The sequence below is a fragment of the Notolepis coatsorum genome (assembly GCF_963971535.1).
Source record: "Notolepis coatsorum genome assembly, chromosome: 6".
NCBI lineage: Eukaryota > Metazoa > Chordata > Actinopteri > Aulopiformes > Paralepididae > Notolepis > Notolepis coatsorum.
In genome coordinates, this window is record NC_140170.1 from 88,193,023 (window position 1) to 88,468,190 (window position 275,168).

At 42.0% G+C, this 275,168-nt stretch overlaps 7 protein-coding genes across 9 annotated transcripts in view; 4 read left to right on the forward strand and 3 right to left on the reverse strand.

Annotated features, from left to right (window-relative positions):
• Positions 1-28,139: 28,139 nt before the first annotated feature.
• Positions 28,140-80,725, forward strand: ppm1j (protein phosphatase, Mg2+/Mn2+ dependent, 1J). Its single transcript, XM_084317188.1, has 10 exons — positions 28,140-28,501; positions 54,831-54,945; positions 62,438-62,770; positions 63,350-63,462; positions 63,988-64,072; positions 78,400-78,518; positions 78,699-78,762; positions 79,608-79,715; positions 79,980-80,131; positions 80,561-80,725. The coding sequence occupies exons 1-10, from the start codon at positions 28,254-28,256 to the stop codon at positions 80,706-80,708; spliced, it is 1,485 nt and encodes a 494-aa protein (XP_084173314.1). The 5' UTR covers positions 28,140-28,253; the 3' UTR covers positions 80,709-80,725.
• A 3,778-nt stretch (positions 80,726-84,503) lies between these two features.
• Positions 84,504-108,430, forward strand: LOC311231176 (rho-related GTP-binding protein RhoA-D). The gene is made up of 5 exons (XM_084317694.1): positions 84,504-84,637; positions 92,207-92,364; positions 98,546-98,666; positions 100,487-100,617; positions 105,251-108,430. Exons 2-5 carry the CDS (start codon positions 92,209-92,211, stop codon positions 105,422-105,424), a joined length of 582 nt encoding a protein of 193 aa, XP_084173820.1. The 5' UTR covers positions 84,504-84,637; positions 92,207-92,208; the 3' UTR covers positions 105,425-108,430.
• Positions 108,431-113,023: 4,593 nt separating this feature from the next.
• Positions 113,024-160,298, reverse strand: mov10a (Mov10 RNA helicase a). Its single transcript, XM_084315675.1, has 22 exons — positions 160,065-160,298; positions 159,849-159,954; positions 158,000-158,163; positions 152,624-152,865; positions 151,805-152,051; positions 151,275-151,415; positions 149,053-149,215; positions 148,718-148,869; positions 148,161-148,331; positions 141,936-142,083; positions 140,408-140,569; positions 139,708-139,811; positions 138,743-138,840; positions 137,858-137,956; positions 135,149-135,257; positions 134,896-135,013; positions 130,294-130,485; positions 130,079-130,150; positions 124,207-124,332; positions 123,958-124,046; positions 119,494-119,612; positions 113,024-113,330 (listed from the first exon to the last, which is right to left on the reverse strand). The coding sequence occupies exons 1-22, from the start codon at positions 160,184-160,186 to the stop codon at positions 113,275-113,277; spliced, it is 3,000 nt and encodes a 999-aa protein (XP_084171801.1). The 5' UTR covers positions 160,187-160,298; the 3' UTR covers positions 113,024-113,274.
• Positions 160,299-163,808: 3,510 nt separating this feature from the next.
• On the reverse strand, positions 163,809-172,084 carry LOC311230394 (F-actin-capping protein subunit alpha-2-like). Its single transcript, XM_084316661.1, has 10 exons — positions 172,000-172,084; positions 170,068-170,131; positions 169,919-169,970; positions 169,753-169,816; positions 169,365-169,571; positions 169,176-169,255; positions 168,943-169,021; positions 168,710-168,781; positions 165,377-165,439; positions 163,809-165,227 (listed from the first exon to the last, which is right to left on the reverse strand). The coding sequence occupies exons 1-10, from the start codon at positions 172,036-172,038 to the stop codon at positions 165,087-165,089; spliced, it is 861 nt and encodes a 286-aa protein (XP_084172787.1). The 5' UTR covers positions 172,039-172,084; the 3' UTR covers positions 163,809-165,086.
• Positions 172,085-172,711: 627 nt separating this feature from the next.
• LOC311230393 (uncharacterized protein) lies at positions 172,712-179,208 on the forward strand. The gene is made up of 3 exons (XM_084316660.1): positions 172,712-173,131; positions 175,472-175,697; positions 178,499-179,208. Exons 1-3 carry the CDS (start codon positions 172,979-172,981, stop codon positions 179,164-179,166), a joined length of 1,047 nt encoding a protein of 348 aa, XP_084172786.1. The 5' UTR covers positions 172,712-172,978; the 3' UTR covers positions 179,167-179,208.
• Positions 179,209-185,727: 6,519 nt separating this feature from the next.
• On the forward strand, positions 185,728-242,897 carry ncoa5 (nuclear receptor coactivator 5). 3 transcript variants are annotated; one of them, XM_084316715.1, is made up of 12 exons: positions 185,793-185,853; positions 208,182-208,260; positions 216,002-216,263; positions 216,611-216,718; positions 221,956-222,016; positions 223,618-223,959; positions 228,316-228,428; positions 228,590-228,725; positions 228,821-229,041; positions 230,817-231,021; positions 231,829-231,923; positions 240,792-242,897. In XM_084316715.1, exons 3-12 carry the CDS (start codon positions 216,098-216,100, stop codon positions 241,403-241,405), a joined length of 2,061 nt encoding a protein of 686 aa, XP_084172841.1. In that variant the 5' UTR covers positions 185,793-185,853; positions 208,182-208,260; positions 216,002-216,097; the 3' UTR covers positions 241,406-242,897. The 3 variants fall into 3 exon arrangements, with proteins under 3 accessions (XP_084172843.1, XP_084172841.1, XP_084172842.1); XM_084316716.1 differs by having other exon boundaries at positions 228,839-229,041; XM_084316717.1 differs by lacking the exons at positions 216,002-216,263; positions 216,611-216,718 and having other exon boundaries at positions 185,728-185,853.
• A 6,113-nt stretch (positions 242,898-249,010) lies between these two features.
• slc12a5a (solute carrier family 12 member 5a) overlaps positions 249,011-275,168 on the reverse strand; it is a gene marked incomplete at both ends in the record, with an annotated part of 504,642 nt that continues 478,484 nt past the window's right edge. The window contains 16 exons of the mRNA XM_084315676.1: positions 249,011-249,102; positions 252,628-252,761; positions 253,222-253,236; positions 253,863-254,089; positions 254,697-254,822; positions 256,702-256,809; positions 257,687-257,818; positions 258,748-258,917; positions 260,472-260,667; positions 266,233-266,401; positions 270,381-270,485; positions 272,360-272,479; positions 273,204-273,302; positions 273,485-273,603; positions 273,787-273,961; positions 274,669-274,726. Of these exons, the coding sequence (XP_084171802.1) occupies positions 249,011-249,102; positions 252,628-252,761; positions 253,222-253,236; positions 253,863-254,089; positions 254,697-254,822; positions 256,702-256,809; positions 257,687-257,818; positions 258,748-258,917; positions 260,472-260,667; positions 266,233-266,401; positions 270,381-270,485; positions 272,360-272,479; positions 273,204-273,302; positions 273,485-273,603; positions 273,787-273,961; positions 274,669-274,726 (2,045 nt within the window). The remainder of the gene's footprint in view (positions 249,103-252,627; positions 252,762-253,221; positions 253,237-253,862; positions 254,090-254,696; positions 254,823-256,701; positions 256,810-257,686; positions 257,819-258,747; positions 258,918-260,471; positions 260,668-266,232; positions 266,402-270,380; positions 270,486-272,359; positions 272,480-273,203; positions 273,303-273,484; positions 273,604-273,786; positions 273,962-274,668; positions 274,727-275,168) is intronic.

Consider the following 275,168-nt stretch of genomic DNA (forward strand, 5'->3'; position numbering starts at 1 on the left):
CACAACACTGTCATGTAGTGGCAGCATAGAGGGCACTTTATCACAACACTGTCATGTAGTGGCAGCATAGAGGGCACTTTATCACAACACTGTCATGTAGTGGCAGCATAGAGGGCACTTTATCACAACACTGTCATGTAGTGGCAACATAGAGGGCACTTTATCACAACACTGTCATGTAGTGGCAGCATAGAGGGCACTTTATCACAACACTGTCATGTAGTGGCAGCATAGAGGGCACTTTATCACAACACTGTCATGTAGTGGCAACATAGAGGGCACTTTATCACAACACTGTCATGTAGTGGCAGCATAGAGGGCACTTTATCTGGGCACCTTTGGAAGGGCACCCATACGGAATGTCACGTTTAGACCATTGGAACCAAGAGGGCACTGCATCCCATTGTAACCACTAACATAGCACTCATTAAGCAACGTTATTGAATTCCCTTGCTATGTTTTCTCATGTGAAGGGCAGCCAATAGGGCACATCCTCTCATCTTTGCCACTCAAGAGGGCACCAGAGGACACATCTGTACCCCTCTGAGTCCGCCAGTGGTTCTGAGACAGAGAAGACGGGAAGAAGAGGAGAGAGATGTAGTAGGCATGAGCTACTGTAGATTGAACTCTTGCGGAACGCAAGTGTGGTTTCCCGGGAGGTGGTTTCCCAGGAGAATATAGTTCACTTAACCACCATGACAACTTGTTTTGCACCTCGCGGGCCAAATCATTGGCTTATCCTTGTATGAAGTCACACCATCATACCACAGAAAGGTATCATAATAGAGTATGTTATAAAGCAGTGGTTCTCAACCTGTGGTATGCGTACCACCGGTGGCACTTGGGTACATATTTTTTTTTTTTTTATAATTTTCTTTTTTTGTCCGCAGTCATGTCACTGAACTTAGAAGCAGGCCAGGCATTGTGTGCAATCTGTTAATAAAATTGTCATTCAATCAATCACCGCGCAGGTGATTCATTGAATGAACATTTTAGTAACATATTGCAGAATGGGTACAATACAGAGTACGGCTCAATACACACAATTGTTAAGGGGATGCAGACCAGAGAAAGACTTTCGTCTTGTTTACATCATGGTCCCCCATTTTCAATTCATAATGAATTGTAAGTAAGGGTGCAATTAGCACCGTGCAATCCATTCTTTGTGGATCTAGCATAGTCTCATCATTTATGTAAGTAAGTGAAATCATGTGACATAAATATCTCGAATTGTAATGGCCTGATTGTCAAGAAATGAGCTGTGCACATTTATGACCCCAAGAGGAAGAACTCTATTGATTTTGGTGACACCATGACCTTTCCTCTTGTGCCCCATCAGGCCAAACCTTCCATCAAATGAATGTATCTCCTGACCCATTATTCATACAATCACAAACTTTGCTTTGAATATTCAGGGAGAAACCTGTTGATTTCGGTGATCCTGTGACCTTTCCTCTAGCGCCGCCATATGGATTTATCAATCTGTTGAGACTGTAAATATAAGCAACTCTTGTTTCCGTCATCCCCAGTAAAATATTGCTTGTGAAAGTGTGGAGATTGTTAGGCCTTGGCAGAGGTCTGCGCTCTCCTGATCCTGAGTGAATTCTTCTAGTATGATCTGACTCAGAGGGGGTGATTGGTCCTTTAATTAGCATACACTAAGAATGTAATTTAATGTGAATCTCTTTATTGAGATGTTTCTTAAAATGGTCGTCCATGGCTAAATTCACTGTCCACCTGTCACACTAATTTGGCATTGTTCTCCTTTAATGCCCATGGCCTAAATCTACCATATAAACATACTAGTTTTAGCCCCTGGAGTAGCCATGGTCAGTGCATCTCTCTTTTGTTTTTACAGATGGATGTGTCTATATTACAGAATAGATATTATCACTGGTTGGCTTACCTTCACCCTCTCTAAACAAATTTGAAAGGAGTGCTTATTGGATTTCTTTATGCACAGTTAACACAACTGATATTTGCTCTCTCCGATTTCCATTTTATTAGTGGGGCTGATTTTAATGCTGTAATGTAATGGATCATTTAATTGATGGGACTGGCCCAACAGGTGGGAGAGACCAGAGTCTAGCTTCTACAACTTTAAAGAAACAAGCTGAGGATGTAGCAGTGGTTGACTTTTGGCAGGTTATTAATCCATCTTTTTTTTTTGTGCTCAACATCACACCTTTTCTAGAATTGACTTTATTTTAGTTTCCAAAGATCTTTTTGAAAATGTCTAATATTGAGATGATTCCTCTCGCTCTTTCGGATCACAAGGCTGTTATCTGTAGGGCTACTTTGACGACAGAATGAAGCCGTGCCCCATTGGCAATTCAACACTTAATTATTACAAAATGACATGTTCATGAAAAGATTCCAAATTATTTTTTTATAAGTCTGTTCATTGAAGGCTTTTTCAATTTACATACATTAAACACATTTTATAGAAAATGTAGGCTAATCTGTTTCTCTTCTGGCGTGCTTCCACACACACACACACACACACAGCTGTGGCCTAATAATTAATAGAGGACCATGGTGCCATTTTTCAAGGCGACCAGTGGAGGCGCCATTTAGTCAAGAATATTAAATCAAATGAAATGGCTCCTACAGTTTTAACTTTTACCGTGGCGTATTTAACCGTTTCTGTCAAAGTTGGATTATCAAAATTTGCCAAGCTCTCAAATTGAAAAATAACTTTTTTGGGGGGTATCTGGGCATTTTCCAGTTTGCACATATCTATTATCTATGACTCATATATAATAGATATGTGCAAACTGGAAAAAGTTATTTAGGAGGCTTCGCGCAGTGGGCGCACTGGGCGTGTCAACACGCAATTGTCATTTCATAATAAACACATATCACCGCGTGGCGCACAGCAAGTTTCAATTTCAGTTCCTGGCATTTTTAACCAGTGGAGAAAGGTAAGAGATCTTACCTATCGTTTTTCTTATATGAATTATTCTACGTTAATAAAACATACCTGGTGATCAACTACAGTTTGCTGTAAACTATGATATGTGTGTAGTGTTATGATAACGACGGGAGGACGGCTGCTGCAGCCAATAGTATCCAGCTGCAGACCTTCAGACCAGCGCTTACAAGCCCCGCACATACAAGCCCCGCACATAGCAACCCCTCGCTTCCATTGGCTGATTTTGGTGACGTGATTTTGGGTCACGTTGCACGTTGCACTGCGGGATTGATTGATTGATTGATTGAAAACTTTATGGTGACGTGATTTTGGGTCACGTTGCACTGCGGGATTGATTGATTGATTGATTGAAAACTTTATTAACAGATTGCCGTATGATTTGGGTCACGTTGCACTGCGGGATTGATTGATTGATTCATTGATTGATTGATTGATTGATTGAAAACTTTATTAACAGATTGATTGATTGATTGATTGAAAACTTTATTAACAGATTGCCGAATGGGTACACGTGACCACAGGCCCTGATTGATTGATTGATTGAAAACTTTATTAACAGATTGTAGAATGGGTACACGTGACCTGACCGATTGATTGATTGATTGATTGATTGAAAACTTTATTAACAGATTGCAGAATGGGTACAGTGACCGATTGATTGATTGATTGATTGATTGATTGATTTATTGATTTATTGATTGATTGATTGAAAACTTTATTAACAGATTGCAGAATGCAGTACAGCTCAATACACACAATTGTTAAGGGGATGCAGACCATGCAGTACTGTTACATTTGTGACATACAGTAAATATATACAAGGGGGAGGGAACTGTACATTTATGATGAATTGAAAATGGGGGACCCTGATGTAAACAAGACGGAAGTCTTTCTCTGGTCTGCATCCCCTTAACAATTGTGTGTATTGAGCTGTACTGCAGATATATTTCAATTGCCTTACTTATTTACATAAGTATTATAGGCCTACAGCAGTATTGTACAGACAGTCTGTGTGAAGTCTGTGTGGTTATCCAGCTGCACAAAGGCAGAGCAAGAGGCTCTACAGAGGGTGGTGAAGGCGGCAGGCAGGATTGTCGGGACTCCTCTATCAAACATCACCTCCGTCTTCACCTCCCGCTGCCTCCACCGCTCCAAGTGTATCATCAAGGACCAGTCTCACCCAGCACATCACCTCTTTCAGCTCCTTCCCTCAGGGAGGAGATACCGGTCCATACATGCCAAGAGTTAAAGATTTAAGAACAGCTTTTTCCCCCAAGCAGTCAGACTGTTAAACGCTCATTGACTGTCCCCTCACGTGCACCATGCACTTACCTGGACTTGATAATCACTGTTACCACTCATCATGCACTTTATTTAAAATATTCTGTTATGTACAGTGTTATATGTGTTTCATGTATGTATATATTGTACTATACGGTCTGTGGGAGCTCCCCTGAAATTTCACTCACGGTCATATAAGAGTTTTAATGTAGAAGGTTTTATTAATGAAATGTTGGGTATAAACTGGGAGGAGGTATGTTGTGAGGATGACCCAGAGGTTGCACTGGACTTATTTATGTCAGAAACAAATCAGCCCCATGGATAGATAGTAGCTTTTAATGAATTTTAATGAATGAGAGAGACATACTGTAGCCAAAAAAGCATCAGTGTGTTCCAGTTCTGCAGATGACAGACAAAAGTACCGTTCCTTACGTAATCAAGTCACAAAGTTAAATAAGGTGAGAAAAAGGGAATATTTTTGTAACTGAGGGGTACAATTCCCTGACTGTATTGATAAGTATCTCAGGTGTGCATATATATGTGCGTCTCAGCTACGTATGTGTGTGTCTCCTATGTACATGTATATCCCCCATATGTGTCAGTGAGAGCCTATACCTCAACTATGTGTATATGTAGGTGTGTGTATGCCTATTTCCTATAAGTGAGTATGTGCATGTATGTGTGCCCCTGACATGTATAACTTAGCCTTGTGCATATGAGTGTGTGTAAACCTATTATGTACACATACGAATATGTGTATCCTAGATACTTGTATGCGGCTAAACATGCGCATATGAGAGTGTGATAGAGACAGTGACCATTCCATAGATATACCATCCGGACATAAAATCCATGTACATACATATATAACACATTATAAAGTACAAGTACCATCAGATCAGATCCCCTTTTTCATATTCATGAATGAATGAATGAATGAAAACTTTATTTAACAGATTGCAGAATGGGTACAATACAGTACGGCTCAATACATACAATTGTTAAGGGGATGCAGACCTGAGAAAGACGTGTGTCTTGTTTCCATCAGGGTCCCCCATTTTCAATTCATATAGACATATATGACATACATGACATACAGATAGTCAGTACTGCTACATCTATACATTTATGACATACCAGATTTGCAAATACAGTACTTTTTGTGATACAGAAGGAGTCAAGAAAAGGGAGTATATACATTTGACGTAGAAACTGTACATGGAGGAGGTTGGGTGGGGGGGGTTGGGTACATTGGGATATTGACAACCATACTGGGTAATTTACATTGGAGGTGGTTGGGGGGGGGGGGGGGGGGGGGGGGGCGGGGGGCACACTGTATAAACAAGTAACACTGTACATTGAGGGGGGGGGAGACACTGTACAAACAAACACAATTGTACATTGAACTATTGACAAAACCATACTAGGTAAATTACTGTACATTGGAGGGGGTTGGTTTAGGATATTTACAGGGGCCAGTGTTGAATTGCAGTCTCCCGTAGGTGTCCCTTGAGAGAGGTTTTGATATCACAATGATATCATCCTTGATATCATTGTAACCCCACCTTAATCATTTGTCCCAGACCGTCAGTCAGGTGTAGAAAACTGTCCCATACGTGTATGCAAATAAACAACTTGTGACAAATAAAACTCTTGACTTGACCACCAGCCTCTCTATCTAAATGTTATATTGTTAACTGTCTAGTTAGGCATTAACTGTGTTAATCTAAATGTTATATTGTTAACTGTCTAGTTAAGGCATTAACTGGGTTAATTAATCTAAATGTTATATTGTTAACTGTCTAGTTAAGGCATTAACTGGGTTAGTGGGGAGTGCGTCATGGTACAGTTTCAGTAAGTGGGAGTGTAAACAAGTTGAACGCGTCACGTGAAATAACGTTACGTGAATAAACATATAACGTTACAATGTACAGTTTCTTGACAGCTGGCTGTGTTGTGAAATGTGCATAACGTTATGAATAAACCGCGAAGTCACGCGAAATAACGTTATAAACGCGAATCTGGTAGTATATTTATTTGTATCTTCTTGAGATGATAACATTACATCCGCATTTTACCGCATGGCGAGCTAAACCAATCAGAGAGGGGCTTCGCTCAACCAATCAAGAGGGGGCTGCAGAAATGGAGCCCAACCATCAGAGAGGCGTCTGCAGAACCTCAGCCATTGGGTGGGACCCAAATCACGTCACCAAAATCAGCCAATGGAAGCGAGGGGTTGCTATGTGCGGTGCTTGTATGTGCGGGGCTTGTAAGCGCTGGTCTGAAGGTCTGCAGCTGGAAGCATCTCGCTGCAGCAGTGGATTTGCGAAATAGCATGCAGCTGCAGAGCCGCAGAGCCAGTGTCTCTTTCAGGTCTGGTCACAGGCCCGCTCAACAGCGCCCCCCCACCAAACGGCTGAACGACCTGAAAGAGCCACTGGCTCTGCGGCTCTGCAGCTACATATGCTTCTAGCAAAATCCAGCCCCGCTGTTTGCAATGGGAGCAGCACGGAGTCTCGACTCGGGACTTATTTTATTTGGAATATAATGACTTTATACGCAAAAGTAGCCTAGTTTTAAGTTAAAATATTATAAATCTACATGCCTTGAGGATGTCATTCTTTATATAGCCTGCCTATTAGGCAAAAAAAATTATTCTAACGGAAACACTGATACCGTGATATATACCGTTACCGTCTATGCTTCAAATTATACCGTGATATAAATTTTAGACCATACCGTCCACCCCTACGATTATGTTAACTAGGAATGGGACAATATGCGTATCTCACGATTGTATACAACCACGATACAATATAATAAACATTCAATGACAACAAAGTAAAACAAATAATAATAATAATAATAATAATAATAATAATAATAATAATAATAATAATAATAATAATAATAATAATAATAATAATAATAATAATAATAATAATAATAATAAAAGTAAAGAGGTGATAGTGCCCTCTGCTGTACAAACTGTGTAATGGGGGATGGAGAGCATGCAAAAGTGCAAGGCTTCTACTTTGTGATTCCTACTACAGCAGAACAAAATGCTATTCATACTAATTTATGGATAATAAAAAATATATATAACAGTTGGGTGGGCGCACGGGGTAGGGGAAGAGGGGGGGGGGGGTATTCCTAGATTTTTCTGTCAAATACATTTTGCAATAGTCACTTCTGGTGAGTTGTTTTACATTTAGGTTAAACATTAATGAACAAAGGGTCAGCTACAGTATGTAAATTGTAAAGCAATTTTTTTTTTTTATTCCAGTCGATCATAATGTAATGATCATGAATCAACGCTCATACTACATGTGTGAGAGAGAGAGAGAGAGAGAGAGAGAGAGAGAGAGAGAGAGAGAGAGAGAGAGAGAGAGAGAGAGAGAGAGAGAGAGAGAGAGAGAGAGAGAGAGAGAGAGAGAGAGAAAAAGCGGCCAGCCCACCCACATTTCACTGCACGCCTTGTGTATGTATGTGAAATAAACCTCTTGAATCTTACCATATTCAATCAGTTTCAGTAACTACAGAACAGTACATATTGTTAGACTCACTCAGGTTGGAACGAGCCTCGAGCCGTCGTGTTAACCCTTCGAGAAGCTTTTGTCGTCCGGGCTTGAACTTTATATATATAACATGATAAAGTGTGTCCATATAAATCCATTTGTTAGAGGGTGGGGGGGATGGGTAGGCGGGGTGGGTTAACTGTACATTGGATTATCGACGATACCTTACTTGGTCCCAAGAAGAGGGTCTCGTGTATTATTGGGTTAGGACATTTACTGTACATTGGAGGGGTTGGGTTAGGACATTTACAGGGGCCAGTTTCGAATTGCAGTCTCCCATAGGTGCTCCTTGAGAGTGGTTTTAAAAGTGGGTAGTGATTCACATTCCTTTACAGCTGTGGGTAGGGCGTTCCACATTGATGTGGCATAATTGCGAAACATGTTTAGTCCCTTGCTTGAGCCGAATCTGGGTTTAACATGATTTGTGGAGCTCCCTCTGGTGTTGTGGTCGTGGTATTCACTGACCTTTGGGAAGTATTTTGACATGTACATGGGTACCTTAGTCATGTAGTGTATCTTGTAGACCAGGCCCATTGCAAGTTGCTGTACTCTGTCGTCTGACTCTAAACCATCCTAGGTTGTCAAAGTGGGCAGGGGCGACGGCGGTCAGGTGGCGTAGCGGAGATTGCGCTCGTCACCAATGCAAGAGACTGCGGTCTCGACTCCCGAAGTCAGCATTGCCTTGGCTTGGGCTGATCGCTATACTAACTCGTTTGGCTGGGATAGGGGGAGGGAAGCCGTGGGTGGGAAACTGGCGTTGTGGACAGCGACGCCTACAGGTCAGGTCTGGGTGCTTGCTCAGTGGAGGCAGGACTTGAGGAAGGCAGCGTGACATCCCACGCGTTACACTTCACCAATGAGAGCCCTCGCTGCCAGGTGAGAAGAGAGCCACTAGCTGTCGCCGCACGTGTTGGAGGAAGCGTGCGGATACTTCAAGGTTCCCTTGTACCGACCAGTAGGAGAACATGCGCACAACAACCAGGTAGGGGAGGGGGGGGAATTGGCACCACGACTAAATTGGGTCAGGGAGAAAAACAGAGAAAAATCGGAGAAAGAGAGATAAAAAAAGAAGAAAAAAATTTAAATAAAAAAAAGGGGGCAGGGGTGAGGTGGGTTCTAGGAGTAAGGTCAAGCAGTAGTATTTTTTTGTAGCCCTCTTTTTCTCCGCCTGATTTTCTATTTTCTCCCCATCCCAATTTAGTCGTTATGCCAATTCCCCCCCCTCCCCTACCTGGTTGTTGTGCGCATGTTCCTCCTACTGGTCGGTACAAGGGAACCCTGAGGTCTACCACACGCTTCCTCCGACACATGTGGAGCACTCTTCTCACCTGGCAGCGAGGACTCCCATTGGTGAAGCGTAAAGCGTGGGAGGTCACGCTGCCTTCACCATTTCCTGCCTTTCGCTGAGCAGGCGCCCAGACCTGACCTGTAGGCGTCGCTGTCCACAACGCCAGATTACCACCCTCGACTTCCCTCCCGCTAACTCAGCCAAACGAGTTAGTATGACGATCGGCCCAAGCCGCAGGCAATGCTGACTCCGGGAGTCGAGACCGCAGCCTCTTGCATTGGTGACGAGCGCAATCTCCGCTACGCCACCCGACCGCCAGGTCAAGCAGTAGTCTGACCAGATTGTTTTGTGATGTTTGTAATTTTGTTTTTAGCGCCTTTGAGGTGCTTTGGTACCATGAGGTGCAAGCATAGTCGTAGTACCCTTGAATGAGTGCTCCTGCCAGAGTCTTCAGGGTATTCTTGTTTACCAGAGAGGAGATCCGGTACAAGAATCTAGTTCGTTGGTTGACTTTTTTTTATTACATTGGATGCCATTTTGTCACAGGAAAGATTTGCCTCTAGGATGGAACCTAGCCGATGTAATTTCATTTTTCCTTGTGACAATATTGTCACCCACTGTAACTGAGAAGCCGTCGGCCTTGCTGAGTTTGTTATTTGAACCGAAGAGAATGGACTCTGTTTTACCCAGGTGTAATGATAGTTTGTTGTCAGCGAGCCATGTGCAGATTTTGCCTAGTTCCGAGCTGAGGGTTTTTTCAACCTGTAACTTGTTCTTGTCAGAGACCAGCAGGGCTGCGTCGTCCGCGAACAGGAACAAGTTGCAGTCACAAGCTGACGACATGTCATTTGCATAAATTAGGAACAGTAGCGGTCCTAGTATGCTTCCTTGTGGAACACCATAGCTCACACAGGACACAGGACAACCGATATCCTTTGCGTCTAGTAGGCATGGGCCAATGTGTGATTTTGGTGGTATGTGCACAGATGTTTGGCCCTTAGTATGCACATGCACAGTATAATATGCATGTGATAAATAGTTTGTTAATAAACTCTGTTACTTGAACAATTTTCACTGTGCTCCTAAATCTTTATTTAGATTTTATTTATTAAAATTTTATTTAGGAGCACATAGCTCCTTGGGAAAAAGGTTAGCATAGAGCCCTATACATGGAAACATTAACATTACGTTATCAAACATAGGGACGAAGACTGTAAAAAAATACAATGTTTTATCATTTTTGTTAATTTTCATCATAAATATTCTGTGCCCCCGAAAATCAATTAAGGGGGGCAAAAAAAGCCCTGAAAAAAAAAAGTTTAATTCTAACCCTGATGTCAGGGACCTGTATGTTGCCGTTAACACTTTCTCCGCCGGAAGCGGCTTAAGACGGGTTTCAAGTTCATGCGAATTCTGCCAGATCACGGCGTACGACATTATTCTGATCATATTTCATATTTTCGCCATGGTATTCATATTTCACTCACGGAGCCTTGTCAGATGCTGCGGGACTCAGCACAAACTCTGCAACGCTTCAATACTGCCACCTGGTGGCTGATCAGCGAGTTGCCAAACCGGAAATGCCCGTTGCAGCTCGTTCCGTCCCCTAATTCCGTCCGGCCACTCGTTTATCGTCGCGGGACTCAAGACACACACCGTGGATATGGATCGTTGCCATAACTCAATAATCCACATGATTTGGGCGTATATTAGTATTATACAAACCGGAACTGGATCGCCTCGATCCACATCACATAACTGGGATCTGTTTCCTCCACTCTCGTCGCCCAACGCTACGAGGAAGCTGCCGTGAGTTTCAGCGTTTTTCTTTATTATTAACCATACAAACTGCTCTGATCTATATATCACCCATACTACATGAAGCATTTAACGACTATCACGGAATTATAAACGACTCCCCCCCCCCCTCCGTTCACCCGCGCATGATCAGTCATAACGTTTAGGACCATGTACAGTTGAAATTTTTAATATAGCGTCGATCGGTATCAAACTGCATTTGATGATATGCATTTGTGCCTATATCTCACGTTCTGGGAAATACTGCAGAAAACGATAAAAACATATTTATACTCTAGACCAGTGGTTCTCAACTGGTCTAGCCTCGGGACCCAACATTTTCCTTAGTCATTAAGTCGCGACCCAAAATTTTGAACCACTATGATTTATGTAAAAAAAAAAAATTTGCAGTAATACGCAATCTTTCAAAACATGAAATAAACACAAAAAAGTGCAACAAAAGTGCAACTATTGCTAAAAACCCAATGAAATAAAAGAATAATAAATAATATATGCTTCTTAGCAGATTTCTTAGCTTAACATAACAGACCTAAATTTGGGGGAACTAATGAGATAACCGAGTTTGCAACAAAAGTGCAACTAGGGCTAAAACCCAATGAAATAAAATTATAATAAATAATATGCTTCTTAGCAGATTTCTTAGCTTATCATAACAGACCTAAGTTTGGGGGAACTAATGGTAAATGGCTGCTTTTTTATATAGCGCTTTTATCCAAAGCGCTTTACAATTTGTTACTCACATTTTACCCATTCACACACCGATGGCGGAGGCAACCATGCAAGGTGCCAACCTGCTCATCGGGAGCAATTAGGGGTTAAGTGTCTTGCTCAAGGACACATCGACACGCTGCCTGGGAGGAGCAGGAATCGAACCGGGAACCTCCGGATTGCCAGACGACTGCTCTACCTCCTGAGCCACTGTCGCCCCTAATGGGATAACTGGGGTTGCAACAAAAGTGCAACTAGGGCTAAAAACCCAATGAAATTAAATAATAATAATAAATAATTATGCTTCTTAGCAGACTTCTTAGCTTAACATAACAGACCTAAGTTTGGGGGAACTAATGGGATAACTGGGATTGCAATAAAAGTGCAACTAGGGCTAAAAACCCAATGAAATAAAATTATAATAAATAATATGCTTCTTAGCAGATTTCTTAGCTTAACATAACAGACCTACGTTTGGGGGAACTAATGGGATAACTGGGGTTGCAACAAAAGTGCAACTAAGGGCTAAAAACACAATGAAATAAAATAATAATAATAATAATAATAATAAATAATATATCCTTCTTAGCAGACTTCTTAGCTTAACATGCAGGGAACTAATGGGATAACTGGGGATGATGTTTGCTCCTGACAAGAGTCTCAAAGTCTGGGGTGATGGTAGACAAAGCAACTCTGAGGTCATGCTCAATGTCCAATCTGTTCCCCCGCTTTGTCTTCAGCTGGACCAGAGCTGAGAAGCCACTTTCACAAAGATAGGTAGTGAAAAAAAAAAAATTTTAAAGAAAAAAAAATTACTTTTTTTTTTTTACACACACATCCGCGACCCACTCAAAATGGCCCCGCGACCCACTTTTGGGTCGCGACCCACCAGTTGAGAAACACTGCTCTAGACGGTATTTTCGTATGAATGTGTGAATGAAAAAGTTAAACGTTCCTACATCCTGAACGATAGATAATCGATGTTGAATGGGCCATAGTAATGTCAATTTAGCAATGCATTTAAAAAGTTATAGCCCTGCAAAGAAGGTGAACATCTCCATAGACTTAAAGTGGTGGCAGAGATCAAACAATGATGGATATAAGCGTGGCAGAGAATGTGTTAAAAGTAGAGGTAATTTTTTTAATCTAGATTAATCTATCTGCAATCCTGGATTTAATCTAGATTAATAAAAAAAAACTGCCGAAGGCATTCAAAATATGTGTGTTCTACCCAAATAATGACCAGAAGTAAGTCCTTACTTTTTCTTTCCTCCTTATGTTTCTCAGGCCAGGTGGCCCATTACACCATGAGCCCATCTCCTGTTTCCAAAATGCATTACAGAAAAGCTGTTTTGCTATGATAATTGGTAATGAAATATCAAAATAATGTTCAATAAGATGTACTTGTGTTTAATAAGTTGTTTTATTCAGAAGTTAACACAAATAAATAATATTACCAGTACAGTACAGTATCTAGCACACTCTCAGGAGCAACACAGAAATAATCATTTCAAACTTGAACTATGTGACATGGCTTGAATCAACTGCTCCAGTGGAGTTGCTCAGTGGCCAAAGGTGTCAACTGTGGTTGTACTGGGCAGCTCCCAGGTGTGAATGGAACTGTGTGAATGTGAAGCAGGGCGTTCCTGAAAAAGAGCATCTGTGCTCAGCGAACCTACCCTGGGTAAATAAAGGTAAAAAAAAAAAATGAAAAAAAAAAAAAAAATTAGATTAATGCGTTAATTATATTATCGCGCGATACTAGTATAGCGTTAACGCAGCACGTTAACGCCGTTAACGGCCCAGCTCTAGTTAAAAGGCATACTGGGACTCTGAAGGTGCAGTACTGGCCAGATCCTGCTAGTAGGCAGTATAGAGAGTGCAGTAAACCCTGTTCCAGACCAGGTGCTACGTTTAAACCGCTCCGGCCGGACTTTTCTAGTCATGGGAAACCTAGGGTTTCACCTAGGGCTGGGCGATATGACGATATTATATAAATATCGGGTACAGTTCATTAACGATACACTTTTTAAACGTATCGTGGATATCGTGATGTTTTGCCCAAGAGGCTTGTGTCACGTCAATCTGGTCCACACGTTGACACTTTTGAACAGCGCCGCCCCACACACACACTACTGCATCAAAAGTTACTACTTATGATAACAAAGGCATTCGTTTTGTGGCATTAACGTTATATAGTTACACTTTCAATAACATCAGCGTATTTACATAGCAACGTCCGAGGTCGACCTAGATATAGCAAGCATTAGTCGTTCATATCTCAGCCCGTGCTGACTCAGTTGTGCCCATTCTGCGGTCTGTTAATAAAGTTTTCAATCAGACAGATGTATGGAAAGGCTTTTATTATAACATCCGTTGCAGTAAAATCATTATGCCTCCAGTCGTTTAGTCATTCTGCGGAGCTAAAAGCTAAACGTCGGCCGCGGCGAGCTACCGCTGCCATTGTTGTTGTCATTGAGCTCTCCAATGGCGGAAGTAAAAAATGAATATGCGCTTGCCGATTGGTGCTAAGAACAGCAGGGCGGGTGCAAGCGGTGTGACGTAATTGGCAGACGCGACTGTCAATCAAAATGATTCTGTTTGCCGTCTGAATGAAAACGTTATTAACAGATTGCAGCATGGGTACAATACAGTACAGCTCAATACAACAACAGTCAACAGTGGACTGGAGGATGCAGACCAGAGAAAGACTTTCGTCTTGTTTACATCAGGGTCCCCCATTTTCAATTCATCATATTTCATATCTAAATCATATAATATCTCATTGCTAAATATATGCAATATATAATCTAATAATCCAATAATCTAAATCTAATATATAATATAAAAATGCTAAATGCATGGGTATTTTATTTTGTCTTTAATGTTAGCTTGCAAACTCAAATACTGTCTTGGTAAGCCTCATAATGAATTGTTTGGGGAAAAAAAGAAAAACATCGTGATGCGTATCGTGTATCGCCGAAAGGTCAGAAAATATCGTGATATCATATTTAGGCCATATCGCCCAGCCCTAGTTTCACCCGATCGCATTGAAACGTTTTTGGGACCCCCGATCCATATGTTGTGGTGGGTTATGTCGTGGACCAGATGGACATAGGATAAACCAGATGGCGATCAAATCATTGGAATATTCTTTTTGGAATACCACCGACCACAGGTAAGGACAATCTGACGTCAATTTCAGCTTGATCGTGCAAGGTTATCATACCCATCCCCCTGATCGGCGTGTGTTGTGGTAATAACGAATGACGTTACTGGCAATGAAATAATCAGAAACGACCCCCCCCCCCCCCCCAGCCCCTGTTTCATGCATTCATGATGAAACATAATACCTATTACATAGATTTGATTTGAAAATAGTAGCGTGTCCAGGGATGAAACGCCAATGGTTTTAGTAGAATTCACGTTGCGCCCTATAACCAGCCTCCCAGGAATTAGCCCGGATCATTCAGAAAATACTGTTTATATATACTGTTTTTTAGTAATAACTAGAAAGTAATGGTATTTATTCAACAACAGGTGATTGATTGTATAGATTAGTATCATTAATTGACAACTATGCTCAATGAGTTCACCCACGGAACTGTTGTTGGTGTTGGGGCATTGGTTCCGCACGGACGTTATACGTTGTTGCACTTGCTATCCAGTCGGCTCCGGTTCAGTTAGCTCAGGGGTGGCCAACCCGCGGCTCGCGAGCCGCATGCGGCTCTTTGCCCGTCAATGTGCGGCTCTTCCATCCATATTTTTTTTTTTTTTTTACCTTTTTTTACCTTTTTTTTTACTTTTTTTTTTTATGTCACTCATTCCATAAGGACGTAGAATAAACATTTACAATTTTTTTTTAAATGGTCCATTTGCATGTTCTTGGTATCTGAATCTAGGGACATATGGATCAGTGTCAGAAATAGTAGGCTTGAGTAAATTGTAATGAACCAAAGGAGAATATCAATTCTATTTAAAAAAATAATTATCTTTGACTGTAAATAACACCATGCTAAAATTGACCAGACCTGAAAAATCTAAGCAAATGAATAAAGGGAAGATGATTAAACAGAAGGTTTTGTAGATACAGTACTGAATTCTGCCATCTTTTTTATAATGTAAATTTCTCCACCATTCTTCATCATATTGCAACACCGTTTTTTGCAAGACGTTCACAGAAAGGTAGAGAAACTAACTGCGTTCTGTTTTATGGCAATAACGTTCAGGTTTGTGGGAGATAATCCCAAAAAATAAGAGAAATTAAAAAGTAAATCCAGAAGTCAGATGATTGACAGGGGCTGGTGTGAGCTGGGTAGGGTAGTTTTTCGAAATTTGAAAGCCCTGAGTCTCTTCCTTCAAAAGACTACACTCACTTTTGGCTGTGCCACTTCCTCCTGTCAATATGCGCCGGTTTCCGACTCAATGCCCTGAGATTTCTATAATCTTATATTTCACTAATAACAGTTAAAATAATTGGTAAACAAACATAATGCTGAAAATATACACTTTTACTGTATATCTCGGGCTTAAGAGGTTAACCCTGTGAGGCCCAAATTAAAAAGAAATTAGCAACTTCAGAGGCCAGAGGGTGGGACATATAAACACATTTACTATCAAATAGCATTGTGAGGCTGAACAACAGGACCAATTGACTATACATGTGCTTAAAGGGGAACTATCTTATAAATGGCTTTTTTCAGTGTTTACCATTGTTTCTTAGCTATGTGGACTTATATTAATAGGATATATGTCTCTAATTCTCATATTGGCGAATTCTTCCAATTCTCCTCTCACAATATTCACCCTCACTGAACTGAGTCATCTGAAAATGTGCATATCTGTGATGTCAGAGATTTCTCAGCTGCATAATAATGTGGCAGTTGATGTGGCAGTTGGCACCAGGCCACACAGTGGTTGGAGCCCAGCCTCAAAACGGCTTAAGATCTTGAGGTAGAAAAATGCGGTTTTTAGTACTTGATTAGAAATACAAAACAATGCATTTTTTTTGAAAAAAACCTAGGTGTTCCATAGACTCACAGGAATTGTGTAAAAGTGCCCAAATAGTGAAAGAAATAGTCAAATAGTTCCCCTTTAAAAATTTTTAAATAAACATTATTTTTTTAAATGGCTAAAAGTGATTTTGTAATTTTGCAACCGTGGGTCTCACAGGGTACTTTTAACCCTGTGAGGCCCAAATAAAAAAGACATTAGCAACTTCAGAGGCCAGAGGGTGAGACCTATAAACACATGAAGGGTGCCGTGACTGGAAAAAAAAGGTTGAGAAACGCTGGTATATGGTGTGGCTCTTTGTGGTACCACAGTAATTTTTTTGTGGCTCTTAGTCTCTGACTGGTTGGCCACCCCTGAGTTAGCTAGTAACGTGTATGTTGTGATTTTCGATGCACAATAAATATTCAACATTCTCTTTTGAGACTCCGCCTCAAGACTCTTATCCTTTGGCACTAAAAGCTAAACATTGTCACTGGTATGGCTGTCCGCAACATGTCATTAATTGCGTGTATGTGTGCGAGAGGTCGATCAGTGACGACACTTAGGTTAGCCAGTTAACGTGAGCTAGATGGAAAGACAATGTAACGTTACTGGTGAAAAAGTGATTTACCTTGGAATACTCCTGGGCCAACTTGCTGTACTTTGCTTGCAGGTCTGCAGCCATTATTGCTGATTATGAATAGCCCCAACTTTAGCCAAGGTAACGTTAAAGCTAAAACTAGCTTTTCAGCTAGCTCTTCAGCTAATGCTTATAACACCAGCAAGCAAACACATCAGAGCTCCCCGTCACACCGCTCTGTCGAGACGATGGCATCTAAGAAAGTATCTTCTGTTAAAATGACAAACAGCATTGACACTTCGGGGCCAGGCCCGAGATATCCCGGGTTAACTTGCCATGCGCTGGGCGCAGTGGGCGCCAAACCCGAGATATCTCGGGTTTTAATCGTTATTTCTTTTATTCGCTATTGCCATTCATAATTAATCGGGGCAGGCTGTGCATACTGTTCTGAATGTGTCTGAGCTAACAGACGGTCAATACCGCCCTCTAATGCCTTCGGCCGCTATTGCACTCCATTTGAAACGATGTAGTTTGTTTTCAGGGCCGAGCTGAGCCGTGCGGGTGGGGTTTAAATACTCCGGCAGGACGAGCGTTTACAATGATGCCTTAACTAGCCCCCCCCCCCCTCGTTCATATGCAATGCCGGACAACGTGGGACGGACCTCCGCGACCAGTACTTGGAATGGTGATCAGATAATTGGATTATTTTTGGGGGGTGGGGGGGGGGACTGTACATTGGAGGTGGTTGGGTGGGTGGGGTGGGGGGGTTGGGTAGGAGGGGTGGGTGGGGGACACTGTACAACTGTACAAATGGGCTTGCACCGCTCTATCTATCCGATCTCATCTCCCGATACTCGCCCGCTCGTGCTCTGCGCTCACAAAATGCGGGGCTTCTATCGATTCCTAGGGTTAAAAAGAAATCCGCCGGCCACAGAGCCTTTGTCCACCTCACTCCCTACCTGTGGAACAAATGACCTGCCGTTGTCAGGGGCGCCTGCTCTGTCGAAGCTTTTAAATAATAATAATAATAATAATAACTTTATTTGTATAGCACTTTTCATACAGAGGTTGCAGTTCAAAGTGCTTCACAACAGTAAAAAATACAGGCATAAGCGAGCATAAAAAGATAGACAGGTAGAATCACAGTGTTTCACATTAGGATCTAGCATCCCAATAGGCTCTCCGCTTACAGTTTTCAGTAACACAAGTAAAAATAGTTTAAAATGATTCAGTTTAAAAATAGTAAAAAAAATTATAAAATAGAACGGACATAAAAAATACAGGCATGAGTGAGCATAGCAAGATATGGCAAATCACAGTGTTTCACATTAGGATCTAGCATCCTAATAGGCTCTCTATTCAGTAATACTCCTATAATTCCCAACATACTTCACAGTACATATTGCTGTAACTTTAGTGATATTAGATCACAGGGACACGAACCCACACTGTAACTTTAGTGATACTAGATCACAGGGACTCGAACCCACACTGTAACTTTAGTGATACTAGATCACAGGGACTCGAACCCACACTGTAACTTTAGTGATACTAGATCACAGGGACTCGAACCCACACTGTAACTTTAGTGATACTAGATCACAGGGACTCGAACCCACACTAACTTTAGTGATACTAGATCACAGGGACTCGAACCCACACTGTAACTTTAGTGATACTAGATCACAGGGACTCGAACCCACACTGTAACTTTAGTGATACTAGATCACAGGGACTCGAACCCACACTGTAACTTTAGTGATACTAGATCACAGGGACTCAAACCCACACTGTAACTTTAGTGATATTAGATCACAGGGACTCGAACCCATACTAAATAGTGGGACTTATTGCATGAACAAATAATCACAGTGTTTCACATTTGGATCTAGCAAATAATAAAAATTGTTTAAAATGATTCAGTTTAAAAATAGTCATCAGTAAGAAGTAAAAAGTGCAATAACCGACACATAAATTTGATAGGCAGTGTATAAGAGTAGGCAGGGTAAGAATAGTGCAGGTAAATACAAGTTGTGTCAGGATATCCCTGATGTTTCCTCTTGCCACTAGGTGGTAGCAGATATCTATCAGTGAAATGCCTGAGCAAAGAGATTTTAAGCTGTCTTTTAAAGATGTCTAGCGAGTTGGCTTCCCTGATGTTTTGGGGTAGTTTGTTCCATAGTTTTGGGGCATAGTTGATAAAGGCTGCATTACCGATCCTCTTTTGACTGCTTCTGGGAGCCTCTAGTAGTCCAGCAGCTGATGATCGCAGTGTTCTTGCTGGTGTGTAATTTATTAGAGTGTTGGCGATGTAGCTAGGTCCCTGTCCATTTAGAGCTTTGTATGTAAGGAGAAGGACCTTAAAGTCAATTCTAAATGTTACAGGAAGCCAGTGTAAAGCAGCTAAGACTGGACTAATGTGCTCTCTCCTTTTGGTTCTAGTTAGCATTCGGGCTGCAGAGTTTTGGATTAGCTGAAGCCTCTCTGTGGTTTTCTTAGGGAGACCTGTGAAAAGTGCATTACAGTAGTCTAACCGGCTAGATATGAATGCATGAATTAGCTTCTCAGCATCGTTCTGATTAATAAATGGTCGTACTTTTGCTATATTTCTGAGATGGAAGAACGATGTTTTCGTCACTTTGCTAATATGAGAATTGAAGTTCAGTTCTGAATCTATGATAACCCCAAGACTAGTGACCTCAGATTTGATCCAAGGGGTTAGTCCCCCCAGGTTCTTTATTAATGTTTCTTTTCTAGTTTTGGAGCCGATAATTAGAATTTCAGTTTTGTTCTGGTTTAGTTTCAGGAAGTTCTTACTCATCCATTTATTTATTGCCAGTAAGCAGTCTGTAATGGAGCTAATCGCTGTATCATTTGGTTCAGCAGATATGTACAGTTGTGTATCATCCGCATAGCTATGGAAATCTACATTATGTTCTCTGATGATATCACCCAGCGGTAACATGTAAAGGGAGAAGAGTAAAGGACCTAAGCAACTCCCTTGTGCAACTCCATAGTTGTTGTCGTATATATCAGACATGTGATCTCCTAGTTTAACATAGAATTTCCTCCCTCTGATGTATGTTTTAAACCAGCCCAGCACATGTTCTGAGAAACCGACATGGTTTTCAAGACGATCGATTAGAATATCGTGATCGATTGTATCAAATGCTGCACTGAGATCTAACAGGATAAGGATGGAGATCTTATTCTCGTCAGAGTTTAGTCTGAGGTCACTGATTATTTTGGTGAGGGCAGTTTCAGTGCTATGATATTTTCTGAATCCTGACTGAAATTCTTCTAAGATGTTGTTTTCTTCAAGAAAGGAATTTATTTGAACTGAAACTATCTTTTCAAGTACTTTACTAATGAATGGTAGGTTGGATATTGGACGATAATTTGCCATTTCATTACTATCCAAGTTAGGTTTTTTTAGTAATGGCTTTACAACTGCTGTTTTAAAGGCATCCGGGAAAATACCAGTCCTAAGGGAAGTGTTTATGATATCTAGCACAGGACTTGAAACACTATTAAATACCCGTTTGAAGAAAGCTGTAGGTATGGGGTCAATGTCTGAGGTGGAGGAGTTACATTCTGAGACAGTTTTGCAGAGTACATCTAATGTGATGCATGTGAAACTTCTCATGGTTACATTGCACGGTTTGCCGCAATCAGCTTTATTTCCATCATGAGTAATGCTGGCCATGATCAAGGTTATTTTGTTGTTAAAGAATAGTGCAAGTTCTTCACACTTAACCGTTGATGACTGAGGAGGTGTAGGGGCAGTGTTGAGTAGTACATTAATAGTGGAAAAGAGGATTCTGGAGTTTCCAGCATTTTCTGTAATGATTTTAGAGAAGTAATCTTTCCTTGCTAAGCGGATGGTTTTATTATAAGCAGTTAAAGCATCTTTGTATATATCACAGCATATGGTGGTTTTTGTTTTTCTCCATTTTCGCTCCGCTGCACGACATTTCCCTTTTTCTTCGTTGACCGTATTATAGTTTAACCAGGGCGAGGCTCTAGTTTCTTCTTTTTCGTTTTTAATGGGGCGACAGAATTTAATATAGATGACATTGCATCATTGAGATTTTCTACCATTTCATTTAGAGAGCTGTCATGATTGTGTGGTTCATGTAGTCTGATAAGATCAATGAACTTTGATTCAGCTTTGTCGTTTAATAACCTCTTTTTAACTATGATTTCTTTTTTTGTTTTAGTAAGGGTTATTTGAGTATCAAAAAATATACAGTGATGGTCGGAGAGAGGTAATTCAGTTATTGAGATATTTGTTATGCTTAGCCCAGTTGTTGTTATAACTAAGTCTAGTGTATTCCCAAGCCTGTGAGTTGCATTTGTTATATGCTGTATTAGGTCAAAGCTATCCAGTAGATTTTTTAGTTCTATAGTTTTGGAGTCTGTTTTCTTATTAAAATGGATGTTCAAGTCTCCATTTAGGATCACCTTATCATATCCGGTAACACATAGTGAGATCAGTTTTTGAAAAAAGTTATAGTCTGGTGGACAAGCTTCTATCATTATTGATGTAGCTGTGTCATTATTTAGCCATGTCTCTACTAGGCAGATGCAATCTAAGTTATTTTCTTTAATCAGATCATTTACTAAGAATGTTTTATTATTCAGTGATCTGACATTTAGGAAAGCTAATTTTATTTGTTGGACTTCTTTAGAGGAGGTCTGCTTTGGCTTGACCGTGATGGCCCTGAGGTTAATAGCAGGTAAACGCATTGATGGCGTATATTTTTCACCATGCCATTGGCTGGTTATGATTACTGGTATGTTTTGAGAGATGGCATGGCAATTGTGCTATACTGCACTGCACTGACTGTACTGTGCTTTCGGGGACATTTGATCAGACGAGATGGCCTTGTGTGATATGGGGGGGGGGGGGGGGGGACGCCTTGTGCTGCTGCACTTCGTGGTGAGATTGTGTCCTTCATGACTATCTCTCGTGCTGGTATGAGCTTAATATTCTTGGAGGCCATCAAGGCATGACGCATGTTTGCTGCTAGGAGCTTTGAACCTAAGCGATTTGGGAAGAAGCCATTTCTTTGAAAACGTTCTGGGTTATTCCAGAAAACATTGAAGTTGTCAATGAATTTCAGGCCGTGTACAAGACATGCAGCCCCTAACCATGAATTAAAATTTAGGAGTCGACTGAATGCTTCTTGTCCTCTGCGAAAGCATGCAATTGGTCCACTGATGGACACAGACTGATGTTTGTCTAGTGTGTTCATTAAACGTGTGAAATCGTCTTTCAAAGTCTCTGTGCCAGTCTTCTTTCGCAGGATGTCAAACGATCCAGAGTGAATGACAATTTTTGTTATTCCCGGTCTGATTAGTGTTGGAAGTTTTTCGGCCAGCTCTTTCACAGATGTATTGTCTAGACAGATATTTTCTGTGTTTGCCATCTCCACATACCTTGTTGTGGAATCTCCAATCAGTATACAGTCTATTTTCTGTGTGAGGTTAGCATTTCTCTTTCCAACAGTTTTGGGGCCGTTTGCTTAAGACCCATCTTTTCTCTCTCCTTCAACCTACCCTGATCTCACCTGGTTGGGGACTGACCTTTAGATTAATCTGTCTAGTTTAGTTAGGATGTCTATTTTCTCCCATGTCTGCTCTTTTGCAGCACTACAAACATGGGAACTCTCTAACCCCCCCCCCCCCCCCCATCTCTCTGAGTGCCTGTCTCGTAGTGCTGACCAAGGTGAAGGATGCCTCGGGGTCTTGGCCAAGATTGCAGCGACTGCTCTACATGCACCACCGAGGCCATGGATCAGCTCCTTACCGTCTTCTGTCCGTGGTCTGTCAACATGGTTTGTGGTCTGTCAACGTGGTTTCATTGCTGGGTTAAGTACTTCTATTCACATAATATGCTTACTTCATATATCTATTCTATTCACATATATGCTTACCACTTGTATCTATTGCTATGTCCGCCCACTACAATCATGCGAGCTGTCTAACGCCTGTCCCGTCTCCCTGTGAGTTGCTATCCCGGAGTGTTGACCGGAGTGTCGGACGTCCCGTGATGAAGACCGGGAGGATGCAACCCTCTCTGCGTGCCCTCCTGTCTCCCTGTCTCCGGCGGTCTCGTAGTGATGACCGGATTGCTGGACGTCCCGCGATGATGTCGGGGAGGTTGCGACCCTCTCTGCGCCGCCCCCTATCTCCCTGTCTCCGGCTGTCTCGGAGCGATGACCGGAGTGTTGAACTTCCCGTGATTAAGACGGGGAGGACGTGACCCTCTTTGCGCCGCCCCTGTGCCTCAAATAGATTCGCTGTCAGCTCCATCTTTAATCTTTCAAAATGTTCAGTTGCTATCGCTATCAGCTCTCTTTAATTTTTCAAAATGTTCAGTTGTTATTGCATGCACTCATCTGTGTTTCACTACACACATGAGTGCATGCTTACCAACTGTCAGTCTGCAACTGTTATGGTTTGTAACCGACCCCAATCGCACAACACAAGACAGGTATGATGGTTTGCCAAGAAACAGATATTTATTGAGAGACAGGGAAAAAAGGGCACTGTCCCTTTAAGGGAGAACACAAATACAGGAATATAACAAGAGGGGAAAAACTAGGTGCCTTTAAGAGGCGGGCAGGAAAAGGGAACACTAAGGGAAGGTTAATGAACGCTAGGGGAAAGTTAAAGGAACACTAGGGGAAGGTTAAAGGAACAGAGGAACTAGAGACTAGGAGAAGTCGGGACAAGGAGAGCTAGGGAACAGGAGAACTGGGGACTAGGAGAACTAGGGACAAGGAACTAGGTGGAACTAGAAGGGGAGAACTTGGGACCAGGAACTAGGTGGAACTAGAAAGGGGAGAACTAGGGAACAGAGGGGACTGAGGCCCGCGGAGGCGGGCTGGGGAACAGGGAGGAACTGGGGACTGGTGGGAAAACATCTGGGCCGCTCTGCAGAACAGAGGAGAGGGTTAATATTCAAAAGGGAACAAACAGAGCAGATGCAGAACAGTCCAAATAAACAAGGTAACAAAGTAATAATATCTTCGTGTGACAAACACACAGGGGGAGATGTAATGTCCAAAAATACTATCTAAGTGAGAACAAAAACAGAGTGGGAGATGAAATGTCCAAACTACTAACTAAGTGAGAACTAAAGGAGGCAATACGCTGGGTGAGTGACATCACAATCAAAACTCACCCAGGCGTATGCGTAATAGTGCAGGAACAGCAGCGGGACGAGGGCAAGGGGCATTACGCTGAGTGAGTGACATCACAATCAAAACTCACCCAGGCGTATGCGTAAAGGTACAGGGACAGCAGCGGGAACGGGGGCAAGAGGCATTACGCTGAGTGAGTGACATCACAATCAAAACTCACCCAGGCGTATGCGTAAAGGTACAGGGACAGCAGCGGGAACGGGGGCAAGAGGCATTACGCTGAGTGAGTGACATCACAATCAAAACTCACCCAGGCGTATGCGTAAAGGTACAGGGACAGCAGCGGGAACGGGGGCAAGGGCACTACGCTGGGTGAGTGACATCACAATCAAAACTCACCCAGGCGTATGCGTAATGGTACAGGGACAGCAGCGGGGCGAGGGCATCGCCACCGGGTGGCTGGCTGTCCGAGCCGAGGGACAGAGTGCTGGAACAGTGGCGGTGGCGAGGGTGTCGTCCACCGGGTAGCCGCTGTCGGAGCCGAGGAACAGAGTGCTGGAACAGTGGCGGTGGCGAGGGTGTCGTCCACCGGGTAGCCGCTGTCGGAGCCGAGGAACAGAGTGCTGGAACAGTGGCGGTGGCGAGGGTGTCGTCCACCGGGTAGCCGCTGTCGGAGCCGAGGAACAGAGTGCGCGCCACACCTTGGTGTGCGCGTCGGAACAGTGGCGGTGGCGAGGGTGTCGTCCACCGGGTAGCCGCTGTCGGAGCCGAGGAACAGAGTGCGCGCCACACCTTGGTGTGCGCGTCGGAACAGTGGCGGTGGCGAGGGTGTCGTCCACCGGGTAGCCGCTGTCGGAGCCGAGGAACAGAGTGCGCGCCACACCTTGGTGTGCGCGTCGGAACAGTGGCGGTGGCGAGGGTGTCGTCCACCGGGTAGCCGCTGTCGGAGCCGAGGAACAGAGTGCGCGCCACACCTTGGTGTGCGCGTCGGAACCGAGAGACGCCTCGGGGTGCGTCTGCGAGGAGGAGTGTGCCAAGCACGAGGATCCTTGGAAGATGCGCGTTGCGCGCTGGAGACTGGAGAGCGTGCCAAGCCCTTGAAGATGCGCGTTGCGCGCTGGTGACTGGAGAGCGTGCCAAGCCCTTGCAGATGCGCGTTGCGCGCTGGTGACTGGAGAGCGTGCCAAGCACGAGGATCCTTGGAAGATGCGCGTTGCGCGCTGGAGACTGGAGAGCGTGCCAAGCCCTTGAAGATGCGCGTTGCGCGCTGGTGACTGGAGAGCGTGCCAAGCCCTTGCAGATGCGCGTTGCGCGCTGGTGACTGGAGAGCGTGCCAAGCCCGAGGGTCCGGGAGATGCGCGTTGGTCTAGATGTGCGTCAGGACGAACAGCTGCGCTGGGGTCTGCAGTGGAACGCTGGGGTGCCTCCCGTGGAAGTTACAGGGAGCGCAGAACAGTCTCCTCCACAGGCTACGGCGACAGCAGACGAAGGCTGGAGCAAACATCTCAAGGCTGGAGAGATCCATATACAGCATTGGTAGACCAGAGGATCTCCCGAAAGAGTCTAGATGTTAGAGAATATGACTCAGCATGAATACAACACGACCCCACACCGAAACGAGGGGAAGAGCCCTGGTATTTAAAGCCCACAGGGGAACTAATTAGCCTGCCACCACAGGTGCGAGAGGTAATTGATAATAGTCCAGGTGTGGCCACTGAGAGTAAACGAGAGTAAAGAACGAGAGGGTGGGGGCTAGAGAGAGTGAGTGAGAAGGGAAAATAAACAGTATAGGCTTAAAGAAACAGAGAAAAGGTGGTGAGCAGCGGGCAAAACCTCACAGCAACACTACTATCACCGACATCTAAGAAGGGAGATCCCCCCTTGAATGGCCATTCTAAGGTTTCTCTCCTCCACACTGCCTGTGGTGCATTTTTCCCTATTGTTAGGTTTTAGTGAGTTTTTCCTTACCTTCGGGTGGGGTATGTCTGGGAGTGTTTGCATTCATTCATTTATTTGCATTTATTTTAAATTTGTTGGACCTTATGGTGTTCTTGTTTTGTTCTTGACTTATTGTTATGTTTCTTCTTGACTTGTTTAAAGAAGACGTGTCCGGCCCATGGGGACATTAACGTGTGTTGTCGGGCCTTACAAATAAATTTGATTTGATTTACAAGCAAAACTGTACATTGGAATATTGACGAAACCATACTTGGTCATTTACTGTACATTGGAGGGGGTTGGGTTAGGACATTTACAGGGGCCATCTCCCGTAGGTGTTCTTTGAGAGTGGTTTTGAAAGTGGGTAGTGATTCACATTCCTTTACAGCTTTGGGTAGGGCGTTCCACATTGATGTGGCATAATTGCGAAACGTGTTTAGTCCCTTGTTTGAGCCGAATCTGGGTTTAACATGATTTGTGGAGCTCCCTCTGGTGTTGTGATTGTGGTATTCACTGACCTTTGGGAAGTATTTCTACCCAGAAGGTAAACAGCGACCCCTGAGTTAATTCACGGTAGATTACAAACATGTTTGTTTTATATTAATGCTCACTCTCAGCAGGAGGATACCGCACGTGTTGTTGATAAATTACGTCATATGGGATCGGAGTATAGATTTGACGCGTACTTGCCGATACCGATACCAGCATTTTAGGCTGTATCGGAGGCATTTCTGATACTGGTATCAGAACAACTCTAACGTATTAATGAAAACATTTATTATTTTTTGCATCTTGAACGTAAGATAGTTACTGTCAAATGACCATGGTATTGTATCCATAGCTATAATATAAAATATAGATTTAGCTCTACAAACAAGGTGACGCACAGTGAAACAATGTAATGGAAACCTGGCCCAGCTAGAGCTAGATGGGGAAATCGAATGGCCGCAAATGTGTTAATACCTTGGACGACCATTCTGTTGCTGCTTGCAACTTTCAGGTCCAGTTGTAATGGGCAAGACGAGAATACATTCATTGTGACTGCAATAATCCATGTGAGCAATGTCCTTGCTCAAATCAACATGTGAATCATTACAACAGTCCTTGAACACTATCAGCTGCTGATACTGGACTTTATTCTCAGATAATAATGAGTAGTTATTATAGCATGCTGGCTGAAAGCCTGCACAGTATGTTTTCCTTTACAACTAAGGACACCACAGGCTTTCTGTATGAACTACCAAAAGTCAAAACAATTGCTTATTAAATGTCTCACATAAGCTTAACCTTTTGATATACAGTCTGAGGTACATCATCTATTTGGGTAGATAGTGGCTATAGCATCTTCAACGAATAGCCTTTGGACGTTTAAATGCCATGCCCAACTACCATTAGTGATACAATAGGCAACTCCTGCCAACTCAGTGAACTGGCCAAAAACCAGACACACAATAACTGGTAAATGAATGATGTACGAGTAGTTTCTTTTCAGAATAACATAAAGCCTACCGTGTAGAATTTACGGTTTGACCTGGTCCACTGTGGGCAGTTGATTGCCCCTGTTGCTATGGCACATGACATGCACCTCGTGAGCATAAAACCTGGTTTTGATCTCTGTGACAAAGTCAGAATAAAAGGTTTATCCCTTTTGTATGCGATTATTGTGAATCTCTGACCGGGTGCATATTATTTGAGCAGGCTGCCGCCCGCCCAGTGCAATATCCCCACTAAAGCCCCTAAAGCCCTGCCTTCTGAGATGAGCCCACTCTGGTTATTAAAGCCGAAACGCGTGCAGTGGAGGAAGCTTATTTTTTGTACTGAATGAGGCAAAACAGTGTCTGCCAAGCGTCACATGGGGCCAGGAGGACAAACCGCTTCCTGAAATGATCGTCGTTGGTTCATTTTGTATTTGCCCTTCGTACTAACATTGCATCGCGTTTATTTCTTGTCTGGATTTTTTCTTCTTCTTCTTATTTCTGCCGCAATGATAAGCAAAGTAAAAAACGCGATGTCCACCTTGGTGGGAGGGATGATTCCACACGGCCACCACCAGCACTCAGGTAACGCCGGTCAGAACTGTGGACCGGACGGGCTGCCTCCACGGTTCCCGTACGGGCGGCCGGACTTCTTGGACCTGACTCCGGAGCTCCTTCAGTATTCGACAGAACATGCATCGCGACCGGTGCTCACATTAAAGAGGGACAGGCTTCCTTGGCGCACGGGATACGCGGAGTGAGTGGTTACTGTTACATACAATATTATAATTCATTCATAATAATAAAGGAACCCCCATCCCACAAATATGTGTATCATGTCATGTGCCAGTAAAAAAAACTGTCTTCTGTGAGGCTGGGCTGCCTGCATGCGACGAATTGCCGTGCATTGTTTTGTATTGCTGCATCCTTCCTCAGTCAGCAGCCGTACATTGTGTGCATTGCAGTAGCTAAAGGTATGGCAACGATGGCCTGTCTCTATTGTAGGTTACAATTTCAACTGTATTCCCCCACCCGAGTCAAATCCTCTGTTTCTTCTAATAATCATAGTTGTGAGAGTGGTTTGCTACATAGGACACAAGACGCCCTCCAATCACACTATGAGTCTCAGTCAATCATAATACTATAATATGTACGAAGCTTTGGCTGTGTAGGTGCTATTGAAAGTATTGCTTTGAGGACATTGTGTAGTTTCACACATGCCCAAAACATTTAAAAAAAAAAAGTAAATGATTTAACCTTTAAATTGTCGGTTCCCCAATTCTATTCATATAATCAAAACAACAACAACACAAATATACATGTTATAAAACAAACTATTTCTTTTTCACATACAACCTCTCTCTCACACATACAGTAACACACGCACACGTATTAGGCTAGTTTGGCTAACTGTTTACTGCAGCTTATTGTCGCCTGGCAGTCTTTAACACAAAAAAGGTTTATATAGTGACCATTCACCTACTACTCAAGAAATCTGTACATAGTTGCAGATTGAGAACCCATGTATCTGGAATCGATGTCATGCACAGTCACACACCTGCGACTCTGCTGCAGATACAGACCAGGAGAAAACAAATCAACCATCAAAATAATTTAATTCACAGTGTCTGCTAGAATGTGTTGCCTGGTTGATTTGGGGGAAAGAGGAAAAACACTTTCAGACGTTCCATTTGTCTCCGAGGGGAGTCGGAAAGAGCTGAATCGCTCAAGTCCTCTGCGGGCCATACCACTGCATGCAGTCCACCCCTGTCTGTCCCCAGGGACCTTGCATCGAAGCAGAGAGAGAGAGAGGGAGAGAAAAAGGCTGCGTCATCCAGTGGCTCGAGGGACAGGGAAGTGTTTATGATGAGGATGCAAGCAGGACCTCTTTTCAGAAGGAGAATTAATGAGGAAGAGAGAATGAGGACCCAATACTAGGAAATGTTTATTCAATTGAAGCTTCAAGCTAGTGAGCTGTCTATCATGAGTGTCCAGTGTCGCAGTCCGTATTCTATAGCATACTATCATCGCTTGTCAATCAAAACATCATAATAGGATTAGGGCCACTAAGCACGTTTGTTCCAAGATATAACACTTCTTCTGTTCAACCACAATCCAAAATCATCCACAATGTAACAAAGCCTCCGACTGGCTCACTAAAAAAAAGTATTGAAAAAAGTATCATTTTGGTATCCGTATCAAATCCCAGGCACCAGTATTGCCACCGGTATCAAATATTTTCAAACTATACCAAGCCCTAAATACGATTTGTAGCATATGGATAGTGTTACAATACACACTAATACCATATTGGGCCACAGAGCTTGTTTTGTATTCCGTATGCGTTGGGGCATCCAGTAATTCCTCTGTCCTTGTTGCTAAAGTGCTGGCCAGTTGCATTGTGGAGTAATGAGGAAGAACAATGATGGCCTAACGAGTGTCGATGGAAGCCGTCCAGTTGGAGGCCACCCCGCTGGCACCCTGCTGGCCTCGGTCCAGGCGCCATGAAAAGTGGACACTTTGATATCACTTAGTTAGAGGCAGCAGTTATTCACTCACTACGCTGGTTATGAGGATGCTGTGTCGCATTGTCATTGTCCTGCCTTGGCCTGCGATGGTTGGGTAATCTTTCCTCCACCATTTGGACAGCAGTATTCATCAATCTGTGTGCTCCGCAGACAGACTGTGAATGAATGTTTTCTTTAGTAAACGCTGATTGCATCCTCTAGTCTAGGACGTAGGACCTCAAATATTTAACCCCCCCAGGCGAGGTCACAGTAACTCACCACAACTCCACAGTATGCAGAGGTAATTGCAACTGAGAACATAATGCACCTTGGCTGCATTTCACGGAAGCTCTCAAACCTAAAACCTCTTTATTTTTGTTCCTCTAGTACTCCCTTTAGAGGAGGAGTCTAATCGATAGCTATAATGGAACTGTACAGCATTGTATATCAGCCTCCTCAAGCCAATGCACTTACAGTAAGTCAGTTTAAGAGCTTTTTGTCTAATGGCGATATAATGTAGATGTAATCTCCTGGCAACTGGCACTAGTTTCTAGTCAGACACTTGGTTGATTCTGAGATACAGCTAAGATACTGCATGATTTCACAAGACTACCATATAATATGATCAATTACTATGAGCATGTTTTATTATCTGCAAAGTGTTCCTACACAGAGAGTTGGATGATGTTCCACTGTCGAGCGTCTCTGTCCAAAGAGATGTCAACGAATCGGCGCTACCTTTATTCATATTATTTCCCCTTAACATATTGCATAGATTATATTATTGTTCCCCCCACATTTATTTGTCTCTTTTTATAAATAAGAACCGACATAAAAAAAAGAAATTAAATAATAAAATGTCACAGTGTGAAATTGCAGCCTTGTTTATTCACTGAGTCCATGGAAACGACGACAAACGCAGCCATAAAGGTATGGTTTCCTCACGCAGAAAAGACTTAGAAGTATAGCTGCATTTTCTTAAACTAATTGAATGTCCCAGATTTGGAAACATTTTTGCTCTCTTGGGCAGAGGTGTTTAGCAGGCTGTGATGTACAGGTGTAGAGGCAGAGGTGTTTAGCAGGCTGTGATGTACAGGTGTAGAGGCAGAGGTGTTTAGCAGGCTGTGATGTACAGATGTAGAGGCAGAGGTGTTTAGCAGGCTGTGACGTACAGCTGTAGAGGCAGAGGTGTTTAGCAGGCTGTGATGTACAGGTGTAGAGGCAGAGGTGTTTAGCAGGCTGTGACGTACAGCTGTAGAGGCAGAGGTGTTTAGCAGGCTGTGATGTACAGGTGTAGAGGCAGAGGTGTTTAGCAGGCTGTGATGTACAGGTGTAGAGGCAGAGGTGTTTAGCAGGCTGTGATGTACAGGTGTAGAGGCAGAGGTGTTTAGCAGGCTGTGACGTACAGCTGTAGAGGCAGAGGTGTTTAGCAGGCTGTGACGTACAGGTGTAGAGGCAGAGGTGTTTAGCAGGCTGTGATGTACAGATGTAGAGGCAGAGGTGTTTAGCAGGCTGTGATGTACAGATGTAGAGGCAGAGGTGTTTAGCAAGCTGTGACGTACAGTTGTAGAGGCAGAGGTGTTTAGCAGGCTGTGATGTACAGGCGTAGAGACAGAAGTGTTTAGCAGGCTGTGACGTAGAGGTGGTATATTTCCTCATGGAAATATGTTATGATGTTGAATGCACACAAGTAAGTGACTATTGCTTGTTATCATCTTAGTGTGTTTCTTAGGGCATTTCTGCTTTATTAGCTAGACTGTACAGTAGGGCTGTCTTAAATACTTCGAAGCTTCGTTCGAAGGCACAAGCTTCGAACATAAAAAAAAATCGAAGTTAAAAAAAAAAGAAAAGAAAAGAAAAGTTCAAAATTCTTTTTCCAAAAAAGATTTTGCTTCGATTTTTGTGTGTGTGTGCACGTGGGGCCATTGGGTGGGGCCGCGGGACAAATACACTGGAGGAAAGTAACCCAGCTCAGCATTGCCCAAATTATATCATCACTATTGCCTGTTTGAAGGATATCATCCTCAAACACATATACACCTACATGCCTTGTAGAATTCCACACATAAGAAAGAAAGATAAAACAAAATAGGAAATAAAATGTAGAAATGCATGCAATAAATAAATATGAATCTCCATATATGAAATAGAACATTTAGATAAGGTGCTACTGAGATGTTTTGGTGAGTTCTTTGTTTTTTTGTGGAAGTAGCCCTTCTTAAAAATGCATGAACATTCACTGATAATTGGTCTGTAGTGGAGTCTACAAGGTCTACATTGCCGGACCATGTAGAATCCGGACCTTGTAGACTGACATAATTCTGTGCATAGTTTAGTCTACACAGGCCATATTTCAAATAATCAAAATCTTACTTCATTCATTTTTTCTTTTTTTTTTTTAATCTTTTTCCCCCTCCATTTTCCTCCGATTTTCTCCCATCCCAATGTTAGTCGTATGCCAATTCCCAATCCCTTCCTGGTCGCTGCGCACTTACCCCCCACAGTCGGATCATCTGGGAGAGTGGAGGCTATCACGTGCTTCCTCCGACACACGTCCAGCCAATCAACCGCTTCTTTTCACCTGGCAGCGCGGATCCTCCCTGAGAGGGCGTAGCGACGTGTGGAAGGATCACACTATCCCACTCAGGTCCTATCTGCGCTTAGCAGGCGCCCCGACCGAACTGTAGGAGTCGCTGTTTACAACGACCCGGACCCACCCCGCCAGCTTCTCCCACCCTCTAATACAGCCAATTGTATTAGTGTGAACGGCCAGCCAAGCTGGTGACAACCCCGGAGCTGTGAGCTGGATTCGAACAGGCGAATCCAGCTCACAGCTTCGGGGTTGGTGACGAACGCAATCTCCGCTACGCCACCTAACCGCCCCTTACTTCATTCATCTTAAACATTCTTGATTTGGGGGATTGGTAGTTCCCATGAAATCTGAAGTTGTTCAAACGACAACAGCGATCCACCTTGAATTAAATCACACAGCCGAGTGAAACCTTGTTGGCTGCGTCACAGTCACGAAAGGGGCTACTTAATTCATTAATCCAATCCACTTTATTTATAGAGCACATTTAAAAACAACAACGTTTACCAAAGTGCTGTACAAGTCCCACAACATAAGATAAAAAAAAAAAAAAGTATATAAAAAAAAATGTATGTTCTTTTCGAAGCTTCGAATTAAAATCGAAGCTCGGCCCCGAAGCTTCGATTGCCAAAAAAAGTTTCGAAGGTCAGCCAGAGTGACAAGAAACATGGGGGAAAGAGAGGGGATGACAACAAAGGTCATGGGCCTGATTCCAACCCAAGACATTGCAGTCACATCGTACACATATCTTTTTATAAAATATTTGTGTATGATTAATGATTATTGATATTTAGGAGAGGTATCCTCGTGAGCCCTTTCTGGCTTCTAGCCTCTTCTGCACAATGTCCAAATCTTTTAAAACCTTTTTTCATCATATGTGCAAACAAATTAAACGTTTCCACATAACACTGCAGCAAGTCTGTTTTTGCAAAACAAATTACTTGCTGCAAAATGTCCTTCCCGTAAAGTTCTTCAGAATATGGCCACACACACACACATGTTTCTTCATGGTTCTGCATGCCACAGCGTACGATGCTGTATGAATCAGGCCTGTGGTGTCTGTCCATCCATCATCTACCTCGACATTGCATCACTCGATCGTGACCTGAGGTTAACGTTACCTCTTCATGTTTGACGTTTGACTCAATCCTTTCAGAAGGATCTTCTCCTTTCATTTGACACGTATTCACACAGTGACAAACAGAGGAAGTAGATGTACAGTACACACACACGAGGTCAGGATGCCGAGGGAAACAGGAGCATTATTTAACAGGGCTCCGTTGTTTTTACAGTTTCAGTCCAGGTAATTGTATTGATGATGACCTACTACTAGTAATACAATTTGTATTTGATCAGTGCAAGACGAGGAACACACTCATACAAGTAGGGTTGGGTCAGATTTGAACCTGTACCTGTTCGTGGAATTCGGTTTCGGTACCCAGCAGTACCTTTTATTTGGTACTTAACTCTCTCTGTAATAACAAAAAAAAAAGTCTAAACTTCTCAATTTAGAAAATTTTAATGATCATCATGTATTATGTTTTAAAATGTTTAAATATCAACATTATCTGGCCATCCTCAGTAAATATTATCAAACTCCTCTGACCTCGTCTGGTCTTTCCAAAGACCCAAGAGACGGGACAGTAATATATATTTGTGGAAAAGGCTCCCTATTGTCTAGTATATTACACTCTTATACTAAACAGTAAACATGTAAAGGTACCAAAATATGGTACCGATTGATCTAGCATGAAGTACCGATGTAATTCGATTGGTACCCTTAACACTTTGGTTGCCTTGGGTTAAATTAATGATATACCATAGGTTGCCGGCTCTATTTGTCTATGGAGAAGTACCCCTTCTTTGCATGGCTATAACTTTTTAAATTCTATTGCTACATTGCCATTATTAGGGCCCATTCAAAGTCCTATATGTATTGTTCATTGTGTAGCAACGTTAAACTTTTTCATTCACATATTCATAGTAAAGTATGGTCTAATGTATAAGTATGTTTTCATCTCTTTCTGCAGCTTTCTCCAGAACGTGATCTATAGCCCCAAATGCATTATATTGATGATGCAATACAGTTTTATGGCAATCAGCGCGATATAAAAAATTCCAACTAGACGTACTTCTAGAAGTTACTACACGTCATCTGATGTTGACCGGATGGGCTAGGGGGCGTTTATAATTCCGTGGGCAGCGTTATACCAATCATCTAATGTGGGTCAAATGTTGATAATAGCAGTTAGTATCGAAGACGGTAACGTTACACGCTGAAACTCACCCCAGTCTCCGCGCGCCGTTGGGCGATCATCGTCGAGTTGAAATCTTATCATTATGGGATGTAAATTTACCCGGTCCATCTCCAGCTTGTATAATGGTATATACGTCCAAATCATGTTGTTTATCGAGTTATTGGCAATCGATCACTGTGTAGTGTGACGAGCCAGAGTCGCGGGACCTATAGCGAGCGCCGGAAGTACTACGGTCGTCTAGGACAACCTCTATTCAACATCCTGTTTGGCAATTGCGCCGATCGGCCACCAGATGGCGCTCCTGAACCGCCAGAGAGCTCAGTGGGTCCTGCTGGTGGATCTCAGGCCAGCGGAGGGGACAAATGAATCCGATCGCAGATTTTTGAAATATTGATATAAGGACGCTGTACAGCGTCCCCCGGCAACTTGAGCATGGCCAGCAATGACGTGAAAAGACGTTTCATGGCAGTCAAAGTGTTAAAGGTACAGAGTTCGGTACCCGACCCTAAACACAAGACAACGCCATGGTTATAATGACACGGATAGACATTTGGAAGGAGGGATGTGTGACGGGAAACCACAGGCAGCCCAAATAAGAATTATTATTTCAGTTTCAGATATAACCTTTATTGATTTACAGCTGCTGTCAGTCAGAACTCACCCTGTAGTACACATCACTGAAATATATTCTCCTTTTTACTGTATCTGGGCTAAAGTTTTCTTCTGTCTATTACAGTTTTTGGCTTCGGACCTGGAGGGTCGGTACAAACCGATATCGCTTACTGAGTGACTCTCCATTATCGAAACACGTATGGGCGAGTCTCGACTCTCCGTTGTCAAAACACGTATGTGTGAGTGGCATGTATCCACGTCCGGCTTATCTAGGCTTGCCTAGTCTTGTTTTCTATTACTCTCACAAAATGATGTCCAATAGAGTATGTCTTTCTTAGATAGACAAAAATAAATAGAAATTATATTGTTTCTTGGCTCAAAAGCCCCAGAGGCCTCTTAATAGGGAACTCACTAGAACTGTACTTCCTGTTTTGAAAGTCCTCCTGCATTGATCGTAGGGGTGGGAATCACCAGTTTCATCATGATACGATACGATATCGATTCTTTGGACAACGATACGATATTTGCCGATATCACAAAGTCTCTCACGATACAATACGATACGATTAGATTCAGGTGCCTGCGATCGATATGAGATGATATCATATGCCCATTTAACACAATCAGTAACATTTAGATCAACAAAAAAAAGGTAATGAAAATATCATTTGACATTTGTATTTTTGAGCTCTTCCAGACATTTAAAGGAAAATCAATCTATTGTTTTTAATACAAATAGACCTCCTGTTCACTGTAAAGTGCCACGTTTTTATATATTGAGCTTTAAACTTTAAGCTAAATTTTTTGGAACTCAAAACTCACAACCTCCCTCTCCCAAACCGTTCCTACAACAATTTGTTGATGTTGCATGATCATGTATAGGCCTACATTTATTATGTATTATATTGTTTATGTTTAAATAACATTTAAACATCAAACTCCTCTGACCTCATCTGGTCTTTCCAAAGACGCGCGCACACACACACACACACAGAAAGGGAGAATGCTATGCTGTAACATCTACACACACGGAGCTACTGCTGTTGTTCTTGGGCGGATATGAGACTCGCCACAGGATTTTCAAAATAAGAGTATCGATATGAATCGATCTTATTACATGCAATCGATCCGATTCGATTGTTGATAATTACATCGATGTATCGATCTGGATCGATGTATCGTCCCACCCCTAGTTGATCGTAGAGGAGGAATCAAACACAGCAGCGTTCTTTCTCAGTCACAAGGGGTTGAAACATATGACTGAAACAGGAGACGTTGTGTTTTTAGGTTATTGGAAGGCTTGTAGACTACTGTGGGTCATTGTTAGGGTTGCGACAATTCAGGAATATTCAAAGGTGGAAACTTCCCGTGGGAATTAACAGGAATAAAATGGAAATAATAGGGGTTACCTCAAGATACAGAAAGCTGTGCTTTTACTCAACATAAAAACACATCACAATTCATAATCTTCAAAGTTCTCTGTCGTTTTGCTGTTGCTGCCGTCTTTAGCGTTACATATTTCCCCATTCAAAACTACCACAGTGATCTGTTTCATTATAAACTGTCTCTGGATGCTGGCAATTAGCTGTGATGGAGGAGTGCACTGCACAGTGAATGCACAGTTCAGAGTTGCAGTACAACAACATTTCCATTGAATGGGATATTTTAACCAAATCATGCCAAAATACCTAGTATTGCCTTATTCTGTGTATCCCCCCCCCCCCCCAAAAGAAAATCATTATTCTAAGAAAAGATTTATTGAAATCGGGCAAAAGTTCCAAGCTTAACTTCCAGAAATATACTGTAAAACTTCCGACCCTTTGCATCCCTAGTCATCATGCAGCCTCTATTACTTTAGAAACACATCTTCCCCCACATCCCACACTGTGCTCAATTAGGGCCTGTTGAAGACATGTGACCACTCTCTCAAAATAGAGTCAACTGGCTGTGTTACGAGGCTGTGCTACAGAGAGGCTGTGTTACAGAGAGGCTGTGTTACAGAGATGCCATGCTACAGAGAGGCTGTGTTACAGAGAGGCTGTGCTACAGAGAGGCTGTGCTACAGAGAGGCTGTGTTACAGAGAGGCTGTGCTACAGAGAGGCTGTGCTACAGAGAGTCTGTGTTACAGAGATGCCATGCTACAGAGAGGCTGTGTTACAGAGAGGCTGTGCTACAGAGAGGCTGTGCTACAGAGAGTCTGTGTTACAGAGATGCCATGCTACAGAGAGGCTGTGTTACAGAGAGGCTGTGTTACAGAGAGGCTGTGTTACAGAGAGGCTGTGTTACAGAGAGGCTGTGCTACAGAGAGGCTGTGTTACAGAGAGGCTGTGTTACAGAGAGGCTGTGCTACAGAGAAGCCGTGCTACAGAGAGGCTGTGTTACAGAGAGGCTGTGTTACAGAGAAGCCGTGCTACAGAGAGGCTGTGTTAAAGAGAGGCTGTTACAGAGAGGCTGTGCTACAGAGAGGCTGTGTTAAAGAGAGGCTGTGTTACAGAGAGGCTGTGCTACAGAGAGGCTGTGCTACAGAGAGGCCGTGCTACAGAGAGGCCGTGCTACAGAGAGGCCGTGCTACAGAGAGGCTGTGTTACAGAGAGGCTGTGCTACAGAGAGGCCGGGGAGCTTATACTGAGTTGGACATTTTGGGTGATGTTGAGGAGTAGGATAGGATCGCCAAAAATCTAAACCAAGGGAACAAACTAACTAGGGCTGACCTTCGAAGCTTTTTTTGGCAATCGAAGCTTCGGGCCGAGCTTTGATTTTAATTCGAAGCTTAAAAATTAAAAATTTTATTAAAGAAATTAAAGAAATCATATATATACCGGTGTATATATATATATATATTTTTTATCTTATGTTGTGGGACTTGTACAGCACTTTGGTAAACTTTGTTGTTTTTAAATGTGTGCTATAAATAAAGTGGATTGGATTAATTAATTAAGTAGCCCCTTTCGTGACTGTAACGCAGCCAACAAGGTTTCACTTGGCTGTGTGATTTAATTCAAGGTGGATCGCTGTTGTTGTTTGAACAACTTCAGATTTCATGGGAACTACCAATCCCCCAAATCAAGAATGTTTAAGATGAATGAAGTAAGATTTTGATTATTTGAAATATGGCCTGTGTAGACTAAACTATGCACATAATTATGTCAGTCTACAAGGTCCGGATTCTACATGGTCCGGCAATGTAGACCTTGTAGACTCCACTACAGACCAATTATCAGTGAATGTTCTGGCGGGGTGGGTCCGGGTCGTTGTAAACAGCGACTCCTACAGTTCGGTCGGGGCGCCTGCTAAGCGCGGATAGGACCTGAGTGGGATAGTGTGATCCTTCCACACGCTACGCCCTCTCAGGGAGGATCCGCGCTGCCAGGTGAAAAGAAGCGGTTGATTGGCTGGACGTGTGTCGGAGGAAGCACGTGATAGCCTCCACTCTCCCAGATGATCTGACTGTGGGGGGTAAGTGCGCAGCGACCAGGAAGGGATTGGGAATTGGCATACGACTAACATTGGGATAGGAGAAAATCGGAGGAAAATGGAGGGGGCAAAAGATCAATAAAAAAAAAGAAAAGATGAATGAAGTAAGATTTTGATTATTTGAAATATGGCCTGTGTAGACTAAACTATGCACAGAATTATGTCAGTCTACAAGGTCCGGACTCTACATGGTCCGGCAATGTAGACCTTGTAGACTCCACTACAGACCAATTATCAGTGAATGTTCATGCATTTTTAAGAAGGGCTACTTCCACAAAAAAACAAAGAACTCACCAAAACATCTCAGTAGCACCTTATCTAAATGTTCTATTTCATATGGAGATTCATATTTATGTATGTATTGCATGCATTTCTACATTTTATTTCCTATTTTGTTTTATCTTTCTTTCTTATGTGTGGAATTCTACAAGGCATGTAGGTGTATATGTGTTTGAGGATGATATCCTTCAAACAGGCAATAGTGATGATATAATTTGGGCAGTGCTGAGCTGGGTTACTTTCCTCCAGTGTATTTGTCCCCCGGCCCCACCCAATGGCCCCATGCACGCGTACGCACACGCACGCGTGCACACACATACACACACACACACACACACACACACACACACACACACACACACACACACACACAAAAATCGAAGTAACTAAAAAAAAAATTATGTTCGAAGCTTGTGCCATCGAACAAAGCTTCGAAGTATTTAAGACGGCCCTAAAACTAACGGTTAACTTTTGTCATTATTATTAATTTAAAAGTTATAATTAGGCCCCCATGGTTGATACAACAACATATACATCCAATAACTTCTTTTGAAATTGTATAAAGTATCGCAAAAACTATTAAAGCATGTCAAATCATTAAGGTGCCAGTTCCTATCAAGGCTATCATAGCTTCTAATCTTCGCCCAGTCTCTCTCATTGCCCGTAGCTGGTATATTGTATCGCGTGGACTCGTGGAGAAAGAGACCAAGAAGTTGGCTACGGCGTGTCGGTCAGAAGCTGCTTAGCGAGCAACAGGCGTGAATTAGGGATGTGCATGACTGACCAAAATCATTTTCGAATAGTCTACTGTTCTTAACTCATTCATGGCCAGTTGGCCACTCCCTTTTCCGCATCTGCACTGACTAGCACCAGCTTTTCTTGACCGTTTTCACGATCTTTGCGGAGCTATTGTATATTCTATATTATAGCTATGGAGACAATAGTATGGCTCATTTGACAAACACTATAGTCCAACATGTCAAAAATCGTTTGTTTCTACACACTGTAGTTTGTAGTTTATTACACGCTGAACATCGCCCATTTCCGAAAGAATCCAGTCTTTTTCCATAGATCGCATTATATGCAATAAGCCCGAATCATTCTGGTTGATAACCTGAAACCCCAAATACTCCCAAATCAAAGGTATATAACATGTACATATGTACCTTCACAAAATCATCAAGGGGGGGGGGGGGGGGGGGGGGTAGTCTTACAAAAATCAGATTGTTAGAAAAAGCCTTGTTTATGACCGGTAAAGTAAGCCACTGTGATCGTTACAGAAACATGTTTCAGGTTCGGTAAAATAGACATAGGGGGTCCTTACCTTAGCCAGGAGCAATGTTCCCTCTATAGGCTTGGGCGGTATGACGGTATTACGGTATACCAGGATATTTCGAAATCCCGCTGGTAGGGATGGGTATCGTTAGGATTTTATTGATACTACTACTCTTATCGATACTGCTTAACGGTTCGGTACTTTATCGATACTCTTATCAGTTATTTTTTATTTAGCAAAATAAAATAAAAATTATTACTGCAAAAAAAAACTATTACTGCACATGGCAACTTTTTTATCAATTAATACAAGCAGTCAGATAAATTAACTATTTTGGGACTTTCTATTTTATTTAGAAAGTTCTTAAATCAGAATGTCCCAGCTGTTAAAAACGGTTCAATACTCCATGTTATTAGTAGAGGCTGTGACACTGTCATCCTTCCTCTAGCTGCTAGGGTGAAGGGACTTTGGGCTTGGCTGGGACCGGTGGTGGTAGAGGGAGGAGGGGTGGGCTGGGACATGGTGGCTGCAGCCTCAGCCTGAAGATCTTTCATCTTTCTAATATATTTGTAGCTAAACAATTAGCTAAGCAATTATATTTTATTTATTAGCCTATTCATAATAATTCGTTATTAGCCTAGCTAACTCCGTATCTTGGCTTACCTGCAGTGGACGTGGATGGAGATGGAACACTGCGAGCAAAGCAGTCGAAAACGGCGCATTTCTGCAGACTAATGTTATGTTTTGACAACAGATGTTTTGACAAATTGCTTGTATTGCCTTGCCACCCTTACTGGCAAATGTTTTATTGCACTTGTGGCAACGTGCATCGTCGGCATCGACTTTCATAAAGTGTACCCAGATTTTCGAGCGCTTTGCTCTCTCCGCCATGACAAGCGCAGAGCTCGGTCTGTGTGTGCTGCGCTTCAGCAGCACGGAGCCACTGACTGGCACCTCCTTTAAGTACCCGTGTGAGTGTGAGTAATAATGGCTCGCTGCGGCTCGCTTCTCGTGCAGAGACAGAGAGAGGAGAGATAGTTCGCAACGTTTAAATTCCTCAAAAAAAGAGTATCGATGGCAGTACCGATAACGTCGGAGCTTATCAATACTCTGTTTTTTTCTAATTTAGTACCGGTTACCGTTTAGAACCGGGGTCCGGGGGGGCATCCCTACCCGCCGGTATGATTCTCAATACTGTGACGTCACAGACTGCTATTACACTGACACGGAGTTGATTGTAGTACACAGCACGCGCCAGCAGAGGGTTACGTGGCTATCGTTCTGTGAGCTAGCGTTAGTACCTGGCTGGTGCTGGCTAACTGGCTATCGTTCTGGGAGCTAGCGTTAGTAGTACCTGGCTGGTGCTGGCTAAATGGCTATCGTTCTGGGAGCTAGCGTTAATACCTGGCTGGTGCTGGCTAACTGGCTATCGTTCTGTGAGCTAGCGTTGGTACCTGGCTGGTGCTGGCTAACTGGCTATTGTTCTGGGAGCTAACGTTAGTACTAGGCTGGTGCTGGCTAACTGGCTATCGTTCTGTGAGCTAACGTTAGTACTAGGCTGGTGCTGGCTAACTGGCTATCGTTCTGAGAGCTAACGTTAGTACTAGGCTGGTGCTGGCTAACTGGCTATCGTTCTGGGAGCTAGCGTTGGTACCTGGCTGGTGCTGGCTAACTGGCTATCGTTCTGGGAGCTAGCGTTAGCACCTGGCTGGTGCTGGCTAACTGGCTATCATTCTGTGAGCTAGCGTTAGTACTAGGCTGGTACTGGCTATCATTCTGGGAGCTAGCGTTAGTACCTGGCTGGTGCTGGCTAACTGGCTATCGTTCTGGGAGCTAACGTTGGTACCTGGCTGGTGCTGGCTAACTGGCTATCGTTCTGGGAGCTAACGTTAGTACTAGGCTGGTGCTGGCTAACTGGCTATCGTTCTGGGAGCTAGCGTTAGCACCTGGCTGGTGCTGGCTAACTGGCTATCATTCTGTGAGCTAGCGTTAGTACTAGGCTGGTGCTGGCTAACTGGCTATCATTCTGGGAGCTAGCGTTAGTACCTGGCTGGTGCTGGCTGGCTAACTTGCTATCGTTCTGGGAGCTAACGTTGGTACCTGGCTGGTGCTGGCTAACTGGCTATCGTTCTGGGAGCTAACGTTAGTACTAGGCTGGTGCTGTTACTTGGTAACACGGGTTGCTAAGGAATTTAGGTTAGAGGTTGAAGAAAGTGCACTTTTAGGTTGAAAGAACGGCCCTAATGTCAACGTGTTTCAATATAAGCGTTATGTATGGTGATAACGAGTATATTGTTAGCTCCGCCCCCCCCCCCCCCCCCCCCCCCCGCTGATGGAAATGAAAGTCATACCGTCATAATACCCATACCGGGGTATTATGGGTATTATGTCAGCAAGGTATGACGGTATGAAAAAAAATGATATACCGCCCAAGCCTATCCCTCTAATTATTTTTCGGTCTGAGCAAACACTCAAACCTCCTGAGCAGACATCAGCAACTACTGAGCAACATACGTCACCTGCCGATTAACCGGCTAGTTGATAAGCGGCGGTTTGTAAAAAATCGGAGAATCTTAATTTCCCTCAATGTCTAACATAAAAATCTATACATTTTGCTGATACACAGAAATAATACAAAAAGGCATATTATATTCCTTAATCAAATATTTATTTGACCATTGATTGACGATACAGAGCAAAGTCCTTACTTTGGCAGCGGCGGTGTGAGTCGTGTCACTAACTTTTGTCTTTTTAGGAGGCTGACTCATCATTATTTTATTAAGTGAATTATCATGCGACTTCAAGAGTGACCAAATTGTGATTTATTTTAAAAGAAGACACTCTGCCTTCAGCCTCAAGATACTTAATGATACTCGAACTTTACTCAAAGATGTCTTATCATTTTAATATATTTAAAGTATGCCCCCTCTGTATGGATATACAATTATTGTTCATATTACAAAATAATATCTCTCTATAACCAAAGTTACTCAACATGCTGTATTATGCCTAACGTAATCTATCTGACAAATCTCAAGAAAATAACTAAATCAACCTATGACAAAATAATATATATTTTCAAGTCTTACTGGACAAAATAAATAACAAGAAAAAGTTAAGTATAAGTAAATATAAGTAATGTTCTAAATAATACCCCTTCTGTATTAGAAAATCCAGCTTTAAAAAACATTAGAGGGAACATTGGCCAGGAGGTACTCCAAAAATTTAAATTCCAATGATCCCATCGGCGATTGCGATTACTTGTTTATATGTAATTACACGTGTTTACGGGACACTATAGGTTTAGAGGCGAGCAGATCTGCTAGCGATTGCTTTGCAGGAGCTCCTCCCCCTCAGAGCGAGTCTTGATAGTCCATTTCATTCAATGTCTCTCCTGTTCCCTTTCTATCAGAGTTCAAAAGGTAGGCGATACTGCCACTTGGTGATATTCGATCAGCATTGCAATTCCAACGTAGGCAAATGAGCCAGGGACGGCTAGAATGATCCGGATGATGGTTTAGAACGGGGATTAGAGGAAAAATATCAAAGGGTCTAATATTACGTGTTTGGTGCTCAAGCGTTGGCGGTGAGCCACGTAATATTACGTGTTTATCCATCAAAGAGTTAAGACTGTTAAGAATATTGGACACCCCCCCCCCCCCCCCCAACATTTACATTTTTAATTAGAATTTTTATTATATTAAAAATATATTGTTATTTTTAGGGCTGACTTTCGATTTTTTTTTGGAATTCGATGCTTCAGGGCCGAGATTTGATTTTAATTCGAAGCTTCGAAATAAAAAAATATTTTATTTATATTTTTGAACAAATGTTTTTTATTTACCCTTTTTTTTTACATAAAACCAGACACCCAATACATTAACAGTAGAAATCCACAATAAATCACAGGACTATGACAGTCCAGTACTTAAATCAAAATAAATGTAGATTAAAAGATTTACCCATAATAAATACAATACAATACATATGCTCTTGCTCGCTCTCCCCCCCCCCCCCCAGGACCCCCTCTTGGACAATCCACCCATTATTCCGTTTAACACCAGGAATTACAAATTCATATGCTATCCTTTATCCTCTCCACCACATCTAACCAGATTGCTATGCTGGCTTCATTAACACCTAAAATTCGTGCGGTAGATATCTCTAGATAAATCACATCGAGATGGGTAATGCGTGGTTACTTCTTCCCAGAATATCTTAACAGGAGGGCATTCCCAATACATATGCATAAATGTACCAATATCACAGTTTAAACATAAGGAGCATCGAGAGTCTTGTTTAAGCCCCATTAGGTGCAAACGTCTAGGAGTTAAGTAAGTCCTATGAATAAAATTAAGATTAATCTGTTGATGATCCGGGTTGCGTGATGACAGCCGTACGTTTGTCCAAACTTCATCCCAATCAAAATCTACTTCCAAGTTTGGTATATCCTTCCTCCAGACTAAGTCTAGAGGAAGGACTTTTTTTTTATGTTGTGGGACTTGTACAGCACTTTGTTCAACTTGGTCAGTGCTGTAAAGTTTAAACCTTTTTAAATCTTAGACTAACTAAACACTTTAGAATAGAATAGAATAGATATTTATTTGTCATTGTTGGTACAACGGAAATTTGTTAGGAACATCACCACTGGCATACAAACATAAAATATAGCATACATGTGCAAAATAATAATGTCAATAATAATAGTAATATAATAATAAAGTATCAATGTCCCAATGTCCTCAATAATAATAACATACCATCATTGTCCCAAGTGCATTTAGTGCTAGTGCAAATAAATAAATATAAATATTTCAGTGATAGTCCAGTGAGTTAATGGAAGGGGGGGGGGGGGGGGGGGCGTGGATAGAGGCTGTTGGTCAGTCTGCTGGTTCCGGACTGGATGGATCTATACCTTCGACCAGAGGGCAGCAGTTGAAAAAGATGGTGTGCTGGGTGGTACTGGTCTTGTAAGATGTTATTTACACGACGTAGGCAGCGGGAGGTAAAGACTGTGGAGATATCTGGGAGGCTAGCCTAGCTCCAGTGATCCTCCTTGCAGCCTTGACCACTCTGTGGAGGGCCTCCTTCTCTGCCCTGGTGCAGCTAGAAAACCACACCAGTAGTCCGTACGTGAGTACACTCTCTACTGCGCAGTGGTAGAAGTTGGCCATCAGTCCCTGTGGGAGTTTAGCCCATTTAAGCTTCCTCAGATAGAAAAGGCGCTGCTGTGCTTTGCCCACAGCAGAGGCAATGCTAATCCCCCAGGACAGGTCATCAAACATCGTCACGCCCAGAAACTTACATTTTGAAACCCTCTCCACCTCTTCATTTCCAATGAGGAGTGGAGAGTGGCTGAGGTCACCAGTCCTGCGGAAATCGATGATCATCTCCTTGGTCTTCGTGGGGTTGAGAGCAAGGTTATGACCATCGCACCACTCCACTAGTTGCTCAACCTCCCTCCTGTATGAGGTCTCATCATTTCCTCTGATGAGGCCAAGCACTGTTGTCGTCTGCAAATTTGACTATGAGGTTAGATGGAGAGGAGGAACAACAGTCGTGTGTGAAAAGTGTATAGAGAAGTGGGCTGAGTACACACCCCTGAGGGGCCCCGGTGCTAATGGCCAGGGTGGGGGATGTGTGCTTGCCAATCCTGACATGTTGTGTGCTTCCATGAAATATTGTAAGCTGTCATTTGAGGCTTTATAAAAGCAGCACAATGAACACAAATCTGTCAGTGCCGAGTCCAACCTCATCTTAACACTTTAAGTGCCGAAAACGTGTTTAGGCGTCCTTCCCCGCCATGCTCAAGTTGCCGAGGACGCCGTAACTCGTCTTTAATATCAATATTTCAAAAATCTGTGATCGAAATCATATTTTTCCTCCGCAGCCCTGAGACACAGTGCTGGCCTCCTCTCAACCCTCTAGCGGTTCAAGAGCGCCATCTGGTGGCCGATCGGCAGAAGCGCCAAACAGGAAGTCATGTGGATGAAGTGCTGATCGTCCATATTACTTCCGGGCACTCTCTATAGGTCCCGGGACTCGATCTCGACACAATACATAGCGATCCGTTGCCAATAACTCGATAAACAACATGATTTGGACGTATATACTATTATACAACCTGGAAATAGATCGCGTATTTCTACATCCCATAATAGGAATATTTCAGTTCCACGCTCATCGTCCAACGGCGCGAGGAAGATACGGTAAGATTCAGCGTTATTTTTGAACGTGTTCGATATAAACTGCTCTGATGATCATATCACCCACACTAGATGAATGATATAACGCTGCCCACGGAATTATAAACGATCCCCCGCCCATCCGGTCATCATCAGATGATACGTATAAACTTCTAGAAGTACGTCCAATTGAAATTTTTGATCTCGCACAGATTCCTACCAAACTGTATTTCATCATCAATATAATGCATTTGGGGCTATAAATCACGTTCTGGAGAAAGCTGCAGAAAGAGATGAAAACATACTTATACTTTAGACCATATTTTACTATGAATATGTGAATGAAAAAGTTTAACGTTGCTACACAATGAATACATATAGGACCTTGAATGGGCCCTAATAATGGCAATCTAGCAATAGAATTTAAAAAGTTATAGCCCTGCAAAGAAGGGGAACTTCTCCATAGACAAATAGAGCTGGCAAGGGATGGTATATCATGAATTTAGCCTTAGGCAATCAAAGTGTTGAATAACAAACAGCATTGCTTGTTGTAATTAACAAAGAGAGGCAGAGTTGATTTAGCAAAAAAATAAAAACTCTTTTTTTTAAACATAATTATTATTATTTTTCATATTCGAATCCCATGCCCATCGAACGAAGCTTCGAAGTATTTAAGACACCCCTAGTTATTTTCTGTTTCAGTTTAAATTCAGTTAAAATGTTCAGTTTCAGTTAAATTCAGTTATTCTTTTTAATAGAATGGATCGTTAAAATCAAAGGGTATTGCACATAAATAGGCACTTCAGAATCTGAAGTTCAGATAATCCTTCAGAACGTTGATCGGCTCAGCTGACGATAAATCAAAATGACACCATTCACCATCATAGCCTATAATAACAGCATTGCATTGGCCTATCAATCGGTTTTAATAAACAAACAAACAGTAGCATGTGCATCTTTTAGATCAATTATGCTATGGAAATTAGGCTGCCTCTAAATATAAAAAGGAATTAAATAAGAATGGTTTGCTTCAATAAAAAAATAAAAGTATTTTATATATATATATTTTTTTAATTATATAAAGAAAAATCGACTCTGACATGAAAATCGAATGTGGAGAATGGCATTGATTGACTATTCGAAAATTTGAATATCCTTTATTTTTAATTTTTTTTTATAAGATAAGATAAGAGATAAGATATTCCTTTATTGATCCCCTTGGGGAAATTCAGGCATCATAGCAGCATGGGGGGGAGGGGGGGAGGGGTACAGGTAGTAAAACAACACAGTATACAGGTAGTAAAAGACAACACAGGCAGTGTAAACAAATTGATCAATATGGTCAATATAATTTACTATCTGACTAGCTGAGGAATATTCACATTATTCACAGTGTCACATGAGGTGCAGTATGCAAGAGGTAGTGTTATAATAATTTACTATCTACTGAGTATACATTAATCAAAGTACCAGGGTAGTCTACTTTGTCCCCCTTGGGTTCCTATAAGTCCCAGGTCAATGTCTGGTAGCAGTCGCTGTCGCTGCCCCCTGTTGTGGGGCCTGGAGGCTGCTAGTCGCTGCCCACTGTTGTGGAGCCTGATGGCCGCTGGTATGAAGGACTGTCCGAGGCGGTTAGTTGAGTGTCGGGGGGGGATGAGTCTGTGGCTGAACGAGCTTCTCATCTTGACTAGCTCGTCGTAGAGGGGGTGGTAGGGGTTCACCATCACCTCAAGTCTAGGTAGCTCGACTCCCACCACGGAGCTAGCCTTCCTCACCAGCTTGTTGAGCTTGTTGGTGTCCCTTGAGTTGATGTAGCCTCCCCAGCATGCCACAGCATAGAAGAGGATGCTGGCCACAACAGACTGGTAAAAAGACTGCAGCAGTTTGTTGCACACATTGAAGGACCTGAGTCTCCTCAGGAAGAACAGCCTGCTGTGTCCCTTCCTGTAGAGGGCCTCTGTGTTGTCCGACCAGTCCAGTTTATTGTTCAGGTGTACCCCAAGGAACTTGTATGAGTCCACCATCTCCACATCCACCCCTCGGATGGAGATGGGAATCGGGGGGGGCCTCTTCTTGCCCCTCCGGAAGTCCACCACCAGCTCCTTGGTCTTACTGGTGTTGAGTTGGAGGTGGTTGCTGTCGCTCCACCCCACGAAGCTCTCCACCAGGGCTCTGTACTCCTCCTCATCATCGTCGGTGATGTAGCTTACGATGGAGGAGTCGTCTGAGAACTTCTGCAGGTGGCACCCGCTGGAGTTGCGGCAGAAGTCTGAGGTGTAGAGGGTGAAGAGGAAGGGTGACAGCACAGTTCCCTGGGGGGCGCCGGTGTTGCTCACCAGTACGTCAGACTGACTGACTATCTCTCTTTCTCCGATTTTTCTCTGTTTTCTCCCCGTCCCAATTTTTGTCGTTGTGCCAATTCCCCCCCCCCTCCCCTACCTGGTTGTTGTGCGCATGTTCTCCTACTGGTCGGTACAAGGGAACCCTGAAGTATCCGCACGCTTCCTCCGACACGTGCGGCGACAGCCAGTGGCTCTCTTCTCACCTGGCAGCGAGGGCTCTCATTGGTGAAGTGTAACGCGTGGGAGGTCACGCTGCCTTCCTCAAGTCCTGCCTCCGCTGAACAAGCGCCCAGACCTGACCTGTAGGCGTCGCTGTCCACAACGCCAGTTTCCCACCCATGACTTCCCTCCCCCTAACCCAGCCAAACAAGTTAGTATAGCGATCAGCCCAAGCCAAGGCAATGCTGACTCCGGGAGTCGAGACCGAGCCTCTTGCATTGGTGACGAGCGCAATCTCCGCTACGCCACCTGACCGCCCCTAAAATGTGAATATTCTCACTCATCCCTAGCGTGAATCGTGAAGCCAGAGACGCAGTGCTGGCGGAACACAGTGGAGCTGCTGTGATCATATTGGACACGGAGGAAAAGATGTCCCCGCCTTCAGCCTGGTGTCCAGCCCTGTAAACGTTCGGGCGACTTTCAGTTCTTTGCCCATCATTAGTCCCTACTGCACCAGCCCACTCCACACTGTGCTGCCAGCCCACTCCGCCACTCAGCTGATTAAACAGTAGATTTATTTTTTTTATATATAATCCAGATTTGGTCAGCAGTTACATTTTCTGCTTAATTTTTTTTAATAATATTTTAGCTCTCTGGTATCAGAGCTACTGAACACACCAGGGATCATATCCCATAATGATTGTAATGGGTTTAACTGCTTGGCATGTGGAAGGTGAAAGGTGCTCTTGTGATGTGATGAGATGTGATGTGATAGGCTATTCTTTACCCCCGGAACGCTCGCATCAGTGGCTGGTGTTCCTGTAGCAGCCTATCAAACAGGTCACCCAGCCATTCAAGGACTAACTGAAGTCAAACCATGACTTTTAAAGTCAAGACTTCCTCTCTCTGTTTCTCTCTCTCTGTCTCTCTCCCTCTCGGGAATTCGGGCAGTGACATGAAAATACTAATACACTCCTTGCACAAGTGTTTCAGAGTGTTTCACTCGTAGGGTATTGAGCAAAAGATACATTCATAAAACAGATGTGTTGAATTAGCACAGGATGACATGTTTTCTCTAATTAAACACAGTGTGTTGAAAAAAGGGAAAACACAACACAGCATATCATGTTAAAGGTAGATAACATTTCTATGTAGACAAATCGTTTAAACATAAAATTATATATATATATAATACATCCACAGAGCTTTTAGAAAGGTGAGGAATAAAAAATATATATATAAAATACATCCACAGAGCTTTTAGAAAGGTGAGGAATAAAAATATTGCTTATTGATTGTGAATTGATATCATATCAATTAGCGTTTTGCTCGCTTGTCAACTTTCTCTAACGCTGAACCTAAAATATGTTTCTGACAACATTCTATGCGAGAAATAGGGTATAGATAGATAGATATTTTTATTTGTCCACTTTCATGGGAATTTGTCTTTGGCTTCACCGTGGTTGCAATCAACAAGACAACACAATACAAACACCACACAGGCACAAAAAAACATTGACGCAAAACAGCCCAATACAAAAAGAGAAACAACAAAAACAGGGACAGAGCTTCAGGTACCGGATTATTTAATCTGCAATGCCTAGTTTAACAGTTTGATCTGAACCTAGTTCGATGGCTCTTACTTGATGGTATTAACCCCCAAAGGGAGGGGGGAAGTGATCTAAATCAGGGTGGGATACCTTCAGGACATCATATTAAATCAGGGTGGGATACCTTCAGGACATCATATTAAATCAGGGTGGGATACCTTCAGGACATCATATTAAATCAGGGTGGGATACCTTCAGGACAGACACCTGTCTGTCTGTCTGTCTGTCTGTCACAACTTCAGGTTTCACTCAGTTCCTTCTCTCTTCACATCACTGTTCTTGTGTTGGTGGCTCCAGTGAGTCCAGGCAGCAGCAGCACACAGTACATCAGGCTACTAAAGTATGAAACCATGCATTACTGTAAAGCCATTATCCTCTGCAGGCATTAGCCTGTAATGAAAACACTTAATCCCTCCAGCAACTTCCCACTGGGACATGAATGTATCCTTCTCTCTCTCTCTCTCTCTCTCTCTCTCTCTCTCTCTCGCGCTCGCTCTCGCTCTCGCTCTCTCTCTCTCTCTTTTTTCACTCCCTCTCTCTCGCTCTTTTTTTTCACTCCTCTCTCTGCTGTTATGTTTTTAAATAAACCGCTGTTAGAGGATCCATAGTGAACATTAACCATCACTGTAACTGAGGGGTACAATTCCCTGACTGTATTAATAAGTATGGTATCATTAAACCACTACTGTCTTATGTACATTACTACTGGCCATACAGTACACAGGTATATGAGATGAACACTTCCACAATGACACGGTTCCACACAAATCTTGGTTAGAATAATATTTATTAGCAGCAATAATAGTAGATTACATTACTTTACTTAGAGTCGCGCTTGTAAGGCGAAGAATGTGCGTGAGTAAGTCAAGAGCGTAAGTCCATTATAATATTACGCAGGAGATAATGAATACCACCTGTATCTTAGGAATTATATCTATGGTACACTAGTAGGGCAGCGGGAGATACTAGTAGGGTCCCTCCGGTTGTAGGCCAGCAAGGGGAGAGGATTTGTCGGTAGCAAAGTCTGGGTCAACGAAGAATAGGGAGACTCCAGGTACAGGAGACAGTGCAATAATCTCTTGATCCGCAGACGAATAACAGCTATTCTCCGGCATGCAGCTCCGCATGGAAGAAAGCTAGCCAGCCTCAGGCGTCTTAGAGGCGGGCTCGACGTTGCTCCTCACAGGGTAAATCCCACGTAGACGATTCTCCGCTCCATCAGCTACAGGACCAAAGCAAATATAATCCAGCCGAAAAGGGCTATGTAGTCGTCGGGTAGGTTATCCAGTGTACATGTCCACACAGTCCTTGTCTAGGGCTCCTCGGATGAAGGCGCCAGGTTAAGCTGCCCAGCCTGGATGCGTGTGGCTTTTTCCAAATCCAACAGTGCAAAAATGCGGAAGCATTCGTCACCGCACGCCACTACGGTAAAGCGCCTTTCTTTTCAGGCCCGCTTTGGGAGCTGTCGCGCGGAAATAGGCTGTCTATTGCCATTCTCTTTGACAAACTCTAACCTTAACCAGCTCCTTAACAGCGCCTAAACTTAACCGTTCTAACCTTAACCAACTCCGAAACAATGCCTAACCTTAACCTTAACCTTAACCATGCCTAACCTTAACCATAGAAAGAATATTGCCATTCTCTTTGACAAACTCTAACCTTAACCAGCTCCTTAACAGCGCCTAAACTTAACCGTTCTAACCTTAACCAACTCCAAAACAATGCCTAACCTTAACCTTAACCTTAACCATGCCTAACCTTAACCGGCGAAAGAATACACGTTAAAAAAAAATCACGTTAAAAAAAATATATTTGACGGGATTCGAACTCACCAGCAACTAGCTGTAGGATCCACAGCCATGGCGTCTTGCCAATTGAGCTATTTCTGGATACTGAATTTGGGGCGGTGACTTATATATATTGTTAAGGCGGGATCTCATGCGCATGCGCGAGCACCTCGCGAGCACGCCGGCGCACGCACGCACCTGAGCGAGCACGCCGCCGCTGGGCGCTGCGTGAAGGAAAATGAAAGGCGCATTACCGCACGCCACTACGGTACCTCCGGTGACGAATGCGGAAGCATTTTTGCACAGTTGGATTTGGAAAAAGCAAAAGGCAGCCTGGATAAGCACACTAGCTGGTACGAGGAAACGTTGGTAATGCTGGTCACTGTAGAACGGTAGCCGCACGATACACTATACATAAATAGACTATTACTGAATTAATAGAATAGGTCGAACTCGACGGTACAGCGTTAAACTCTGATACTTCAGCTATCAATTCGCACGCGGTCTCAATGCTCTATTTGGGGCCAAACGGGCCCTACTTCACCGCACGTTGTATCGTGGGTGAGGCTTCACTTGGGTAACTCGAACTACTTCTGTATTCACCTGCGCCATATTTATACGTTAGGTGAACAAACTAGTACCAGCCTTATTCCTGTCTCGTATTCTTGCGCAGAGCCGTTCATGTCCAGGCATGTCTTTGGCGGTGACTTTGAACTAGACCTTGGGGGTATGGCAGTGGCGCCTAAGGGACCGCTGTCCAATAGGAGAACGAAATATTATGGTCTGTACTAGGTAAAGGGATATTCTGTGTATATGTACAAAGAATACACAAGGGATATCAGACGATATACAAATATTAGGCAATATATATCAATTAGTAAATATATATATTCGGTTTAATCTGATCCTTCGTAACAATCACCGTTAACCCTTTCACTACCACACTACAGAAGGTTAACCTTTCACTACCACACTACAGACGGATAACCGTATGTAGTGTGGTAGTGAAAGGGTTAACAGTGATTATGGTTAATGTTCACTATGGATCCAACCATATGCAGTGTGGTAGTGAAAGGGTTAACAGTGATCATGGTTAATGTTCACTATGGATCCAACCATCTGTAGTGTGGTAGTGAAATGGTTAACAGTGATCATGGTTAATGTTCACTATGGATCCAACCATATGTAGTGTGGTAGTGAAAGGGTTAACAATGATCATGGTTAATGTTCACTATGGATCCAACCATCTGTAGTGTGGTAGTGAAAGGGTTAACAGTGATCATGGTTAATGTTCACTATGGATCCAACCATCTGTAGTGTGGTAGTGAAAGGGTTAACAGTGATCATGGTTAATGTTCACTATGGATCCAACCATATGTAGTGTGGTAGTGAAAGGGTTAACAGTGATCATGGTTAATGTTCACTATGGATCCAACCATCTGTAGTGTGGTAGTGAAAGGGTTAACTTAACAGTGATCATGGTTAATGTTCACTATGGATCCAACCATCTGTAGTGTGGTAGTGAAAGGGTTAACAGTGATCATGGTTAATGTTCACTATGGATCCAACCATCTGTAGTGTGGTAGTGAAAGGGTTAACAATGATCATGGTTAATGTTCACTATGGATCCAACCATCTGTAGTGTGGTAGTGAAAGGGTTAACAGTGATCATGGTTAATGTTCACTATGGATCCAACCATCTGTAGTGTGGTAGTGAAAGGGTTAACAGTGATCATGGTTAATGTTCACTATGGATCCAACCATCTGTAGTATGGTAGTGAAAGGGTTAACCCTTTGCCGTGTGGCAGTGAACAAAACCTTCTGTATTGTCGCAGTGAAAGGGTTAACCATTTGGTAGTGTGGTAGTGAAAGGGTTAACCGTTCACTCACCCCCAACCTCTGTACCCCCTCTCTCTCTCTCTCTCTCTCTCTCTCTCGCTCTCTCTCTCTCTCTCTCTCTCTCTCTCTCTCTCTCTCTCTCCTCTCTCTCTCTCTCTCCCCACCAGGGTGATCAATGCGGGGAAGAGCATGCTGAACGAGGACCAGGCCTCCTGTGAGAAGCTGTTTGTGAAGAAGCCGAGTGGCAAACACCGCAACTCCACTCTGCTGGAGGACCACGGGGTGAGAAAGCAGGGCTGTGTTGGGTTATATATCGCTGCTGTTATTGCATCGTGAACGCCTCATAACGCCAGATGCAGATGATCGGGCCTAACAAAAATAATGGTTTGGTTCTGGTTGCCGACCGACCCTGCCGATTTAGGTGCGACCCAATTTATTTTATGAGTAAATTTTTTTTTCTTTTTTTCTTTTCTTTTTTAATAAAGTTTCATAAAGATCTTAGTCAAACCTTTAGTATTATGGATATTAAACATGCTGGCAGAGTACATGCATCCATGTTGTCGTGAACATTTTAATTAAATAAAGAAATTCCCTATCCATAGTCGCCGTGGGAAGAGATAAAATTAAAAAATTAAATAAAATTAATTCCCTACCTACTCACAACCAACAGGAACCAAACAATATAATTTTTTATGCCTCGTGTTCCTATAGCGGTTCCGTCTGGTGAAAAGACGACGTTAACCCATAAGCGATCGTGTACACCTTCAAAATTAAATAAATAAATTGGTTAGACTAGAACAGAAGTCTTTATTTGTCATGCAGTTTAACACACGCACGCGAGATGGGCGACCCACAGGAACATACACACATGCACTGAGTCGTCGATTAAATGTCTCTCTGCACTTGACCCATCCCGTTGTCCTTCCCCCCCATGGGCAGCCGGGAGCAGATAGGGCGTCAACGTGAGCCGCGCCCCGGGGACCAATCCAAGTGCTCCTGTCCGTCTTCGTCAAGGACGCCACAGCGTTAGCGATCTGTTGTGCATGTTTTTCCATTGTGTTTATCTTATCGGGGGGGGAAACCCTTGCGAGCACGGGGAGAACATGCAAACTCCACACAGAAAGGCCTGGGAGATACCCCACCTGAGTACCTGGCATCATGGAAACCTGGTCCCCAAGCAGGAATCGAACCCTGGACCTTCTTGCTGTGAGGCGACAGTGTTAACCACTACACCACCGTGCCGCTATTAGAATAGAAACGTAAGGCTAAAAAACGTCAACATTATTGAGGGTTTCTGAGGTCTTCTATGGATTAAATTTAATTTAACTGATTCTAATTTAACTAATCTTTACAAATGGATATGTTGATAGCGACTAAACGACTAAATATCAAGCGATTCTGTCACAGCGAATGTCTTAGTCGTTTAAACAATGTTGGATGATGTAATTTATGGGTCTTGAATAATTGTGTAACAAAAGAAAAATCGCGATTTGATTGATTGATTAATTTACATTTTTTTTTTCAATTTCTTTTTCCTCCTCTCTGACTGTCAGCGGCAGCGCTAGCTCTAGTCTCCACCCACCGCCACACACACACACACCCCCCCCCCCCACACACACACACACACACACACACACACACTCCTGTCTGCAACGCGGGTCAGACTGAGAGAGAGCTGGGTGCTGCGCTGTTCTAAGTGAGCATGGCCTATTGAGTTGATTGATTGATTGCTAATTTTATTACTGTACGCTTGGTTTCCAACTGGTTAAGTTTAGGCCCGCTACAGTAGGTTTAAAAAAATAAATAAAAAAATAGGGCGAAGAAAACGTTTTTTTCCTATAGGGCAAAGAAAACTTTTTAATTTGTTTTACCTACTTTCTATAGAAGCATCTAAGAATGAAGTTCTATGGAAAGTAGGTCTGCATTCCCTTAACAATTGTGTGTATTGAGCCGTACTGTATTGTACCCATTCTGCATCTGGTAATAACATTTTCAATCAATCATTCCAATAATACACAGTTGGATGTGTTAGTTGGTTGGATGCACTTCAAGCTGCTTCCACATGAGGCAACTTCTCTCAATCATTCCAATAATACACAGTTGGATGTGTTAATTGGTTGGATGCACTTCCGATCTGCTTCCACATGGAGGCAAATTGTCTTTTTTGTAGTTGTGGGAACTACTTTTTCTGGCGGATGGTTTTTTCAATAAATCTTCGATTAATGTGTGTTTATTGTATAGAAATAAGGTTGGATGAATGTGGCAGTTGTATAAAAGCTTTACACCACTTGCAGTCGTGATTTGTGAACAATAAACCATGCCTAGGGGGGTTTAACGACCACCCCTAGGCATGGTTTATTGTTCACAAACCACTCCTGCGCGTGATGTAATGCTTAATTAAAGATTTGTTGATTAAATCAACCAATACAAATAAAGTGATGACTCGAGAATTTCTTTGTTTTTATTTTCTAGCCTAATTTTACTAGGTACTGTAACTAGGTATTGTCATAACCTGATACCACAATCTTTGCCTTACTCTTAATAAGTTACCTGTCACTATATAGGGGTATCTACTCCTATATTCATATATTCTTGAGTCTCCTTGATACTTGATACGTCTCAAGTCTGACTGTGGTTAACCACTGCATGGTTACCCTTGCAGAAAGCTGTTGTATATGTGAGTGCTCCTATTGTCTTCTTCAAATAATGACATCTTGAGTACAAACGCACACATTTGTTCTGGTTTAGTGCATAACCCGTCAAACAGTATCCTCATGCTTAGCTTTATTTGTAACAAAGCAAGTTGTGTTCCTGTGCCCTCTGAGTCAACTAGTGATGCACGATATATCAGTGGCCGATATTATATCGGCGGCCGGCCGATATGGCCGTTTTTTTACACATCGGTATCGGTCCGATATCAAGATAGGGCCGATATAAATTATTATATATATATTTTTTTTTACATGTTTTGGCCTTAACACATTCCCTGCCATAACTTATATCCATCAATATAGCCAGTCTGCCACCACTGTAAGCCTATGGAGATGTTCACCTTCTTTGCAGGGCTATAACTTTAAATTGTATTGCTAAATTGACATTACTATGGCCCATTTATCTTAACGATTATCTATCGTTCAGGATGTAGGAACGTTATACTTTTTCATTCATACATTCATACAAAAATACCTTCTAGAATTTAAGTATGTTTTTATGGTTTTCTGCAGTAATTCCTAGAATGTGAGTTATAGGCCTAAACGCATATATAGATTATCGATTGCCATTTATTCCCTAGACACGCTATATTAAAAAATGCAACTGTATATGATCGTATACGTTATGCGTCATCATGCACGGAGGAAAGGGGGGGGGGGGGTCGTTTATAATTCCGTGATCGTCAGTAAATGCTTTATGTAGTATGGGTGATATATTGATCAGATGGTTTGCAGTGAAATGAATAAACAATTGGGCTGAAAATAACGCTAGCGTCCTCTTACTCAAAGAGACTGGCGGTGAAATATCCCAAGTATAGGACGTCGATCGCCTAGGTCCATTTCCGGTTCGTATGTCGCAATAAACGCCGAAATCATATCGATTATTAAGTTTATAAAGCAATCTATATATACTATAGTATCTGTCGGGAGCCTTGCAACAATGTCCCACTTCCTGTTGTTCGAGTGTAACTCGCCCGACCATCCACCAGGCGGCGGTATTGAACCGTCGTTGTATTGAGCCGTAGGGTCCAGCTGCAGCGTCGGAGGTGTATATATGAATTATGAATGCCATGGCGAAAAAATGAAATATTGATCTCAATATCGCTGTACAGCGTGGATGGCAGGGAATGTGTTAAATAGTTTCAAAATATCAGTCATTTCTGAAAATAAGTTACAAAAGTTTTTAAAAATGCGTTTTGGAAAATAGCTCTTTATTTGATTATCATAAAAAAGTGTTTTCTATACAGAGATATCGACATCAGTAAATATCGGTATCGGCCAGAACAGCAATATTAATATCGGTTATCGGTATCGGCCACAATTTTCACATCGGTGCATCACTAGAGTCAATGTCAGGCACTAACCACAACTACAGAGAAGAGGTTTACATCCAAGGTCTTCTAATGAAATCTAGTGTTTAGCTGTGTTAATGTCAGTGTTGGAAGACGTACACAATTCCTTTACTTAAGTAAAAGTAGAAATACACAGAAAAAAATTTAAAAGTCCTCTCTTCAAAATCCTACTTGAGTAAAAGTAGAGAATTATTTGATATTGAATGTTCTTAAGTATCAAAAGTAAAGGTATACATTCTACATGTTTGTGTATTCAAGTGCCTGGGAGCATGCACTCCTTGAACCATTTACCTCTAAAGGTTAAAGTGGTATGTGGTCCAGTTATGCTGCTCTGATTACGTTAAAACAATTCTGAAGTTGACAGGCTTCAAATTTGAAAATACATAATCTTCATCAACTCTTGCCATGTTCTCTATGCAAAGTTCTCCAATGTAACTAGTAGCTGATGCGTTCAGATAAATGTAATGGAGTAAAAAATACAATATTTTCTTTGAAATTTAGTGGAGTGACAAAGTTCCCTAAAGTGAAAATACATGTAAAGTACCTCAAAATTATACTTAACTCTTTGTGCGGTAATTTCGTTGGATATACACTGTGTATTAATGCTTGTGTATCTTATCGTGTGTTGTCATGTTTGTTTATATGTGTGTTTAAAAAATAATAAAAAAATAAAATACAAAAAACTCTTTGTGCGGCAAAAATGTAATATCTTGTGTTTCGCAGCCAACGTTTGAGCGCCAAAAACTTAATATCTCGTTTTTAGATCCTTTGATCTTTTTCCTTTGATCCCCGTTCTAAACACTCTGCCGGAGCTCCCTGGGTCTCCCTGGCACATCTGCCTACATTGGAATTGCAATGACAATCGAATCTCGTCAGGTGGCAGTATTGCCTACCTTTTGAACTGGGATAGTTTAGTGTGGGGAGTGTCCGTCCTGATTCCTGTCTGTCCTGATTCCCTCTGAAGGGGAGGAGTTCTTGCAGAGCAATCGCTCTGAGATTTTATCGCCTCAAACTAGGGATGCACCGAATGTTTTCGGCCGAAAATGGCAAAAAATTGCCTTTCGGCTTTCGGCCGAAAGAGTTTTTTCACCGAAAATATATCACCGAAACAGAAACAACCTAACAACCTTGCGTGTTGTTGTGATGATGTCGCGCTGTTTCTATGTAAACTCTGCGCGCAACGCGTCCAATAAATGCGTCTTTAACATGCTTTTATATCCGCTTATTTACTATATGCCCGTTGAGGTTAATCACTGAGTGATCTAATATGCATATTATTCAGAGCGAGAAGGGGGGGGGATTGTGTTTCTCACATTGACGCTGTCTGTCTGTCGCGTGTCTACTGTGCCGAGTCAAGCGAGCACATTCATCTGGGACTAGAAAGGTGCGCTCAGTAGAGCACAGATGTCCGCTGCGGCAGACAGAGAAAAGATGGAATTAATGTACTGTATGCATTCAGAAGTGCTGAATAAATGTTTTATGGACCCATAATAGTGATTATTTATTATTTAAGTTAAGTTTTGCCATAATCATATATTTTTCCATAATCATAATGTTCCACAACATTGGTAAAAAAATATCTATTCTATGAATCATTTTCGGGCTTTCGGTTTTCGGCCAACTGTTTTCTATTTCTATTGCGTGGCGGACTGTGGCGGTACAGTACTTTTTTTGAGTTTTTGTTTTTTCCATGCTCCCCACAATGGGTGATCTCATTTTAGACGGTGACCAAAAGTAATCTGCATGGCTGTGTTCTGTATTTAGAAACATGTCTCAGTGGGTCCATAGAGCAGAGCACTCTCTGTTGCTGGTTGGTAGTAGCCTACATATTGTACATGCAACACCAAAAGCACACTCCCACTGAGACAGACCTTTAATCTCAAAACATATTTACACAGCAGAGCGAGTGGTCGATAGCATACAGGATACTACTTTGGTTTGGAACTACTACCAACAAAACACCTCAACCACCCAGCTTGTCATCACACGCACACATGCGCGCACACACACGCACGCACGCATGCACACACACACACACACATTTCCTCCATTAATTATCCCTCTGCTTGGCCCGACTTGAATGACATCAAGCCTTGTGCCCCCTCCCCCACTGTGGTCGAGCATCAGAGGGAGAAGCAGATGTCTGTATGTCCTAGCTGCTCTGTACCAGCAGGGTTAGCAAACAGACTGGACAGCACGGCATATCGCTGCCCACTTCCTAAATAATATAACCTTTTCAGATGAGATCATCTCTATTTCTTTACCCATCCCTTGTGTCAATCTTGTTGGCACTGCAAGTGTCACAGTGGATTTACTACATTGATTAACAAATATTTTGTTCACTTTTATTTTTAAGTTCTTTCTGTTGTACAGGAACTTACACATTTGGAATATTTTTAAGGATGAAACTAAATGAAAGAATTCTGCATATTAGCCTGGCGGCGTAATCTGGATGCCATTTTCACATCATCTTAATTAAGTGCCATCTAAATTCTGGCTAGTGTGGACATACACCACTAGTCATGGGTTTGCAGGCTTGAAAATTCTCCATCCTTACTTACTGTATGCTATATTATACCTCAGGCTAATAAAGCTTGGTGAGTTGAATATCTTCTCCACTGTTTCCGTGCTAGATTAATCTAGCATTAGTGCCACTATGGCACAGTAAAGCCTAGAATGGTGGATACATGGTGCTTAGAGCATCATAATGTTACCAACTAGGCATGCCCTGAGCTTCTAAGCCCTTGTAAATCTGTGCTCACTGACTAGTCCCAAATCTAATCTAAAGCTAACTAATCTATCTCTAGTGTGATCTCTTCTTTTTTTTTGGTGGGGGGGGGGGGGGGTTCTGTATTTTTCACCCATCCCAATTTAGTCGTTATGCCAATTCCCTTCCTGGTTGTTGTGCGCATTGCCCCACTGTCGGCATGGGGAGGGTGTAGAACTACCGCCTCCTCCGATACATGTGGAGTCGCCAGCCGCTTCTTTTCACCTGACAGCGAGGAGTTTCACTGGGGGAACGTAACGCGTGCCGTGCAGAGGTTCACGCTATTTCCCCCAGATCCCCTCCCTGCTGAACAGGCGCCCCGACTGACCAGTAGGAGTCGTAGTTTACAACGACCCGGACGCGCGTAGTCTTTTACCAACGCACTTGCAATTTTCCGCGATCTGATTGGCCACTGGCGTTTCTCTCAGCGCCAATCGCGTTACGCCTAGTTCTATCACTGGTTAAGCTTGGCGACTCTTTCGAAGTTGGTTAAGGTTAGAGTTTGGTTTAGAGCAGGGCGATAGACCACCAGCCCTGATTCCAAACTCTAACCTTAACCAACTTCGAAAGAGTCGCCAAGCTTAACCAGTGATAGAACTAGGCGTTAGCTAGCTAGCAGGCTGTTAGAGGCAGAACTAGGCGTAACGCGATTGACGCTGAGAGAAACATCAGTGGCCAATCAGATCGCGGAACCCGAACGCGGAACTGCAAGTGCGTTGGTAAAAGACTACACGTGACCCGGACACATACCCCACCGGCTTCCCACCCGCTAACACTGCCAATTGTGTTAGTAGAGACGACTGACCAAGCCTGAGGTACCGCTGACAGCTGGATTCGATCCCAGAGTCTCTGCGGTGGTAGGCGAGTGCTTAGTCCACTGTGCTACCCAGCCGCCCTGTGATTTCTTCTTTTTGATTATTTTCTCCATCTCCATCTATCTCCAGGACGGCACAGGGATCCCTATGCACTTCTGGGGAGTGTTCGACGGCCATGCAGGATCCGGAGCCGCCATCATGGCCTCCAAGGTCCTTCACCGACTCATCAGAGACCGTCTGGGAGAGATCGCCCACCTGCTGGAGAACCCCTCCAACCCGCCCCCTATCTGCCTGGCCAAGAACGGCAGTCCCTACCAGGTGGAGACGAAGAAAGCAGCAGCGGCACAGGAGCCGGGCGACCCAGACGCCATCAGTGACCCCTCCGCCCGCTACCACATGGAGAAGGTGGTCAGCTTGGAGAGCCTGGTGATGGGGGTAATAGAGAATGCCTTCAAACAGATGGTGAGCCAGAGACAACTGATTTATATGAAGAATATATACTGTATATATACTACTAAGATAAAATACTGTAATAAGGGCTATCCTGGTATGCACAATCCTGGTGTATACCATGTAATCGCAACATACTGAGTTTGAGTCTTAAGCCTGAGTCCTTTCTTTGCTTGTCGTCCCCTTTCTCTCTTTCTCTCCGATTTCTTATCACTTGCTGCCTTGTGTAATAAAAGCAGAAACACCCTACAAAAAAAAATATATATCTAAATACTGCATTACTTTATTTCAAGAGTAGAAATTAGGTTGCATCAGACAAACTAAAACAAATCTCAAGATGAAATATTTGCATCACAATTGAGAATAACAGTGTTATGCCTAGATAACCCACCACAGCATGGATAATGTATTCTTCAAACACTCGCTTGGTTGCCTTCCATGTTTGGCACTGCTGAGTTTTCTTTTGTTTGGAATATGGATGTGCAGAGAGAACGAGCTCCTCGTCACAATGCTGAGTGGTGCTGAGTGGGATCTGAAGCCTGGCGGGTGAGTGGCCCTGTTTTTCATTGTGTTTGTTCACGTCTTTTCCAGGATGAACTGATTGAAAAGGAAAAAGCCTCCTACACCATCTCTGGTGGATGTTGTGCCTTAGCTGCCATCTGTCTGATGGGGAAACTGTATGTAGCCAATGCAGGAGACAGTAGGTAAGAGAACTGACAATACATGATGAATCCTGACTGTGATGTATTGATGAGTTGAAGTGATTTAAGCGTGACATGTCTTTGCCTTTGTAAATGGTTTATAAAGACAATGCATGCTACATAATGGATTGCCTTACTGTGGTACTTGTGAACCATTTTAAAGATGTAAATATAAAATTCAACATGTAATATGTATATAATCTACACTGTGGGTTTCATATAGAGGCATTGCTTCAGAAACTTGTTTTCTTTACGCCATCTGGGGTCCATTCTGTGTACTGCAGCATCATTTAGTCTATTTACTTTTTTTAAATGTTTTACTTTGTGTTGCTGTTTGACAAACACACATTCCAGTCATTACACCATTTTCTATTTTCTTTCTTTTAAATACAACACAGTAAATGTTTAGTTCTTGATACTACAGGTATTCTAATAGTTTCCTGTGTAAGCTGCTGTTCATCTTGTTCTGTTGTCGTATGGTGGGCCTTATTTCTCTCTCTCTCTCTCTCTCTCTCTGTTTCTCTCTAGGGCCATAATTATCAGAAATGACGAGGTTGTTCCCATGTCCTATGAGTTCACACCTGAGTCCGAGAGACAGCGCCTGCAGTACCTGGTATTACTCCTCATGTCTTTTAGTTTCATCGTGGTGCTGCTCAATCATTAGAGCTGCCCCCGCGTAATCACTTAGTCGATTAAGATTCAAGAATTTGTCATATTGTTTATTGTTATTTGCACCTACAAACATATATTCTGGAATAAAATAAGTAAAAGAAGAACAGTTAAAATGTGCAGGAGTGGTCAAAAAGCCAGAGGGGCTTATAAGCGACCTCCCCTCTTAAACCTATATAGGATAACTACACAGAACCCCCCCCCCCCCCCCACACATACATTATGCACAAACAAACACACATGCGCATATCCCTCTCTCATACACCCACCCAACCACCTCCAATGTACCACCCCACCCACCCCCACCCCACCTACCCACCTCCCCCAATGTACTGTTTTTACGTCAAATGTATATACTCTCTTTTCTGGACTCTTTTTGTATCACAAACAGTACTGTATTTGCAAATCTGGTATGTCATAAATGTATAGATGTAGCAGTACTGTCTATCTGTATGTCATGTATGTCATATATGTCCTGATGAATTGAAAATGGGGGACCCTGATGTAAACAAGACGAAAGTCTTTCTCTGGTCTGCATCCCCTTAAAAATTGTGTGTATTGAGCTGTACTGTATTGTACCCATTCTGCAATCTGTTAATAAAGTTTTCAATCAATCAATCAAAACACAGATACATACAATACAGCATTATACAACTATTATAATGTTGGAAAAAAAAGACTACTCACAAATACACATGGATACTACAAACTACAGGATCTGTAGTTCTTTTTTAAGCTAGCTTTTAAATGTATTTAAAGTGGAGCATGTTTCTCTTAGATTTTGTATATCATTCCACATCACTGCACCTTGATAAACAAATTAGAATTTGGCAACAGAGGTCCTACAGAAAGGAATGCGTAAGTCATTATTTCTTCTTGTGAGATGTGCATGTTAATGATAATTAAACTCAAAATAACATTGAAAGAAGTTGGGTAAAGATGAAGGCAGACCAATTACTTTATACATACTGTAAGAACCTCTGTTTGGTACTTTTGTGAGAAAGTTGCAGTTGTTTAAATAATGGTTTGGTTGGGGCTAAATAAGAAGAGTTGGTTGCAATTCTTACAAAGGATTTCTGAGCTCTATGGATTGCTTGTAAGTAAGAAGGGCAAGTGTTGGCCCAAATTATATTGCAGTAAGAGATGTGAGGATAAATTAAACTGTAATACAAAGTTAATAATGTGCTCTTTTTAAATAGGTTTTAAACCTTTTTATAATGCCCAACGATTTTTAAACCTTCTTGCAAACAATTTCACAATGATTCTTCGAGTTTACATTTTTTATTTTATTTTATTTTTTATTATTGCAAAACAAAATTATTAAAAGTCAGTACTCAACACACAATGCATAATGAAACTAACAATTAAGATGGCTAAAATGACATGCAAGCACAGAAACAGAAAGCAAAAAAATATATATAATAATACTTTACCGTATACAGTGTATATCCAACGAAATTACCAATTATACCAATGTCTTATACAGGATATACCCCTAATACCTGTTATCTAAAACCCTACACAATTATGCTCCAGCTCGAACCCCCCCCCTCCCGGACCCCTCTTTGGATAGTACCTCCATTATCCCTCGCTCCTAACCAGACACTACCATTATAAGCTAGCTTTTATTCTCTCCACCACTTCTAACCACATTGACATTTTGGATTCATTGAGACCCAGAATTCTTGCTGTAGATATTTCTTGATAAATCACATCGAGATATGTAAGAAACCAAACTTTCCGGCACATTTTTTCCGGTTGAAACCAGCGTGATGCGATCAGCTTTTTAGCTACTGTGATACCCGATAAAACCAATCTCTTTAGCTGTGGATTTACTGCAAACTCAAAAACATCATTCAATAGTAATACAGAGGGGTGTACTGGTATATTCCAAGATACGAGTTTTGATAATTGTTGGGTCACATCTTTCCAGAATGCCTTAACTGGTGGGCAGTCCCAATACATGTGCATAAATGTCCCTTCGTCTCCATTTGTACATTGGGAGCATTTGGAGTCTTGTTTAAGACCCATTCTGTTCAGTCTTATAGGAGTCAAGTATGTCCTGTGAATATAGTTAAGATTGATTTGTTGATGGTCCGGGTTCCTTGATGTAAGTCGGACATTTGCCCATGCTCCTTGCCAATCAAAGTCACTTTCCAGGTCTGGTATATCCCTCCTCCAGACAGAGTCTAGTTGGAGGGTTTCATATGAGGACGTTAGTAATTGATGATAAAAACCTGAAACAAAACCTCTCGATGTCTCTCTTTCATAGAAGAATTTGTGGTATCTGTGGTGTTCAATTGGTATGTCTAATGGAACACCGTGAGACTTCAAACATAGCCGTAACTGTATGTAAAAAAGCCATGTGGACTCGGTGAGATTAAATTTTGTGCATATTTCTCCATAACTACAAAAACCCTGGTTGTTAAAAACATCCCCTAATGAGTGTATACCTTGCTCTTCCCATATAGGGAATCTTATAGGACGTTTTTCAATTAAGAGTGCATTGTTATTGAATAAGGGAGTGTGATTGTGCCATTTTTGTGGGTTAGGATATTTTCTTTGTGTTTCACGCCATATCCGGATCGCATGGGTAATTATGGGGCCAAATTTCCGCTCACAGTGCTTGATTGGTAGTTTAGTGTATGCTATGTCCTTCAGTCTATGTGGGGCTACTATGTTTTCTTCCAATTTTCTCCAGGATACTAATGCTTGGGGATCAAACCATGTTGTCAATGGTCTTAATGTGTACGCCTTAAAATAGTGGAAAAAAATCTGGAAATGCCATGCCACCGTCTGCTTTATTTCTCTGTGCGGTGGATCTTTTTATACGTGGTGGTTTGTTATTCCAAATAAATTTGTATGTGGAGGAGTGTAATCTTTTCCAGTAACCCTCTGGAGGGGGTAACGGTAGCATTGAACTGAAGAAGTTGATTCTAGGTAGTACATCCATCTTAACTATTGATATCCTTGCCTGTACTGAGTTTTTAAGTTTTGCCCACCTGTCAAGGTCGTCTTTGATTTTGTTTTGGATTTTTGTGTAATTGTGCTTCACCGTTTGTCTTATGGTGGGGAATATTTCCACTCCCAAGCATCTAAAATGTTTTACCATAGGTATCTCACCTGGGAGGGTTATATCTTTTTTTGCAGGGGTGTTAAGTGGAAGGAAAGCCGACTTCGGCCAATTTATCTTAAATCCCGATAAATCACCAAAGTTCTCAATCAACTTGAGTAGATGAGGCAATGTGGTGTTGGGGCTTTGCATGAACAATATTACGTCGTCCGCATATAAACAAATTTTTTGTTGTGTGCCCTTGATTACGATTGGTTCTATAGATTGGGATTGTCTTATATATTGTGCTAAAGGCTCTAATGATAGATTGAATAGTCCGGGACTAAGAGGGCAACCCTGTCTGGCTGAGCGTGATACCGGAAAGATTTTGGAGATGATTGTACCTGTTGTAATCATGGCAGATGGGTCTTTGTATAATACTTTAATCATATCAATGAATCCTTTTCCTAACCCCATCCTTTCTAATACTGCCCATAGATACGACCATTCCAGCCTGTCAAAGGCTTTCATAGCATCCAGGGACAGCATCGCCTTAGGTATGGTGTCGTCCTTGTCTGCATCTAGTACGTGCAGTATTCGTCTTATGTTATCAGTGATCAGGCGACCTCTTATGAAGCCAGTTTGGTCCGGATGAACTAAAGACGTCATCTGATTGCTAATACCTTAGAGTACAGTTTGATATCGGTTCCGAGGAGGCTTAAGGGTCTGTAACTACCGCACTCGGTGGGGTCTTTGTCTTTTTTGAGAAGGACTGATATGAGTGCAATATTGTCGTTTTTATGGAAGTTCCCCTCCTTGACTGAGTATAAGATCATATTTAGTAATAAGGGTCCAATTATGTCCCAACAAGAAAGGTACATTTCTGGTGGGATACCGTCTCTTCCAGGAGCCTTACCACTTTGCATTTCGGATATGGCCTTCTTGAGTTCCTCTAGTGTGATCGGTGTTTCTAACTGTTTAGCGTCATCCTCTGAAAGTTTAGGGAGAATAATTTGATTAAGATATGTGTCCATTTTGTTTTGATCGAAGGTCGTTTCTGATTTATATAAGTCGGAGTAGAATTCTTTGAATGTATCGTTTATTATTTTGGGGTCTGTTTCAAGTACTTGTTGTGCTCTAATGGTAGTTATATCTGCAAATTTTGCATTAATTCTTAATCGCATGGCTAATAGGTGACTAGGTTTAGAACCTTGGGAGTACTGCTGTTGTCTTGTGCTGCGTATTTGTATTTCCGATTGTTGTCTGTATATGGCATTGATCTCTATTTTTAGTATGTTAACTTGATTTTCTAGTCTAGTTGAGTTGTTGTATTTTAAAGAATTAAATAACGTTGAGTAAAGCGTTTCCAGTTCAGACAGTTTTGTGCATTGATTCTTGCGCATTTTGGAGGAAAAGCTATCAGTGAAATCCTTGATCATTCCCTTTATCGACATCCATATTATTCTGGGGTCTTGCACCGAGTTTGCATTCTCCCGTAGGAATACTATAAGAGCTTCTTTGAGTTGTGTAATGAATTCCTTGTTATTAAGCAGCATCGAATTAAATCGCCATCTTGGGGCTCGGGAAGATAGTATACCAAATGTTCCGTTTAGGAGTAAATAGCAGTGATCTGATAGTGCATTGGGTATCATTTCCACTTCATATTTATCAAATAGTCTCGGGGATGCAAAGGCATAATCTATTCTGGATAATGTGTTATGTCTCGCCGATCGACAAGAGTACTTTCGGGTCGTGGGATTAAGTGAACGCCATAAGTCATTTACACCTGTAATCTTCGACCAATCCTTTAATGCTTTAGATTAATTCCTTTGTTCGCTGGAAAAGGCGAGGTAAGATTTGTCCATCCTTGGATTCCAAATGGCATTAAAATCTGCACCTATTATAAATGAGTAATCGGGAAGGTTTAACATTGCATTGGTTAGTGTAGAGAAGAAACCCTCTTCGTACAAATTTGGGGCATATACCGCTGCCAACGCTATTTTCCTGTTATTGTGGACAATCCTAGCTATAGTTATACGCCCATCTGCATCCGACCATACTCCCTTTAATTCAATATTTAACTTACGTCTAACGACTATGGCTACACCTCGAGTTCTCGTACCAAAAGAAGAATGACTAATATTATGATGTGTTATCCGCTAACGTATCTGTCTTCCTCTAAAATGTGCGTTTCGCTTAGTAGAGCCACGTCCACATGTTCTTTTTTCATCAGTGTGAGCACGCTTTTGCGTTTGTGTTTATTTATCCCACCAGTGTTCCATATCATTATATTCAAACTAGCCATAATCTATACATGTTTTTGTGTAGTTTTTGGTAATGCTTCTGGAGTGCGAAGCTACAATAGATGTACATCCAATTATTGAGGTCCCGTTGAGAGCCGAGCTTAAAAACATATATATATATACAAATAAAAAAAAACTTTTTTCCCCTCTCCCAGAGAGTCGTACAGGCCTGTGTTCCATAAACACATCCTCCGCGTATGACTCCCTCCCTTAGGCCACCGGATTGCCCAAACTGAGTTTTGTAATCCTAATCTTCCTATGCTAATTGCCATAGGATCTAACATTTTCATTCTAATTCAATAGAATGTCGCTTTTGGTCTTGCGCCTTCCCTTACTGTAGTGAAATATTATGAAAAATGAAAAAAAAGAATATACCTTCATTGATATATTCATTTGAACCTTCTACTAACTTATGTAGGAAATATCAGAAAAAGGAAAAGATTGTAGAGAAACACTAACACCTTAATATGAAGAACAATGGGAAAGAACAATGTAAGATAAAAAAAAAAAAAAAAAAAAAAGGAGTGAGAGCTAAAATAAAACTCAACGTGGAGAAACCACTAGAACAGAATTGAGTAAATAGATAAAAGAGAAAAACAGAGACTTTTAGAGCTACATTGTGCCAATCTCTACATCAGTGGAGTGATTATTTAAATTATTAGAATAACCTTGTTGTGCTCATACGTTTAGGTGTGGCTTTTTTTTTAAAGCCTTATTAAGGCCTGATTAAACTTCAGTCAATTGATCATATGCTTATGCTTATACACACCAGATGTTAATGTTAAAGTTGCAGGCCTTCGTTGTAATGGTGCATTATATTCTAGAAGGTTGTAGAATACACTAGTATATACTAACAGACTGCTGTTATGTTCCAGAATGATCTTCCTACCCAGGGTTCATGACTACTAGTATTTTCGGGATATTTCTTAGTGACCCAGAGCAGTCGAGCGATAAGCCCAGAATATTCCAGATTGTTCATAGTGTCAATGATATATTCTTGTCTCCACGGAGACCAGAAGTCTGTAAATATAATGCATTACGAACCATATTATACACATTGTGACTTGGTGTTGCCGGCATGCATAGCATCTGTTACTTTTGTTGAGCCCGGATAAAGTCATTCTAATACTGAGATACACAGAGAAAGAGAGAAATGAGTAGGCTTATCTGGTGCGAGACAGTGCTGCGTTCTGCCCTGGGGGATCTGCTCCATGTAGATTCAAGTATTCCTCTGCGTCTTTAGGCGTGCGTAATCCTTCCCTACGGCCGTCTTTACCCACGATCGATAATAGTGCCGGGTATATTAGCCTTGGTTTGAGGCCACACTTGAACAATTTCTGCATCACCTCCTTGTAGGGGAAACGCTGAGCGATGGCCTCTTTGCAAAGATCCTCGTAGATAAATATTGAATTTTCACCATGTTTCAGCTTTCCCCTTTGGTTGCGTGCAATTCTGATGATGTCATCTCTTATTGCCGTCTTGCGCAGAGTAACAATGATGACTCTTGGACCGTTGCCTCTTTGTTCTCGAGTACCGATTCTGTAACATTGGTCCACTATCGGCTCTGTGGTTAGAATGTTGTTACCCAAAATCTCTGATAACACTGTTGGAAACTTGTCGTCTGTGCAATTGACTGATTCATCAAGTCCTACAATGCGGATGTTATTTCGCCTGTAGTAACGTTGGGTTTCGAGTAGCCTCTCCATCGCTTCATCTTTAACTTCTTGTATTTTTATCCGACATGCCTCTTCCACCTTTTTTATCTCCTTCGTTACCTCTGTCAGACCATCGTTGACGTTCTTCTCGTTCTCTTTGACTGCCCGTGTAATTTCTGTCACCGTATTCTCCACTGTCGTGATTCGCACGGACTGTACAGCGACCGCTTCCATAACTTCTTCGAATTTAGCATCGATGTGTGCAACGTGTACTTTGAAAGCTACCATCTGTTCCTTAATCAGATCCTTAATCAGGCTAGTCAGAGAGTTGAAGTCGGGTTGTGTAATTACACTGCCAGTGACAGTTGATATTGTAGTTGCAGTGATGGGGCCGATGGATTTGTTGGCTATTATCTTCTCAATATCCTCTGCTTTGTCCTTCACGCTACTTTTTCCTGTCGTTCCCGTTATGTTGCCCTCTATTGTCTCCCTCTCGGAGCCAGTCGCCGATGGACCCGGTATATTCTCCGTTATATTCCCATCGGGGGTTGTCAGCAGCGGGTCTGCCGCCGCGTCGCCTGTTGTTTCCTTGGATCGTGTCTCCATCGGCGCCGTTGGATTTGCTGCTTCGTGTTTCTTTCTACCCTTTTTCTCATCCTTACCCCCCATGTTGAGTCTTTATGTCTTTTGATATAGTTAGTAGAAGTTCCTATTAATACATACGATGTGGTTTAATCTCATTGGTATTTGTTAAAATAATGTTTTTGAACGAAAATAACGATGACGGGAGCGGAGCTGTTACCAAATGCGTGCGCTACATATTGTAGCTAAACCGGAAGTCCCCTTAACTTCACAATGATTCTTAAAGCAGAGTTTCTCATCGATATGCACAGTTAAACAGACAGTTGAATGGAAATCTTATTTTCTAGTCCCCCCTTCACACAGAATTACAAAATATAGACTTAAACTAGAATTACAAATATTAAGAATGCTAGAATAAAGAATCTTAAAAAAGATGAAAAAGATTGTGTAGTCATTAGTACACCCCGTGCAGACAGGCTTCCTGGCTGGGAAAGGATGGAGATGACTGTATATCCCATTTCACACATGCACTGGACTCCTGACATTAACTGCACATTAATCGTAGTTTAGCTTCCCAGCAAATCAAATCAAATGTATTTGTAAAGCCCGCAATAACAAGTTAATGTCCCCAATGGGCTGGACAAGTCAAGAAGAAACATCACAATAAATCAAGAACAAAAAACCCACCATGAAATCCAAAATAAATGTAAAATAAATAAATGCAACACTCCCAGACATACCCCAGCGAAGGTAAGGAAAAACTCACTAAAAACCTAGCAATAGGAAAAAAGCACCACAGGCAATGTGGAGGAGAGAAACCTTAGAAGGGCCGTTCAAGGGGGAATCCCCCTTCTTGGATGTCGGTGATAGTAGTGTTGCTATGGATGATCGATGGGTGGAGAATAAAACAGGCAAAATAGTTGGTATGTATGTACATATACGTGTAATAAAACACAAATATGTCAGCAAGTCCCATGTCCAATTGAGCCTGTGCTGGAACACAAGCATCACACAGCGAGCGAGAGAGCACAACGATGTTGCGTACATTTGGCCTTTTCCCACTGATAGTTAAATGAAAACATATGGGTTGTGGATAAAGTATATTTGTGTTATCTTCATTCTCTTCAATTTCATTCCCAACCAAGGACAATACACATACTGTAAGGCATGTCTAATAAAGATTTGAGCGAGTTTCTGCACCCAATATGTTCCAAACAGTGTCGGACCGTGTGGAGGTGCAAACCAAGAGCGAGACTGCAGCAAAGTTGTACATTTATATTAACCCATTCTCCGCCAATCACGTGTTAAGGCGGGTTTCTCCGCCATGCGTTGTCTGCCAATCACGCCGTAATATTTCATATTTTCGTCATGGTATTCATATTTCACCCACAGAGTCTTGGCTGATGCTGTCTGAGCCATCACAACTCTGCAACGTTTCAATACCGCCACCTGGTGGCCGATCGACGAGTTGCCAAACCGGAAGTGCCCATTGGAGCTCGGTCCGTCCCCTATTTTCGTCCGGCCACTCGTTTATCGTCCCGGGGCTCAATACAGACACCGTCGATATGGATCTTTGCCATAACTCAATAATCAACATGATTTGGACGTGTATTAGTAATATACAAACCGGAAATGGATCGCATCGATCAACATCCCATAATTGGGATCTGTTTGCTCCACTCTCATTGCCCAACGCTACGAGGAGACTGGGGTGAGTTTCAGCGTTTTTCTTTATCATTTTCGATACAAACTGCTCTGATCAATATATCACCCATACTACATAAATCATTTAACGTCGGCCATTGAATTATAAACGACACCCCCCCCCCCCCCCTCCGTTCACCCGCAGATGATCAGTCATGACGTTTAGGACCATGTACAGTTGACATTTTTTATATAGCATGGATCGGTATCAAACTGCATTTGATAATCTAATATGCATTTATGCCTATATCTCACGTTCTATGAAATACTGCAGAAAACGATAAAAACATATTTATACTCTAGACGGTATTTTAGTATGAATGTGTGAATGAAAAAGTAAAACGTTCCTACATCCTGAACGATGGATAATTGATATTGAATGGGCCATAGTAATGTCAATTTAGCAATACAATTTAAAAAGTTATAGCCCTGCAAAGAAGGTGAACATCTCCATAGACAAATAGCGCTGGCTTAGATGGTTTAGGATGGTCAAAGTGGTGGCAGAGAATGGGTTAAATGTGTGCTTCTCATAGTGTTTTAGCCTGTATGAAACGATTATTAAGTGGTCATAATTTGTTAAATGGGTCAGCTTTTGCTCACTAATGCTTTGATTACTCCACTCCACTGTCATCACAGGATGAGAGATATGAAACGCTGTTGACTCGTCATTCAAAAAGATTTACTTAAATGAACAGTTCAACAAATGTTTTAGATTGATTATAAAATCATTAATATACAGTTTCACGGCATAAAATCCCGTTATTAGTACTGTACACTGTTTATTTCACTCTGTATGGAATACCTTGACCCTTATTAATTTAATTTCAAACCTTTATTTTAACTCTGAAAAGGTTGAGGTTGCCCTCATTTGTAAGATGTCAAGTTACATGCCAGTTAAGTAAATATAACAGGAGGTAGGCTACTTTTCCTCTCTGCATCATGCCCTCGCTCTACCTGGGCGCAGTATTTCCATGTGTGAAGAATCGCATGCAGTGTTTCCCCTAGGATTTTTTTGGTGGTAGGCCCCCCAAAACTACTAGTGTTGTTGCGGGGCGCGCGTGTCACGGATATGTGGTGTCAACAGTGTCGTCATTACGCGCGCAGTAAGGCGGTTGTTAGTATCGGTGCATTTCTCTACACTGAGCTGAAATGAAACGATTGCACATAAATTAGGTAAATAAATATTAACAATACAAATCTTTATTTTTTTGTATATTTTAAAGTTAAATGCATCAATCTGGTGCACTTTGAGAGCAAAATAAAGAGGCCAGATCTATGATGAACTTTGTGCTCAAAAGACAAAATCGACTAGATCCGAGCATACATTTGAGCCATCAAAGAAATGAAGTGGTTACCTGTGTTGAACTGGTTTATTTTTTAGAAAATATTAAAATATACTGGATTACTATTACGACTACTACTACTGCCAATACTACTTGTACATCCCTATTGGCAATGTATCAGTCTAGGTCAGGGGTCAGCAACCTTTACTATCAAAAGAGCCACTTTTCCCCCCTCTCACAAAATAAAATGCTCAGGGAGCCGCACAACCTACTTACCCTTAAAATGAAGATAACACAGTGTATAACGTTTTATATATCCCCAAGCATACCCCACATTTAGCATAAAATGCCTGACAATTGCATACCCAAAGTAATTTGCGATTTATTATACTTTATACTTATAGCACACAGTTTGTTGCATTAATGGAATTATAAAGCAACAAAAAGGAAAAAAAATACTTTTTATTGCTGTTTTTACCTGTTATAACAAAGGAAAACATCAAACTCTTATGAAGAGGAGAAAAAATACTGGCTGTGTAGACCTATAATAAAACACAGAAGAGGAGACAAAACACTGGTGTCTGTAGACCGACTTTGAAATAAAACCCTGAACTATTCAGGTATATTTGAGTCCTTCCCTTATTTGTGGAACATTTATAAAATAAAAAGTAGTCCACTTTGAAAAAAGACTACCATGTGTAGACCTACTTTGAAATAAAACACAGAAAAGGAGAAAAAACACTGGCATCTGTAGACCTACTTTGAAATAAAACCCTGAACTATGCAGCTCTATTTGAGTCCTTCCCTTATTTGTGGAAAATCTATAAAATAAAAAGTTAATTTTTCGTTGTTCGCAAATTTCGCACCACATATCAGGCATACAGGTAAGCCTGCATCGTTAGTCGTGAAAGCTAATTAATCTGTCCACGCTGAATTAAACCCTCTATTTTCCTCAGACTTTCCTTTTTTTGGATTTATCCATGGTTAGCCTACTGGGGGGTCGGAAACTCAAGATTAGCCACTTGCAGACGGCAGGGAGGTGTGTAGTATTTTACCAACGGAGTTGCAGTTCCGCGTTCGGGTTCCGCGATCTGATTGGCCACTGACGTTTCTCTCTGCGCCAATCGCGTTACGCCTAGTTCTGCCTCTACTATCCTCGAGTTAACGTAATTTATACAAATGGAAGTATTGATTTCGCTGTAACGAATCATTAAAAAATATATACCGTTAACTGGAATATGTTAGTTTCTTACACATATGTTGGATTATGTAATTGGTTTGTCATGACAAACCAATAAAAATCACGAATTAACCGGTGGTTATCCTATTAGGGTGGGGCTAATCGAAAGGACTGGACACGGACAAGTTAAGGCAAAGCATAATTTTTACTTCCGGTCGGGGGGTTTCAAAATAAAAGAGCGACGTCTAAAGCACCGGAAATACGTTTATTTTGTATTGTACATTATCTAACGTTAACACAAACCTAAACTAACTTTTCCCCCCGACCGGAAGTAAAAATGATGCTTCGCCTTCTGCTTGTGTGTCCGGTTAATTGATTGCCGTTTAACTTGTCCGTGTCCAGTCCTTTCGATTAGCCCCACCGTTCATTGTAAACAATGATCCATGTAATTATATTAACGTTACTGTGTTGTTGTAGATATGTTAATAAATTCTGAATGGCATTAACGTTAGTTGGGTATGATAGCATTGAATAGCATCAACGCTAGCTGGATTTGAAGGCGTATGCTATGGAAGTCCCCTGCGGCTCCACTTTGTTGAAATGTACATACTAGGGCTATAGGATAACCACCAGTTAATTCGCGATTTTTTATTGGTTTGTCATGACAAACCAATTACATAATCCAACATATGTGTAAGAAACGAATATATTCCAGTTAACGGTATATTTTTTTAATGATTCGTTACGGCGAAATCAATACTTCCATTTGTATAAATTACGTTAACTCGAGGATAGTAGAGGCAGAACTAGGCGTAACGCGATTGGCGCAGAGAGAAACGTCAGTGGCCAATCAGATCGCGGAACCCGAACGCGGAACTGCAACTCCGTTGGTAAAAGACTACACACGGCAGGGAGAGGCGCGGGGTGTGACATACTGTATATTTTTGTTGATGAAATATTTGTGTTGACTAAATATTTTAGTTGATGAAATATTTTTTCATTTCAGTGTCACAGTATGACATCGATCTCCAAAATAAGAGAAACATTTTATAAAAAAAAATAATAATAATAATTTGATTTATTTATTTATAAAAAAAATTGGGCCAGGGAGCTGCAGCTGATTGGCTAAAGAGCCGCATGCGGCTCCGGAGCCGCAGGTTGCCGACCCCTGAAACACTGAGGGAGGCACATACAACACTCATAACTATTTACAACCAGTGTCAGAGCGAGCGCACTCAAGTTGTTTGGAAATTCTGAGTGCACACTGGACGCTCTGACCAAAGAGTCAGTTTATCAGAGCGGAGCAGATTTTCAGAGTGAATTTATTAACTCACCTTAACTAGGGCCCTGTGAAATCCGTTTTTATCTTTTCCAGTTTTCGGATATGAATTTTCCTGTTTTCGGATTTCTCGGTTTTTAATTTTCCCGTTTTCGGATTTCTCTGATTTCATATTTTTTCCTTTGGATTTAACAAAAAAAACTATACAAAATTATGTTTTTAACTAACTTTAATAATAGTACATCTGCAAACAGTGCCAGTGTAGTTCAATGTTCAGTGCCAGTTAGGTTATGAGGTTTCTTTTTTTCAATTAAGTTCAGTTCAGTGCAATCATGGTAGGGGAAACACTGCTGTGTGCTACATGTGTGAAAGGGCAACTCCAGGTCCACAGTTCATGTCCAAAAGAGGCTTATGAAACTAGATCAGTGTTCACCGTTTGCCTGTTGTTTTGGAGATCGCTTTAGTTCTGAGTCATAGAGTGGGTGGATGGTATACTGCAGGCAGACTAAGGAAACTCTACCTAGAAAATGGAGGAAGACAGAGTGGGCAGGCCATAGTTTTTCTTTTTACACTTTGGGTTCCAGATAATATTACAATATTATTCGTATTACACAGAACATACATACATCTACAAAACATTAAAATCAAGAAAACAGACATCCAAACAAAAACAAAACATACACAAATCGCCCCCAGACAGCACAAATATACAAAAAAAATAAAAAATAAACAATAAAAAGAAAATAATAAAAAATTTGGTCCTGCTACTCCCCAATTGAACACCCCAGTCATATAAATTTTTTTCCTACTCATCCCCGTGCCCCTCCAGCTGTCCCACAAGTGGCGGGGGACATTTGATGTGTTAGCTGTATACTATTTCTATATCCTCAATTCCCCTCCCCAGGTTTTAAGTTTATATTGTCTGTGTGAGTGAAAATGACCACGATTAACATTGTGTTGTTTTTTTAGAGATTTTTTTTTAATTCACATTAACCCTTTCACTGCTGCACTACCAAAGCGGTTAACCCTTTCACTGCCACACGACAGCCGGTTAACCCTTTCACTGCCACACGACAGAAGGTTGTGTGATAGTAAAGTGTTAACCTTCTGTCGTGTGGCAGTGAAAGGGTTAACAGTATTGAGTTGTGACGGGCCTCTAACTTTAGACTTTTGTAGAGTTGCTTATTATACTGAGATTTGAGGCGTCCTGCTCTGTTCTGTGTGTCCCTCAAGGGCTTCCTGAGGCCAGAGCTCCTGGGGAATGAGTTCACTCACATTGAGTTCCCTCGCAGGATCCAGTACAGCGAGCTGGGCAAGAAGATGCTCTACAGAGACCACACCATGAATGGCTGGTAAACACACACGATCCCTCTCTTTTCATTTAGTGGGCTTTTAATTCAGTTTTGTACTGCTTATTGCTGCAGTACTTTTGCCTCTACTGGAAATAGTTGAATGGTGTGTGAAGTGCATGAAGACACAAGTGATGGCTTTCCCTTTTTTCTCTAACGTTGGATGTGTTTGTATCGTTGTAGGGCTTACAAGACGATCGTGGAAGACGACCTGAAATTCCCCCTGATTTACGGAGAAGGCAAAAAGGTGAAATACAGCAACAATAAATGTGTTATGTTGCATATTAAAGGAACACGCCAACATTTTGGGAAATGCGATTACCGTCTTCTCCAGAGTTAGACAATAAAATAGACACCAATTTCCTCTGTGTCTTCAGTAGAAAGCCATTCGACTCCAAGCTAGCCAGGAATGGTGTTTTTGGCCAACAGCTAGGCTAGCTGATCCGTATCCACTTCCATTCAGTTGTGCTAAGCTGAAATGAAAAATAGATAATTTGAATGCAGCTGTTGTTTTCAGTGAGAACAAGTGGCACACAGCAATATGCATTCTGTTTACATAGCAAGATAATTGTGAAATATGACAATTTATAATCCTATAATCATTACATGCACTTTGGATAAATGTTGACATTGCTCACTTGAAGGACAGTGCTGAAGCCATGCTACCTCTTCTTCTCTCTGTGTGTGTAGGGATTGGTTTCATGCAACTCCATGGTTGTAGCTGAATTTTGCAGTATCTGTGTGGGCAGTGTTGAGACCCTCTGGAAACATTATTATTATTTTCTGGGAGAAGAGTTCAGTAATCCCTCATAAATGGATTTTCCTACGATTTAAGTACACCCTGAAGCACTAACCCACATTACTTTGCGTGTGTGTGTGTGTGTGTGTGTGTGTGTGTGTGTGTGTGTGTGTGTGTGTGTGTGTGTGTGTGTGTGTGTGTGTGTGTGTGTGTGTGTGTGTGTGTGTGTGTGTGTGTGTGTGTGTGTGTGTGTGTGTGTGTGTGTGTGTGTGTGTGTGTGTGTGTGTGTGTGTGTGTGTGTGTGTGTGTGTGTGTGTGTGTGTGTGTGTGTGTGTCTGCATGTCTGCATGCAGGCACGTGTCATGGCGACAATCGGAGTAACTCGCGGACTGGGGGATCATGAATTGAAGGTGTACAACTCTAACATCCACATCAAGCCCTTCCTGTCTTGTTGCCCAGAGGTGAGTTGTAATGCAGTTCCTCTGTCTGGTCAAAGTTGGAGACAATGTGTGTGGTTGCTTAGCCATGTGTGCGCTATTGCTAACTCTCTTTAGTTGAGCTGGGGTCAAATCTCTATCTCAGCCTCATAGCATACATTATACTACTATACACATACATGTGTTCCGTCCAATTTGTATAGACAACAAATCCTTTCTATACAAAAATATATAAATTAAGTGCAAGCATTTGTTTTGCATATGAAACAATGTTTCATCCCATTGCAGGTGAAGGTTTATGACCTGGCTGAACACAAGCATGGCCCTGACGATGTCCTGGTCATGGGCACAGATGGATTGTGGGATGTGACCACCGACAGAGACGTGGCAGAGGCCGTTTCAAGCTTTCTGTCCTGCTGTGACCCCTCTGATCCTATGAGGTGTGTCTGCGCTATAATCTGCATTATGATGTTTAGATTATAGTTATAGGATGATTATTTCTGCTGTTGTTCTGTCCTATAAACAACTCATCAGAATAATTGTATCATCTTCACTGAATTGTATCGTTTTCAAAATGAAGTGTGTGTGTGGGGTGGGGGTCAGATGATCCTTACAGTCTTGATCTAATCTTGATAATCCACTAGGTGGCAGCCTTAACAAACATTTAGGTTAGGCCAACTGCAGAATTCAACAAGTAGAAGGCTACAAATGTAATGTGGTCAGCAAGGCAAGGATTCATGACATGATATTTGGGATGCAGGCTATATTTAATTTTAGATAACATTTTTGTTTTTTGACTTTCTGTTTGTGTTTACTCCGTGCGTGTGTGTGTGTGTGTGTGTGTGTGTGTGTGTGTGTGTGTCATGAAGATACACACTGGCAGCCCAGGACCTGTTGATGAGGTCACGGGGGGTGCTGAAGGAGCGAGGCTGGCGGTTACCCAACGAGCGGCTGGGATCGGGCGATGACATCACCGTGTTTGTGATCCCGCTGGTGGGACATGAAGCAGAGACATGACGAGGTGTCTCACCCAGGACCGAGAGAGGGCCGACTCCACAGCAGGGCCTGCCCCGAGGGTCCCTCCGAGCTCCCTAAACCCCCTCCCCCCACCGGCCCGGACCACCTGGGGGTGGGGTGGGGGGGGGGGGGGGGGGGGGGGGGGGGGGGGGGGAGAAGAAGACAAGACACCTCCCACACCGGGAAGACTCAGGTCTGAGCAGCAGCAGCAGCAACAACCACTCGAACGCACCCAAAACTGGCCCCTCCGCAGTTCAGCCAAAATCCACGCTCAATTCTCCATGTACCATTCTCCGTCATGTAACGAGATGTTCCGTGACATACATTATACGTCACTTACCTTGCTTTTTATGACCGTTGCCAATGAGAATTAAGACTCTGTTGTAGTTTGTTTTAAATCTTTAAAAGAAAATTGAGCAGCTAGTCACAAGTGTTGAATAGGCTAGTAATCATCATTGTCCACCCCTTCTGAAAAAAAACAAACAAACAAAAAACAGCCTCCCACAATTTGACAATGATTTTACTGTAAGGAATTTAATTTACAGTATTGAATGTGAGGGTACCAAAGCAGTGCCACATTGTCATGGCATGGAAACATTAGTGAATCTAATGAATGGATCTGAAAAGGAGAGAAAGGAAAGAAAGAAACAAGGACAGTGAGACCCCAAGTCTGTAGTACTATTGGAAGATGGATCCCTCTTGAAGCAATGGACGCTTATTGAGAAGGAATGGAAACTGGACCTAGACAAGAGGAACTGGACCTGGAAAGAGAGGAGTTGTGTGTAAACATACCTCTGTGTCGGTAAAAAGCTGCAGTGGATGATGATGACGCACTTTAAAGTCTCATCATACATGACCGCCCTCTGTGAAGGCAGCCCAGCCCGGTCCAGCGGCGGTGACCACGAGGTTCACATCTTTTTTTCATTCCAATGTGCTCATATAGATGTTTGTTTTTTTGTTTTACTTTGATCATTCCAGTAGACAGAGACAAGGTTATATAGGCAATAGAATGTGAACACTGGTTTAATTTAGCTACCTGCGTGTTTTAAGATGGATGTTATTTTTGTCCACGTGTTATTTTTGGTTCGTTCTTTCGGTACGATGTGATTAACTTCACACACATGCCTTATTACATGATTTTTGCTCAAATGCACTGAAGTCTAATCCTTTTTAGAAGTGACAAAGAAAACTGAACGCTCTCGAATGTATACCTTTTTTCCTCCCACCGTTTTATGACGTGCTTTTATTTAGATTTACCATAGCTATTTTTTAAGGTGTCTGTAAGTTGTATCAAAAAGTCTTGTCTGTGATGTTTCCATCCATAACTGCTCATCTCCAGAGAGAGAGAGCGACAGTGTACGTCTTTAGGAATATAAAGTTGCTACCGAATACGAGGTAGAGGGATCACGTGTACCAGACTAGAAATAAATGCAACAGATTCTTTCCCACATTCTTTTGTACTCGTTGATTAAAACCCAAACATCAGGGAGCGATCGACTGAGTGGTGCAGTGATGCTGCAACCCTGTGGTTCTCAACCTGAGGGTCGGAACCCCCCGAGGGATCATGACGCTCTGCTCTTTTCGGTCACCGTGGCTAACCATCCAATATCTCACCTTCCAATGTGTTTTAATGGAAGTTAACAGGATAGTTCAGATTTTTGGAACACTAGCTGTATTTGCTACTTACCCCGTTGACGTTGTCGATGAGTCCTTGGCACAGTAATGTTCTCATTCTAGCTCTGGCTAGTTAGCCATAAACCAATGCAACGTCGATGGGGTCGAGCTCCCATATGTATAGACCTGTTCGCTGTATACATAACGTGTTCGAGCCAATCAGCAATACCAACTGAGTCACGTGACTAAGTTGCCTCGGACCTGCTGCGCTAAAAGAATACGACAGGGCTCTATGGAGAAACCATGGCACTCCCCTGACTAAAAGTAGTTTCAAATGAAAACGACTGGATGTCATTTAGCCAAATCAGCATGGCTGAGTGTGAGTCTTTCACCTTTTACATATCTAGCTTTGGCATGGATTGATTGTTTACATCGCTAGCATGGCTAACAAATGCAAATATATTGTAGTCGGCCCAGTTGTTCTGACCAGGATTACGTTCCTTTTTGCCCCTGTGATGCGTGCGCACACTAGTCTGACGTATACAGCAAACAGGTCTATAAGCCGACTGAAGACCCTGAAATATACTCCACGCAATGTCGATTTTGGTGAGTCCGCTTGTATCGATGGCAACTTGACCCCAATTTGACTTTGCATTGGTTTGTGGCTAATGAGCTGGAGCTAGTATGAGGAACAGCATGGATTGTGCCGAAACTCTACCAACATTATTGGTAAGTAGCAAATAGGGTTAGGGTTCCAAAAATCTGAATTATCCCTTTAACACACCAACATTTTGGGAAATACACTTATTTGCCATCTCCTCCTAAATCAGACAAGAAGATCAGTTTAATCTGTGTGTCCAGTAGCCCCAGCGAGAGGTCTAGGTGCATGCAAGCTTAGCACCAAGACTGTAAGTGGGAGGGAGCAGCTAGCCTAGCTCTGACAAAAGTGAGGAAATACAACATCCAACAACTCCAGAACTGAAACAGAGATTACATTTATATCTATATTTATATCTATATATATCTATTTATATTTATATTTATATATTCTTGTTAAGACTCTGGGGATGATGGCAAATACATGTATTTACCAAAATGTTGGAGTGTTTCTTTAAAATGACAGGTAATGACTGAGTATATCCTGTATGCACATACTACTGTAGGTCCACCCTGCATGGACCAGACTATTGGACCAACCACTTGAATTACTCTAAAAACTATTGAACATAGCTACTTTAATTCACATTAGTTTAGCCAACTTAAGAACTACACCTTTTCCTACATGGTAGAAATGTGCACAGTAGTTACATTTATATGGATTAAGTGTTTCAAACAAGAGGATTAAGAAAAGTTTGATCCATTTAGGCTTAAATGTTGACTAATACTGTAGGCTTATGTGGCCTTTGCTTATTATTCTTTCCAGGAATTAGAGGAATTACATTTGGACCCCCCCCCCCCCCCCCCCCCCCCATTCTATCGAAGAGTGAGTTATACTAATGCTAGAACGTATGTACATGTCAAATGACATAGGCTATGCAAGCATGACTATATTTTGGTATTGCTTTCTAATTAAAAGGGGTGGGAAACGGTTACTTACAATACACGTCTAAAATACCTTTACGCCTTACATAATAGTTACAGGATAATAACCGGCCAAATTAACAATTAAAATGCATTCTTGCAGAAGCGATCCACGCCCATTCCTTGTTGCAAGAGTCTACTTGTAGACAGTCAGGATGATGTCATCTTTGACCGTGGAAGGGAGGGAGGGAGGGAGGGGACCTGGGTGATTCCAACCATAGATATATATAGAACACTAGATAGCTTGCCCGCGCTGCCGGCCAATGGAGAGCGACATCACTGAACCGCCGCCATCTTGGGAGAGTCAGCCTTGAGTGAGAGTGAGTGAGCTGCACAGACAAAAATACTAGTCATAACTCGCTGAAATATTGACGGATTTACAAACGGTTTGGTTTATTACAAGCATTATTAACGTGGCTATGATTCAAGTGGTTTGTTAAAAAAAAAAAAAAATCTTTAATTTTTTTTTATTTATAAGTATGCAGTATCAGTGACGCTGGTGACTCCGCCTTAAGCTATCTAGTGTTCTATAGATATCTATGATTCCAACGGCTGCAGCCAGCTCTCTCTCTCGGTGGGAGGATCCTCTGTTTGCCTGCCCCGTTTCTTAGCACCCTCTCTGTAGAATTACCGAATACTGCAGCAAGTGAGTGTGTGTGTGTCTGTGTCACGATCAAGAGGAAAACCAAGTGGGAACTAAAATCTATAACATCGAATAACTTGGCTGACAAAAGGTAAGTAAGGAGTGCGCATTGATTATTCAGATATGTGTACGCCGCTACGTTACCAAACATCCCCCTTTTGACATTAGATACAATAGTCTAATTCTAATCCTACTTACTTCGGTGAAAGAACTAGGTGGTGGCTTGTGTACTGCTAAAACATTTTTCCCTATGTGTCGATGTTGCTTCACTGTTTTTGCGGTTTTCAGTGTGTGTGATTGCCATGCAACTGTTGATACATTGTTGCTAGTTTGGAAGTCAAGGCAGCAGAGGGATCCTGTGATGAACTGTAGCAGTAGCAGTACTGTCTATCTGTATGTCATGTAGTATGTCATATATGTCCTGATGAATTGAAAATGGGGGACCCTGATGTAAACAAGACGAAAGTCTTTCTCTGGTCTGCATCCCCTTAACAATTGTGTGTTTTGAGCTGTACTGTATTGTACCCATTCTGCAATCTGTTAATAAAGTTTTCAATCAATCAATCAAACACAGCCTGTTCAACTGGTGTGACCTCATTAGGTAGAGCAACTCCTCATATCAAATCTCTGACGACTTAATTTCCATATGATTCCCCATGCTTCAGAAATAAGGCGTTGTAGCTACGAAATGGCATTATTAATTATTGTCTCTGTTGCCTAATAACTTAGCACATAATCAGAGTGAATATTAAATAATTAAATCGGGTAAGTTCTATGCCTGAAGTTAGTAGATCTGTAGATAATAGGCATATGTAAAACGAAAAAAATACGAAGAAATCAAATAACACATGTCCACTTAATATTTGGCTATAATAACACATACTTTCTTACAGCTCTACTGGTATCTGTTTATGTTATTTAGAAAGGAATGTAGCTAAAGTGCGAGTGCCTTCTAATCTAGAGAACAAGGGGTCCAGAAATCTGAAGCTGTCAGCCAGTCAGCCCTGTTTGGCTGCTTTGCCTTGGTCGTTAAGCAAAAGTGAGTGTGTGAGTCATGAAGTTTCTGTTCTCTCAAACTGATACACTGTAGTACTACCCCCTCAACCATCATATAATATCTGATAGACGGGCCAGTCTTTGGCAAGCCTTTAGTACCCCCTCAGCCTTCATATCTATCTGAGAGACAGGCCAGTCTTTGGCAATCCTTTAGTACCCCCTCAACCTTCATATCTATCTGAGAGATGGGCCAGTCTTTGGCAAGCCTTTAGTACCCCCTCAGCCTTCATATCTATCTGAGAGACAGGCCAGTCTTTGGCAAGCCTTTAGTACCCCCTCAGCCTTCATATCTATCTGAGAGCCAGGCCAGTCTTTGGCAAGCCTTTACTACCCCCTCAGCCTTCATATCTATCTGAGAGATGGGCCAGTCTTTGGCAAGCCTTTAGTACCCCCTCAGCCTTCATATCTATCTGAGAGACGGGCCAGTCTTTGGCAAGCCTTTCAGGGTCACAGTGTATTGGGTTGGGGCCAGTGGACGGACTCTACCATGCCCTAATTTCTCTCAATAGGCTTTAACAGCATGATCATCCACAAGTCTGTGTCTACGTTTGGCTGTATTCTAAATGTAGGCCACTTGCATACATGAATGTGGACAACTTTCCCCGTTCCATTTAAAATGGGAAGTGAATGGCAATGGTATATGAAGATGATCAGACTAGCACCAGTACTGGGATTCCCCTTGATGGGCCCAGTCATTCTGTGACCCTGGTGTGAATGAATGAATGAAAACTTTATTTAACAGATTGCAGAATGGGTACAATACAGTACGGCTCAATACATACAATTGTTAAGGGGATGCAGACCTGAGAAAGACGTTTGTCTTGTTTCCATCAGGGTCCCCCTGTTTCCATCAGGGTCCCCCAATCATAGCATGGTCATAGCATCCTATTACCATGAGAATGTATCCACTTACCATGAGTCCCGTGACTTACTGAAAGTGATGTTTGTAAGTAACATTAGCGCAAAGAATGTGGGTGATTGTCTTTATCCTCGCTTTACTCTGTTTTACGTTGGACAATACACTGTATAGCTTATTCCCAAAGCGCTGTTTATACCGATACTAGTTGCTTCATCATTAGATAACTTTGCTAACTTGTTCTATGCCGAGGGTCAGGTATTATGGAGGTGGAGAGACAACCTGATTCACAGGCTCTGCTCTGACTCAACCATAGCTTCTGCCAGCATGTGAACTTTGACCCATTTCTCAGATAGGATCACCCACCCCCACCCAGGAGCCCTCCAGCCCTCATATCTATTATCTAATGCTTTGGTTTCTACAGACCTTTTAATTTTTTTTACCCCACAAGATCTTCACAGTCTGGCCAATTAATACATTCCAGGTTGTTTTTATTCTCTAGTAATCTATGTTGGGTTTTGTGTTGTACCACAGAGGTCCATTATTTATATAATAATGATAATACATAATTACATTTCTGGGGCAAATATTATTGCGGAGACTGGTTGAAAACCCAGCCCGTTTCTCTTTTTTTTGTTGCAGTCAATTGTGAAAGGATTCTCTAGGGCTGAGGTGAGACTAAGCTCCATAATTGAGCTCAATAGTAAACAATAATAACTCTGTAAACAACTTCTCAACATTGTTATACTGTACGCCTTCCTGCTACCCCTGAGCTTCTGAGAGCGGAGCACAACACGGAAGGATGTCACAACGGTGTCTCGGGAGAGAGAGAAGCAATAATATTTGGATTATTCTCCAGTATTGCCCTTTGCTTGTTTGAGGGACCTCTCTGTTTTTAACTTTTTACCGCAGAACAAAAGAAGCGTATATTATCTTTTGAAGGAGCTTCTCTTTGAACACACACCCACTATCTGCAGTACTATCCATCCATCTGCACTATCTTGCATGGCTTGTTGATAATAGTCCATCTAGATTTGGAGACTCGTGAGATAGCCGTCCTCCACAGGCCAGGGGTCACTCTCCTCTGGTAAGTGGCCTTCATCTGGTTGCATAACTCCCGTTGGCCCATAAGCCCCAGCAGACCTGTGAGCTGGAGAGTCGGTGTGCTCATTAACCCCCGAGGAGGCTGCCTGGAGGAGAAGGTTAGGGTTAGGAAGCTCTGTTGCTTTGGCCTTCTCATGCATTCTAATGGCTTTTCTTCACCGTCGGAAATGGTTTCTGGACAGTGGACACCTTATTATTAACAAGGTTTGACGTAGCTTTCCAGCGCAGCGTGTGAGTGTATAAGCTTCCCTTTATGCCATGGAAGTATGGGTCTTGTCGTTAAGAAACGTTTCTGTTGGCAATCCAACGCTAGATTCGCCAGAACTGTTCCTCACTGCATTCATTCTTTATGCAAATACTGCTACGTTAGAAAAAGAGGAAATCCTTGTACTACTGTGTGTGTGTGTGTGTGTGCTTGTTTCCTTATCCTTATGGGAACCACGTGTCACTACGTGGAAGGAAAACATGAATTGTTCTGTCCATTGGCCACACTCTATAAGGACAAAGGGCTATTTTAGGGTACGAGTTAGGATTAGGCATACTGGTCATGATTAGGGTGTGGGTGTGTGTGTGTAATGTATACATGTATGTATCACAATAGTTTCTCCCACAATATTGCGTTGCTATGGTGACACCAGATATTGGTATATTTCAAGGCTAGAAAAAAGAGCCGTCTGAATTTCATCTATTGTCGAATAATGACCCATAGATTTTTATATTTCTTAAGTACAGTTGTTTTCGCCATATTCTTGAGCCCTTGAGGATGTTATTTTAACTTTTCAACTGACGAACAGAAATAATGGGACTGTTACAGTGGTTAATGTATTGTAAAATATTGGCAGTTTTCCGACAGTTCCCTCAGCCGCTGAACTTGATTTCAGCAGTGAAAAGCTGAATGCATGCAGAGAATAGCTGCTGCCTCATTACCCAGGCAGCTCAGGTCTAGTCCCAGTTCTTTTCTTTGCCTTTTTCAACTAGGAAAGCACAGATACAGACACCAGGCTAAAATAAGAGCATTGCTACCGGATAACTTCCCCAATACTAAGAATCCCACACCAAGAAACAAAGTGACTTGATTTGCTGCATTTTTAACTGTTAAGATCTCTCTCTAATGGAGCGAAAACGTGAAATGTCTGAGTCTATACTGTTCGGTAAGACATTCAATTCAAGTAAGCCTGTCCACGCTAGGTTTCCCACCATTACCAAAACCCACCGTGAGCAGTACCTTGGCCACTGCCCACTGCTTCTACACAGTTAGGATGGGTCAAAATGCAGAGAACTAATTTCCCCAAGGGGAATAATAAAGGTTCAATTTAAAAGCGACGGATTGGATCGGTGCTCTGGTCAGAATCGGTATCGGCAGTGGAAAGAGTGTTATCGGTGCGTCATCTGGTTTGAACCTGAACTCACACCACCGTTTGCTGATTTCCCACTCTCCCTCTGTTAAGGTTGGTCCTCAATCAACACTGATATGAATGGAGACTTTTTGATATTATACTCCACACACACACTATATCTTTCTGCACAGGTGGATAGAGCTCAGTGTTATGGTACAGATTACACACTCACACATGCTAGGTCTATGGCCGGTGAGTTTTTTTCCTGGTAATTCCTGTTTTTGTCCTAGTTCCACAAGGTACACTTATCATGTGGCAGCACATTTTGCTTTCATACAGCAAAGTGTGGAGGTCAAAAGGTGGTCAGTTGATGTCTGTTGTTGATAAAACGGTGACCCATTGCTATGTTTGGTAAGAACAGAATGACCTAAGACAATGGATATGTGGTGAAAAGGAGTGGGGGGCGACTTCCCAAAACAGTCGGTATTAATCGTCTCTAAAGTTTGACTCATCATCAGGGTATCAGCTGTTTGCTTTTATAATACTTCCCGTAACTATTCAAGCTGTGCATGGTTTGTGACTGACTTTTTTGTATTTTGTATTTATTTATTAACACAGTTAGACAAAAGTAAAAAAAAAAAAACATAATAAGTTATAACTATATTGTGAAGGATAAGTTAGAAGCCTAGAGGCTTATCGAGAACTTCCCCTGTTTTGTAAAATCAAACATACAAAAATACAAAAATATACATGTTATAAAATACCAGAATACATTCAAAAGATACGTGTTAATACAAACATGTATACACACAGTACATACATGCGTATACTGCGTACATAATACATAACCACCCACCCACCTGCCTACAAACCTACCCACCCACATAACCAAATGCATACCTACATGTATGACCTATTTATCTATCTACTACTTTTGGATATGAGCATTTTTGTAGTTTGCTTTAAAAATAAGCAGAAATGGAGATTTCCTCAGCATAGGATCAGCTGCATTCCAAAGATTGGACCCTCTATACCTCACTGAGAACTGCCTAAGTGAAGTACCACAATAAGGTGTATGCAGGTCCCTGGACTGACGTGTAACATATGAATGAACATCTGAATTAAAAGAAGAAAAAAACGATTTGACTTGTGGTACAAACGCACGCATCATTTCCTTTTGCCAGTGTGTTGAGATGTTCCCTAACAGGCCTCAGATATTACTGGCCACCAAGGTCAAGTATGTTATCATTGCGCAGTGCAAAGAGAGGAGCATTGTGTGTGTAATGCATAGTGTGTGTGCATGTGTGCACGGATGAGAGAGTAAGTGCACATGTGTCTTGAGTGTGTGCGTGTGCATAGCCTTTGGGAGCCAGGCAATGCGAGGCCTGTCCAAACAGGGCTGGAGCCCAAAACTCCTCCCAGGCTCCTTAGAACAGGAAGTCGATTGTTTTGTTTCACAGGGCGAGCCTCTGGGGCCTTGGTGCTGATGTCTCCCACTTATTTGGCTTCAGACTCATGATCCCATCCCAGCCTGACTCTTGTCCACTTTACCATGTCTAGAAAGCACAGGCTACTGTTTCACATTATTCAGCTAAGCGATGCTCTATGTGCTGGCACAGGGAAATGTAATTACACTAATGTTTGTTATTACTTACAGTATGTCGTGTTATGCTACTAATTTAACATTCTATGCTTGCAGTCTCGTTCAGTCTGTGTATAACTAGGGTCACGTCACACGGTGGTCTGTTTTCTAGTTTGTGTTGAATTCAGTGTGCTTTCTGTGTAAAACAAACGACAAAGCACTTCTATTGCATCCAAGCAGATGGGGAGGGAAAGACAGACGCAGCTCGGGACGCTTTGCCCAGGAGCACACTGCACAGAATGATGAATTCCCTCTGATAAGTGAGTGCCTCGGTGAAGGGGATTGCTGTCAAGACTGTCTGGCAGAAAGTGGATGAGGTGGGGAGCCAGATGACTATGCACACGGGCAGCTCACAGGGCTCCGGCTCATCCATCAGGGCCCAGTGCCATGTCATCCCCTTCTCCACCCTGCCTGAGCACTGGGTACAGGCAGGAGGCAGGCTCCTCCAGGGCTCTGTGAAATGGAAATTGGCTTGGCGCTTCAGTTCATATACAGCCTTGAGCCTTCGCATTTAATAAATCCGAATACGTGCACAGGAGGTCCGTGATGTTTCAACTCTCCAGGCCTGTGGCCTAGTTGTCAAACTCGTCGTGAACAATTATCTGCAAAAGTGCAGCGTTACTTTTTGGTGCTTTTAATTTTGATGGTGACTCACTTAGTTGTTATAATGCGGACGGACTGTGTCATTTGGTACTTTACTACTTTTGTGTCTGCTGTTGTTCCATCAGAATAGCATAGAGAGAAAAAGACGTGAGGGGTGTGTCCTAAAAGGTGGAGCGGAATATTGTTTTGTCTTAACGGTTACTACTTTGGGAAACCACCCAAGTGCTCCGATTTCCCGGACGTGTTTCCTTTCCGCCTGTTGCAGAGGAGAGGGAAACAAGCGGGCGGGCGGAGTTGGAAAGAAAGGCCCGGTGGCACATTCCTCTGTGTTCTAGAGCGTCTTAAGTTAACCCCCCACCACCAACGCAACCCTTTCTGTCTTTCTAACCCTCATCCTCTCGATGTGCAGCTGTGTAATCTAGAATGGGCATCTGGGATTCGAGGTCTGCCACCGCCCTTGTGACGTTATGTGAGGGAGGGGGCTTAGTTTGCCGATCTCTGTGACTGGGCACGTCTAGGAATATCTCTGCATATTCACATCATAATCGTGTTCCTCTGCACATTCATCTTCGGTTTCTGATGTCTTTACAAGTCAGCGTCTGAAATGTGTACGACTATGGAAAAACAAGATGGTGCCAGAATGTACTAGCAAGATGGTGCCAGAATGTAATACGATGTTCTTGGGTTAGCTAGTTGATTTAGCCTGCTGCATGCCTGGCAAAATATTACAAAGGAAAGGTAACCCTAATCATGAGCAAGAAATATTATATTATCTGCCCACTAGTTGTGCCGGTGATTTCTGAGCTTGTAATCAATTGGCAAGGTGCACACACAGGAACAAATTGAATCCTCATGAACCTGTCTCAAAAAGATTCCACTTAAAATCACTGAGGGTGAGTTTCTTTTATTTGTTGACGTTTTTGGTTCAGGAAATGTTTTACGGACTTATTAATCTTAGGCTATTTTGAGCTTGGAATGTGTTTTGAATCATCATCATCTTGTTGTTTCTGCGTAAAATCTCTCTCTCTCTCCCCCCCGCGACCCCCCCCCTCTCCCTCACAGAGATGGCAGCCATTCGGAAGAAACTGGTGATCGTGGGGGATGGAGCTTGTGGTAAAACCTGTCTTCTCATCGTCTTCAGTAAAGACCAGTTCCCTGAGGTCTACGTGCCTACAGTGTTTGAGAACTACATCGCCGACATCGAGGTTGACGGAAAACAGGTTTGTACGCCTCGCAGGAAGATAACGTTTGCCTCCCGAGAGTGATGTTACCGTCTCCAGAGCAATAGAAACTCTGTCCTCTGTTGTTTGCGACTGCCAACTGTTTCTTCACACCAATCAAATTAATCACCAAACAAAGCTGCCAAAAAACCCTGAACGGGCTTACGAAATAAACCTTGAACTGCAGCTGACCACTGCTGTTGTTGAAAAGATCTCTGTCTCTTTGAAGCATCCCACAGGACGTGTGTGTGTATATGTGAGGTCTGCCTAGGCTCTTGAGTCACTGGGAGTTGACCAGCACTGTCCACACGGCAGATGGGCTGTTATGTCAAAGGGCTTTGTTCTCCTGTATTGACCACCGTTGCAGGATTGCCGCTGGGCAAAACAGGAAATGACTCTACTTCCGGCATCCTGTTCAGATTGGGAACAGGGGTTTCTACTGGCACCCCCCCCCCACACACACACACACAGCCTCCCCTAAGGTTTCTCCTCCTGCTCGATAAACTCCTCATTTCCTGTTCTGGAGTTGGCCGAGGGGGTCTGAGGAAGGGTTTAAAACTGTTGTGTTTTGGACAGGAGGAAATGCAAACTTGATCCATTTCTGGAGCCAGGCTTGGATCGAGATAGTTAGTATCGCCTCCCTCAACAAGGCCCCCTTCTAGCTCTCTCTCATAATTACCCCATTACAAAGCCAGCTGTATTAGATTTGTGTTCTCTGCACACGGCCCAGTGAATCTGATTTTTTTTTGCTCTCTCACCTTCAGTTGGCCGAGCTGTTTCTAAAAATAGCTTCTTTTTTTATGCCTTTTTCCTCCCAAAAGTCTGTAGCTTCCAGTTGGTCCGGAGGGAGTTTGAGTGCTCTCATGCCAAGAGTAGAGTACCGCCTCCCTTTGCAAGCCTCTATTTTGGGACCACTGGATGCTGTTTTTGTGCTCTGTGGACACGCATACATAGATGCATTGTCGTCTTATTGTCGTTCATGTAAAGGTTAAACGTGATTCCTATAACTTTCGGAGGAGTCGTTTGTTGGAGCGTGTGAGTCCGTCTATTGAGTCTTAAGAGGACTGAAGCGTTGCCAACACTGCTCCCTCGGGGACAGAAGGTATCTGGCTTGATGCTCCCTAATCAGCCGGTTTGCCTAATCTAATTAATGGTTGGTGTGATTGGATAAGAGCAGCGCTCATGCTCCTCTCTGGAGCGCTGACAACATGAAAGAAAAATGGTGATTGTTTTCAGAGCTTGGCTTTGGCCAAGGGGAGATGGGGGAGAGAGGATATGGATTTTAGTTTTTCAGTTCTGCTTTTGTACACACTTACAATTTCACGTGCTCCCACAAACCAGATACGTGAGATACTTGTCGTGATTGACGTGGTGTGTGGCTATCATAGCTTGTTTTTCGTGATGCACCTTTCACATTTTTCTAATCTCCCGGAAGCGTGTGAAGAAAACTCGTGCTGATATCACTTTACTTGCCCAGAGATAATGTTTTCCGGAATGTAGAATCAAGCACAGACTGATTCACATGTTACCATTTAGCCTTTCTCCAGGAATGAATACGTCAATTTTTGGTATGCAGGGCTTTGTTTAGCTTCTTTGTTTCACTAGACTGATATTTAATTTCATCGTCCTTCAGGGAAACATATGGAAAGTCTCTGCAGAAGTGGTACCACGGTGTAATGATGTCTACAGTAAAATGTGCCTCTAGCGTGTTACTTAGAACATGTTTACCTCAGGGCAATGGTAGTCGTGTTCCAAACAGGCACCTCCCGCACTTACCACATGGGAATAATACTTTGACCTAATGTAGGATATTAATCTGATGACGTCAACATGCTCTGTAATATAAGAACACCTTTGTTTTCCAAGGGTTCGAAAAAGAGTGATCCCTTGGTGGATTATGTTTTGTTATTTATTAGGGTTGCAAAGGGGTGGAAACTTTCTGGAAATGTTCTATGGCAAGTTGAACTCCTGAATATTTCGAAATTTTGCACAATTCCAATACAAATATTTCCCTCAACTTATTTTATGGGTAAAGTGAAATGCTATTGAGCCCACAATAAAGTTAGACCTACAATTAATTCACCAACAATGCTGATTTATTTTGCACATAATCTCACACATATTGCGAAACTCAAAACCCCTTTGCACACATTCACAGTTTGTGAGTATGTTTTCCAGTGTCATCGGAGGCCACTGAATCCTTGTGTTGTATGAAAGGATGTAGATGAAAAAGTAGCAACAGGTGTGTTTTTCCATCTCCATCACTTCATTGAGCTGTAATTAATGCAACAAAAGGATTCCATATCCTCCGATATCATCAGTGGAGGACATTATTCAAACTCATTAACTCGCTAATTACTGTTGGACTAAATTAATGCGTGGAAAACTGGTTTGGTATACGTTAGATTATGTGCTATCAGCATTGTTTTTGTCCCATTAGTTCAGCATTGTAATTTTTAAATGTCTATTACAAGGGCTTGCAATTATGTCCACTTAGTGCTTATGGTTCAGTTCTATCTGCATATGACATGGTAATACAGCCTGTGAAGATAACCTTCATATTTAAATTTTATTGCTGTTAATTCCCATGGAAAGTATCCACCTTTGAATATTCCTGACATTTTGCAATCCTATTATTTATACACACAGGTTTTTAAATGTGTGCTTTTGGAATGTTTTCTCCGAATTCTATCTTACAATTCTGCCGCCACAGAGTTGGATGTCGTTTTGACGTACAGGCTTATAGCTCTGCATAGGAGTGTGTTTTACCACTCTATAACTTTCGATGGCCAGTAGCCATTGTGACATGAATAGGGCTGGCCCGAATAAAATTTTACAGACTTTGAATACACAGGTAAAGACAATAATTAACCACAATGTTAAAGGTCCCCTCCACTTTTCTCCACAGTTAACTCCTCTTGGAGGCATGGCTTTGACTAAACACCCTGACATCTTTTAAATCAGCCCTCAAAACCCACCTTTTCAATCTTGCTTTTGACCTCTAATTCTGTCTGTCTTATTTTATTTTGTCATGTATCTTTTTCTGTTTTTGTTTTGCCATAGTTTTGTCTCTTCTACCCATGTAAAGCGTCTTTGAGCACCTGGAAAAGAGCTATATAAAATGGATGTATTATTATTACTATACAGATTGTTATTTGTCCAGAACATGTCACCAGAGTGCATTGTTCCACTGAATGGGGGGAGCTTCTCTGTATTACCTTAAAATCTGAGCCGCCTGTGTGACGCAACTAATCCTGCAAACCTATCATGGTTGCTATTGCCCAGCTGGCCACACGGTCATCCAGGAAATGCTAACTGCTGACTTGAAACTATAAAAAATTAAAAATTAAATAAAAAATTAAATAAAGTGAATCAACTAATCTCTTAGTTATAAGAAGATTGTGTAGCTAAGAAGTGTTGTGTTTTGGTGAAACACGTTTTTTCCGAACCGTTTAGGTGGAAAAAGAGAGAGTTAACCGGCTGGGGGGGGGGAGGGGGTGGGGTGTTCTTAGATCCTTGCATTCTCAATGAGGGCAAAGGTGTAGGGATGCTGCCGAGCCATTTTCAGTAGTTTATTGGAACATTTCGGTGGAAAAACTACACCAAACTAATTATTCAATATACAACATTAAAACAGGTGTGGAGGGGATCCTTAACTCATTCATCACCATATGCTTTCCGTATCTCTGCCGCTCCAGGCCAGATTAAAATGGTCACTTTCGCGGTGTTTCACGATGTTTGCAGAGCTGTGTGTGTTCTGTATTATAGCTGTGGAGACAATGGTGTGGCTCATTTGGCAGACACTACTTGTAGTCCAACATGGAAAAAATCGTTTGTTTCTACACACTGTAGTTTGTAGTTTATTACACGCTAAACATCGCCCATTTCCTAGATAATTCAGTCTTTTCCCATAGATCGCGAGATAAAACACGTTCTATGCAATAAGCCCAAACCGTTCTGGTTGATCCCATGAAACCCCAAATACTCCCAAATCAAAGGTGTATATACCGGCATATACACATGTGCCTTCACAAAATTATCAATGGGGGGGGGGGGGGGGGGGGAGGTAGTCTTGCCCCGAAAATGCAATCGTTACAAAACGCTTGGTTTATGTCCGCCCGGCAAAGTAAGAAACTGTGATCATTACAGAAACATGTTTCAGGTTCGGTAAAATAGACATAGGGGGACCTTAGCCAGAAGGTAATCCAAAAATAATAATTCCAATGATCGGCGATCGCGATTACTCGTTTTATATGTAATTACACGTGTTTACGGGACAGTATAGGTTTTTTTTTCCTCATTTTCCTCCGATTTTCTCCCATCCCAATGTTAGTCGTATGCCAATTCCCAGTCCCTTCCTGGTCGCTGCGCTTTACCCCCCACAGTCAGATCATTTTGGGAGAGTGGAGGCTACCACGTGCTTCCTCCGACACACGTCCAGCCAATCACCGCTTCTTTTCACCTGGCAGCGCGGATTCTCATTGAGAGGGCGTAGCGTGTGGGAGGACCACACTATCCCCCTCACGTCCAATCCGCGCTTAGCAGGCGCCCCGACCGAACTGTAGGAGTCGCTGTTTACAACGACCCGGACCCACCCCGCCAGCTTCTCCCACCCTCTGATACAGCCAATTGTATCAGTGCAGACGGCCAGCCAAGCTGGTGACAACCCCGGAGCTGTGAGCTGGATTCGAACAGGCGAACCAAGCTCACAGCTCCGGGGCTGGTGACGAACGCAATCTCCGCTCGACCACCTAACCGCCCCAGGACAGTATAGGTTTTGAGGCGAGCATATCTGCTTGCGATTGCTTTGCAAGAGCTCCTCCCCTTCAGAGCGAGTCTTGATAGTCCAGTTAATTCATTGTCTGTCCTGATCCCTTTCTATCTGGGTTCAAAAGGTAGATGATACTGCCATCTGGTGAGATTCGATCGGCATTGCAATTCCAACGTATGTAGCTGTGCCAGTGATTCAGAGAGCTCAAAAAAGATCAAACGATCTAATAACGAGTATACCGTAATTCCTCTAATAGTAACCGGGTCTCAAATACAAGCCGGGTCTCTATTAATGGCCGGGTGCGCTCTTGAGCTAAGCAATTATAAGCCGGCCTCCTAATACAAGCCGGGTTACTAATATACTGAGCTGCATACTGAGCTAGTTACTTGATTTCACTTTGAAAACGTTGAAATGACCAGTGACCACCTGTAATTGCACTGTTTACTATTTCATACAGTACTTGGTTTCAATAAATGAACCCAGTACATTTTACTGGGTTCAAACTGACACAAAATGTTGATTTATTCATTATGATCCGTTTGAAAATTTGAAATATAGGCCTCCCTCTTATACAGGCCTCCTCCTAATACAAGCCTGGTACCCGCTACAGTTGAAACAAATACAAGCCGGGGTTACTATTAGAGGAATTACGGTACTTGTTATTGGCGGTCAAGCGTTGGCGGCCAATAAGCAGTATACTCGTGATTGGCGGCCAATGAGTTAAGCATGGTTGTTTGTTATTGTAGTTCAAAATATATCCTATGGTTAACTTTTCTTCTGAAGATAAGAGCATGCCTGTCATGAGCAGGGAGGAGACACGTGCGCGTCCTACCACACCTTATGCAGAATAAACTCTCTGAAGTGACTGATCTCGCTGTAGGGATGTAGGCCTTTGCCAGGACAGTGTGGGTTTGGCTACGACAAACAAGTTGTGGTTCACTGGGCTGCACTCGTCCTGTGCATGTTGTTTCTTCATCTCTGTCAGTAGCAGCAATGTTGGTTTAAGTTCTCTTCTCAAAATAAACATTCCATCGTCGCTGCCTAGTTTGTGTTCTCAACAATCAAATCCGACTCTTTACTCGAGTATGCTTGCGGGTAGGAACATACCGTCTATTTGCCAGCGTTTAGAAGTTAGCAGCTAAACTGTTAACAAGTTTTACCGTGGCTGAGCCTGCAGTCTAACCTGTCCCCCAGGGAACAGTAACCATAAGAAGAGTTCCGCTTGCTCTCGCATTAATTATAAAAAAAAAAAAAAAGCATCCAAATACTGAATTGAGATTTGAGTACCTGCGTAATGAATGAATACCAACTTAATTGAATTAAGTTGGAACTTTCAGTTCTCACAAGTTTCATCTCCTAGGTGAGATTGTTCAACATGTTCTTCGTCTCTTCCTCGCTGCCGTCCCCCAGGTGGAGTTGGCACTGTGGGATACCGCGGGCCAGGAGGACTATGACAGGTTGAGGCCTCTCTCCTACCCTGACACAGATGTCATCCTCATGTGCTTCTCCATCGACAACCCCGACAGTTTAGGTAAGGGTCACCACGAGGGACAAAATTCCATCATTGACAGTCGACTTAAAAATAATCTTTGTTTTTATAAAGAATCCGAGCACAGTCCATAACCACTGAGCAGGTTGTTGAATGCTGAATGCTTTAAAGGCCCAGTCAGTGATCCAAACATTAACAAATGGGTCCACCACCAGGAATGGGAATGGTGATATATTATCATTCTCTAGTTGATTGACTGTGCTTAGATACAAGGCTAGCACTCGACAGCAGGTTCATATGCACTTGTTATTGTATTGCATGTATTCTGTGGCTGTAAAAGGTTTGTTTACATTGGTAATATTTGTAAACAAGACTGAAACGGACCTCTATTCCAGTTTACAGTGGGTTAAGACATTTTCAAAAAGCTTATTTTTAGTGCTGTCAGGCGATTAAAAAAATGTATCTAATTAATCACATTTTAATCGCATAACCATTTTATGCCTGATATTCTATATTCTATAATCATATTTCAAATAGCATGTGTCCGGATGGCAGAATTCAGTACTGTATCTACAAAACCTTCTGTTTAATCATCTTCCATTAATTAATTTGCTTAGATTTTTCAGGTCTGGTAAATTTTAGCATGGTGTTATTCAGTCAAAGATAAAAATAAAAATTGATATTCTCATTTGGTTCATTACAATTTACTCAAGCCTAGTAACGGACACAGTATTTCTGACACTGGGAATACATTCCCTGAGATCCATAGATGTCCCTAGAATCAGATACCAAGAACATGCAAATGGACCATATTAAAAAAAAGTCTGTAAATGTGTATTCTACGTTCTTATGGAATGAATGAGATACAAAAGTTTTTTTTTTATTATCTTTTTTTAATATATATTATACATTTTGAGTTAATTTTCACAACGCGATAATTTGCTGTGTAATTAATAAATCTAATTAACGCGATAAACTGACAACCCTACTTATTTTACATCCACAAGAATCCACATTGAAACATTTTAAATAAATTAAATCTGGATTTGATTTGGTGGGAAATATAATTTGTGTACAGTGGCTAAAAATATCTGTCTCAGGCACTGCAATGAACCACAAAAAAATTCTGAGCACCCCACCTCAAACTCATTCCCTTTTTTCCCACGGCGTACAGGACTACCGCCGTCGGCTACGCATGGCAAATTGTGGTTACTCACTCACGGAGGACCTGTGGTCACTCACTCACTCATGGACTCACTCACTCATGTACATACTTCTACCATCTTGCGCTAGCATAAGAACTTGCACGGTTGGGATCATATATAGGCTGCTGGTGTTAGCAAGTAAGTAGGGCTGCTCAATTATGGTAAAAACAATAATCACGATAATTTTGATTTGAAATTACGATTATTAAACACAATCACTCATTGAGTTGATAACATCATTATGACAACGACTGGATTTGTTTTACCCTTCTTCTCGACCAAAGGCCGCCTTTCTGTCATCTTCTACCAAGACGTTTTTCAAAATGACTCTAAACACGCTGTGGCTCCCGTTGTAAAGGAAGAGTGTTCCGCGTTTACAACACAAGACAAAATGAGAGCAACGTGGCATTAGGCACAATAATAGTTGAATCTCGATTTTGTCTTCACGATCACAGGGAGTCAAAATCACAATTGAAATTGAAACTCATTAATCGCGCAGCCCTACAAGCAAGTGTAACGTTAACCAAAATGTACCCGTTCAACAACCGGCCACAGCCAAAAACGGATAGTTAGATATGTGGGGTGCGGTTTCGCGGTTAATTTTTTCAGTCCACTCTAGTATTTCAGTGCATTTCCTCCTCCTTTTCCCCCGGACAGAAAACATCCCAGAGAAGTGGACGCCTGAAGTGAAACACTTCTGTCCCAACGTCCCGATCATCCTGGTGGGGAACAAGAAAGACTTACGGAACGACGAGCTCACGCGCAGAGAGCTGGCCAAGATGAAGCAGGTACAGTAGGATATGTTCTGTATGAGGCCATTGTTGGTCTGCTGTTGGCTGCTGAATTGGAGCTCTGGACACTCTCATACTCTCTCTGGTGATCGACTTACACTTAAGGTTCCTAGAGTTTGCACTGAATTATCTAAAGTCTGCTTTTAGCTTCTGTGCCCCAGAAATTAGAAATTTGTTTCACAATGCACATTAAAACTCAATTCATTAGTTCATTAGTATCTATCGCGTGTAAAAAAAATTATAATTAGTAAGTGAAACCTAGTCGACGTAGCCTACTTCTGCACAGAATATATAGGTGAGGCGGTCAGGTGGCGTAGCGGAGATTGCGCTCGTCACCAATGCAAGAGGCTGCGGTCTCGACCCCCGGAGTCAGCATTGCTTGGGGCTTGGGCTGATTGCTATACTAACCCGTTTGGCTGGGTTAGGGGGAGGGCAAGTCATGGGTGGGAATCTGGCGTTGTGGACAGCGACGCCTACAGGTCAGGTCTGGGCGCTTGCTCAGCGGAGGCAGGACTTGATGAAGGCAGCGTGACCTCCCACGCGTTACACTTCACCAATGAGAGTCCTCGCTGCCAGGTGAAAAAAGAGTCACTGGCTGTCCGCGCGTGTCAGAGGAAGCGTGCAGATGACTTCAGGGTTCCCTTGTACCGACCAGTAGGAGAACATGCGCACAACAACCAGGTAGGGGAGGGGGGGAATTGGCACAACGACAAAATTGGGACGGGGAGAAAACAGAAGAATCGGAGGAAGAGAGGATACATTTTTTTTTAAGAATATATAATATACTCTCTTTTTTTAATCTACTTTTTTCTCCCCATTTTCTATTTTTTCTCTCATCCCAATTTCGTATTATCCAATTCTTCCCTCCCCTGTCTCGAACGTTGCTAGACCATGCCTCCCACTGGTCGGCTGCAATGTGGACAAAGCCTTGCATCACGTGTCCCCTCCGGTACACGAGGAGGCAGCCGTCGCATCTTTTCACCTGTACAGCGCGATCTCTCAGTGGCGAGGAGTAACACGTGGGAGGCTCACGCTGCCCCCGATACTTCCTGATTCTGCTGTACAGGCGCACCAACCGACCTGTAGGAGTCGCTGTCCATAACGTCCGATCCCCACCCACCGGCTTTCCCACCCCCTAATACTGCCAATTGTATTAGTATGAACGACCAGCCAAGCCGGAAGCAACGCCGAGAGCTGGGCTCGAACCCAGCATATCCTGCGTTAGTGGCGAGCGCCTAGCCCACTGTGCCACTTAGCCGCCCACAGGTGCCCAACTCTCGAGTAGGCAAAGATGTTTTTATTATTATTTACTGTAATCAAATAACCAATTCTGATTCATTAATCTGAGAGCACCACAGACTATCTTTATACGAGCCTTTTGTTGATTTGTATCTAGTTTTAGCCCCACATATTTTGTTCTTTTACTAGTTTTAGCCCTTCTTATTTTGTTCTTTTTACTCTTTTACTAGTTTTAGCCATTCTTATTTTGTTCTTTTTTACTAGTTTTAGCCCTTATTTTTTACTAGTTTTTATGTTCCTCTCCACTGTAGAGCCTTGAGATTGGTTCCACAAATATAAAGCGCCCCTACAAATTGGATATTATTATTATTATTATTAATAATGATTCCGATTATGTCTGCTTTGGACAACCATCATTTCGTTAACAACCAAGAGGTGGGCATTATCTTTTTTTTTCTTTTTGTACGCTAATAAGGCCAAGGATGCTCATGGGCTTGATACAAACTTTCTAAAAACAAATGTTGACTCCCTCGTGACACCTATTACACACCTGGTTAATTTGTCCATTAGACAATGTACTGTCCCATCTCAGTGGAAGGTTGCAGTAATGACACCTTCAAATCTGGCGCCAAAACGGACATATCAAATTATAGACCCATAAGCCAGTGATCTAAGAAATTGCTGAAAAGTGGATTGTGAAGTCTATTATTAAACATCTAGACAAAGGTCACACCACACTACATCCTATGCAGTTTGGGTTCTGGGCCTTCCACTCCACTGAGTCCGGCAAACTGCCTTTTCACTGAAAGGGTGAAGTGTGCTTTGGACAAAGCCCCCTGCGCAATGGCAGGGTTTCTGGACTTCAAAAAAGCCCCAGAGGCTATCCAGTGGTTTAGCTCATATTTATTCAACAGGGAACAGTGTGTAAGTGTTAATGGTATCAAGTCTCCTTACCACACTTGCTTGGTTGGTGTCCCCCAGGGATCAATACTAGGACCAATTCTGTTCTCGCTGTTTATATAGATACCTGATGTGTGTAACAGTGTACATGTCCAGATGTATGCAGATGATGCTGTTATATTTACCCATGGCAAAAGCTATGCAGAGGTATCAACAGTCTTAACTTCTGTCTTGAACAGTGTTCAGGACTGGCTCATACTCATGTCTGCTCTTGAATGCAAAAAAGACAGTCTGCATGGCTTTTTCAAAAAGATCAGTTGTGTTAGAGTCCTCAAATGTGTTTCTGGGCGGGGAGGAACTTGAACTTGTGTCAGAGTTCAAGTTCCTCTGGGTCATGCTAGACTCAACCTTAACCTTCAAAAAACATGTGAAGAAAGTTACAAACACAATCGAATTCAACCTTCAAAACTAAACATATTACACCCTTCCTGACAGTCAGTGCTGCTAGATCCTATCTTCACTGCATTTTTCTATCACACATTGAGTACTGCTTCACAAACTGGTCTTGCACAGGTGTGACGATTCTCAAACCCATAGAACAGCTATACAAGAGTGCACTTAAGGTGTTCGATAAGAAACCTCACTCATATCACCACTGTCACATTATTCAGAGGTTATTTTTTTTTTGTTTAGCCAATTTTAGTTTTTAAACAGGCTATTGTTATATACAAGACCCTACATGGTCTGTGCCCGCCCCATCTGAGGGAATTCATTGAAAGGAAGCCTGATAGAGGAATCAGCACTAGGGCAACTACTAGAGGCATAAGCGGCGGGTGCGCCGAATATTAGGGTAGGCTATAATTGGGAGTCACGCGAGGGATTCCCCCAAATTTCAGCTTGATCGTGCAAGGATTTAATAGCCATCCCCCTGATCAGCGTATGTTGTGGTAATAACGAATGCCGTTATTGACAATCAATTAATCAGAAACGACCCCCCCCCCCCTTTCATGCATTCATGATGAAACATAATACCTATCATATGCATTATGCATGACACACTTTTTCTCCTCCTTTTTCTGTGATTTTTCTCTCATCTCAATTTCCTCTCGTGCCAATTCTCCCTCCCCTGTCCTGGTCAATGCTCGCATGTGCCCCCCACTGTTAGTCGTTATGCCAATTCCCAACCCCCTTCCTGGTTGTTGCGCACCCCCCCCCCCCCCCCCCCCCCACTGTTGGTCCGGGAGGCCGGAGACTGTCGCATGCTTTCCTCCGACACATGTGCAGCCAGCCTGGTAGCACAGATTCTCACCGGGAGTGTAACGTGTGGAAGGTCACACTACCTTTCTCCAGATCCTACCCTCGCTAGTATGAACGACCAGCCAAGCTGATAGCAACGCCGAGAGCTGGGCTCGAACCCAGCGTCTCCAGCGTTGGTGGCGAGCGACTTGCCCACTACACCACCTAGCCGCCCGATTTTTTTATTGTAGTGTGTGTGTGTAGGGACAAAACGCCAATGGATTTGGTATAATACACGTTGCGGCTTATAGCCTCACAGGAATTAGCCCCGATCATTCCCAAATAACACTCATATTCACCACTGTTTAAAACGGGAACGTATGGATGGAAAAATTATCTTTTTTGCATCTTGAACGGAAGGTTCTTACTGTCAAATGACCATGATATTGTATCCATAGCTATAATATAAAATATAGATTTAGCTCTACAAACAACGTGACGCACAGTGAAAGTGTGTAATGGAAAGCTGGCCCAGCTACAGCTAGATGGGGAATTGCAATGGCCGTGAATGTGTTAATATGCTCTGTCCCGTCTAAATAAATAAACAAATGAATAAATAAAATAAATGTCTTCTGGCTCTAAAAGTCACGTAGTGGCCTCCCTGGAGCGAGCTTGCGGTCGGCAGCATCCTGTAATGGTTGTGACGTGATTAGTCGTCACAGTAAGTAAGGAAACCCCACCTGGCCGCCTGTCTCTCTCGTAGATGGGGCGGAGCGTTGCCGTTATCGCTCGTTCTCCTGCTGCTCATAATAGGAATAATGTTGACAAAAGCCCCTCCGACTCTTTCAGAGCCCGCCGTCAGCTCTTTTCTTTCTCATCAGAGCAGGAACCATTTGACAAAGAGGAGCCCAAAGTCATCAGTTTGAAGTGTTTTTCGGGTTCACATGTTCAAACGAACATTGTTCCCCCGACGTGTCGAAGCCAAACGGTATTTGTTTTGTTTAAGAGGCCGCAGAGCCTTTTGTGAGGTCGGAGGTCAAATCCAGATTGTGCTTTTGATACCTGGTGCCTGCCTTTTTAGGATCCACACTAAAAACAGAAGGTGAACAAATATGTACATGTTTTACAGAGACATGGGGAATTTAATTAACATCCAGACCATTATTAATTTCATTCCAATGATGACATCTTAACAAATAATCGCCACATTGTTTTGGTTGTTGTTGTATAATGTAACTGTGTGTGTGTTGTGTAGGAGCCAGTGAAGCCGGAGGAGGGCAGAGACATGGCCAACCGGATCAGTGCCTTCGGATACATGGAGTGCTCCGCCAAGACCAAGGACGGCGTGCGGGAGGTGTTCGAGATGGCCACTAGGGCGGCACTGCAGGTCCGCAAGCGCAAGAAGAGGAGCGGTTGCCGGGTGTTGTAAGACAGCCCGGGCCACTGGCTGTCGCCTGCCAGCACAAAGTCAACTGACCAACAGAGAAACCGACGCGAGAAGGACTGACCTTTTTACCAAATGGCATCTTTGTACTGTATGTCACATTTCATGCAACAAGGCAGGCGGATGAATGGAAGACGGTGCCGACACACATACCTGAAACAGGAAAAGGACTTTGTCTGTCATATAACACCAGTCGGAAGTGGAGGTTTTGAGCTGCTGGTTGGATTTTTGTTTTGTTTGTTTGTTTCCATGGCACAGTCTTTCCGTGTATTTTTTTTTTCCTACTTGTATCTCTTTTATTTGTCATTTGAGGAGTAAATGATGAATGCACATATTTGTATGCAATATAATATAGTTCTTCGTGGGCCCACCCCGACAATGCCCGTTTAGCTTCTATTGACTATCTTGTTTTGAGGAAGGTCCCGTCCAAACGGTTCCCTTTGTAATTAGTTCCATGCTGAGGTGGAGATATATATACTTATTTTTTTTTTGTGACGGTGCCTTTTATGTTTTCTTTTACATTTATGATCTGTCTACAGTCCACACACACACACCATCATCTACTGCTCATGTTTGTAAAGACTGCTAACAGAAAGCCACAAGCTTCTCCATTGTACTGTAGCTAATCTTACTTGTTGCTGTTGCAACCTGATCGTATAGCCATAACCAAGGCGTTGATGTGCTCATCTCGTCTTATTTTGGTCGGTAAGCATCCCGAGTCCCCATTACAGCATCAAACGCTCGGTCCACCCGCATTAAGACACGTTTGCTATAGCCGGCTCCTGCTCAGTAGTGTAATCTCAGTGTAGCTAAGGAGGAGCACTCTGCCCCCTTTCCATGTACCACCTGATGGTTTGGACGTACAAAAACCTTCACAACGGTCCTAAATGTGCAGTGGATCCAGGTGGAGGGCTGATCAGGACTGGCCCTGTTGAGACATAAGCCATTATGACTGAACTATGCACAATGGAGACGATGACGGGGCTGAAAACAGTCCCATCGTGTCACGGGAGGCCCATGCTGAAACCTCCCTTGTTTGTTATTGTGGCCGAGCGAGTTTACTTCATCCTCTGGTAAAATGAGTGTGTGTGTGTGTGTGTGTGTGTGTGTGTTGGGAGCCAGTAGGTTGGACAGGTCAGCCCAGTCTCAGAAAAGCCTGTCTGGTTAGACGAGCTAGCTAGCTGGTGGGAATATACATTTCCAGTCTGACTGCATTCTAGACATGTTTTCTGGACATGTTTGTGAGGAGTGTTTTTTTCTCTCTTTTTTAAACTCCCTTTCTCCCCAGTGCCTTTTTTCTCCTTGGCAACCTGCGTGCCTTCAGACGTCCCCACACAGAGTAGACGTTACTGGTTGCTTTATGACAACCAGACGATGACATGATCAAGGCTGACTTTTCTGTCACGTTTGTCTCAGTTTTGAAGTGTATTCATTGGGGGAAAAACAAAACAATTTGGGCCACGATCTGGTCTTATCACTGACTGAAGCCCCCCCACCCCCCCACACACACACACACACAGTGAACATTGGCAGGATATAAAAACCTTTACCCTTTTACTTGGTACCACAGGGGTCCATCTGGCAGCAGCAGCCAGACGATTCCTCCTTTGAAGTTTTCCATCTCTCGTCTTGCTGCCAGACATGGAGCAATGGGTTGCGACTGTAAGGTGAATGGTATGTGGCTTGTTATGGATTAGGTTACTTCGTCGTAGCCGTACAATTATTTTGTCCTTCATTTTGATCTTTTCCGCTCAACATAAAACCTTTGAGTTTGTAGTGCTGACATCATCCTGGATTGTAGTTCTTTTGAGCAGGGTTGATACCTTACTTAGTATCGCAGTAGCTTTTTAGGAAACGTGCTGGAGAATCTAAACTAAAGCCCCTCCCCCACCCGTTCGCCTTCCGATGCTTGAAAGGCCCAGTGGCAGTGACTGTCTGCCACTGTTCGGTGTTCTCTTCACATCATTACTTTTCTCTGTCTCTTTCTCTCTCTATCTCTGTTGCTCATCTAACCTGTGTGTCCATGGTCAGTCCAAAAAACTAAACGAGTGGGAGTTCTGAGATGTCTTGTCAAAACGGCTATTCTTAAGTGTTGCATGCAACCTCCTCATATTCCGTCACCGACAAAAGGAATGCCAGTTCCGGCCGGCTCTGTTGGCATATTGACTTGGTTCTATGTACTTCCTTTTACATTGTACAGTATGTAGTAATGCCATTTTGTAATGCAACTTTATGCCCTCTACTGGTCAGCTGATAATGTGGTTTTAACCAGAGAATTATTCCAGTCGGAGATTTGTGTTTTAAAGATTCAGAAAGGTGGTGTGATAAATCTGGGCGCGGTTGAGATTTTTATATGGAATCATGATTTAAAAAGTTTTGGGGGCAAAGCAACAAGCGCCAGATACTCCCATTTACCTCATCTGAACTTTGTATGGTGGACGCTACGTTAGAAACCGTGGATTAATGTCAACAAGCGGGACACTGAAGCAAAAACAAACTAACCATCCATATCGGTGATGAGCCGCGGGGTCTGTACTTCAGGGTCACACCGCGTTCAACGCCAAGGAACACTAGAGAACCTAGAGGAAGGCATTCGACCGTACAGTAAGGCCTACGAGTTAACTAGCCTCCGCAGCTTGAAAGCACAAACCGCGTAACCATGGAGCGCATATCCCTCAGAGCGACGGAGCGTTGACTGTAGAACATATCACTAAAGAGCATGTATACCGCTGCATGATTAAACCATGGGTTTATACACTACAGTATGCGAACAAACTTAAAAAGAAAAGAAAACAAGACACCTACTTTGGGAACAGCTTCTGCTCAGTGTTGTGTAACCTCTCTCCCTCTCTGGAGGTATTTGACAGATCCAGATTTATATGAAAGCTTATTGTAATAATGCTTTGTAAAACAAAAACGATGTTGTAGTGAATGTTTTGATGTTAAGTGATCAGGAACAATGTTAATAAACTATTTTTGAGACAAGACCAACCTGCCTACACAATCTCTCTCTGCCACTCCTGGAGGAAGATGTTATTGTTAGTAAACACTAATCAATCATCAGGGACGCTTAAATGTTTTGTCTTTCTGTTTCTTCTCAGTGATGTGGTTTTGGCCTCCATTGACCTTGACCTTCACTGGCGCTGCTGAGAAATGCTAATTGCTGATTTCCAGTATATCCAACAATGGAACAGCCGCCTAAATGACATGGATATGACAAACGCTATGGGCTTCTTGAAATTGGTGGGGGGGGGGGGTCCCTTTAAATAACGACATGGTATTAAAACGGCACAAAGGTGTTTATTGCTTATTTTGTCAACCATACATTGGAACGGCAAGGGGTTAAATGGATGAAGAAAGACAATCTTAATAGTCAAGTGCAAACGGTAGTAAGACATTATGGTCATGATAATTCCTGAGAAATAGACTAGGCTACTCGTATTCAACGCCCTAGAAGGCAATCGAATCAACAATCAAGATACTTGGGACATTTTAAATTAAGTTATGAATGTTATTAACTCCACCAGACACTTGTCCCATTGAGGAGGGGGGTGTATACACGTGCCCTTCAGTCTTCCTAAAATGGCTCCTCATTGAAACCATGGGGCGCTTGGTATTGATTTTGTAGCTAGCCGTGTCCTGTGGTTTCAGTGAGGAATGCTAACAGCGCTGACATGGCACTGAAGGGAAACTAAAAAGGACAAAAGTAAACTAAATGACTTCCTTGATGTGACCGGTGTCCGGTGGAGAAAAATAACTACTAAAATAAATAATTCTGTTAAGTGTTCATTCAACTGTGAGCAGATATGCAAAACGTTTAACCCTTAGAGACCCACCATATACCCATTTCTCTTATTTAGGGGGAGGAAGGGGGTTTAGGGGCACATAGAAGTGGTATACGTCATCTGAAAGCTGGAAACTTTAACATTAATTTGAGATGCAGCTCAGCAAGTTATTAGTCATAAATCTGTAATAAACATTGTGTTTTGGTTAGGTGCGAAATCTTAGCGTATAAGGGCTTAGAACATTACGATGGCCATTCCCATGCTGATTGATTGATTGAAAACCTTATTAACAGATTGCAGAATGGGTACAATACAGTATGGCTCAATACACACAATTGTTAAGTGGATGCAGACCAGAGAAAGACTTTTGTCTTGTTTACATCAGGGTCCCCCATTTTCAATTCATCATGCTCAATTATGTCTCATAAGTTGTTGCAGTAATGTTTGGGTTTGATACCATTTGAACAGATTTGGTGCAAACAATCGAATGGTCAAAAATCCCTCAAATACCACATTAAGACACCAACCACGCTGTGATTTGCCATCAAAAGCTTTGTCAATTTCTGTAAAATTTGCATTTTCTAACTATCGGATGGTGAGCACTTCTGTTATGGAAATTGCTCAGAAACCCCCCCTTATGGTCAATAAACCTAGGAAAGCCACACATCTCCTCAATGCCCTATGTCTCTTGTTTGTGGTTCTAAAGTTTCATGAGGCTGTGATTATCCTAGAGGTCACAATAGGTCATTTTATACAGTGAGATAAAGTTTAAGAAAGAAAAAAGGTCTCCCTACAATGAAATGGCTACTATGGGGACTAACATTGTCATACATGAATACAGTGGGGCTCATTGGATCCATAAGTCTCCGATTTCCAGACATACCCAATTTATGCAATTCCAAGACACGAAAGTGCCCAAAACTGCATGGGATTAGAATAAGGTGGGCATGTCTATAAAAGCGAGACTGGTGGTGGGTAGGGTACCCAGGCATTAAAGCGTTCCGTCTTGAGACGAATTTCTGTCTATTTGATTACCGTATATTTATATAATATTTTGATTTATATATAAAAAAATCGTTCCTTTTTTTTTTAAATATAAAGTTTGCCAATAGTATCAGTATCAGTAATAGTAATAGGCGTTCCACATCGTCTTTTTTTTATATGCTTTTTCTATTCCATTTTCTATTTTTCTCCCTTCCCCAATTTCGTATTGTCCAATTTTACCCTCCCCTATCTCGAACGTTGTTAGGCCATGCCTCCCACAAGCCGGCTGCAATGTGGACGAAGCCTTGCATCACGTGTCCCCTCCGGTACTCGAGGAGGTAGCCGTCGCATCTTTTCACCTGCACAGCGCGATCTCTCAGCGGCGAGGGTCTGCGTGGGAGGGACACGCCGCCCTCGTCGCTCCCTGATTCTACTGCGCAGGCGCACCAACCAACCTGTAGGAGTCGCTGTCCACAACGTCCGATCCCCACCCACCAGCTTCCCACCCCCTAATACTGCCAATTGTATTAATATGAACGACCAGCCAAGCTGGTAGCAACGCCGAGAGCTGGGCTCGAACCCAGCATCTCCTGCATTGGTGGCGAGCGCCTTGCCCACTGCGCCACCTAGCCGCCCCGGCGTTCCACATTGTTGTGGCATAATTGCTAAACGTGTTTAGTCCCTTGTTTGTATGATAACAAGCCTTTTAGTTCATGGTTCAAAGTAATGGGAAAAGGGTGCTAGCTCGCCATCAATCAGAAGCTAGCCACAAGACTTGCATTCACGCTCTCCAGCACACAGCCTCCCTGCCTGGCACAACAACCACAACAGTAGGGTCTATAGTCAGTCAGGACAGTATGCTCTACAAGTAAGCTCCCTTAAAACGCTAACGCTATTAAAAAAAAATACAGTGGAGGTTAAAATAAGAGACTTGGCCTGAAAAAAAAAGTTCAGTCAGGAATTATTTTTTTGCTTTAATCCCTGGGTACCCATAAAATCCATATCCAATCAGATATATGTTGGTGAGCGGTCAAGAGACCGCTTTGAAAATGGCCATGGCAGATTTTCCTAACTTTGGAGCAATATTTAGCCCCCTTCCCGACAAGCTACCATGATACCGTTGGTATCTATGGATTTCTAAGGTCATCATGAATACCGGTATCTCTAGCCCGAGGCCGCTACAGCCTCTGAAAGTTGGTCGGTCGGGGGGGGGGGGGGGGGGGGGGGGGGTTACTGGGTCTGCCGTGGGTCTCAGAGTTAAATCAATATAAAATCTACAACATTTCTTTGTCTCTCTCATGGTACTGCCTTTTCAGTACAGCAGGGATTTGAAAGTGCTGGGGAAGGATTCACAAGTTCCTTTCCTTGATTAGTACCATCATCGATTGAACGCTAGGGCCAGCGTTCATCAGACATCTACATGTTCATGAACAGAAAATACATTTTGTTTCAACAACTGATGTCGGGGCTGTAGAGAAATAAATAAAATTAAATACCAAGGTGACTGAAGTCCATAGAGATGGATAGCAAGCTCCGGTAAATGGTAAATGGTGTATTTATATAGCGCTTTTATCTAAAGTGCTATACAATTTGTTCTTCACATTGATTTTACCCATTCAATCACACTTTCAAAGACCGACGGCAGAGGCAACCATGCAAGGTGCCAACCTGCTCACCGGGTTAGGGGTTAAGTGTCTTGCTCAAGGACACTTAGAGCAAGACACTTGAACCTCCCTGTATGAACCTATGAGTCTTCTTATAGGACTTAACTTCAGGCTATTCATTTTCCAGTGTTGATTGTCTGTGAGATTGTGTAGAGCAGGGGTCTCAAACTCAATTTACCTGGGGGCCGCTGGAGGTAGAGTCTGGGTCACATCATATAGTATATATATATAAGATTTTAAATTTTTTAGTGCAAAATCAACTCTGCCTCTCTGTTAACTACAACAAGCAATGCTGTTTGTTATTTAAGATGAGGTTGGACTCGGCACCGACAGATTTGTGTTCATTGTGCTGCTTTTATAAAGCCTCAAATGACTGCTTACAATATTATTTCATGAAAGCAAAGTGTTTCGTTTGTGGACATGTACTATAAATGTCATTTTTCAGTCTCTAGCATTGTATTATAGTAATAGGAGTTCGTATCAATGTGTTTTAGTGTCTAAATACCATATTGGCGGATTGCTCTGATTCAGCTCAGATCATTTCCTTCTCCAGTAAATTAGGCCATCCTGATTTGAAGGCCTGAATGACGTTACTCAGGCTCTGGGTAGCAGACAGTGATGTGATTGGCTCTGTGGTTGTAGCTAATGCCCGCCCACAATCTACATAGACTGACTGTACACACTACACAGCGAGTGAAAACCACTTCATCATACTCTGCATGCACTAGTCTGGAGGGAGAGAGAGAGAGAGAGAGAGCATTCAGGAGCACTTGGGGGGGGGGGGACCTGCGCGCGACACACACCTCCGAACGGGAGAGTGATAGAAAGAAAAAAAGGAAGAGAGGGAGGAAGGGAGGGCCCCCCCCCCCCCCAAGCTGCCGCGCAGTACACCGAGAGGCAGAGAAAAAAAGAACGGCCTGTCTTTTTTCTCTCTCTCTCTCTCTCACCCCCTCCCACCCCCTCCCTCTCTCTCTCTGTCTACCAGTCGCAGACTGTGTGGACTGACTGTCACTCAAAGTGTTTATGGGCGGGGCCATAACAGCCTGAAATCTTGAAGCTGAAAAAGGATGGTTTTGAGTACTTGATTAGAAATATAAAACAATGCATTTTTTTGAAAAAAAACATACAGATGTCTTCAATACACTCACAGGAATTGTGTAAAGTTGCCCAAATAGTGCTAGGATTAGCAGTACATGTCCCCTTTAAACTTTACAGCACTGACAAAGTTGAACAAAGTGCTGTACAAGTCCCACAACATTATAAAAAATAAATAAAAATAATACATTATTATACAATATTTTTTTTTACTTTGATGTCAAGTAGGGGGCAGCAAAATATCATCCAGCGGGCCGCAATTGGCCTGCGGCCCGCGAGTTTGAGACCCCTGGTGTAGAGTTACTGTTCACTTCTCCACGCTGGGCACACATGCTGCTGGAGCGCTCTCCTCTGCCTGGAGACCTGGAGAACAGAAACGTTAGCTTTAGTCAGTAGTCACACGCTACTCATTTTTTTTTTTTTTTTGTATTTTATTTTTTTATTATCTTTTTAAACATAACATAAAATTAGACACAAGCATTAACAGTAAACATCCAATGTAAATCACCATTTGAATCAATATAAATGTAGTTTACGAGATATATACCCAATAGTTGCTATCTAATACAATACATACATATGCTCTTGCTCGCTCTCCCCCCCCGGACCCCCACTTGGATAATCCATCCATTTTCATTCGTTTCTAACCAGGCACTACAATTCATATGCTAGCTTTTATTCTCTCCACCACTTCTAACCAGATTGCAATGTTGGTTTCACTGACACCTAAAATTCTTGCTGTAGATATTTCTAGATAAATCACATCGAGATAGGTAAGAACCCATACCTTCCGGCACATTTTATCCGGTTGAATCTATCGTGATGCTATCAGCTTTTTAGCAGCTGTGAGACCGGATAAAACTAGTCTCTTTAGCTGTATAGGGGCTGCAAACTGAAAAACATCATTCAACAGCAATACAGAGGGATGTACAGGTATGTTCAGAAATAAGAATTCTGATAATTGCTGGGACACTTCTTCCCAGAATATCTTAACCGGTGGGCAATCCCAATACATGTGCATAAATGTACCCTCATCCCCATTTGTACATAAGGAACATAGAGAATCTTGTTTAAGTCCCATTCTGTTCAATCTTATAGGAGTCAGGTATGTCCTATGAATATAATTAAGATTAATTTGTTGATGCGTGACGCAATTCGAACGTTTGCCCAGACTTCTTGCCAATCAAAATCTATTTCCAAGTCTGGTATATCCCTCCTCCAGACTGAGTCTAGGGGAAGGATTCCATACGAAGACGTTAGTAAGTGATAATAAAAATCAGATACGAAGCCTCTCGATGTCTCTCTTTCATAGAAGAATTTGTGATATCTGTGGTGCTCAATTGGTATCCTTAATGGGACTCCATGAGCCTTCAAACAATCCAATAACTGTGAGTAAAAATAATATGTGGAACTGGTGAGGTTAAATTTGTTATGTATATCTTGATAGCTACAAAAACCCCGTTTGTTGAAAACATCTCCCAATGTGTGTATGCCCTGCTTTTCCCATTTGGGGTATCTGATAGGTCGTTTTCCAATAAGGAGTGCATTGTTATTGAATAGGGGAGTATGGCTATGCCATTTATGTTGGTTAGAATATTTCTTTTGTGTTTCACGCCATATCCGGATCACATGTGTAATAAGGGGGCCAAATTTCAATTCGCATTGCTTAATTGATAATATGGTGTATACTATGTCCTGCAGTCTATGTGGTGCTACTATATTCTCTTCTAAGTTTCTCCAGGATACAGATGCTTGGGAGTCAAACCAGGTTGTCAGTGGTCTTAAAGAGTACGCTTTAAAATAGTGGTAAAAGTCTGGAAATGCTAAACCTCCGTCGGCTTTGTTTCTCTGTGCAGTGGATCTTTTTATTCATGGAGGTTTGTTATTCCAAATAAATGTATATGCAGTGGAGTGTAATTTTTTCCAGTAACCATCAGGAGGGGGTAACGGTAACATTGAGCTAATGAAGTTGATTCTAGGTAAAACATCCATCTTAACTATTGATACTCGTGCCTGTACTGAGTTTTTAAGTTTGGACCACCTGTCAAAGTCGTATTTGATCTTATCTTGGAATTTTGTGTAATTGTACTTCACCGTTTGGCTTATAGTAGGGAATACCTCAACTCCTAAACATCTGAAGTGTTTTACCATTGGTATTTTTTCTGGAAGGAGTATATTCTTTGCAGGGGCATTAAGTGGTAGGAAGGCCGACTTTGGCCAATTTATCCTAAATCCCGATAGATTGCCAAAGTCATCAATCAACTTGAGAAGATGAGGCATTGAGGTGGTAGGGTTTTGCATGAACAATATTATGTTGTCCGCATATAAACTAATATGATGTTGTGTGCCCTTAATTGCGATTGGTTCTATGGATTGGGATCGTCTTATATATTGTGCTAAAGGCTCTAATGATAAAGCGAATAGTCCGGGACTAAGAGGGCAACCCTGTCTGGAAGAGCGCGATACCGGAAAGATTTCGGAGGTGATTATACCTGTTGTAATCATGGCCGATGGGTCTTTGTATAATACTTTTATCATATCAATGAATCCTTTTCCTAACCCCATCCTTTCTAGTACTGCCCATAAATAAGACCATTCCAACCTATCAAAGGCTTTCATCGCATCCAGGGACAGCATCGCTATAGGTGGGGTGTCATCCTTGCTGGCATCTAGCACATGTAATAACCGTCTTATATTATCCGTGATCAAGCGGCCTCTTATGAAGCCAGTCTGATCAGGATGAACTAAAGACGTCATATGCTTTTGAAGTCTGATGGCTAATACCTTGGAATACAGCTTGATATCGGTTCCGAGGAGGCTCAAGGGTCTATAACTACCGCAATCGGTGGGGTCTTTGTCTTTTTTAAGGAGGACTGTTATGAGTGCAATATTGTCGATCTTATGGAAATTCCCCTCCTTGATTGAGTATAAAATCATATTAAGTAATAGGGGTCCAATTACATCCCAGCATGAGAGGTACATTTCTGGTGGGATACCGTCCCTTCCAGGAGCCTTACCACTTTGCATTTCAGATATGGCCTCCCTAAGTTCATCTAGTGTGATGGGTGTTTCTAACTGTTTAGCGTCATCCTCTGATAGTTTAGGAAGGTTAATTTGATTAAGATATATGTCCATTTTGTTTTGATCGAAGGCCATTTCTGATTTGTACAAGTTGGAGTAAAACTTTTTGAATGTCTCGTTGATTTTTTTAGGGTCTGTAACAAGTCCTTGCTGTGCCTTAATAGTAGGGATATCTGCAAATTTTGCGTTGGCTCGTATCTGCATAGCTAGTAGGTGACTTGGTTTAGAACCATGAAAGTAATACTGTTGTCTTGTGCTACGTATTTGAACTTCAGATTGTTGTTTTAAAATGGCATTAATCTCTTTTTTTAACACATTAATTTGAGATTCCAATCGAACCGAGTAGTTGTATTGTAAAGAGGAAAATAACGTAGAGTAAAGCGTTTCCAGCTCTGCCAGTTTTGAACAACGATTCTTGCGTATTTTGGAGGAAAAGACCCCAGTGAAATCCTTGATAAATCCCTTTACCGACATCCATAATATTCTGGGGTCCTGTACCGATTGCACATTCTCCAGCAGGAATTCAACAAGAGCTTCTTTGAATTGTGTATTGAATTCCTTGTTTTTCAGCAATATAGAGTTAAATCGCCATCTTGGGGCTCGGGATGACAGTATACCAAATGATCCTTTTAGGAGTAAATAACAGTGATCTGTCGGGAACGTGTCGTCTGTGCATTTGACTGATGAATTTTTTTTTAAATAAAATAGAATGAAAAATATGCCTCAATTAGTATACTCATTTGAACCTTCTACTAACATGTATAGGTTGGAACATTTCAGAAAACAGAGAAAAAGAAAGAAAGATGTTTAGAACTAAATTATAGAAATCCCAAAAATTAGGGAACAATTGCTTAAATTATAAAATAACTTTGCCAAGCTTACACATCTAGATGAAAAGGAGGTTTTTAAATCCTTGTATGCAGTTTGTCCCCCGACAAGGGTGGGCATTTATCCGTTATGAGGGTTTATTGATCTTCCATATCCGGTTCATATGCAGGTCACCTATCGATGTTATTGTTCCAGGGCCTTCATTGAAAAAGTCCAGTGTATTCCAGAAAGTTAGCCACCGATCATGACTTGTGGAAAACTGATGTTTATGTTCCAGGGCATTCTTCCTGCCATAGAGTTATGTCATTCCAGTGTATTCCAGTATATTCCAGTATGACACAGAGCGTTCGAAAAAATCCAGAGTGTTCCAAAATGTCGACATCAGATCATGACCTGCACAAAACCATGAATCTATAAATATAGTGTCTAGCGTTTCGTATTAAACTATTTGTACCTCAATGTTGTCAAAAGCTTGTTTGATGCCGTTTTTGATGTCCGAGCCATAGCCAAGTTATCCAACATAGATAAAAAAAAAAAGATGAATAAACTTGTCATCCACGATGTATTTTCTTCATGTATTCTTCGGCCACTTCAGGCGAACGGAGCCCGAACCTTTTTCCATTTTCCTCCACAATGGAAAGATTCGCTGGATAACGTAGGATAGGACGGAGATTTTTCTCATAGAGCTGATGCATCACATCCTTGTAACGGGCTCGTAGAGTTATAGCCTCCCTGCACATATCTTCGTAGAGCGACACTTGTTTCCCTTTGTATGTCAGTTTTCCCCACTTCTTACGTGCATCCCTGATGATCGTGTCTCTTATTTCAGTTTTACGCAGGCTAGCAATGATCACCCTCGCTTTGTTGCTGCTGTAGTCTCGGGTGCCGACTCTGTAGCGTTGGTCCACTGTCGGTGTTGTAGGGAGGGTAGCTGAACCTAGAATTCCAGCTAACACTGTCAGGAACATGTCGTCTGTGCATTTGACTGATTCATCCAATCCCACTATACGGATATTAAATCTACGGGAGTAACGTTCGATTTCGAGCAACCTATCCGTTGTTTTCTCGTTGTTATCAAGTATCTTGTGCAAAAGTTCCTTGTCAGCCTCTTTCATCTCCACCGCTAGTTCCGCGATATCGACATGTAGAGCCTTGTTGCCCTCATCGAATTTCAGTGTATATTCGCCCACGGTATTTTCAACTGCAATAATGCGCTCGGTTTGTACTGCAGCCGCTGCTTTAAATTCTTTGAATTTAGCTTCGATAGATAACTTGATAGCGTTAGCATTAGCGTCAGCCCTATCAGCAATATTATCAGCCTTAGCGTCAACATTAGCAATCTTGCAACAATTAGCAACATTAGGCGAACCATAGCGCGTTCAGCCGCGATACGGGCGACCCGGGTTCGATTCCCGAATCCGTCGTTATTTCCCGAATGTCTTCCCCCCACTCTGTCTCCCATTTCTCCTCTGTCTCTCCCTACTGGACTGCCCAGTAGTAATAAAGCGATAAAACGCCAAAAAAGAAATATTAAAAAAAAAAAAAACATTAGCAATCTTATCATCAAGCTTGTCAACCTTGTCGGTTAAGATCTTTATCAGATTAGCCAGAGACTTGAAATCGTGTGATTTATTCTCCATGTCTGTCTCGGGTGAGGTTGCAGGAGCGGTGGAAGCGATGGTATTATCGGTTGCTTTATTCTCGATCTCGACTGCCCGAGCCTTCACGGAGCGCGTCTCCGCAGGGTCTGCCGTTAGATTGTCTGCTCCGCGTCTCTTTACAGGTTCGTTCTTTGATGTCATGTGACGACCCCCACTCTACCTGCTAATGGAGAGTCTGTTGACTCACCAGGAAGCATGGTGGAGTGGGTGGCTCGTTATCGTTAACTGTATGAGACTCACCTGTGCAGAGCAGAGCTGCCTGCACCTGAATATATGTGTCTCTGTCTAATTCCCTCTCTGTCTGCTTTCTCCACTCCCAGGCACAGGTTGTACCAACACCCAAGCTGCATCCTTTGACTTATTATAGCACTGATACTTACACCAAACACACACCACAGCATACTTACTCACTCATCCACACACTGCACTCACCACTGATTCTAATACAAAACATTTCATTGTTCATGTCCTTATACTTTTGTTTGTTTAGATTAAATAAATAATTTTTTGTTAAATTGTTATCACGTGTGGACTCCCTATTTGTCATAAATTACCTGTTTGTGACAGTCATGTTGATTCTTTCTGTTGATATAGTTAGTAGGTCTTAGTTAATATATACGTCGAGGTTTAAACACATTAGTGTTGTAAAAAGTGGGTTTTGAAGCGAAATTAACATGAACGGGAGCGGAGCTCATGACCAACGTGACCGCTACATGCTGTTGTCAAACCGGAAGTCACACGCTACGCATCTTACAGTTCATGTAAAAAGACAAATCCCACTATTATGGAAACAGCAACTCTCGACTGCGCAACAGTAAGAAGCATTTTGTACAAAAGTATTCTGTACTTCTGTATGACAACTATTAAAGAAACTTGAAACTTGAGAAACTTGAACACAATCCTCTTCTTGCTTTATTGATTAAAGAAAACATGACACGTTGACTGGCTGTACTAACCTTCCGACTCCATGTGGATTTTCAGCGACGCCAGGCTTGACACAATATCGTCTTCGCCTTCTGCGTCGCTGAAGTGGAACCCGGTGTAGCCCCCCTCCTTCACACAGTAGCTGATGAACCTGGAAGAACAGACGCATTGAAACACCCATCAGATGGATCTCACTCACAAAAGGACAAAATGTCAATGAACATGATTAAGTATCCTACATCATAACATGGTTTTTTTTTAGAGGTTGAGCTGTACTTTTGTTAACACTTTCAGTGCCGGGCCGTGTTTTCCTTTTTACCCAGTTGATTGCCACCATCCACGGCCAATGTTAACGTTAATATCGCCTAATCTATGTTTTAAATTATGGCTATGTGTCTTAATCTGCCCGTCGCTTATCAAATACTCATTTTCCAGTCAAGATTGGCAAGGCAGATTGTATTTTTATCGCTTTATTTCTGTTTGATAGCATTTTGAAAATCACCCGTTTTCCGGGGAAAAACAACCCATGCCTATGATAATCGCCTTTTACTGGAATATTCCAGAATGTTGTCATTTGTCGGCCTATTTATGAATAGTTTTCAAATAAACGCTAGATGATCGATAGTATATGTGTGCGGACGCACGCACGCTCGTGCCGTGCGCTGATAATCGCTGCTTTTATTTCCTTATGGCTTTTACAGTCAAAACAGCCATATCACATATCACATAAACGATTATATATCAGTGAAAATGAGTCTGATTATCCTAACACTGATAACATAGATTCCTTACCTGAGGTCAGATGGTATCCAAATAGTTTATTCCAATTTCCGATCGCCATTAGAAAAAATCGATAAATTTATTGATCCATCGTGTGTACAGTACATGATCCGCGCGGCTCAGAGGCTCCAGATTGAACTCTGGTAGACCCCGGCTGCATCAGTGAGAAGTAAAATGTGGAGTCAGAAATCCGTTCTCCCATTCACTTTCATTGAGTCCATTCCAAAAGGGTGATTTACCATCTGGGAGACGATAGGGGGCGCTTTTTTCACATCTGAGTGCCGGCGGTCCCTGGATCTCCAACGGTAGGCTCGTGTGATGCAATATGATTTCAGATCGCTAATAAAAATTTTTTAAAAAAATACCAGAGAATACTCGGGCATGGCATTCAACGGTCGGGTCGTAAACCAGAGGAAAGCCGCGAGTGGCACTCAAAGTGTTAAAGGTCCCCTATTGTAAAAATGGTCTTTTCCAGTGTTTTGCTTTGTTTTCAAGCAATGTGGGGTTGTACCAACACTGACAAAATATGAAATCTGTACCAAGTACTGTACTCCATTCTGAATCGACTCGCTCGCTGACGTGAATAGGCGCTGATCTGCCACCGCCTGCCCACAATAAACTGTGATACGTTGAAATTATGAGCAAAACGGCAGCGAGTGGAAATAATGCGGACGCGGTTTCGACAGCAGAGTTGCCACCTTCAGCTGTTCCACTGTCAGCACTTCCTCAAAAGTGTTCGATAGCATAGCTCCAGAGTGCTTTGGTCGAAATAAGTCCCAGCTTTCCCCCCTGCGCTGTTTCTATGTGTAGTGAACACTTTGCACAGCTTTGCAATGCATCCTTGTTATTCCTGATGCCCACTAATGTTAGCCGGGGGAGGGGGCGCTCTCACTCTCTTGCTCCCTCTACTGGTGCGCTTTGAAAATATTCCTCCATCCTAGCGTATCTGCTATGAGGCGCCGATTGGGACAAAAGCCTGTCGAATACAAGACACTGCCTATCCAGTTGGTCCGCACGCGCCGACAAGTTTTGGTCCGCGGGCCACCCAGACAGCAGACACCCGTGTCAATTGTATACGTGACATGTGTCCAACTTCCTCCTCTACTGTTCATGTAATGTTAGTTGATGATACTGACGATGACGATGATGACGATAGTGCTGCATCTATTGAAGTTAATATTTCGCTGTTGTTAAGAATTCTATCAACTATTCTTCTAGCCATTCCCGACATTCTGTCTGTGTGGGAAGGCGGGAAAGAATTATTGAACATGCGCAAAGGCTGACTGATCTGATTGCAGAAGTGAAGGATAAGATAAGATATTCCTTTATTGACCCCCTTGGGGAAATTCAGGAGTACACCACTTTATTCTTTTAAATAAAATAATAAAGTCACTGCCGCCGAGTTTTGGTCCACGCGCGATACCCATCTGGGTGGCCCGCGGACCCATCGGAGCCTCTCTCGCGGACCAAAACTTGACGGCGCGCGCGCGCAGACCAACTGGGTATCATGTGCGGACCAACTGGATAGGTGGTGTCTTGTATTAGACAGGCTTTTGTCCCAAATGGCACCTCATTATCTGCCAGTGCAGGTGGGTGACTGTCAATCAAAGCGCATTGCGAGTATGGGCGGAGCCCAGCCAAAAACAGCTTGTACTTTGGAAGAGAGAAAGTGGTGCACCAAAGTACTTGATTAAAAATACAAAACAATGAATTTTATTGAAAAAAACTTACAGATGTGTTCCATAGACTCACAGGAATTGTGTAAAATTGCCCAAATTGTGAACAATAGGGGACCTTTAAACCTCTCCCTCTCCTGTTATCCATCACTTAGATCACCGACATCTAAGAAGGGAGATCCCCCCTTGAATGGCCCTTCTAAGGTTTCTCTCCTCCACACTGCCTGTGGTGCATTTAGTGAGTTTTTCCTTACCTTCGCGTGGGGTATGTCTGAGTGTTTGCATTCATTCATTTATTTGCATTTATTTTACATTTGTTGGACCTTATGGTGTTCTTGTTTTGTTCTTGACTTATTGTTATGTTTCTTCTTGACTTGTTTAAAGAAGACGTGTCCGGCCCATGGGGACATTAACGTGTGTTGTCGGGCCTTACAAATAAATGAGATTTGATCAGTCTTCTCCCCCTGCCAACTTCGCCTGCCTGTGCAGGGGTGTGACTTAGTATATTGTTTTCAAACAAGGCCCACTGTCAATCTTGGTAAGGGGGTGTAGTGTAATGCCTTGTCTCCATTATCTATGTTCAGCCTGGCTGGGGTTAGCCATGGGATGGTTGGGTTTGTGTAAACACCTTTAAATAAATTCACACCACCAGCTTTAAAGTCCCAGCTGGCTTTGGCCAGGTTGTTGAAAGGTCCAGCCCGGTTCTAAAGACAATGGAGATGCGCACGGCTAACCCCTGGCTAGTGGAGACAAGGCATTGGTAATGTTAATTTTTTATTTTACTTTTTTTTTTTATATTTTTTGCACAAATCTCTCCAATATTCAAAACATCTCTTTCCACATCATCATATGCAATTTCCAAGATTTGCCTTTTTCTTTTTTGTAAGAACATACAAAACATGTAAAGGACTCATACAAATACATTAACAACTGACATGGAAAATAAAAAAAGACTTACGAAAAAAGAAACATACTATACTATACATTATGCGTATACATCCCTGATATATATACTTTGCATGTAGACCGGACTACCTTCGAGCAGGTATGTGCTGCATCCTCTATCGGGATGCCACCCTTCTCCATATTGCATGTGAGAGAAAGCGCCCCAGACACATGCAGTTGTGCATGATAACATGCATGCACGCATGTCTCCAACACATGTATGTGGGTACGTGTATCACGTAAGCATGTGTACATGCCTCATATGTGTGTGTGTGCATCTTCCTGGTATGTGACTGTACTCCTATCTCTTGTGTGTGTCTCGTATCCATGTGTGCCTCTGCCCCCTATGTGAGTGTATATCTCAGACGTGTATATATATGTGCGTCTCAGCTACGTATGTGTGTGTCTCCTATATACATGTGTGTCCCCCATATGTGTCAGTGAAAGCCTATACTTCAACTATGTGTATATGTAGGTGTGTGTATGCCTATTTCCTATAAGTGAGTATGTGCATGTATGTGTGCCCCTGACGTGTATAACTTATCCTTGTGTATATGAGTGTGTGTAAACCTATTATGTACACATATGAATATGTGTATCCTAGATACTTGTATGCGGCTATACCTGCGCACATGTGAGTGTGATAGAGACAGTGACCGTTCCATAGATACACCATCCGGACATAAAATACATGTACATACATACACAATACATTATAAAGCACAAGTACCATCAGATCAGATCCCCTTTTTCATATTCATCCTTGATAACATTGTAATCCCACCTTAATCATTTGTCCCCAGACCGTTCAGTCAGGTGTAGAAAACTGTCCCATACCTCAGCGAAAATATCCTCTCTCCCTGCGACTCTATACGTCACCCTTTCATATGATGCTGTCCGGAACATGGTAATGTTAATTCTAAAGTATCTGATAAAGGCATGGGTATCTAAGATTAAATTAAAAAAAGTTCTACAAAAGGTATGGAAGCACAGCCACATTCCTGGCCCGATGTTGCTGAGGCAATCTACAGTGTCAAGAGTCAAGCGGATTGGTCACTCAGGGCGCACAGACTGTGAGAGGTGAGCGTCTCTTACTTCTCCCAGGTGGGGTCCTTGTTTAGGATGATGGGGTTTCCCACCACAATCAGCAGGGACTTGGCTCTGGTCATGGCCACATTGAACCTCTGTAGGGGAGGACAGGGAAAGAGAGAACAAGAGTAATGAACTTGCAGTAATAAAAGTAGTTCATAAAAACAAGAGGGGGGAACTTTAGGGAAATGTCTACGTCTTTTAAAATGAGAACCTAAGAATCAGTAGAATTCCCCTTTAGGGGAGGTGACTGACCTTTTCGTTTGAGAGGAAGCCGATGTTGAAGTCTTGGTCCATCTTGACATAGCTGGGGCTGCTGCGGACAGTGGAGACTATGATCACCGTCCTCTCCTGACCCTGAAACTCCTCCACAGAGCCCACCTGACCAGATACACAAACCAGTGTTTAAACTCCTCCACAGAGGAGTATACAGTTCTATCAGACACAAACCAGTGTTTAGGGCAAGTGTACAGTTCTATCAGACACAAACCAGTGTTTAGGGCAAGTATACTCTCAATTCTATCAGACACAGACCAGTGTTTAGGGCAAGTATACTCTCAGTTCTATCAGACACAAACCAGTGTTTAGGGCAAGTATACTCTCAGTTCTATCAGACACAGACCAGTGTTTAGGGCAAGTATACTCTCAGTTCTATCAGAGACAGACCAGTGTTTAGGGCAAGTATACTCTCAGTTCTATCAGACACAAACCAGTGTTTAGAGCAAGTGTACAGTTCTATCAGACACAAACCAGTGTTTAGGGCAAGTATACACTCAGTTCTATCAGACACGGACAAGTGTTTAGGGCAAGTATACTCTCAGTTCTATCAGACACAAACCAGTGTTTAGGGCAAGTATACTCTCAGTTCTATCAGACACAGACCAGTGTTTAGGGCAAGTATACTCTCAGTTCTATCAGACACAAACCAGTGTTTAGGGCAAGTATACTCTCAGTTCTATCAGACACAAACCAGTGTTTAGGGCAAGTATACTCTCAGTTCTATCAGACACAGACCAGTGTTTAGGGCAAGTATACTCTCAGTTCTATCAGACACAGACCAGTGTTTAGGGCAAGTATACTCTCAGTTCTATCAGACACAACCCAGTGTTTAGGGCAAGTGTACAGTTCTATCAGACACAAACCAGTGTTTAGGGCAAGTATACACTCAGTTCTATCAGACACAGACCAGTGTTTAGGGCAAGTATACTCTCAGTTCTATCAGACACAAACAAGTGTTTAGGGCAAGTATACTCTCAGTTCTATCAGACACAGACCAGTGTTTAGGGCAAGTATACTCTCAGTTCTATCAGACACAAACCAGTGTTTAGGGCAAGTATACTCTCAGTTCTATCAGACACAGACCAGTGTTTAGGGCAAGTATACTCTCAGTTATATCAGAGACAGACCAGTGTTTAGGGCAAGTATACTCTCAGTTCTATCAGACACAAACCAGTGTTTAGAGCAAGTGTACAGTTCTATCAGACACAAACCAGTGTTTAGGGCAAGTATACACTCAGTTCTATCAGACACGGACCAGTGTTTAGGGCAAGTATACTCTCAGTTCTATCAGACACAAACCAGTGTTTAGGGCAAGTATACTCTCAGTTCTATCAGACACAGACCAGTGTTTAGGGCAAGTATACTCTCAGTTCTATCAGACACAAACCAGTGTTTAGGGCAAGTATACTCTCAGTTCTATCAGACACAAACCAGTGTTTAGGGCAAGTATACTCTCAGTTCTATCAGACACAGACCAGTGTTTAGGGCAAGTATACTCTCAGTTCTATCAGACACAGACCAGTGTTTAGGGCAAGTATACTCTCAGTTCTATCAGACACAACCCAGTGTTTAGGGCAAGTGTACAGTTCTATCAGACACAAACCAGTGTTTAGGGCAAGTATACACTCAGTTCTATCAGACACAGACCAGTGTTTAGGGCAAGTATACTCTCAGTTCTATCAGACACAAACCAGTGTTTAGGGCAAGTATACTCTCAGTTCTATCAGAGACAGACCAGTGTTTAGGGCAAGTATACTCTCAGTTCTATCAGACACAAACCAGTGTTTAGAGCAAGTGTACAGTTCTATCAGACACAAACCAGTGTTTAGGGCAAGTATACACTCAGTTCTATCAGACACGGACCAGTGTTTAGGGCAAGTATACTCTCAGTTCTATCAGACACAAACCAGTGTTTAGGGCAAGTATACTCTCAGTTCTATCAGACACAGACCAGTGTTTAGGGCAAGTATACTCTCAGTTCTATCAGACACAAACCAGTGTTTAGGGCAAGTATACTCTCAGTTCTATCAGACACAAACCAGTGTTTAGGGCAAGTATACTCTCAGTTCTATCAGACACAGACCAGTGTTTAGGGCAAGTATACTCTCAGTTCTATCAGACACAGACCAGTGTTTAGGGCAAGTATACTCTCAGTTCTATCAGACACAACCCAGTGTTTAGGGCAAGTGTACAGTTCTATCAGACACAAACCAGTGTTTAGGGCAAGTATACACTCAGTTCTATCAGACACAGACCAGTGTTTAGGGCAAGTATACTCTCAGTTCTATCAGACACAAACCAGTGTTTAGGGCAAGTATACTCTCAGTTCTATCAGACACAGACCAGTGTTTAGGGCAAGTATACTCTCAGTTCTATCAGACACAAACCAGTGTTTAGGGCAAGTATACACTCAGTTCTATCAGACACAGACCAGTGTTTAGGGCAAGTATACTCTCAGTTCTATCAGACACAAACCAGTGTTTAGGGCAAGTATACTCTCAGTTCTATCAGACACAGACCAGTGTTTAGGGCAAGTATACTCTCAGTTCTATCAGACACAAACCAGTGTTTAGGGCAAGTATACTCTCAGTTCTATCAGACACAGACCAGTGTTTAGGGCAAGTATACTCTCAGTTCTATCAGAGACAGACCAGTGTTTAGGGCAAGTATACTCTCAGTTCTATCAGACACAAACCAGTGTTTAGAGCAAGTGTACAGTTCTATCAGACACAAACCAGTGTTTAGGGCAAGTATACACTCAGTTCTATCAGACACGGACCAGTGTTTAGGGCAAGTATACTCTCAGTTCTATCAGACACAAACCAGTGTTTAGGGCAAGTATACTCTCAGTTCTATCAGACACAGACCAGTGTTTAGGGCAAGTATACTCTCAGTTCTATCAGACACAAACCAGTGTTTAGGGCAAGTATACTCTCAGTTCTATCAGACACAAACCAGTGTTTAGGGCAAGTATACTCTCAGTTCTATCAGACACAGACCAGTGTTTAGGGCAAGTATACTCTCAGTTCTATCAGACACAGACCAGTGTTTAGGGCAAGTATACTCTCAGTTCTATCAGACACAACGCAGTGTTTAGGGCAAGTGTACAGTTCTATCAGACACAAACCAGTGTTTAGGGCAAGTATACACTCAGTTCTATCAGACACAGACCAGTGTTTAGGGCAAGTATACTCTCAGTTCTATCAGACACAAACCAGTGTTTAGGGCAAGTATACTCTCAGTTCTATCAGACACAGACCAGTGTTTAGGGCAAGTATACTCTCAGTTCTATCAGACACAAACCAGTGTTTAGGGCAAGTATACTCTCAGTTCTATCAGACACAGACCAGTGTTTAGGGCAAGTATACTCTCAGTTCTATCAGACACAAACCAGTGTTTAGGGCAAGTATACTCTCAGTTCTATCAGACACAGACCAGTGTTTAGGGCAAGTATACTCTCAGTTCTATCAGACACAGACCAGTGTTTAGGGCAAGTATACTCTCAGTTCTATCAGACACAAACCAGTGTTTAGGGCAAGTATACTCTCAGTTCTATCAGACACAGACCAGTGTTTAGGGCAAGTATATTCTCAGTTCTATCAGACACAAACCAGTGTTTAGGGCAAGTATACTCTCAGTTCTATCAGACACAGACCAGTGTTTAGGGCAAGTATACTCTCAGTTCTATCAGACACAGACCAGTGTTTAGGGCAAGTATACTCTCAGTTCTATCAGACACAAACCAGTGTTTAGGGCAAGTATACTCTCAGTTCTATCAGACACAGACCAGTGTTTAGGGCAAGTATACTATCAGTTCTATCAGACACAAACCAGTGTTTAGGGCAAGTATACACTCCGTTCTATCAGACACAGACCAGTGTTTAGGGCAAGTATACACTCCGTTCTATCAGATAGTCATACAAACCAGTGTCTTACAGGACGATTATGTTTTGCTAACTAGCCTAGCAAGAGTCACATTGCCAACTCTACATGACCGTGTGTTGAAATGTCATTAAGCAGCCACTACCAGAACGCACTGCAGCTAGTGACGTCAGGGGACCTGAGCTGCAATGCTAAGCTAGTTTTGATGACTTTGAAAATATTTTACACTGCCACTTCGAAATTCAAAATCCCCCGCCTTAGCGGAGAGAAATTTATATATATCATATTATGAGAAGATCTTGTTCAAGGTAAAGAGCATCTGTGAAACACAGACTAGTTTAACAACCCATTAGGGCTGTACCGAATGTCATTTTTTAACATTCGAAGCTTCTATTGAAGTATTCGAACGAAGCTTCGAATGTCTGTAAAAAAAATAAATAAAAATTTGATTTCATAAAAGAAAATAAAGTTTTTTTTTAATCCTCAAACTAAATCCTCAATTTGAATAAAGTGATTAATCTGATTAAATTAGTATTTTTTTTGTATTAACCTGTTAAGCTGTAGGAAGATTGCTCCACTTCTGCAAGGAAATTTGCATGTTCTTGGTATCTAGGAACATCTAGGGACCTGGGGGTATGTATTTCCAGTGTCAGAAATATTGTGTCCGTTACTAGGCTGAGTAAATTGTAATGAAGAAAAGGAGAATATAAATTATGATTTATGCATCTTTGATCATGTTAAATCTGTGGGGCACGAGAAAATGCTCAATGAGCTCATTCACCACCTTATTGAGATCATGTGTACAAAAAATCTAAGCAAATGAATAAAGGGAAGATGATTAAACAGAAGGATTTGTAGATACAGTAATTCATGATAATCGATTTTAATTAATAAATTCATATTTGACCTTGAACTTGACCTTGACCTTATTATGGTCAAATCATACATCTATGGATAGGGGAAATGCTCCTCTTTCCAATGGCAGGGTTGAATCTGGATTTAGTCATTTCCTTTCGGGTTTTTTTACGATAATTAGCATTTTCCGATAAATTCGTATTTCCGATAAATCGTATAAAACAAAGGTAAAAATGAAAATATACACTTTGACTACTGTTTTTGATAGGGTTATGGTCTTTACTCTTGGCTACAAAAAAAAATATTTAAAAACATTAAATCAACTTTCTTTAATGAATATAACTCATCAGTTTCATCAACATAAATAATCCAATAAGGCCACGGTTGGTACGAAAGTGATGGTGACATCTTATAGTATAATACCGGTATTAGTGTAGCCTAAACTTATCTGCAACTGTGAAGAAAACCCCCATTGGTTTAAACAGATTGAATAGACAATTGGTATACAAAAAAAGATTTTAAAAAATTTAAATTTGTTTTTAATTAAAATTTCGAATGTTGATTTAGAATTCGAATGTCAACATTATGATAGAAGCTTTGAAGCATTCGGTACAGCCTTACAACCCATTCATATTCTCATCTGAAGGAGCCGCCCTCCCTTGTCCGGCCAGAGAAATGACGACACGCACAAGGTCTACTGAGGTTCCAACGCTACATGAATCATATAAAATATGTAGCTTTCACTTTTGGCACTTAAGTACATTCAATATAGAAGAAATGTATACTTAACTATTTATTTCGCACTCGCACCTTCACCAGTGTTCCATTCTAATTCTACTTTTACTTGAGTAAAGGGTTTGTGTACTTTTTTTGCCACGGATGATGTCATTGAGAATCCTTGATGATGTAGTTAGGAAGTATAGTTGCATAGCATAGTAAATGAGTTGCAGTTTCATTGCATTTGACTGAACTGAAAACGAAGTGAGCCGGACCATAGATTTTATACCGTAGAAACACTCACAAGCATATGCAATGCATATATTTGTTCGGGGAAGCACACAGGGTCAACCGCTGAACGGGGATCACGTAACAACAACAGAATCTCACAAACCTTGAGATCCTTGAGATCGCTCCACTGATGCAGTTCCGAGACCGATTTCAGGGCTTTACGGATTTTCTCAACCTGTTAGAAAAAAAGTGAAAACGTTGGAAGGTTTACTATTTACACAAGCAATGTCTCGCTGGACAGATATAATGTCACGAGGTAAATGACGGCTGCTGGTTTGATTTTTAAAACAGAAAAGAAGTAGCAAAACAGGAGCTCACTTGTTTCCTGTAGGGGGAAATGATGCCGACATCTTTGGGGAACAGTTTGGGCAGTCCCCCTTTGCCCTGGCTTTGTGCCAGCTTGGTGAGGTAGTCCACCAGAACCTCAATCTCAGACACATTGAAGAAAGAGGGACTGTTGGCCTCTCTTTCATCCTTTCCCATCACTCCATGGAAGATCACCGGAAAGCCCTGCGAGTACAGCAAAACACACCAGCCAGACGGACATCAGCCATCAGTTTAATACATTGTTAACACGCTTTATTACATGCCGTTTTAACATTCGTCGAAATGCTTGATTGTGATTGGTCAATAGCGCTAGTCAGAGGTCCGTTATTACTCGATAACGGACCTCTGCCGAGCAATAATGACCGCTGTGCGCAGCTGTAGCAATCAAGCCCACTGACACACACTGCATCAGTGCAGCCAATCAGACACACCTGTTGCTGGCGAAGCTGCCGGCGATGACAGCATAGCGACAGAACGAGAACAGAACTGCGTCTGCATTTGATCTTGTCTTGTCGATGGTGTAAAATGAATTAGGTATATTGTTAGTAAGTTAGCCATGTAATAAGCGGGATAATGTATAGCTATACTCGGTCATTGTCGCAAAATAATTGACCTTCACTACGTTTAAAGAACACCTCGGCGAGGAGCCTTGCTTCTAAACTCCGTGTCGGTCAATTATTTTGCGACAATGACCTCGCAGCTATACATTATCCCTTACATAATGCATTCACACGAGAATCCACCTTGCCCGGTTTCGGGTTATGCGCTTGTGGCCGAACCACAGTGGTTATGCGCTTGTGGTCGAACCACAGTGGTTATGCACTTGTGCCCGACCAATCGCCATCCTTAAAGGGGACATGCATTATAAATAGCCTTTTTCAGTGTTTAGCATGTTTTCCTAGCAATTGGGGATTATATCAATGTGGTCTGTGTCGTTAATTATCATATTGACTCATCAGTCTAGTCTCGAGTTCCTCCCTCACTCAACTAAGTTCAAGTTTCAAGTTTCTTTAATAGTTGTCATACAGAAGTACAGAATACTTTTGTACAAAATGCTTCTTACTGTTGCGCTCCAGAGACTGTGCAAGACAAGATAAGTATGAAATAAAAACATAGTAAAATTAGAAGTAAAAAAAAAAGGAGGTCACAGTGTTCAGTTTAGACATATGTACAATGTTCGATGCAGAATAGACGTAGTTACCATACAATATACAATACTGTGCAGTGTACTAATATACAATACTATATAGTGCAAGGCAGAAATGGAGAAATGGGACGAGGTGAAATTTAGGTACAATTCACAGTAGGTGTACGAGTTGTAGTGCAAATCCTTTATCAATAAATATAAAGTGTAAGTGTGTTTGTGTGATCTAAAGTGTGGAGAGTGGGTGCTGCAGTGTGTTGTTTGTTTGAGTGAGTGTGTGCGTGCGTGTGGGTGTGTGTGCGGTGTGCATTTGATGGTTGTTGCATAGTGATTATTGTTCGTTTAGCGATTATTGTTCGTTTAGCAGCCTGATGGCCTGGGGATAGAAGCTTCTTCTGAGTCTTTCTGTGCTCGCCTTAAGACTCCGGTATCGCTTGCCTGACCGCAGCAGTTCAAAGAGGCAGTTGTTCGGGTGGCTCGAGTCCTTAATAATTCTCTTAGCCTTCCCCTTGCACCGCTTGTTGTAAATGTTCTGGAGGGTGGGAAGCCCCCCTCCAATTGTGCGTTCGGCTGAACGTGTCACTCTTTGTAGTCTGCTACGGTCTTGTGCAGTGCTATTCCCAAACCAGGAGGTGATGTTGCCGGTCAGGATGCTCTCTATTGTACATGAGTAGAAGTTCCTAAGGATCTTCTGACTGACTTGGAACTTCCTTAGGCGCCTGAGGAAGTAGAGGCGTTGTCGTGCCTTCTTCACAACACTGTCAATGTGTGTGGTCCATGTCAAGTCCTCGGATATGTGGGCTCCGAGGTACTTGAAACTGTTCACTCTCTCAACCGGTGCCCCGTCGATGCTGAGGGGGCTGTAGTCCTTGACCCCCGACCTCCTGAAGTCCACAATCATCTCTTTTGTTTTGCTGACGTTCAGGGAGAGGCAGTTCTCCTGACACCACTGTGACAGGTTCTCTACCTCTTCCAGGTAGGCCCTTTCGTCGTTGGCAGAGATCAGGCCCACCACTACTGTGTCATCAGCAAATTTGATGATGGTGTTGTTGTTCCGCTGTGCTACGCAGTCATGTGTGTACAGGGAGTAGAGGAGGGGGCTCAGAACACAGCCCTGTTCTGCTGTTCTGATTTGACAGTTTTGCTGACGTGAATATAGCACTGATTTTTGCATAACTAACTCTACTCTATGGTTGACAGCGACAGCAGAGCGAGTGGAAATATCTTCACTTCCTCAAACAGAGCGAGGCAGAGAGAGAATGAGCGAGCGAGCGAGCGAGAGAGAGGGAGAGAGAGAGAGAGAGAGAGAGGGACCGCGGTGCAGGAGTGTGTGAAACACAAACACATGCATTTACACACACAACCTGAACCGTGCGGGGGAAGCAGTGGAGAGATAACTTTATGCTCCGTGTCCCTCTCTCTCTCCCTCCCTCTCCCCTCTCTCTGTCTGCCAGTCGCAGACTGTGGGTAGGGTGCCCACCTGTCCCGATATTGGGACGTTTGTCCCGCGTCCCGCTACAACAAAACAATGTCCCGCAATTCAAAGATTTTTTTTTATTATAATTTTTTATAATTTCTTTATTTTTTATTATTCAAAGATGATTATTTAATTTTTTTTTAAATGTTGTTAATTTAATGCCTCGTTCCAATACCCTCTTATATTTAAAATAAAAAAATCGGGCGACGTCAAACCAATGCGCAGCCGAGTGGAGCAGCTCGACTCGAGTCTCGCGAGTCGCGCTGCCTGTCACTTGTCAGACAGTCCGATGCCGAGGCAGCTGCAGTGTGTGTGACGTCAATCATACCTGATGTTTCTGCAGAATAGCCTAAAGCTTTTTTACGACGCAGTGCTTGAAGTTGAGGGGGATGACACAACTGTCTGTGAGCTTTTCCAGCTCATGACCAGTCTAAGACTGAAACTTGAACAACGATCAAAGGACCATTATTTTGGATTCGAGACCAGTGCTCTCATGCAGAGGTTTTTTACCGCACAGGCTGCTGCGATTGAACAGGACTTTTTAATTTTCTATCAGAGAGCACTCGCTTACCTAGACAAATGGTTTGATTTCTCTGATCAGAATTACCTGAAACAGGTGTCATGCTTGGCTCTCAAGAAGAGAGCATTCAGCTTCCAAGAGCTTCGCGAAGCAGCTGAAGCTCTTAATATCAGCAGTAAACTGGACTCTGCATTGTTTAAAAAATGTTGTGGGTTCACCAGACACATATTGCGGAGACTGTGCCGTCAGCCTTTTCTTTGTTATATAGGGTTTGTGGAGACTTCGGGTCTCACCCTTTTTGTTATATGAGCAACTGAGTGATCTGCTATTCACAATAAAAACATTATTATATTGTGAAGATCAACCATCGCATTCCGTCTCCTCTTCTACACTTCACTGCTAATAATGCTCAGGAAAAGATGGCTGAAAAGACTTAGCTCCTGCTCTTTCTATTAATGGAGTGATTTTATCAGCTTGGATACCAAGATTGATGGTTACCTGCTTAATGATGAAAGTGTGATTAAATAAAGATGTTGGTAACATACAGTAGCGGCTGAGAAGGTGATTGGTGAAGCATCTATACAGTTTAATAAGATTAATAACAAAATGTGCTATATATAGCCTACCGTCTGCGTCGAATATGAAATAAAGGCATTTAAATAATAAATACATTTCTTTCATTTTTATTAGCAATAATTTGTTTCACCTACGTGTCCCGCATTGTCCCGCAAAAGCAGTGCTGCTGTCCTGCGACTGAACCATTTTGACCTGGTCACTCTAACTGTGGGTGACTCTCAACCGCTTATGGGCGGAGCCCATCCAATAACAGCCTGAAATCCTGAGGCTGGAAAATGAGGCTTTTGAGTACTTCATTAGAAATATAAAACAGTGCATTTTTTTGAAAAAAAAACGTTCTGATGTGTTCACTAGACTCACAGGAATTGTGTAAAGTTGCCCAAATAGTGCTAGGAATAGCAATGCATGTCCCCTTTAAGAGGAACGGCTGGCAGCTACAGCCGTAGTTTAGGTGTGACGACGGTGAGAAGACGGCACGTTATGAAAGGTACAGTTTCAAAGGATGACTTCCCAGATGGTTCTGTGTAACAGACCACCAGGCAGGTCAGTTTAAATACATTCTGCTGCTTAAAACAATTGAAAAATAGGTTCCAGTGTTGAATAGACCTAATAAAAACATTGTGCCAGTCTCCTAGACAGTAGATAGATATCTAATGTGTACGTAATTAGATTATTGCACATTTTGTAGCCAACTAAATGTCAATGAAGAGAACCCCCCCCCCCCCCCCCTCTCCTCCCAGCTACACAGCAAGCCCTCCAACAAGCCCAGGAGAAGCCTGACACAGTGACATCATTACAGAGCGGAGGAGGGGGAGAGGCGCTCACAAGGATGCTGAGGAGGAGGGAGGAAACACATTGTACCGGCAGCTCTCCTACCTTCTTGGGGAGGTGTTCCCAATCGCAGTAAGCTTCCCGCTCTCTCTGGTCCGCCAACACCTGCAGTTCATTCTCGTAAAACAACTCGTTGGGGATTTTCAGGATGGCAGGATGAGACCTGAGAGAGAAGAGGGGGGGGGGGGGGGGGGGTAAATAACAAAGTAGAGGAGCTCAAGTCGAAGCAGCCGGAGGACAAGCGGCGGAGGAGAGCATCACAGGGTGGAAGAGGATGTAGAGAGTGGGCGTGAGGCACCTGTAGTTTCGTAGGAGCTTGGTGACGAAGCAGCTGTCAAACTGCCCACTGCCTCCGCTCTTCTGATACAGAGGGTTGTCTCTCATCAGCCTCTCCAGCAGAGAGAGCCCTGGGGGAAACAATATTCCAAACAACACCATTACAAGGATAACTCTCCAGCAGTGAGAGCCCTGGGGGAAACAATATTCCAAACAACACCATTCTGCGCCAATCACGAGTATACTCATTATCTGGTCCGTTTTTCTTTTTTTCGATTTTAATATTCTATACAATCTCACGGACCTCAGTGTTATCATTGGAACTCATTCTGAGACCTTGGGGGTGCAATGCCGGCCGAATCATGCTAGGTGGCAGTATCGCCTACCCTTTGAAACATTATTTCACACTGTGTGTTACATTTTATATGGTCCGGGCGGAGAATTTGGACCCCGGCAAGTGAAACGCTTCATCCGAGCAACTTGGAACGCGTACAGCACACTTGATGCATATTTTGTGCCATTTCATGTCAGGGATCCGATGGACATCAATACTGGAAATAACTCCTAGCAAAGGTAAGGACTATATGACATCAATCCTACTTTGATCCAACAATGATTTCACATCGATCGCAACGATCAACGTATGTAGTATTCAAAACATATGCCGTTGCTGACGATCAGAGCATCACAAAACGACCCACCCCCCTTGATGCCTTCATGATAAAACATAATACATATTACCGTAATTTTCTGACTATAAGCCGCGCCTTTTTTCCCCATTTTTCGACCCTGCGGCTTATATAACGGTGCGGCTTATATGTGACTCGACGTGACCAAACCCGAAAATGTAAAAATCGAAATATTGCTTTTTTGACTGCATTGAAATGTTATTTATCTGTTCCCGTATTTGCTAAACTTAATACAACTTGTAAATGAGTTAATTCTTGTATTGTGTCCCAATGCTAATTACATATGGTAATTAAACATTAAAACACCTGCGGCTTATAGTCCAGTGCGGCTTATATATGTACACATCATTCAATTTAGCTGCTGCGGCCTATATTCAGGTGCGGCTTATAGTGTGAAAATTACGGTATATACCTTTGATTTGGAAATAATATCGTGTCCAGGCGAGCAACGCGAATGACTTTCGCAAAATGCACATAGCGCCAAAATGACCCCCCCCCCCCTTGATGCCTTCATGATAAAACATAATACCTATTATATACCTTTGATTTGGAAATAATATTGTGTCCAGGCGAGCAACGCAAACGACTTTCGCAAAATGCACATAGAGCTCCATAACTCAGCTTCCAGGAATTAGCCCGGATCACTCTGAAACTATACAATATTCACCACAGGATAACACGCGAACATTTTTTACATGTTGGACGAGAGATAGTGTCAAATAAGCCATAGTATTGTCTCCATAGCTATAATATAGAATATGTAGCTCTGCAAACATCGTGACGCACAGTGAAAATGCTTATCTTTTAGCGTGGCCCATTGACTACAGGGATAAGGGTAATCGCTGGTGCTGAATGAGTTAAAGGGATAACGTTAACTTCTTCTCCAACATTCAGTTTCCTTGAAATGGCATTTTAGAATTATTATTATTATTAGCATTCCTGTATGGGGTACCGCTAGCTAACCATGCTAACTTGTTATAGTTGGGAAACTGAAGGACTACTGCAGAGAGTAATTCTGACAAAAATACATAACTAACTAATCATGTAGTTGAGTTGTACCATATAATAGAACACAGAATATAGTAGAACAAAACAGAATACCATAACATAGGATACAATAGAATAGAAAAACAAAAACATTTAATATAATACTAGAATAAAATAACAGGATACAATAGAATAGAAAAACATAGAATAGAATAACATAGGATATGATAGAATATAACATAGAATAGAATACAATGACATAGAATATAAGAAGAACACAGGAAAGGATATAATATAACATAGAATACAATGAGGGCTGTCAGTTTATCCCGGTAATTAGATTAATTAATTACACAGCAAATTATCACGTTATGAAAATTAACTAAAAAATAACTAATTTTTATTTATTTTTTTAACTTTTTTTAATCTCATTCATTCCATAAGAACGTAGAATACACATTTACAGAAATTTTTTTATATGGTCTATTTGCATGTTCTTGGTATCTGATTCTAGGGACATCTATGGATCTCAGGGAATGTATTCCCAGTGTCAGAAATACTGTGTCTGTTACTAGGCTTGAGTAAATTGTAATGAACCAAATGAGAATATCAATAAATATTTTTTTTTATCTTTGACTGTGAATAACACCATGCTCAAATTGACCAGACCTGAAAAATCTAAGCAAATTAATAGATGGAAGATGATTAAACAGAAGGTTTTGTAGATACAGTACTGAATTCTGCCATCCTATTTGAAATATGATTATAGAATATCAGGCATAAAATGGGTATGCGATTAAAATGTGATTAATTAGATTAATTAATTAATTACAAATCCTGTAATTAATTAGATTCATTTTTTTAATCGCCTGACAGCACTAAATACAATACAATAGAATAACATAGGGTGGGCTATAATAGAATATATATAATAGAAAATAATAACACATACTAGAATAGAATAGAAAAACATAGGATAGATTTGAATATCATATAATAGGATACAATACAATAGAATAACATAGGATATAATAGAATAACAGACTAGAACTAACCCAGATCATATTGCAGGGCCAGGGGGGACCTCAGGATGGGACCCAGCTGCTGAGGGTCTCCAGCCAACACCAGCTGACCCTTCTCTGGGTGGAGCACACCTAGAAAAACAACCCAAATCAGATCTCAATGTGAGAAGTGTAGGTGTGTGTGTATGTATGTATGTATGTATGTATGTATGTATGTATGTATGTATGTATGTATGTATGTATGTATGTATGTATGTATGTGTGTGCAGGGGCGTAGCTGGGGGGGGGTAGTTTAGGATGATTCTAAGGGCCCAGCACTGGGGGGGGGGGCCAAACTTTTTTTTTTTTTTAACTAGACATCACTCAGGTGTATTATTGATGCTCTCATTGATACTATGTTTGTGTGTGTGTGTGTGTGTGTGTGTGTGTGAGAGATATATAGAGAGAGAGGGGGGGCTTTGGTAGACTATTGCATTGGTCCATTCATTGAAGATGAACGCAATGCGACATCCTTTACTAGGCTCACCCACCAACAGTGCAGGTGCTGAACTGCTGATCCGAATGTATAGGTAAAAACCATATTACGCGCGCTCGCATTCACTGGGGGCCTACAAATACATTATTTCATGGGGCCCAGAATCTGGAGCTACACCCCTGTGTGTGTGTGTGTGTGTGTGTGTGTGTTGTATAAATCATCCACTTACCAGGATTAGGAGTCAAAGCGCATTCAATTAAATCCAATTACAAATGTAAATAGAAGTTGCAAAACAACTTTTACTAAATAAATCAGGCGTGCTTGTGACTGCCTCTAAAACAGTGCAACACATACAAATAATGGAATGTAAGATCTTACACTGAACCCAGGTTATTGGTTAAATTAAAAGCCTAGATAACTTGAATAAATACCCCCCCTCTCACCTGCGATAGCAATGAGACACTCAGGCTCCACCGCTTGGCCGCCTTCGTCCACAAACACGTGTGTGAAGTGACCAGCTGGGACGCCTCCAGACACAAGCCTATGGTTTACGAACACACAAGCACACGATGGGCCTCGTTCATAAGCATTCGCTCTCTCTTTCCCTCTTAAATCTCTTGAGAAATATGAGCATATGAGAAATCAACGTTAGACCCCCAAATTGTCCTTAGGCACGTACGAATGCCTGCTGTTCTTAAATTGAATACACGAACATGCCCTTTAAAAAGGGATAGAAGTGAAGTAACTACTAGTACTGGAATACGAGTGCTACGGTCTGAGCTGAAACTAAATAAAGAGCAGGATTTGCCAGAGCATCAGCAGTGACATCAAAATACCATGAAGGTGAATAGAATACTTGCTAGCAGTGGTTCATGCAATGCCATTAGCTCACTCACTCATGTTGGAACACGGCTCTGCTGCGTGACACTGATGTGCTGGGGCGTGTTCCAACATGAATCAAGTATGAACGTTTTCGCCTTCATGTGAAAATGTGGATTAACACTTTTTGGGCTCACGGCACCATTATTTAGCCTGTTTGACACTTCTCGGAACCAGGTGGCAAGCCAGAACTACAGACCACGGGACTCTGTTTCTTTATTGTTATGATTTGGATTTCTTTATAATTTTTTTCTGTATGTACACTCGACATGACTGTAAATGAGGGAAACCTCAGTTGCCTTTGGTGTTGAAATAAAGGTTTGAAAATTAAATGAAGTATGCAAGGTCCTTACATGAGATCCAATAATCCTACTATTATACAACAGTAATATGCAGCATAATCCAGGACAGAAAATGTATCCCTAGTATGACTAGACACAAAACCCAGACAAGGGAGGAACAAGCAATATCAAGATAAAACAAGACGAGAGAGAGAACGTTGCTCAGTGTGATAATCTAAACCTGTTACCTGCCAGCTGTGACCATTGTGGTCACTATGACCTTGTACTCCATCAGAACCTCCTTCTCGGGGAACACAAAGCTGTCCTGGCTCTCGTCCCAGTTGCAATTGTTCTGCCAAGACACAGATAGATAAGGAGCGTAGAATACAACACGTCTACACCTGCGCCCCTCAGTCACAACTTGGCAAAAGGTAATTGCTTTCTTTGTTTCTTATTTTGCGTCTACATCACTGCTGTGAAGCAGTTTGGGCTGTAATTCTTGTATGAAAGGTGCTATACAAATAAATAATAATTATTATTATTATTATTGCATATGATCTGTATTTATTTGTGACTGTGTGTTGGTGATTGATTTATTGGATGTTTTAAATTGATTGTGTGTGTTTTGTAATCTATATGCCATGTACACACTCCGTGGCATTGAAAATCAGGGTCTCCCTCAATGACTCCTGAGTTAAAGTACACAATAAAAAAGAAAATAATAATAATAACAATAAAAAAGGTCAGAAAAACAACTGTCCAAAATGCTCTCCCAAATGACATTTGCATTTGACATATTGTTGTCGCTCTCCTTTCTCTTAAAGGAACACGCCAAGATTTGGGGAAATTAGCTTACCGGACAGTGCCAAAATGTTGGCGTGTTCCTTCAACTCATTCACGACCGGCAGTTAAATCTGAAGCTGTTTTTTGTACGGCGGTGGTGCTCACCAGAAGGTGTTTGGGCACAGTGCCAGGGTCTCTGCTGCTGGCGTACACGCGGTAAACGCGGTGAGGTTCCATGTGAACCATCAGCCTCTCACATAGCAGGTCAGAGGCACTGTTGGAGGGGGCGCAGGCCAGGACGCGGGCCGCCGGCATCGCCCTGTTGATCTGACAACACAGCCGGAATAACATGTAAATGGCTAGAAATGGTAAAATGGCTGTATTTATATAGCGCTTTTATCCAAAGCGCTTTACAATTTGTTCCTCACATTTGACCCATTCACTCACACATCGACGGGGGAGGCGACCATGCAAGGTGCCAACCTGCTCATCGGGAGCAATTAGAGGTTAAGTGTCAAGGAACCAGGAACCTCCAGATTTCCAGACTGCTCTACCTCCTGAGCCACTGTCGCCCCTGTACATCAACATGACAATGCTGTGTGTTCTAAAGACATTTTCACATAATAGTCCATTTCAAACCAAACTTGATGACCAAATTCTTTTTTTTAACCCTTTCGGATTTAAGTTTCTTATTTTTTGTAATGCTTTCCCAAGAATTAAAAAAATGCTAGAGTGCACTCTGGGACAAACTGGACCGTTTGTAAAATCAGAATTCCTGTTTATTAATTGAGAGCAAGTCTCTCTCAGAGCTTTCGTGTGTGAATCGCCCACTTCTGCTCAAATGTCATAATTGTACGATTCTGAAATGCCTTAACTGAATTATGGAATTATTATTGAACCCGTCTTTAAAAAGGACAGAGGTGGGTGATTCAGGGGGCTGGACATTATACAAAACTGTACTTACAGTAGATTTCATTCACGGTCTTTGCTGCCCTGTAACGGGCGCCTGGTGGTACTAAATCCAGATTTAACTCTGCCATTGGAAAGAGGCGATTGGCCCGATCCATAGATGCATGACTTGGCCATAATAAGGTCATTTATAGGCCCTATATATTCTATATTCATATTTCAAATAGCATGTGTCCGGATGGCAAGATTCTGTACTGTATCTACAAAAAAACCTGTAAATCATCTGCCCTTTATTCATTTGCTTAAGATGTTTAGTAAATTGATCTCAAGAAGGTGCTTTTCACGTCTGGTCAATGTTAGCATGGTGTTATTCACTGTCAAAGATGAAAAGAAAAATAATAATTATTGATATTCTCCTTTGTTTCATTACAATTTACTCAAGCATAGTAACAGACACAATATTTCTGACACTGGGAATACATTCCCTGTGGTCCATAGATGTCCCTAGATACCAATAACATGCAAATGGACCTTGTGGAAGTGGCGCAATCTTCCATTTACTTGGGTATGTACTTTTAGGCAAATTTTCTGAAAATATGGCTCGGGCTTAACAGGTTAATTAACCACCATTTCAAGAGGTCTGATGTCATTCAGTTTCTGAGGGGTCCGAAATACCTATGTTAACATGATTTAAATGTATTGTTTTAGCCAAAGATGTTGACTAATAACTCCGACTTTACATGAAAGGTTGAAAGGTCGAGAGTGTAAAGCGCTGCAAGAATACCTGACTTATGGCTTCAACCAGAGTGATGGTTTTGCCAGTTCCTGGAGGCCCAAACACCAAGTAGGGAGCAGGTTTAGACGACCCGGATACAATGTGCTGGATGGCGGCCTGCTGCTCCGGGTTGTTCTCCAGTTGACGGTTAAACATACTGCGGACAAGACACAGAGTAGTCATCATCAGGATGAATGAATGAATGAATGAATGAATGAATGAATGAATGAATGAATGAATGAATGAATGAATGAATGAATGAATGAATGAATGAATGAATGAATACTTTATTTAACAGATTGCAGAATGGGTACAATACAGTACGGCTCAATACACACAATTGTTAAGGGGATGCAGACCTGAGAAAGACGTTTGTCTTGTTTCCATCAGGGTCCCCCATTTTCAATTCATATAGACATTTATGACATACACAACATACATGACATTTATGGCATAGGGACATATAGGTATTTAGTACTGATACATTTGTGACATAAACAGTATTCAAATATACAGTACTGTTACCCCTAGATCCTGACAGAGTATATACATATGATGGGGAGGGGACTGTACATTAGGAGGGGGTGGGTGGGTGGGAGAGAGATATACATACGGCGGGGAGGGGATATATACATGCGGTGGGGAGGAGACTGTCTATTAGGAGGTGGTGGGGGTTTTGGGTATTTACGGTGGCCAGTTTCGAATTGCAGCCTCCCGTAGGTGCTCTTTAAGAGCGGTTTTGAATGTGGGTAGGGATTCACATTCCTTTACAGCTTTGGGTAGGGCGTTCCACATTGATGTGGCATAATTGCGAAACGTATTTAGTCCCTTATTTGAGCCGAATCTGGGTTTAACATGATTTGTTGAGCTTCCTCTGGTGTAGTGGTTGTGGTATTCACTGACCTTTGGGAAGTATTTTGACATGTACATGGGTACATAAAGGCATGATGCATAAAGTCAGGAGTTCTGATGACATACGGATGATATATACATGAGCAGGGTTCCCACAGACATTGCAAAATGAAATTCAAGGACTATTAAGTACTTTTCCAAGCACTATTTTTCATTTTCAAGGATGTCACTCAAAGGATACAATTCACTTTTAAAAGCTGTTCTTTTAAGAATCTTCTTGGCCTGCTTGCCAGCTAGAGCAAGCTAGAGCATCACATGCGAAGAAATGAGGAAAAGCAGTTGGAGCACGCGAGACAGCGACTCGTCAGGTTTTTTATTAAAGGTCCCATGTCTTATAAATTGCCTTTTCCAGTGTTTAGCATTGTTTTCTAGCAATGTGGGGTTGTATCAATGGGGTCGATGTCCCTAATTCTCATTTTGGCTCATCAGTCCAGTCTCGAGTTCACGAGATCCTCCCTCACTAAACTAAGCCGTTCTGATTTGACTCGCTCCCTGACGTCAGTAGGTGCTGCTGATCTGCATAACTAACACCCCCTCTATGGTTGTAGCCAGGCATGCAGTCGTGCACAAACGCGGTTAAACGCGTTTAGGTATGTCACTGAGGCAGAAGTGCGCGCAAGGATGTGCACGCGCGCGCACAAAAATGCATTCACAATTGTCACTGGACTCGTCGCGCCGTGCGATAAGTACCCGGCCGGCACTTATCACCTAGACTTTGCATAATAATAGGATACCGATCAACGAGAAGTGCCAAACCAAAATACAAGCCCTGTAGGCTACCAATTGGTGGGGGGTTGGTGACCGACTGGAAGGATGAGACAAGTTGTGCTTCAGTCTGAAGGAAACTGTCCTTCTGTAAACTAAATCTAAGTTACATTGTTAATTTAGTTTGTATTTACTTTTCTAGTTTAAGTTAATTCAATTAAAGAAATTGTAACTACAATTACATTTAAAACATTGTTATGCATAATAATCATCTGTTCTGTGCGCAACCGAGGGAACATGTATGCGCACGCGCGTGCGCGGGAGCGCGCGTGCACGTGGCGTTTGGGCATTGCCCCTATTACGACTGCATCACTGGTTGTAGCGCACTCAACAACAGAGCGAGTGGAAATACTGACACTTCCTCAAACGGGTTGACGTGTGCGGGTGCCGACAGAGAGAATCAACAATTCGCTCAACAACGGAGCAGTGGGAATAATGCGGAAGCGGTCTCCCTGTCCCTGACTCTCCCTCTCTCTCTCCACCTGCATTTTACACACAATCACAGTCGAGCCGCTCACACAGCCCACACGCACACAGAGCGATGTATCCTCTCTCTCTCTCCCTCTCTCTCTCTCTCGTTCTCTCTCTTGTATACATGTATCACGCTGTGTGGGTGACTGTCACTCAAAATGCTTATGGGCGGAGCCCAGCCCAAAACAGCTTGAAATCTTGGAGTGGAAAAATGCTGCTTTAGAGTACTTGATTAGAAATACAAAACAATGCATTTTAATTTTTTTTTTTTAAACCTTACAGAGGTGTGTTCCAGACTCACAGGAATTGTGTAACATTGCCCAAATAGTGAAAGGAATAGCAAAACATGAGACCTTTAAAACAGAACAAAAAAAACGATTTCTTGATTCAGAACAATTTGATCATGGATGAACAAAACATTCAAGGGTGGGGAACACTGTACAATAGATTCGCTATCAGCTCTATCTTTAATCTTTCAAAATGTTCAGTTGCTATCGCTATCAGCTCTATCTTTAATTTTTCAAAATGTTCAGTTGCTATTGCATGCACTCATCTGTGTTTCACTACACACATGAGTGCATGCTTACCAACTGTTAGTCTGCACCACTACTATCACCGACATCTAAGAAGGGAGATCCCCCCTTGAATGGCCCTTCTAAGGTTTCTCTCCTCCACACTGCCTGTGATGCATTTTCCCCTATTGTTAGGTTTGTGAGTTTTTCCTTACCTTCGCGTGGGGTATGTCTGGGAGTGCTTGCATTCATTCATTTATTTGCATTTATTTTAAATTTGTTGGACCTTATGGTGTTCTTGTTTTATTCTTGACTTATTGTTATGTTTCTTCTTGACTTGTTTAAAGAAGACGTGTCCGGCCCATGGGGACATTAACGTGTGTTGTCGGGCCTTACAAATAAATTTGATTTGATTTGATTCTGTACAAGCAAAACTGTACATTGGAATATTGACAAAACCATACTTGGTCATTTACTGTACATTGGAGGGGGTTGGGTTAGGACATTTACAGGGGCCAGTTTCTAATTGCAGTCCCCCGTAGGTGTTCTTTGAGAGTGGTTTTAAAAGTGGGTAGTGATTCACATTCCTTTACAGCTTTGGGTAGGGCGTTCCACATTGATAATTGATAATTGATTGCATAATTGCGAAACGTGTTTAGTCCCTTGTTTGAGCCGAATCTGGGTTTAACATGATTTGTGGAGCTCCCTCTGGTGTTGTGATTGTGGTATTCACTGACCTTTGGGAAGTATTTTGACATGTACATGGGTACCTTGGTCGTGTAGTGTATCTTGTAGACCAGGCCCATTGCAAGTTGCTGTACTCTGTCGTCTACTCTAAGCCATCCTAGGTTGTCAAAGTGGGCAGGGGTGAGGTGGGTTCTAGGAGTCAGGTCAAGCAGTAGTCTGACCAGTTTTTTTTTAGATGTTTGTAATTTAGTTTTTAGCGCCTTTGAGGTGCTTTGGTACCATGAGGTGCAAGCATAGTCGTAGTACCCTTGAATGAGTGCTCCTGCCAGAGTCTTCAGGGTATTCTTGTTTACCAGAGAGGAGATCCGGTACAAGAATCGAGTTCGTTGGTTGACTTTTTTTTTATTACATTGGATGCCATTTTGTCACAGGAAAGATTAGCCTCTAGGATGGAACCTAGGTAGGTAATTTCATCTTTCCTTGTGACAATATTGTCACCCACTGTAACTGTTCTTAACACTTTCCGTGCCGGGGGGAGGAGCTAAAAATAGAGCTTGAATGCCGACGCTCTATTCAATGAGAGAGCGATCAATGACTTGTTTGCAGTCAATTCCATTCCAATTCCTGATCGCCATTCCAAATATCGATCGCGTTTATTGATCCAACGCTGGGTGGTCGAAACACATAATCCACGCTCCTCTGAGGGTCGGCGATGACTGCAGTAGGCTCGGATTACATGCCTGACAAGTAAAATGTGGAATCCGGACTTTCTTTTCCCCATGCGTTTTCATTCAGTCCAATCCAAAGGATGCATTACCATCCGGGTGACGATAGGGGGCGGTATTTTCCCAATTCGAGCTCAGAGAGAGTTCGAGTGGTAACGTGAGGCTAGATTGATTTGGAAATCGCTAATAAAAAAAATAACGATTAAAAACGAGTTTTCTTGTCACCTGGCACTCAACGGTGGCATGAAATAACGGCATAACTCATGGCTGGCGCTCAAAGTGTTAAGGGACACAGTATTCTTATTAAGGACAGTCTGGCCTGTTCATAAGGGACACAGTATTCTTATTAAGGACAGTCTGGCCTGTTCATAAGGGACACATTAACTCATTGAGCACCAAAAACGAGATATCTCGTTTCTGAAAGCCAACGCTTGAGCGCCAAACACGAGATATCTCGTTTTTCCCCCCCGTGGCCTCTGATTAACTTAGAATTTAAATGACGATCGAATCCCTATAGGTGGCAGTATCGCCTACCTTTTGAACTGGGCTAGTTTACTGTGGGTGGCGGTTTGCTCACTCACTGCTGGCCAGATTAGTCGCCACCGGAGTTGAGAGCACTCCAGAGCAATGGCGATCACAAACTATTGGAGATTATGAAGAAGACAAAACGATCACACTTATGGATGATAACGTGCGTGTTCCCCAGACTACATTGGACTCAGCACTTCTGGTAAATCATAAAAATACTATAGTCAAACGGGCCGAGGACTCTGAGGTAACCTATTCTGCTCCGTGGTATAGTCGGGCCCAAGCACTCCGAGGCACAACTGATCTGATCCTGTTCTGATCCAAGACACTTGGAGCAAGAGTGGAGTACCTGCTGACAAAGGAAACGTCTATTTTACCTAACCTAATCATAAAACATGCTTTTGTAATGATAGCAGCGTCGTATGTTGATGATAGCAGATCATAACCCCCCCCCCCCCTTGTGAAGAAACGTAATGGTCGTGTTTACCTTTGACCTGGAAATAATATAGGTTTCAGGCAAGCAACCCGCACGATTTGCGCACAAAACACTATATCTCACGATCCAGAAAACCAGCCTGGATTATTGTGAAACGGGGCGATTTTTTGCGTGGGATAGCGCACAAACAAAGGCATGTAGAATTTTTTTTCCCCTGTTGGATTATAAATAGTGCCTGTCAAATGAGCCATACTAATGTCTCCATAGCTATCATATAGAATATACGATGGGTCCGCAAACATCGTGAAAATTGTCAATAACGCCGGCACCAGGGATTAAAGATAGAAAAACAGTGTGGCAGTCAATGAGTTAAGGACAGTCTGACCTGTTTATAAGGGACAGAGTATTCTTATTAAGGACAGTCTGGCCTGTTCATAAGGGACACAGTATTCTTATTAAAGGACAGTCTGACCTGTTTATAAGGGACACAGTATTCTTATTAAGGACAGTCTGGCCTGTTCATAAGGGATACAGTATTCTTATTTAAGGACAGTCTGGCCTGTTCATAAGGGACACAGTATTCTTATTAAGGACAGTCTGGCCTGTTCATAAGGGACACAGTATTCTTATTAAAGGACAGTCTGGCCTGTTCATAAGGGACACAGTATTCTTATTAAAGGACAGTCTGGCCTGTTCATAAGGGACACAGTATTCTTATTAAGGACAGTCTGGCCTGTTCATAAGGGACACAGTATTCTTATTAAGGACAGTCTGGCCTGTTCATAAGGGACACAGTATTCTTATTAAAGGAATGAAAGGACAGTCTGGCCTGTTCATAAGGGACACAGTATTCTTATTAAGGACAGTCTGGCCTGTTCATAAGGGATACAGTATTCTAATTTCTTATTAAGGACAGTTTGGCCTGTTCATAAGGGACACAGTATTCTTATTACGGACAGTCTGGCCTGTTCTTATTAAGGTGTCACAGGTGTCTCCTACGGACTATACAGATTATATTTATTTGATATTACCATTATCAACATTATGTACATTATGTATATAATACTGCAGTGTGGTTTTGTGTGTACGTTTGGACTGTATAAAAGTGTGTGTGGGTGTATGTTTATATCATATACCATTACTGTATACACTATGTCTGCACTATGCATGTGTGTGTGTGCATGTGGAGGCGCCGGACCTGAACTTGGATAGGGGGACATTGGTGACAGCTGAGCCCGAGGGAAACAGCACCTCCTCCAGCCACTGTCCGTCTACCAGGTCCACCGCCCGGTGCTGCAGCTTCAGGGGGAAGCGGTTGATTGTAAACTCCACGTCAAACTTCGTGTTAGTGATAAAGCTCTGCACCAACCTGAGAGAGAGAGAGAGAGAGAGAGAGAGAGAGAGAGAAAGTAGGGGAGAACTCTTTACCTTCTAAAAGATGTGCGTATCAAGCAGCCAAGACATGCTTCATGATGAAGAAGAAACACTCAAGGGAGATGCACCTGTGCTTGCCCTTACAAAAAAGGTACAATAGTTTGATGGTAGTTCCAGTTTTACCATGATACCGGCCATTGTATAAATAGTTTACCATGGTAAAGGTCATGTATCGCCATGCTACCACTTTTGCACTAAAATGATACCATGGTATAATCCAATTCAAACGATACCACTGGTAAATGATATCATACATTTTTGTAACAGTGATGCTCATACGATTAACTAAATGCATGGTGAGGTGTTCAAGCTCTCTCTTACCTCTTTGAGAAGCCCAGCTTCACACTGTCTAACTCTACCCTGTGAACGTAGCCTGTATACACAGTAATGGGTTGGACCTTGTCTTCAGATTTGGACACCTTCAGACAATCTCCTCTTAGGACAGACGGCCTGTTCTCAGCAACACCAGGGACCTGTTGGACAGCATCATCATTGGTCCACTTTGTGCACAGGGCTCATCCCCCGGGCTCTTTAAAGGCCCAGAATCAGCCGTCACTGGCTCACACGAGATACCTGGTTCTGGTGTCTAGTAGTTACATACTGTATACATGTGGTAAGTAGGTTGTTCAAGGTGTGCTAGTGCAAGACATCCTTACTCTAAGGATGAGTAATTTTCTATTGCTTCGGTCTTGAGTCATGGTTTGGACGTGGAGGTCGTATTTCCTGATGTCCACCTCCATCTGGATCTCCTCTAGGTGGAGCAGGAGGTGGAAGCGGCGGGCGTAGTTCTTCATTTGCAGAGGATGGTTGAGGAGGCCTCTGGAAAAGCGTAGACACAATGGGCCTCATGCATGAAGCGATATAAGAACAGATTTCGTTCTTAACTAGCATTTCCTCTTACTTTGTTCTTACCTGGGATTCAGCAAAGTTTTCTTATTGTTGCTTTTTTCTCAGGTAAGAACAAATTACAAGAGAGCACTCTTACTGAAATAAGAAATTCTTACCAAAAAAAAAGAAAAAAAAACCTACCATTGGACAATTGCTCCCAAATACGACTTTAAAATCCCAGAACTTGTCAAAAATAATAATAATTATTATTATTATAACTTATTGCGTGTGTTATGCTTCTGAAATCGATTATATATTGCTGTTAGAACAGTTAGATGCTCTGGCAGCCCAGGCCGTACGCATAGAACACATATCTTCTAGATCTATTTGCAGAGCCAGATGAGTGGCTGCTTAACCGTTTCAGATTGAGATGTATGGAATACATCAACTCAGACACAACACATGCCACGGCCCGCAGTCGTTCAGTATTGACAAAGCCTACATTGCTGGAACGATTCATTTCACACATATACAATACGTATAAGTCTTAGCATCACGGAGAATATTCCATTATTGAAAAGCCGCTGATCAGAATTGTCACCAGTCTGCCCCACTTCTCTGCGCCTCCGGGAGTAACAGCAAAGTTAGGTCTTACCTGGAGCAGTTTTGTGTTCAGTGTCCCCCTGTACACTCTATCTCATGTCTCTGGAAAGTAATCCACTCGCAATCTGACATTGGTCGCACACACACACACATGCACTGAGTCGTGAGTGTGTGTGTGTGTGTGCAACCAATGTCAGATTGCGAGTGGATTACTTTCCAGAGACATGAGATAGAGCGTACAGGGGGACACTGAACACAAAACTACTCCAGGTAAGACCTAACTTTGCTGTTACTCCCGGAGGCGCAGAGAAGTGGGGCAGACTGGTGACAATTCTGATCAGCGGTTTTTCAATAATGGAATATTCTCCGCGATGCAACAAAACGCACGTCTGGCATACCTCTGGCAACACCGCAAATCAAAGGCAATCGATCCCGCCCAGAAATATTTGATTCCCTGTTTATATAATATAATTTGTGGAACCAAATAAAGTATTCAAATGTGTGTGTGTGTCGTGTGTGTGTGTGCTCGGACATGCGCTAAGGCTGCCTCGCTAAGCTGTTTATTTATTTATTTATTTATTTATTATTTATTTATTTATTTATTTATTTATTTATTTATATGTATTTATTTCTGGAGCATTAAATGCATTTATCCTCTCTGGTTGGATGGTGTATTGTACTTGTGCTGTATAATAACAATACATTTGAATCTAATCTCATTTTGAGATCAGTCGCAATTTGCAAACCGCTTCTTGTTGAATGGATCAGCATGCAATACCAGAAACTCTCAAGCTGTTTTGCATACACCTCACCTGCCTTATAAGGAGCATGCGGGCGTGACTCTATGCAAATGCAGTGAGCGCAAACGCGCATTTGAGTTTAAGAATGAGTGGGATGCATGATGCAACCGACCTGGGTAAGAACAGATTTGGACGTTAAGAACGGCTTGATGAATGTGGCGGTGGCTTTTCTTATTGTTCTCTTAACAGACAGGTAAGCAAGAATATAAGACAAATAATAAGAGTATTGTTGAATGAGGCCCAGTTTTAGATAAGGGAAGAATAGGCCAATGCTTTTCTATTGCCATCAATATCTATCATTAAAACATTAACAACCAATAGACTGTACAAAAAACAAATCCATCAAGTCTTTTAGGCACAATTTCATCAAACTGAAAAATACATTCTTTGGTTACCGGGAAAGAAAATATATAATGGACAGAGGCATTTGATGGAACCATTACAACCCATGAGGATGAAGTCAATACAAATAAAAAAATGTAAAATGTTTTGTTGAACTTGAAATACTGACACATTTTCTTTTCTTTTGGTTCTTCAATGAGGCGGATAGTTGACTTGGACAGGCAGGTCGGACATAGCCAAGCAGTAACTAAAAGAGGTGGGAGTTTCAGAAATGTTGCAGACGGTGAATTAGGTCATTCTCTCACCTCACTGATGCAAGGTTCTCTCTGGCTGTGCGTGACAGGGACTCTGACTCCTTCAGCCTCCGCCTCGCCAGGTCCTTCAGGTAGCCAGGGTATTTGTAGTCTCCCAATGTCATTGTCATTTTTAGACGTTGGACCACATTGCTGTACAGGTGGAAACGAGGGGACATCTCATGATGATTAACATAAATAATCAATATCAAATAATACAAAAAAAACATCACAAATTATATTCTTGGAACCACATGTGTATGAATCTGAGAGACGTGAGGGAGTCATGATGCCTCATAACTCGCTTCAACCAATTCCCTGGAGAATTCTCTCTCCAAGCCAGTAGTTGGGGGAACTTTATGAAAAGAAATCCTGGAATGATTTTATTTTATTTTATTTAACCTTTATTTATCCAGGCAAGCAATTAAGAACAAATGCTTATATGATTCCGGAACTAGAGCTAGTTAGGGATGTGTGCTGCATGCGTGTGCTGTACAGTATATTAGCGTCTTTTAAAATCCAGCCCCGCTGATCCATCTCACCTTTCTGGGCGTTCTCCCTCCTCTATCACAGTGTTGACAGGCTTGTATGTGACCACCTGATAAGGCTTGTATGGAGCCACGGGCCCCAGCTCCACAGCCAGCTGGGTCTTAGCCACGGCTTCCATCTCCCTCACGATGCAGAAGGGCTTGGATCCCGGAGCGTCCGGGCAGAACTCAAAGTACATGGTGGCGGGGAAGTAGCCGTAGTGGTTCAGCCTATACTCGACCACCACGTCATAGCCTTCTCCTGTGGAGGACGATATAAGATAACCCATTTATTGATCCCCTTGGGGAAATTCAGGCATCATAGCAGCATGGGGGAGGGGAGGTACAGGTACATGGTAATAGTAGAAGACATAATACAGGTAATACAATTATAGCACAGTAGAAAAGTTAAAATAGGCAGTGTAAACAATATAAATTAACTCTGAGTATACGCATATGAGCAAGTAGGCAGTGTAATCAATGTGCAGATGAGGGTCTGTATGCCCTATCAGTTATATTATGTATTACAATAAATATGGCTACAATAGACTAGAATCTAAATATCTACTATCCAGGGTATAACAAGGGATACTTACAACCTTTTCAATTGTACTGCCACTACAGTATAATAAACAAGCGGATAACAATTTCAGTAGAAAGCTATCCGACTGCAAGCTAGCCTAGCTTAGCACAAGTTCAAGTTCTTTATTTGTCAAATACACAACAATACAAAATTAATGGAAGCTGGTATCCATCTTATTGTCTGACTCTGGAGGAGACGGTAAGCTCCTTTCCCATAATGTTGGCGTGTTCCTTTAACTTTGGTACTCTCACCAGGACAGAGCAACAGTGGACAGGCTCGAGTCACTCTCCTCTCGTCCACCAGGGAGAAACAGCGCATCCTGTGCAGGGCTGTGTAATACGTGAAGTGAACAGAGTTCGTCCCGTTGTTCAGGATGTGGAACTTGACGACAAACAGCTCCCGCAGCCGCTCCACTCTGAACTGAACCTTGCCGTCGCTCACCTCAGGGTCGGAGGTGACCTCAACGCCTCCCTTGTCAGCAGTCAACTCTTCCCTGCAAGAGAGGGTGGCGAGATCAAGCAACAAAATCAACCAAATAAAGTCTAAACTGTCACATGGCAGACTCCTAAACTGTCCCGCTCACTTTCTCTGCTACATTTCATGCTTCTACTACTGTTGTATCGCAGAGGTAAGGCCGATCCGATTATAGACGTTTATTATGAGGTCACAGGAGAGAGAGAGAACACACAAAGCACCGTTCAGCGTGACGACATTTTGTCTCACTGGAGTAGAAGCAGGATTGTTATCCAACCTGAGTCAGCAAGTGACCTCGGCACAAGATTGGAGAGAGCGGGAAAACAGGTAAATACCGCTCATCACTAGCTAATATCAAGAGGCCGCACTCAGGTCTAAGAAAAGACTGACCCGTCCTGCCCTGAGGCCACTTACAGCTCTTAGTTAGAGATCCTAAGGCTCATATTACCTACCTGGGTTCCATCCTAGAGGCAAATCTTTCCTGTGACAAAATGGCATCCAATGTAATAAAAAAAGTCAACCAACGAACACGATTCTTGTACCGGATCTCCTCACTGGTAAACAAGAATACCCTGAAGACTCTAGCAGGAGCACTCATTCAAGGGTACTACGACTATGCTTGCACCTCATGGTACCAAAGCACCTCAAAGGCGCTAAAAACAAAATTACAAACATCTCAAAACAAACTGGTCAGACTACTGCTTGACCTTACTCCTAGAACCCACCTCACCCCTGCCCACTTTGACAACCTAGGATGGCTTAGAGTAGACGACAGAGTACAGCAACTTGCAATGGGCCTGGTCTACAAGATACACTACACGACCAAGGTACCCATGTACATGACAAAATACTTCCCAAAGGTCAGTGAATACCACGATCACAACACCAGAGGGAGCTCCACAAATCATGTTAAACCCAGATTCGGCTCAAACAAGGGACTAAACACGTTTCGCAATTATGCCACATCAATGTGGAACGCCCTACCCAAAGCTGTAAAGGAATGTGAATCACTACCCACTTTCAAAAACACTCTCAAAAAACACCTAAGGGAGACTGCAACTCGAAACTGGCCCCTGTAAATGTCCGAACACAACCCCCTCCAATGTACAGTAAATTACCAAGTATGGTCTTGTCAATAATCCAATGTACAGTGTTGTTTGTACAGTTGTACAGTGTCACCCACCCACCCCTCCTACCCAACCCAATTGAGCTGTGCTGTACTGTACCCATTCTGCAATCTGTTAATAAAGTTTTCATTCATTCATTCATTCATAGTTGGTACCCATAATTATCAGTAACATGAGCATGTTCAAATCGATCAAAGAGGGATATCAGATAAGTGTTTAACGCCTTAAGGCTGATCGGTACCGGGCCGAGATTTATTAAGTAATTGTTGCGTTTCTTTTTCAAATGTAGCCAAGAGTAAAGACCCTAACCCTATCAAAACAGCAGTCAAAGTGTATATTTGCAACACTACGTTTGTTTACCAATGATTTTAAGCGTTATTAGCTAAATATGAGCTTATACAAATCTCTACGCATTGCATCGGAAACTGGATGATTTAGACGTGAGGAAATTACGCCGTCATGAAATCGTTGTAGTCCTAAAACCCAGGGCTTTCGATGGACGTCGAAATTTCATAAAACTACCCAGCTTAAGGGCGGCTACGTGGCGTAGTGGGCAAGGCGCTCGCCACGAATGACGGAGACGCTGGGCTTGCCTGTTCGAGCCCAGCGCTCCACATTGCTTTCAGTTTAGCTGGTCGTTCATACTAATACACATTGGCCGTATTAGGGGGTGGGAAACTGATGGGTGGGGATCGGGCGTTGTGGACAGCGACTCCTACAGGTCGGTTGGTGCGCCTGCGCAGTAGAATCAGGAAGTGTCGGGGGCAGCGTGAGCCTCCCACGCGTTACTCCTCGCCACTGAGAGATCGAGCTGCGCAGGTGAAAAGATGCGACTGCTGTTACCTCAAGTACCGGAGGGGACTTGTGCTATGTATGACTTAGTCCACATTGCAGCCGGCTTGTGGGAGGCAAGAAACAGCGTTCGTGACAGGGGAGGGTTGAATTGGATGATACGAAATTGGGATGGGAGAAAATATAGAAAATGGGAGAAAAAGTAGATAAAAAAAAAAAAAAAAAAAACTACCCAGCTTACACCAGCTGCTGTCAAAGCTGTAGCCAGCTGACGTGAAGAAAAATATTGACGTGGTTTTCGTGATTATATCTCACGGGTCGAACAAACCTGAATGTTATTGCCATAAAATACAACATATATTGTTTCTTTACCTTTCTGTGAATGTCTAGAAAAAAAGCGTGTCGCAATCCGGTAAAAAATGGTGGAGCTATGGACATTATACAAAAGTAACTGTACTTACAGTAGATTTCATTCACAATCTTTCCTGTGACAAAATGGCATCCAATGTAATAAAAAAAGTCAACCAACGAACACGATTCTTGTACCGGATCTCCTCACTGGTAAACAAGAATACCCTGAAGACTCTAGCAGGAGCACTCATTCAAGGGTACTACGACTATGCTTGCACCTCATGGTACCAAAGCACCTCAAAGGCGCTAAAAACAAAATTACAAACATCTCAAAACAAACTGGTCAGACTACTGCTTGACCTTACTCCTAGAACCCACCTCACCCCTGCCCACTTTGACAACCTAGGATGGCTTAGAGTAGACGACAGAGTACAGCAACTTGCAATGGGCCTGGTCTACAAGATACACTACACGACCAAGGTACCCATGTACATGACAAAATACTTCCCAAAGGTCAGTGAATACCACGATCACAACACCAGAGGGAGCTCCACAAATCATGTTAAACCCAGATTCGGCTCAAACAAGGGACTAAACACGTTTCGCAATTATGCCACATCAATGTGGAACGCCCTACCCAAAGCTGTAAAGGAATGTGAATCACTACCCACTTTCAAAAACACTCTCAAAAAACACCTAAGGGAGACTGCAACTCGAAACTGGCCCCTGTAAATGTCCGAACACAACCCCCTCCAATGTACAGTAAATTACCAAGTATGGTCTTGTCAATAATCCAATGTACAGTGTTGTTTGTACAGTTGTACAGTGTCACCCACCCACCCCTCCTACCCAACCCCCCCCCCCCCCCCCCACCACCACTCCTACCCACCCCCCCCCCCCCCCCCCCCCCCACCCACCCAACCACCTCCAATGTACAGTCCCCCCCCACCCCCACCTACCCAATCCAATGTACAGTTTCTACGCCTAATGTATATACTCTTTTCTTTCTGGACTCTTTTTGTATCACAAACAGTACTGTAATTGCAAATCTGGTATGTCATAAATGTATAGATGTAGCAGTACTGTCTATCTGTATGTCATGTATGTCATATATGTTACGATGAATTGAAAATGGGGGACCCTGATGTAAACAAGACGAAAGTCTTTCTCTGGTCTGCATCCCCTTAACAATTGTATGTATTGAGCTGTGCTGTACTGTACCCATTCTGCAATCTGTTAATAAAGTTTTCATTCATTCATTCATTCATAGTTGGTACCCATAATTATCAGTAACATGAGCATGTTCAAATCGATCAAAGAGGGATATCAGATAAGTGTTTAACGCCTTAAGGCTGATCGGTACCGGGCCGAGATTTATTAAGTAATTGTTGCGTTTCTTTTTCAAATGTAGCCAAGAGTAAAGACCCTAACCCTATCAAAACAGCAGTCAAAGTGTATATTTGCAACACTACGTTTGTTTACCAATGATTTTAAGCGTTATTAGCTAAATATGAGCTTATACAAATCTCTACGCATTGCATCGGAAACTGGATGATTTAGACGTGAGGAAATTACGCCGTCATGAAATCGTTGTAGTCCTAAAACCCAGGGCTTTCGATGGACGTCGAAATTTCATAAAACTACCCAGCTTAAGGGCGGCTACGTGGCGTAGTGGGCAAGGCTTATATGTGGACCAAACCCTAAAATATTGCTTTTTTTTACTGCATTGAAATGTTATTTATCTGTTCCCTTATTTGCTAAACTTAATACAACTTGTAAATGAGTTAATTCTTGTTATTTGTCCGACAGTATTGTGACAATCCCCTCTGTGCACGAACCCTTACATATGGTAATTAAACATTAAAACACCTGCGGCTTATAGTCCAGTGCGGCTTATATAGGTACCGGTATGTACACATCATTCAATTTAGCTGCTGCGGTTTATAGTCAGGTGCGGCTTATAGTGCGAAAAGTACAGTATATATATTTTTTTTACATAAACAACATACACAAATCTAAACTATTTTAATGTTGCTGTGGGACAAAGTGAGACTAGCCTCCAATCAAATGCCATGTATGTAGATATTATAATTACTATGTTTATATAGTGGATCATACAAATACAATAGATGTTTTGGAACTTTTGATATGTATTGCCCCTCAACAGGCCACAACTGGGCAACATTAAATTATGCTTGTTAAGCACTATACCAAAAATAAATAACAAATATATACTGATTGATTGAACATTTTAATTAACAGATTGCAGAATGGGTACAATACAGTATGGCTCAATACACACAATTGTTAAGGGGATGCAGATCAGAGAAAGACTTCCGTCTTGTTTACATCAGGGTCCCCCATTTTCAATTCATGACATTTATGACATACACAACATACAGATATAAGAATCTAATCGAATCATCTAAACTAATCTAATCATGACATTTAAGACATGCATGACATACAGATATATATCTCTGTGTACCAGACTGTGCTATTAAACCAGGAAGTGCAGCACTATGTTGAGCCTGTCAGCAGTAGCCTCCACTACTGTATAGTGCCCTGCTCTGCAACACAAGAGTGAACAAAAAACGCTCATGGACCCGCGGTCTCACGCTGACTGCTCGCTTGTGTTGTTGCGTTGGATTCGTTTTGGATTATTTGGGCTCAAAACGTACACTACACGGACCCGCGGTCTCACGCTGACTGAGTCGCTCGTGTTGTGGCTGTCAGACTCTGGAGGCACCCGCCCACCTCTACCTCTGATTGGCTTATCATGACATTTTACTCAACCTCAGCCAATCGTCAGCATGTTTGTGCTTGTCTCGCGCACTGCCCACTAAACAAGGAAAAACTGACTATATACTCAACAAACCTCACCTGTTCTTCTCGAGTCTGTGAAGGATTTCTTTGGCCAGCCTTTTCTTTGCAGTCAACACAGGGGTAGAGGAGAGAGAAGAGTGAGACGGGCTGAAGGAAGGCGTGGAACTCTCCTGTTGACTTGCGCTTGGCCTCCTCCATTGGTTACAGTAGTACACTCGAACCTACGACAATAAACATCATTTTGTTCATAATTTTACCAACAAACTGGTTAGACTACTACTTGACCTTACTCCTAGAACCCACCTCACCCCTGCCCACTTTGACTACCTAGGATGGCTTAGAGTAGACGACAGAGTACAGCAACTTGCAATGGGCCTGGTCTACAAGATACACTATACGACTAAGGTACCCATGTGTGACGGATCATATTGGTCTGCGTTGTGTTTGATGTTAAATGTAATGTCCCGAGGGGGAGTCGAACAGGGGGCGACGACACAGGCCGCTGCACTAAGAAGTGAATTCACTCCTAACTACCGTACCTATGCGTCTGTTAACCCTGTTATGGGGAAGTGAGTTTAATTTACCAGCCCGCACTGCCACAGTCACTCGTCAACACACCTGTTTCCGTGACTGTGGACATACCCACGGGCTTCCCCGTTACACTCACCTCCCTAAACTCACGCCCCTCAGGACATCCGGGTCACTGGGCACCACTGTGACGGATCATATTGGTCTGTGTTGTGTTTGATGTTAAATGTAATGTCCCGAGGGGGAGTCGAACAGGGGGCTCCCGCGTCTGCGGGCGACGACACAGGCCGCTGCACTAAGAAGTGAATTCACTCCTAACTACCGTACCTATGCGTCTGTTAACCCTGTTATGGGGAAGTGAGTTTAATTTACCAGCCCGCACTGCCACAGTCACTCGTCAACACACCTGTTTCCGTGACTGTGGACATACCCACGGGCTTCCCTGTTACACTTGTACATGTCAAAATACTTCCCAAAGGTCAGTGAATACCATGACCACAACACCAGAGGAAGCTCAACAAATAATGTTAAACCCAGATTCGGCTCAAACAAGGGACTAAACACGTTTCGCAATTATGCCACATCAATGTGGAACGCCCTACCCAAAGCTGTAAAGGAATGTGAATCCCTACCCACTTTCAAAACCGCTCTAAAAGAGCACCTACTGGGGGCTGCAATTCGAAACTGGCCAGCGTAAATGTCCAAACCCCCCCCACCCCCTCCTAATGTACAGTCTCCTCCCCACCGTATGTATGTTTCTCTCCCACCCACCCCCTCCTCCTAATGTACAGTCACCTCCCCACCTTATGTATATATATATTTCTCTCCCACCCACCCCCTCCTCCTAATGTACAGTCTCCTCCCCATCATATCTGTCAGGATCTATGGGTAACAGTACTGTATATTTGCATATCATATATGTCACAAATGTAACAGTACTAGATACCTGTATGTCCCTATGCCATAAATGTCATGATGTCATGTATGTTGTGTATGTCCTCATAAATGTCACTATGAATTGAAAATGGGGGACCCTGATGTAAACAAGACAAACGTATTTCGCTGGTCTGCATCCCCTTAACAATTTTATGTATTGAGCCGTACTGTATTGTACCCATTCTGCAATCTGTAAAATAAAGTTTTTCATTCATTCATTCATCACACAGCGGAGCTACTTTACACGGTACAGGTGACCGCTGTTTCGTTTTGTCATAACATATAGCCTATGTAAGGCACAAACTACTCATACCATACACAGTAATTGAATGATCCGCACCAATGGACAATGTTCTGACTGATTTATCTACAGACCTCAGCAGACAACGGTTTGTTTTAGGATCATAAGTTGTGACAGAGCAACAGTGCGTGATCATCTTACCTGCGGTTTCACATTGATGTATAATTGCCCCTGTTTTATGTAGGCCTTTTTGCATTTCAGCAGGGCATGGATAACTTTGGTAAAGCTGGGGTCTTTTATTCCTTCTCTGGAAAAAGGAAATAGTGATAAACAATAACAATCCAAACTAGGGATATGGCTATTGTGATTAGGTCAGCGAGGTTATAGAACAATCTGTGTGCCATGTCTGCAGCCTACCTGCTTTTAAATTCAGAGTTGTAAATGTCGCGAAGTTCTTTTTGATTCGTGTTGGTTATTCTGTCTCCCAGGAATTCTATGAAGTCCAGTCCAGATTCAAGACAGTCCATAAGCGATGGCATGTTTTGCGACTGGAGGTTATCGGCTTCCGATATTGACGATCAGTTGTATAATTACTGAATTGAAAAAGCTGTTTTGGTCGTAGTCAAAGACTACCTGTCAACCATCGCGTTTTTCCCGGGATTGTACTGTATTTCAACCTTCCTTCCCGCCGTCATCCCGTTAAAATATTTTCCCGTTTTTCTTTAATTATTTTTTTAAATTTTTACAAAATGGCTGCAATTCCCCTCCAGGACGACAGGTGGCAGCAGTGTAGATTAGAACGTTAGCACAGGAAGTCAGACCGAAAGACGGTTGCGACCCGAAGAAGAAGAACAGCGACCGGATAAAGGAGTGGTTTAGCGCGAAATGTATTACGATCTAAAACTACCTACAAAAAGGCAGAGCTTCTTCTTCTTCTAAGTGACCGGCAATGTGGGGTTGTTCCCGGAGAGCTCACTCTCGGCCGTGGTTTCTCAGTGTATAAATGTATGGTGCTCTCCCTCAACATGCGCATAGGGTGAGACAACACCATTCTTTAGTCCAAATAATACCCTACTTTATACTATATTATTGTCATTCGTTTAATGTAAAGTCAGTCTTACATTGGCACTGCTTTAACGTTGCATTTACCCATAATCCATTGCTGTATTAGACCCATGTGCCAGTATAAAATTCAATTACGTGCCCCCCTTCCCACGGTGTATATAGAAAGAGACAATAAACACAAAAGTAACATGGGACACAATATACAACACACGGGACTATGTACAATATAAACTGCCTACAATTAAATTAATTAATGAATTAAATAAGTGGTAAAAGAGAACTTAGTGTAAATATTCTTTAATTAATTTCAAGTTATAATAATACTATTGTATTCAACAAATTAATTATGATACACCACAATGTGCCCTTTCTATCTATTCTAAATCTATGGCCTCACATTCCACGGCTGCGCAGTGCAGATCATAATAATACGAGGGGGAGGAGACTACATTGGGAGGAGGCGGGGCGATTGAATTGATTGATTGAAAACTTTATTAACAGATTGCAGAATGGGTACAGTACAGTACAGCTCAATACATACAATTGTTAAGGGGATGCAGACCAGAGAAAGACTTTCGTCTTGTTTACATCAGGGTCCCCCATTTTCAATTCATCGTAACATATATGACATACATGACATACAGATAGACAGTACTGCTACATCTATACATTTATGACATACCAGATTTGCAATTACAGTACTGTTTGTGATACAAAAAGAGTCCAGAAAAAAAGAGTATATACATTTGACGTAGAAACTGTACATTGGATTGGGTAGGTGGGGGTGGGGGGGACTGTACATTGGAGGTGGTTGGGGGGGGGGGGGGGTTGGGTAGGAGGGGTGGGGGACACTGTACAACTGTACAAACAAAACTGTACATTGGATTATTGACAAGACCATACTTGGTAATTTACTGTACATTGGAGGGGGTTGTGTTCGGACATTTACAGGGGCCAGTTTCGAGTTGCAGTCTCCCTTAGGTGTTTTTTGAGAGTGTTTTTGAAAGTGGGTAGTGATTCACATTCCTTTACAGCTTTGGGTAGGGCGTTCCACATTGATGTGGCATAATTGCGAAACGTGTTTAGTCCCTTGTTTGAGCCGAATCTGGGTTTAACATGATTTGTGGAGCTCCCTCTGGTGTTGTGATCGTGGTATTCACTGACCTTTGGGAAGTATTTTGACATGTACAAGGGTACCTTGGTCGTGTAGTGTATCTTGTAGACCAGGCCCATTGCAAGTTGCTGTACTCTGTCGTCTACTCTAAGCCATCCTAGGTTGTCAAAGTGGGCAGGGGTGAGGTGGGTTCTAGGAGTAAGGTCAAGCAGTAGTCTGACCAGTTTGTTTTGAGATGTTTGTAATTTTGTTTTTAGCGCCTTTGAGGTGCTTTGGTACCATGAGGTGCAAGCATAGTCGTAGTACCCTTGAATGAGTGCTCCTGCTAGAGTCTTCAGGGTATTCTTGTTTACCAGTGAGGAGATCCGGTACAAGAATCGAGTTCGTTGGTTGACTTTTTTTATTACATTGGATGCCATTTTGTCACAGGAAAGATTTGCCTCTAGGATGGAACCCAGGTAGGTAATATCTTCTTTCCTTGTGACAATATTGTCACCCACTGTAACTGAGAAGCCGTCGGTCTTGCTGAGTTTGTTATTTGAACCGAAGAGAATGGACTCTGTTTTGCCCATGTGTAATGATAGTTTGTTATCAGCGAGCCATATGCAGATTTTGCCTAGTTCTGAGCTGAGGGTTTTTTCAACCTGTAACTTGTTCTTGTCAGAGACCAGCAGGGCTGAGTCGTCCGCAAACAGGAACAAGTTGCAGTCACAAGCTGACGACATGTCATTTGCATAAATTAGGAACAGTAGCGGACCTAGTATGCTTCCTTGTGGAACACCACAGCTTACTGTGAGGGGGGGGGGGGGGGGGATAGGGTACCGTTTACCTCCACCATCTGCTCTCTCCCCTCCAGGTAGGATTGCATCCAGCTCACTGATAGACTATCAAAACCAATTGCTTTTAGCTTGTCAATCAGAATGGTGTGATTGACAGTGTCGAAGGCCTTTTGTAGGTCCAGCATGACCATGCCGCAGTATTTGCCCGCGTCCACCTCTTGTTTGATGTGGTCGTTTAAATAGAGAAGGCATGTGTCAGTGGAGTGGGATGTTCTGAAGCCAGATTGGAATTCGTAGATTAGATTTTTTTCCGCAAGGTATTTTTCCGACCTGTTCGTATACAATTTTTTCCATGACTTTCGAGATGGAGGTAAGGATAGAAACAGGGCGGTAGTTGCCTGGGTCTAATTTACTGCCTTTTTTGTGCAGAGGGGTCACTCTCGCAATTTTGAAGTCCTTGGGGACGTGTCCCTGTTTTATGGAGAGGTTTATTATGTGTGTGATGACTGGGGTGATGGCGGCTGCTGAGTCTCTGAGGAATTTGGAGGGGATGTTGTCATGGCCAGTGGCCTTGTTGGGTTGGAGGGCGCTCAGTTTTTTGAGTACCTCATCTGTTGTTACCATTTCCAGTTTGAAGTCGTCTTTGTATATCCAAATATCCAGTTTTGAAGCATAGTGGGTCGATGGATTTATAAAGAGACAAATTTTGGCCACGAATATGAAGATCCTACCTTGCAGCTTCGCGCAAATCATGTGCAGCAGCAACGCTCCTCAGCGGCACTAGGACGTGTCTACTATAAATATTCCGAAAGTGGGAGAAAAAAGTTTCAAAACAGTAAAAAAAAATTGCCGATTATTTCCACTAAGACAAATTGATGTTTGATTTTAAAAGCATAGTGCATGATTACATGACCTTCTCATCTTATACATTTCACGCAGGCCCTCTCAAATGTGTCTTTATCGATACCCCCTGAGCTATTTGCGTGACATAATCCTTGAAGTTGACAGCAGTGCAACACTGGCACGCGTTTGTGTAACGTTATTTTGTTTATGTCGCCATTGAATTCATGTCAAACACTGATTTAACATATACAATTTAAAATGTATATTTAATAAATAAAATGATCATGTAGCCAGTCATTCAAAATTGTGTGTAAACACAATAAATGCACAGTGCACACAAAGAACAATGGCACAAGTGTATTGAGTGTATTGTTCATTGACAGTTGTTTATGCACATGGTTGGGACACAAGAAATGTATAACCATTACAGTTGAAATATACAAATGCAAAATGTTGATATGCATCCCTATGTGTGCTTTATTATGAAGTCATTCACAATCAACTTTTCAAATTATTTCCCTTAAGTTGGTCTGCATGGTACAGCCGATTTCCATTTTTACAGAAACCCCCCATTAAGTAAATATGCCGGCAAAGCAGAACACATTTGCAAACCATATCTATGCTGCTGCCACCCAACAAAATACACATTTGGCACCTAGGCTCTTTTAAAACTGATGTCATTATGAGAGGTACAACACAAATTCAATGATCACAATAGTTTAATGATAATATTTGGTGCAACTTTTTATTCCTTTTTTGAATAATAAATGTCTGTACTTACATTTTGTATAAAAAAATATAGCAAAAGCTAAAAGGCAAAGACAGTGGGCTGGGAAATGCCTATACTTTTTAAGTCCAGGGTTTGCGAAGGGAAGGGCATATTGACTCGCATTAATAACTGAAATCTCTCTCTTGACAGCAGAAACAAAATAACCAAAACTCCTTAAATGGAAAAGCAATGTAGGATGTCGTCAGTGAGCAGGACCGAACCTTCCGCTGCTTCACAGAACACTGCAGCCAGAGAGACACAGAACTGGATGTCTCAGTGCTAGAAGCTATATCAGTTAGTGCCATTAAGTCTCTCTCAAGTCAGAGATTTCAGATTGCATATTTGCCCATTGTTGTACAAGATCAGTTGAGAAAATGGAAGCGCTTGAAGGATGAGGGTTGACTATTAATGTCACATGGAGGGTCCAAAATCGTTGCTACATGACAGGCATGGGGGACGTGTACAATTTCAAGCATTGAGGGGTCAGAACCTTCTGTGTTGGTGTGTGTGTATATAAAGTGTGTGAGTGTCTGTGAGAACGTGTATGGCAGGGAATGACCCAAACTTTCACAGTGTCACTCAAGGCATTATTTGTTCAAAATAATATGTTTGCAAATGAGCTATAGCTAAACCATTCAAAGTCCTCTTTTATTTTATTAATTTTTTAATGAAGGCATCGCCTCTTAGCGTTCAACTGAAGCGGTCATTCCCTGGAAAAACCAAAAACAATGCCTTTTCTTTAGAAAGAGATAACAGACATATAATATCACACGTCTTTTACACAGCCATCGGCTTAGTTACGCCGCCGTTTTCGGCATCGCCCTCTCAGTTTGTCTTTTGCACAAAGGAACACTGACAGACACGGCCCTCTAAGCATTTTGCATCTCCTTGCCAATCTTGTAGCTGAGGATCTTGTTCCAGTCGATCTTGGTGCGGGTCACCGGGAGCTGTCTGCGCAGGGCTTTGAACGTGGTGTCGGACATGGTCTGATAGTTCTCACTGATGGCCGTCTGGGAAAGTGAAAAGAGAGGACACATTTCAGAGACTGTCCTCACGCCACACTGTGACTTGTTCAGTTCCTCCTGATCAGGAGGCATCATCTCTTCTGAAACTCATACGAAACAGAGGTACAATGGAAACGAATGCAGACGGCAAATACCTGGTAATCGTTTTCTGCATCTTCGATCATTTTCACAAACTCCTTTGCAGTTTGACTCTCGTTCTGACAAAACAAAAAGGTACATTTTAAAACACGATCCATTTGGGCAAAATACAAACATAATGCTGCTTATATATGTAACATGTTCAAAACCCTTGATCAACTGCATTGATTTGTCCATCGAATTACTTTAGCAAGTAGCGTTCCACTTTGTGTTTGCACCATTTCTCTGCACCATCAAAAGCACTAGACCCTTTAAAGAAAGGAATGCCACCCATTTTAAGAATTCACATATGTTCTTGCTGTGCCCCAGGACAGTCAGTATTTGTGAACATGAGCCACTCTCTTAAAGCTACAAACCGGAGAGAGAACACTCCAGAACTCTCCATAGACAATGCATGGGACTCTGACTTTGTGAGGCCATAACATTTTATGTGAGCTCTTACACCCAAACAAGGTTTTAATGGCAGGACTTTAATGGCACCTGCCAAGACATCATGTGGGTCATGTGAGGAGTCCACAATGCAATGGGCACAGAGCATTGTTCTTCCACGGTCAGAGGCAGCTGGCTGTAATGTGGATGCCCTCTAGCCATTACCATTCAGTCTTTGGCAACACTAACGTCAGTACTGCACCGCCAACCAAACCAGTGTTAGTGCAGGTAGCTAGCAACATCCCGGCTATGTGGGAGTCCTTACATCACCATTTTATTTTTTGATGTGCGATTTATACAACAATGCTCGAATATTGTGTGGTGTGGTCCATGCTCAAACTACCAGAGGGCAAAGGTATGGTTTTTAGTAAGACAGGTGGGTAATGACTAGAAGGCATCCACATTACTGGCTGCCTCTGATCCATGGAAGAACAATGGGTCTCATTCCCGAACGAATTTACGACCAAAAGTTTCGTCTTAGCCAGATTTCGGCCCATTTAAGACATATTAGGGCTGGGAGCGCGAGTCCCCAAATTTTCCTGAGATCAGATTTGATTGTGGCTGAGAGCAGATTTAAGAGTGCTGAGGAGCAGTCTTATGATTGATTGAGTAATTGAACATTTTATTAACTTGACAGACTGTGTTCTCATAGTGATTCCTTCATGTCAACGCTACAGGCCTCCTTGGAATTAATTACTTAATCATAATTAAAATAAATATGACAATATTTGTACAATAAGAAATTACGCATTTGATGTCGGAAAAATTAATTATATGGATTCATCTGATCACAGGGCAGCTGCTTAACCATATCTGAACCAGCTATTTTGGACAAATGTATAATTACTTTAATTACTCAGATATTCAAACACAATTATGCAATTATTGTGAAATGATTGAAAATAATAATTATTTAATGCCTTCTGTGGAATTTGTATTTCTTATTTGTTACACATCTGTTTTAATGATTAATTATATACATTTGAAATAATGCAGGTCAACATGCAATGTATCTCATTGATTGGTATACAATGGGACAGACCTTTGTTTGATTGAAAACTGTATTAACAGATTGCAGAATGGGTACAGTACAGTACAGCTCAATTACATAAGGGGATGATGCAGACCAGAGAAAGACTTTCGTCTTGTTTACACCAGGGTCCCCCATTTTCAATTCATCATAACATATATGACACACGACACAGATAGACAGTACTGCTACATCTATACATTTATGACATACCAGATTTGCAAATACAGTACTGTTTGTGATACAAAAAGAGTCCAGAAAAGAGAGTACATTTGACGTAGAAACTGTTGGAGGTTGGGTAGGAGGGGTGGGTGGGGGATAGACTTACACTGTACAAGCAAAACTGTACATTGGAATATTGACAAAACCATACTTGGTAATTTACTGTACATTGGAGGGGGTTGATATAGCTATAAACCTGCATTCCTTCGAATATATCATTAATCAATTAAACTTATATTGAAATACACTATATAGCCTATACACCAACACTGAAATGACAGTGGATAAATAAATAAGAACTAAAGCTAATCGGTGGAAATAGACTGCATTAATATTACTGCATTAATATTCCATAACAAGTCTTGTGTGCGCCTACGAATGAACAGTATAGGCTTAATTATGGAATAATAAACCATACTGCGTTCATTCATTACGCCCGCCGTAGGCTATATATATTATATTTCATTCATATACAGTGTGCGCGCGCTGCGGCAGGTGTACCACGAGCTGTATATGATGCCAATACATTAATCTAGTTTTGATGGCTCGCAAGACTCGCAAAGCACTTCCGCCATTCCATTTTCACACAGCTGCGTCACTAGTTGCCTTATAAGGAGCTCTGGAGGCGTTGTTTTGTATGCAAATGACCTGAACGGGAATGCGCTTTTGAGTTTAAGACAGAATGCCATTCTCCAAGCAGATATCACATCATATAATTTGTGCGACCGTTTCAGCCACTTAAGACATATTACCAGCTTGTTGGGGACTCAGAGTGAACTTATCATTGATTCTGTCTCAGTGGTTCCAAGATAAGTCTTCCAGAATAACTATTTGAAAGATTTTCGGGAATGAGACCCAATGCTCTGTGGTCCGTGTTGCATTATAGTCATATGACATCACAGCGGCTTTATGAAAGTCTTGCCATTCTGGCTCAGAACAGAATATGAATATTAATATGTCATTTGGGTGTAAGAGCTCCCACAAAACAGTCCATGGTCTCAGTCATTCATTATCTATGGAGCAGCCCCAGATATTACATTCCAGTTGCATCACCGATTGGAGGGTTCCCTCTCCGATTTCTAGCTTTAGGAAGAGAGTTGTGTGTGAACGGTCCGGGGGTACAGGAGGAACGTGTGTTGTTCATATGTTCTCCCCTTCATATCGCTATGGCTGTGATCAGATTGGACGCCTTTTTCTTGTGCTCAAACGCGAGGCGCGGCGGTGTACATGGAGAATTGAAAGTGCACAGCGTACACAGGGTTCAAGAAGCAATACCACTGAATACCGTTGCTACCTCAGCTAACGTTACATAAGTTACATACATTACTACCGATGGCTAACTAACGGTGGCAACTATGGATACGTTTTCATTTTCAACATCAACAGCTGTCGATTTCTCTTCAAATACCTCAGATTTGTAATCCCTCCCCTCGATTGATTTGATTGGTCCATCAACAAGTAGGTGACATTGATGTCGGTGAGCTCTGTGGCTAAAGTTGAACTTTCTCAACTGAGAGCACCCGAAAAACCAAAAGCATTGCTTCAAAAACATGCGTGCCTGTCATGACAAAACCATAGAAAAAGGCGCGTTCAAAAAGGAGTCCAATGTGATCACAGCCTAAGGGTTTGATTAAAAAAGGGCACTTACAGACACTGTCAGGGCTTCTTGAACATCTTTATGGCTGACCAGCTGAACATTCCCATCCTCATAGTAATGGACCTGCAGGGTGGGGAGAAACACACATCATAAGAAAAATCAAGAGGTTGTTATCATAGTCTTATTAGAACTGATTCTGAAACAGTTGAACCAACGTTGTGTCATACACCATACACGCCATTTAATATGTTACACAACTGCTGCTTCGGATCAGATTAAACTACCTGTATTTTCAGCACTCCAACCACTTGAGCTGTAGACTGGGAGATGCTAAACTTCCATTCAGACCTGCAGCGACCATTCCTGTGAACAGAAAGCATAACGGTACCTCACTCTATCACCTCACTCCAAATCTTATCTCGTCAATTAGCTGGCTCAATAATATGTCATAAACACTAGGCCAGACAAAACATAACTGTCCTGTGTGTCAGATTGATTGACAAGATAACCAACTTACCAGAAGTTTTTGGGTTGAAATTGATGGCCCTCAACACAAGCAATTATGGTCTGCTGTCCATCAATCGTCTTCCCATAAACCTGGGATAAATCATAAATCATTAACCAATGATAAACCGTTGTCTCATCAGAGGGTGGTTTATTCTCAACATCAATAATAGCCACGGTGCTGAGGAAGGAGTGGTCGTACCGTGCAAACTCCGGTAGGGTAGTGCTCCTTGACGTAGGCCCTCAGGGCATCGTCGCAGGCATCTCTCCATGGTCGGAGAGCTGCCTCGGTCTCATGGGGCTGGGGATCGCTGGCCTCCTTCCTCAGGTGGTCAAACTTGAAGGACACCTTGTTGTGTGGATCAAAGAAGCGGCCATTGCCCAGGTCTCCGTGCTCTGTGATCAGGACCTACGGGGGAGATCAAGGGAGGGGGATGGACAGGAAGAGACTCTCGATCATGATGGATGTTGGATTTCTGTGACTGCAGCTTACAGTGTGAAGACGGTGGAATATTAACTGCTAAATTCCAATAAACCGGCTAAAACAATAAAGGAAAGTAGCAAAATGAAGTTTTTAAGAGGAGACTGACCTGATCTTCGTACCCATCGATTTTGGCAAGGCTGAACTGATCCATGTTGTACTGGGCAAAGGCACTATATTGAAAGGAGAGAGGGGGAGAATAGCATGCACATAGTTTGTACACACATCTGCATTCTTATTTTTAGTAAATAAAACACAATGGAACTACAACTCACTGTGCCGCGCCCTCTCTGAGAAGATTGTCATTGTTGAGCAGTAGTCGTACATCTGAAACCAAGACGGCACAATAAGCACTATCTCTTATAGCCAAGTCACCAAAAGTAAGAGAAACAAAAAGAGTGCTTTAATCCCAAAGTGGACTCACCATTGAAGACTTCATTAAACTCTCCAGGTGGCGCATGGATGACAAAATTAGCAGCGATGCGGATCTGAAAATAAGTCAAATGTTTCAAATGTTACCCCTCTGTACGAATAAATCACCTAACCAGCTGCCGTATCCAACCTATAAACACTTTTGGGATGAGCTTTTTTTTACACGTTTTATTTACATGTTCGAAATAAAGATTTCAAATCAAATAAAAAAAATTTAAAGGCTTGATTACTGTTACTCTTTTTTTACTCTGTATTGTATATTGACTGAACACTTTTTGTTTACGTACTTGACTTTTTCTATTTTATACTTTCATATATTTTTATCTAGCACAATCCCAGGAGCTCATACAGAAAAAAGCATTTCATGGAAAAGTATTCTGTGTTTTACTATGACAACTAATAAACAAACTTGAACTTGATTATGCCTTTGACAAACAAACAAACAAACAAACAAACAAACAGCCGCTAGAGTGAAGCAGAGAGCAGTCAGCTAACTTTCATCTTGGCTGCAGGCTTGTGAGCTCTATTTTGGCCACTCCTTAGATGGCAGGCAGGATCGTTGCCCAAAGGCTTTTCTTAGCTGCCTGTATGCATGTGTAAGCATGTGGTGTCAAAGCTTAAAGACCGGCTAAATGAGGAGGGAGGAGGATGGAGGGGGGGTTGTCAGTTAAGTTACCTCGCTACGATACCTATACAGTGGCAAGTCGTCATCCTGGCTTCTACCGTGGAGTTATTATAGGAAAAGCCATTTAGATGTAAACAACAAGCTATATTGCGCATGGATAGGTACCTCATTGAAGTACAGCTTAAGTTAGACTTTGCCAGTCCTTGCATAGGTTCTACAGTATCATTGTGGTCATTGCTGGCACATGCTTGTTTAGCTGTTCCAGTCTATCTATTAATTCAGTATGCCATCTAGTCTAGATTCACTGTGCCCTTTAGCAATCCATGTGTTCCAATCTATGACACTGCCATTTTTCAAGACGTGTACACAACTAGGCTGAATAGCAATCAACTTGCCCCGGATCATTCCCTGGTTCAGGGTAATATGCTCAATTATTACCCAGCATTACCCTACACCCCTTTGTACAGGCTGGTAAAATTGCTGAAACGTTTAAATGGGTGTTTCACTATTCTCATTATTATAGGAAGTTACTCATCCCACAACAGTATGGGAAATATATGCACCTGGCTACACCATTGGTGCAGCAAACAACAATTTAGAGCTCAGGAATGCAAAAGCATAGTTTCACAACATGTAGCTACATGTAGGCAGCGAGCCCACTGTTAACCCACAACACACATGAGGGTGGGTATGTGGTCCTACGTCTTATATGTAAGAGGACCAAGTCAAAACACTGGTTGATATACTAGATTGTTAAAATCTAACTAAAAAAAACGACTGGCCATAGATATTCATCAAGATAGTTTTAACCAGGCAGTATGTCTTGTGAGAATGTCAATTATCTTTTGCATAGGAGCTCATATGGGTGTGGAAACTGTAGTGCTGTCGGTGTCATAATGCAGGAAGTAGCTTGACTTCCTATGATTTAGCTTAATAATCCAAAGACTATCAATTCGTGATCACACAAATAATGTACTATGACTTCATCTGCATTCGTAGCTATCTAACATTGTTCTCAAGTCAGCTGGGCCTTTACCAGTGCAGATATTTATGCACCGCAAGTAACTTAGCTTACAACTCAGCTGTCAAGTATTCTCTGCCTGCTGTTTAGCTTAGCCAGATAGGTTGTGTTAGCTAGCTTAGCTAACTCAGTTGATAGACAAGACAACACAGACAGTAGAGCATTTTAGCTGTTCGTGGTATCTGGTGCAGTTTACGAATAGCACTGCGATATAACGTTAATGACATGTGAAAAGCAGCACAATAATATTGGAATTTGAACTGGTGGTAATGAAATACCTTATCTTCATCGGTGAGCTGCTCCTCGAAATCTGCCATCTTGGCTCATTGAACTGCTAACAAAGCAGCCGTCCGTGTTGCCAGGTTCGTTTCACTTTTGACAGCACATGGGAGTTTCAGAACAAGTTGCTTTAGGTGGGCTCATTTCATTTGTATTTGGATTGTGAATCCATTCAATTAATTTGGTTGTTTACTTTGAATGATTGAAGGCACAAATTGCAATTAGCACTTGATTACCTAGCTAATTAACTGCAGTACTGACAGACAAAAATGCTATGCTAGTTGTTTAACATTTAAGCACATAGACTAAGGCACCTCTTCTGTCAAATTACCTTTCGATGGTGATATATCCCCACCCCACCTACCCAACCTCCTCCAATGTACAGTTTTTACGTCAAATGTATATACTCTTTTCTGGACTATTTTTGTATCACAAACAGTACTGTATTTGCAAATCTGGTATGTCATAAATGTATAGATGTAGCAGTACTGTCTATCTGTATGTCATGTATGTTATATGTCCTGATGAATTGAAAATGGGGGACCCTGATGTAAACAAGACGAAAGTCTTTCTCTGGTCTGCATCCCCTTAACAATAGTGTGTATTGAACTGTACTGTACTGTACTCATTCTGCAATCTGTTAATAACGTTTTCAATCAATCAATCCTTTGGAATTGTATTTTTAAGAAGATGCGGAAAGCTCACCTATCTGGCAACCTTCAGTTCTTGAGCAGGAAGAACTCGGTCGTCACGTGATAACGGGCCATCACAGGAGCAACAGCCGTGGCGTGACTGCAGAGTGGACACCTTCAGACATCTGCAAGCATGTGTTTGGTATTTTGGGTTGTCTTACTAGTTGGGAAGCGTGGTTGCTGCCAGATCTAGGCTTAGCAATAATTTGCCAGTTGTGGTAAGAAAGTGACTCACTTGCGGCTGCAAGGAAGCTCGTCAAACGCAAGTGTGGGGACTGTCAACATCATGGGAGGTTGTTCGGCTACTGGCTGTTCTAGTCGAAACGAGAAAGGGAAGAAATTGCATTGTTTTCCCCGTGATCCCGTCAGAAGAGAGATCTGGGAAAGAATGGTTGGAAGGCGCAGCTGGAAAGCACACAACAGGTCGAGGCTATGCGAGGTGACCCTATCTTTCCTAGATGATCTTTATACTGCCCCACACATCTCTTGCGAGAGTGCTGTGTGCACAAATAATTTGAATGCACAGGATCATTCAAATACATAACATTGTTTATGTGGTCACTTTGGTAATGTGCCATAGATGGCCTATTTGAGAATGTTGTGAAAATAAGCCTCGGTACAGTCACAGTGACAATGATACTGTCATAGATACGTGTTGTTGTTGTTGTCATGGCAGAATCATCAGTTGGCTGAACATTTCTATTGAACTGTCCCAACTGTCTGTATCTGTCTAAACAAGTGCTCTGTCCACAAATCAAAGCCATTGGATCTTTGGCCAGGTTATGCCTTGGACGCCATGTTGCTACGAGTTCATTTTCTTTACAATTAGCTGCAATTGTCCTCCATATCACCATCACCAATATTTCGAGATACCCCTACCTGAGGTAGAACAAAACACAACAAGGATTGTCCTCATCTCTAAGGTTTCCCATATATTAAATGGATTCTTGTATACAATATTTTACTGCAAAACATACAAATTATATATTGCTATACACTCCAAAACAAAAAAAGAGCTCAAATAAATCCTGGCCATATGGGAGGGTGTTGAGGCATATGAACTCATATATTAATAACAAGCACGGAGAGCTTTCAAACTTAACATGCTAGTAGTCAGAATATTCTTGACTCTTCCTAATAGAAAGAAAAATGGTTGTGAATAATGCACACAGGAAATATGAACACATAACTTAAAATAAGCAGAAATGTAAAGAATGAATATCTATGATGAATGATCTCATTTACTTTGTAGTAACTGCCATGGGTTGTCATAGAAACGCCAACGAGGGCTTGTGTGATTGTGAAGAGACTTGTGTAGATGTAGCATGCATAGTCAGGGTGTTAGATCACTAAATGTACGAGGTGTCCAAAACCAAAGAAAATTAAACGCTGACAAGTGGCGGCTCCCATCTAACACCACCCAGTATCTGGGGTGAGAAGAATACTGACTAATTAAACTCAAGTAAAAGATACAATAAAGAGAAGATTCACTTGTTCCCATATTGCTTTACCTATATACACGCTCACGCTGGAATAATTTGACATCCACTAATGACTAATCACCTACCAGCACTCCATGTCAGACCCATGGGACATAGCTAGCTCTGCATTGGGACTGAAAGCAGCAGATTGAGAAATAAATAAATAGCCTCCCAGCAAAAATGTTAGGGCTATCCTCGAGAAATTCTCAGTCGACTAAAAGTATTAGTATAGGTAATATAATACCAATATGTCAAATTTGAATTTCCTTACATTTCCGCTTGTGTTCATAGGTCGATATTTCCTGCATGCATCAAGTTATTCACATCCAGTTTTCTTTATATTAGGTAGAGGAATATCCTGTCTACTAGCATATCAAGTTTGAAAGCTCTCTGAGTATATATTATGAATCTACATGAGTTCACATGCCTCAACTTCCATACTTACTTACTTAGGCCTTTTATTCCTTTCGGAACATAGGCCATTGATGAAAAGTTTCCACCCGTCTGTCTTGAGCCATCCTCTCCAGCTGTTTCCACGTCAGTCCCCTCCCTTCCATACTGCCAGGCTTTATTTGAGGGTTGAGCTTTTTTTTTTTTTTGGGGGGGTGTATAGCAATATCTTCAATTTAACCATTTTTGCAGTAAAATACTTTTATACAATAATCCATTTCATATATAGGAGACCTTGGAGATGACAAACAACATTGTTGTGTTTTGTTCTACCTCCGGTAGGGCTATCCTGAAAATGAAGCCATTGTTAACAGTTTGTCACTAGGCTACATGGTGAGATGTGAAACATTTACAGATTGTCCATTGTACAGTGTCCCCCACCCACCCACCCCGACTGGCTCACTGTCACACCTAAATGGAATAGACCCATTATTAATGTTATTAGTTGCAGCTGTGTTTACTTATGTATGACACGTCCAAATGTTTGCTGTGAAAGCGGTCGCTTAATCAAAATGTCGCTCTATCACAAAAGAAAATATACTTCCATGGCATTCAATGACAGCCATGACATGAGTGTTGTAGACTAGAGCATTATGCATAACCCACTGGTTATATGTTCAAACGTTCAAGATGTTCATAAATAAATACATAGGCTGCTCTAGCACAGTTATTTGAGTTTCTTATGAATGGAAAGACAAATGCAAACGGTTCCTTTGGAATTGAGACACATGAGTTGACCCCATGTAACGATTTAACCGTTGGTGCTGTATTAAACCAATCGTGCTTCTTGTAAGTGGTGAATCGTAACTCAGGAAACACCTAAACTTATTTTTCACTACTGTGCTCAGGACCACTTCGAGGAGTCGCAGTACGAGTCGAGACGCATGGACAATCTGCGAAAGCTGAAGCCTAACGCTATTCCAACCAAGTTCCACTTCAAGAAGAGCAAGACTCTTCGACAAATCGTGGACAATCTGACCAAAACTTTACATGCTACTCCTCTGTCTGAGAGACACATTGAACACTCCTACAGCCAGAGCTTGGAGAAGGGGCCCACAGAAAAAGAAGACCACGGTGAGAATAACAGCTGGTTGTGGTCCTTATGTATGAAGTGGAAGTTATTCAGAGATGTCATGAATACAGCTGATCGATGCAGCCACCGAGACCTTTTGATGGACAGTGTAGAAGGACACTATAATTTCCCTCCATTTGCCTCTATGACATTAGAATGATAGTCATTAAACTTTTATATCTTGCATTCCATATAGAAATCCAAGCAGGAGTGGCATTGTTTATTTAAATGGGTGTCTTCACCTCTAACCTTCCTGTTAGAGCACAATTTCATTGTCCAGATCATGAGAGATTGATTAATATGCCCGGCAGGGTTTCCGTTAGCCAGTATCTACCGGCCATTTAAATATAAATATTGACGGCCATCTTGGCCGGTAAAAAAAGTTTTTACTGGCGAATTGTCAGTTAAATATGTGTTAGTGTGTGCTGAATAGACTACTACTATGGTCCATATCCACTTACATTAATTTGTGCTAAGCTAGGCAAGTGCATTTCCCATAATGATGATGGCGTATTCCTTTAAATGCCACGGTGAGCTGGGTTTGCACTGCACTCACATTTCTAAGGTCCCAAGGAAATCTGTTTAATTGTTTCCCAAATTCAGTTTTCTTCCATTTTATTTTTGGGGGATTCTTATTTAAAGTTTTTATTTTTACATTATTATTATTATTATTATTATTATTATTATTATTATTATTATTATTATTATTATTATTATTATTATTATTATTATTATTATTATTATTATTATTATTATTATTATTATTATCTAGATGACTGCTTGTATAAAAGCATCAGCTTAATGACTAAGTATAAATGTACAGTGTGTCACATTGTACCCAAGTGCATCAGGCATCTGTCGACACAAGGTGGCCTAAATTACTCCCTGTGACCCTGACGGTTGAAGGGTCAGTGCTCAGCACAGTAGATGCATGGCTATGGTAACTACTGTTGAAGCTACCTTCTAGTCGTCAGTCAGGGATCAAAAGTCCCTACTCGCCTATCACAATGAAAGTCTGTCTCTGTGACAGTGTTGAGCATGCCGAGGTCTCGGCGGTTTCATCAATTATAATGGATATTTTCTTGCCATGGATCTACTGAGGAAGACCTGAGGCAAATGGATTTGATGACGGCTGCTTTAATTTTCTGGCAAGGCGCTTCCCTGCTTGCAATGTGTAATCAGGAAAGGACGAACTTCCTCATTTTCGTGTAGTGTGGTATGTTCACCTCCGCACTCTAATTCTATACTCTGCAACAAGACGGTATAAATATGGAATATTAATACAGTCTATTCCACTATAGCTATATCCACGCGATTAGCTTTAGTTCTTATTTATTTATCCACTGTCCTTTGCAGTGTTGGTGTAGTGTTTTTATTTATTTTTGGACATCACGATGCCTCTTGAGGCATGACTGTTTTATGTCAAACAAAATTTGTTATCATACAAATAGTCATATTTATTATTATTATGATTATTTCATTCCAAGGATGTCTGTAGAGTTGACATGAACGCAATCACCATAATTCCGCCCAAATAAAGCCCTTAACTCTTTCTGCGCCAAACCCGACATTTCTCGGGTTTCGAATCCAACCGTTGAGCGCCATACCCGACATTTCTCGGGTTTAGATCCTTTGATATTTTTCCTTTGATCCCCATTCTAAACACTCACACGGATCTGTCTGTGTCTCCCTGGCACCGCTGCCTACGTTAAAATTGCAATGACGATCGAATCCCACCAGGTGGCAGTATCGCCTACCTTTTGAACTGGGGCTCTAATCTCTGGGTATCTCTCTCTCTGGGGGGGAGGGGTTCCTGCAGCCCAGATGCACAAAGTGAATCAATCAGCACACAGCAATCTGTCGGAGATCCGATCGCCTGAAAGCTTTCCCGTATTATAGCCGAACCCAATGCACACGAATAATTGCGATCACGATGGGATTACTGGGATTATTCATTTTGGAGTACCTTCTGACTAAGGTAAGGTCTATTCTAGGTCTATTTTACCAAACCTAAAACATGCTTTTGTATCGATCACAGCATCGTCTTTTACCGAACCTAAAACATGCTTTTGGTAACGATGCAGCTTCGTAAAACATTTTGTGAAGATATAGGTTTCAGGCGGGCAACCCGAACGATTTAGGCATTGCATATAACACGTCATATCTCGCGATCTAGAAAAAAAGACTGGATTATTTTGGAAAGGGGCGATGTTTAGCGTGGAATAGCGTACAAACTAAAGTATGTAGAAATTAACTGGTTTGTCAGTGTTGCACTATAAACAATGCCTGTCAAATGAGCCATACTATTGTCTCCATAGCTATAATACAGAACACACGATGGGTCCGCAAACATCGTGAACATGGTCAATAACTCTGGCGCCATTGAGTAAAGATGGGAAAACAGTGTGGCAGTCAATGAGTTAAGAACAAGGCGCACACCAGTCTGTCCGACTTACAACTGCTCTTCAGCACTCCTAAATCCTGCTCTTACTTAAGACCAAATCCAGGAGAAGGGACCGTTCGTGAATCCCAAAATCGGCCTGAAAATGTCTTCAGTGGAGCTAGGACAAAATTGTGTCAAGTCCGTTGGTGAATGAGACCCATTGTACTTATGAGTACATCCCCTAACCACGTTTTCATGCATTTCTTTATGTATTACATTTGGCCATACAATTTTACACTTGGCTGGTCAATTAGAATCTTAACCGGCCAAAACAAAATGGCTAGTGGAAACTCTTGATACCAGGACTAGACTCATTTTCAAATCTTGCTTCATTTCACAATATAGTTTATTCTATTGCAGGAGATCTCTTCGACTTAGACGAAAGCTTGGGAGAGAAGCTCCTCAAACCTGAATCCTTTGAACTCCCTCTACAATGTGTTTTTTTGTGTCCCCTCGACGACGACGATATCACAAGACCAAGATGTGAAATGGCAATACAACAGCACCTGGAAAAGGCTGCACCTCAGTGCGAGTCTGAAGGACCCGTGCTGCAAGACCCCGCGGGGCCCGGTGTGAACGCCGGCTCGGTGGACTGTGAGGTGGCACACCTGGAGGACATGATCAGAAAGAAGGACGAGAGGATAGCGATGCTGCTCAAAGCCGTGGCGAATGAGCGGAGAGAGAAACACAAACTAGAGCGGGAGAAACAGAACCTCGTTCAGAACATCGAGAAGGTGTTCAACGGCAATCAGCTCGCGAGGCTCGGGCGAAAGAGCGGCAGGGGAGTCAAGTGGTCCAGCGACACGATGGAGAAGGCCAGGCAGCTTCGGGCCATGTGTGGCATGAAGGGATACATGTTGCTGAGGGCACAGAATCAACCGCTGCCGTCGCTGAGGTGTCTGAGGAAGATGAGCCCGAGGAGGAAGAAAAGACTCGGACAGGGAGCCGCGGCGGCAGTGACGGTGGTGGATTGTTTACAGGCCACGATCGGAGCGGACGGTGCCTACGTGCATGTGATAATGCAATAGTCTGGTCCGGAGTGGTCCGATTGTTAAAGGAACTCGCCAACATTTTGGGAAATTAGCTTACCGTCTTCTCCAGAGAGAGACAAGAAGATAGATACCAGTTTCCTAAGCTTAGCACAATGAATGGAAGCAGACATGGCCGGTTAGCCTAGGCATTGTCCAACTAACACCTCTCCCGAAGGCTAACCGGCCATGTCCGCTTCCATTCATTGTGCTAAGCTAGGCTAACATGCAGCCAGATAGCTTTCTACTGAATGCACAGAGAGGAAACTGGTAACTATCTTCTTGTCTCTCTGGAGAAGACGGTAAGCTAATTTCCCAAAATGTTGGCGTGTTCCTTTAACGGGTGTCGCTGCCATTCATGGCAGCAAGGACTCCCGTCTGGCTCTCTGGGAGAGTCTACCCGGTCTGAAGACCTTGGGTCCTATGTCTGCAAGCAAGTGCGCTCCTAAATTGCTGAAGGAGTGACGTTACATACAGACAAAATGGATCAAAGTAAGATAAATTGATGACCGTTGTTGCACATAGTGTTGGATGTCTTTATTTGCCTTAGAATAAATTTTTCAAATTTGTGTCCATATAGCCTACAGTATGTTATTGTATTGTGGCATTTACTTCTTGTGTGAAAAGAAAGACGGTATTATATACAACTTCGGCTGTATGTGTCCCTGAGTATCAGGGAGTGGACCCATAGCAGTCTCAGTTGAATGGGGTTTTGCCATCGATGTATTTTCAAATGTGTTTTCTTTTTTTCTTTTATGTTAGCTTGAAATGCAACCATTTGAATCCTGCGGTATTTCAAATTACATGGGTTGTTCTGTGGCGTGATTCTAAATGTTAGATTGATGAGATTTATTAATCCCCTTTGGGAAATGAGGGCGTCACAGCAGTAACAGATGTACGGATCATCTAAACCGTTTAGTACATAGTACAAGTATATACAAGGGGAATAAGAGGAATATATATACAGGACATGGTGAGCAGCAATGTACTTGTGTGTATTGATTGATTGATTGATTGAACATTTTATTAACAGATTGCAGAATGGGTACAATACAGTAGTTAAGGGGATGCAGACCAGAGAAGGACTTTCGTCTTGTTTACATCAGGGTCCCCCATTTTCAATTCATCATAACATACATGACATACAGATAGACAGTACTGCTACATCTATACATTTATGACATACCAGATTTACAAATATAGTACTGTTTGTGTACACAAAGAGTAAAAAAAAAAAAGAGTATATACATTTGACGAAGATACTGTACATTGGAGGAGGTGGGGGGGGGGGGGGGTTGTAGATGGTACAGTGCATGATTTGTGCAGGTAATTATAGACTATGTAAATCCAATCACAACGATAAAGACTGGTGCGGTTTGTACAGAGTAAGATAAGAATGATTAGAATGTGCAGATTTGTGCAGGTGTCAATACAGAAGTATATTGTATTTACAATTGAAATGTTGCCAGAATTGACAGGTTCCCAGTGCAAATAACATTGATAGTGTTGTTAAAAAGAAGGGAGTGTGTGTCCAGTTCCTGATATTCACTAAGGATTTGCTGGAGGATGGCATCCCCTCTGTTCGCACGTTTACACTTATATATACCAGCGGTAACCTCGTTCCCAGTTTTATCTCCTCCGTGAGATAAAGCCTGGTAAAGAACTACTGCCCAAAGTGTCTGTGGGTTAGAATTTCCGGTGTATGTACTTCCCCTGGAAGCTGCCTCCGAACGGACCAAACTTTTCCCGAATCCTGTCGGCAAACAAGCTAGAATGTCCCTGTCATGTAGTAAATTATTCAGGCAAAGCCGTTGCAGTGGCTTAAACGAGGAAATATTGTGCACTTCACACGTTTCTATAATTGTTTTGTCGAAACCCGAAAGCCGGTACTTCCGTTTAGACATTTTAGGAGGCATATCTTTACCACCGGTAACTAGATTTTTGTGTGTGGAGAAGTCTTTTACTAACCTAATGTTACTTTCCTACAAAGCACTAGGTGGCAGTAGTTGGTTAGCTAATGATGCTTTTACTAAGTAGTGGTGGCCAGATAGGAAAGGTGTATACAAAGATGGCAAAAGACCATTGGTTTATACATCAGATCGGCAATACGTCAGCCGCACTGAATTTTGATCGCCCCACCTCTTTTGGGGGGGAAACTATTTGGGAATAAACTGGGATTAGATGGTGTTTGTTTATAAACTGAAATTTTAGGACAAAATACACGGATATAAATCACGCCGAAGACCATCAAAGCCCAGAAATAGTCATTACCTCTTACCTTTAGGTCACTTGAAGATTCATAAGCGTAATATTAAATGCCCAGGTAGGAAAATTAGGAGATATCCTACAGTTTACTGGGGATATATACCATAGAGGAAGACTGTAGGCTGGAGGGAGCTGTGGTGTTCCACAAGGAAGCATACTAGGACCGCTACTGTTCCTAATTTATGCTAATGACATGTCGTCAGCTTGTGACTGCAACTTGTTCTTGTTCGCAGATGACTCAGCCCTGCTGGTCTCTGACAAGAACAAGTTACAGGTTGAAAAAACCCTCAGCTCAGAACTTAGCAGAATCTGCACCTGGCTCGCCGATAACAAACTATCATTACACCTGGGTAAAACAGAGTCCATTCTCTTCGGATCAAATAACAAACTCAGCAAGACCGACGGCTTCTCAGTTACAGTGGGTGACAATATTGTCACAAGGAAAAATGAAATTACATACCTAGGTTCCATCCTAGAGGCAAATCTTTCCTGTGACAAAATGGCATCCAAGGTAATAAAAAAAAAAAGTCAACCAACGAACTCTATTCTTGTACCGGATCTCTTCTCTGGTAAACAAGAATACCCTGAAGACTCTGGCAGGAGCACTCATTCAAGGGTACAACGACTATGCTTGCACCTCATGGTACCAAAGCACCTCAAAGGCGCTAAAAACAAAGTTACAAACATCTCAAAACAAACTGGTCAGACTACTGCTTGACCTTACTGCTAGAACCCACCTCACCCCTGCCCACTTTGACAACCTATGATGGCTTAGAGTAGACGACAGAGTACAGCAACTTGCAATGGGCCTGGTCTACAAGATACACTATACGACCAAGGTACCCATGTACATGTCAAAATACTTCCCAAAGGTCAGTGAATACCACGATCACAACACCAGAGGGAGCTCCACAAATCATGTTAAACCCAGATTCGGCTCAAACAAGGGACTAAACACGTTTAGCAATTATGCCACATCAATGTGGAACACCCTACCCAAAGCTGTAAAGGAATGTGAATCACTACCCACTTTCAAAACCACTCTCAAAGAACACCTACGGGAGACTGCAATTCAAAACTGGCCCCTGTAAATGTCCTAACCCAACCCCCTCCAATGTACAGTAAATGACCAAGTATGGTTTCGTCAATATTCCAATGTAGTTTTGCTTGTACAGTTGTACAGTGTCCCCCACCCACCCTCCTACCCAACCCCCCCACCCCAACCACCTCAAATGTACATTCCCTACCCCCAACCACCCACCCAACCCCCCCCCCCCCCCCCACCTACCCAACCTCCTCCAGATGTACAGTTTCTACGTCAAATGTATATACTCTCTTTTCTAGACTCTTTTTGTATCACAAACAGTACTGTATTTGCAAATCTGGTATGTCATAAATGTATAGATGTAGCAGTACTGTCTATCTGTATGTCGTGTATGTCATATATGTTATGATGAATTGAAAATGGGGGACCCTGATGTAAACAAGACGAAAGTATTTCTCTGGTCTGCATCCCCTTAACAATTGTATGTATTGAGCTGTACTGTAACTGTACCCATTCTGCAATCTGTTAATAAAGTTAGCAATCAATCAATCAATCAGGGGCATGTCTGAAAATGGATCAGACCTCATTTCACAATATCGACCAGTGGCATTTACTTCTTGTGTGAAAAGAAAGACGTTATTATATACAACTTCGGCTGTATGTGTCCCTGAGTATCAGGGAGTGGACCCATAGCAGTCTGAGGTGAATGGGGTTTTGCCATCGATGTATTTTCAAATGTGTTTTCTTTTTTTCTTTTATGTTAGCTTGAAATGCAAACCATTTGAATCCTGCAGTATTTCAAATTGCATGGATTGTTCTGTGGCGTGATTCTAAATGTTAGATTGATAAGATGGATACTTTATTAATTCCCCTTGGGAAATGAGGCAGTATTGCAGGTAACAGATGTACGGATCATCTAAACCGTTTAGTACATGGGATGGGGGGGGTGGTAGATGGTACAGTGCATGATTTGTGCAGGTAATTATAGACCATGTAAATCCAATCACAACGATAAAGAGGGGGCGGGGGGGGGGGGCGGTTTGTACAGAGTAAGATAAGAATGATTAGAATGTGCAGATTTGTGCAGGTGTCAATACAGAAGTATATTGTATTTACAATTGAAATGTTGCCAGAATTGACAGGTTCCCAGTGCAAATAACATTGATAGTGTTAAAAAGAAGGGAGCGTGTGTCCAGTTCCTGATATTCACTAAGGATTTTCTGGAGGATGGCATCGCCTCTGTTTGCACGTTTACACTTATATATACCAGCGGTAACCTCGTTCCCAGTTTTATCTCCTCCGTGAGATAAAGCCTGGTAAAGAACTACAGCCCAAAGTGTCTGTGGGTTAGAATTTCCGGTGTATGTACTTCCCCATGTACATGTACATGTCAAAATACTTCCCAAAGGTCAGTGAATACCACGACCACAACACCAGAGGAAGCTCAACAAATCATGTTAAACCCAGATTCGGCTCAAACAAGGGACTAAACACATTTCACAATTATGCCACATCAATGTGGAACGCCCTACCCAAAGCTGTAAAGGAATGTGAATCTCTACCCACATTCAAAACCGCTCTAAAAGAGAACCTACAGGAGGCTGCAATTCGAAACTGGCACCGTAATTGTCCAAACCCCCCCACCCCCTCCTAATAGAGTCTCCTCCCCAGCGTATGTATATATTCTCTCCCCACCGTATGTATATTTCTCTCCCACCCACCCACCCCCTCCTAATGTACAGTCTCCTCCCCACTGTATGTATATATTCTCTCCGCACCGTATGTATATTTCTCTCCCACCCCCTCCTAATGTACAGTCTCCTCCCCATCATATGTATATATACTCTGTCATCAGGATCTATGGGTAACAGTACTGTATATTTGCATATCATATATGACACAAATGTAACAGTACTATATACCTGTATGTCATGTATGTCCCTATGCCATAAATGTCATGATGTCATGTATGTTGTGTATGTCATAAATGTCACTATGAATTGAAAATGGGGGACCCTGATGTAAACAAGACAAACGTCTTTCTCTGGTCTGCATCCCCTTAACAATTGTGTGTATTGAGCCGTACTGTATATTGTACCCATTCTGCAATCTGTTAAATAAAGTTTTCATTCATTCATTCCCTGGAAGCTGCCTCCGAACGGACCAAACTTTTCCCGAATCCTGTGAATGAATGAATAAATTAAAAACTTTATTTAACAGATTGCAGAATGGGTACAATACAGTACGGCTCAATACACACAATTGTTAAGGGGATGCAGACCAGAGAAAGACTTTTGTCTTGTTTACATCAGGGTCCCCCATTTTCAATTCATAGTGACATTTATGACATACACAACATACATGACATTTATGGCATAGAGACATACCGTCATACAGGTATAGTACTGTTACATTTGTGACATATATGATATGCAAATATACAGTACTGTTACCCATAGATCCTGACAGAGAGTATATACATATAGGACACCAAGGGACACCTACGGGAGACTGCAATTCAAAACTGGCCCCTGTAAATATCCTAACCCAACCCCCTCCAATGTACAGTAATTTACCTAGTATGGTTTTGTCAATAGTCCAATGTACAATTTTGCTTGTTTGTACAGTGTTTCTCCCCCCCCCCCCAACCACCTCCAATGTAAATTACCCAGTATGGTTGTCAATATCCCAATGTACCCCACCCAACCTCCTCCAATGTACAGTTTCTATGTCAAATGTATATACTCCCTTTTCTTGACTCCTTCTGTATCACAAACAGTACTGTATTTGCAAATCTGGTATGTCATAAATGTATAGATGTAGCAGTACTGACTATCTGTATGTCAAGTATGTCATATATGTCCTGATGAATTGAAAATTGGGGACCCTGATGTAAACAAGACGAAAGTCTTTCTCTGGTCTGCATCCCCTTAACAATTGTGTGTATTTATTGAGCTGTACTGTATTGTACCCATTCTGCAATCTGTTAATAAAGTTTTCAATCAATCAATCAATCACATAATATGATGGGGAGGAGACTACATTAGGAATTAGGAAGACTGGAGGCTGGAGAGGGGCATGTCTGAAAATGGATCAGACCTCATTTCACAATATCGACCAGTGTTGTAAAGTAATTCCTTGACGTACTTTAATAATGCACCAACAAAACAAACGTTTCAAACGATGTACGAATGTGTCCCCCAAAAAGTAGGCGTGGCCGCGGAACAAGACAGGAAGAGTCCCCGGATGTGCCGGTCTCCGTCGCTACAGCCACTTGCCAGAGAAGAAGAAAACCCTCCTGAGCAACGCGACAACGGCGGCAACGCAGTCCGTGGCGTCTAGGACATCAAACAACGAAAGAAAATCACACGTCGAAGGTAAATTAATAAGCAACGTTATTAGCCGTTCCATGCACTCTGTAATGACATAACGCCACTTCGCCGCGCGGCTAAGGTCAGTCAAATGAGATGTATTTTGTATATAACCCCCACAGATCACTACTTCACAGGCCTCAGCGAGGCCTCCTCAGCGGGCTAACGTTAGCTAACAGCAACCAAACTAGCCATGTCTCAGACGATGTTGTAAAGTCGGAATTTCCCCCACGCATTAGGTAAACGTAATGTTGGTATTGAAATACACTTTAATGACTGTTTTGAGTTGATTTAAATACTGAACCAAGACTCGCGCTTTTGCCAACACTGAGGTCGGTGATGTGCTAACCGCGCTAACAGTGTGTTCATGGCGACCTCGCGTTAGTTAGCTAATGCGCGCTCGGCGGACTTGTGACGTTGGCTATTACTAGCTACATCTAGCTAGATCTCCTTCAGAGAATGACACGGAAAGGACCAACAGTCATTAATCAACCCAACACACAAGACGCGCGACGAAGGACAACGCAGTTGTATCGGTAACAAGTCGGCTAATGTTACCTCATTCATTGTGTATTGTGGCTAAACGCGGATGATGCGCTTGGACGTAGGTTTGATTGATTGAAAACTTTATTTAACAGATTGCAGAATGGGTACAGTACAGCTCAATACATACAATTGTTAAGGGTATGCAGACCAGAGAAAGACTTTCGTCTTGTTTACATCAGGGGTCCCCCATTTTCAATTCATCATAATGTTTCATCATAGGTGTCTAGTTGATCGTCTGAGTACAAACAACAGCAATACACATCAATGCGAAGGTTGTGATAGTTAACACTCCAAAACAAAGATATATGCACCCTGGACTTGTTTTGAGTTCAAATAAAGGTTTGACATTGAATTGAATACGGTTCAACTGTATTTAGCACAGGGTGAAATTAGCGACCAACAGTGTTCCATACAGTCCAAAATGTTTCTATTGCACACGAGTTAATTTATGCAAACGTTTTTGGATAACGAGCAAACAGCGTTTCAGATAGCGAAGCAAACTGGCCAGCATGTCATCTTGACTTGTCTCCTGCTTCAAATAATTATTTACCAAAAAAAAAATACCACTTGATAATCGTTTCATACATACATGTTTGACTTAGCTGCGGTCTTGCTCTAGGCACATATCTTTTAAAGCTTAAAGCTGCTGGTTCTCGTGGGAGTCTGTGAAAAACCTTTTGTTATCCATGCACGGACTTGAAATGCCTTTTTTTTTTATATATATATAACAGGGAATACACTTTGGAGAGTAGGTGTGTCACAACTTAGTTTCAGCAAATATGAACTTTGGAAATTACTCAACAACCAACTAGGCTGCAAAAAAACTAAACCAGGTTTACAAACAAAGACAGAAAACACTCATCACAGACAAGCTGGATGTGGCCAAATACTTTAAAGGGGAACTCCAACATTTTGGGAAATTAGCTTATTTAACATCTTCCCTGGAGTTAGACAAGAAGATAGATACCTTTTTTGTCTCTGTGCGTGCATTTTAGCTTTGGGAATAGACGCGCCGTTAGCATAGCTTAGCTTCATCACTGGAAGTGAGGCAGGACAGTAGCCTTACAGTGCCTTACAGTGTATTGCAAGGTCTGACATTGACCAAATTTGATATGCATGACCTTGGTGGGCTCTAGGTCAACTCCTGAAAAGGGGGTCAATGTCAGACTTTGCAATCAAAAGTTAGGGGGCTAATAACCCTTGCCATAATTTCAGTGCGCCCCCTAACTTTTGATTGCAAGGTCTGACATTGACCCCCTTTTCAGGAGTTGACCTAGAGCCCACCAAGGTCATGCATATCAAATTTGGTCAATGTCAGACCTTGCAATACACTGTACACGTACTGTGTACGTGTGCTGTCATAGCTCCACCTACAGGCCTAATGGAGAACACCAGGATGTGAATGGAGGGTGAATGTGAGGTATATCGTGTAAATAAGTTTTGATTGATCGCAAGACTACACTGTAAAAAATTAATAATAATAAGTTACCAGAACTTAAAAATATTGAGTTCAGTTACTGTGCATTAAGGTTTTCAGTTTTCAATCCATAATAAGTTAACAGAAAACCACAACCACATTATTTCAACCTAATAAAACTATGTTTATTGTCATTGTTTTAAAAACACAATTTGACTTGGTAATACTCACATTTTGAGTAAAAAAAATGGCTTTTACATGTGCAATGTTCAATGAAATAGACAAATAAATAATAAAATTTGTTGATTAATCCCACTGGTCACAATGGTGACCGTAATAATTTTTGTTATAAGGCTCTGCAAATGTTACTGAATGATGTAGCAATGTATTTCCAGCTAAATTGAAATAATAAACAAATAAAGGGTCTCAATTAAATATGTGGTAGTAAAAAGAACCTGTGGGAGGATTTCAACAAGATAAATGCGACAACGGTGCAAAATATTTCACTATAATATTTCAAAGCAATTTTTTTTTTATAATATATATATATTAGTTATGCTGCCCCCTGTGCCTATGAAAATGCCCCCGCGCGTGCCTAGGGTTGCCTACCCCTGGCTTAGAGGATGGCATCTTTTCGGGATTCCCGCGGGAATCCCGAAAAGATGTCGTCCTCTACTCTACCTTCTGTATTTAATTTAATTTAATTTGAGAAGCTAAACAAATTCAATAACCTTTTTTTTTATTATGGTAGAGTAGAGGTTGACATCTTTTCGGGATTCCCGTGAAAATATGTCATCCTCTATGCACTCATATCTGTCGTGAAACACACAAGTGCATGCGATAGCAACTGAACATTTTGAAAGATTAAAGATAGAGCTGATAGCGATGGCAAGTACTGAACATTTTGAAAGATTAAAGATAGAGCTGATAGCGGATCTATTTGAGGCAATGGGGCGGCGCAGAGAGGGTCGCATCCTCCCGGTTTTCATCACAGGACGTCCAACACTCCGGTCATCACTCCGAGACAGCCACTCACAGGGAGATGGGACAGGTGTTAGACAGCTCGCGTGATTGTGATGGGCGGACAATACATAGCAATAGATACAAGTGGTAAGCATATATGTGAATTCCAATCTGGCTTCAGAACATCCCACTCCACTGACACATGCCTTCTCTATTTGAACGACCACATCAAACAAGAGGTCGACGTGGGCAAATACTGCGGCATGGTCATGCTGGACTTCCAAAAGGCTTTCGACACTGTCAATCACTCTATTCTGATTGACAAGCTAAAAGCAATTGGTTTTGATAATTTATCAGTGAGCTGGATGCAATCCTACTTGGAGGGGAGAGAACAGATGGTAGAGGTAAACGGTACACTAACCCCCCCCCTCCCAGTGAACTGTGGTGTTCCACAAGGAAGCATACTAGGACCGTTACTGTTTCTAATTTATGCAAATGACATGTCATCAGCTTGTGACTGCAACTTGTTCCTGTTCGCGGACGACTCAGCCCTGCTGGTCTCTGACGAGAACAAGTTACAGGTTGAACAAACCTTCAGCTCAGAACTTGGCATAATCTGCACCTGGCTCGCTGGTAACAAACTATCATTACACCTGGGTAAAACAGAGTCCATTCTCTTCGGATCAAATAACCAACTCAGCAAGACCAACGGCTTCTCTGTTACAGTGGGTGGCAATATTGTCACAAGGAAAGATGAAATTACATACCTGGGTTCCATCCTAGAGGCAAATCTTTCCTGTGACAAGATGGCATCCAATGTAATAAAAAAAAGTCAACCAACGAACAAGATTCTTGTACCGGATCTCCTCTCTGGTAGACATTTGAACCGGTACCCAACCCATTTTTCGGTACTTTAGTCTCTAAAAATGTAATCTATCTACCGCAGTTGTAAAAAAAAAATGCCAAACTTAATATTTAATGAATAAATAATGTATTATTATTTACATCTTACTGATGTAAAGCACTTTGAACAACAATCTCCTGTATGAAAGGTGCTATACAAATAGTTATTATTATTTATTTAGAACAACATATATATATATATATATATATATACACACAGTCACACACGTATAAATAATATAAATGTTATGTTTATTTAAAAAAAAAGTTACAAATTAACTAAAGGTACACATCTATATATTTAAATACAAAATAAATAAAGATATTGTATTTTACAAAATTAAATAACAAATAAATGAAAGTATTTTACAACTGATTAAACAAACAAACAATATAGCAGCAATGAACTACTCTGCTGCTGATTGAGTATTCTAGCAGCTTTGGAGAAGACCCGCTCTGCCGCGTGTGTTTTGGTCTTACATAAAAGCCTAATTTGTGGCTTGTTTACCGACGTCACATCCGCTACTCTTGTCCTGACTGCGCTTGCACTGTAGGTAGCCTAGGGAGCTAACGTTATGTCTGACGATTAGCTAACGTTATCTTAATAACGTTAAATGAGTTACAAATATGTGAAACTATGGAAGGAGTAAAGGCCTCTGCATGCTACAGCAAATTCAAAGCAACTTCGACACAACATCGACAAAGCAACGGTGTTGCAGACACTCTACCTTTATGCTTCTGCAAAATCAACGCGCAGCCTATGTAACATTGTACCCCGTATGTAGCTAGGTTCCCTAGATAGATGACGCTTCCCTTCTCAACCAACCCATTGATAAAAGCAGAAAAATAAGCATAATTTTTACTTCCGGGCGGGGGGTTTCAAAATAAAAGAGCGAGTCTAAAAGCACCGTAAATACGTTTATTTTTTACAATATCTAACGTTACACGAACCTAAACTAATCTAAAGTTAGTTTAGGTTCGTGTTAACTTTGGATAATGTACAAAATAAACGTATTTCCGGTGATTTTAGACGTCGCTCTTTTATTTTGAAAACCCCCGACCGGAAGTGTTATAGTGTCTGTTGCTAGCAGCTTCACTTTCTGTGCTTTTCGAGCTAACGTTACCGTAACATCATTAGTTTCCAATGGAGAGGACCTCGGCTCACATGCAGCTCAAACTACCTATTGGAATAAATTACTTGATTGATGTTTAACTTGTCCCTGTGTGTGTCCAGTCATTTCGACTAGCAAACGTTGTATTTAACGTTACCTCAGGACGGATACCATTGTATTTACTTGGTTAGCTATGTAGCTAGCATTTTGAATAGACCCAATGCTAGCTGGCTGGCTACATCTTTATTTACTAAATTATGGAGGCTTTTTAATCGTCAAGGTAAGAGAGGATTTGTCATGATCAACTGAAGGCGTATGCTATGGAACAATATGTGCTTGGGTTTTCAGAAAAAGGCGAGCTATGTGACGCTGATTATTTAGCGTCAACGCTGGCTTCAACAATGGAGGATATTATTCTCTGCGGGACTAATATTATTCTATGACAGCCCCGCCCCCATTCGCTAACCAACCAATCACTGCTACGCAATATCAACGCAACGGTTGTTCAGATTAGATTCTGGGGACATGTACGCAACGTCCAAGCAACACAGTCTACAAGACCCTCTAAAACAACCGCGCTGAAATCGCGCCGATGTTGTGTTGCAGTTGCTTTGAAGTTGCTGTAGCATGTAGAGGCCTTAAGCCGACCAGTGCGACCACTAAAAAGAAAACCCACCGCGGCAGCGCGAGCACATAACAAAAGACAGTTTCAAGGGGTAGTGTTTCAAGAGCAGAGGTGGAAACTGAGCTACACTTTCTAACAACCTGCCCACTGTACCAAGATATCAGAGTAAGCATCCATGAGTTAACACTGCTGCTCATCATCACACAACAATGGTTGCTAGTGCATAATGTTAGCCAAATCCAGCATGCCTGCACAATGACTGTAATTAACTTGTCATTAGTTGTCATTGGTAGCAACACTTGCTGTAAACCTGACCACAGTACAGTACAGACTCCAGACGGAGATTGTGAAAATGATGACGCAGCCACTTTTGCGTACAGATGAAAATATTGTTGCATTTGCTGACATGACAAACAATGGTAAACACAATATGCCCACAACCAGGGGACTTATAATTTACCATACTCATTTCACCACACAGCACAACAGCCTACTAGTTGTGGGTCTTAGTGATATGCTAGTCATCAATCCTTATTGATTAGGGATGCCCCGGTCGATGGGCCAGCGATCGCTATCGGCCGATATTCAGTATAAATATGAGATCTGTGAATTCCGATAATGCTTTATTTCCGCCGATCGTGAAAACCGATCGAAAAACATGATCCAATTCTCAGCGCAGGGGTGTACAGTGCGACATATATATTGCACGTGCTACAGCAACAGCTGTCTGTGCGATGGATGGATTTACTTCAGTAGCACTGGTGCGATAGGGATTCGGTTCATATAGATACTCTTATTTTGAAAATCCTGTAGCGGGTCTCATTTCTGCCCACGCGCAGCTCCAGCTAGGCTCCGAAAGCTAGCAACGTTCAGGTGCATATGATACTCTTATTTTGAAAAAACTCTTGTGACAACTCGACGAGTCGTATCCGCCCCATCAGTGCTTCTGCATTATCTGCAAGCAGAGCAGCGCGTTGGTCGGTTGGTGCGCACTGCTGCGTTAACACAGCAGTGCGCCTACACGTCCCGAAATAAGTCCGTGGTGTTTTTTCTTTCTCGCAACGGGTCAAATGCATCTACATGCTTTGCACCGTCGCTAGGGTTGGGCATCGTTTGGATTTGAACGATTCCGGTTCCGATTCCGATTCTCCATATCGATTCCTGTTCTAAACGATTCTCGATTCCGATTCTTTGAGGTGCAGGTCAAAACAGGTCACAGCTTATTTCGAAGGAGATTTTTTATTTATTTTTTATTTCAAAAAGAAAATCATACTATTCACATTTTCAGTTGACTTGATACAGTTTAATTTGGTTGCTGTACTGTAACTAGGGTATTAAAGTAAAAAAAAAAAAATCGAAATTTAGAATCGAAATTCAACCGGAAGTTAGGAACCGGTTCCTATTAGAACCGGTTTTCGGTGCCCAACCCTAACCGTCGCCATTCCTTTATGCGCACATCGCCCGAAATTAACGTTTATGTACCATTACAATCACTACAACGTTGGCAAGCTAACAAGCTAATCCTGATCAGAGGCTCAGAGCCAGCAGACACAGTGTGGAAAGGGAAATGGGGGGCACTCTCTCCCCTCCCCTGTGTGTGTGCGTGCGTTTGGAAAGACGATGAAGTCACTAGTCAGGACTCAGGACAGGAGTATATTATAGTAAACTGAGGATGGACAGATAATGATGATATTCAAATATAAACAAGTTTCGAGAGGAGTGGAAGTTTGAAGACAGACTAGACTACAATATGATGCGGGGGTGGTGAGTTGAAACAGTGTGTGTGAATGAATGAATGAAAACTTTATTTAACAGATTGCAGAATGGGTACAGTACGGCTCAATACACACAATTGTTAAGGGGATGCAGACCAGAGAAAGACGTTTGTCTTGTTTACATCAGGGTCCCCCATTGTGTGTGTGTGTGTCCCAACCGACCCCACTTCTATGTTTCAATAAATTATTTTCATTTAAAACTATTAACGCCGACTCATTCCTTCAGTCCACTCAAAATTATGCTAATATTCCTTATGTTGTTTATGATATTAATTGAAAATAGCATATGAGAGTATCATAGTAATAATAACACATGGCGATATACTAAATGACAGCCAAACATGGCACTGCAACTAAATAACACAAATACAATAGGCACATTTGTGACTGTTACAAATATAACACGTTTTATACTTGTGCTACAAGATTTTGGCCTGTGCTACAAAACTATCAACCTCTGTAGCACCAGTGCTATGTGCAAAAAAAGTTAACGTACAGCCCTGTCTCAGCGGAGTTCTCACTCGCTGACTTCTCTCTCAGGCACACAGCTGCTGCAGCGCACTGCCCCTCCCAGACTCATGTCAACAGAGGCTCCGGCAATAGTCCTCCGTGAGACCTACGTTAGCTACCTAGCTAATGTTACTGTTTAAACAAAACTACACGGTCAACTATTCACTTTAGTTTAATACATGATGCATTGTCTAACTGGCTAGCTACTGATGGCTCCTGATATCAACAAATGCGCATTTCAGTTTAAGAATGATAGGGATGCCCCGTGCTGATCGATCGTCCAGCATGAGACCTCCGTTAGCTGGGTAGCTAACGTTAGCTCACTGTTTAAACGAAATGACCCAGTAAACTAAATAGTTCACTTTATTTTAATACATGATGCATTGTCTAACGTCATCTAGCCGACTAGCAGTAGCTACAGATAGCTCCTGATATCAATGTCTTATAACATAATTGACATTATTCGTTTTTGCAGCTGAACATTGGCTAATTACCGGTAGCATCATGCTTCATAACAACAATGCTGAATGTGATTTGACCAAAGCAGAGTATACACACAGACAGTGGAGCTGTTTGCAGATAGTGAGCATTTTGACTTGTTGCATGGTGGCTAGGGCTGCAACTAATGACTAATTTGGTAGTCGACTAATCTGCCGATTATTTTTTCGATTAGTCGACTAATCGAAAACCAATGTAAACGTTTTTTTTTTTTTAATTACCTATCTTTGTGAAAGTGGCTTCTCAGCTCTGGTCCAGCTGAAGACAGAGCAGAGGAACAGATTGGACATTGAGCATGACCTCAGAGTTGCTTGTCTACCATCACCCCAGACTTTGAGACTCTTGTCAGGACCAAACAACAACATCATAACATGATGATCCCATAGCAAATTAAAATAATGACTCATGAAACATTTGAATTTGGATCTTTAAGCCACTTTAAATGAAAATGTATTTGAAGAACAATACAGCAAGCACTCATAACAAGATAAATAAATTAAATAATACAAATTAAAGTGGAAGTGTACTTTAAATAACTTTTGTTTGCTGTGTGTGAGAGGAGTCCGTGTGTGTGTGTATGTGTGTGTCTTACTCTGATCGCTGTGTGAGTGAGAGGAGTGTGTGTACTGTGTAATTTGTGTGTGTCTTACTCTGATCGCTGTGTGAGTGAGAGGTGTGTACTGTGTAATTTGTGTATGTGTGTGTGTCTTACTCTGATCGCTGTGTGTGAGTGAGAGGAGTGTGAATGTGTGTGTGTCTTACTCTGATCGCTGTGTGTGAGAGAGAAGAGTGTGAATGTGTGTGTGTCTAGTCTGATCATCATCTCCTGCAGGGGAACAATGTTTTCAATGTCCAAAATTTGCTATGATGTTGTCTGGAACCCTGAGAAGCCACTCTCACAAAGATAGGTAGTGCACAAAAAAAAATGACTAATCGACGCAACAATTTCTCGTCGACGATTTTTTATAATCGACATCGTCGATTATGTCAACTAATCGTTGCAGCCCTAGTGGTGGCGATGTCTCGCAGATAATACAACTACAAGTATAATTATATAATATATATTAGGGCTGACCCCTACTAGTCGAAGTCGACTAATCGATCGAAATGAGCCGCAGTCGACTGCCAACCTCTTAGTCGAATGCAAAAAAAAATATATATATATATTTTTTTTACATTTTCTTTTATTATCCTTTCCAAAAGAAAATAGGCCTAGAAGCGTGGCTAACGCTAATGGCACGCATACCAGAGGCTAACTGCCTATTCTATTATGACATCATACTGTGACCTCACAAATGTTCTACAATGTTTATGACATCATACTGTGACATCACAAATGTTCTAGAATGTTCTATTATGACATACTGTGACATCACAACGGAACATGGTCTATTTGAATAATATAATATGGTAAAAAACAGAGGTCAGGTGATTATTAGAGATGTTCTGATACCATTTTTTCATTTCCGATCAGATTCCGATACCTAAGCTTTTTTTTTATTATTATTATTACAGATACTGTTTTATGTATACTGTTTTTTAGTAATAACTAGAAAGTAATGGTATTTATTCAACAACAGGTGATTGTATAGATTTGTATTAGTATCATTAATAGGGATGGGTACCGAATTCGGTACTTTTGGGGTACCGAACCGAAACACGTCGGTACTACCGAGTATCGAATCAGGTGAGAAACCGGGAAAAAAAATGTATGTATTTTCCTTTACTTTTTTTTTTTTTTTTTTTTTCCTTTAACTTTTTTCTTTTCATGTCAACGTTCACACGCACAATATATGCTTACCTAGGATTTGACTTGATTCAACAACAAAGCAGTCGGAGAAATGACAAGCCGAAAACTGTCGAAATTGTAGTTATTTGAAGTTTGGATATTTTTTTTTACGACTGAGGTAGGTAAATTAAATTTCTTGAGACTAAAGTACCGAAAAAAGGTACCGTTGGATACCGGTATCGATTCACAGGTACCGGTACCGGTTTCGGTTCAAATGTGAAAGGTACCCATCCCTAATCAATGAGTATGGTGCTGCAGCACTGCAGATATACCCTACTCCAATGACATTAGACTGTGTTGCACTCGCTACCCAGTGGCTCTGCAGATATACCCTACTCAGTCTGTAAGCTAGTAGCAGATATAACGTTCATGTTGTGATTTTCGATGCAAAATAAATATTCAACATTCTCTTTTGAGACTCCGCCTCAGACTCTTATCCTTTGGCACTTGGAACTTGCTGTACTTTGCTTGCAGGTCTGCAGACATTATTGCTGGATTATGAATAGCACCAACTTTAGACACGGTATCGTTATCAAGCTAAGCTATCTGACCTAGCTCGTCTTCCCGCATTGACATTTGATAACGTTAGTCAGCTAACGCTAGTCAGTAGCTACTTAACTTAAATACGATTCACCGTGGGTGCATTATTGTTGATAGACGGTCACGGACAGTGTCGGGTCCTGGAGAAAGGACAGGCGATCATCTGATTTGATGTAACGGGTGGATGTTGTTCCAACTAGCTAGCTTTTCAGCTAATGCTATTATAACACCAGCAAAACACATCCCGTCCGAGCTCCCCGTCGCACTGTCGGGGACAATGGAATTTAAGAAAGTGTATCTGCTGTTAAAATGACAAACAGCATCACACTTTAAAACACTTTCATTTTATAATCCTCACTCTCCGCAGGAGATAAATTACGTCATGGGATCGGAGGCTACAATTAGCCTCCGAATCGGCCGATACCAGCATTTTAGGCAGTATCGGCGGCATTTCCGATACTGGTATCGGTATCAAAACAACTCTAGTGATTATATGTTCTGACTCGGCTGCTGCACTGATGGCTGGCCTGTGAGTGCAGGTAGGTCTAAAGCTAGCCCTGATCTCATTCAGGAAATAATATTAGTTTTATATAGGATTGAGAAGGGAGGCTGTTCAGTGGAGTTTTGCGGGGTTCCGGGGCATGCTGGGATTGAGGGAAATGAGACGGCTTATTCCCTTGCCAAACAGAGCCTGGGAAGAGAAGAAGAGATAAGCATTTCAATGGGAAGAGTTGAACTCGGAGAGAAGATTAAGAAAGGAGTTGAGGCTGAGTGGGAAAAGGGGACCAAGGGGAGGCACTATTTCTCTCTGCAGCCTCGGGTCAAAATCAACGTGGCTGGATATGGGTCTAGAAGCGATAGCGATCTTTTATAAAAGGTTATCAGAATTGGGAGTTTCTTCTTTCTCTCTAAAATCTTTCTTTGGCCTGAATAATGAGAACTAGCTGATCACAGAGGCAGTGCTGACATTTCTGCACTTGTTGTACCAGAGGATATAATGTTATTTTATTTATTATTATTATTAAAAAAAATGTATGCGTATTTAAGTTTTTCTCAATTGTGGGCGTAGTATAGAACTGAGGAGGGCAGTAATACGCCATGTTGTGTTTACACTGCCGGAAAAAATAAAGAAGAACAGAAAACAGGCACAGAGGCACTGAAAGAGGATTTCACCCATCTAATGAACACACTAGACTAGACAAATATCAAGATGTATCCATCAGTGGACCAATTGCATGCTTTTGCAGAGGAAAAGAAGCCTTCCGCCGACTCCTTCAGACATTAAGCACCCCCACAGCCCATATGCAATGATAAAAAATATATATATATATTCATTTTTTTTTCATAGTCGATTAGCGGCAAATTTTGCCGACTACAAATCGACTATACAGCCCTAATATTAAAAAAATTATATATAATTATTTTTTATAAAACCAAAAACGATCGTTATTGGCAGTGTATCTGCCGATATGGCTCATATACGATCAGTGGCAAAAAACGTGATCGGGGCATCTAGGCCTGCCACGATAACACATTTTTCTGGGCGATTAATTGCCCCCGAAAATATCGCGATAAGCGATATTATTGCGCCCGGTTAGAGAATTTTTTTTTGAGAAATTTATTTCCCAAAACTTTTATTTTGAAGCCCACCGCTCCGTCTTTTCCGGTGTTTTAGACTTTTATTTTGAAGCCCACCGACTGGAGCGGAAGTATTGTTGTTATTATCCTAGCAGCATCTATGAGCGGCCAACTTGTCTCGTCCGGTTGTGTTTTTGAGCTAATGATAAAACAAATGTTGAGATTGTTGGTGAGCAACTAACTTTAGGTTAGTTTTAAGTAACGTTAGCTACTAACGTTAGATGCAGCTACTACAGGCAATCAACGATGAGGAGGAAGCGTCAAAGCCGTATAGAATAGAATAGCCCTGTGGTGCGTAGGCACGGGAGCGCAACTCGATTACCTGTTATAATAAATTAATTCATGTTTAACTTGTCCCCGTGTCCTTTGACTAGTCCCACCCGTTCATTGTAAACAATGATGCATGTAATTGTATTAACGTTATTCTGTGTTGTAGCTATGCTATACGTTGTATTTCGTTTGTTAGCTATTTAGCTAATGTTGTTGGCATTGAATGAGCATCAACACTAGATCTTTAATCTTTATTTAGCAGTCCAGTTTCTCCGGGCAGTAGCGAGTAACTACTTGGGTCTAAAAATAGCTAACGTTACACTACAAAGAACGCTATTTGGTTAAAAGGAGCAACACTATTGAGAAATGTAGTTAAGCTATATGTGGCGTTGCTAGTGCCCCACGGAGCTCCCGTGCTGTGCTCTGTAGTAAAGCCAGCGGCCCCCCACACGGAGTGACTGACGAGGGGTACTGGTTCCGCCTCATTAAAACAAACGCGCAAATAGCAATTAATCGCGCCCGTCAAAATCATTGCATTAATTTTAATTATCGCGGCAATTAATCGATTTATTGCTTATCGCGGCAGGCCTAGGGGCATCCCTATTATTGATCATCAATACTACTCAGAGAATGGCAATAAAAAGCATGCATACCATTTTGTTCATTTGTCCGAAACAGCCCACAAAAGTCTTTCATAACGTTATTACCAGGGACTTTCTTGGGCAGTATTGTATGTCCTTTGATCACCCATGACCAGCCAGTCCTTTAATAATCGCCAGCCTGTTTTCTGACTTTGGCGTACTCGTTTGACGGGCTCAACTAATATGACCAGTTTTTACATTTGACCAGTTTTACACCGTGTTCCTACTAGGGATGGGTACCGAATTCGGTACTTTTGAGGTACCGAACCGAAACACGTCGGTACTACAGAGTATCGAATCAAGTGAGAAACTGAAAAAAAAAAAAAAAAATTATTTTTTTAACTTTTTTCTTTTCATGTCAACGTTCACACGCACAATATATGCTTACCTAGGATTTGACTTGATTCAACAACAAAGCAGTCGGAGCAATGACAAGCCGAAAACTGTCGAAATTGTAGTTATTTGAAGTTTGGATTTTTTTTTTATGACTGAGGTAGGTAAATAAAATTTCTTGAGACTAATGGCGCTTTTCCACTGCATAGTACCTACTCGACTCTACTCTACTCTACTCTACTCGCTTTAGGTACCTGGTACCATGTTGCTTTTCCACTGCAGGTACTAAAATAAAGTACTCAGTTTGTCTCCGTGTGGGGAGGCGGGGCTGCTGGTGATCAGCATGAGAGCTCACCGAGTGAATCCACAGTCAGTTGATCCTCAATAGAAACCAACCTAGATTTACCCTGAAGGACTGGTTCTGGCCGAACTGTTCGTTATACAAGTATCAGAGACATTTCAAATGTACTCACAGTTGTACGAGGGTTTCGGACAGAGATACGGGATGGTTTGAAAGCTCGGCGTTGCTAATAAACATTTTAAATATTTTTTATAAACTGCTCAAAACGGCATTATTTCCGGCGTTGGGTGCATGATGCGCATGCGCTGTGATCACACCAGGCAGCCAACGCCGGAAATAATGCAGTGTTGAGCAGTTTATAAAAAATATTTAAAATGTTTATTAGCAACACCAAGCTTTCAAACCATCCCGTATCTCTGTCCGAAACCCTCGTGCAACTGTGAGTACCTTTGAAATGTCTCTGTGATACTTGTATAACGAACGGTTCGGCCAGAACCAGTCCTTCATGGTAAATCTAGGTTGGTTTCCTATTAAGGAGCAAGTGACTGGATTCACTCGGTGCATCACAGTCACGAAAGGGGCTATGAGCTTGGCAAGCCAGAGTAAAACACAGTTTTCAATCAATCAATAACAACATTAACGAGACTCTCGTTGTGTCTATTCTGCTAACGCTAACGTTACCCCTCATTGTGTCTATTCTACAACGCGTTAACGTCAGCTAGGCTGTCTATATATGCTAACGTTAACGTTAGCATTAGACTAACAACAACGCTGTAATGTTACCAGTCGCGTCTATTTGCTAACGTTAGCATTAGGTAATAACCGGTTTAAAATGGATGGTGATTACCTCACGTTGTGTCTATTCTACTAGCATTAACGTTACTCATACAAACAATCAATAGCGAGTTATATTGAACCCGCTATGTACGATAGCCATGCTAAAACGCTAGCACATTAGAACATTCCTTCCACCGTTGTGGAGCTTAAGCCTTAACAAGTCAGCGATCTTTTTGCGAGACTAAACTCTCCGCTCGGTGGCAAATTGTGTTGATGTCGGTTTTGTTTAATCAATAAATGAGGCAGAATACACAGTGACTGTATCGTTTGTTTATTGAACTTGTGCCTGCTGCAACCATAATGAAATCCTATGCGAGACATTAAAGATGGCGGCGCTGGCTTTCTGTTTTCGTTCAGACCAGTTCAGACTCTCCAACTAGTGACGCGTCTCTCTTCTGACCAATCAGTGGTCTGCAGTGTTTCACGTGACTTTTTTTTTTTTTATCCACTTTTTCTCCCATTTTTCCATATTTTTCTCCCATCCCAATTTCGTATCATCCAATTCAACCCTCCCCTGTCACGAACGCTGTTTCTTGCCTCCCACAAGCCGGCTGCAATGTGGACTAAGTCATACATAGCACAAGTCCCCTCCGGTACTTGAGGTAACAGCAGTCGCATCTTTTCACCTGCGCAGCTCGATCTCTGTGTCGAGGAGTAACGCGTGGGAGGCTCACGCTGCCCCCGACACTTCCTGATTCTACTGCGCAGGCGCACCAACCGACTTATAGGAGTCGCTTGTTCACAACGTTCGATCCCCACCCTTCAGTTTTCCCTCCCCGTAATACGGCCAATGTGTATTACTGCGGACGACCAGCCAAACTGAAAAACAATGTGGAGAGCTGGATTCGAACACGCGAATCCTAGCGTCTCCACACTGGTGGCGAGTGCCTTGCCCACTACACCACCTAGCCGCCCCTTGTTTCACGTGACTTTTATAGTACCAGTTCTACCCGCTTGGCTCGCGCTTGGAACCAGACTCGAGCAGGGACTAAAAAAGTACCTGGTACCAGCCTGGTACCAGGTACTTTGGTAATGGAAAACCGAAAATACCGAGTAGAGTAGAGTAGGTACCATGCAGTGGAAAAGCGCCATAAAGTACCGAAAAAAGGTACCGTTGGGTACCGGTATCGGTTCAAATGTGAAAGGTACCCATCCCTAGTTCCTACTTCACACAGTTTACAGTAGGGTTGGGGGGGGAATCTATACGTAGTAGTATCGCAATACTTTGCGTGGCGATACTGTATCGATACAGGGACGCCAAGTATCGATATTTAATTGTTGCATTTTTAATTTCAATACCTGTAATAGTACAGTAGTCCACACACACATGTGCATTCAGTTAAGTTGGAATATGACTGTAATACATACAGTTCAGTTTGTCAGGTACATGCAACACAGATTAGTGTTTACATCTGTCTGCTTGAGAAAATACCATGTTCTGCAATAAAAATGATTGAAGTGAGATGAACAGACTGAACTTTATTTTATTAGATAAAACATGTTGACATTTTTACTTTGCAGGGGGGAAAAAAGAAAAAAATTTGATTAAAAAAATATATATATTGCAATATTCGCGAGATCTCTGGCGATTCCCACCCCTAGTTTACAGTAGGCTAACGTTTCTTCACACATGCTCAATTAATCTTCCCCATTGACAATTTAATACACAGCCAAACACTGTTAGAACTCAACTCAACTCAAGTACTAAACATAGGCATGTGCATGCCCAGTGTAGTGAAAGGTCTTGAGATATGTGTTTTCAGGAGAGCTAGTTGATAAAAATACTTGTTTAGACAGAAATAATTTACTCCGCTCTAAATCAAAGACTTTTTTTTTTTTTTTTTTGCATTCAAAGCTTCGGGGCCGAGATTCTATTTTCATTCGAAGCTTCGGGATAAATAATTTTTTTTATATTGAAATTTCTTTAAAAAATATATTTTATGTTGTGGGACTTGTACAGCACTTTGTTCAACTGTCAGTGCTGTAAAGTTTAAACCTTTTTAAATCTTAGACAAAAACGAAACACTTTGCTTTCATGAAATATTGTAAGCCGTCATTTGAGGCTTTATAAAAGCAGCACAATGAACACAAATTTGTCAGTGCCGAGTCTGACCTCATCTTAAATAACAAACGGCATTGCTTGTTGTAGTTAACAAAGAGAGGCAGAGTTGATTTTGCAAAAAAAAAAGTAGAACCTTTAAAAAATATATATATATTAAAAATTTATTTTCCCACCCATGCCCATCGAACAAAGCTTCTAAGTATTTTAAGACAGCCCTACTTATTTGTTCACTTTATTTAATATTTTTACACATTCACCATATAAAATTAATACAAAATAATATATTTACATTACATTTAGTCATTTAGCTGATGCTTTTATCCAAAGCGACTTATAAGTTCTGTACGACAAGTCATCAGGAAGGGATATCAGCTGAGTAACGATGTTCATCATAGTGTTGAGTGCTACAGTGTAGGTTAGTTTATTAGGTAAGGTTAGTTAGGGTTAGATTTTAGACAATTCCGCGGGGAAAGTGTGGGTGATGCCTGTGCACCGCCGGCCAATGGGAGAGGATCTCTTGCGAGTCTATGACGAACTGTTCAAAAAATACAAAAAGGGGCGTGGCCTAATGACATGGTCAATATAGACCAATGAAAGGGGATATCCCTACTGAGTACAATGGCACAACCCGCAAGTCTACGACAAACTGTTCAAAAGATACACAAAGGGGGGGAGCCAAACCATGGGGGCGTGGTCAACACAGACCAATGAAAGAGGATATCCTTACTGTACAATGGCACAACCCGCAAGTCTCTACGACAAACAGTCCAAAAGATACAAAAAGGGGGCGTGGCCTAATGGGAGGGGCGTGGTCAATATAGACCAATGAACGAGGATATCCCTACAGAGTACAATGGCACAACCCGCAAGTCTACGACAAACTGTTCAAAAGATACACAAAGCCAAACCATGGGGGCGCGGTCAACATAGACTAATGAAAGGGGATATCCCTACTGTACAATGGCACAATCCGCAAGTCTCTACGACAAACGGCTCAAAAGATACAAAAAGTGGGCGTGGCATAATGATAAATGGTTAATCCCCTGAAGGGGGAGGAGCTGACCCATGGGGGCGTGGTCAACATAGACCAATGAAAGAGGATATCCCTACTGAGTACAATAGCACAACCCGCAAGTCTCTATGACAAACTATTCAAATGATACAAAAAGGGTGTGTGGCTTAATGATCAAGGGTTAATCCCCTGAGAGGTCATGGCTAGGTCATGGCAGTACTGAGTTGATTGACACCTCCCTCTGATTAATGCACACCTGCTACCCTTAATTGATTCAAATCCTAACTGACACAAATCTATCCCCAATGTATTTCAATGAGGGTGTGCTTCCTTCACTCTCACGATGATTAAAGCAAAACGATAAGAGATGAAGCTTAGTTATCTTAATATGAGCACTTGAGGTCAGGACCTTCATGAAGGGTTATGTGCGATATTGTGTAATTCCGTTGACAATTGTGGCCTGTGTGGCGATCGGAAAACAAGGGAAGGAACGGTAAAATCACAGATTTCAGCTAGAGTGGAAAGCCCATTTGTGTGTATGTGGAGCATGACTCAAAGAAATGGTCATAAGTTGAGATAGAAATGTCCCAATTCCATTTATTTTTCTTTATTGAGCGAGGGCACAATCGTGTCATCGTTTTGGTGTGTTTTTATATCTACATCCAAAATTGAGATCACTGTCGCAATTTACAAAAGGTGAAGGTAAAACAAAAAAATGCAGTTTCTACACTCTAGTTATTTACATTCCGCCATTCATTCCCTATGGACCAACATTTCCTGTTTAAAGTCGATTTGTGGTGCGGTGAAACTTTCCAAAAAGTAATAGCAACTCGAGTTGGACCAAGCCGGTCGTTTTGATACCTTACACTTGTCTGGGGTGTGAAAGCTCTGGCAGGGGTTACTGGACAAAAATCTGCGGAATAAATAAATACATAGTATAGATTTTAATTAGGGCTGGGCGATATGGCCTAAATATGATATCACGATATTTTCTGACCTTTCGGCGATACACGATACGCATCACGATGTTTTTCTTTTTTTCCCCAAAATTCATTATGAGGCTTACCAAGACAGTATTTGAGTTTGCAAGCTAACATTAAACAGGGCTGTACGCTAAGCTTTTTCACTAGGGGCACACTTGCCCCTAAATGAGAAATTTAGGGGCAAAGAATATTTTTTAGGGGCAAATTTTTAAATAACTATTTTACCATTATAGTAGGGCTGGGCGATATGGCCTCTAAATGATATTGCGATATTTTTTGGCCATATCACGATACACAATATATATCGCAATATTTTGACATTTCCTAAAGCACTTAAAAATGCTTGATTTAACCCTTTGATGCATACAGTCACGCCAATATGATGATTATAATAAGTCCCTGCAACATATGTTTGCATTATTAAACCATGAAGATGCTTTAAAAAATTATTTAATGAAAATGTACTAAGAGTAGTCTACTGACACACTAATAAAAAAAATTATTTACATCTAAGACTATTTATATAAAAACTCTTGGGTGCCCTTTTTTTGCACAGTACTGTGTTTTCTATCCACTTTAGCCAAACACACACACACACACATATATATATATATACTACTGTGAGAAAATAATAATTACACACAAAGGGATAATGGCTTATAGCAGACTTAATGATTTTAGAATATTTCAGATAATGAAATTAAATGTTTATCATCAACTATCCAGTTAGTATTTATACTGTCTGTAACGTTTGGCTACTTTAAATCATTGAATGTAGAGAGAGAGCGAGAGAGAGAGAGGGGGCGAGAACGCACAAGAGAGCCAGCCCCCCCCCCCGGGTTTTGTTCTAGGTTCGCGTTTTGATCGTCTAAGCTGCCGTAGGTGATGACGTCACACTCGAATGTAAACAGGAAGAGTCTAACACGGAGATGGAAAGTCACAGTGGATGATATACAGAAACGAATAACTAATAAATATGAAGTTATGTTTAAACTTCTGTTGTCAAGCGTTGTCACTTGTCAATATAACCCACCCCCTTTCCTCACTTTTCCACCGTCCCTGCTTCACTCGGGACCACCAGCTAACGTTAGCCTATAGCTCCGCCGTCCCTGCTTCACTCGGGACCACCAGCTAACGTTAGCCCATTGCTCGTGTCAATTAAATTGCATGTTATTAAATGTCCGCGCTGGTCTGTCTAATGAAATTACAACCGCAACATTATGTCGCCTGTACAGCCCTGGTTGTAGGCTAATGTTAGTGTAGTGAAATGCGAATGAAGGGGTGAAATCACTATTCGCAAGCTTGCGAGTAGATATAATTTTTCATTCGCACCGGCCAAATTAGGGGGCAATTTGCGACGATCTCGTCGCAGCGTACAGGCCTGTTAAAGACAAAATAAAATACCCATGCATTTAGCATTTTTATATTATATATTAGATTTAGATTATATATTGCATATATTTAGCAATGAGATATTATATGATTTAGATATGAAATATGATGAATTGAAAATGGGGGACCCTGATGTAAACAAGACGAAAGTCTTTCTCTGGTCTGCATCCTCCAGTCCGCTGTTGACTGTTGTTGTATTGAGCTGTACTGTATTGTACCCATGCTGCAATCTGTTAATAACGTTCTCATTCATTCAGTCGGCAAACAGAATCATTTTGATTGACAGTCGCGTCTGCCAATTACGTCACATCGCTTGCACCCGCCCTGCTGTTCTTAGCACCAATCGGCAAGCGCGTATTCATTTTTTACTTCCGCCATTGGAGAGCTCAATGACAATAACAATGGCAGCCGTAGCTCGCCGCGGCCGACGTTTAGCTTTTAGCTCCGCAGAAGGACTAAACGACTGGAGGCATAATGATTTTACTGCAACGGATGTTATAATAAAAGCCTTTCCATACATCTGTCTGATTGAAAACTTTATTAACATAAAGTCAGCACAACTGAGTCAGCACGGGCTGAGATATGAACGACTAATGCTTGCTATATAGGTCGACCTCGTCGTTGCTATGTAAATACGCTGATGTTATTGAAAGTCTAACTATATAACGTTAATGCCACAAAACGAATGCCTTTGTTATCATAAGTAGTAACTTTTGATGCAGTAGTGTGTGTGGGGCGGCGCTGTTCAAAAGTGTCAACGTGTGGACCAGATTGACGCGACACAAGCCTCTTGGGCAAAACATCACGATATCCACGATACGTTTAAAAAGTGTATCGTGTATCGTTAATGAACTGTACCCGATATTTATATAATATCGTCATATCGCCCAGCCCTAATTTTAATAGTGTGGTGTGGACCTGGCTTTGCCAGGTCACCCACACTAATTAAATGGTTGAAGAAGTGCGTCTTTAGTCGACGGTGAAAGATTGGATGGGTTTCGCCTGGGTGGGTAGTTCATTCCACCATTGTGGGGCAAGGACTGAGAAAAGGCAGGTTCTCCTTGATGACCCTCCCGGAGCTCTGATAGGAGTGGGTCTGAGACGGCCAGAAGATGCAGAGCATAGGGGTCTTGAGGGTGTGTAGTTAGTAGGGATGGGTACCTTTCACATTTGAACCGATACGGTACCGGTACCTGTGAATCGATACCGGTACCCAACGGTACCTTTTTTCTGTACTTTAGTCTCAAGAAATTTAATTTACCTACCTCAGTCGTGAAAAAAAAAATCCAATCTAATAACGCCGTCGACTGTTAGTGAGTTGCTTCCAGTCAACATGCCCAAAACAGATTGTTTTTTCATCCGTACATTTCCGCTTTATACCGTTTTGAATAGAGTATGGTTTGGGTGCTTTTGAGAAATTCCAGGAAAAATACGAGAAAAAGGCATTTTACTGTAATCCAGTCATCGCGTTGTAATTTTTCGGCTGATTATCTAATCATCCTGAAATCAACGCTAGATTATCATTATTATATCTCGTCGTGCATACATGAAATGCCCGTCGTAGCGGGGCGCTCCCCCCCCCCTCACCGCAGTCAACGGTAATAAGCACATACACTTACACACAGATAGCTGTGATCGCGGTAGAAATAAATATCAGATCAACAATACAATTTAAATATAGTGTTCTTACCTTGTATCTGATGTAATGCAAAAGAAATAATCCAATTATCTGATCGCCATTCCAAATACTGCTCGTGGAGGTCCGTACCACATTACCGACCGTTACATATGGGCGGGCGGGCGGGGTTACTGTTCGATGCCATCGTTCTATAGAACTGGCTCACCTGAGTATTTAAACCCCGCCCGCCCAGCTCAGATCGGCTCCTAAAACACACCAGCCCATTTTCAATGAGATGCAATAGCTCCGCATGGCAGTAGAGGGCGGTGTTGACCGTCTGCCAGCTCAGACAGGGTCTGAAGGGTATACCAGAGGCTGCAGCTATGAATTATGAATAGATATAGCGAATAAACGAAATAACGATCCCAAAAACGAGTTAACTCGTTTCTGGTGCTGAACGCATGGCGGGCAATAACGAGTTAACTCGTTTCTGGCGCAGATTGTGTTAAGTTACACATCCCTAATTTCTCTGCACTTTTTGACCCCACTCCCCTTCCTTTTTTTTACAGATTTGCTGAGATTTACAGCCATCATCTGGATCCTGTAGTATGTGGACACCGATCCCTGAACAGCCAGACTCAAGAGAAGGTATGAATAGGGTTGCTCCCTTAACGGCATGAAGGAAGTTGGTTGCAGATATAGGGAGAATGTCTGCTCTTGAAACCTACCCATAAGAGCAACCGAAACATGTTGGCATCTAACTGGCATGAATTCGCTGCATGGACACTGTGAGAGTAGGCTTGGGCGATAAAACAATTTATAGTATAATTTACGTGGCCATGATAATGGCCCTCACGTGTCCCAGATAACAGAACAATATTCAATTATGCCTGTTATGAATCTTGCGCTATATAGTCCATGGGCCAGAGCCCAAAATGTCACTTGTCGGTACCACTCAAGGTGATGAAACGTACATATAATTTTTTAAAGACCTATGTCTGTAGATGATATTTTGGTATGATAGCCCTTCCTGAGTTGTAGCTGTATCATAATTATCAAGCCATGAAGTATACCCATCCTCAGGAAATTGCATTTCAGATTCTGGTGCATATCCTGCTTTAGACTCACGTAGAGGACATCTGTCAATGTTTCATAATATTGTCTTTGGGTATCATTTAGGGATGCCCCGATCGATCGGCCAGCGATAAATAAATATGAGATTGGTGAATTCCGATGATGCTTTATTTTCGCCGATCGTGAAAACCGATCGAAAAACATGATCCAATTCTTAGCGGAGATCTCACTCGCTGACTCTCTCAGGCACACAGAGCTGCAGCGTACTGTTCCTCCTCCTGCCCCTCCCGTACCTGTGTAAACACGGGTCTAGTCTAGTGGGACCTCCGTGAGCTAACCTTAGCTACCGTTACAAAATGACCCAGTCAACTATTCACTTTTAGTTTAAGACATGAGGCATTTTCTAACGGTATCTAGCCGGCTAGCTACTGATAGCTCCTGATATCAACAAATGCTCCAGCGATAGTCTAGTAGTGTATGATACCTCCGTTAGCTCACGTTAGCTCACTACGAAATGTCCCAGTAAACTAAATAGTTCACTGAGGCGTTGTCTTAAAGTTATCTAGCCGGCTAGCAGTAGCTACAGATAGCTCCTGATGTCAATGTCTTATAACATTGATTCGATGCGTATTCGAGCTCCTGGCTTCCATCGCATGAGGCCATGCTGAATATGATTTAACCAGAGTATAGGGTCCAGCTGCAGCGTCGGACAATCCTGGCTGGAGCTGGAGGCTTTTCATTCAAGCTAAGATGTGAATCTTTCTGACCAATATAGAGGTCACTGGATCTCTGAACAGTCAACAACACAAATCTTTACACGATTCTCGCCTAAACGGTATACTATATTTTAGCCTTGTGTCATCTAGGAGCAACAGGGTCACAAAATACAAAATCTACAACACTCTCAGGACCATAAGGATTCAGGAAATGTATAATATGCCTATACTATTTCTTGTCAGGGGTGATTGTGAGCCTTAAATTAGAAGAGCAGTACTAGGCTCCTATTAAACTATACAGAACAGCCACTAGGATAATGTCACAAAGTGGTCTGTCTTTATCATACATATAAAGGACACCACAATGAGACAAGGAACCACTTAGGAGTTTTATAAACAACCTAACAAGAAATAGGCATATTATACATTTCCTGAATCCTTATGGTCCTGAGAGTGTTGTAGATTTAGTAGTTTGTGTCCCTGTTGCTCCTAGATGACACAAGGCTAAAAGATATTTTAGGTGAAAATTGTGTAAAAATTTGTGTTTTTGACTGTTCAAAGAGCTCCAGTGACCTCTATATTGGTCAGAAAGATTCACATCTTAGCTTGAATGAAAGTCTCCTTTAAAATGATAAAAAAGACAATATTGTGAAACATTGACGGGTGTCCTCTACGTGAGTCTAAAGCAGGATATGCACCAGCATCTGAAATGCAATTTCCTGAGGGGGTGGGTATACTTCATGACTTGATAATTATAATACAGCTACCACCAGGGCCCGAAATTAGAGCCCACCATTGCGGGCAGATTTTAGGTTTGGCGAGTAACACTGAGAGGTCTGTCCGCCATGTGGTGGCCGTCGGGTAACAAAATAGTAATGTAAAATAATTAAAACTGCTGTGTGTTTTGGTCTTACGACAGGCCTAATTTGTGGCTTGTTTACCCACGTCGCATCTGCTACTCTTCTGTCCTGACTGCCCGTGGCGCCTGCTTGCACTGTAGCCTAGGGAGCTAACGTTATGTCCGACGATTAGCTAGCGTTAGCTTAATAACGTTAAATGGGTTACAAATATAACTTAAAGTTAAAGCTCAATATATCAAAACGTGGCACTTTACAGTGAACAGGAGGTCTTTGTATTAAAAACAATAGATTGTTTTTCATTTAAATGTGGAAGAGCTAAAAAAAAATCATGGTATTTCCGTTGCCTTTTTTGAGTTGATATAAATCTTACTGATTGTGTTAAATGGGCATATAATATCGTCTCATATCGATCGCAGGCACCTGAATAGAATCGTATAGTATTGTGGCAGACTTTGTGATATCGGCAAATATCGTATCGTTGTCCAAATAATCGATATTGTATCGTATCGTGGTGAAACTGGTGATTCCCACCCCTACTACAGACATAGATCTTTAAAAAAAAGTATATGTAAGTTGTGTCACCTTGAGTGTACTGATATCTGGTCTGGCCCATGGACTAATAGTCGGTCTCTCTCTCCCTTTCTCTCTTGCTTCACCTCATTGTTGTAGCCTATCAAAAAGAGGTAACACGTGAGCCTACGTTCTGACCATGTATATAATGTTACCACATCTAGCCTAACTTTCCTAATGTGGAGGAAACTTTGCAAAGAGGTCGGCTCTCATTAACGAATGTGACAGTAAACGGTGCCAAGGCTGAACAAGGGCAGTTAATAACGTTGGGTACAATGGGAAATAAATAGTTTCTATCCATACAGTTGAAAAAGTCAGTTTCAAGGAAATGTTAACCACATAACTTACACCGGGACAGGCACTTGCGCACAAGTCAAGGAAACTAGGTGAAAGTTGACTAGCGAAAACCAGAAGTGATTCAGACTTCAGAACACAGAGGTGGAAATGGTTTTGTAACGTTTTAGTCTTTGATGTCTCTCAAAGACCCAAATTTGGACCTGTACTACATAAGACTTCAGGCTATGGAACCGCAGTGTTTTCCAGCTTATACCTGCAACTACTACAGAAAAATGTGAGCGTTCAACTCAAGTTCAGACCTCTGTTACTCTATTCCATTAGCACAAAGTGATTTTCCTTTTTTGCATTAGTAACTTCAGAATGTTATCTTTCGAGCGGTCAGGTGGCGTAGCGGAGATTGCGCTCGTCACCAATGCAAGAGGCTGCGGTCTCGACTCCCGGAGTCAGCATTGCTTGAGGCTTGGGCTGATTGCCATACTAACTCGTTTGGCTGGGTTAGGGGGAGGGCAAGTCATGGGTGGGAATCTGGCGTTGTGGAGGTCAGGTCTGGGCGCTTGCTCAGCAGAGGCAGGACTTGATGAAGGCAGTGTGACCTCCCACACGTTACACTTCACCAATGAGAGTCCTCGCTGCCAAGTGAAAAAAGAGTCACTGGCTGTCGCCGCGCGTGTCGGAGGAAGCGTGCAGATGACTTCAGGGTTCCCTTGTACCGACCAGTAGGAGAACATGCACACTACAACCAGGTAGGGCAGGGGGGGGGGGATTGGCACAATGACTAAATTGGGATGGGGAGAAAACAGAAAAATCAGAGAAAGAGGATAAAAAATTATAATAATAATGTTATCTTTCAAACGAGACCAGGCTCATGTATATAAGTATATATAAGTATAAAGCTAAGCTTTGCAAAAAAATATGCAGTCCTCAAGTTAAAAAATAAATAATGGCAATCTTAAAAAAAAAACGTAGGCCTACTTGCTGATCATTTCCATTTGGCACACTACTTTGCATTGGATTATGTGCGCTTGTATGCACATTTATTTACATTGGATTAGGTGCGCTTGTATGCACACTTATTTACATTGGATTAGGTGTGATTTACATTGGATTACCGTAAATCCTCAAATATAGGACGGGTCTTCTATTTACCTCAGCTGCAAAGAGCACCAGGCCTTTATTAGAGAGGCTTATATAAGAGGCGGGCCTTAATTTCTAAAAATGACACTCATGGACATAATCCCTTCATTTTCAGACTTTTATTGCATTATTATAATTTTTTTTTAATACGTACATTGTCTGTCTACATTTATTTAGACTAGCATTGGTATTTAAATATTGAGTGCAGTTGAGTAATTGTGGGATTAACGTAATTCACACACTGAAGTTGGAACTGTCTATACTAGGTTGTGGGGTCCGGGGACGGTTTAGCGTGTGGTACCTTCTCGACTTCCTCAATCGAATCGACTTGTTGACATGCAGTAGCTTTAGCTACTAACGTTATCATAGCCATCATGGTCTATAATGTGTCAACTGGACAACGCCAGCCTCGTCTGCCAATGCCATATAGATAGCGAATGTTAACGTTTGCAAACGAAGTCAACGTCATCCAGCTGACACCACAGATCTAACGTTAGATATTATGACAACGTTAGCTAGCGCTAAAGCTAACCAGAGGGAAACGTTAATGTACGGTAGTCAGTGTAGCAGGAGGCAGCACTTGATTTCCATTGGCAAGAGTTTATTTCATTCTATATCACGGCACGAAAAAAAAATAAACTTTTTTGCGACCTTATATTAGAGACCGGCCTGTGTTTGTCTAAATGCATCAACACCCCCGTCCATTATAAGAGGCCCCTCCTTTATTGGAGGTCCTTCCTCTATTTGAGGATTTACGGTAGGTGCGCTTGTATGCACATTTATTTACATTGGATTAGGTGTGATTGTATGCACACTTATTTACATTGTATTAGGTGTGATTGTATGCACACTTATTTACATTGGATTAGGTGTGATTGTATGCACACTTATTTACATTGGATTCGGTGTGATTTGTATGCACACTTATTTACATTGGATTAGGTGTGCTTGTATGCACACTTATTTACATTGGATCAGGTGCGCTTGTATGCACACTTATTTACATTGGATTAGGTGTGATTGTATGCACACTTATTTACATTGGATTAGGTGCGCTTGTATGCACACTTATTTACATTGGATTAGGTGTGATTGTACGCACATTTATTTACATTGGATTAGGTGCACTTGTATGCACACTTATTTACATTGGATTAGGTGCGCTTGTATGCACGCACACTTTTTTACATTCGATTAGGAGCACTTGTGTGCTCCAAGTCCCAATGTTGCCTTTCATTGAACTACAGTAGGATATATGTTCTGTCTAAAATGTTCTGAAATGTTGCCAGTTGTAACAATAAATTTCAGCATTGAGTGTTGTTAATTCAATTATCACTGTTAATTCAGTGAAACTATAATATGCAAGTGAACATGGTGCAATGCCCCACATATTGGCATGAGAAAAATATACTATCGATTACCTGCCTTGTTATCGATTACCAATGTTATTTCTTATTCAGGATCAGAATTTGTGTTTGCGTTTAGCAAAACATTGGGGGATATGCCCCTCTACTGTTTTCCATTATTTCTCAGAATATACATTTGATTTAGGATGGGGATGCCCCCGATCACGTTTTTTGCCACCAATCGTCTATGAGCCATATCGGCCGATACCGATCGTTTTTGGTTTTGTTTGTTTTGTTTGTTTTCTTTATACATTTTTTAAATTTGTTTTAGGTTTTGTTATAGCAGCTGGCAGTATTATACTGTAGGTCTAACACAGGCATTCTCAAAGTCCGGACTCCGGTCCAGATCCGGACTGAACCACAACTGTCTGAGACATCGCCACAAACGCAACAAGTCAAAATTCTCCGCTCTCTCTACTGCAAGCAGCGTCTTTGCATGTCCGACTGCACTGTATGTGTCTTGTCAACTCTGCTTTGGTACAATCTCATTCCCCCACCCACAGTCTGCGAATCAAAGGCAGAGTAGGGTGGGTCTTCACGGAATGCTTGTTTTTGTCAACTCTTCAGCAAGCTGGGAGAGTGTAGCGGACTAGCGGGGCTCGCTCAATGTGAGAGAGTAGTCGGTCTCGTCCAGCCCTATGAATTTCATGACTTTTCTTGTGATTGCCTTAGCCTTCTGACTAGAGCTGCCGCGGTATTGATATTTTCCTTACCGCACGAATTTGCGAAATATTTCCTACCGCCGCGGTAATTACCGCACAGTGCGCACAAAAAAAAAAAAAAGTTTGAATGCATTTTTATTTTTTTTGGTAGTCTACTCTTATAGCCTGCCTCTAGTCTAATGGCGCTTTTCCACTGCATAGTACCTACTCGACTCGACCCGCTTTAGGCACCTGGTACTTTGTTCCTTTTCCACTGCAGCCAGGTACTACTACTCCGTTTGTCTCCGTGTGGGGAATGGGGATGCAGGCGGGGCCGCCGCCGCTCGCTTGTGTACACTGAATGAAAGCTCCGTGGGCATAGATGTCCGAGGGCTTGCAGCAAGCCAGAGTTTAACACAGTTTCAATCAATCAATCAATAACAACATTAACCAGACTCTCGTTGCGTCTATTCTGCCAACGCTAACGTTACCTCTCATTGTGTATTCTACCAAGCAAACCCGGGTTTAACGTTACCTCTCTCGTGTATATCGGCTGACTGTAGTAATAACAACAACAAACTTAACACATCAGCGATCTTGTTGTGACACTAAACTCTCCGCTCGGTGGTAAATTGGGTTGATGTCGGTTTTGTTTCATCAATAAATAAGGCAGAATACACAGTGAATCCATTCTTTTTAGTTTATTGCACTTGGTTCTGTCGCAAACAAATCCTGAATGAAATGCATCCTTAGCGAGGCAGTAAAGATGGCGGCGCGGCGTTCTGTTTTCGTTCAGAGGCTACAAAGTGTGACGCGTCGAGTAGGGGGTATCTGCAGAGCCGCAGAGCCAGGCTGGACCAATAGGGTCGCTTGGAACCGAGTAGGGTATATCTGCAGAGCCGCAAGCCAACTTTATTATTATGATAAAAAACAGCGGTGACGCGGTATTCAGCCTAACTCTGCGGTGAGCGTGATGCAACAGCGATACCGCGGTAATGCGGTTATCGCGGCAGCTCTACTTCTGACTATCACGGTTATACGCACGGATGCTCTCTAAAGTAGTTTGCGTTAACGGTCGTTTTGGTTCTTAATCTGCCTTTTTCTTTTTACTCCGCTGTAAGCTTAACGAACTCTCCATGCTCCTCTGGGTGATGGGACTTCAAGTGTCTTAATTAAATTTGTTGTGTTGAAACTTTTTACATTGCTTCCCCCACAAGGTATTTTATCCTGGCATACATTGCAGATCTCTCAGACACTTTGTAATAGTTCCACACCGCCTACATCATGTTTTAGGTTACTTAACATGTGACAATGACACCAACTCCGCTGAGAATTGGCTCATGTTTTTCACGCCATCGGTCGGTTTTCGCAATCGGGAACTAGAAAGCATTATCGGAATTCCCCAATCTCATATTTATACTGAATATCGGCCGATACAGATCGCTGGCCGATCGATCGGGGCATCCCTAGTTTAGGAAGAGATTTTGTCATTGAAAGCGGTGCTCCCATCATCGAATACAGTTATGAGTGACTTTGTCAGAACTCTCCTTTTTTTATTTGCGATTTGTCACCATCTAAATGTCTATGTTCTTTGTGTGATGCTTCTAACCATTTGGTAGTTTCTTATCGTCTGAACCAATTTGTCCTTTCCATGGCATTTCTGTTTTCGTAACTTCACTGAAATTTTTCAGGACCTCCGACCACAATTTAAAGACTCACGCGAAGAACGAAAAACAAACTTTTCCCAAACATTTCCGGCGTAAGAAGAGGGGAACCAGGATCTAATCATGTCTCGAGGAACCCACAGCCAGTCACCAGACCGCTTTTCACACACATGCAGCAGCCACGACCCCAAAGATTTGGAAAGGAGAATTTTTGTGGGGAATTTGCCAACCTCTGATATGAAGAAGTCGGATTTGGAAGACATATTCAACCCATATGGAAAGATAGTCGGTTAGTAGTCGACACATTGCCCTCAAGGGAGGAATTTTAATTGTTGATTTTCATTGGTGACCATTCTTCAATTTCATCAGTATATCATAACCGTATTCCACAGCCTATATTATATATATATATATATATATATATATATATATATATTTTTTTTTAAGGAAGAAAATTACTTGAGTGCATGTATCACATTGTCATTGCAGTAACTGCAGCTAATTGTTATCTGAAATTAGTGCACATGATACCCAAGTATCTGTGTTGAATTATCTTGGTGAATTTTTAAGCCGTCTAGGACCTGAGTGTTTTCTTGATAACATGTGGACCATATCCCTGAAATGTTCCTCTTCCAGGCGTGTCCTTGTTCCGCGGGTTTGGATTTGTGCAATTTGAACAAGTTGGGGAAGCCGAAGCTGCAAAGTCGGGACAAAAGGGTCATTTATATAAAGGTTATAAAATAGGTAAGACTTACTGCCATAGATGTGACTGCCCAGTCAAAGATGTCATACTAGTACATGGTATTATCTCTCTTAAGGAAGTGTAAGCATATAAATGCATACATACATGCATACATACATATGACTCAACAAACACAATGTAGCGTACAAACTAGGGCCCTGCCGATACAGGACTGTTTGCCTTAACTCATTGACTGCCAAAAACGCCTGTGCATTAAACGCCAAAAACGAGTATACTAGTTTTATTATGATACTAAACAGTCCCCCGGACCTTGTGTGTGATCCTGGTAACTCTGAGATAATTACAATTGAAATAAATGACGATCGAATCCCGATAGGTGGCAGTCTCGCCTACCTTTTGAGTAAATGTTTAAGCTAGGAGGTCGGCACTTGATCAATCAACTATTATTTGCATGTCATGTTCAGTCTATTTGCCCAGTATATTTGCTCTGACCCTTTTCTACACGGGACGAGAGCTACTGGACATTGGTTCACATGTCTGATCACTGGATATTTCCATATTTTTCGATGGACCGAACGACATCGTCAGACCTCCGGACACACCGGGTCTGTTTACATTGCCTCCCGGGAAAAGGAGACCTCGTACGAGGCGAGGGATCGAAAGCAGAAGCGGGCCGCAGAACTGGTGACTAGCGACTAGTTTCCTGTGTGGGATTTGCATTCGGGCCGCAAACTGACTCGGCAATGGCGATCTTGTGTAGCGAACTATTTGAGATTATTATGAAGAGGGAAAAAAGGTGATGATCCATCCATAAGGTGCGTTTTCACCAGACTCGGCATTTCTGGTAAATCATAAATATACTAAAGTCAAACCGGCCGAGGATGTAACGTTATCTGTTCACCGCGCCCCAGTAGTCGCCAGAGCACTCCAGAGCCAGAATATTTCACTGAAATGTTCAGCGTAGGGCTGGGCGATATGGCCAAAAATGATATTGCGATAACAGTACATATCGATAACAATATCATATCACTCGATGTTCGATATTATCGATATTGTTATAAGTATAAACATTATTATATATATATTTTTTTTTACAACGGATTTATATTTATTCTTTGTCATTGCCGCTAGGCTTGGGCGGTATGACGGTATTACGGTATACCAGGGTATTTAGAAATCCCGACGGTATTGAAAATCAATACTGTCAAAATCACGGATGCATTTCAGTTTATATTACACTGAAACAGAGTTTTGACAGTGGTTCGTTGTAGTGCACACACGCGCCAGCAGAGGGCGAGACCAGTCCTCACTAGTGGAGCGAGCCGCAGAGCTGGTTGTCTTCTACACACAGGAGGAGGAGGAGGAGGAGGGGAAACCCCGCTTCAGGCGCTTCAGTGGTGGGAATTAAATGAGACACGCTTACTGTTGCTGGTGCTGCGGGCTAACTGGCTATTCTGAGAGCTAACTGTTGTGTATGTGGATCACAACGGCGTTCACACTTTACGGTAATGTTGCGACAGTGCTGTGAAAATACCGTAAAGCGCTGTGGTAACGAGAGTGTGTGTTGTTGTGCTCTGGTGGAACAAGCAAATAAACAGTCAAACGTTATGTCGCAGTCCGTTGCGTTTTTGAATACACAATACTAACGTTACTAGTACTAGGGTGCTGTGGGCTTCTGGCTACCATTCTGAGAGCTAACGTTAGTAGTACTAGGATGCTGCGGGCTAACTGGCCATCTCCGTGATCCGTGATTTGTTTTTTGTTTACTTGGTAACACGGGTTGCCACCCCCCCCCCCCCCCCCCCCCGCTGATGAAAATGAAAGTCATACCGTCATATACCGTATACCGGGGTATTAGGTCATCAAGGTATGACTGTATGAAAAAAATGATACCGCCCAAGCCTAGTTGCCGCCATCTTTAGTGTTACATCCCCTCACACCAGTTCTCAGGCTGCAGCTGGTTTGAAAGCGAAAGTAAACCGGCTTCTCTGCTGGCTGTGGCTCCAGGGGAGTTGAACAGTTCTGGCTCTGCTAGTTTCTTTTCTATTTTTTGGTGCTTTTTTGGTGGACAAACCACTGCACATGTGCACCGTGACTCGTGACTGGAGTCTAGCTCTGCTAGCACACATAGCCTACTGTGTACAGACGGTTTCAAACTGTATTTTAAATTAGAAAGCAAACAAAAATAAATGGACGAGAAAAATAAATCTCAATTTGGTCAGTATTGTCATTTGCAAATCCATTACTTTAAGTTGCAGGCAAGAAAGACAAGTGTGTCCACTGTCTCTGGTTTTAAAACTGCCCTGTTGCAGGTCAATTATTAAAATATATCGCGATAATTATCGTTATATCGCCCAGCCCTAGTTCAGCGATAACGACACAGACGGCGAGATTACCGGAGAGCTGGAATGGATGCCAAGTCGAGAAGCGGGTAAGAATACCCATCGTGGTTTTGTGAATAGAACAATCTATGTATCAACATGAGGCATTGGCCCTTTACCTGGAAATGTATTTGTGTCGAGCAACAAGCACGAAATGTGCATGCTGCACACAAAACACGTAATATCGCGCTTTCTAGAAAATTACCATGGATTTTTCTTAAACTGGGCACTCTTTAGCCAGGGGGTGCACAGGAACGGATGTATGTAGAAATAAACTGTTTGTTCCCTGTTGGTAGTATACATATAAGCATTTCAAATGAGCCATAGTATGTCACGATAGCTATAATATAGAATATACGATCTACAAACATCGTTAAAACGGTCTGAAATGCTGGTGCCAGATATTAAAGATGTGAAAACAGCGTGGCAGTCAATGAGTTAATTGTCAATGCTGATAATTGGAGGAACAGTTTATGACATCTGTCGATGAAGATGCTTTTTGTTCTTTGCATGAAAGATGTAGCCTCACAAGTCAGGAAAGTGTCACATGTTGTTTGTGTGTTTTCATGACTTGCGAGGCTATGAAAGATGGCTATTCCTTTGGAAAGTATCAGTCGCATGTGACTCTCAAGGGATGGGAATTGATAAGGTTTTATTGATACCAATGCCAGTAATGATTCTGCTGATCTGTCTCGGTTCTTTATCGATTCCTGAATCTTCTGTGTGGACAAAAGGTTTTTCCTTTTCAGTCTTCTACGTCATTTAGTATATTGTCCTAAAAATATAGGCTATTCTGTTGACATTGCTGACATTTTAAAACAACTATATTGCATGAAAACTAATTCTATAGTAGGCTAGGTATGTTATCCATAAGGCATTTTCCAGACAGTTTCTTTCCAACATAGAGGTGGTAGTTACAGTAAAATAGTTGAAATGACCAATTGTATGCTGTGGAGGACGGCTAGCATGTCTCGTTGATTATAGCACTTTTAAAATGTTTTGCTAAAACCGTTCAGATGCCAAGATATCTTATTGCACCAGTTTAATGCTTTATATTTATGGCAAGGATTCCACCATGGTAATGTCAGATGAGAGTATGCCCACTTTGTCTATCATAACACCCCTTCGTGCTGGATTCTATGCATATGGAGTTTTGTTTTTATCTCTATCTCCTTGCTTGCAGTATACGTATATACAATATATTGAATCGTACTCCCTGTATTGTGATGCGTATCATATTGCCAGATTCTTGCCAATATACAGCCCTACAAAGCAGGCAGGAGAATCCTTTCAATGTTACTTGTGTGTGTGTGTCGCTATCGGAGTGAGTGCAGGCGAGAAAGCGCAACTGTTATTGTTATTGCGGCAAGCGAGGATTGAAACCGTGTGAAATATTCATAAAGCATATCATTGGGAAATTATCATTTTACAGACATCACAATTTGTCATCTATCTTTGTGAAACGAAGCTACTGTTTGGACCGTGTCTTACTCTCTACCATAACTTCTTGTCGCAAGTTTCCAGAGGCGCAACTATCAGAGAAACATGCCGGCATCGATAAAAGGAATTTATAAGCACGGAGACATGCGGTTCTGATAGACTGGACAATTTGGTACATATTCTCAATTCCCATCCCTATCAAGGAGTAGACTCTTTCATGGTGAAGAGCCACACTGAATTTACAAAATTGTTAATCTGTAGGCCAATCACATTTTTGGGTTTTGGCGTACATTACTTCTTATCCTAAGTCTAGTGCAAATATAACCATTTAAAGTACTTTTGCAAAGTCTCCATGTTAGTGCTAATCATCACTCAAGGTATACCATTATCTGCGAATGACATTAGTTGATTATCTCAATGGACTTGTACATTTCTCTGGGCCCTATTACAACTGACCAAACTAAATATACTCTCAAACATACACCTATAAGCCTTATGTACGTTACAATGTGGGTTGTATTACATAACTTGATATTAATTAGAGATCAGATTACCAAGACTCACTGAGGGTTACATTTTACATTAACCTACACCAGACTGAACAATCTTGTTGTAGACCCACTGCACTTTTTTATGTAAAAATAACTATAATAATAAATGAATACAAGATTGAATTGTGCCAACGCTTTTTGAATTAATCTTAGAAGCAGTTTATGAAATTTGGTTGGATGGGTTTTGGGTTGTCATTGGGTTTTTTAAACAAATTGGAATATTATATTATATATACAGTGTTTCCCCTATATGCATTCAGCAGCGGCACAGCTGCTGAATGCAGCCTCTTTATTTTGCTCTCAAAGTGCACCAGATTGATGCATGCCCCCGGACCCCCAAAGAGGCACAGCACCGCTGCTGAATTTTTTTTTCGGGGGAAACACTGATATATTGTGTATACCTAAACATGCATCCCTCTGTACAACCCAGCAGATATATGTTGACTACCGGTAGATATTTTTTGGCAGTAAATGTAAAATATAATTTTATTTATTTATTTATATTGAAGCCATGGCACATCTTTGTTCTGGTAACTCAATGCAGGATAAACTTGTTTCAGCCCAACGATTAATAATGTAGTTGGTTAATTGTATTGTAAATCAAATGTATTAAAGTCAGCTATTATTAATATAAAGGCAGCTATCGAAGATATCGAAGATAAATTGTATCGCATTTTTAGCAAATTTTCTCTTCCACACGGCTCTGCAGAGATGACTTCTAACCGTATGCAGCATTTTATCACCTCGTCCAATTTGCATTTTCATACTTGGAATTTTGGAGCTCAAGTTTCATTTTGGATTGTGGAAGTGTTCACGGCGCCCCCTCCATTTGACGTAAAACGTACTCTTGAGTCAGATAGTTGTCTTTTACTGTTATGTTGAACGTTTGGATTGTTTTATTTTCAGATGTAAATATGGCAACGGAGCGACGACAGTCACAAGCTAAACCCCGGAGCCCTCCACGAAGGTAAAGTAACGCGTAATTGGTGTGAAGAACTACCAACGTCCCAGATACTCTTGTTAAAAAAAGCGTATTTTTTCTGCAGTCATTTCCACCAGGGGTTCAAGCATTTTGACGGAATCGGCGCTATCGTTTTTTCGTTTTTGTTTGTGGTCAATTTTCGCCTTATTTAAAATTTCACGATTTGTCAAAATAAAACAAAGAACTGTGTGAATGTTATTCCAAGTGTCTTTGTTTCTCAAAGATGTTTACTTCACAATTTTTCTTCTCTTCACTCTTGTGTTCTTTGCGTGATTTCTGCTGTTCTGCGTCCTTTAAAATTGGTGCCTGTTATGCGTCATTTTTACCTCTGCGTTTGACAACAGTGAATTGGTAAGTGATTGCATTGTAAGAAACTTCCTTTTCTACAATGGTTGAAGACATTTTAATTTGCCTAGTAAAATGTACTTTGTTGTGCAAACTAATGTGTGTGACAATGATTTCCCTCCTGTAAATTAGTTGGTTTTAGTTTTGGGGCGAGCAGCAGATTATACAACTAGTTGTAAAATCTAGACAATCACGAATTGTGAAATTGTCTGTTTACACAGCAAAGAAAAAATATTTGCTTTTAGAAATCATTATTTCTAGTTTCAGTAAAATGGCCAGCAGTTCAGAAGTAACAAACTATTGAAAATCCAGTCTTTATGTTAAATGTGCTATATGTTTTATTTTTGGATAAAAAGAAAACTGTAATAAATGACATGAGCAAATGTATTTGTCTTAAATTTACAAATGGTACTTAAACCTGCACTATGGAACTTTTTCATGAAAAAATATTGCCCCTTTAGCGGTCTAAATCACAATCAGATTTGGGCTGAGTTGTGCAACCAGTGGTGTGAAATTATTAAATGCTAGTCTAATTTCTAGAGCATAAAAGGCACACAAATGCCCAAACAGTGCCGAAGTTACCTTGCTTGAATAAATGTATTTGTGGTCATTTATCTGCCATGTTTAAACAAGGTGAATTACCTCATGGCCACAAGGGGCCAATCTTCCATAATGCAGCTTCAAGATGTGCTTCACCAGTTAAACCACAGACTGTTCTGTTCTGTGCTGGTGATGGAGTGCTAGTCATCTTGTATTAATTTTGCTAGCATTTCATAAAAAGAAAAACTGTTATAGAAACAATGGTCAAATTATGACACACTTGCGTGTTTCTGAGCTCAAAATGAATTTTGAGTCACTGAAATGGTTGTCAACAAGGGAGATTTTGTGTACTTGGATCACTGGACATCGGCCAATATTCACCAACACCTCTTTGCTGGGATGGAACTGGTAGCATTTGTTGAGCGCTCCCATGTTGGACGTCAAGGGTTTCTGTGTTGCTCCAAGTACCATCATGAATAAAAAAATAATACACCACGTTTTCTCAAGACACAAATATTTGATCGGTTTTACCATGTGGGAAATGCCAAATGTAGCCAAAATGCTCACTGGCTTTGGTCATCTCTGCCTCTTGTGTTCAAAATGAGTCCAGATTTTCCCATTTCTCCAGTATTATGTCATTCTTTGATTAGTGCAACTTAACCCTGCTTGTCCTCACACTAATTTACGTTTGTTCCCCCCAGGATTCCTTATAACACCTTCGCAGAAGGCAGGGAAGGCAGGGAGATTCGCCCCCGTTCCCGCTCACGCTCGCCCGGATATGGGCGTGATGGACGCGAACCCCGGGACAACCGCGAGGCGAGGGAGCCAAGTCGGGAGCCGAGGCCCGGCCCCCACCCCCATCCCCGCGAGCATGACGGCCGCTACCGTGGCTCGGAGAGCAGAGAGAAAGACCCCAGAGAGCCACGGGGAGAGCCACGGGGAGAGCCACGGGGAGAGCCACGGGGAGAGCCACGGGGAGAGCCACGGGGAGCGCCACGAGAGCCACGGAGCGATCCCCACGCCAGGGATCCTCCTCCATACAGGTGATTACCGATCTCCCATCAGTTCATGCCACAGACCCCCGTAATATATATGTTGGTAAATGTGGGATATATGTCTGCTCCCCGTCAGGTCGGTATACATATTGAAAGCTCTGCCACATGCCGTCAGATAGGGGTGGGACGATGCACCGATCCAGATCGATACATCGATCTAATTATCAATGATCCAATAGGATCGCTGCAACGTAAAAAGATCGGTTCATATCAATACTCTTATTTTGAAAATCCCATGGCGGGTCTCATATCCGCTAAGTTGCCTCTGAGCACAGCGGAGTTCTATTAGTGAGGAAGGGGAGGGGGGGCCTCTCACTCTCTGCATTCAATGTCCCTTTCTGTGTGTGTTCTCGTCCCATGATCTTTGGTCTTTGGAAATACCAGATGAGGTCAGAGGAGTTTGATAGTATTTACTGAGGATAGACAGATAATGTTATTTAAACGTAAAAAATATAATACATAGGGCTGTACCGAATGCCATTTTTTAACATTCAAAACTTCTATTGAAGTATTCGAACGAAGCTTCGAATGTCTGTCGTCATATTTTATGACGTAATCCAAAGAAGAAAAAATATATATATATTTTTTTATCCACTTCTCCCATTTTCTATATTTTCTCCCATCCCAATTTCGTATCATCCAATTCAACCCTCCCCTGTCACGAACGCTGTTTCTTGCCTCCCACAAGCCGGCTGCAATGTGGACTAAGTCATACATAGCACAAGTCCCCTCCGGTACTTGAGGTAACAGCAGTCGCATCTTTTCACCTGCGCAACTCGATCTCTCAGTGGCGAGGAGTAACGCGTGGGAGGCTCACGCTGCCCCCGACACTTCCTGATTCTATTGCGCAGGCACACCAACCGACCTGTAGGAGTCGCTGTCCACAACGCCCGATCCCCTCCCATCAGTTTCCCACCCCCTAATACGGCCAATGTGTATTAGTATGAACGACCAGCTAAACTGAAAGCAATGTGGAGCGCTGGGCTCGAACAGGCAAGCCCAGCGTCTCCGTCATTCGTGGCGAGCGCCTTGCCCACTACGCCACGTAGCCGCCCATATATATTTTTTAATATCCTCAAACTAAATCCTCAATTTGAATAAAGTGATTAATCTGATTAAATGATAAAAAAAAATGTATTAACAACTTTTTAACTCATTGGCTGCCACGCTGTTGCAGGGCTATGACTATATTCTATAGTGATGCACCGATGTGAAAATTGTGGCCGATAACAGATATTAATATTGCTATTCTGGCCGTTAATTGAAAACTTTTGGGAAATACATTTCTCATCGCTTATCGCAATAATTTCTGGGACAATTAATCGCCCAGCAAAATTTGTTATCGTGACAGGCCTAATTGTGCTGCTTTTTTAAAGTGTCCCGACCCATATAAAAATATGTCTTAATAAAACGTGCTTAATTAAGTCGAATTCTGCTTTTGTCTCTATCAACTACATATAAATATTTATATAATTGTTTGCTTGATAGACGAAGGTTGCAACATAATTATGTAATGTCATGTCGTTAGCTGTGAGAGCAGCCCCACTGCACCCAGGCAGCGCAGCCGAGTGAAACTTTGTTGGCTGCGTCACAGTCACGAAAGGGGCTACGTAATTAATTAATCCAATCCACTTTAGAGCACATTTAAAAACAACAAAGTTTACCAAGTGCTGTACAAGTCCCACAACATAAGATACAAAATAATAATAGGGGAGCTCCAGTAGCTCACTGCATATCTCGGCGCTATTTCTGCGTCGTGGAAAACCGTGCTGCGTCACCGATCTGGTGGACTCCGAGTTCGATTCCCGGACCCGCCGTCATTTGCCAGAATGTCTTCCCCTGATCTATATCCCGTTTCACCCTGTATCTGTCGGTCATGCTTGACCAGAAAAGCGATAAACGCTAAAAAATTAAGTAAAAAAAAAAATAATAATACTAATAAATAAATACATGTAAAAAAAAAAAAAAATTACGGTATTTATATTTTTTTTATATGGGCCCATATCGGCCCGATACCGATGTGTTAAAAAAAAAAAAGAAAAAAAAACGCCCATATCAGACTATATTATATCGGCAGCCGATATTATCGTGCATCACTAATATTCTATATTATAGCTATGGATGCAATACTATGTTCTTACTTGCTTGCCTGGGTAAATAAAGGTTATAGAAATGTAAAAGAAAAATGAAAACCGATACCGATATTTTCCGACATCACATTTTAATGACTATCGGCCGATAATATCGGTAGGCCGATAATATCGGACATCCCTAGTTTAAACAGAATGAAACATAAAAAAAAATATTCTAATGTTGATTTAGAATTTGAATGTCAACATTATGATCGAAGCTTCGAAGCATTCGGTACAGGCCTAATAATACATGGTCATGCAACATAAAAATAATGGTTGTAGAAACGGTTTGGGGGAGGGAGGTAGGGAGGGGTTTTTAGGTTGTGTTGTCTTTTTTTTTTTTTTTTTTTTTTTTTTTGCACAAATCTCCAACATTCCAAACATCTCTTTCCACATCATCATATTCAATTTCCAGGATTTGCCTTTTTCTTTTTTGTAAGAACATACAAAACATGTAAAGGACTCATACAAATACATTAATAACTGACATGGAAAATAAAAAAATACTTACGAAAAAAGAAACATACTATACTATACATTATGCGTATACATTCCTGATATATATACCTTGCATGTAGACCGAACTACCTTCGAGCAGGTATGTGCTGCATCCTCTATCGGGATGCCACCCTTCTCCATATTGCATGTGAGAGAAAGCGCCCCAGACATATGCAGTTGTGCATGATAACATGCATGCACGCATGTCTCCGACACATGTATGTGGGTACGTGTATCACGTAAGCATGTGTACATGCCTCATATGTGTGTGTGTGCATCTTCCTGGTATGTGACTGTACTCCTATCTCTTGTGTGTGTTTCGTATCCATGTGTGCCTCTGCCCCCTATGTGAGTGTATATCTCAGATGTGTATATATATGTGCGTCTCAGCTACGTATGTGTGTGTCTCCTATATACATGTGTATCCCCCTAGGTTGTGTTGTCTTTACACTGAACATGAGGTCTATTTGTATTAAAAACAATATTGTTTTTATTTTAAGTGTCTGGAATAGCTCAAAAATAAAAATGTCATGATATTTTCGTTGCCTTTTTTGAGTTGATATAAATGCTACTGATGGTGTTAAATGGGCATATGATATAATCTCGTATCGATCGCAGGCACCTGAATCGTATCGTATGGTGGCAGACTTTGTGATATCGGCAAATATCGTATCGTTGTCCATATAATCGATATCGTATCGTGATGAAACTGGTGATTCCCACCCCTACTGTCGGATACTATCCTATTCACCCGTAGGCAGGTTATCGGCAGAGAGGCTTGCTAGCATAGTGTTTGATAGTTAGTAAGCAAGTTATTTCTAAAGCACAACTGTAGTTTCGCCAAGTGCTGTACATATAAATTGCACTATAAAAAATAAAATATAATAATAAATAATAATAAAAAAGCAATACAAATACGCCAAATATAACAACAAAAATAAGATTTAAAAAAAAATGTATGCACAACATTAAAAGGGGTAGGTGTGACATTATCCAGACTACGCCCAGTTTAAAAGCTAAAAGGCCTGGGTAAACGGGTAGGTTTTTAACCTGGATTTAAAGGCAGAATGGGAGGGAGCGCATCTTATGTTGGGAGGAAGGCCATTCCACAGCTTTGGGGCAGCAAATGCAAAGGCCCGGTTGTCCATTTAGTCTTCAGCCTAGGCCCTAGATGAAGGGACCACCAGAAGAGTCATTGGAGGACCTAAGATATCTAGGCGCAACATAGGGGGAGAGGAGATCCAAACAAAACAATGTTTGTTTTTAAAATGTATGACTGGAAAAACTTGACCACACAGTGCTGAGCTGCATCTCAAATTAATCTTCAGGTTCCCAGCTTTCAGATGATGTCACTACTTCTATGTGGCATTTAGGTTTTACCTGTTAAATGTTATCTCCCCTAAAGATCCCCCCACCCCCTCCTAAAAAAGACAAAAATAAGTGTCTCAAAGGGTTACAGCAGGACCTTCATTCCATCATGGTCTATATGACTGCAGGTGGTAATGGGAGTATTTATATAAAAAATAAAACACACATATATATATATATATGCCCCCGGTGCATGACGGGTCAGGTACACAGTTTTACCACTAAATAATTTAGTAAGGATTTGTCAATTTTTGTTTATTTATTACTAGTTTCTTGTTTAGTACACCTGGCTAGTAATTTTTGTATTTTTATTTTATTTCATGGAGTCTTCAATTATATATTATAGGGATGACTATGAACGATTCTACCGCAGCGAGGGCGCCGCAGCCGCAGATGACTACTACCGGAAGAAGGACGACCGTTTCAGAGAGCCATGGAATGGACGCAGAGAACCAGAAGGTACATGATCTGCTGAGGCTTTGTCATCTTTATCAAAAGATGTTTTCCCATTTCATCCTGGCACGAACAGGCTAGTCAAACCCTTGATACGTGTTTGAGGTGTTATCATAAGCAGTAAACATCTTCACATCACAAGAACACCCTCTCTTCCCTCTTCCCAGCTTCAGAAGATCGGATGAGACCAGAAGAGCGGCGGCGTAATGATCTGTACCGGCAGTACTATGAAGAGCTCCAGCGACGCTACGACACAGACCGTCCTGTTGACTGCTCTGTTATCGTCATCAACAAGTCGCAGAAGTAGGTCCCCTCTCTGTCGTATACAGGCCAGTGGATCAACACATGCAATTTCAACCACAGCGCATGGGATTAGACCATGTTTTCACCTCATTTAGCCCCTGTGTGCCTTACAGTAGGGAGTATGCGGAGACAGTCGGGCGGAAGGTGCGCGATCTGGGCATGGTGGTGGACCTGATCTTCCTCAACACGGAGGTGTCGCTGACTCAGGCTCTGGAGGACGTGGGCCGGGCCCGCACCCCCTTCGCCATCATCATCACCCAACAGCACCAGGTGCACCGCTCCTGCACGGTCAACATCCTGTTTGGCACGCCACAGGGTAAGATGTTTCTTTTCAGAAGCAAAGTTTGGGGAAAACTGCTCATACACTTCCACTGCATAAAGATGGAGACTCAAAGTGATCATAATAATTATGACTGAATCTCTAATGATCATGCTTAGCCACATCTGAATGCTCTGCCACCGATGGAGAGATAACATCCTTTCTTGATAAGCAAGATCTGCAATAATGTATTATTGCATTATTGTATTATTGCACAATCGTTGCGGGCAAGACCCCCCGCATTTCACTATGCTTGTATGCCGTGACAAATAAAACTCTTGACTTGACTTGAGATCTCCCTAAGTTGAGTGCTGAACAACAGGGGGAGCTAGATTCTATATCACAATAAATTATTGACACAATCAAGGCCTTGCCAGCAGGTAAATCTCCTGGCCAAGAAGGATTTACGGCAGAGTTCTTCCAATGTTATGCAGAATATCTCTTGCCATTATTTGAAGAAAAATCCCAGCATTTCTAGATAATATTGATCATTTTCCAAATTGGGCGAAGTCAGAGGCTCTCCCCCTAACCTCATACTGTCCAAAAAGTATATTCTAAGTCACTAAATATTAGACTGTCTAGACCAGTACGCTTTTTTATTTTTCCCCCCCGCTTAAGTTAACCTGTTAAGCCCTAGTCCTGTTTTCTGAAAATCCGCCTAAAATACATACCTAAGTAAATGGAAGATTGCTCCACTTCTACAAGGTCCATTTGCATGTTCTTGGTATCTAGGGACATCTATGGATCTCATGGAATGTATTCCCAGTGTCAGAAGTATTGTGTCTGTTACTAGGCTTGAGTAAATTGTAATGAAACGAAGGAGAATATAAATTATGATTTTTATTTGCATCTTTGACGGTGAATAACACCATGCTAAAAATGACCAGATATGATAAACTGCCACTGAGCTTGTTCAGCACCTTCTTGAGATCATGTGTAAAATCTAAGCAAATGAATAAAGGGAAGATGATTAAACAGAAGGTTTTGTAGATACATTACTGAATTCTGCCATCCGGACAAATGCAATTTGAAATATTATTATAGAATACCAGGCCTATAACTTACCTTATTATAGCCAACTCGCACATCTCTGGTTCGGGCCAAATCTCCTCTTTCAAATGGCAGATTTCAATTTGGATTTAGTATCTCCAGACATGCACTGAAGAACCGTGAATGAAATCTACTGTATGTACAGTTCCATTCTTATAATGGATATGGCTCCGTCATTTTGGATCGGATTTCAACAGGGATTGTTGCTAAATGTTCACAGAAGGTAGACTCACTAACTGCGCACCAATCTATGCCAATAACATTCAGTTTTGTGATAGAGAATCCTGAGAAATAAGAGAAAAAAAAAGAAATCATACAGAAGTAATTTGCTTGCAGTAACCTAAACTTGGCTGGGAAAGGTAGTTTTTCTAAATTTCAACGTTCATTGAGAGCTCTGGATGCCCTCTCCTCATATGACTACATTTGGCGATGCGCCACTAATTCAAAATGGCGGATATTTGCTAAATTACAAACGCATCCCATAAACTAAAATCTCACTAACACTTTACCCTATTGGTAAACAAACTTATTGTTGAAAATATACACGGACTGCTGTTTTGACAGGATTATGGTTTTTACTCTTGGATACATTTGGAGAAAAAAACACAACATTATGTCATACAGTTTAGAGAGATTGATTTATGACGTGGTGTCATTTTGGGGCCGGTACCGGACCTGTCTGGCTTAAGAGGTTAACGTTCCTCTGTACGTCTTCACCGTAGAGCATCGGAACATGCCAATGCAGGACGCCATGGTCCTGGTGTCCCACAACTATGATTCCTACAAAGTGGAACACCGTGAAAAGGAGCGCGAGGAAATCACCAGTAAGGCTGCCAAGATGGCTGATGACGTGCTCCTCAGGGAGCCTGACCGAGAGAGCCACCCCATGTCTCTGCTGACCACCATCACGCTGCTGTCGGAAAACAAGTAACTACATTTGTGTGTCTTTCTGTCCTTATGGGGAGAGATGACATTGCTTATATATCCGGGGTGTCCCGGGCTCCTGATTAACAAGTTAAAAATGGGAGCTTTGGGGCCAGTTGCATTAAAATGGACAGACTTGAGATTTAAATCCAACTTTTAGTCAGACTTGCTGTAGACATCTAAATATACCAATTGAACTTACTTAATAGTTGCTAACCTAAGACTTAGTCAGTCAGATATGCTCAGAATTGTAGGTAAATTAAGACATAAAAATCATAGCCGACTTTAATGATAGCATCTTTAAGGGATGAACAAATATAATATTTACAAAATACACCATAGTTACTCCCATATAAGCACATTTTAGTGCATAGACAGTTTAGTCTTTGATAAGCAAAAATCTTGTTTTAGACATGGAAATTAGCTGGTGAATTATAGCTAGCTAGATCTATAGGTGACAAAGTCAGCTAGCTGCATTCTTAAACGATAACAAAGCATACATGTATGTACTAAAGGAAAATGGCAAATCTGTCTCTAAATGTTAAAAGATTTATATATATATTTTTTTTTGACTGTTGAGGTTTAGACTGGTCTTAGTTAGATCAGTCTGAAAAAGACACTATGTTGCATAAAAACAGATTTCAGACCAGTCTAAGGCTTAGATCACTCTTAAAATGCAACTGGCCTTTATACTGTTTAAGTTGAACCTCAATATATACCTTTATTTAACCTTTTCATTTTTACTGCTGAAGTGGTATTATTATAGTTTCATAGAGGTCCATAATCTTTATTGCCCCCCCCCCCCGGTAGGTTTGTAACGCCAGAAGAACTGGATAGTCTTTCTACCTACCTGAAGGATAAGAGGGAACGTTTGATGCGAAGCAGTGGTGGTAACCCTCATCCAGGTAAACATATTTTACTTGTTTCTAGTGCTGTAAAATTATAAAAAAATAAATATTTTGGTAATCACATGATTACTGTGATTCATTGCAAATAAAAAAAAATACATGCCAAAGTACATTTGCAGGAGCTGTGGTGATTAAGAAATGCATTTATAGTAGTAGAAAAACTGCACACCTGGATTCAAGTTTGGTTATTATTTATCACAATAAATACAGAATACTGTACGATGAAATGCTTGTTTCTGTATGAGCCCCTGAGTGTGCTTCATACAGTAAAAAAAAGTTATTAAGAAGTAGGTAAAAAGTAAGTAAAGGAATGTTCAATATACATACAATATACAATACAGAGTAAAATGGGTAACAGTGAGGTACAATGAAGAAATGAGGTACAAAACTTAGGGTAAGGTGCAAATGCGGTATGAATGTAGTGCAAATCTCTTTTGATAATGGATAAATATAATTTAGTGTCTAAAGTGAGTAAAGTGGGTGTTAAGGTGATGAGTGTTTGTTTAAAGTGAGTGTGTACATGTGGATGCGTGTGCCGTGAGTGTAGATGATGGGTTGTTACATAGTGTCATTGAGCATTAAGCATCCTGATGGCCTGGGGATAGAAGCTCCTTCTGAGTCTCTCTGTACTGGCCATGAGACTCCGGTAGCGCTTGCCTGACCGCAGCAGTTCAAAGAGGCAGTTGTTTGGGTGACTAGAGTCTTTGACTATTCTCTTAGCCATGGCCCTCAGGGCTGTACACTGCGACGAGATGATCGCAAATTGCCCTTTAATTTGGCCCGTGCGAGTGGTAAATAATATTTGGGGGCAACCTTGCGAGTAGTGATTTCAACCCTTCATTTGCATTTCACTCCTAAATGAATTAAAAAAAATAGTATAACATTAGCCTACAACCAGGGCTGTACAGTGCGACATAATGTCACGCCGGTGCTATGAATAAATCTGTCGGCAATGAATGAATTTACTGCGATAGCCCGTGTGGGGAAAAAAGATTTGTGTGCGAAGTGAATCTGGGTCACGCTATATACTTGGTAGTTGTAGTCTATCGTGTGATTAAATACCATGTCCCGCCTGCGTAGAGTCCATACATCCAACACCAAATCCCATAATTCCTAGCGAACAATCGAAACTGAATGTGAACTTCCTTTCAATAAGTTTAAGCCGCTAATTTTGCTCTGCAAGAACAACGGAGCGGATATCAGTCCATCTTATGACAACCACGTCCGATGTGGAGAGATGATAAGAGACCATAGCCGATTAAATTAAGTCGGACCTGGCAGTGATGATTGACCGGGACACACTTCTAACGTTCAGTTCAGCCATGCATTAGGTGAGTAGCCCACTATTGGGACGTGAAATACTGTCTACTTAAATTTCCCTCCGGGGATCAATAAAGTATCAACCTATCCATCTATATTATCTATCTAATAATGAGACAATATGCAAATAAGATAATACTAATAATTGTCACTGTTCCCCGTATGAAAGTGGCTTCCAACTTACTGCTGGTAAAATCACTGTTTATTTCTCGTTTTGCATAGTATTACATTCCTCTTCTATAAACAATCAAAGTTCTACCGTAAGAGCCTCATACAGGTCCATTAAACCTTTTTGATTAGAGTTTCCTTCGAGCTAAGTTGAACTGATCATTTCACTGTCAAAAGCGCAAACGTAAACAAGGTTGCGTCGCAACACTGTTTTCAAAATAAAGGTCACATATACACATACCGTAGTAGGCCTCTCAATTCTTATAAAAAAAAGTCCCGGATATACATAAACATTAATTGGCATAGATCTCTATAAACGGCCCAACACATTGATCACTTTAGGCACACCCTGAAACCAGTAACATCACAAATATGAAGCGGGTAATTACCCATAAAAATAATAAACCTTTCATGGGGTTATTTACAATAATAATAATAATTCATTTTATTTATAAAGCACTTTTCATTGTGAAACACAGGTATGCAGAGTTTCTTGTCCTGCTGATTAATGCAATGGTGTGTGTGTTGTGATCTCATTCAAGGAGCACTACACAAGCGCGCGCGTGCACACACACACAGTTTGTTGTTTTTGTTCTATTAGTGATTTACACACTTTCTCAGTTGGTTCATTATAAAAGATACAAACCTGAAAACAAACGCACTTGTTAAATAAAAGGACCACAGTAATGAGGCAGGAGGAACATATTTTTTTGCACTATAATGGTAAAATTGTTATTTAAAAATGTGCCCCGGAACCCCCGTTGCGTGCCACCACCCACTTCAATGACAGAGCTCTCATATTTGCGAACGCATAAATTATATCTTAAATTATGGCTGTGTCTAATATGGCCGTCACTTATCAATGACTTGTTTGCAGTCAACATTGTCGAAACGGATTGTTTTTTTAATCGGTTCATTTCCGTTTTATACCATTTTGAAAAACGCTTGTTTTATGAAAGTTCCAGAAGAAAATAAAGATTCTGTGATAAACGCCCTTTACTGGAATACACTGGAATACACAAAACACATTGTCATTTTTCGGCCTATTTATGAATCGTTTTCAAATACGCTAGATTATCGATAGTATATGTGTACTTATGCACGCTATAGAAGCGGGCTGAAAAATCGGTTATCTTATTTCCTGATCGCACAGACACACATAAACACATATGGCACACGCTGATATATAGGTTAAAATAGCTCTGATTATCCCAAGACTGGTAAAATAGATTCCTTACCTCAGATCAGATGTTCTCCAAAAAGATTATTCCAATTCCTGATCGCCATTCCAAATATCGATTGTGTTTATTGATCAAACGCTGGGTACTGGAAACACAGTTTCCGCTGTTCTGGTGGTGGGCGATGACTTTGATCGTCTCCGGTTACATGTCTGACAAGTAAAATGTGGAAGCAGGACTTTTTTCTTCATGCGTTTCATTCAATCCAATCCAAAGGGGTGCAGTACCATCCAGAGAGACGATAGGGGGCGGTATTTTCCCTGTTCGAGTTCAGACAGATCCCCACTGGTAACGTGAGGCTAGATTGATGAAAAATTTATGGAAATCGATAATAAAAATTTAAAAACGAGATCTCTCGTCGTTGGCACTGAAATCTCGTCGTTGGCACTCAAATTGTTAATACATGTTTTGGAAGGCTAGACCGTCTTCATCATGGTATTGGATAGAGCGGGGGTACGCAACCTTTTTGGGCATGAGATCTACTTTGCCCTTTTCCAAGGCTGGAGAGATCTACCATCGCCAGCCAAGCAGATGGAGTGAAAATCGCCACACTTAGGTGGCTAATTAGAATAATGAAAACGTAGAATAGGTCTATTTTAATATTGATAATAAAGTGTCAATTCTGACCATCTGAGGAGAAAAGCATATGCACGTTGATATTATGAAATGTTAAAAAAAAATTATGCAACCATTTGATATATATATAAAAACATGAATGGCGAAGGCGGCTGGGTGGCGCAGCGGATAAGACGCTCGTCACCAACGCAAGAGACACTGGTATCGAATCCAGCTGTCAGCGTTGGCCGGCCGTCATACTGGCTCGATTGGCAGAGTCAGCGGGAGGGAAGCCGTGGGTGGGTCTGGGTCGTTGTGGACAGCGACTCCTACAGTTCGGTCGGGGGGCCTGCACAGCGAGGGTAGGATAGTAGTGTGACCTTCCACACGTTACACTCTCTCAGTGAGAGTCCGCGCTGCCAGGTGAAAAGAAGTGGTGGGCTGGGTACACATGTGTTGGAGGTAGTATGTGATAGTCTCCGCCCTCCCATACCGACGGTAGGGAGTAGAGTGCGCAACGACCAGGAAGGGGATTGGGAATTGGCATAACGACTAACATTGGGAGGGGAGAACTAAAAAAGAAGGGGGGAAAAGATGATGATAAAAAAAAATTAAAAAAAACATGAATGGCACTTGCTCCACTTATTCATTAAACCCCATTGTATCAGCCCATTGAAAAAATTCTACAAATCAAATTGTGGCTACATTTAACACTTTGACTGCCATGAAACGTCTTTTGACGTCATTGCGGGCCATGCTCAAGTTGCCGGAGGACGCTGTACAGCGTCCTTATATCAATATTTCAAAAATCTGCGATCTGATTCATATGTCCCCTCCGCTGGCCTGAGATCCACCAGCAGGACCCACTGAGCTCTCTGGCGGTTCAGGAGCGCCATCTGGTGGCCGATCGGCACAATCGCCAAACAGGATGTGCCATAGAGGTTGTGCTAGACGTCCGTAGTACTTCCGGGCGCTCGCTATAGGTCATGGGACTCTGGCTCGTCACGCTACACAGTGATCGATTGGCAATAACTCGATAAACAACATGATTTGGACGTATATACCATTATACAAGCTGGAGATGGACCGGGTAAAAATATATCCCATAATGATAAGATTTCTACTCTACGATGATCGCCCAACGGCGCGCGGAGACTGGGGTGAGTTTCAGCGTGTAACGTTACCGTCTTCGATACTAACTGCTATTATCAACATTTGACCCACATTAGATGATTGGTATAACGCTGCCCACGGAATTATAAACGCCCCCTCGCCCATCCGGTCAACATCAGATGACGTGTAGTAACTTCTAGAAGTACGTCTAGTTGGAATTTTTTATATCGCGCTGATTGCCATCAAACTGTATTTCATCATCAATATAATGCATTTGGGGCTATATATCACGTTCTGGAGAAAGCTGCAGAAAGAGATGAAAACATACTTATACATTAGACCATACTTTACTATGAATACCGGTATGTGAATGAAAAAGTTTAACGTTTCTACACAATGAACAATACATATAGGACTTTGAATGGGCCCTAATAATGGCAATGTAGCAATAGAATTTAAAAAGTTATAGCCCTGCAAAGGGGACTTTCTCCATAGACAAATAGAGCTGGCAATCTATGGTATATCATGAATTTAACCTTAGGCAGCCAAAGTGTTAAGATTAAGGAAACAAGACAAATTCTCTTCTGACTTGAAGGGAGAGACTATTTTTAAATGCCCCTGCGCTAGTGCGATATGGCCAAAAATGATATCACGGTAACGATATGATAATGTTATCATAGTATTAAAAAAAATATTTAATTTTTTTAAACAACAGATGTATGTTTATTTTGCAGCAATTCTTTGTTGTTGCCGCCATCTTTAGTGTTACATCCCCTCACACTCCAGATCTCAGGCTGCAGCTGGTTTGAAAGCGAAAGTAAACAGGCTTCTCTGCTGGCTGTGGCTCCAGGGGAGTTGAATAGTTCTGGCTCTGCTAGTTTCTTTTCTATCTTTTGGCGCTTTTTTGGTGGACAAACCACTGCACATGTGCACCGGGACTCATGACTGGAGACTAGCTCTGCTAGCACACATAGCCTACTGTGTACAGACGGTTTCAAACTGTATTTTAAATTAGAAAGCAAACAAAATAAATGGACAAGAGAAAAATAAATCTCAATTTGGTCAGTATTGTAATTTGGACAAACAAAGCCATTACTTTAAGTTGCAGGCAAGAAAGACAAGTCTGTCCACTGTCTCTGGTTTTAAAACGGCCATATTGCAGGTCACAAAAAAAAATGTATTGATATTGATAATTATCGTTTTATCGCCCAGCCCTACCCTGCGCGCAATTGTGCAACAGCTAACAAGAGACGCACCCACACACAGCAGAGCAGCAAGGCACGCATGGAAAGAGATTCTTCTTATACAGTGCATCCGGAAAGTGCATACCCCTTCACTTTTTCCACATTTTTATGTTTACAGCCTTATTCCAAAAAAAAATCTAAATGCTAAACGGTACATAAGTATTCACACCCTTTACTCAATACTTTGTTGAAGCACCTTTGGCAGCAATTATAGCCTCAAGTCTTCTTGAGTATGATGCTACAAGTTTGGCACACCTATTTTTTGGCAGTTTCTCCCATTCTTCTTTGCAGATATTTAATTTTTTTAAACAACAGATGTATGTTTATTTTGCAGCAATTATTTGTTGTTGCCGCCATCTTTAGTGTTACATCCCCTCACACTCCAGATCTCAGGCTGCAGCTGGTTTGAAAGCGAAAGTAAACAGGCTTCTCTGCTGGCTGTGGCTCCAGGGGAGTTGAATAGTTCTGGCTCTGCTAGTTTCTTTTCTATCTTTTGGCGCACTCAAGGACATTCACAGACTTGTCCCGAAGCCACTCCTTTGTTATCCTGGCTGTGTGCTTAGGGTCATTGTCCTGTTGGAAGGTGAACCTTTGCCCCAGTCGCAGGTCCAGAGCACTCTGGAAGAGGTTTTCATCAAGGATCTCTCTGTACATTGCTGCATTCATCTTTCCCTTGATCCTGACTACGGTAGTCTCCCAGTTCCTGCCGCTGAAAAACATCCCCACAGCATGCTGCTGCCACCACCATGCTTCACTGTAGGGATGGTATTGACCAGGTGATAAGCGGTGCCTGATTTCCTCCAAACATGGCGCTTGGCATTCGGGCCAAATAGTTAAATATTGGTTTCATCAGACCAGACAAATTTGTTTCTCATGGTCTGAGTCCTTTAGGTGCCTTTTGGCAAACTCCATGCGGGCTGTCGTGTGCCTTTTACTGAGGAGTGGCTTCCGTCTGTCTACTCTACCATAAAGGCCTGATTGGTTGAGTGCTGCAGAGATGGTTGTCCTTCTGGAAGGTTCTCCCATCTCCACAGAGGAACACTGGAGCTCCTGGTTCTTGGTCACCTCCCTGACCAAGACCCTTCTTCCCCGATGGCTCAGTTTGGCCAGGCGGCCAGCCAGCTCTAGGGAGAGTCCTGGTGGTTCCAAACTTCTTCCATTTGCGAATTATGGAGATGACTGTGCTCGTTGGCACCTTCAATGCTGCAGCCATTTTTTTGTACCCTTCCCCAGATCTGTGCTTCGATACAATCCTGTCTCGGTCTACAGACAATTCCTTGGACTTCATGGCTTTGTTTGTGCTCTGACATGCACTGTCAACTGTATATAGACGTGTTGTGTGCCTTTACAAATCAAATCATGCCCAATCAATTGAATTTACCACAGGTGGACTCCAATCACGTTATAGAAACATCTCAAGGATGATCAGAGGAAACAGGATGGAGCTGAGCTAAATTTTGAGTGTCATAGCAAAGGGTGTGAATACTTATGTACATGTGATATAAAATCTTTTTATTTTTAATTCATTGGCAAAAAATTCAAAACATATATTTTTTTCATTTTGTCATTATGGGGTATTGTGTGTAGAAGTTTGAGGGGAAAAAATTATTTAATCCATTTTGGAATAAGGCTGTAACATAACAAAATGTGGAAAAAGTGAAGGGGTATGAATACTTTCCGGATGCATTGTACTTCTGCAACCCATTGCTCTCTAACGATTTATGATTAACCTCTTAAACAATAGCCATATTTCCCTCAAAAAAAAAATAATAATAAAAAAATAATTTCAGGTAATTAACTCTTTCAATGCCATGCCTGGTTTTCCGTTTTACCGCTTGAATGCCACCATCCGCGCCAATGTTAACGTTAATATCGCCTAATCTATGTTTTAAATTATGGCTATGTGTCTAATCTGCCCATCGCATTATCAAATACTATTTTCCAGTCAGTGCTGTGAAGGCAGATTCTTTTTTTATCGCGTTGTTGCCGTTTCAGAGCAGTTAGAAAAGCCCCCGTTTTGATATAAAAAAACAGCTCATTCTGGAGCATTCTATGAAAATCGTCTTTTAGTGGAATATTCCACAACGTTGATATTCGTCGGCCTTTTTATGAATCGTTTTCAAATAAACGCTAGATGATCAATATTATACGTGCACGCACGCACATTACGGCCGCGCACTGATAATCGCCCCGTTGATTTCCTCTCGGACTTTTACAATGAAACCGAAAGAAGACATTTCACAAAACGGCTTATAACTTCATCAAACTTACTCCGATTATCCTACCACTGATAACACAGAGTCCTTACCTGACATCAGATGGTATCCAACTGGTATATTCCAATTCCTGATCACCATTCGAAAAAATCGATAAGTGTATGGATCCAACGCGACACAGTAGATCTCTATGATCCGCGGGGATCTGAGGCTCCAGAATGAACTGTGGTAACCCCGGCTGGATCAGTGAACTGGAAAATGTGGAGTACCGGATTTTTTTCCCCATTCATTTTCTTTGAGTCCATTCCAAAATCACTTATGTCATCTGGGAGACGACAGGGGGCGCTTTTTTCCACAGTGATCGTCGGCGCCCCTCGGCTATACTCGGGTAGGCTCGGGTGATGCAATAATTTTTCAGATCGCAAAAAAAATAAAAAATCCGAGAAATCTCGTGAGTGGCTAGCAACCACCTATAAAAAAAACACGAGCAATCTCGTGAGTGGCACTGAAAGAGTTAATAATAATAATGCATCGATCTTATATAGCGCTTTTCCAGGTGCTCAAAGACGCTTTACATGGGTAAAATTAACATGGTACATATCTCTTGTCTTGGAAATAACACAACATTATGCATGCTTTTGACAATAAATAAAATAAGAATTTGTTCTTACTTGCTTGCCTGGGTAAATAAAGGTTAAATAATTTTTTTTTTTTAATACCAATAGTTTCCGATATTACATTTTAATGCCAATATTGGCTGATAATATCGGACATCTCTAATTAATATTGATGTCCCTACTTGTTTTGCCAGAATAGGACTTAATGGAATTCTCATGCTGGCTCTGTATCAGTATTTCCATCAGCTATTTCTAAATTGTTGTTGTGGGTAGATGGATAAATTGGTGCTATCCATCTGAGGGAAATTGAAATTGATGATGATGATTGAAATTATCTTGCATACAGAACAATGCTAATAGTAACCGCTTAGTTTGTTTCGCCATCAACCCACAGCTGCAGCATCCCACCTTGATGTCCAGTCCAATGCCCCAGTCCTGCCCCCTCCAACTCACATAGGCCCCAAGCCCAGCCAGGGGGCCCTGCCCCCTCTCCCCAACCCTCCTCCCAGCCCCAGCCAGCAGCAGGAGTTGCAGGCCAAGATTCTCAGTCTGTTCAACAGCGGTACAGGCGGGGTAGCAGCCGCGCCGGCCTCCACCGCCAGTCCCTCCATGGCTCCCCCACCTCAGGGTTATGGCTCGTCCATGGGAGGAGTCATGAGCCACTCCTTGTCCCACCTACCCCCTTCCCAGGCCCCGCCGATGATGGGGCACCGGCCCCCCATGCCTCCGGTCGGCCCTCCGCCAGGTCTACCGCAGGCCTATGGGATGCTGTCCGGTCGGATGCCGGCCCCCCTGGGAAGCCAGCGACCCCACAGCTCGGCATCGGGCATCAATTTTGACAACCCCAGTGTCCAGAAGGCCCTGGACACGCTTATTCAGAGTGGACCCTCACTCAACCACTTAGTGAATTCCGGGGGCCCACAGCAGCCTCCTCCCAGACCGACCCAAGGCATGGGACAAGGGATGGGTCAGGCCCCTCCCATGTCCATGTACCCCCGACATTACTAATGGTGATATGGACAAATTAATGAAGCCCTCTTCCCCTTCCCTGTGACCATCAGTTCACAAATCACATTTATGTTCAATTAAATTTACCTGCTGTTTGTAGATGGATGTAGAATAGGGCTGAATGATTTGGGGGGGGGGGGAATATCGAATCGATTATTTTGACCGATATTGCAATATGATTCACAATATTGGATGGAATGATTAATTAATTAAATGCAATGTTCTCATTTGCCTTGAAAAACTCATGGTGTGATTTTTGTGGGATCTGTATCAAACAAAGATGTTTTCTTAAAAGGTGCATTGAATAGTATTTTTTGGTTAAAATAAGTGTGAAATAGCTCTATATTCCGACAGCCATCACCGATGGTTTTTGGTCAGTAACATGCGTCTCCCAGATTCAGATTTCTTTATTCACCATATTGTATCTACAAATGGAACGTGATGCAACATATTAGTGCATGACTTTTTTCACAAATAAGAATAACAATAATAAATAGTAATAAACAGGACAGAACAGTGAGACAACGATAAGACAAAGTGCAGTGGTTGGGGGCATGCACAAGTTCAAAGACCGGGCGGAGGGCCAACCGGAGGCATCAGGGGCCAGTGCCGCAGTCCCTCCACTCTGCAGTAAACACAAAATACAAATGGTATCCCGTTCCCACTTTATCCTATCTGAGAGAAATAGATTTTTTACTTATTTCAAGAAATCTTGCCATGCCAAATTAGCTTACTGCACTGGCAGATTATTTTATTTGTTTAAAACTAGTTTTTATTTCTTATTTTGTCGGACCATTTTTGCAGTGGGGAGTTCTCTCCTGATTGGATGAAGCCGGAACGGGATACCAGAAAAAGTATTTTCTGTTTAATGCAGAGTGGAGGAACTGGGAGACCCATGTTACTGACCAGACACAACTATCAGTGATGGCTGTTGGAATGTAGAGCTATTATTTTAACATAAAATACCACTTGCATCACCTTTTTAAATATGTGAATTGTAGACCAGGGCATCTCTAACACCATAATACTTCATTTAGAATGGTAATTTGACACACTTCACCTTTAACAAATATTGTGCCTCCTATTTGAATATTGAACTAGGCCATATTGCAACTTTGATTAATTGTTCAGCCCTATGGAACCAGGTTTTGTTTTCATATTTGTAAGTTCTTTTAATGAATTCTGTTTTTCTTATTGATAATGTAACAGTTGAGGTTGCGTTACTTATTGAGACTATTTGAAAGTCTGGCATTTTCAGTTGTGATTGCAACCTGAAGTGTTTTTATCCATCATCTTCTGACCCATGTGCATTTTGTTATATATAAGGCAGTATTGCATGTGTAGGACTGGTGGACACTGCTCCAGCCATCATTATCTTAGTGGATACTGTGTCATTGTGTTTAGTTCTCCACAGCAAAACTTTTATACAGCTCCTTGTGATTAGACATACTAGCAGTAAGTTAACCATTAAATAAACCTTTTGTTTGGAATCAAAAAAATGTGTTGTATGATTCATTGATCATAAAGGCAAGACTAATCAAGAATTACTGAATGAAGACTCAAACACAATTACTGTAATAAAATGGTATTGGTTTATTGCATTTTGTGCTGACAAATCTATAAAATGGAACGGGTATCGCCAGAAGCCATAGAGATATAAGCATTTGAAATGTAAAGATAAAACTACTTTTTCCTCTTTTTTTTCCTTTATGTACCATGAAACACAATAGAGAATACATATTTCTTTTTTTTTTACTATTTCTTTAGAATATTTAACTCGACACTGACACAAAAAATAAACACCTGCACACTAACTATTTCATTTATTTACACTTACCCTGCCCACCCTTGTCCACAAGCCCCCCCCCCCCCCCCCCTTATCCGTTACAAGTGCACATTAACGCACATACCCCGCCCCCCCTCCCCACAGAACTGAAGGTAATACTACGGCTTTACCATAAGACTAGTACAGTATCAAGGAAGAGTAATGAAAGATTTATTTTTTCTTTTAATGAAAAACATTTTCATTTTTAGTGAATGTGATAAGAGCTGTGTATGTATACTGGATATATAATTTATATCTACATCCATTCCATTTCAAGCATTCATACAAAATGTTTCTCACGACTCCAGTGAATTAAATACAAACCTAAAAGGGTAATCGGGTTTCTCCAAAGCTATTCTATTCAAATGAAATGTACTGTTTTTGAAAAGCCTAAAGCACTAATGGTAGCATTGCGTGTGCCTACAGAACAGCCCATTGCTTTATTGTGATTTGTTAATAAATATATTTAATAGGTCAATACAACTCTTGCTTTATTTATTATTTTAAAAAGTACGTTTCTCCTGCACTAACCATTTTTTAAAAGACCTAATGAACACATTTTAATGCCAGGTCAAAATATACCTTTTTCTTCATCAGTTTGTGTCTAATTCATTGGAGTACACATTTGCACACTTATATTATGTAGTTAACTGAAATATACTTTGGTAATCAGTTTATCTGCAGATATATGACACAATTGACACAACAATGAGAAAGGGCCTCTTCAACAAATTAATCTACGGTAAAAAATAGAATCTTGTACTGTAACTAATATATTCATTCATCTTGGGTACTGATTTGCCAGTCAAAAGAAAAAGACGGCAAACAATCCATACTACCGAAAGAAAAGTCTCAAATAAACCAATATGAATATAATACTTTTTTTTATACCACAAACACCCAATATATTTTCAATACTACACCTTGTTCAGGGTAATGTGCATGCATGCATTGAGTTACACAACATAACTGGAGTAGGGCTCTGCTTGCGAGACATGAATAGTGTCTTCCAACTTCTCTCATCTCGACTCAAACAAATAAATATAAATGCAGCTGTTGGATTACCTCCCAAAACACAGATTTGTAACTTCTATGTAGATATCTTCGATGGTAATGAACTTTTATATCGTTTTCACCCTTTTTATTTTCTTCTTCTTTTTGTTAAGTTATTGTGAGGCACTACATTCCAATAGTTTGTTGTACCACAGAATTTGCCGGGAGTGTCTTTTGGATGGCCTCATCAACCCAGTAACAGATGTGTTTCAGAGCCCTTAATATCCACTTGAGGATGGAGACTTTGTAATGATCACCAGCAGGTTGGTCTCATGCTACAGTTGTGCAGGTGAAGATTGGATCTGTTTCAGGTGGTGGGGACATGCTGGTTTCTATTGGGACTTATCTCGTGGCGCACAAGCAGAGCCGGTACCAGAATTGGAAGCGCTTGTTTTATATTCTTTGATCATTTTTCAGAATTATACTGCAATCACATATAAGTACAGAGCTGGGGTGGATTTGTGACGGGGAGGGGGGGTCCGGGTTTGGATTTTGGAGAGGTTCACCTCAACAGATTCAGTGACGAGCACTAAAAGTTCCAACATTTACTATGAATCTTTTTTTGTTTTTTTTCCCCAAAAAAGAAATTTGGCAAGAAAAACGCGATGCATGCCAAACTGTCGCACAGTTACACGGATGTAAACAAAAATGAATAGGTAGGTAGTTTTATTGCAGTTTAAAACTGCAGAGGAATGACTGAATATGATTATCATTTTTCTGTTCTGGTTTGTTGCCTCCAGGCATCGTTTAACTGGCTGCAATACACAGGCACGCCACCAGAGACCGCTGTGGGATTGAGCTTGTACAGAGCTGGCTGATTCATACTGCCCTAGACGCCATAGACCGTCCTGACAGTCGACACAATAGGATCAAGTTCAACACTTCACATGTTTATGGTCAATAAGACCTGGTGAGAAACATTCTGATGAATGAACTGTTGACACCACCATGTACTGCTGGCATCGCCAGTTGTAAAATGAAAAGGGAAAGAATAATAAGACAAAAGGTAAGAAATTACATACTATTAATAAAAACAAATAAAAAATACCTAGGCTATGTGAGAACAATATTGCACATAATCTTACAAAACTCTAAGACTTCGTCCACAGTGATAGAACAGTGTACAACAAAAGACAACATCGTAGTTAGGTTACAGTGTCTCTGACTGCAGTGATATAGAGCCTATATACAAAGCTGAAGTGGCCATTCCTCAAGGCCCATTTGTTCGCTAACTTAAAAGTCTCCTATTAACGTTACATAACACTACTTTAGCAAGATTGAAATATGACAATTAACAATATTGTGAACTTATATATTATTTTTTTTGCAAAAGACTTGTCTAGTAGCCATGTTGCCGTAAGAGGCGAACATTCCTAGGTTCCCATACCTGTAACTGAAGCGACATTTCATGCCGCTCGGAAGAGAACGCCACCTCCCCAATGTCTTCCCTTATTAAACATATAACTCTTCACGCTATAGAAACCACAAAAACAAATATCGCACATAAGACCATGCAAACAGTAATTATAAAACACATTGATAATTAAATTAATTAATAAATTTCCCGTAAACTTTTCCAATAAACATCAGAGATCTTTTCTTCAGAATAGATTTTTGAAAGGCTCAGACGATGCAGGCAATGTTCTGGTGACAATCCCGAAATAGCCATGTTCTTTTTTTCTTCTCCTTTTTTTCGAAACCTGATATGAGTTTGTAGTAACATGTTTGCCAATAATTAGGTGTGATGTCAAAACAATATAAACGGAATGACTCGACGGGTGCCAGCCACAGAAAACGAGCTTGTAGCTGCACCTTGAAATGTGATACTGGCGCCACACAGGCAGCCGTGTTCAAAACCCTTGTTCTGTAACATGTTGCAGACAAGTCCAAAGGAAATGCTCAGCAGACCCATTCTTTGCCCATTCTTCATCAGTTTGATCTGAGACGAATGTTCAAACGCATAATCAAAATCGATTCCCTTACAATGGGGACACTTTTCTGAGGAGATAATATGGTTATGATTAGGAATAATCAGGAGTGCATTTTGTAAAAAGAGGGAAAAAATATGGTGGAGCCCCTCAGACAAATCGCACCCTAGTGACCTTATGATATTGCGTCAATGTTTTCAATAGAGGTCTCTACTAAAACAGAAAGTTGAACCCTGTCCATCGATCGCAGGCCAAAAGTTTAACAGGTAAACCCTCGTCTCAGGAGGCAACCACCAGCACTGATATGTATGTCTATTATGCCTATACCCTATTCTCTTCACCTTTATGTCCGTTTAGTCATCTCTATTTACAGTACAAATACATCTATTGATACTAGCAGCATTCACAACATATGGTCTGACATTCAAACAACACTAAAAACATTTAATATTGTTTTTTTAAATAGTTCTATAAACTAATTTAATTTGTTTTGCTTCCCTCTACTATATGTATTCATTTATATAGATCTACTACAAGTGCAAGTGACCAAAAACAGTTTCTTTGAGAACAAAAAAAAGAAAAAATTACAATGAGCTGTCCTTGGTCAAGAGTGAGATGATTCTAAAATACATGAAATCTACATATACAAATATATATGTGTAAAAAAATAAATAAAATGATTACGTGAGTCCAAATTTCAAAACTATTGCACGTTCCTTCCCAAGATGCACTTTGAAACTTAAATATGATTTTCTCGCAAATTCATTCCTATGGTCAGGGCTCATATCTTTGCCAATCTAGTTATATAAAATCTCATTGTAGATTCTAATGCATAGACTTCGGCGTTCTGGACAGAGTGCGTTTCTGCAGAAGCCGTTTTCCATTTTCATACAACTTTTTTGTACACTTTTACTTAGATATTGCCCTAGAAACAATCTATAGAAGCTATCTACTCGCATAGATGTTAACAGATGTCCCGTTTACATGGAGCAATCGGCATTAAGATTTAGGGTCTCATGTTGAACATGGAAATTATCTATTATGTTAAGGTGCTTTCTACGTTCAGTGTCAATTACACGTTGACCTCTCAGCTTTAAGCACACTTTTCTTTCTTTGTTCTTTCTAATTTGATCAATATAATTTTGTATAACTATGTGTTTTTGAAAAATACCTTTATATGGCACATATATCAAAATTTGGCAAAACAACATGATATATATCATGATTACTCAAATATATAGGTATTCAAGTGATAAAAACAAGTGATATACTGTATAACTATATTTCATAAATATGTAATAACCTCTGTCTATAAACATAACAAATACACATTTTGTTCTCTAGATGAAAAAATAACACATTTAATGTTCATTTAATGAACTGGATGAATTAGTTATTATTTTTTTAAATTGACTTGTTTTGCACAGTGGCAGACAGTGCAGGTGCAGTGGAGATTACAGTGACAGTTGCCATAGTGATAGGATAGGAGTCTTAAGCCATCCAAAAAGCAGTTTTAGCTGACCCTTTTGAGAGAAGGAGCATTTATTTTTTTCTCCACTAGAAGCTTTTAGTATGTCACAAAATGTTTTTAAATAAAATAAATAATAATAATACTACACTCATACTGAACAACGCGTCAGAGCTTTTACATTATTTACAGTGATCCACACGAGGGTCAAGAGGGTGCTGGCGTCTGACAACGATGAACTCACAGGACATACTCTCTCTCCCTGCTCTTCTGTCACACGAGCCTTTTCGCTAGGAAACAACACTATTCACAGTTTAATGACGTGTCAATCTCTAAAAACCAAGCTAGCCTTGTTGTTTTTTGGCACTAACAGTGGCTACAGGGATAAATAGCCACTTACAAGAGAGTTAAGGGGGAGAGGGGGGAGAAGAGAGACAATGACAGCGAATGGAATGAGAACAAAACAAGAAAGAAAAAAAAGAAAAAAGACGACGACTCAATTACAAGGATGTCATGTTAAGGAGAGCTCGGAAATTAGGGTCAAATAGTGTAAATATGCTGTAAGATGTCATGGAGATCGGATCCACGTCCTGTTCTACGGTCTTCATCAAAATGTCACTGTGCATTTCACAGTCCCAAGTGACAACCGTGGTCTCTTCCTTCCAACCACCGGTCGCGACCGTGGGCAGCAGTCTTTGTAATTGGTAGTTCACATCGAGTACGAGATGAGAACGCTCTGGGAGGTGTCCATTCTCCGTTACGGATTGACAGGTGCAATCCCGTACGCCGAGCTCATTCCAGTTGAATAGAAGACTACTCTCGCGTTTCTGACGTTAGCGGGCCGCTCCCATGGCCTGTTAGCACAACTCAACCGTTAAATAAACCACAGTGAATAAAACAAAGACTCAACAGACTCACATGCATATTATACGCTCACACCGTACGCAACAACCCAGGCCTGCAACACCTTCCGCCCTGTTGACCCGACATAAATTACTCGATTATAGACCAGTAAAGAAAAGCTTGGGGTTAGAAACCTCTTCGGCAAAGGAACAAATCTACATGGGTATCTAAATAAGCAAAGAACCTACTACAGTTAGCTTGTTGGCTTGGAATGACGGGTCTAGTGGCTGAACATTTGTTGTATTATAGTATTATCGGTCTGCAGGGGAGGATTGGAAGGGAAGGAGCTGAAGCCTGAGCCGGGCCATTGCCTGGGTGTGAGTGGACTATCTTGCATAAATAAATGGTAAGGGTGAGGTGATTATGAAGCCATGGGGACAAGAGGGTTTGAGGAGGGAACAGGGGTGTGGGGTGTGGGGGCTACTCTCTCAAGAGTAGATAGTGATGACCTCACGGCCGCCTCCACGAACCAGGAGGACCCGATTGAGGCCTTCGGTGAGGACCTCAAGGAACTCCATGTCTGAGAGGAAAGGGTTAAGGAAGCAGGAAAAAGCGTGTACGATGCACACTCTGATTTCTTACACCGGCATGCTAAATTGTAACCACAATAACTTGGGTATTTTCTGGTGGAATGGTTGGCAGTCAGCCACAGATCTGCAGTACTGGAAGAGAGACAGCACTGCCATTTGCATGTTCTTGGTATCTAGGGACATCTATGGACCTCAGAGAATGTATTCCCAGTGTCAGGAATATTGTGTCTGTTACTATGCTTGAGTAAATTGTAATGAACCAAAGGAGAATATTTTTACGGTGAATAACACCATGCTAACATTGACCAGACGTGAAATATAGCCACTGAGCTCATTCAGCACCTTCTTGAGATCAAGCTTACTAAAAATCTAAGCAAATGAATAAATGGCAGATGATTTACAGGGTTTTTTGTAGATACAGTACTGAATTTTGCCATCAGGACACATGCAATTTTAAATATGAATATAGAATATCAGGCCTACAAATTACCTTATTATGGCCAAGTCATACATTTATGGATCGGGCCAAATCTCCTCTTTCCAATGGCTGTGAATGAAATCTACTGTAAGTACAGTTACTTTTGTATAATGTCCATAGCTCTGCCATTTTTAACCAGATTGCGATGTTTTTTTTTGTAGACGTTCACAGAAAGGTAAAGAAACAATATACCTTGTATTGTATGGCAATAACGTTCAGAGATATAATCACGAAAATAACGTCAATATCTGGTTTCCGATATATATGCACAGAGATTTGTATAAACTCATATTTAGCTAATAACACTTAAAATTGGTAAACAAATGTAGTGCTGAAAATATACACTTTGACTGCTGTTTTGATAGGGTTAGGGTATTTACTATTGGCTACATTTGAAAAAGAAATGCAACATTAATTAATACGGACTGTATTGATCTATTTATGCCGTGAAATAAATCTCAACCCGGTACCGGGCCGATCGGGCTTAACACTTTGAGTGCCAGCGACGAGTTATGTCGTCTTTTCATGCCCCCCGTTGAGTGCCGATGACGCGAATTGTCGTTTGATTTTTTTTATTAACGATCTTAATTCATATTTCATCAACCGAGTCTCCCGTTGGTACAGCAGCCCCTCTAGGATCTCCGATGGAGAAATACCGCCCCCTATCGTCTATCCCTGTGTAACTGCAGGCCATTCGATTATACTGGTGGATCTGTGGAGGGGGAGCCTCCACGCTCCACTATGCTGGCGAGGGATCTGATGATGAGGGAAGTGATCGCGAGTTGGAAAGCAGCCTAGAATATATATTTACAGCAGCCAATAATCAATCAATAAACACGATCGATATTTGGAATGGCGATCAGGAATTGGAATAATCTTTTTGGAGAACATCTGATCTAAGGTAAGGAGTCTATGTTACCGGTTCTAGGATAATCAGAGCTGTATTCACTGAGATAACAGCGTGTCCCGTATGTGTATATGTGTGTGTGTGTGTGTGTGTGATGTTGAGGAAATGAGGTAATCGATTTCTCAGCTCGCTTCTATAGCGTGCATAAGTACACATATACTATCGATAATCTAGCGTTTATTTGAAAACGATTCATAAATAGGCCGACAAATGACAAAGTGTCTAGTGTATTCGAGAATATTCCAATGAATGCCGTTTATGAGGGAATCTTTCTATTTTCCGGACATTTTCAAGAAAACGATAGCTTTTCGAAATTCTATAAAAAGGATATGAACCGATTAAAAAACAATCCGTTTCGACAATGTTGACTGCAAACAAGTCATTGATAAGCGACGGGCAGATTAGACACATAGCCATAATTTAAAACATAGATTATGCGTTTTTAACGCTATCATTGAAGTGGATGATGGCACTCAAGGACATTAATCAATGTTATAGCTGGCACTGAAAGTGTTAAGGGGTTAACCCAACTCTGTTATTCTCCCTCTACTTCTACATCTGATCTGGAACCTATTAACCAAACTCTGTTATTCTCTCTCTAGTTCTACATCTGATCTGGAACCTGTTAGCCCAACTCTGTTATTCTCTCTCTAGTTCTACATCTGATCTGGAACCTGTTAGCCCAACTCTGTTATTCTCTCTCTAGTTCTACATCTGATCTGGAACCTGTTAGCCCAACTCTGTTATTCTCTCTCTAGTTCTACATCTGATCTGGAACCTGCTAGACCAACTCTGTTATTCTCTCTCTAGTTCTACATCTGATCTGGAACCTGCTAGACCAACTCTGTTATTCTCTCTCTAGTTCTACATCTGATCTGGAACCTATTAACCAAACTCTGTTATTCCCCCTCCCTACAATAGTATACTGTTACTTTAGAGTTTTACCAGACCTGGCCATCGGCCTACTACCTACTTACTCAGGGCACAGTTATCCATGTAACGTACCACACATATTTTGGATAACATGCTGTAACACTAAGGTCCACTGCACATGAGAGGGCTGGAACACTGCATTCCAGCAGTCCTTGTATGCAATGGACCTTTGTTTATTCAATTGCACGTTTGCTGCCTTTACCAGCACCAAAGAAGTTGGCATCGGAGTTCACGGGGCATCTGCCATACTTTTATCTCACACTGATCTCAAACCCTGCCCTCTTTTCTGGAAAGCAACAGTTGTGATTGGAGGATCAAGAAAAGAGGGGTTTGATATAGGTAAATTATGAACCTACTTTTAGCCTTACAAACATGCTAACCAACTTGCTACCATAAAGACACTCATTCATCCCTCAGAAATGTAGTTTGTTTCCACAGAAGTAAGTTTTCTCCGACCTTGGAAACAAGGCCATTAACCGGTTCTCACGTACACTGGAATGAAACTGCCACTTTGACTAGTCTGCCACTTTGACTATGGTAGCCTGTCTTGGTTTTAGGGCCTGACAGAGACCATAAAAAGAAGCTTCAGGTTTCCCAAAATAAGTTTGTAAGGGTGGTAATGCGTCTTGGCCCCCGCACCCACATAGGGAGGAGTCACTTTCAGGAGCTAAACTGGCTTCCTGTGGAGGCCAGAGTTACTGAGCTCAGACTCAACCTAGTGCACAATATTATAAACCAAAGGTCCCCTAGATACCTCCTGAATTACTTCACCCCGGTCAGTGAATCCCACAACCACAGAACTAGAGCAAGCATAGCTAACCTGAAGCCTGCTTCTTTCCGTTCCAAACTGGGCCAGTGCTCCCTTACTTTCTCTGGAGCCCAGGATTGGAACAAGCTGCCTATCCCCATCAAGCAGAGCTCGAGCCTCCACAGCTTGGGTTTCCAATCAGTTTTTAGTTATTGTGTGATATAAAATTTTAGCTATATGTTAGACTTCTAATGTTTTAAATGTGTTTTGTGTCATTGTCGTGTTTTTGTTGTGGCCTAACAGCCCTGGGACCATGACGGAAATAAGGGTCTTACTCTTTCTCATGTTATCCTTTGGATCCTTGTTGTGTGTTTTTAATCCATCAATAAAATAAAATCAAGCTAGCTCCATCCACGTGTGAATGGACAGGTTGCACAGGGGGAGGATACAGTTCTCGTCACCCGAGCGGTTCTTGGGTGGCCCGGGCATGTTGAGCAGCACCAGCTTGGCCTCCGAGGACTTCTTGATGATGACTTCGTTCAGCCTGAGGGCTGTGTGCATGCGCCGCACGTTAGACTGGTTCCTGACGGAAGATGCGTCAGCGGTCAAGAGAAACAAACCACCCGACAAATGTGAGCACAATAATAAAAGGAATATATGAGGATGATGATGATAATAATAATAGCTTTGAAAATAGGATGAATAATTACCATGGACAAATGGTTGTCAACTTGTCATGCTATTTGGGATGTTTATTTTTATTGTCTGTCTGGTGAATTATTTTATGTTCTGAATGGTCAGGCTGTGCAGATGCTCCCTGTCTTAACTATGTGGTTGTAATTGTCATCTTTGGGCAGTGGACCAAAGACCAATTTCCCGCGTAAATGGGCAATAAAATGCAATCTTATCTTAATAGCAGGTAGAGATTACATTTGCCACACTGTTATGTCCTTCATTGTCATTCATCCTTGTGACCGGGCCAACTGGATCCGCATAATGATCTGAATGTAGATGAGGTGAAAATGTAGCTTTGATATACTTACAGGTTCTCCCACTCGCTGCAGCGTGGCAAGAGGAGAAACACAGGGTTGTCAGTGCCATCACATAGTGTTCAATTATTGCCACGTGGAAGTACACTAGAGCAGTTTATCAACATGAGGTAACATTTAGACCGTACACTCTGTATCCAAAGTCCTCCTCCTCATCTCAAATCTCCTTCCAGACTCACAGCTTCACAGACCGCAGGGAGGGTGGAACACAGAGTGCTACTGCTGCATTAGGGTGTGTTCACACCTGAAAGTCCGGGGATAGTCCGGACTATCTGTGGATAGTCCGGACTTTCTGGTGGACCAAATGTGAAAATGATACATTGTTTGATTTTGGTCTGCGTTCATACTACCCTGTTTGGTGCGGATCTAATTTGTAAACAAAGGACATGCTGTCGCCAAGTCGTTCATCTATTGGACTAGCACTCACAAACGTAAACAGTTGCCGACAGCGTCTCTTGTGATAAAGCAGAGAGATACTGTCATTATGAGCGTGGCGCAAACGCTCTTCAGTTTGAAGTCACATACAACGAAAGGAGACCCGGGGTACTCCTTGTGTCAAAAAATAGAAGAAAAACCTCACCTTTACCCACACAGTTCACCAAGCGTTTACATTTCTTTTTAAGAAACCGACTCACGGCTTCATGTTGAAGATGTCCTTGATCCCCTCAGGCGTGGCTGCACCGGGTGGCTTGGCCGGCTCCCCGTCGCACTTCTCGGTCCAGGTCATCTGGACCTGCTCCCCGGGGCTCTGGACCCCCTCCGTGGCCGGGGTCAGCGGGGTGGCGGGGCTGGCCGGAGTGGTGTTGTCGTGGATGAGCTGGACCTGAGCGGGGGGGGACACAGGGGAAGAGGCCGACTTTGACTATGAGACGGGGTGGGGGAGGAGGGAGCGGACGGGTGACAGATACGAGGGCCCGGGGGGGGGGGGGGGGGGGGGGGGGTGGGTGGGCATGGTGAGGTGGGAGGTTGAACGCACCACACGGTTGAGGTGAAGATGCAGGAGCACAGAGAACCACAGTGTGTGAGAGGAGATGGAGAGAGAGAGAGCTGTGATTAAGAGGACAGCTGTGGACCATGCAGTGTCTATGGCTGTGACAGAAGGTGGAGTTTAAAAATGGTGTATACCTTGTGCATTGAGCGCTTGGCTCAAGTGAAACTAATCTAACCATACCTTCGTAAACCTATCTTACATGGGCCACGGTACAGTTACAGGGACTTCACACATGTTATTCCTGTGTAAATAAAATTGTCTTCTAAAAATTAAAACAATGTTGTTTACAGCTTCCATGTTGACATGACGTCAGATAACTGCATCTCGGAAACGTCGGGAGTTGAGAGATCATGGCAGAGTTTCCTACTTGGAATTCCAACTTTGAGGGCTTTTTACGTTGTGTTCTTCCTAGCGGGGGCACAGTGACGCCGAGCCAGACAGCGGTGCTCTAGTGACGGGGTGCCAGGAGACTCCCTACCTCCTCCTCTGGCTTCTCCTCCTTGCTGGCTCCTGGCTGGTCATCGCTCACACTCAGCTGGGTGGTCACGCCAGACGGGTTCTTACGACGGATGGACCCACGAGATGAATCAGTGATGCTCTGAATCTGCGGGGGTGGAGATGATGGAGAGGGAGAACGGCGGAGGTCAGGTAAGGAGAGGGGGGGAGCTTTTCTTTTTTGTTCCATAGGAACAAAATAGGTAAGAGAAACAGCAAAAAAGTTTGAAAAAATATGTGTCTAGTAGCAGAGCAATTTAATACAGTGCTATCATTGCATTGCTTCAGGGTACATTTTGGGTAAAACAAAACGTGATTTATTCACGCTGGTTATATTTATTGACTAGGAAGACCGGGCAATTTGGAAGTTCAACAAGGCATGTGACGGGAATATAATACTATTACAGTGTGATCAATATCTTCTGTTTTCTCTCTCTCTCTAAAACTCTAAAACACACCAGACACTTAAAGACATGGTTGGTCAGCATTGCTGTTGTTATTCTAACTGCAGCAACCACAGGAGGTGGTTTCTGTAGAGGTGCGTTACGTCTAGAGGACTGTGGCAAGTCAAGTCATGCTTTTTAAAAGAGCATTTCACACACAGCTTTGTGGCGTGAAATAGAGGATGAAACCTAAGAGTCCAGGATCGATAACCTGGCCACTGTCCATTAGAACAACCAAATGAGCTTTCTACTACTAATAAATACACTACACTACAATAAATACGTTATATGCTGTAATAAATGTTGCATAATGTGAGCACATTTGAGAGTTGGTAAATCAGAACACAGGCCATTGCATTGTATTGTATGACCGTGACCATGTACATGTCAAAATACTTCCCAAAGGTCAGTGAATACCACGATCACAACACCAGAGGGAGCTCCACAAATCATGTAAAACCCAGATTCGGCTCAAACAAGGGACTAAACACGTTTCGCAATTATGCCACATCAATGTGGAACGCCCTGCCTAAAGCTGTAAAGGAATGTGAATCACTACCCACCTTCAAAAACACTCTCAAAAAACACCTACGTGAGACTGCAATTCGAAACTGGCCCCTACAAATGTCCTAACCTAGTTGTACAGTAAATGACCAAGTAAGGCTTTGTCAACATTCCAATGTACAGTGTAAAATGTGTGTGTGTCCCCTACCCAACCCCCCCCCCCCACCTCCAATGTACAGCCCTCACCCAACCCACCCAACCCCACCCCACCAACCTCCTCCAATGTACAGTTTCTACGCCAAATGTATATACACTCCTTTTCTGGACACTTTTGTATCACAAACAGTACTGTATTTGCAAATCTGATATGTCATAAATGTATAGATGTAGCAGTACTGTCTATCTGTATGTCATGTATGTCATATATGTTATGATGAATTGAAAATGGGGGACCCTGGTGGAAACAAGACGAAAGTCTTTCTCTGGTCTGCATCCCCTTAACAATTGTATGTATTGAGATGTACTGTACTGTACCCATTCTGCAATCTGTTAATAAACTTTTCAATCAATCAATCAATCTCTCAGAGGCAGAGGTTCCTGGCAGAAGTAGAAACAGTGCTAATGGAATAAAGACACTTTGTGCGTGTTCCTTCCCCAAATCTACCTGAGCACATGTTGTAAATATGTTGTCCGTTTACGTTTTTGGTACTAATAGACAAAGTTCCTATCGATTAGGAGAATCTCATTGTATTCATTACTCTTTTGACCAAAAATAACAGTTAAGAATTGACTGAAGCAGAGGTAAAAGCACGGTAGATTACTGTACTGTCCAATTACTGTAACTAGAGTAATTTAAAATAAATGAATGAATTAATAAATCAATCAATTAATTAATGAATTCACGAATTAATTAGTCAACCACTTAATTAATTTATCAATTAATTACCACCTCTGGCAATTGGCCAATAAATGGCATTGGTCTTACCTCTCTCACACTCAGTCTTGGTCTTACCTCTCTCTCACGCTCAGTCTTGGTCTTACCTCTCTCTCACGCTCAGTCTTGGTCAGGTTGATCTGTTTGAGGATCTGCGACCGCTGTTCCATCACCAGGGTCTTCTCATAGGTATAGGCTGAGATATCACTGTCATGCTGAAGAGAGGGACAACAACACAGGCCGAGACTGAGATCTACTCATTTTGGAAGTGAGCTTCGGTCAAGAGGGCTCATGTAATTCCGTATTGCATGGTAAGAAATGGATCCAAGTTTCATTCTTCACGAGCATGAGGAGGATAAAGCCATGGCCTCGGCTGAACTTTGCACCGATGCAATATATCAAAGGTTTGACCTTGACCCTATCACTCTGTTGTGAGGACATGTGATAACCAGATATAAAACGTGCTCTGTGTCTCGAGAGCCCAGCTGCATTAGTCCATCAATTCGAAGGGTCAAAGTGGGTATCAAACAGGAAGGAAGACTGTCAGGTTTTAAACTGTGGATATCAAACCGGGAAGAAAGTGGGTAAAGACGGTTTTAAACTGTTAAACAGTAATTCAGAACTATTTTATTGCACTGCACTATTGTACTATTTTACTCTGTCTATTTTATTTTACTCTTTTTTATTATTGTCTATTTTAAAACTGCCATAGAATCAAACCATAAACAAGGTGGTCTGTTGGGATGTTGGATCCTAATGTGAAAAACGATGTGATTTATTTTATGTTTGTGTGATAATTTTCTGCCTGTATATGTGCTGCTGTGAAGCACTTTGGGCTGTAATTCTTGTATGAAAGTTGTTATACAAATAAAGTGTATTATTATTATTAATTATTTTCCAACTCTAGTAGAGGCCACACCGGAGGTCAGCTCTCCTCTGGATGACGTCCGGAGAGACAGAACACCTTGGTAGGCTTTTATTAAGGATGATTACCACGTGACCTCCTCACAACAGTGGTGAGAAGATTCACGTTAAAAACCTTGGAAACGCCTCTTCAATAAGGAGGACGTTCATCATACAGGTGAGTCTCACCATTTCTACGACTTCAACCAGGGCGTCAATACGGAGGTGGTAGAGGAATGTGGTCAGGTCCTTCTTCATCTGGATGCTGTTGTCGTCCATCTGGGCCACGGTGAAGATGCGCATCTTACACTTCCTCCAGACCTGAGGATGACATAAGAGCAAAATGGCCACCGTGTGAATAATTATAACCAATTGGCAACACTAACCAGACTACCATGGGAACGGGGGAAAAGCACCATTTCCGTTGTGCAGATCGGAAGTGATGAGGCCAAATATAATGGAGAACTATTTTATTGCACTGCACTGTTGCATCATTTTACTCTGTCTACTCTATTCTACTATTCATTGCACTCCACTATTGCACTATTTTACTCTTTTTTATTATTGTCTATTTTTAAACTGCAATAGAATCAAACCATAAACAAGGTGGCCTATTGATGATCCTAATGTGAAAAACTGATTTTATATGTCTGCACTTTGTGCTCATTTTGTGCCTGTCTTTTCTCTGTTGTGAAGCACGTTGAGCTGCAATTCTTGTATGAAAGGTGCTATACAGATAAGGTTTATATGTTTATTATTATATTATTATTAATTGACTGATAAAGTTCTTATTTTAGGGACGAGAAAGAGGATGACTTAATTTAAGGCCCACGATGGAAAAACCTTTCTGTAACTTTATTGTGTTTTCCTCTATGATCTTTTAATGTACGCATGACTGTTGGCTGTGCATGTATCATTGATTATCGAAATAAACTAAACTAAATTATTTACATTTATATTTAGTCATTTTATCAAAAGCGACGTACGAATTGTGAACAAGTCAGCAAGAGAGGTACCTCTCTGGCAGCTAAGGGTCAGTAACGTTGTTCATCAAATAGCATCGAGCTTGAGTGTTACACTCTGACTGCATAGTAGTATAGATATATTACATACTAGTAAAAAGAAAATAAGAAGGTTTGTTTATTTATTTTTGATTTCAGATATTGTTTGAAGAGGTGTGTTTTTAGTCTGCCATAAAACAAGTTATATTCTATCCTAGGCTAGTGTATGGAGTGAGTATTGTCCGGCACCTTGTGCTGGCGGAGAAGGAAGGGCAGCAGCATCAGCATGCCTCCGTCGTGCACGATCCACCACACGTCAATGTGGCCCTCGGTGAAGCGCTCTCCGTTGGACGGGAAGGCAGAGATGTTCTTGGGTACCAGCATAGCCAGGTGGGCCGCAGTCGTCTCCCTGACCAACTCTATCAGAGGAGAGAGCGGGTGGGAGGGATAGGTGAAAGGAGGATGGAGGGGGAGGAGGAGAAGCGTTACTTTTTTTTCCATAGCCTCATTTTGCGGAGACGCTCTCTGATTGGCCACTTCATGTGACATGTGCGCCCAATCGTGTGACGCCTGTTTCTACGCCGGTTAAGCTTAGGCACTCTTTCGAAGTTGGTTACGGTTAGAGTTTGTCTTAGAGCATGGCGATAGAATGCCAGCCCTGATTCCAAACTCTAACCTTAACCAACTTCGAAAGAGTCGCCTAAGCTTAACCAGTGATAAACGAGGCGTTAGGTAATTTGCAGGCTGTTCGACGCAGAAATGGGCAAAGACACAGCTCGCCACGCGATTGGGCGCACATGTCAGTGGCCAATCAGAGAGCGTCAGTCAGTGGCCAATCAGAGAGCGTCTCCGCAAAATGCGGCTACGAAAAAAAATAACGCGGAGGAGAAGAGTATTATATCCTCTTTGCTGTGGTGAATAGCATGTGAATGTATAACTGTCCTTGTTTCACATTTACAGCTTGGACGGGCAATGTACACAGTCTACCAGTGAAATGACTGTACAAGCAAGATGAGACATCATGGCGTTATTGTGTCAGTTAGGGCTGGGAGGTACACAGATTATTATACCGTCATGGATCCATACAAAAGTGATTTTAGGATAAAACTTGGATTCAAATATCCTCTTTTGAAGGAGAAAAAAAAATGACAATTGTATTACAAAAGAAAAAAGATGCTAAATCACACTGTACTTTGCACTGGAAAGGAAATACAGTCAAATAGTGTTACAGTGTAATATTTTTTTAAGATATTGTGATATGATATTGTGACGATAGCCATCCATCTGTGGTGGGCCTGCTTGAATCCTATGTATGGGACACTATTTTTTTTTGATCCACTTTTTCTCCCATTTTCTATATTTTCTCCCATCCCAATTTCGTATCATCCAATTCAACCCTCCCCTGTCACGGACGCTGTTTCTTGCCTCCCACAAGCCGGCTGCAATGTGGACTAAGTCATACATAGCACAAGTCCCCTCCGGTACTTGAGGTAACAGCAGTCGCATCTTTTCACCTGCGCAGCTCGATCTCTCAGTGGCGAGGAGTAACGCGTGGGAGGCTCACGCTGCCCCCGACACTTCCTGATTCTACTGCGCAGGCGCACCAACCGACCTGTAGGAGTCGCTGTCCACAACGCCCGATCCCCACCCATCAGTTTCCCACCCCCTAATACGGCCAATGTGTATTAGTACGGACGACCAGCTAAACTGAAAGCAAATGTGGAGCGCTGGGCTCGAACTGACGAGCCCAGCGTCTCCAGCATTTTGTGGCGAGCGCCTTGCCCACTACGCCACGTAGCCGCCCATGTATGGGACACTATTATGGGTGATATTGATTACTGATTTACAAAACACACATACAGGAATCCCCCCCTCCACACACACACACACACACACATACACGACGTGCCCTCAGATATTCACACCAATGTGCATACTCACACACACACGTACACAAATATACAGTGACCTACCAATGAAGTTCCTCCAGGTCTGGTGTTCGTCCGCCTGCTTCCAGTTGCGTGGCCATGAGACCAGCACAGCGTTGTGCTTCAGGCCTCCCAGCCCGCTGGCCTGGAGCAGGTGGGAGGTGGCGTCACGCATGTTGGAGGACACCGTCACCTGACTGAAGCCCTTAACCTTCTCCGTCTCCATCAGCTTGTTCAGTGCCTGGAGGGAGGAGCACAAGAAAAGGACACTTTAAAGGAAGGGAAAAAAGGACACTAAGAAAATAACTTGTGATTATTGCATAGTATAGTTAGTGATAGCAAGTATAGCCATAGGGACATAGAAGTAAAACTGTATATTGTATAGTAGTGTACATAGGACCCAGTGCCTTTAAGTCGTAGCTCAACATTGTATTGCAATGTTATTATCTCAGGATTTATTAACATGTCTATTCTACTTATTTTATTACCATTTATTTACTATTATTTACTGTTGTATTCTTGCACAATCGAAGCGGGAATGGCCAACCGCATTTCACTGTATGCCCTGGTATGTATGTGATAAATAAACCTCTTGAATCTCGATTCTATTGGGGTATGAGCTCATTTCCTAGACAGGAGACATCTTATTTGCATGCGTGGCCTAGTGAAAGATTTGCGCATTTATTCATGCAAAACGTACAGTATCTTATTTATATATCCACACGATGTCACGACGTGGGTCATGTGTGTGGAGGTGCGATGTGGTTCGGTGCTCAGCTCAGAGAGTTAGTGGGGAAGTGCCTCGAGGGACCGGGCCAGAGGCAGGTTCACTGAACACAGGCGTCGCTGATGTACTAATTACCTGTCTGTCCTTTTAGTAACTGCTGGGCTGGAGTTGGCAGAGCCGACACACACACACACACACACACACACACACACACACACACACACACACACACCACACACCACACACCACACACCACACACCACACACACCACACACCACACACCACACACCACACACACACGCACACACACAGGCACGGTGCGACAGCGATCTAGTTTATTAGTTATTGTGTGTATTGGATTATTGTCGATGTCTGGAATTAATGAATGAATTATATTTTCGTGTCATGTCCGACGACCCATCCCTCACACGATTATAAAAAAACAATAATTTACCGTAACAATCACTTCCCATGGTTTCTAAGCTACACCGTGCACACCATCAGAGGCCAAAATATATCACATGTGTTATTTTCGTGCGTTTATCCCAAGCTTTCTCTAAATATTCAGCAAGTGCAAAAACTCTGTGATCAAAAATCCATTTGAATCTATCTGCATCACTAAACCACTTTAACTCGAGTTTTTTTACACCTTTGTCCACTAAATCATAGTATAGTGGACAATAAAACATAAAATGAAACTCATTCTCAATATCGATACCACAGTAAATAAATCTGGAAGAGCCCAGTAACACATGACACAGGGCAAAGTATGCTTGATATTGGAAATACTGACCTGCTGCAACGTGTGTGTGTGTGTGTGTGTGTGTGTGTGTGTGTGTGTGTGTGTGTGTGTGTGTGTGTGTGTGTGTGTGTGTGTGTGTGTGTGTGTGTGTGTGTGTGTGTGTGTGTGTGTGTGCGTGCGTGCGTGCGTGCGTGCGTGTGTGTGATAAAGACTGTGACAGCGCTCTTGAGTGTGAAATGCCTCTGTGTGGTGAACAATAGAACCCACTAGGACCAGGCTTGGCTACAATGTGATCAAATGTTAAGGTTAGGATGCACCCACTGCATTTATATAGCTCCTTTATCCAAAGCACTTTATAACTTGTGCCTCACATTCACTCATTCACTCACACATTCACACACCGATGGCCAAGGCAACCATGCAAGGTGTCAACCTGCTCATCGGGAGCAATTAGGGCTACCCAATCGCCAATGACTACCCAAACAAAACCCACATGGCAAAAGCTCTGTACTGTACAAGCAAAACTGTACATTAGAATATTGACAAAACCATACTTGGTCATTTACTGTACATTGGAGGGGGTTGATATGGCTATAAACCTGCATTCCTTCGAATATATCATTAATCAATTAAACTTATATTGAAATACACTATATAGCCTATACACCAACACTGAAATGACAGTGGATAAATAAATAAATAAGAACTAAAGCTAATCGCATGGCAATAGACTGCATTAATATTCCATAACAAGTCTTGTATGCGCCAGTATGGCCTACATGTCTAATGAACAGTATAGGCTTAATATATTCTAGTTACTTGTTTCATTAGGATTTAGTAGATACTATATATGCTCTACCTCTGCCCTACGTACAGTAGTAGGGCAGAGCATAATGTATCTAAATCCTAATGCAACAAGTCATTAATGGAATAATAAGCCTATACTGCGTTCATTCATTACGCCGTAGCGGGCCGTAGGCTACAGTATACTGCGCGCGCGGTGCGGCAGGTGTACCACGAGCTGTATATATTGACAATACATTCATCTAATCTCATTTCGATGGGTCGCAAGACTCGCAAAGCGCTTCCGCATCCATTTCCACCCCATGCGTCATTACTTTGCCTTATAAGGAGCTCTGGAGGCGTTGTTTTGTATGCAAATGCTCTGAACGGGAACGCGCTTTCGAGTTTAACACTTTGGATGCCCAACCCGAGTTTTCTCTGGTTTACCCCCCCGCGGGTTGAATGCCCATAGCGAGAATATTCATTTTTTCTTGTTTTTTTTTTATTAGCGATCTGAATTCATATTTCATCAACCGAGTCTACCGTTGGAAAATCAGCCACCCCAGGCGCTCAGATGTGAAAAAAGCGCCCCCTATCGTCTCCCAGATGGTAATTCACCCATTGGACTCAATGAAAAGGCATGAGAAAAAAAGACCCAGACTCCACATTTTACTTCTCACTCATGTAACCGGGGTCGATCAGCTTCATGCTGGACCCTCAGAGCAGCAGGGATTATGTGTTTTTACAGTATACGCGGTGGATCAATAAAAGGATTTATTTTCGGAATGGCGATCAGGAATTGGAATAATCCATTTGGATACCATCTGATCTCAGGTAAGGAATCTATTTGACCAGTATTAGGATAATCAGACCCGTTTTCACGGAGATATAAGCTTTTTCTTTTTTTTGTGATATGGCTGTTTGACTCTAAGAGCGATCAGGAACTGAGAGAATCTATTTTCAGCGCGCGGCACTAGCGTGCACACGTACACATATACTATCGATAATCTAGCGTTTATTTGAAAACTATTCATAAATAGGCCGACAAATGACAACGTTCTAGAATATTACAGTACGGGGCGATTATCATGGAATCCTCTTTTTTTCCGGTGAAAACGAGGGTTTTTCTAAATGCTATGAAACGGAAATGAACCGATAAAAAAACAATCTGCTTCGACAATGTTGACTGGAAATAGGTCATTGATAATGCGACGGACAGATTAGACACATAATTTAAAACATAGATTAGGCGATATTAATGCTAACATTGAAGTGGATGTGGGCATTCAAGCACTAAATGTGCGCCCCCTGCTGGGCATTAAAGTGTTAAGACAGAATGCCATTCTCCAAGCAGATATCAGATCATATAATTTGTGCGACCGTTTCAGCCACTTAAGACATATTACCAGCACGTTCAGGACTCAGAGTGAACTTGTCATTGATTCTGTCTCAGTGGTTCCAAGATAAATCTTCCAGAATAACTCTTTGAACAATTTTCGGGAATGAGACCCATTGATACTATGTTTGTTTCTGAAGTGTGTGTGTGTGTGTGTAGGTGTGTGTGTGTGTGTGTTTGTGTGTGTGTGTGTGTGTGTGTGTGTGTGTGTGTGTGTGTGTGTGTGTGTGTGTGTGTGTGTGTGTGTGTGTGTGTGTGTGTGTGTGTGTGTGTGTGTGTGTGTGTGAGAGATATAGAGAGAGGGGGGTGAGAGAGATGAGGAATGGGCAAGAGAGAAAGAGAGTTGGGAGAGTGTGTGAGAGAGAGAGGGGGTGTGTGATTCATCAGCCCTTGTGTGGGTGAATGTAACAAGTTCCTAACGTTTTCTTTCCCCTATTATTTCATGCACACTTTATTCATTGTTTTAAATTATTATTTTCTTTTAAGTTATTTTGTGCATCACTCTGTTTTGAATTTGATACAAATTTGCAATGCATGAGGGTCATCCTTTTGTGTTAAATGGCTGCATAAAGCAAGCATTTGTTGACTCGCATGTTGATAAAAAGATCCGTTTAAGGTAGAAAAAAAAATGCGATTAATTTGAGATTAATCGCGAGTTAACTATGGACAATCATGCGATTAATCGAGTTAAATATTTTAATCGATTGACAGAACTAATATATATATATATATATATATATATATATATATATATATATATATGCAAATCGCAGTTTTGCTTATCAAACCGATGCTGGTAAATACAAAAAAATCACAGATATCATGTATCTCTTAACACATTGAGTGCCACTCCCCTTCCGGGAAGTGACCCCTTCCGTGCCGCCCATTAAACCCATGTAAACATAGTTGTAGTTTGTAGAGCTAAACCTATATTTTATAGTATAGCTATGGGTCTAATAACGCCCTCGAGTCTCAGTGAGCTGCTTCTGGTCAACGTGCAAAAAACTGATTATTTTTTCATCTGTACATTTCCGTTTTATACCGTTTTGAATATGAACATAGTCCGGCCGCGTGTATGCTTTAACCAACGCAATTGTGCGATTTGCCAATCTGATTGGCCACTGACGTTTCTGGCCATGTGACATGTGCGCCCAATAGCGTGACGAGCTGTGTCTTTGCCCATTTCCGCGTCGAACAGCCTGCAAAGCACCTGGCGTTCTATCGCCATGCTCTAAGACAAACTCTAACCTTAACCAACTTCGAAAGAGTGCCTAAGCTTAACCGGCGAAAGAACTTGCCGTCACGCTCTAAGACAAACTCTAACCTTAACCGACTTCGAAAGAGTGCCTAAGCTTAACCGGCGAAAGAACTTGCAGTCACACGATTGGTGCACATGTCACATGACCAGAAACGGCAGTGGCCAATCAGATTCGCAAATCGCACAACTGCGTTGGGTAAAGCATTCACGCAGTCCGGCCGCTTCTGAGCAATTCCAGGAAAAAGAAATGAAAACAGCGTTTTTGTGTAATTCAATAAACACGTTGTCATTTTTCGCCTGATTATCGGATCTTCCTGAAATCAACGATAGATCATCATTATTATCCTTCGTCGTGCAAACCTTTCCCTGTACAGTACTCATCTCCAAGTTTCAAGTTTCTTTATTATACAAAAATACAGAATACTTTTATATGAAATGCTTTTTTCTGTTTCTGCTCCTGAGAGTGTGCTAGATAAAATTTTTAATAGATAAGTATAAAATAGAAAGTCAAAAGTACGTAAACAAGTGTAAACAAAAGTGTTCAATATACATACAATATGAACACAGAGTAGGACAAAAAAATTAGTAACTGAGTATATACAATATACAGTACAATGCAGAAATGGGATGAGGTACAACTTAGGGTAAGGTGCAATGAGGTATGAGTTGTAGTGCAAATCTCTTTACCAATAAATATAAAGTGTGTTAAAGTGTCTAAAGTGGGTAAAGTGGGTGCTGCAGTGAGTTGTTTGTTTAAAGTGAGTGTGTACGTGTGGATGTGTGTGCTGTGAGTGTATTTGATGGTTTGTTACATAGTGTTATTGTCGTTGAGCATCCTGAGTCTGTGCTTGCCATGAGACTCCGGTATCGCTTGCCAGAGAGGGTGCCGGGCTGCCTACCTGTTCTGCCCGCTGGGCCTGGTCACAGTTCTCCAGGTAGGTGCCTTCCAGGGCCGTGCCCACGATGGTCAGACCCTTGCCTGCCTTCAGCTGGTTGGTCAGAGACAGCAGCCTGGGCTGCTCCACGTTCTGCTCCCCATCCGTACTGACAAGCACCAGCAACTGGGGCCTGCAGGAGGAGGAGGAGAGGGAGGAGGAGGAGGAGGAGAGGGAGGAGGAGGAGGAGGAGGAGGATGAGGAGGAGGAGGATGAGGAGGAGAGGCAGGAACAGGAGGAGGAAAGGGAGGAGGAGGAGGAGGAGGAGGAGGAGGAGGAGGAGGAGGAGCAGGAGAGGGAGGAGGAGGAGAGGCAGGAACAGGAGGAGGAGAAGAGGCAGGAACAGGAGAATAAGAGGGAAGGATGGAGAGAACAAAAGATGTGAAGACAAAAAGTCACACTCTTGTGAAAAAATATTACTACATACTATGCTCCTGACTGGTAACATCACCTCCTGGTTTGGGAATAGCACCACACACGACTGCAGCAGACTGCAGAGAGTGGCCCAATCAGCCGATCGCACAATTGGAGATGGGCTTCCAACTCTCCAGGACATTTACATTACAAGCGTTGCAGGGCCAAGGCTAAGAGAATAGTCAAAGACTCTAGTCACCCAAACAACCACCTCTTTGCACTGCTGCAGTCTCATGGCCAGTACAGAGAGACTCTTCTATCCCCAGGCCATCAGGATGCTAGATGACTCTATGTAACATCAACCCATCCATCTACACTCATTGCACACACTCACTTGAAAAAAACACTCACATTAACACTCACTTTAGATACTTTAAACACTTTAACACAGTCTGTGCCAAAACCGGCTTTTTACGTAAACGTAAAAAGTAGTTTTTGGATTGTTTGATCTTTTTACTTTGATCCCCGCTCTACACAATTTCCCAGAGCGATCTGCATCATTTAGGCACGTCCCGACACATTGGAACTGCATTCTGATTGACTATCACCAGGTGGCAGTATAGTCCGTGTCTGAACTGCAATGGCTTGGGGGCTGATAGTCAGATTCACTTTCAGTTTCTCCTCGCGAGTGGCCCCTCCTTCTGCTGGGACAGAAATTCATAGTCCTTGCCTCGGAATTCCGTTGCATAAGCGTATTTGACCATCGAAACGTGTATAGACATATACACTGGTAATCGCGATGGCGATGCGATCACTTGGAATTATTCTTTTGGAATACCTTCTGGCTAAGGTAAGGTACATTCTATGTCTATTTTACCTAATCTGAAACGTGTTTTTCTAACGGTCGCAGTTCTGTGTTTCACCGGACGGAAAAAAAAAAAAGCGGCAAACGCGATCATAGTTTTGTGTTAAAACAACCCCCCCCTTCCCCCCTTGATGATTTTGTGATGATACATATATACTAGGGCTGTCAGTTTATCGCGTTAATTAGATTAATTAATTACACAGCAAATTATCACGTTATGAAAATTAACTAAACATTTATAAAAAAAAGAAAAATCTTTTTTTATACATTTTTTTTTCTCATTCATTCCATAAGAACGTAGAATACACATTTACAGACTTTTTTTTAATATGGTCCATTTACATGTTCTTGGTATCTGATTCTAGGGACATCTATGGATCTCAGGGAATGTATTCCCAGTGTCAGAAATACTGTGTCTGTTACTAGGCTTGAGTAAATGAGAATATCAAATTAGAAATGTTTTTTATCTTTGACTGTGAATAACACCATGATCAAATTGACCAGACCTGAAAAATCTAAGCAAATGAATAAATGGAAGATGATTAAACAGAAGGTTTTGTAGATACAGTACTGAATTCTGCCATCCGGACACATGCAATTTGAAATATGATTATAGAATATAGAATATCAGGCATAAAATTGTTATGCGATTAAAATGCGATTAATTAGATTAATTAATTAATTACAAATCCTGTAATTAATTAGATAAATGTTTTTAATCGCCTGACAGCACTAATATATACATATCATATACCTTTGTGGGAGTATTCTGGGTTTCAGGGGATCAGCCAGAACGGTTTGTGCTTATTGCACATAACGTGTTTTATCTCGCAATCTATGATAAAAGACTGTATTATCTTGGAAATGCGCAATGTTTAGCATGTAATAAACTACAAACTACAGCGTGTGGATACAAACTATTATTCCCATGCTGGACTACAAGTAATGTTTGTCAAAATGAGCCACACCGTGTCTCTACAGCTATAATACAGAACACACACACAGCTTCGCAAACATAGTGCAACGACCACGGAAACGACTAGAAGGCTGGCATTCTAAGGGTAACTTTAACCAAACAGCGTGGCACTGAAAGTGTTAACACTACACCATATTTTATCTATTTATTAAAGAGATTTGCACTACATATATACCTCATCTTTGCATTTAGCATTTATTTTTAACCTCTTAACCTGAGAGTGCTGGTCTGGCTTCACTGCTTCTTTTATATAATACTTAATGGGATTTCAGCACCCAGTGTCGTATCTTGAGAGCGCGGTCTAACTTGACATTTGAACCTCTTAACCTGCCATTTTGGCCATTTTAGTTTTCGTTTTTTGAGGACTGCACACTTTTTTTTGCAAACCAAAACAACATATTTTATATACTTATAGCACATGCATGAGCCTGGTCTTTTGAAAGATGACATTCTGAAGTTTCTGATTCCAATGAAAAAATTCACTTTTAGTGCTAACATAATAGAGTAACATAGGTCTGAACTTGAGTTGTAGAAAAACTTGTTACTCAAGTTTTGCTGTAGTAGTTAGTAGTCCAGAGGTAGTATTTCCCCAGAAGGTGGTATGGCTTACAATCCATACGGACCCATAGCCTGAAGCCTTACATGTCCAGATTTCATAAAGATCCATTCAGAAATGAGTGATTAGGAGTGATTTTGGTAAACTGTGTACAAAAGAAAAACGGAGTTTTCTTATAGACTTCAATTCATTTGGCTGTTTTTCTCTTTCTGTTTTCGCTCGTTAGTTTTTTTTTTAGATTCATACATCCCCACGTGGGTTATCATTGGAAAGCCACACTCATTGGCTACAAAAATCCACAATCATTTTCGAGATCGGATCTAGATTGACGGAACTACTGCGCCAAGAGTCGGGAGTGGTATTTTGCGCAATACCGTGTACTTTGCACAAGCCTCAAATACCGGCATGTAACTCGAGAACCACTGAATGGATTTTGTCGCTATCGACAGGCAACAAATAAGCCTTCGATTCCATATATATATTGTGTTACAAAATATGCACACCCGAGCCACTAGGGGTCGCCAAAGTGCCGGTGGGCAAATCGTCCTAAAAACGTCCCATATGCGGGTCGGCGCAGTTTGCATTTTTTACCTCATTGCCTGCATTTTTATTTCATTGTACTTAGGTTGTACTATAGTTTGTATATTGTATAGTGTTGGGACTTTATTCCTCTTTTACTTACTTAGACACTCCAACCACACTGTGTGACAACCAACCCCGTTATCCCCTACTAGAGAGCGAGGAGAGGAGGTAAGAGAGGGAGCTGAGGGGTTAATATGGAAATCACAAACACTTTTTGCTTTGCTGCATGAGGGGCTCACGCGAGAAGCTGCAGATTAATTGAGGGGGATCGCTCAACATGTTTGTCAATTCCCATGCTAATTAGATTGATAACAACTGAATTTGCATAGTTGTGTGTGTGTGTGTTTTTTTTGAGTGAGTGTGATGCTTTTTCCTTTGTATCCTTAAATGTCCTTAAAACCACGTTGAGCCTCTGGAAATACTTAAAATATTTCAAGAGGGTAAATCTTATGTATAACTCAACAGGTTTTTTGTGTGTTTGTGTAAATTTGAATTGAGTCGTGTGTGTGTGTGTTTATGTACGCCCGTGTCTCGATGTGTATGAGTGTACATGTGTGTATGTGTTAGTGTGTGTGTGTGTGTTTACGTGTGTGCGTGTCTCGATGAGTATAGATGTGTGTGTTAGTGTGTGTGTGTGTGTTTACGTGTGTGCGTGTCTCGATGTGTATGATGGGTATAGATGTGTGTGTTAGTGTGTGTGTGTGTGTTTACGTGTGTGCATGTCTCGATGTGTATGATGAGTATACACGTGTGTGTGTGTGTGTGTTAGTGTGTCATACCTCCAGTTCTTGGTGTGTGGTGGTCCCTCCTCCAGCCTCATGAGAGCATAGCGAGCAGCACTGAGTGACAGGCCTCGTATCCCATCACCCCACTCCTTCTCCGCTCTGTCACACAGGGCAAACGACACATACGTTTAGCCCTCAAAACGACAACAATGGTGTTACAGCTTCATCTCACAGCAAAACCGTGTTGGTGATACCAGTAAATGTAGAAAGTTGATGTTCCCACTTTCACAGTGAAAACCTGTGTACCGTATTCACTTTCCATTCAATGAATTCAGGTGGAGGTGGATTTTATTTTCAAATTTAGATATTGTAAATACATTTGGCGGGGGAAAGCTTGTACAATCCAACCCATTGACGAGAAAACGAGAACGTTGTGTTTTATCGTCAGCAAGTAAACAGCGATTTCTGTTCGAATTTTTTTATTGACTGAATTGAAGGCTAAACTGATCCCAGCCCTGTGATGGTAGTCAACGTAGAATCATCTGCGTTACAACTTCGTTTCCCAGTCAGAATAATGTTGGTGATGTTGTTAACACACAATGGATGGTGTTACAACTTGATTTTACAGTCAAAAATATATATTGTTTGATGATATACTAGAATGATTCTACCCATCGTTCGACAGCCACGCCGATGCACCGATCATAACTACTGTACTGTAGATGTACGAACGTTGGCGTTTACAACTTTTATTTTGTAGTTTCAAATGTGATGATGAACACAGTCAACACATTGCAATCAAGCTGCTGCGGATGACAGTGTGTCGTTAACGGATCACCAGCGTCACTGAAATGTCTCACCCATGACGGGAGAATCCATGAATCCAGCAGTGACACACTGCTCTGTATCCTCTAGTCTTATAGTTAAAGCCCTATTATGCTTCTTTTTCTTTCTTACTTTCTTGAAGAGAGTCTGATTCAGATGTAGCTATTTAGAATGAAAATGAGATCTGCTCTGTTCTAGTGTCAACTCTATTCTTGTTAAGGTCAAGGTCAACTTTATTTATATAGCACATTTAAAAACAACCGAAGTTGAACCAAAGTGCTTTACAATATAAAAACAGAGAATTACAAAATACAGTATACACAAAAAGATACAATACATTAAACATCATACATTAAATCACCACGCGACCGGGGATGTATGGCTTAACAAGCTTCAAAAAGCCAATGAAAACAAGTGAGTCTTCAACTGTGCTTTGAACAGCTCTAAGGTCTGGAAGACCTAATTTGCAGTGGAAGACTGTTCCATGACTTAGGAGCAGCCACCGCAAAGGCTCGGTCGCCTTTTGTTTTCAACCTAGACCTTGGGGCATCTAAAAGTAATTTATTGGATGACCTCAGTGCTCTAGCTGGGGTGCAAACATGGAGAAGTTCAGCTAGGTACTGAGGGGTCAGACCATTCAATGCCTTGAACACAAACATCCCAATTTTCAAATCAATCCTGAAGCGAACAGGGAGCCAGAGCAGGGAAGTTGACTTTTTGGATCACTGATTGGGCCTTTTAAGTGTTCCACCTGTATACTCTCCACTACTCTTCTACATGGAAATCCATAGCACTGACATAACAGGGAACGACAAGAGCCCAAACAAACACTGGAACCCAAAACCATGTTTTCCTTTTAAACTGCCAGCACAGTACTGATGGATGGCAACGATCCTACCAGATCACACCCATGCACACGCACACGCGCACACACACACACACACACACACACACACACACACACACACACACACACACACACACACACACACACACACACACACACACACACACACACACACACACACACACACACACACACACACACACACACACACACACACACACACACACACACACACACACACACACACACACACACACACACACACACACACACACACACACACATGCATGCACACACACACACACAGACAGAGCCAGCCACAGCAAATCCAACCTGTCCCCGGGGGTTGCGCTCCACTCACCCTGAGAACTCGATATACTTGTAGATGGAGCCGGCGATTACCATGGCGACGATGGCGTAGTACCAGGAGCAGATGAACATGAGAGTGAGACACAAACTCATCCCCAGGAAGGACAGAGTCCTGCAGAGAGAGAGAGAGAGAGAGAGAGAGAGAGACAGACAGACAGACAGACAGACAGACAGACAGACATACAGACAGACAGACAGACAGACAGACAGACAGACAGACAGACAGACAGACAGACAGACAGACAGACAGACAGACAGATTTTTTTAAATCAACTGCCATCCATGTCCCATGTTAAGGGAACCATCAGTCACTTGTCTTGTGCAAACTGACCAAAATATATAAGAAGAAAGATTATATATCTTTTTAAATGACTAAAGATACTATTATCTGTCTTCTTATTCTGTTGACGTTTTGGTAAGAATTGGCAGTGATTGGCTGTATATATGTATATGTATATCGCACCACATGACCACGCCTGGCTGTCAGAACTGGATCAGATAGAAAGGTTCCTTCCTGGTATATGTAATGACCATTGAACAATATACACTTAATCAATTTGAGTTATATGCTGCATTTTTCACACAACCATTTCTGGTTATGAGATGATCCCAGCTGAGAATTTGCTAATTTACCCAAGGGGATAAATAAGGGAATATCTTATCTTAAATAGGATAGTGGGATTGTGTCTGACGTTTTTTTTTATATGGTCAAATAGACACCATGATTATGTGTTTCTAGCTTGTTTGTATGAAAGTATTCTGTACTTCTGTATGACAACTATTAAAGAAACTTGTTTTGGAAACCATTTGACTCATGTTCATTTGGTTAAACTGACCAGTGGTAGAACTTGAAGCGGGGTCTCCAGTTCGGAGTCCTTAGCAGAGTCTGCAAGGCACAGGCCAGGTTCACGAACATGTAGCACATCAGGAAGAACCTACGGAACACACACACATTAACGCCCGCCACTATTTCTGCCACATCCCTCGAAAACTGTGGCTATCGTGCCATCACGGTTCCCTGAATGCTGAAAAGTAGCGCAAGAACAGTCCAGTTCTGTGTAAACCTAACCGGAGAACCGGTCGTCGACTGAATCCCAAACAAGATGAGGGTGCTCACATGGAGAGGATGGGAGCCACGGCGTCCAGGGAGGCGATGAGGATCCCGATCTCGCAGATACAAGCCGTGAGCAGCAGGGACCATGTGGGCTCCCCGTTGGCCTTCGCGTGGCCAAAGATCTGAGCAACACACAGGACAAACAGCGAGAGTCAATCTACGCCTTTGAAGAAAGGCATGTACTATGTTTCGTCACAACATTTGACCCCAAAATGTAAATTGATGAATAAAAAAGGAGGAGAGAGGGAACGCGGCATATGGCGGTGCCGCTTGGCTGAGTTGTTTTGACAGTAGGGTGGACTGACCCGCAGAGCAGGCACGATGCCGTCCTTGGCGATGGCCTGCATGAGACGAGGGGCACCTGTCAAACTCTGAAGGCCCGCCCCGCAGGTGGAGAAGAACGAGCCAATCACGATCACCCACGGCGACGGCCAGGCCAACGTGCCAATCACCAGGTTCCCCATGACCCCCTCGCCGAACCTGAGGGAGAGGAACAGAAGGGTCGTCCAATTTTAATACCGCAGGAAAACTGTCTTTGCCCTTGAGTGACTCCCAGTGTGCTGCATCATGATGCACACCGTGCAGTGGCATATTCCTATTCAGTGTGGTTAGCAAACAGATACATTTGTATGTGTGTATTCTGGAAGTAATGTCTCGTTATTAATTTATAATGACGGTAGACGGCACACCGGAAATCATTATTTTTCCAATGCGAGGTGACGGCAATTTTTTTCTAATGCCAACAACGTTGACAGCAACAACAGAATGTGCCATGGTAATTGGGGAAATATTTAAACTTTTGCCTTCACCACAAACCAGATGTTGAGCCTGTTGAAATTAGCCTCTGAAGAAATGTTGCTGACATGTTATTTGCAGGAATAGTTTTCACTATCACCAACAACTTCCCAACAAGTATTGAGGACTGCAAATCCCCTTTTAATTTCTCAACTGACTAGAATATGCCACCCAACTTGACTGATACTGACCAGCGTGGCGTTTTTTAACTGTCGAGCATCTACTCCAATCTTGGCTGGCAAATAGAAGAATAGAATACAATAGAATACAACTTTATTGTGTGAAAGGTTTTCTTTGGCCCATCCGGCAGTTCATTAAAAAACATTTGCGAAGACACAGCACATCACAGTGAAATCGACAGAGCAAATAATATTGAAATATGTTGGACTTACTTGTCTCGAAGTACCACTCCATCGATGCAGGCGCCAAACATCACCACACTGGTCATATCTTGGGGAGGGGGGGGGATCAGGAAAATACAAATATAAACACGTACAAATATATCTATAGGTTTTTTTATGGACAGTTAGCATTCGAGAAGTTAATGAAACTGATCTTTTGTTTCGTTTTATTTGGGCTAGGTCTCCCAAAAGTGCATCTTTCTTCAGTTCATACAAAGGTTTCTCTAACTGTTTACTGCTGTGCTAAAGAATGGTTATAGGCAGCACGGACCATACAGGCACATCTTTTCAACAATTGTATAGATTTCCATTAAATTTTATTTTTCCCAGAAGAAACTAGTCTAAATAAATATTTTATTCTTTATTTTCCAGCACATTTTTCTTCCCTTGTATTGAGCAGGCTGTTTTGGGTGGGTGTAGCAACACACATTAAATTACCCTGCAGTACCCAGAAGTAAAATAAATAAATAAATAAATAAAACATTACAAAC

Excerpts from the sequence above, each read along its gene's own strand:
- ppm1j (XM_084317188.1), top strand. The coding sequence starts at position 28,254 with ATGATAAGCAAAGTAAAAAACGCGATGTCCACCTTGGTGGGAGGGATG. Across the intron at positions 28,502-54,830 it reads TGGCGCACGGGATACGCGGA|GGTGATCAATGCGGGGAAGA; the intron begins GTGAGTGGTTAC and ends TCTCCCCACCAG. Across the intron at positions 64,073-78,399 it reads GACAGCGCCTGCAGTACCTG|GGCTTCCTGAGGCCAGAGCT; the intron begins GTATTACTCCTC and ends GTGTCCCTCAAG.
- LOC311231176 (XM_084317694.1), top strand. The coding sequence starts at position 92,209 with ATGGCAGCCATTCGGAAGAAACTGGTGATCGTGGGGGATGGAGCTTGT. Across the intron at positions 92,365-98,545 it reads TCGAGGTTGACGGAAAACAG|GTGGAGTTGGCACTGTGGGA; the intron begins GTTTGTACGCCT and ends GCCGTCCCCCAG. Across the intron at positions 98,667-100,486 it reads CGACAACCCCGACAGTTTAG|AAAACATCCCAGAGAAGTGG; the intron begins GTAAGGGTCACC and ends TCCCCCGGACAG.
- mov10a (XM_084315675.1), bottom strand. The coding sequence starts at position 160,186 with ATGCCATCGCTTATGGACTGTCTTGAATCTGGACTGGACTTCATAGAA. Across the intron at positions 159,955-160,064 it reads AACTCTGAATTTAAAAGCAG|AGAAGGAATAAAAGACCCCA; the intron begins GTAGGCTGCAGA and ends TCCTTTTTCCAG. Across the intron at positions 139,812-140,407 it reads CTGTGCCCAAACACCTTCTG|AACAATTGCAACTGGGACGA; the intron begins GTGAGCACCACC and ends GTGTCTTGGCAG.
- LOC311230394 (XM_084316661.1), bottom strand. The coding sequence starts at position 172,038 with ATGGCAGATTTCGAGGAGCAGCTCACCGATGAAGATAAG. Across the intron at positions 169,971-170,067 it reads GTTTAATGAAGTCTTCAATG|ATGTACGACTACTGCTCAAC; the intron begins GTGAGTCCACTT and ends TCTTGGTTTCAG. Across the intron at positions 169,256-169,364 it reads ACCCTACCGGAGTTTGCACG|GTTTATGGGAAGACGATTGA; the intron begins GTACGACCACTC and ends GATTTATCCCAG.
- LOC311230393 (XM_084316660.1), top strand. The coding sequence starts at position 172,979 with ATGGGAGGTTGTTCGGCTACTGGCTGTTCTAGTCGAAACGAGAAAGGG. Across the intron at positions 173,132-175,471 it reads ACAGGTCGAGGCTATGCGAG|GACCACTTCGAGGAGTCGCA; the intron begins GTGACCCTATCT and ends TACTGTGCTCAG. Across the intron at positions 175,698-178,498 it reads CACAGAAAAAGAAGACCACG|GAGATCTCTTCGACTTAGAC; the intron begins GTGAGAATAACA and ends ATTCTATTGCAG.
- ncoa5 (XM_084316715.1), top strand. The coding sequence starts at position 216,098 with ATGTCTCGAGGAACCCACAGCCAGTCACCAGACCGCTTTTCACACACA. Across the intron at positions 222,017-223,617 it reads CCCCGGAGCCCTCCACGAAG|GATTCCTTATAACACCTTCG; the intron begins GTAAAGTAACGC and ends TGTTCCCCCCAG. Across the intron at positions 229,042-230,816 it reads CCTGTTTGGCACGCCACAGG|AGCATCGGAACATGCCAATG; the intron begins GTAAGATGTTTC and ends TCTTCACCGTAG.